At 36.7% G+C, this 288,358-nt stretch overlaps 2 protein-coding genes across 7 annotated transcripts in view; both read right to left on the bottom strand.

Annotated features, from left to right (window-relative positions):
• TTC21B (tetratricopeptide repeat domain 21B) overlaps positions 1-81,710 on the bottom strand; it is an 85,233-nt gene extending 3,523 nt beyond the window's left edge. Inside the window, exons 1-27 of the mRNA XM_030852552.2 lie at positions 81,582-81,710; positions 76,722-76,851; positions 76,523-76,633; positions 73,457-73,623; positions 70,966-71,088; positions 67,823-67,980; positions 65,392-65,476; positions 64,187-64,285; positions 62,577-62,769; positions 62,044-62,141; positions 61,531-61,731; positions 57,512-57,641; positions 53,592-53,749; positions 51,319-51,543; positions 49,459-49,697; positions 47,588-47,660; positions 46,304-46,414; positions 45,438-45,576; positions 39,439-39,545; positions 35,007-35,195; positions 31,049-31,159; positions 30,031-30,112; positions 13,455-13,605; positions 13,103-13,264; positions 10,828-11,023; positions 6,753-6,977; positions 2,701-2,821 (exon numbers count right to left, since the gene is read on the bottom strand). Coding sequence (XP_030708412.1) covers positions 2,701-2,821; positions 6,753-6,977; positions 10,828-11,023; positions 13,103-13,264; positions 13,455-13,605; positions 30,031-30,112; positions 31,049-31,159; positions 35,007-35,195; positions 39,439-39,545; positions 45,438-45,576; positions 46,304-46,414; positions 47,588-47,660; positions 49,459-49,697; positions 51,319-51,543; positions 53,592-53,749; positions 57,512-57,641; positions 61,531-61,731; positions 62,044-62,141; positions 62,577-62,769; positions 64,187-64,285; positions 65,392-65,476; positions 67,823-67,980; positions 70,966-71,088; positions 73,457-73,623; positions 76,523-76,633; positions 76,722-76,851; positions 81,582-81,602 — 3,805 coding nt within the window. The 5' untranslated portion in view covers positions 81,603-81,710. The remainder of the gene's footprint in view (positions 1-2,700; positions 2,822-6,752; positions 6,978-10,827; positions 11,024-13,102; positions 13,265-13,454; positions 13,606-30,030; positions 30,113-31,048; positions 31,160-35,006; positions 35,196-39,438; positions 39,546-45,437; positions 45,577-46,303; positions 46,415-47,587; positions 47,661-49,458; positions 49,698-51,318; positions 51,544-53,591; positions 53,750-57,511; positions 57,642-61,530; positions 61,732-62,043; positions 62,142-62,576; positions 62,770-64,186; positions 64,286-65,391; positions 65,477-67,822; positions 67,981-70,965; positions 71,089-73,456; positions 73,624-76,522; positions 76,634-76,721; positions 76,852-81,581) is intronic.
• Positions 81,711-102,630: 20,920 nt separating this feature from the next.
• Positions 102,631-266,766, bottom strand: SCN1A (sodium voltage-gated channel alpha subunit 1). 6 transcript variants are annotated; one of them, XM_060302323.1, is made up of 28 exons: positions 266,387-266,766; positions 262,415-262,515; positions 198,219-198,531; positions 184,214-184,331; positions 181,990-182,080; positions 180,341-180,469; positions 178,532-178,623; positions 177,227-177,496; positions 173,720-173,783; positions 173,035-173,176; positions 172,215-172,421; positions 170,397-170,681; positions 161,660-162,040; positions 160,270-160,402; positions 159,227-159,465; positions 157,649-157,822; positions 155,681-156,037; positions 153,670-154,152; positions 132,602-132,722; positions 130,656-130,810; positions 128,734-128,907; positions 124,856-124,978; positions 117,729-118,010; positions 114,965-115,018; positions 113,287-113,424; positions 109,862-109,966; positions 108,032-108,302; positions 102,631-105,875 (listed from the first exon to the last, which is right to left on the bottom strand). In XM_060302323.1, the coding sequence occupies exons 3-28, from the start codon at positions 198,480-198,482 to the stop codon at positions 104,698-104,700; spliced, it is 6,030 nt and encodes a 2,009-aa protein (XP_060158306.1). In that variant the 5' UTR covers positions 198,483-198,531; positions 262,415-262,515; positions 266,387-266,766; the 3' UTR covers positions 102,631-104,697. The 6 variants fall into 6 exon arrangements, with proteins under 6 accessions (XP_060158306.1, XP_060158305.1, XP_060158304.1 ...); XM_060302322.1 differs by lacking the exon at positions 262,415-262,515 and having other exon boundaries at positions 266,387-266,765; XM_060302321.1 differs by lacking the exons at positions 262,415-262,515; positions 266,387-266,766 and adding an exon at positions 248,622-248,861.
• Between the last annotated feature and the right edge of the window lie 21,592 nt (positions 266,767-288,358).

Raw genomic sequence — 288,358 nt, 5'->3', positions numbered from 1 at the left:
AATTATCTAAAATTCATTGTATTCGATACACACACACACACACACACACACACACACACACACACAAATGAGAAATGTCCAAGATGAAAGCAGTTAAGTGTCAGAGAGGTAAACTTGGTATCATTAGAAAATAATTATAAAAAAGATTAATAAATAGAGTTTATTAGAGACCTGGACTCAAGTCATAGGTTTCTTTCAGTCTTAGTGTCACCTCGGAAGAGTTATTTGAAAACAAGCCTTCTGTACTTCAAATTAGTTGATTTGAAATAGTTAAGAATTGCTAATGATGTGTTTGCAAACATGTGAAGTAAATTGAATTTAATGTTGAATACTTTCAAGCATTCACCTAACAAAGCCACTGTTAAGCATTGAAAAAAAAAGGAACATTTAAAAGGACATTTAAAAAGGAAAACAACATAAGATGTCATGCCAAACATGGAAACTAGAGCCAAAAAAACCTAGACTTAACTTTTGGTTTCTGGCTTCCTGACTAGCTTTGAGACCTTAGACAAGTCACCTGAGCTGTCAATCTCAAGTTTCCTCATCCAAAAATGGAAGGATAACTCTGCTCTTAGTGTAAGTTTAAAGATCAAATGAAATACTTGTTGTGAAATGCTTTTAAAAATTTGAGTACCACGCAAATATTAGCATTTTTTTCTGTGTAAACACTAAATTAGAAGCACAAAGTTTTCATATTGAAAGAAACTTGATAGATCATTTCCTTCAAAAAACTTTAGAGAGGAAATGAAGAGCTAGAAATGGCAAAGAACACATGTACCGCAGCTGCATGACACCTGTCAGGCTTCTAAGAATTCAACTCTTCGTAATCAGGAAAAAAAACGGGGGAGAGAGAGAATGCGCTCATGAACACGAACAATGTGAACAGCCTAGTGACTGTCACGTAACCTGGGAATGACTGAAGGGAGAAACATGACTGTGTTCTCCTCTCAGTGGATCTCACTTCCTGGTGCCTTTCACAGTTACAGTACTCACGCCTGAATCCTATGAAAAGAACACAACCATGATTTGAAGGATTTCCTGACAAGTGAAAAAGTGAAATAAATGCATCTCTAACTTGGCCAGGCAGGCTGGGGGTACTGGATGCCATGATAATCTTAAGGAAGAAACTGTGAGAATTAATTTAGAGCCTCAGAGAAATGCCAACTAAGGAGAAGTCAGAGGAACTGAAAAAATCACCTATAAAACACAAAGATAACACAGTGAAGGAACTACTGACTTGAAATCTCTTTATTTGCTGGTCTTCCAAGGAACAGAGTATTTAAATAACTGAGCTTCTAACTGTATTCCTTCTGGGGAATAAAGCACCAAAATTAAATATATTTTAAGGATTTTAAGGAATGCTCATTTTACAAGCTGATTTTATTCTGTAAGACGCACAATACCTGAGAAGGAAGCGTTAGTTCCTGGGCTCTATACAAGTCTAGTAAAATAACAGACCTCAGAAAAATACAAGGTGGGGAAGTCCTGAACTGACAGCAGTAAGTCTAAAGATGACCAATCTGACTGCAGATTAAATCTGAGTCATCACTGTGCCACGGCTGCTAAAAAGACAGATGCCATCTTAGGTTGAACTATCAACTACTAAAGGCCTCATTTAAAAACATAGCTTCATTATACATACAATTCGTTCTTAAATCATACTTAAGAACTTGTTCATTTCTGGCACAACAGGTCAAGAGGGACATGGACAAATAAAACTGCCTTTTCGAAACCTATTTGGCCGTGGAAGCTCATCTCCTCACGCTCAACTCTCTGTTTTTAAAGAAATAACTATTAATATCTCACCCAGTATTCCAAAGCAAAGTTTGGGAAATACTATTTGAGAGTTTCCAGGAGACAGCAAGGAGGGTGAAAGACTTGAAAGCAAGAATGGACAAGCACCTGAGGATGGTTTGGAGAGAAACTGAGGAGAGACAATGACAGAGTTTGCAATTAGAGGGCCATTATGCATAAGGGCGGAAGGACTATGTGGGTTGCTCGAGAGAACAGACAGGGCAGTGTCAATGAAGCCTATTTCAGTGCAACACAAAGAAAGAGAGGCCTGGGGAGGAGCTCCCCAGGAGTCACTAAGTATATTCCAGATGCTGCCCATCTGTTACAGATACTGGAGACTAGCCTTCCTCAAACCAATGGGCTACCACTGGAACCAAATGACGTTTATAGATGCTCAAGAGAAAAAAAAAAGTTCCGTAGTCAAATTACTGTGGGAAACATGTCCCCTCTGTGATATCCATCACAGTATATATTAGGGTTTAGAGGCTTTGAGAAGTTCTGCAGTAAAGAAACCAGGAGGACTTGATTTGATGCAATGTCTTCCCACTTCCTTCACAATGAAACACCTTCCCCCCACAGCATCACCATTCTGGAATTAGAGGGTGAAGGGAAAGGAAGGGCAGAATTAGATCGGATGTCCTTTAAGGCGACTGAGGTGGAGTTTGAATCTCAGGAAACTACACCTAATAACTTAGTAGCTAATAATCTATTATAAATATAAAATATAAAATTTTATATTAAAATATAAATAAATATAAAATAAATTATAAAATAAATATAAATAAATATTTATTTATTATAAAATAAATATAAAATTTATTTTTCAGACGGTCCAACAAAGGATGTTGGCTTTCACAGGAAACCCACGTTTCCTGTGAAAACCTAGTGTCTAAATTTTAAACTCACCTACTGCTGGATTTGTCTGATTGCCGTGTTTCCACGCCATCTCATAGTTTAAGGCAGCGTCTGTATATGCTTGCTCTTTTTCCATAATGTATCCCATATATTCATAAGCTTTGCAGCAAGACTGAAGAAAAGTGCAAGATGTATCAACAGATTACACTTGATATCACTAAGATTTTATGGAGTGCTTATGACTATAGAGGTCAACCATATCAACTCATGTAAATGGCACATAAAACAGTGGTTTTCAACCTTGGCTATGCAATCCAGTCATCTATGGGACTTAAAAAAAGATTCTGATGCTGAGCCCCTATCTCAAACCTACAGAATCAGGATTTTTGGGTGAGAGGGAAGGAGATGTTTTATACATATACATATACATGTACACTTTTTATTACAAGTAATTCTAACACATATAGAAATTACAGTATGATGGACCCCCTGAACCCATGTCTTCAACAATGAACTCCTGACTGATACTGTTTCACTACTCCATACACTTGTCCTTCTGTATTATCAGATAAAAAACCCTCAGATACTACATCATTTCATCCATAAATATTTTAGTATGCCTCTTTAAAAATGCCTCTTTCTTTCAACATAACCACAAATTATCACACCTAAAATGTAACAACTCCTTGATATCACCAAATATCCAGTCACTATTCAAATTTCAAATAGTCTTAATATACTTTTTTGTTTGCATGTTAGGATGAGGATTCAAATAAGGGCCACACACTGTGACTGGTTGAAATGTCCCTAAACTTCCTTTTGATCTAGAAGTCTCCTCTCTGTCTCTTTCCTTGCAATTAAATGTAGAAGAAACAAGAATGTTCATCCTAGAGTTTCTCACAGCCCAGATTTAGGTGAGTGCATCCTTATAGTGGTTATATAATATATTCCTATGTCATTGATATTTCCTGGAAATTGTATTAGATCTAGAGGTTTGTATCCGATTTTGACTTAAGGGGAAAGAGGTGAAACTACTTACTTCATAGATTAGTGCTCAACCGAGTCACACTGCTCCTTATGAAAAAGCAAAAATGCACAATGCTGTACACATGTTTTTAGGTATTTTTTAATTGCTATTTTTTCCCAGAGTGTTAATTTTAAAAAATAGAAAAGTAGGTATATTAAAATTCACTGCGTTATTTTAAGTTTGAATATTTTTTCTCTTTATCATAATTTTACTTTCCTTATTTTAATGCAAGAAGATACATCACTAATATTTTCATGAAAACTATTAACCATTAAAAAATACACACAAACATGGATCAGGGCACGCATTTTCCCTTTTTGCTTCAGGCTTCAATATAGCTCAGCACAGCACTGTAAGATCCTACCTGTTTTACCTTTTGATACTTTGTTAAAAAAATATTGCATTAAATGTCATTTATCCTGATCACTACATTGGACTGAGTGTTTATGTTCGCCCAAATTCATATGTTGAAATCCTAGCATCCAGTGTGATGGTATTAGGAGGTGAGGCTTTGGGGAGGTGAACAGGTCATTTGGGTGGAGCCCTCCTGAATGGGATTAGTGACCTTATAAAAGGGACCCCAGAGAGCCCCCTTGCCCTCTTTTTCTGCCATGTGAGGACACAGTGAGAACTCATTAGTCTGCAACCAGGAAGAGGGTTATCACTACAACCCAACCATGCTGGCACCCTAATCTTAGACTTCCAGCATCTAGAACTGTGAGAAATATTGATAAATTTCTGGTGTTTATAAGCCACCCAGTCTATGGTACTTTGTTATAGCAGCATCAGTTAACTAAGATAATCACTGAGATTTTAAAAAAATATATATATATATTTATTTATTTATTTGGCTGCGCCGGGTCTTAGTTGCAGCATGTGGGATCTCCGTTGCTGGTGCGGGATATTCGTTGCGGCATGTGGGAACTTTTTAGTTGTGGCATGTGGGATCCTGTTTTTTTTAGTTGCAGCATGCGAACTCTGAGTAGCAGCATGTGGGATCTAGTTCCCTGACCAGGGATCGAACCCAGGCCCCCTGCACTGGGAGCACGGAGCCTTAGCCATTGGACCACCAGGGAAGTCCCGATAATTACTGAGATTTTAAGTGCTCCTTTAAATTTCGGACCTGGAGTGAGTGTTTCACCTGTGTCACCCCACTCTGACCCTCTCATAGATGGTGTGTTCTTCCATCACGTGGTACGTAATGTCTTGTGATGTTATACCCATTCATTAATTCATCATGGTTGGAAAATAGTGACATTCTATCATTCTTTCTTCATTTATTAGCTGGAAAACATCTATAATGAGAAACACCTCCTTTTCCACTATTTTGTTTCCCAGCAGTATTGTTCATACAGAAAAGGCAGGATAGATGCTTAATTCTTTCCCTTTATTTGCCAGCTTTAGAAATAAGTCAGTTTATTAGCATATTTCAGTGGTGACCAATTAGGGTTGTTTTTTTTGGATCTTTGTAAACTCATGGACTTAGACATATTTGGTGTGTTCCAACTCAGTGCAGTTATTACTGATATCTAAAGTGTCTCAACTTTGGCTAGTGGGAGTGTCCTCAAGTTGGCTCTTGAGTCCCTGACATGACTCCAATTATCACTGATAGCTTCCTTGCCATCTGGTATGACAAGATGGTCTACTGTCATCTTGCACATTTCCTGCCCCAGATCTGGATGATCTCCATTTCTTAATTATATAATTCAAAGTTTCTAAGCTCTGGTTCCTGAATTTCATGCTTCCAATATTGTCATGCCTCAGCAGTAGGGCTGACGCCTCTAAAGCAGCCGTCATGTTCAATCATGCAATGCATTGCTGTCTGCATTCTGGCAAATTGAAATTCTATCTGCACTGAAACCTTAATTCCCATGAAATCTTGCTTAAGCCTCGATTAGGCATGTAAGGGTTAGTTATTTGGCGGTTTAGATTTTTCAGAGCCTATTAATAAGTATTCTGTTTTTTAAGGCCAATGTAACTTAAATTACATGTATAATTACATAAATTGATAAATGGCTTGATATTTTAGGTTTTTAAAGTCCCCAAGAAAATAACTTAATAGACGATCATGACTCCTCTTTGGAAAACAAATGATCTATTTTGTAATCTAACTGGCTCAAAGGGAATAAAACATAGATTTGCTGTGATTAAGATTTTGAAGTAACTGGTAAGACTCTATAAAGATAAATATCCTCAAGTTTCTAAGTTGAGCACAATTATTTCTCAATAAATAGTAACAAATTCTTAACTTAAAACATGTTACAAAAAGACATCCTTTTCTGGGCAATTAAATACCAAAATGCACTGTTAGTAAAGAGCCTTAAATTCTAAGGACTTGAAGATTTTCAGTTTTATACCTAAGATACGCACTTTTCTACCTAAGATACGGACTTTTCATTAAACAAATCAAATTAAATGCTTAAAACACTTTTCCCTACAAAATATATTATGCAGAGTGGATTCTAATAATGAGAAAACAACACGCAGCTGCAGTCAGTTCATCAGGAGTATTTAACAGGAGGAACAGACGTCTGCAATTAATGCTCTTCTGCAACTTTCATTAGCTCTGGAATGAGATGGATAATCACAGGCAAACGCTTGACATTCCAAAACACTTTCTGTAAGTAGGGCAAAACCACAGCTGAAACTTGAAACTGCAATCTCTCTTTCTTTATTTTCAAGGGCAAATGGCTTCTTTTTTATTACTAATGTTTATTTCCTGATTGTGGTAAAAACAAACATTTAATTCTCTAAAAACACACAGAAATCCCTAGAAATGGACCAACACTCTATAAAAACCTATATAGAGGGCTTCCCTGGTGGCGCAGTGGTTGAGAGTCTGCCTGCCGATGCAAGGGACACGGGTTCGTGCCCTGGTCCGGGAAGATCCCACATGCCGCGGAGCGGCTGGGCCCGTGAGCCATGGCCACTGAGCCTGCGCGTCCAGAGCCTGTGCTTTGCAACGGGAGAGGCCACAACAGTGAGAGGCCCGCGTACCGCGCAAAACAAAAAACACCTATATAGAAAGCTTATGCAACAAAGGCTACCAATTATTTTTCATTCCTCAGTCACCTACCCTGTTATGACGCAGGCACCTTTTTAACAACTCTTCTGCCATGTCGTACTTTGCTGATTGAATATAAATGTCAGCAAGCAGCAGCCAACTCCTCTCAAAGTCCTCAGCATCAATAGGATTCCAGTTCATTTTTGCAATCCTTTTCAGCTGGTTTCGGGCTCGTGGAGTTTGTTTCAAGATCATATAAGCTGTTGCCATTCCCAAAAGTGCTGGAATATGATCCTTCTATAAGGAAACAAGAGTTGAGACCCCCAGATACACAAACATAAATGTGCCATGTTTAAAAGAAAAACACATGGAAAGTAGCAAGTGCTACATAATATAAGGACCGGCCTGTGGATTCTGTTGCTGGCTTCACTTAAATACTGTGATATGGTCATGGTGTAACACATCCAGTAACCTCAGGCTACCAGGAGGAACCATCTGGTCCAGGTAGTTCAGTAAGAATGCAGGTGCGGTAACCACGCAATTCCAGACAATTAGGAAAACTTGTTCTTTAATGAGACTGTTTCAGTTTTGTACAGAAACAGAAAAAATAAAATTCTATCTCATTGTAGTCCTAATTGAACATTTATGTTTCAGATTCAGCATTCTGGCTCCTTAGTTCTTTAACCTATAAAACAGGACTAAGAGAATGATTTACCTGCAAATGATATTCCTTATCTATACTGACTCCTACTGCTCTTTTCCTCCTCCCTTTTCATTTTATTCAAAAGCCTCTTCTCCCAATAAAGTTTGGTTTTAATGAAATGTTATAAATAAGGCATGCAATTAATTAATCATTTGGAAACTATATGAAATAAACTCATGCCTTAAAATATGCTTTTAGATTTGGAGTCTGCAGCTCCTTGATAGTAACTATAAAAGATGATATTCTTTTAGACAGAGCTCAGAGTCAGAAAATGTCACTCTGTGAAACCAACAAGCTATTAAGAATTGGTATAAAATGGAGACCATTAGCGGTCTATCCAGAAAACTAACATACCTATGCAGTTATGTGTATGAATCTGACAAAGATAAAGTGCTTCTCAAATTTCAGCAGAGGGACCGTGATGCTTTTATAAAGAGAAAGACTTCCATTTAAAATATAAATAAAAGATGAGAAACTGTCATGTAGAAATTATAATATCATGACTATAATAAAGGTGCACTGTAAGATAGCAAGTTTCAGTAACTAATAACGAACAAAAGGAGAGCAGAGTGTTAAAAAGTTCAATGTCCAACACTGATCATGGTTGGAAGTCAAATAATCCTGGAATAGAGAAGGGCAATTCACTAGAGTCTGATGAACATGGTTTGTAGGAATATAAAACTTCCTTGGGTCTAATTTTATGTCTATCAATAAACTCCCAATATGTAATTTGTTCTCCTGATTAAGGAATGGCAGAAAGTTTTTTATTTGAACGCCAAATACAACCAATTTGGTAGTAGATTTTGAAGACGTGTGGGATATTATTAATTATTGAACAGTATCCCCCATCCCAGGAGGGCTAGAAAGGAAAGAAAATACAGACCTACTATGCATTTGTCAGCCAGATCCTAGGACAGCCCAAGAAGAGAAGGGTCCTGGAAAAATGTCCAGACCTATTCACATACTAAAAATATCCCACACTATACCTTTAAAAATAAACTCTGATTTAAAAATCACACACTTTGAGTTTGATTAGAATGAATCAATTCCTCACAGCTTGAAATCACTCCTGAGTGAACTGAAGAATGGTTTCTGAAACTGCAGACTTGCATTCTAGCCCCTGCACTAGGCCCATGATGCCTTTTCTGGTGCAGACATCCTAAGATGTTCAGCCAGCTTTTCTCTGTCACTCTGAACTGCAACAACTTTACATCACAAAAGACAATACAGCTCTATTATAAACAGTGTACCTTTACGGTTCAAGGTGAGGGGAAGAAAGGAAGGGGAAACATTTTAGATTGGGTTTAATGCTTCTTCCACTGGTTCCTCCCATGTCTTCCTGTCATTTTTCAGTCAATCTGAAGGCCACATCGTGCTGTGAATCTACCCTATGCTTCGATGCCTCCCTGCCTTTGTTCACATTTTCCCCTTAACTTAGAATGCACTTCCTCCAACTCTGCCTGTGAAAATGCAATTTACCCTGGTTCTTCTTAAATCATACCTTCTTCCATGGAAGGGGTCTCTCAGCTCTCCTTATACTATCTCCTACAGCAGTGGTCCCCAACCTTTTTGGCACCAGGGACCAGTTTCGTGGAAGTCAATTTTTCCACGGGCGGGGGGCAGGCGGGGGGATGGTTCAGGCAGTAACGCGAGCCACGGGGAGCAGCAGATGAAGCTTCGCTCGCTTGCCCGCTGCTCCCCTCCTGCTGGCTGGTCCGGTTCTTAACAGGCCCCGGACGGTCCGCGGCCTGGGGGCTGGGAGCCCCTGTCCTACAGCACTGTTATTTGCAACTTTAGGACAGAACGTAACAGATTTTGCTTTGCATTACACTCAGTATCTGTGTCTCATCTTCCCTAGACTACGAGGAACTTGAAGAAAGGGTCTGTATGTGGTTTATCTTTGTGATTCCGACTATGCTCAGCACCCACTGGTTACTTAATGAATATTCATTATAGGCTGCATATATTAAATATAATGAATATTCGAGTTAAAAGGGAAAAATGCAAGATAAAATTCACTTACTAAACTTCAATTCATACATCAGTCTTTGGACAGTATGGCCAGTAAACGGATTTGAGCACCGTATATTACTAATCACATATGTAAGAATGGTAAGAAAAATAATGTAGTCTCAGCAAAACAAAGAACTGGCACAGTCTCTCTAGGAAACAGCTGTGATGTCACTTACTGCTTTTAGTGTTCTCTCTCAAACCTCACAGTTTAAACTCTCCTTACATGATAGAACGTTACTTCCCAACCTTAGGGAGCTATGACACCTTACTTGCAATGGTGCTTTATCATGTTTTACAGATTTTCTTAGACTTACAGGACAGTCCTATTTCTGGTTCTGTCAGCTGCTGTCATCCATCTGCTGCTGCAGTCAATTCAACTGAGCACTGCTTCAATGTCAGCAGAGGGGCTCTGCTTGAGGATGGAACTGGGCAGCTGCTGCCTTGCTGTTTTGTCCCCAGGGTGGCTTACAGTGGTGCTCAAGTGCCACCATGGATACTTGCACCCAAACAACAACAGGAGTTGCAGGTTTTCCAAAGCCCTCCAGGGTCCTGGGAGGCAGGGGGGAGGGGTCACTGTAGGAGGTTTTGGCCATTTACTGCTGCTGCTGTGACCTCTGAACCACAAGAAAACACAGCAAAATTCTGTACATCCTGTGAGAGGCCCCACATGAGTCTCCCACGGCTTACAACACCAGTGAGTAAAAGAACATGAAATCCCAAGGGCATGCTTAGAACTAGCTACTACCAACTGTTGATGGGATGGGTACCTAGAATTCCTTCCTTAATAACAAGTAATTGGAGAATTACAGCACTGTGTGAGGGAAGGAGAAATAAAAGGCCCAGAGGGTGAGAAGGGCAGTGGATCTGAATGGGCTGAAAAGAGGAGAAAGCCTTTGATCTAATAGTAATAAAATAATTTATTATTATTTAATATTTATTATTATTATCACAGGGCGTGATTCCAGTGTCACTAAAAAACAACATCATTATCTGCATGACTGAATTATAAGTTGTCAGTACTGATCTCACTTAGCTCTAGAGCTGGAAAAATTTCAAGTTCACATAAGTGAAAAGGTGAGATATCAAGGCAGCCAGGTGTTTGTTTTCACTTAGTAAGTTAACCTAGGCTACACTTAACAACACAGAGGATAAAGCCATTCCCTTGAGAATTAATTTATGCCCTCTTGCAGAATTTCCCTTCTCTAGAGCTCACTGTTCTAATAGAGATAAACATAACAACACGTCAACATGTAATAATGTCTCCTCTGAAAACAAAGGTACGTGATGTAAAATCATACCAAACTATATATCTAATTTTTAATAATAGTAAATAATGAAGTCAATCTTCAGAAAACAAATAACTAATTAAAGTACATATTTCAACACCACCAAGGAAAGCTAACATGAAGTTGAAAAAGAAAATCTACTAACCTCCGACGTTGCTATTTCAGTGAAGGTATTCAGTGCCTGCTCGACATTAGATTTCTGTTTGGTAGCCATTAGGCAACAGTTTTCCATTATGCGAAGCTGCACGTGACCCTGAACAGTCTGAGGTTTTAGTTCCTTAAGGAGCTTTTCTGCTGTTCTCACTGCTAACTGCACAGACTCTTGCTTCTCAGTTGAATTACTGTATACAATACAAAATAAATCTATGTCTATCACTCATTAAAATTCATTGAGATTAGGGTACATTGGTTTCTATTTTTCTCACCAATTTAAAAGTAATCCTACTGAAGAATGTCACTCATTCTCTTCTAATACAAAGTAAAGCACAGTTACAGTTTTAAAAACAAAACTAACATAGCTTCAATAAAACACCATTAAACATTTATTCACTTTAGACTGAAAACAAAAATTGGATACCATCCACCTGTGGTAAATGTGTTCGTTTTAGCTAATATAAAACTAGAATTCAGGGTAAGTAGAATTATACAATTATCAAATAGCATACCTACTCAGAAAACGAAAGAAAGAAGGGAGACTGTAAGATACTGTAAATCAACTATATACTTCAATTAAAAAATAATTAATTAAAAAAAAGGAGTGAGCAGAAAGTAACTAACTTTGTTAAAGCACTTCCTATGTGCCAAGCACTGTGTTATTTCATTCAGTGTATGCTGAATCCATTTTACATATGAGAAAACCAAGGCTCCAACAGATAAAGTAATTTGCCAAAGATCACATAGCTAATAGATTTGAATCTAAGTTTGCCAGACATATAAACTATACTAATGTTCCTCACCCAAGGTGCCTATTAGGTTCTCAGAAAAGAAATTCTTTACTTGTCAAGAGGTTATAAATTTTAAGTGCAATAATTTGAATGTGTAATAGCAATTTTCTTATATACATACCCACACCCAGATATAATGTATAAATAAATCAATTAATGAAAGGAAATTAAATTCTTAAAGCCTAATCACTAAAGCTATTGATCTTCTTCTCAGGCTTTTACCTTCTCTAAAACATTTTACACTGTTGGTAATCTTCTTTCAAGCTCCCCTCCTTTTGTTTCTTCTGTAAGATTACAGTTTTCCTTCTCTTTCCACCAGTCATTGCCCTATCCTTACCTCCCTTCCTCCAATCTCCTTAAATGTTAGCACACCCCAAATTTAGTTCTCCGACTTCCGTCACTACATTCTACTCGAAAAGAGGCCATTCATGGGGTTCCAACTACCCACTCTGAGCACCTATCCCCCAAATCTGTATCTCAAGCTGTGACCTCCCTTCTGAGTTCTATATTCCAAATTTGGTGTTCTCAACCTATTGCTGAAGATTTCCATGGGGACAGCCTATAGTTGCAAAACAGAATGTTTCCTTAACCTTTCTAAAACAAACAAAAATTAAAAATGCCTCTCCCCCGCTCTAAATCTTTCAATGGTCTCTGTAATCCAAGCCTTCAGGACTGCCACTGAAACCTCTCAGCAGTCAGGTTTTCATTTCTCCCACTCCTCTATGCAGCTTCCCCTGACTGCTCTGCACTATGTTTTCTATGAATTCCTGCAACACTTAATAACAATTTAACTCACTTCTGTTTTGTTGCAAGACTGAATGGCTTCAGACACTGCCTTGCCGACCAGGTAAATTGCATGCATGCTCCTGGGGGCAGAAATAACCTCTCCTACTCCCCTTACACCCTTATACACTCCCCACCCTGCCTTCCCTGACCCTGAGGAGAGGGCGAGCAACAAGTGTAGCCTGACAGAAGTATAACCACTTACCCGCAGTGCACCACAGTGGCCAACAGCTGGCGCTCTGAGGCCAGGGAGGACTCAGTCTAAATCTTGCCTCCACCATTTTCTAACTCCATCACGTTAGGTTAACTTGGAGCTTTTTCACACATTGTTAAAGGGAATAAATAAGGCAATGCATATACAGTATTACAGCCAAGATCTGGCAGAGAGCCATCTGTTAAGAAGTTACTATTATTATTATGCGGACAATTTTTGCCAAGGTAATCACACTACGATTCATTCTATTTTCCACAGAGCAATTAGGGGAGTGTCTTCAATAGCATGTCTGTTCTGATTTAGAAAACCTTCTAAAAGTATGTCATGCTTGTTTCAGAGAACAGTTATTCCCAGCTATGATTTATTCGCTAAACTGCCATTAGTGCTATCCTGGAATTTAGTTCTCTTTTATAAGATATCCTTGATTATCCCCAACAAGTGTTTCTGGAAAAAAGAGTAACTTGTCAAATACTACTCACCCCAGGTCTCCATCCAGATTTTCAAATACTTCACCTCCAATAGTTTCATTATCTGGATTCAGACAGATTTCTATCATATTATAAAGGGCATTTTGGCCCCAGTCACTGTCTTTCCGAGCCTTATTAAAATGTCGAAGGGCATCATTTGGTTCTCCAGTATACCTTGTTAGATGTTTAAAAAAAATTACTTATTGCAATCACTAACTACAAATTTAAGTCGTTTATAATTTGTTTTGTAAATAAAACTATTATATTTTAAAATATAGAATTTTAAAAATTCAAAGTGTATTCTACTTTAGTCACAATGAGGAAAACAACCTATTATGTAGAATTTATTTGCCAATAAATTTACCAAAGATATAATCCTTTACAGTACTGAAATCCTGGCTCCAGTTTTGCTCTGGAGTTACGTTTCTCAGCCATTAAGAAAAATCTTGGAACATCCTCAAGTTTTCCACATCTTCTTAGGAGATCAATTAAACGAGATAAGGTCATATAATTATCTAGAAACAAAGCACATTTCAGTTATGGACATTTTATAGCTTTTGCTTTGATGGTTAAAATCCTTCTTCATTAAAGTATACTTTGCTTCAAATGAAGTGCAATTTAAATATAAATTTAAATTTAGTGCCTTAGAGGTTTTGAGTCTCTAAAGAGACCGTACAGACAATGGATGATTTATCAAATGATAAGGGATGGGTTGGTCTGGTCACAGTGAGAGAATGTTCAATATAGGCAAATCTATAAAAATGTACATTTGTTGTGTCTTACTTTTCAATTGTCATTCCTGGGACCAAAACCTAGAAACAGCCTCTGTATAATCTAGACTCTTAAATGTAAAATTCAGGAGGATCAGTTTGATTGCACAGGAGAAGTCTACCTCTGAGACCTGCTTCCCTACTTACTGCAGCTAGGAAGCGGGTGAGAACAGTACACGTTGATGATAATGTTTAGGGTGGGCAATAATTTTACTGCAGACTTGCCTTAAGGTGTACGTGTACCTAACACACTCGATACCAGCTTACCATATTATAACCTTAACATACTAGTCCCAGTATTTTAATCCTATATTATCTTCTAAGGAAAAAGAACTAGTTATTTAGTCCCAGGTATAATTTCCTGACAGGTTTCTAGAATGGCTTCTTCTAATTCTATTCAGTTCTTTCTCATCACTAGGATACTAAATTTTGAGAATCATGTTAATACATTTTAAGATAGTGAAAATAATGTATGGACACTTTAGAAAATTTGGAAAAGTACAGAAAAGTATAAAGGAGAAAAAAAATCACTCATATTCCCACCAACTAGAGATTACCACATTTTGGTACGTTTCCTATCATATATTTATGAGTAAAAATCAATCTATAAATATTTAAATGTAAACAGTGAAATATGTTGCTTACATATATACAAAGTTGGAGTCACACTTGGGGTTCTGATTTTGATTCAACATTATATAGTAAACATTTCCCAATTGTCATTAAATGGACTTCAAAAACACTTTAGTGACTGCACAATATTCTATTCTATTGATGGCTCACATTTTATTTCTCTACCGTTGTGTTTTTTATGTATTAATATTTGGGCTCACAAGTTTCAATTAGCACAGGACTCATAGTAGGGAATTTATAAAAATCCTTATTTATATAAGCTATTTGATTCACTTTGATAGGGTGAATTCCTAGAATTAAAACACACACACACTAACAAAAACTTTTAAAAGAAATTTATCCTGTTTCTATTTTCCAAGAAAAGAGAAGATACCATATAATCCAGCACTTCCACTTCTGGGTATATACCCCCAAGAACTGAAAGCAGGCACCTAATCAAATATTTGTATACCAGTGTTCACAGCAGCGTTATTCACAGTAGCCAAAGGTGGAAACAACCCAAATGTCCACCAATGGACGCATGGATAAACAAAACATGATATATACATATAATGGCATATTATTCAACTTGAAAAGGAAATTCTGACAGGCTACAACATGGGTAACCCTTGAAGACATTATATGAAGTGAAATAAGCCAGACAAAAAAGGACAATACTGTATGATTCCACTTGTATAAGGTATCTAGAGAAATCAAATTCATAGAGGCAGAAAGTAGCTGGTGGTTGCCAGGGCCTACAGGGAATGGTGAGTTAGTGTACAGAATTTCAGTTTGGAATGATGAAAAAGTTCTTGAGATGCATCATGGTGATGGTTACACAAAAATGTGAATGTACTTAATGCCACTGAACAATACACTTAAGAATGGCTAACATGGCAAATTTTACATATGTTTTAGCAAAATATCATTAAAAAAGGAACCTCTGTAAGCTTTGCATCTATTCTTTTACATGATGTCAAAATAATCCAGGTTGACATCATCATTTGCCTTTTAAAAAATTTTTGTTGATGTGTATAGTTGATTTACAATGTTTTGTGAATTTCTGCTGTACAGAAAAGTGATTCAGTTACACATATATATACTTTTTAAAATATTCTTTTCCATTGTGATTAATCACAGGATACTAAATATAGTTCTTTGTGCTATACAGTAGGACACTGCTGTTTATTCATTCCACATATAATAGCTTACCTCTGCTGACCCCAACCTCCCACTCCATCCCTCCTCCAGCCCCCTCCGCCATGGCAACCACAAATCTGTTCTCTATGTCCTTGAGTCTGTTTTGTAGATAGTTTCGTTTGAGTCATATTTTAGATTCCACATATAAGTGATATTATATGGTATTTGTCTTTCTCTTTCTGACTTACTTCGCTTAGTATGATAATCTCTAGTTGCATCCCTGTTGCTGCAAATGGCATTATTTCATTTTTTTATGGCTGAGTAGTATTCCATTGTATATATGTACCATATGTTCTTTATCCATTCCTCTTATCAATGGACATTTAAATTGTTTCCATGTTTTGGCTACTGTGAATAGTGCTGCTGTGAACACAGGGGTGCATGTTTCTTTTTGGATTAGAGTTTTGTCTGGATATATACCCAGGAGTGGGATTGCTGGATCACAAAATGTAATTCTATTTTTAATTTTCTTAGGAACCTCCACACTGTTTTCCGTAGTGTCTGTACCAACTTACATTCCCACCAAAAGTGCAGGAGGGTTCCCTTTTCTCCACATCCTCTTCAGCATTTGTTATTTATAGATTTCTTAATGATGGACATTCTGACCAGTGTGAGGTGGTACTTCATTGTAGTTTTGATTTGCATCTCTCTAATAATTAGCGATGTTGAACATTTTTTCATGTGGCTATTGACTATTTGTATTTATTCTTTGGAAAAATGTCTATTTAGGTCTTCTATCCATTTTTCAATTGGGTTGTATTTTTATTGTTGAGTTGTATGAGCTGTCTGTATATTTTGGAAATTAAGCCCTTGTTAGTTGTATCATTTGCAAATATTTTCCCCCTTTCTGTGGGCTGTCCTTTTATTTTGTTTATGGTTTCCTTTCCTGTGCAGAAGCTTTACCCTTTCAAAGAACCAGCTCTTGGTTTTACTGATATTTTCTAGCTCTTTAATCTCTATCTTATTTCCTTTATGATCTTTATTATTTCCTTCCTTCTGCTGAGTTCAGGTTTTGTTTGTTCTTCTTTTTCTAATTCTTTTAAGTGGTAGATTCGGCTGTTTAAGATTTTTCTTGTCTTTTGAGGAAGGCCTATATTGCTATAACCTTCCCTCTAAGAAATGCTTTTGCCATACATCATAGATTTTGTATGGTTGTGTTTTCATTGTCATTTGTCTCCAGGTATTTTTTAATTTCCTCTTTGGTTTCATTGTTTACCCATTGGTTTTTTAGCAGCATGTTGTTTAGTCTCCATGAAATCATTTTTTTCTCATTTCTTTTTCTGTGGTTGATTTCTAGTTTTATGCCATTTTTGTCAGAAAAGGTGCTTGAGATAATTTCTATACTCTTAAATTTGTTGAGGCCTGTCTTGTGCCCTAGTATGTGGTCAATCCTAGAGAATGTTCCACGTGCACTTGAGAAGAATGTGTATTGTTTTTTTGGATGTAATGTCCTGAACATATCAAGTAAGTCTGACTGTTTGACTATATCACTTAGGATCTGTTGCCTTAGTGATTTTCTGTCCAGAAGACCTGTCCATTGATGTGAGTGGGGTGTAAATGTCTCCTACTATTATTGTATTCTTGTCAATTTCTCCCTTTAGTATGTTTTATGTATTTGGGTGCTCCTATATTAAGTACATACATGTTGATGAGTATAAAATCCTCCTTGTATTGTCCCTTTTATCATTATATAGTGTCCTTCTTTATCTATCTTTATGGTCTTTGTTCTAATGTCTATTTTGTCTGATATGAGCAATGAAACTCCTGATTTCTTTTTATTTGCATTTGCATGAAATATCTTTTCCCATCCATTCACTTTCAATCTATGTGTGTCCTTTGCCCTAAAGTGGGTCTCTTGTAGGCAGCATATTGTAGGCTCTTGTTTTCTTTATCCAATCTGCTACTGTGTCTATCGATTGGAGCATTTACTCCATTGACATTTAAAGTAGTTATTGATAGATATGTATTTATTGCATTTTAACCTTGTTTTCCCATTGATTTTATATTTCTGCTTGGTCCCTTTTTTTTCTTTTTGTTTTTCCTTTTGTGGTTTGATTATTTTCTTTTGTATTATACTTATGTTCTCTTCTTTTTGGTTTCTGTGAATCTAGTGTATGTTTTTGACTAGTGGTTACCTTGTTTATCAAGTATGTGAACCCCATCCTATATCTACTTGCCTTAGACTGGTAGTCATATATGCTCAAACACATTCTAGGAAATGAAAAAAAAAATCCACTTTTTTTTACTCTCCTCACCCATCTTTTTACATCTTCATGTTCTTCCTTTTGCTGTTCATTGTGGTTATCATCACTTTCACAGAAATTTTCTGATTTTTTTTTAAATCTGTGTACTGGCTTATTCAGGTGATTTGCTTTCCAACTGTGATTTTCTCTTTCCTACATATTCTTACTTCTTTTCTATTTAGAGAAGACTTTTCAATATTTCCTTAAGGATAGGTTTACTATTGCTGTATTCTTTTAGTTTTTGCTTGTCTGAGAAATTTTTTTTTTTTACGTATCAATAAAGCTGTTCTTATATATATATTTTTTATTTTTTATTTTATATTGGAGTACAGTCAAGTGTTCAGCAAAGTGATTCAGTTACACATACACATGTATCTTTTCCCATTTAGGTTATTAGAGAATACTGAGCAGAGTTCCCTGTGCTATACAGTACGTCCTTATCTATTTTAAATATAGTAGTGTGTATGTATCAATCCCAAACTCCCAATTTATCCCTTCCACCCAACCTTTCCCCTTTGGTAACCATAAGTTTGTTTTCTAAGTCTGTAAGTCTGTTTCTGCTTTGTAAATAAGTTCATTTGTATCATTTTTTTTTTGGATTCCGCATACAGTGACATCATATTTGTCTGTTTGACTTACTTCACTTAATATGATAATCTCCAGGTCCATCCATGTTGCTGCAAATGGCATTACTTTGTTCTTTTTATTGGCTGAGTAATATTCCATTGGATATATGTACTACATCTTCTTTATCCATTCATCTGTTGATGGATGTTTAGGTTGCTTCCATGTGTTGGCTACTGTAAACAGTGCTGCAGTGAACATTGGGAAGCATGTATCTTTTTGAATTATGGTTTTCTCTGGATATATGCCCAGGAGTGGGATTGCCGGATCATATATATGGTAGCTCTATTTTTAGTTTTTTAAGGAACCTCCATACTATTCTCCATAGTGACTGTATCAATTTACATTGCCACCAACAGTGCAGGAGGGTTCCCTTTCCTCCACACCCTCTCCAGCATTTATTGTTTACAGACTTTTTGATGATGGCCATTCTGACTGGTGTGAGGTGATATCTCATTGTAGTTTTGATTTGCATTTCTCTAATAATTAGTGGTGCTGAGCATCTTTTCATGTGCCTCGTGGCCATCTAAATGTCTTCTTTGGAGAAATGTCTATTTAGGTCTTCTGCCCAATTTTTTGATTGGGTTGTTTTTTTTGCTGTTGAGCTGCATGAGGTGTTTATAGATTTTGGAGATTAATCCCTTGTTAGTCACATCATTTGCAAATATTTTCTCTCATTCTGTGGGTTGTCTTTTTGTTTTGTTTATGGTTTCCTTTGCTGTGCAACAGCTTTTGAGTTTAATTAGGTCCCATTTACTTATTTTTATTTTCATTACTCTAGGAGGTGGATGAAAAAGATATTGCTCATATTTATGCTGAAGAGTGTTCTGCTTGTTTTCTTTGAAGAGTTTTATAGCATCAGGCCTTACATTTAGGTCTTTAATACATTTTAAGTTTATTTTTCAAAAGGGTATTACATGTACCAAAATGTTCATTGAAGCTCTATTTACAACAGCCAGGACAAGGAAGCAACGTAAGTGTCCACCAACAGATGAATGGATAAAGAAGATGTGGCACATATATACAATGGAATATTCCTCAGCCATAAAAAGAAACGAAATTGAGTTATTTGTAGTGAAGTGGATGGACCTAGAGTCTGTCATACAGAGTGAAGTAAGTCAGAAAGAGAAAAACAAATACTGTATGCTAACACATATATATGGAATCTTAAAAAAAAAAAAAAAAAAAACAGTCATGAAGAACCTAGGGGCAAGATGGCAATAAAAACACAGACCTACTAGAGAATGGACTTGAGGATACGGGGAGGGGGAAGAGTACGCTGGGACAAAGTGAGAGAGTGGCATGGACATATATACACTACCAAACGTAAAATAGATAGCTAGTGGGAAGCAGCCGCATAGCACTGGGAGATCAGCTTGGTGCTTTGTAACGACCTAGAGGGGTGGGATAGGGAGGGTGGGAAGGAGGGAGACACAAGAGAGAAGAGATATGGGGACATATGCATATGTATAACTGATTCACTTTGTTATAAAGCAGAAACTAACACACCATTGTAAAGCAATTATACTCCAATAAAGATGTAAAAAAAAGGGCGTTAAAGAATGTTCTAAGTTCATTCTTTTACATGTAACTGTCCAGTTTTCCCAGCACAATTTACTAAAGAGATGTCTTTTCACCACTGTATAGTCTTGCCTCTTTTGTCATAAGATTAACTGACCATAGGTGCATGGTTTTATTTCTGGGCTTTCTATCCTGATCCATTGATCTATATCTCTGTTTTTGTGCCAGTACCAAACTGTCTTGATGACTGTAGCTTGGTAGAATAGTCTGAAGTCAGGGAACCTGATTCCGCCAGCTCCATTTTTCTTTCTGAAGATTACTTTGGCTATTTGGGGTCTTTTGTGTCTCCATACAAATTTAAAATGTTTTGTTCTAGGTCTGTGAAAAATGCCATTGGTAATCTGCTAGGGATTGCAGTGAATCTGTCGACTGCCTTGGGGAGTACAGTCATTGTGACAATATTGTGATCCTTCCAATCCAAGAATATGTTGTATCTTTCCATCTGTTTGTGTCATCATTGATTTCTTTCATTGGTGTCTTATAGTTTTCAGAATTACAGGTGTTTTGTCTTCTTAGGTAGGTCTATTCCTGAGTATTTTATTATTTTTGATGTGAAGGTAAATGGGATTGTTTCTTCAATTTCTCTTTTTGATCTTTCGTTGTTAGTGTATAGGAATGCAAGAGGTTTCTGTGTATTAATTTTGTATCCTGCAACTGAATTCATTGATGGATTCCAGTAGTTTTCTGGTGGCATCTTTAGAATTTTCTATGTAGAGTATCATGTCATCTGGAAACAGTGAGTTTTCCTTCTTTTCCAATTTGCTTCTCTGATTGCCACGGCTAGGACTTCCAAAACTATGTTGAATAAAAGTGGCAAGAGAGGACATCCTTATCTTGTTCCTGATCTTAGAGGAAATGCTTCCAGCTTTTCAATGTTGAGTATGATGTTAGCTGTAGGTCTGTCATATATGGCCTTTATTATGTTGAGGTATGTTCCCTCTATTCCCACTTTCTGGAGAGTTTTTATCATAAATCGGTGTTGAATTTTGTCAAAAGCTTTTTCTGCATTTATTGAGATGATGATATGGTTTTTATTCTTGTTTGTTGACATGGTTTATCATGCTGACTGATTTGCGGACACTGAAAAATGCTTGCATCCCTGCGATAAATCCCACTTGATCATAGTGCATGATCCTTTTAATATATTCTTGGATTTGGTTTGCTAGTATTTTGTTAAGTGTTTTTGCATCTGTGTTCATCACTAATACTGGCCTGCAGTTTTCTTTTTTTCTATTATCTTTGTCTGGTTTGGGTATCAGGATGATGGCAGCCTCATAAAATAAGTTTGGGAGCGTTCCTTCATCTGCAGTATTTTGGAATACTTTCAGAAGGACAGGTGTTAAGTCTTCTCTAAATGTTTGATAGAATTCACCTGTGAAGCCATCTGGTCCTGCACTTTTGTTTGTTGGAAGTTTTTTGATCACAACTTCAATTTCAGTACTTGTGATTGGCCTATTCATATTTGCAATTTCTTCCTGATTCAGTATTGGGGGGTTGTATCTTTCTAAGAGTTTATCATTTCTTCCAGGTTGTCCATTTTGTTGGCATATAGTTGCTTGTAGTGTCTCTAGTGATCCTTTGTATTTCTATGGTGTCTGTTGTAATTTCTCCTTTTTCATTTCTAATTTTATTGATTTGCACCCTCTCCCTTTTTTTCTTAATGAGTCTGGCTAAAGGTTTATCAATTTTGTTTATCTTTTCAGAGAACCATCTTTTAGTTTCATTGATCTTTTGTATTGTTTTCTTCAACTCTATTTCATTTATTTCTGCTCTGATCTTTATGATTTCTTTCCTTCTACTAACTTTAGGTTTTGTTTGCTCTTCTTTCTCTAGTTGCTTTAGATGTAAGGTTAGGTTGTTTATTTGAGCTTTTTCTTGTTTCCTGAGGTAAGCTTGCATTGCTATAACTTCCCTCTTAGAACTGCTTTTTCTGTGTTCCATAGGTTTTGGATCATTGTGCTTTTGTCGACATTTGTCTCTAGGTATTTCTTGATTTCCTCTTTGATTTCTTCAGTGATCCACTGCTTCTTTAGTAGCATATTGTTTAAGCTCCATGTGTTTTTGTTTTTTACAGTTTTTTCTTGTAGTTGATTTCTAATCTCATAGCATTGTGGTTGAAAAGATGCTTGATATGATTTCCATTTTCTTAAATTAACCACAGCTTGCTTTGAGGCCCAGCATGTGATCAGTCCTGGAGAATGTTCCATGTGCACTTGAGAAGAATGTGTATTCTGCTGCTTTTGGATGTAATGCTCTATAAATATAAGTTCACCTGGTCTAATGTGTCATTTAAGGCCTGTGTTTCCTTGTTGATTTTTTTGTCTGGATGATCTGTCCACTGATGAAAGTTGGGTGTTAAAGTCCCCCACTATTATTGTGTTACTGTCGATTTCTCCTTTTATGGCTGTTACTGTTTGCCTTATATATTGCGGTGCTTCTATGGTGGGTGCATATATATTTAAAATTGTTGCATCTTTTTCTTGGATTGATCCCTTGATCATTATGTAATGTCCTTCTCTGTCTCTTGTAACAGTCTTTATTTTAAAGTCTATTTTGTCTGATAAGAGCATTGCTACTCCAGCTTTCTTTAAATTTCCATTTGCATGGAATACCTTCTTCCATCCCCTCACTTTCAGTCTGTATGTGTCTCTAGATCTGAAGTGGGTCTCTTGTAGACAGCATATATATACAGGTCTTGTTTTTGTACACATTCAGCCAGTCTATGTCTTTCATTTACATTTAAGGTAATTATCGATATATATGTCCTGTTACCATTTTGTTAACTGGTTTGGATTTGTTTTTGTAGGTCTTTTTTTCTTCCCTTCCTCTTTTGTTCTCTTCTCTTGTGATTTGATGACTAACTTTAGTGCTGTGTTTTGATTCCTTTTTCTTTTCTGTGTATCTATTGTAGATTTTCAGTATGTGGTTACCATGAAGTGTTTTTATTTTTCTTTAAAGATTTTTTGATGTGGACCAATTTTAAAGTCTTTATTGAATTTTGTTACATTGCTTCTGTTTTATATTTTGATCTTTTGGCCCCAAGGCATCTGGGATCTCAGCTCCCTGACCAGGGATCAAACCTGCACCCCCTGCATTGGAAGGCAAAGTCTTAATCACTGTACCACCACAGGGAAGTCCCTATCATGAGGTTTTGATATAGCAGTCTATGTATAAATAAGATTGTTTTAAGTTGCTGGTCTTTTAATTATAAATGCATTTTCAGTATCCTGTGTTTGTACTCTCTTCTTATGATTGCTGGTTTTGATGTCATATTTATGTGTGGATGATTTTCTACCTCTGTGCTTCCTGTACTGGGTTATCTGTTTCCTTCTTTAGGTTTGGGAAGTTTTCTGCCATAGTTTCTTCAAATTCATTTTCCATCCCCTGTTCTCTTTCTTTCCCCTCCTGGAATCCCTATTATGCATAAATTTGCATGGTTTATATTATCCCATAGATCTCTTATATTTTCATTTTTTTTCATTTGGCTTTCTGTCTTCTGTCCTGATTGGGTGATTTCCATTACTCTGTCTTCCAGGTCACTTATTCATTCCTCTGCATTATTTCTTCTGCTATTCACTGCCTTTAGTTCAGTCTTTGTCTTGACAAATGAGTTTTCTAATTTTTCTTGGTTCCTCTTTATAGTTTCTAGTTCCTTTTTACAGTACTCTGCATTTCTTTCGACAGCCTTTCTTAATTCCTTCAGTATTTTCATTATCTCCTTTTTGAAACTGGGGTCTATTAGACTGAAGAGATCTGCTTCATTGTTTGTTCTTTCAGGGGAATTCTCTTGATCTTTTAACTGGGAGTGGTTCCTCTGCTTCTTCCTTTTATTTATATTTCTCTTATTCTGTGAGTTTAGGAGAAACAGTTGTCTATTGTGGTCTTGGAGGGAGCATCCCTGTGTAGCTCGTGTGGGTTTAATATTTTTGGTGCAAGGGCTGTTTTTAGTATGGATGCCTGTCGCCGCTTTCCTCAGTATGTGCTGGTCATTATCCCCTTGAAGGGGGTGCACAGATGCAGCAGCTGGTGCCTGGGCTGTGGGGTTTTCAGCAGTGGTGGCAGCTCACGTGCATCCCTGGAGCACACAACGGGAGCAGAGGTGGCTCACGACTGCTCCTGGAGTCCAGCAGGGTGGAGTTGGTGGCTTGAGACCACTCCTAAAGTACAGGGGCAGTGGTGGCTCACAGTTGGTCCTGAAGCCTAGGGGACAGTGGTGGCTCACAACTGCTTTTGGAGCTCATGCAGGCTGTGTCTTGCCACCTGAGAGCTCACACAGGAAAAAAAGCTGTAATGGCGGGCCCCACCCCTCCCCTTGCGCACCACCCACACAACAGCGCCTGACCTCTAAGGCAGCCCAGGCTCCCTGTGCGTACACCCGCGGGTGCAGCTGCACCAGACTCCAGCCTGTTCAGGGAGCTTCCATGCAGTCCACCCCAGTCCTCTCCCCGGGTCTGATCTCCGAAGCCTGAGGTTCCGCACCCAGCCCCCACCAGCACCAGCAGATGTGTGTTTCAGGCTGGGGAGTGCAGAGTGGTGGCACTGACCATCTGTGCAGGTCTCTCTCCATTCTAGCTGCTGCAAACCGGCTGCTGCATTCTCCTCTGAGGCTCAGAAGCGCCCCCTCTGTCCCTGCTGATCTCCCCATCAGGGGACTTCCCTGGGTGCAGGAACCTTTCCTCTTTCATAGCTCCCTCCCAGGGGAGCAGGTCCCATCCCCAATTCCTTTCGCACTTTCTTTTTTTCTTCCTTTTTAATTTTGTCCTACCCGGTTATGTGGAGATTTTCTTGCCCTTTCAGAGGTCTGAGGTCTTCTGCTAGCATGCAGTAGATATTCAGTGAGAATCATTCCACATGTAGAGGTATTTCTGATGCATTCATGGGAGGAGATGAGCTGCACATTCTACTACTCCACCATCTTGATCGCTCCCCCCCCACCATTTGCCTTTCTTGACCCATAATCTTGGGTTTCAAAATGTTGTTCTGTCTGCCTTCTGGTATCACTAAAGAGATGAGCGCGATCAGAGTATGGTTTCAGAAAGAGGATTCAAATACTGGTCTTATCTTTTATGCGAATTCCAGCACATTACTCAAATTCTCTGAGTCTAGAATCACTTACTTTCTTAAAACAGGATTATAATATTGACCTTCAGAGTGCCATGGAAACCAAATAAAAGCATGAAAGAGCTTTAAAACTATAAACGTCAATAGTAGTATCTATAATGCCACATATTTTGTTAAGAACTAGGATGACTACCCTATAATGAAGCCACAGAATCTAGAAGCTACATTGGATTAGACAGGAAGTAAAGGTTGAAATTTCTGGCCCCCAATTGTTTGTATGATTTTGCTAATGTGTGTGATATATAATATCACTGATATTATCTAAAGTCAACCTTGGGAGGCCAGTTTCTTGAATAATTATCACCTTACAATATTACTGAAATGCATTCATTATTAGTTGAAGTTATAATTACCACTGATAGGTTAGATTACATTAACTTGTCTTTTGGTTAACCATGAAATCTGACAGAAGGCAAATTTCTGCACTTAAGAAGTCTGTCGAAAGCTAAAATGTATTATATTCTGAAAAGTTAGTTCATGTTTATTAATGAACAGTGAGAAAATATCAAGAAAAACCATAATGTGATGTGATTAGGCATGAAGTGCTATGGAATTACAATGCACAGAATTCCTAACGTTGCCTGGGGGAGGCAGAAGAGGTTTCACAGAGGATCAGACTTTGAGTCTTGTTAGGCAGACAAAGGCATTCCAAGGGCAGGTGGCATGTGCAAAGACAGGGCTGAGAAGAGCATGGAGAGTGCTAGATGCTGAAGTAGAGGAAGAGGGATAAGAAATACGGATGGAAGGGTAATCCTGGGGTGTATTATTATCAAAATAATGCTGTAGTTTAGACTTTACCCTGGAAAGTCATCCTAAATTTTAAGCAGAGGGCTAGTTTTCGCTTTTTTTAGAATTAATATGATAGTTCCTACAATGGCCTGGAACACAGCAAGAGACAAGAGGCTGGAAGATCAGCTGGGAAACTGCACTAGTCCGGGTGAGAGATAATAAAGTTCTTCATTAGAGTGGTGGGCTAGGAGAAGACGGACAGGATGTGATAGCTATTCAGCAGAGAGAACTGATAGGACTTGTTAACCAATTAGTGTGAGGGAAGGGGAGAACTCAGGACGATTTGGAGATTCTGAGAGAGAAAAGGTTTGTAATCTGTCAAGAGAGCAATAATTAGATCTATATGGAGAATTTTCTACTAGCTAGGTTAAGTCAAATTAGACAGTACATTTCTGAAGTAAGCTCAAACACAGCCTTAAAGTATAAGATGTGCTACTGAGGATGACCTATATAACACATGACAAAGTAAGTACAGATGCACAGATTTTAGAATAATTGACTAGTGGATAAGTTTACAAAATCCTATTAGGAATAAAGCATAGAATGCAAGATTAAAAACAAAATATCACATAGACAATAAAAATTTACTTAAAACTTTGTATTTTTAAACAACTTGGTATTTCACAGTCATTCACTGAGCCATTCAACCAGTAAACAATTACTCTGTGCCATCTATGTACCTGGAAATATACCTGATGCTGGTGGTTGTATGTTGTTTGGTATTTCTGGTGTACTAGGTCGTTCTACTGAATTTATGAATAAATAATTCACTTTATATTTGTTTTTAAGTAGACAGTCCAGAGCACCACTATTATGTATTTGGAAAAAGTGCTGGGGCCAAGTAACCTGGGTGATACAAAAGTCACGTGACAGATGAGGGGCTTCTTCAAATCTTACATGCAAGGGCACTGTTGCCACCAATGGCTTAAACATATTCACAAGGAAAGAGGTCTGTTTTTTAAAGAAACCAGGTTGGATCACTGACTCAGAGGGAAATGCTGCAATACGGGAACAGCTTGAGATAGTCAGAATGAAAATATTACATGCATTACCTTAAACAGTAGTTCAGAGAAGGAAAAAAAGACAAAACAGAGTATAGAAACTAAGAGAGAAGCCATGGCAGGAAGACAACTTAGGCCTGAAGAAAGTATGAGTAAGTAAGGTTTGGGCAAATGAAGTGGAAGGATGGCCCATATTTTAGACTTGGAGTAAGCAGAAAAGGTAAGAAGTTAAAGGAATTAGGAGCACTCTTTCAAGTAACATCTGAATATGAGCTGGAGCAGACAGTGTGAGAAACGACATGACCTGAGGAAGTCCAAAGGTGGGAGACAATCTTAAAAGATGATAAAAATAATAAGAAATTAAAAGTGTTGACATCACCATAAGAACAAGATTTTTTCCTTCTAATCTTTGCCCTAACTAGGAATTAGGAATGTTTTATTTGTAAGCAGAAGGGACTGTTCTATAAATTCAAACCCTCAGTGAGTTACAGCATTAGTCAGCGGAACAAGTCGAGTGTATCTGGTTCTCTGAGCTGCCCTCCTTGAGGCATGCCCACCTCTGTGTACACGCTGCCCCACCCAGGCAGCTCTGACTGCCCATGGCAGCATCCTGAGACAAGGCATAGGGGTCGGAAGAACTGAACAACAGCTCGAGGACTTCCTCTGAGATCGCAAACTCTTCTCAGCCAGTACTTTGACACGTAAGTAACATACATTCCCTTCCCTTCCCCCTTTACCCCAACTCCCTTCTTTCCTTTTCTCCTCCCACTCTTCTATTCATCCAATAGTTATACTCAGCCAGATACTGTTCTACATCTTCATAGCAGTGAAGACCCAGTTCCTGGCCACTTGATGCTTATGATCTATTATTTACAATTTTTGTTTTGCTTTGTTTTACAAATGCAATATAAAACAAAGGACCGAGAACAGGATAAGAGGATGGGGGGCAATGAGGTGTTATTGACATAGGATGGCTGGGGAAGGGCACCCTCAGGAAGAGGCAGCATGAGAGCAAAGTTCTGAGTGGAATAAAGCAGAACATACTCCAGGAAGAGGGAACAGCAACTGGAGAGTCTCAAGGAACTAACCTGCCTGGGCTGTTGCTTACCTAATATCTACTATCCCTTCCTTTTTCACTATCAGAGTTCTGATTTTATTCTACGTGGCACTGTGTTCAGCTAGAAGATGACATTTCCCACTCTGTTTTGCAGCTACAGAGGTGCTTCTAGAAAGGGTTTTTTTTTTTTTTTTACAGAAAGAAAAGATGACTCACTGAGGAGGTATGCCCTTTGGCCCACCTCCACCTTCCCCATCCAGGAACATCAATGCCTAGGGCTGCAGCGGTCATCTTGGACGTGATACTTAAAATGGAAGTTTGGCTAATGATGGTAGAAGAAAAAGACAGAAGGACTCAGACTTCCTGATGATACCGTGGAATCTCTGGGCCATTCCCAGCACAATCTACTTTTAAATTTCTTTAACGTAAGAGAAAAATAAAAGCCATAATTATTTAGGCCACTAGAGTATGGGGGGGAGGATAACCACTACTTTCAGCTGAAAGCATTTCTAAACTATTTGGGGGCAAGGCGTAGAAACAGAGGTGAGTTGTGCGAATACTGCAGTAATCCGTGTGAGAAATGACCAGGGTGGCAGCAGTAGAGGTGGTAAAAGTGATGGGATCCTAGACATATTTTGAAGGTAGAGCTAACAGGGATTTGCTGACAGACTGGACGTGGTATATGAGAAGAAAGATGAGACAAAGGTAACTAGAAGGTTTGGGACTGGCGTAAATGGATAAATGGTAATGCCATTTACGGAAATGAGAAAAAGAGAAGGAGTAGATCTGGAGGGAAGGAAAAGATCCAGTATTGTGTTTTGGACAGGTTAAGCTGGAGAGCCTCCTAGGCAGCTGAGTGGGAATGCAAATAGGCAGTGGTGTAGATGAGTCGGGACTGGACACTGGACGTAAAGCCGGGGGCCTAGATGAAGTCACCTAGAGCAGTGAAGGTATTAAAGGGGAAAACGTTTGAGAAATGGTGTCTACAAACCTCTGACATTTAAAGGTCATAAAGAGAAGACAGATCTAACAAAGGAGGGTGAAACAGAGCGGTCAGCTGGGAAAATACCAGGTAAGCCCAGCATCCCGGAAGACAAGTCAAGGACGTCTTTCATGAAGGAGCAGGTAAGCTGTGCTAAGTACACTGTCAGGCCCAGAAAGCAGAGAACTGAGAATCAGACCTGGGTCTGGCAGCATGGAGGGCACTGGCCACCCTGCAGAAGCAGCCTCCCTGGAGTGCAGGAGTGGAGGAGACAGTGAAGACAGCAGACAGAAATCCTTCAGAGGAAATCTGCTACAGTGGAAAATGGAGCTGTAATTGGAAGGGGAGAGTAACTGGAGACTTAAGAGCTGGGTTTTATGTACTGATGTCTTTAAAGCGGGCAGGTATCACAGCAAATTTATGTGCTGACTGGGAAGAAGATGATGGTACAGGAGAGAGAGAACAGCAGAAGTAAAGCCCTTCAGGAGGGGAGGGGAGGCATCCAGTGCCCACAGGGAGCAGCTGTTGCAGGTGGGGTGGCAGACCTGGGGAGCAGGCGGACCTGGGGACAGGAAGAGGGAGACTTTCTCTTCCAGGTGCTCACGTTTTCTCAGTGAGGTAGGAGGCAAGGTTTCTAGCTGACGACAAGAAGAGGGGAAAGGAGAAAGGACAAGAAGAGGGGAAAGGGTGTCAAAGGTTTGTGGAGAGGAGAAAGTATAAAAGGGGGATGGAGTGAGTGAATTCATTAGAGAAGTACAGTAGGATTGCCAGGCAGAATCTGAGGGCCCATCTGGGGTCTCTGGTCATGATTTAAAGTGAGACCAGTCACTTTAATGACCAGTCATTTTTCTTATAACCATTTCAGCTGCTCAAGGGCAGGTGTGGAATAAGCAGCATAACAGCCAAAAAGAAGAGAAAGGGAGTTGATTGCATTAGAAGGTATAATCAGTGGATATTTACCTGGTTTTCGTTCTAAAAGCTGTTGTAAATGAAACACGGCTTGTTCGTAGTCCTGTCTTCTGAACATGAGATCTGCCATCATCTATAAAGGTAAACGTTGGTTCTAAAAATACTGCCACATATTTTACAAAGCATAGTATTCCTATCAACACTGGTTGCTATGAAAACACATCTGAGAAATATGAGGAGGGCAAAGTTTTATAAAACGGAGCCATTTAAAAGTCAAGTACACCTTAAGCAGATTAGCACTGAGATCAGTATAACAGAAGATAATCAAGGATGTGAAACATTTCTGTTTGCAAAAACTGTATTTTTAGCATAAAATATGTTTCAAGTAGTTATTCTAAAAACAGAAACTTGAAGGGAACTGCACACTCTCTGTGTCTCACTTGGCTAAAATAACGAGAAGATTTTAAAAGAAAACCCAGAACATTCTGAAACCTTAAGTATTTCAAAGGAATTTAAAATGAGCAAGTGCTTTAAAAGGGAGGGGTCTGGTATTTCTTTTCAGTTACAGTGGCTCATTTGTAAAATTATTAAATGAACCTCACAAACTGTCATCTATGTAGCTGTTTGAAAAGCTACCAAAAACCTCAACCCAGGTAAAAATGAGAAAGAAAAGCAAAACTCTATTTAATAAACACACACCTTAAAATGATACATGAAGAATTTTTTCTGTAACTCAGAAAGTGCCACTGAAACTGGTAACAGTTAGTCTTTAGCAAATTAGAGCTTTACCACATGAACTCCTCCTGACCAAGCATAAAGAAAAATTAACTAGGCCCAAAAAGGGCAAGCAAAAACCTGACCTAAGTTCACCATTCTCATAAAATAAAGAGAGTCTTGGTGTTTATTGGTAAAATATACTAATAATGTTAAAAGTGTTATTTCTTCCAAAAGCCAACATGAGCCAGGCATCTCATCTCCTATTAGTTTTATCAGTTAAAATTTGAAACTGCCCCTTGGAATAAACATAAAACACAACTGCCTTTACAGCAGTGAAGTCTCCTGGACTAACCATGGTGGCAGCTTCATTGTCCTGGTCGCTCTGGAGAAGCAGAGCACAGTGCCGCAGGCAGGCGTCAGGGTCATCTTGTGCCAGGTATAATCGTGCCAGCTCCAGCATTATCTACAGAGAAGAAGGGCAAGATTAGTCAGAAAATGTTTGGAATAAAAAGTGAAATAGGAAAATGTGTAGGCACAGATGAAACTTTATTTGACCAAGAGTTATTGCAATAAAAAGGCCAAGCACGATAAGCAGGAAAACTATAGGTTTGCTCATCTCTAGTTTCTCTTATACTGGGGAAAAAAAAAGGAAAAACAGGCTGTGCCTCAGTTGAAAAGTAGAGAGACACAAAGCACTGTGAAAAGAACACTGGTCTTAAATTAGGAGCTATGATTCTAGTCCAAGCTTCTCCATGATGGGGCCCTTTACTTCTCTAAACCTGTTTCCTCATTTGTAAAATAAAAAGCTTGAAGCAGATATGCTCCAGATGTACAACTATGATTCCAGTTACTTTAGTCACCACTGAACAAGGTACCTATTTGGTTATGACTTAATAAAGATTATCTTTGCCTTACATCTGAAAGAGTTGTATTATTTCAAAACGTCTAATCTTAAACTTTAAATTCTAGAACATGGTTGTCTCGTGTTCTACATCACTTATTTAAATATTTACCCATTTACTAGAGTATTGTTTTAAAATGTTGATCATCTATCAAGATCTGAGAGTAATAACATTTTAGTTTATAAAACTGGCCATGACAACCAGTGGATCACTGAAGAAATCAAAGAGGAAATCAAAAATTACCTAGAGACAAATAACAATGAAAACATCATGATCCAAAACATATGGGATGCAGAGAAAGCAGTTCTAAGAGAAGTTTACAGAAATACAATCCTACCTCAGGAAACAAGACAACTCTCAAATCAACAACCTAACCTTACACCTAAAGCAACTAGAGAAAGAAAAACAAAGAAAACCCAAAGTTAGTGGACGGAAAGAAGTCATAAAGATCAGAGCAGAAATAAATAAAATAGAGACTAAAAAAAAATAGAAAAGATCAATGAAACTAAAAGCTAGTTCTCTGAAAACATAAACAAAATTGATAAACCTTTAGCCAGACTCTTCAAGAAAAAAAGGGAGAGGGCAAAAATCAATAAAATTAGAAATGAAAACGGAGAAGTTACAACAGACACCGCAGAAATACAAAGGATCATAAGAGACACTACAAGCAACTATATGCCAACAAAATGGACAATCTGAAAGAAATGACAAATTCTTAGAAAGATACAATCTCCCAATACTGAATCAGGAAGAAATTGCAAATATGAACAGACCAATCACAAGTACTGAAATTGTGATAAAAAAACTTCCAACAAACAAAACTGCAACACCAGATGACTTCACAGGTAAATTCTACCAAACATTTAGAGAAGAGTTAATACCTATCCTTCTGAAAGTATTCCAAAATACTGCAGAGGAAGGAACACTCCCAAACTCATTTTATGAGGCCACCATCATCCTGATACCAAAACCAGACAGAGATACCAGAAGAAAAGAAAACTACAGGCCAATATTACTGATGAACACAGACTCAAAAACACTCAACAAAATACTGGCAAACCAAATCCAACAATACATTAAAAGGATCATACACCATGATCAAGTGGGATTTATCCCAGGGATGCAAGGATTCTTCAGTATCTGCAGATCAATCAGTGTGATATACCATATCAACAAACTGAATAAAAACCATATCATCATCTCAATAGATGCAGAAAAAGCTTTTGACAAAATTCAACACCGATTTATGATAAAAACTCTATAGAAAGTAGGAATAGAGGGAACATACCTCACCATAATATAGACCATATATGACAAACCTACAGCTAACATCATACTCAATGGTGAAAAGCTGAAAGCATTTCCTCTAAGATCAGGAACAAGACAAGGATGTCCCCTCTTGCCACTCTTATTCGACATAGTTTTGGAAGTCCTAGCCATGGCAATCAGAGAAGAAAAAGAAATAAAAGGAATCCAAATTGGCAAAGAAGGAGTAAAACTGTCACTGTTTCCAGATGACATGATGATACTATACATAGAAAATCCTTAAGATGCTACCAGAAAACTACTAGAGCCCATCAATGGAATCAGTAAAGTTGCAGGATACAAAATTTAATACACAGAAATCTCTTGCATTCCTACACACTAACAAGGAAAGATCAGAAAGAGAAATTAAAGAAACAATCCCATTTACCATCAGATCAAAAAGAATAAAATACCTAGAAATAAACCTACCTAAGGAGGCAAAAGACACCAATGAAAGAAATCAGTGATGACACAAACAGATGGAAAGATATAACATGTTCTTGGATTGGAAGAATCAATACTGTCACAATGACTATACTCCCCAAGGCAATCGACAGATTCACTGCAATCCCTAGCAGATTACCAATGGCATTTTTCACAGACCTAGAACAAAAAATTTTTTATTTGTACAGAGACACAAAAGACCCCAAATAGCCAAAGCAATCTTCAGAAAGAAAAACGGAGCTGGAGGAATCAGGCTCCCTGACTTCAGACTATTCTATAAATCTACAGTCATCAAAACAGTATGTTACTGGCCCAAAAACAGAAATATAGATCCATGGAACAGGATAGAATGCCCAGAAATAAACCCACGCCCCTATGGTCAATTAATCTACAACAAAGGAGTCAAGACTATGCAATGGAGAAAAGACAGTCTCTTCAATAAATTGTGCTGGGAAAACTGGACAGCTACATGTAAATGAATGAAATTACAACATTCTCTAACACCATACACAAAAATAAACTCAAAATGGATCAAAGACCTACATGTAAGTCCAGACACTATAAAACTCTTAGAGGAAAACATAGGCAGAACATTCTCTGACATAGATTGCAGCAATATCTTTTTGGATCCACCTCCTAGAGTAATGGGAAAAAAAACCCAAAAACAGATGGGACCGAATTAAACTTAAAAGCGTCTGCACAGCAAAGGAAACCATAAACAAAAAGACAACCCACAGAATGGGAGAAAATATTTGCAAACAATGCAAATGACAAGGGATTAACCTCCAAAATTTACAAACAGCTCATGCAGCTCAACGTTAAAAAAGCAAACAACCGAACCAAAAAATGGGCAAAAGATCTAGACATTTCTCCAAAGACATACAGACGGCCAAAAAGCAAGTGAGAAGATGCTCAACGTCACTAATCATTAGAGAAACGCAAATCAAAACCACAATGAGTTATCACCTCAAACTGGTCAGAATGGCCATCATCAAAAAGTCTACAAACAGAAACAGATGCTGGAAAGGGTGTGGAGAAAAGGGAACCCTCCTACACTGTTTGTGGGAATGTAAATTGGTACAACCACTATGGAGAACAGTATGGAGTTTCCTTAGAAAAAAACTAAAAATAGAACTATTGTATGATCCAGCAATCACATTCCTGGATGTATATCCAGAGAAAACCATAATTCGAAATGATACATGCATCTCACTGTTCACCGCAGCACTGTTTACAATAGCCAAGACATGGAAGCAACCTGTGCCATTTGAAGTTAAGAGATTCAATCTAGTTGCTTTTGTATATCCAGCACCAAACAGCAATGAAAATACAATAGCTGTTTAGTAAACTGAATCGAATCCTCTAGATTCAGATATTTATTTGAATTTGAGAATTGTTTTAAAGTAATTATTAAAACACAGATGAATGTAAAAAGAGCTTACAGATTTACTTTATATCACTTCATAATAATTTTGGACTAACATTATTAAGGCATCATGTATTTTGAAGTATTTCTGAAACCAATATTAATATTTTAACTTGCATTTTTATTACATTTCTTTTCAAATCTTTATAAATAAGCTGTTAAGAAGTTTACATTTGGGGAAATTAGATGACATCTGGAATATAAGGTGCTTAAAATTTGATAAAAGTACTGACCTTATTATCTGTTTCACAATGAACAAGAGCCTCTCTATAAAATTTAATTGCTTTTTCATAGTCTCGCTGAGCAACAGAATGTTTTGCAATCTCTGCACAAATTTCAGCTGCTAAATGTTTCTGTGCAGGAACTGCATCTGGCTGTTCCATCTGAACACGTTTTAGTACCCGAGCTTGTAATTCTCGAGCCTAGAAAAATATAAGGATAAAAAGGAATTTTAAAAAGAAATTAAACAATTCTCAGTAACTCACATGTAGCATAATTTTACAGATTTATTTAAGCATTAATGGCCCTCAATCTAACAAAGCCTGATCCAAAGAAAATGTCTTAACTGAGGTTTTAAAAAGGTACTTGTTTGCAAATAAGCCAGTATGCACTTATCTTTGCAACTAAAATGCTATAAAAGTACTGAATCTTTTCCCACTGTTATAAGAATATGCACAGGAAACTCACTAAGAGGAAATGCAACCATGAAACAAATATTTAGAAAAGATGTCTACATGTTGTAATTAAAAAAATGAAAACTGTAAATGTTTATTAAATTAATAAAATTGTATCTAGAAGTTATTGAATCAAATACTGGCATGTTTCAGGGAGTAAGTACATCCACATATTGTCAATGGCATATAAATCAGTCCCATCTTTCTGGGGAGCACCCTCGTAAAACATACTAACTTCCTAAAATTAACACACTATTGAACTTAGCTGTTTCATTCTTGGGAAGGTATTAAGGACATCACTTAGAAGGAAAAAAGGAAACATGTTATTTGTTATTAAAAAAAAATGGCCTGTTGGGCTCCCCTGGTGGCGCAGTGGTTGAGAGTCCGCCTGCCGCTGCAGGGGACACGGGTTCGTGCCCCGGTCTGGGAAGATCCCACATGCCGTGGAGTGGCTGGGCCCGTGAGCCATGGCCGCTGAGCCTGCACGTCGGGAGCCTGTGCTCTGCAACGGGAGAGGCCACAACAGGGAGAGGCCCGCATACCGCAAAAAAAAAAAAAAAAGGCCTGTTGTAAAAACAAAACAACAAAAACAAAACAAAAACAAATCTGGAAGCAACCCAAATGTCTGATGACAAGGAAATGCCTAACCAATTGATGGTGTATATACCTGGTCCCACACTATGCACAGACACTCCTAAGGAGGTAGGGGCCTTCCTCAGACTAAGAACGTAGAGTAATTTGCTAAATTGGAGGAGTATCAGCCTTCCCACCCACAAGTCTCATTTCTGAAACATCGAGACCTTCCTTTAACAAGTGACAGAGAACTCCTAGGCGTTAGGCCTTTACAATAAACTTTAACTTTGAGCTAATCATTCACTCATGCATTCATGCATTCATTTAATGAACAATAAATGCCCACCATCTGCCATACATTATGCTACACACAACAAGCCCTTCTGGGGACTCCTGTCAAAACGTTGGTTGACAACTGGTATTTGATGAAGATGGTCTAAAGCTGATTATTTTGGGGAACCACAGGTCATAATATTTTAGGGTATCATGATAAGCATTCTTTTGGAAATGAAAGAGAAAGGATTAAAAAATACTGTATATATAGCATGTGGTAAAGGTTAACACTGTTTCATGAAATTTTAATTTTGGTTATATTAATGTGTGTTTATAAGTATAGAGGTATGTGCACGTTTGTGTATTTGATGTTTTATATTATGCATGTACCAGTGTGCACGGTTTTGCATATGTGCACACGCACACACACACACTCACAAAGAACTCTGAAACAACTGGTCTAAATAGGGGCAGTACCCTTTTATACCTATTATGCCAGCTTAATTATTAATTTTCTTTCTCAAAAGTATTCTGGCTTGAATGATAAATTATATGGTTGCACTAGGTTAAAAGATATGCACTTCTTTCTCTAGACAGTGTGAGTTTTATCTCTGCATCAACTAAATCTCTAAATGTCAAAGAGGTGGACCTCATGAGCTTAACTTCCTAGAGAAAAACCTTTATAAGTTAGGCTTTGTGATACCTTGCAATATTCTTAAAGGTAAATAATTGGGGGGTTGGGAGGGGGTGGATCTTGAGCAAAAGTTTTTTTCATTTTTTATTGAAGATATCATAAAACAATGCTCAATTTCTCTAAGTATATATAATAATCATTAAAAAACATTTTCACATAGAATAAAATTTTCTTGAAGAATTGATACCATTCCCTATACTTTTCCTTGCTTTTATCAGAAATAAATTTCATGGTCTTTTACAGTAAGCATATTAACCCTGATCTGTCAACACCATTACTTTTCCCTCCCCCTTCCTTTATTATAATATTCTTCTAAATTCCATCAAACCCTTGGGTAGAAGAAAGTATATATATAAACATCTTATTTCAAAGAATTCTTAATTTTCCCTTTTTATTTCAATAGCCTTATTGTATCTTACCAAAGACAACATCAAAGCAAAATATGCCAATAAAATCAGAATATCACATTACTTTTTATATGAAGATGGAGCTATACTGGAAAAATCCATACAAATGAACGTTGAGTGAAGGAAGCAAACACAAGTATAATCTGTACATATTAATTAAAACTATATCAAGTTATAATGTCCTAAAATTGTTAGTGTTTTATGGCACATAGGTTTTTTACTTCTAGTTTAGATTTTGTTTTCACAGAAAAGATAATGCCTATACTAAAGTGATTTTTCCTTTAACTGTTCCTGCAATTAAACAATTAAAATAATCTATGATTTCCTTTCAGCCATTCAACAAAAATTTCAAGCTCCTATCATGGTGAACATATTTGAAGATGGATCCCATGATTTTCACCTCTATTGTTCAATAAGAGGATGGGGATCAGTTAGGAGGAGTCTGGGCTAAAAGATAATAATAGATAAGGCTAAAAGATGACAGAGAGGGATGAAGAAATGTGGAGTTATTTCGGAAGTCCGAAACATATTTCATGTTTAGCAACTATGCAAAAATATTATGATGCAACTCCCAAGTTCCATAATGTGGAGAATTAAGCTCAATAAATGGTTGCTGAATAAATGAATTTAAAATATCAAACACTTTGATTACACTATTTGAGTTGTATTGTAATTCTATATTCAAATTCAAATTGTTTGTATTGTACCTCAAAAAGATTTACTTTTTCAGAGATCAGAATGCAAAGAATATTATAGTTGGAAAGAACGTTATAGCTCTTCAAATTTTATGAAAGGTGAAAAATCCCTGTGCTATAACATATAAACTTAAAATGAATTTGATTTTGGTTTGTTGGCATTGTCTAACCACAGTTTGTCTTTTAGTGTTATTCAATGTGTCTGCTCATAGAACACAGAAGCTCATGCAACCAGTCACTGAGACTAATGCTATTCATAATGGAATGAAATATGCCAAATTCACTTCTAAAATGTTTTGAAAGTCTAAATTTATGAAAATTACACTTTCCTTTTAGCTAATGGTAGCTAACCTCAGGTTAAGTGCCATTCCTTTATCATATAATTCAGAAAACAGGGATAAAACATACCAACAATTAAGGGTAAGATATTACATTGTTGAAGATTACATATCTTAATGAAATCATAAGCTTACATGGGGGTCACAGAAATCTAACAGTGTGAGCTCCATTCATTCACAATTTGAACAAAAAAATATTATTGGACATTGCCTGAAACACACACACATTTTGTGTGTTGAAATCTAGAGATATTGAATCTATTAATAAAAATCTTCTGTCAAAGAAACCTCAAGGTCTCAAAGGTGCTAATACTGAATTGTTCCAAACATTAAAGAAATAGCATGTCTTAGAGACCAACCTTTCTAATGAACATATATGCACAAACCTTGAACAAAATATTAGGAACTATCTTTAAATTCCAGCAATGTCTTTTGAAAAATCACAACAGTGACATTTATTTCAGTACTGTAAGGATGGTTTAACATTCAAAAATCAATCAATTTAATAAACAGGAAAAAAAATTGGAGAAAAGTCACATGACCATTTTGATAGATGCAGAAAGTGTATTAGACAAAACTGTTAGTAAACTAGAAATTGAAAAATCATCAAAACACATCAGTCACTTAGGAATACATCTAAGGAAATGAGTACAAAACCTCTACATTGAAAACCACAAAACATTAAAGGAAATTAAAGAAGATATAAATAAGTGGAAGAAAAAAATGAGTTCAACTCCTGCCTATGACACTAGTCATGTGACTTCACACAAGTTATTAAACCAAGCTCCCTCAGCTATAAAACAGGATTAAAAATATCAACCTTCCCTAATTGTTATTAATAATTAGCAACAATACATTTAAACAGTACAATCCACTGGCATTCAATCATTATTTCTATTTGACTTATTTTCTATGACAGTTGGGCCAAAAGATTGTCTTCCTTTTACGTGTGGCATATTTCCTTCTGAGACCATCACCCACCCTTAACCCCTTACAAAGGCATTTGTTTACCTGTTGTAATGAAGCAACTGCATCACCAGGTCTGTCCACTTTACTATAAACTTTTGCTAGAAGAACTTGAGAACGTCCATCCTCTGTGAGAGCTGACAGTTCATTTACTATGAAAGAACAAAATATAATGGGAAAAAATAATAATTCATTTAAAATAAATCTTTACATTTTTCTATAAGTTTTTATACTTGACTTTGAAAAATAGTGAATAAAGTTTAAAAAGGTTCAATAAATTAACTGAAGAATGGCCAAATTGGGGAAAAAAAAAAGATTTAGGATAAAAACTGGCTGGAAGAAAAGTTAAAGAACTGGAGGCATTTCTTAGACATACAAGAGATAACAATACAACAACACAGAGAAGAGTTTCAATTTCCATTCTTTTTTTTTTTTTAAAGATTTAATTAATTAATTAGTTTATCTGTCTTTGTTGCTGCGCATGGGCTTCCTCTAGTTGTGGTGAGCAGGGGCTGCTCTTTGTTGCGTTGCATGGGTTCCTCATTGCGGTGGCTTCTCTTGTTGAGGAGCGTGGGCTCTAGGCGTGTGGGCTCTAGAGTGCACAAGCCTCAGTAGTTGCGGCGTGTGGGGCTCAGTAGTTGCGGTGCATGGCCTCTAGGGTACATGGGCTCAGTAGTTGTGGTGCATGAGCTTAGTTGCTCCTCAGCATGTGGGATCTTCCCAGATCAGAGATCGAACCTGTGTACCCGGCATTGGCAGGTGGATTCTTAACCACTGCACCACTAGGAAAGTCCTCAATTTCCATTCTTAAGTGTATAAGCACCTCTGTTTATTGAAGTCATTTAAAAACAAGATGGGGTAGTTAGTACATGCAATTAAGAAGATAACTGCTATTTATTTTTAAATAACAGAACTTAATAAAGTATACATATATATACACATACATATATACATAATAAACACTGACTTTGATGCCAACCTGTCTGGTTTCAAATCTAGGCTTTATCACTTTCTAGTTAACAAGGTCCTAGTTGAACAAGGTAGTTATCTATTCTGTGCCTCCCTTTCATCTGTAAAATAGGGGAAATAATAGTACCTATCTCATAAGATTACTGTAAAATTTAAAAAGTTAGTAAATTATTAAATAAGCTAATATATGCAAAGCAATTAAAGTCTTGTACATGTCAAGTGCTATTTAAGTATTTGGTATTATTATTTTGTAATCTAAGAGTAATAAAAGAACCCTAGATAATTAACAAAAAGATGTTTCTTCTACCATTTATCGACAGCATGGCCTGAGCCATATTCTGTTTGAATACATCATTATTTATTTAAAATCTCAACCTGAGAAGCAGGTTTTGTTATTGCTATTTTACAGGTAAGAAAAGCTCTAAGGTGGTACAAGGAACTAGGGAGCCGTGACAATGGTGAGAGCAGGCTGGAAGGAGAGGTCAGAGGAACAACAGCATGCACGTGTGAAGGCCATGTAAGCCACTGTAAGACTGGTTAACTCAGAGAAATGGGAGACAAGGGGGAGCTTGAGCAGGTGTGATCAAACTTTGGTTGTTTAAAAGGTCCAATAGTGCTGCTGGGTTGGGAAAGGCTGTGTCCAGCTGTGGGGTTGAGGACTGGGTAACAGGGAGACCAGGTGTAGGCTACTGCTTTAATCCACATAAGAGACGATGTAGCTAGGACAGGGTGACAGTAGTGGAAATAATGAGACACAGGAGAATTCTGAATGTATCTAGAAGGCAGAACCAAGAGGATTTCCTATGGGCAAGGGTGAAGGCAAGGATTTTGGTTCTTCAAAACTACAAAGAAGGCTGAAGTTATTGAGACAGAGAAGGCTGCACATAGAAGAGATGGGGGAGGCAGATAAGGAATTCACTTTCAAACATGCTAAGTTTAAGATGTTTCTTAGAACGCTGGTGCTACTATATCAGCTAGGTGAACCTGGATAACTCAAGAAAATTGAGTATTAGATGCTAATTTAAAAATGTAGATAATTTTATTTGCCTCAAAAACTAATGTGAGCATTAATAACATATAATGAAATGCACATGAAGGCATCTAAGTTCACCATTGGATGTGCTCAGCAAATTATTAAATGAAAGTATTTATACTGCATAAATGTAATATACTTATGCCCATATAAGTAAAACATACTACTTGAATCTCTCCTCCTCTACAACCTTTTAAAAAATGCATATCCACATTTAGGCCATCTGTAGTGTTTCAAGCAAGGTCTGACAAGTCTCATGCAAGTATTTTTACGGAATAAATAAATGCATTCAAATTAGAATTTAAGCATCAACTTCAAAGCTAAATTAAAAGACCATTTTAGACATATTAGAAAATTTAGAGTTGGCTTGCCTTATCTATGTATCCAAACATATTTTAAAATCACAGAAAACATGGTATTGGCAAAAATAAAAATGGGAGGGGAGAAGGAAGGAACTCAAAACAAAAATTCCCAAAATCAGAGTGAAATGTATAAAAAAGCTTTTAATATGATAAAGGTGGCATTTCAATAAATGACACTGAGATATAATTGGCTATCCCTTTGGAAACTATATAGTAAAAATTGTATGTGAATTAAAGTTCTTCATTATAAAAATTAAAATTCTCCATTATACAAATTAAAATTACAAAAGCCCCAGAAAAATATAAGAAAACTTTTTTCAATGTTAGGATTAGGGAAGCTTTTTCTGAGCATGACAAGAAATTCAAAAGTCAAAAAGAGAAAAGACTGGTAAGTATTATATATGATAGTTAAATATTCTATTTGACCAATGAAATGATAAAGTAATTTGATAAAGAAAGGACAGCCTGGGAGAAAATATCTGTAACATGAATAATAGGTAAAAGATTAATGAATAATAGGTAAAGGATTAAGACAAAGGATATGAATGAAATAGTGAAAATACGATCTATAGATATAATACTTAACCTTAACAATCATCAAAGAAATGTAAATTAGAAGTTTGTTTTCTCTATAATTAATACTACGTAATGTTGGGACATTTTTACCTTTAAGAAAAAACAATGGAGCAAGATTCAATTCTAGGAAGTACATAGTGCTATATAAACAAGGATTCTATCTCAGTAATGTTTTCTTCTATCTAAATGTCTATCGATAGGGGAGTCATCAAATAAATTATGATATTGACAAACAGTAAAATATGCTACCTATGTTAAAAAATTTAAAAGTGCTATATCTGCCAAAATGAAGAGAGGCTATTAAATGAAAAATGCATACTGCAGACCTATAGGTATAATATGACTCCTTTTTGGTAGAAAAAAGTGTTATGTATTAGTGTGTGAGAGAAAGGGGCAGGGAGATTGATCAGGACGTGGTTCTCTCTGGAGAGTGGGAGAGCAACACAACTTTCATTCACTTCTATAATCCTCAAATTTCTCCAATGAACAAGCACTAGATTTTATTTAAAAAGTACAGATCTTTAAAAAGTAAATTTGTATGAACTTTTAAGAAGGCAATTTGATAGTATCCAATTAAATTTTAAGTACACATACCCTTTAACATAGCATCTTGCTCTTAAGAAATATAAGCAAGTGTATGCCAAAGAATGAGATACAAGGATATTCATTTTAACATGGTTTATAACATCAAAAGACTGGAAGACTAACTGGGGAAAAGTTAAATAGCTTACGGAGTTATAAAATATTGTGAGTCTATTAGATAGAATAATATGGATGTACTGACATCAAACTATATCTGCAACATATTGTATGTGAAAAAAATTGCTGAATAGGAAGAATGATGCATTTTGAAAAGAACAATATGCATATTACACTTAGATATTTACATAAATATATATAAAATATACACTAAAACAAAAATGGTTACCTCTAGGGAGGTCTGAGAACAGGCCAAGTAGAATTCACAGGAGAAACTGGAGACTTGTACATTATACTCTTTAATAATGCTGAATTTTTTTTTAAAAAACAACTTTTAAAAAGGATTATAAAAATGTTTACTTGTTTAAACACTGGTTGTAGTTACAATTTATAGGAAACTTCCAACAAAGCTACAGTAATCAAAACACAATGGTACTGGCACAAAAAAAGAAATATAAATCAATGGAACAGGATAGAAAGTCCAGAAACAAACCCACGGACCTCTGGTCAATTAATCTATGACAAAGGAGGCAAGGATATACAATGGAGAAAAGACAGTCTCTTCAATAAGTGGTGCTGGGAAAACTAGACAGTTACATAAAAAAGAATGAAATTAGAACATTCTCTAACACCATACACAAAAACAAACTCAAAATGGATTAAAGACCTAAACCTAAGACCGGATGCTATAAAACTCTTAGAGGAAAACATAGGGAGAACACTATGACATAAATTGCAGCAACATCCATTGCTGGATTTTTTCAATCCACCTCCTAAAGTAATGAAAATAAAAACAAAAATAAACAAATGGGACCTAATGAAACTTAAAAGCTTTTGCACAGCAAAGGAAACCATAAACAAAATGAAAAGACAACCCACTTCAGAATGGGAGAAAATATTTGCAAATGAAGTGACTGAAAAGGCATTCATCACCAAAATATACAAACAGCTCATGAATCTCAATATCAAAAATATAAACAACCCAATCAAAAAATGGGCAGAAGATCTAAACAGACATTTCTCCAAAGAAGACATACAGATGGCAAAAAAAAGCACATGAAAAGATGCTCAGCATCGCTAATAATCAGAGAAATGCAAATCAAAACTACAGTGAGGTATCACCTCACACTGGTCAGAATGGCCATCATTAAAAAATCTACAAACAATAAATGCTGGAGAGGGCATGGAGAAAAGGGAACCTTCCTACATTGTTGGTGGTAATGTGAATTGGTACAGTCACTATGGAGAACAGTATGGAGGTCCCTTAAAAAACTAAAAATAGAACTACCATATGATCCAGCAATCCCACTCCTGAGCATATATCCAGAGGAAACTGTAATTCAAAAAGATACATGGTGCTTCCCTGGTGGTGCAGTGGTTGAGAGTCCGCCTGCCGATGCAGGGGACACGGGTTCGTGCCCCAGTCCGGGAAGATCCTACATACCGCGGAGTGGCTGGGCCCATAAGCCATGGCCGCTGGGCCTGCGTGTCCGGAGCCTGTGCTCCGCAACGGGAGAGGCCACAGCAGTGAGAGGCCCGTGTACCGCAAAAAATACAAAACAAAACAAAACAAAACAAAAACAAAACAAAAAAGATACATCTACCCCAATGTTCACTGCAGCACTATTTACAATAGCCAGGACATGGAAGCAGCCTAAGTGTTCATCGACAGAGGAGTGGATAAAGAAGATGTGGTACGTATATACAATGGAATATTACTCAGCCATTAAAAAGAATGAAATAATGCCATTTGCAGCAACATGAATGGACCTAGAGATTATCATATAAAGTGAAGTAAATCAGAGGCAGACAAATATCATGATATTACTTATATATGGAATCTAAAAAAATGATACAAATGAACTTATTTACAAAACAGAAACAGACTCACAGAGTTTGAAAACAAACTTATGGTTACGAAAGGGGAGAGGTGGGAGGGAGGGATAAATTAGGAGTTTGGGACTGACAAATACACACTACTACATATAAAATAGATAATCAACAAGGACCTATTGTACAGCACAGGGAACACCACTCAGTAATCTGTAATAACCTATATGGGAAAAGAATGTATACATATATATATGTATAACTGAATCACTTTGCTGTACACCTGAAACTAATATAACATTGTAAATCAACTATAACACATAATAAAAATTAAAGTAAAGAAAAAAACTAAAGGAAACTTCCTTTATGTCACTTTGGAAAGTAGTTTTCTATAACACAAACTGTTTCACAAATCTGTTTTAAGATTTTTAAAATATCTTACTTTAGTAGAGTGACATTCTAACAAATGAAAGAACCAACCTCACATACACTAACAATACAAATACATACTAATATAAAAATAAAAGAATCAGATATATTAGGTATACTTTTTCAAATAAGAAAGATTTTCATACCAGGTTCATGAGCTAGTGCATGTTGAAGAACTTTTTCTGCTTTGTCATACCATTTCAGTTTTAATAAGAGCTCAGCCAAGTCATAGAAAAGATAATTTTGTTGTCCATTTTTCAGAGCAGCTTCATAATAAGTGATTGCCTAAACAAAGTCCATTTCAGTTAGGGAAAAAAAAGGCAATGAGAATGGCATTCAAGCATAGATCCTACACACATTATGACTTAAAGCAACTGGAAGTAACCTAAAAGCAGGTTATGCATGGACTTGCACGAGTGATTAAGTGTGACATTTTTCTTACAGAATCCAGTATTACACAAGACAACTAGCATTTCTTACAACAAGTAACTAAAGCAAAGTACTTTGTTAAAATTTTTTCCAGTTTTATTCCAAACGTTAGTGAATGCAAATACTTTGCTAGCTGTTGTATATATGTTCAACAGTTACCAGGAATAGGGCAAGAATATAACTAAAGGAAAATCTATTATCCTTACTACAAAACAAACAAAAAACCAAAAAAACCCCTCAAAGCACATGGCTTACCAAAACTGGTTCAATGGAAAGGACATCTATTATGCTTTGTCATATGATAAAAGAGATGTAACAGTAAGTTTATCATAATTTATTTCATGGCAGAATTTTGCTGTAAGGTGAAACCTGAAGTAAACTTTAGGGTCCAAAAAGTCTTTGCAAAATGCAGCAGAGAAGAATCTGAGACACTGAGAAAGTCTTTATCACAAATTCCAGTTTGTAAAGACAAATTTGGAGTTTCCAACCATTAAGATATAAACAGTGCTTGCTGAAGATCTTTCACAGAGCAGGGTTTGCAGATTTGTTAAAACAGATACATTTCAAAATATAAAGTATTTACCTTTGAGTAGTTGTGAGTTTTGACAAGAGCTTTCCCAATTTTGCTTGCCAATGTTCCATCCTTTGGGTTCTGATTTAATGCTTGCTCATATGCTACTATGGCTTCTTCAGGCTAATGTCGGCAGATAAAAAATGAAGCAATAAAATAACAGCTTAGGTGGCTCCCATTAAATGGCAACACTTCTATAATTAAGGGCTATATTTGGAATACTTACTAAGACTAATAAAGCACATACTAAGTCCAGAAACCTTAATAACTTCAGAGAGCTGATAATCACTAGTGCAGGTGTAACTCACTAGTATAATCCCACCCAGGTTACTTAGGTCCATGTCCTCATAAATAGTCGTATGAGAACTAAGAGACGGCTTCTTGACAGCTTTTCATCTGGCATCATTATAAAAGCCAGAACCAGAGGTCAGAGGATTGCTTCCCTTTGAAGAAAACACCACCTTAGCCAGTAGCTCTTTTCATCCTTTTGTTTAAAGGTGACTCACCTTACTTCTGGTATCATCTCTATTTCAAATGATAGTGCTGAATAACTGGATCTCAATTTGAAAAATAACTATAACTTTTTTTTATGCGGGCATCCCACTGTTGCAGTGCCTCCCGTTGCGGAGCACAGGCTCCAGACGCACAGGCCCAGCAGCCATGGCTCACGGGCCCAGCCACTCTGCAGCATGTGGGATCTTCCCGAACCGGGGCACGAATCCGTGTCCCTGGCATTGGCAGGTGGACTCTCAACCACTGCGCCACCAGGGAAGCCCTGAAAAATAACTATAACTTTTTAATTGTAATGGTTGTCTCCCTTTTTATTGTGATGACTGGATCTTTGACTATTAAGTAAACGTTATTAAAATGAGGGGAGGGGATTTGGATGAAGGTGGTTAAAAGGTACAAGCTTCCAGTTACAAGATAAGTATTAGGGATGTAATGTACAACATGAAAATTAACACTGCTGTACGTTATACGTGAAAGCTGTTGAAAGTAAATCCTGAGAGTTCTCATTATAAGGGAAAAATATTTTTTTCTATTTCTTTAATTTTGAGCTATATAAGATGATGGATATTCACTGAACTTACTGTGATAATCACTGCATGATGTATTTAAGTTAAATCATTATGCTATACCTTAAACTTACACAGTGCTGCATGTCAACTGTATCTCAATAAAACTGGAAGAAAAAACCCAAATTCCTTTCAGTAGAATGTTATACTAATCACAAAGAAGAATTTTTGGTTTTTGTTTTGTTTTTAAATCTAAGTTCAGTAGTATCAGAAACTTTACCTCTTGAATATTCATGTATGCATCACCAAGGAGAATAAAAGAACGAGGGCTAGGCATCCTTTCGGCAATTTCTCTGGAAATCAGACGAACACTGCTTAGTGTATTGAATATAAATTTCTTCTTCTAAACCAATTAAATAAAAGATAAGCTTATTTTTTCAATGAACTAATAGCCTTCAGAGTGCCTTCTTTATATCCAACAGTGTAATATTGTTTAAAAACTCCAGCCATACCCACACTCAGATTGTTTATGCTAAGTCAACAATTTTTTTCATTAAATTTTTCTATTTCCTGAAATGCAGGTAAAAGTATACAGATAGTAAACATATAAGCTCTCATTATCCAGAAATACATGATGTGGGAATGAAGTTGCAAAATATGACAAACACTTATCATCCTCCTATGCATCTTGAGCTCTGATATTCATGGCATAAGTCATATACAACGAATTACCTTAAAAAATATAAAATATTCTATTTCAACATTTGCTGCTTATTTTTTACCTGCAAAAGGTAAACTACTAAAGGTCAAAATACCAAGGTTGCTCACATAATGTGATGCTAAGTCTTTAATGTACAATATCTCACTTAATTGGTCCAAAAACTCTGAGAAAAGAAAATTGTTACAATTATATAGATAATGCTGAGTTTACTACAGCTAATGTGTCAGATCTACTTGAAAAAAGAAAACCTATGATTTTAGCTACTATACTATAGTGCATCCAAACACATCAACCCTATTTTATATATACATACATATATGCACTACCAAATGTAAAATAGATAGCTAGTGGGAAGCAGCCACATAGCACAGGGAGATCACCTCGGTGCTTTGTGACCACCTAAAGGGGTGGGATAGGGAGGGTGGGAGGGAGACGCAAGAGGGAGGGGATATGGGGATATATGTGTATGTATAGCTGATTCACTTTGTTATACAGCAGAAACTAACACAACAATGTAAAGCAATTATACTCCAATAAAGATGTTAAAAAATAATAGTAGAATAAAAGGTGTGAAGAGTGAAAAAAAAATTGTCATATCATTAGAGATGATAGTGCCGATATTTTAGAAACATCATAGAAAATATAATCTAGGAAACTCCAGTCCATCCATCTATACAGGGGGTGCTGCTCAGTTTCTTTGAATCACTCAGTACCTACAACGAATCTGAGCAGCTTTCTGGGCTTTGATATTTACAAAATATAGATGAACCAATATGACTTAATTCATCAACATTTTACTATTCTCAAGGATAAAACATTAATTTTCTCTCACATGGAGTGTGTGCTTGTACCTTTATCTTTTTGTTTGGGGAGAAGTGTAAGAGCAACCTGTGTGTGCATGTGTGCACCCATGTCTCGTGTGAGAGTGTGTGTTGTGTGCATGTTTTGTGTATCCCAGTAACTCCCAAGGGCATCAGTGTATGACACTTTTTAAATCCCTGCCACTTCTGTAATCCATACCTTAGTGTGGTATATACTAAGCCATAATTTTCTTCTGCTATAGCTATGATACTGAGTGTTATATAAATATGACTATATAGCCCCTGAATTGTTACATTACATAATGCTTTTAAGCTATTAGAATACATGTAATTGTAGCTCTTTCAAAGTCCAAAAATAACATCTGATGAGAGAGGAGAGCTGAGAAACTAAAGTAAGCCACAGGTTGAAATAAATCATAATTACCACGATTTACATTTTAGGGAGAGTAACTTGGTTAGAGTTACTGTGTTTGGTGGTAGTAGAAGGAAGCAAGAACACATTAAGGAAGGGATCTATAAAGTATCTGAAAAGCAGTTAAAAGAAAGAAATTTGGGGATTAATTTTAGGAGATAAATGTCAAAATATAATGGGTTGAAAGAACCATTTACCTGTAACAAGTGATATATAACATCTTCTCTTTTCTGTGCTTCAGATATATATCTGCCATTTTTTCTTTGGTCTCTATGAAATAAGGCTGCTCAGATGTAACATTCTGAAGCATGCTTATAGCCCGTTCCACATCTCCCTGGGCCAAAGCTAGGTCTGCGTTAGCAATAGTGACACGCAACTCTTCAGATGTCCCAGAAAATTCATGGATGGCATCTTGTAAAACTTTGGCCGCCTCATGCTATAAAGGTGAAATTAAAGTAACATTCAAAATTTCAACAAATTACACTACAAACTAAGGTTTTCTACTAATACAGAATGAACAATAAATGCTAGTACAGTTATGATATTTGTGAAATAATGATAGATTTTTTTTTGAAAAGTACAAAAATTTAAAACCAAACTCAGACCAAATTAAGATGACATTATAAATATTTGTTAGCTGAAAAGTGTTCTCATAACTAGGACAACAGCAGTTGCTACCTAAGACTTGTTGCTACTATAATTTAATAAACATTTACTTTGCACCCAGCATTGTAAATATTAACCCATTTAATTCTCACAAAAATCCTCTAAGGTAGTTACTATAATTACCCCCCACTTTGCAGTAAGTAAAATGAGATTCAGACAGTTAAGTTAACAAATGATAGAACCAGCCTGACTCCAAAGCCTAAATTCTTAGCCATGTTCATTACTGCATCTTGGATGGGATCCAGTCCACAGTCACCCTCTGTACCCGATGGTTCTACATTACCTAGCAGATTACGTTATTCCCTACTCTAGTATGTCATTTTTGTTATACCCCAGGTGAATATATTTCCTAATTTCCAAATCTGTACCTCAATGAATCTAAAATGTCATTGATTTTAATTCATCTCAGCTTTAGAGATTTTAAAACATTCTGATTTAAGAAACGTTAAAATGTGAAAAAAACAGTGCATTTCAGAATCAACTATCTATAGTAGAATTGGTTCTTCTTATTAAGTGCATTTTACATTAATTTATTAGTGAACTGGAAATTCTTTGAGATTCGGCAAGTATCTGGACACAGTCTTCTTAATTTCCACTAAAATATGAAATAATGAAATAACTGATTAGCAACAGCTGCAACTTAAAAACCAAATATAAATGATGTTAAGTTCCTCATTTTCTACAAGGTTCTAACTCTTTCCTCAGAATTACATTTTTGTTTGCCTTCTTTCTACCTATCTATCCATCTACCTATCTATATTATTCTTTAAGTATTTGATTTTATGATCTATCTATCTGTATTTTTTAAAGTATTTGATTTTATGATTGTCCTGTTAGTTTAACAAAGCTATATTATTTCAGTGGTTCTTTTATTTTCTCAGCTATTAGAATTTCAGATTGGTACTTTAATTTTATTCCAGTAGTACATCTGTGTGTGTGTGTGTGTGTGTGTGTGTGTGTGTGTGTGTGTGTTTCTGTGTATGTGTGTGAGCCCTTTTAGGAATTCACAGAATTATAACTATATTATATTATTACATTTCATGATAGCCAAAGTAATCATACATATTATTATACACATTATATTAATACATACTACAGTACATCATATTACATTATATTATTACTCATATTACACATACAGTGTATATCTAGTATTACATCTCATGGTAGCCAATGTAAGTACACTGATAAATAAAGTCATCCCAGTACAAACTATGTCTAAATTCAGGGGCTATAGAAAGTAACATGATCTGGTGCTAAGTGATGAGAAATAAATTTTCTAAACTTTACCACTTGGTCAAGCGAATAATTTTAGCTTTTTCATTTCCTATGACTCTATATACTTGAATAACAAAGTTCAGATCTGAGCCACTGAATTACACTTGACCTACCTGTTCTCCATTTAAGCGGTGAACCTCTACCAACTCAAGAAAGACTGATAAACGATGGCTTGCATTGACTTCAGTTTTTCTGTATTTTGACTTTGAGGAAGTTCCAGTTCTCCTCATTCCTGGTAAACTCATTGCTATATGCAGGGTTTTAATTGCTTCTGCTATTTCTCCCATTTTCTTTTGTGACTGAGCTTTTATCAAATGATATAAAGGATATTCTCTCACCTGAAAAAATAATATTCAGAAATACTTCCTTGGAGTGTTTACAACATCCATACATAGTTTACAATCCATCAAATGTTATAATAATAGGATCTTTGAGGACAGTCTACCCTGTGATTGTATGCATGAGGTCTATTTCTGTCCTCTTACTCATGTTCTGATCATTTATTATATTAAATCAGAATTCAGATAACCTGACACTACCTAGTGTTCCGTTGGTTAACAAACAAGTTAAGTACTTCTACTATGAGAGGAAAGAAATTGCACACAAAGTTTATAAGGCTAGCAAATATATTCTAAGAAATTATTTTAGTTTTCAGGAAATGAATTCCTTTACCTCAGACTTCTCGTACTGAGATAAAGTTAACAGATTTCTACACAGTTTCTTTTATTTTCTAATTTTAAGATTAAAAATTTCAGGGCTTCCCTGGTGGCACAGTGGTTAAGAATCCACCTGTCGATGCAGGGGACACGAGTTTGAGCCCTGGTCCGGGAAGACCACACATGCCGCAGAGCAACTAAGCCCGTGTGCCACAACTACTGAGCCTGCGGTCTAGAGCCCGCGAGCCACAACTACTGAAGGCCGTGCTCTGCAACAAGAGAAGCCACCGCACCGCAACGAAGAGTAGCCCCCTTGCTGCAACTAGAGAAAGCCCGCGCGCAGCAACAAAGACCCAACGCAGCCAGAAGTAAATAAATAAACAAATAAACAAACAAATAAATAAATAATTTAAGATTAAAAATTTCAGGACACGTTAATCAAACATTGGTTTTACCCTTTGATACTACTCTGAAACACGTAGTAATGAATCTCCTGTCTTTATTTTGGGTATCAACAGCATATACAGAAAAAATAAAGAGAATGACAAAAGATGAGGAAGGAGTCAAAGGGAAGAAGATGGTCCAGAATGAGATGATGTGGCTGCCATCTAACCTCCAGTCCTCCTAATGCTGGGTTCTGAGCCGTAGCTGGGCATTGTGTTTACCTGTGGGCCTTGTGTAAGCAATCATGATTACGCTCTTCTCTCAGAGATTCTGATTCACTGGGTAGGGCACTGGCACTGGGGTCACAATGCACCACCAGTCTTGAGAACTACTGTCCTAAGAAGCAGGCATTATCTTCTGCAAACCTTGCCTGGAACTTGAATTCTCCAGTGTACTAAAGTGTTCTCACATCGAAGGGCTCAAGACACTGCCAACCAAAGCAAAAGTCTGAGGAGCTCCTCCTTGATTCCAGGTTGCTCAGGAAGCCCCTGAACCTAGGACTTTCCGTAATGCTCAGGGATATGAGATGTTCACACAGAATACCTTGGATAGAAATCTAGTGTGTTTATATCCTCAAACCACATACCAACTTTCAAAATGACTAGCTGTTCTCTGATGATGTATCTAAAAAGAAGTTATTTAACACCAAGGTCCAAGAAAGAAACAGGCAATAAAATAAAATCCTTATACATAAAAATATTTGGCACAATGCTCTACAGTGTACAATTATCTCTACATATTCATATTGCATTTAATGTTCACTATAATTGTAGGGTATTATTATATAAGTGTTCTAGAAAAGAAAACTGAGGTTCAGAGAGAGACAGGTGAAAAGACCAGACACTATCTCCAGGTCTTTTGTTGCCAAGTCCATATAGTTGTTTAACTACACCACAGTTGCCTCCATTTTTTTCTCCTACTGCTAATGAGTTCAAAATATTTTCCATTATCGGCTTCCCTGGTGGCGTAGTGGTTGAGAGTCTGCCTGCCGATGCAGGGGACACGGGTTCGTGCCCCGGTCCAGGAGGATCCCACATGCCGCGGAGCAGCTGGGCCCGTGAACCATGGCCGCTGAGCCTGCGCGTCCGGAGCCTGTGCTCCGCAACGGGAGCGGCCACAACAGTGAGAGGCCCGCGTACCGCAAAAAAAAAAAAAAAATTTCCATTAATAATGCATTTATTAGCAAAATATTACAGGCTAAGAAACAAAATAGTTGAATATGTAAACATTTGCTAAAGGTTCAAGGAGGGCGATATGTCTTATCCACTTGAGTCTGGAACACTTACCTTAAAATTATAGCTCAGACAAAGTTCAAGAGACTGAGAACACAATTTGAATTTTTCCTGAGACAAATAAACCTGAGCCATCAGGAGATGAGCATCTGCATAGGAAGGACTGTGTTCTAGGCAATGCTGCAGATTATTATAAGCTGCTTCAATATCACCTAATGAGGAAACAAAGCACTATTATAATACAAAATGATCAAGAGGAAACCTGAGAGAACAGGGAGAAAAGTATTTAGTCTATGGATAGTTCTGGTGTTTGAACTTAAAAGTTCTCTGTTCGTAAGGCCTTAGCTTAACCTCTACCTGCACTAGTCAGTTTCTTTTTAATATGCATGAAAGAATATATCTAAAGCCAGGCCATCCCTTGGTCATAAGGAGCAAATAAGGAAAAGTATGTGAAAAAATCTGAAGCCCTTTAAATGTACCTGTATTCTCCTTGTCAAAAGAATATTTTTAATTTACAATTTCATTAAAATAAGTTATGTAAGACATAGAAATTTAAACAGAATGTTATAGGGCCACATCTAGGCTAGAAATTTTACTACTGTACAAAAAATAACCAAAAAAGGCATAAGGTTATATTCCAGGGGGTTAGAAATGTGAGTTACAGATTTAAAATGCCTTTAAATACTAACTGAAATATCAAATGTTTTGGAACCACAGGTATTGTACATCTGGAAGACTTTTTCTTTTATTGTAGTTGGTTTGCAATACTGTGTTAGTTTCAGGTATACAGCATAATGATTCAGCATTTTTGCAGATTATATTCCATTATAGGTTAGTAAGTACATCTGGGAATCTTAAAATAGAAGGATATGATCAAGATGAAAGTGAACAGAATACTGGAATCTACCTTGGGCTGACAGATAAGGTAGAAGAGGCTCTTCAGAGAAACAACAGCACAGACTCTAGGTGCTAGAAGTTTCGTGATGTCACCCACACTGATTTGCATTTAGCCGTCTCATAAACTGGCCTTAAGTAGGTGTAGCTAGGCCAGCTCCCCATGTAACTCTGCTAAGGTATCCGTTCAATTACTCTCTGTAACCTTACCTAACACCTTAACAGACAAAGTAAGGCTAACAGTCAGGCCTTCAGTTCCCAAACGCTCAACTTTCTTCTAACAGAAATCCATTTAAACAGAAAACGCTTTCTTAGAGACAGAGGATTAATGAACAATAATTTAGCTGGGGTAGCACAATAACTTATTAAATACAGTGTCTAAATGTGTCAGTTAACCATCAAGCATAATAAACATTAGATTCTTTTTCACTGTGATACAATCCAACACTCAGAACTGTGCAGACAAAAAAAGAAGGGAAGATTAAGCATAATAAATTTGCATGCAAATTGCCACCCCCATATTCTTTTAGGAAGGAGGAGGATTAAGGAGATAACTTGAAAAAAGAGGTTATTACTAAGTGGAGAGAGTACACAGAAAAGAATTAGGGTTTGCAAATAAGAGACTGGAAAAAACAATGAGGACTGTATGAATAACTGAAATCATAATCTTTTTTGTTTCTTCTAAAGATAAGGAGGAAGAATATGTCCGGTTAGCTTCAGGAGGCCACTAAGTATTTCAATGGAGAAACGGGTCATCACTGTTGGGAAAAAACGGGCCATAAAAACAAAGATCACATCAATATCACATTCTTATCTAAGAGCGGCCCAATTTCTCTTGAGAGAAAAATGGAAGAAATTTCTGTCCTGCAGTTCTGCCTTTGTCAGGTCCTATGTAATAAAGAATTTGGCTGGTCTTTATCCCAGGGAGATAGGGAGACAGGGAGACAGTTCCCAGGACACAGTCTCTAAATCTTGGAATTTCCCAAGCAATAGGAGAATCTTTGTTATTCATGGTGGGCCCTGAGAGCTTATGCTAATGATGTGACTCGGGATGGTGGCTGGCCATGCCAGAAAGACCAACCCTGTGACTAGAAGGGTAGGGCTTTGAGCCACCTATAATCAGCCTAACCTAGGGAGAGGGGAGCTGGAGACTGACTTCAATCACATGGCCAAAGATTCAGTCGATGTCTATGTAATAAAACCCTAATAAAACTCTGGATACCGAACCTTGGGTGAGTTCTCTTGGTTGCTAATGTTCCACAGGTGTCGTCATTGATTTGTCGGAAAGTTGATGTGTCCTGACTCCACAGGGAGAGGACAACGGAAGCTCCACATCTGGGACCCTCCCAGACCTCATCCTCTGCATCTCTTCCTTTTGCTGGTTTGGATGACTTTCAAATTTCAGTTTGCTATCATAACACTCTAATCCTAGATATAGTGCTTTCCTGAGTTCTATGAGTCTTTCTAGTGAATTATCGAACCTGAAGGGAATCATAAGAACCCTTAAATTAGTAGCAAGCTGGTCAGAAGTGCAGGAGGCCCTGGGAACCCCTGAACTTGTGGCTGCTATCTAAAATGAGGGCAGTATGATGGAGAATTGTGCCCTTAACCTGTGAAGTTTAGCCCAACTCCAGGTAGTTGGTGCCGGAAGTCACTGCAGTTGGCAATTTAGCAAGAATACTGCTATTCAGACACGTGCCACCACTGTTTCACATTATTTCAGGCTGCTCTTTTTAAAAATGGGGTTAATATACAAGAGTTTCCTTCCTAAGACTTTGGCAATTAACTATTACTCTATTGAAACTGATTTGTATCAAAATTCAAAATAAATAATGAGTGTTTACAAATTAATCACAGAACTCAAAGTCCCAGTTTGATCACCTAGTAGGTGATACCGGTTCTAACTGGGAAGAAAGTAGAAATATGATGTGGCTCAACAGAACTCAATCAGAGAAGGTAATAGAGAGTCACTTCTTACAACTAGAGTATTTTAGAAGTGAAACAAGCTTTTGTGATCATTTGGTTCTCTTTTTAAAACAGTTAAAGGGACTTCCCTTGCGGCACAGCGGTTAAGAATCTGCCTGCCAATGCAGGGGTCACGGGTTCGAGTCCTGGTGCGGGAAGATCCCACATGCCGTGGAGCAACCAAGCCCGTGCGCCACAACTACTGAAGCCCGCAGGCCTAAAGCCCATGCTCCGCAACAAGAGAAGCCACCACAATGAGAAGCCCGCGCACCACAACGAAGAGTAGGCCCCGCTCGCTGCAACTAGAGAAAACCCGCGCACAGCAGCGAAGACCCAATGCAGCCAAAAATAAATAAATAAATAAATTTATTTTAAAAAAACCCCAAAAACAGTTAAAGCCAAAAAATTAGTAAGGTCAAACTCTTAACTCGTTCCATTATGTACAAGAAGTAACTGTTAACGATAATGAACACCTTGAAGTTGGTTTCTGTCCTATAGGACTTTACAAACTTAACTTACTTTGCATAGCATTCAGCCAGCAAAGATACATACCTAAGTACCATATGATGGTCTACTTTTATATATATTGTCATACATATGTTTGTGTCCTAAAAATCTAAGGTTGTAACTGAGGATATTTTTTTAAAGCTATGTATAACCAATCACAGAAACTAAATAGAAATTAATCAATGAATTTCTTACGGGCCTGAAACCCGGTGAACATCACATTTGGTCATGCCAATGAGTCAACCATTATAATCTGTTCAAAGGAGAGATTAAAGACTATAAATTATACTGCCAGGACCTAGTACCACCTGACGGACATTTTTTAAGTGGTAGAACTGTATTTTCCCAGACATTCACTTGAACCACAGAAGTTTATAGTAATTTTTTAAAGAATTAAATAGTAAAGAAAGTTATGCAGTTTTATTTTGGATAAAAATTACTTATCTGTGCACACGTAAAAGGTACATTTTACGTGACTATTCTATGAAGACTATTCTATGTGACTATTTTATGTGACTATTCATACAAGGAGTTCTTTGTTTGTTTATACTAGTTCTTATCAACATCAGAATATAAAGGTTATTTTAAGATTTTAATGTATATCTTACCTGACAAATATTTCACTTTTGCTATTAGGAAGACAGCTTGCAGAAGACCAGGAACAGTTCTTACTATAGTCTCCAGGATTGAGGTACAACGTCTGAGAAGTGGAGAAAGAGGTTGCCCAGGACTTGCAGGCTAAACAAATCAGATCATTTTTTATAGGTTTATAATAGTATTTAGCTAAAAATAAACACATATTAATTGTAATGTGAAGAGCAAAAATCACATATTTTTCTAAAATTTGTCTTATTCTATTTATTGCCCAATATTTTTACTATGACTGGACTAATACTAATTTATCTCCCTGGGATCTATGAACAGACTATATAAATGATGGCTTTTGCTCAGCAAAATAACTGTGAAATTATTATACAGTTACTAATTTGATAACATATGAAATGAGCATATCTGTTTAAACTCTGTCAAGAAAACATATCTGTTCAAAGGAACGATAACGAGAGGTAGAGTTTCTTGCTGGAATTGAGAGTCAAGGCAATGCGAGTTCTAACTCTAAACCTGCCTTGTGATTTACTCAGTTGAGTAACTTGCACCACCCCCTAAAATACTGTAAGGTCAGTTTCTAGAGAATTCAGATTTCATCATTCTAGCAAAAGTCCGAAGGTTGAACACTCATGTATACTACACCAAATGTCTCATACCTTCATATTCCCCACTTTTCCGCCTGGCATGTTGTAGGCCTTCAAATTTTTTTTTCTCTTTTTATTAATAGTGAATACGATAACTAAAGCAGTACTAGACCACTTTTTTATTCTTTTAATGGCTGTCTATTCAACCCACCTTTATCCAGTGGTTATTCACTCACAATTTAGAAATGTGATATTAGAGTTTAAATATCAAATGTTCATTCTCCCTGCTTTGCCTTACTAATACTCCTTCCTTTATCTGAAGGGTGATCCTCCCATCCCCCCAATCTTACACTCCACATACACAGATTCTTAACTGGAGCACCGCCTCTTACTGACAGTCACTCCTATGAAGAGCCACTGTACTAACAAGAAAGTGTGGTATGTTCTCACTATGTTGAGGCATCAAAAAAATGTGTGCTCAAAAGGATTTTCAGAGTATAAAACTACTGATGCCTGGAATACTTCAACTTCTTGAAATTTCTATAGTGCTTATAATCTATATAATAATTCAGCATTCTTTGTCTTATACAGTTTTATAGTAGTTTCATATTTAGTTTTGCCTCTCTTATAGGGCTAAGGGTCTTATGTGTCTCAAAGATCAGACTTTTTTTTTTGACATTTGATCCATTTTATTTACTTATTTTTTAACATCTTTATTGGAGTATAATTGCTTTACAATGTTGTATTAGTTTCTGCTTTATAACAAAGTGAATCAGTTATACATCTCTTCCCTCTTGCGTCTCCCTCCCACCCTCCCTATCCCACCCCTCTAGGTGGTCACAAAGCACCGAGCTGATCTCCCTGTGCTATGCGGCTGCTTCCCACTAACTATCTATTTTACGTTTGGTAGTGTATATATGTCAATGTCACTCTCTCACTTTGTCACAGCTTACCCTTCCCCCTCCCCATATCCTCAAGTCCATTCTCTAGTAGGTCTGTGTCTTTAATCCTGTTTTACCCCTAGGTTCTTCATGACCTTTTTTTTTTCTTAGATTCCATATATATGTGTTAGCATACGGTATTTGTTTTTCTCTTTCTGACTTACTTCACTCTGTATGACAGACTCACACAGTAATGGGTACAGAGTATATTCTTAAAACATTTATTTCTTCAGTGTAACTGAAAATAATGAAAGCATAGGTAAAAGGGTGAAGTTCTGATAATGTTCTCTGCCAATTGCTAAGAATTACTCATTGTTTTTTACTGTAATTTCACAGTGAATCACAGAAAAAAAACAGGACTTATATGGATAATCTCTAAGATAATATGTTTGATTTTAGAAAGTATATATATAAAAGGGCCAAAGTAGAAACGGAGCTGGAGAGACAAGTCTGCCTTTCTGATATTTCCCCATGAAAACAGCATTTTAAATGCTAATTAGATTCTTATCATGCTGATGAAGGTTATATTATGGAAAAATAGGATGTCTGTGGACTAGGGACCCAACTACCATTTAACACGTTATTTCTTGCTCCTTGTACAGTTTACTCTCGGCAGAGCTGCCAGAAGACTCCTTTTAAAATGCTGAACTGGATCATGCTGGAAGCCTTCTGGTGGCTCCCCACTGTACTCAGAACTGAAGCCAGAGAAGTTACCACACTGGTCTCTGTGCTGAGACCTCACGGTGACTACTCCCCAACTCCTCACACTGTCCTGGGCACACTCATCTCTGTGTCCCTTTGGGCCACCTGCACAACGGCTCCCTTTGCCTGAAACACTCTATACCATATTCCCACAACCTTCAAGTTTTTGTTCAAATTTTCCCATCTTAATGAGGCCTACCCAGACCACCTTATCTAAAATTACTACCCATTCTGCCCTGTTCTGTTATTTTCTTCTGTGATATTCAAACATACTACATGATTGACTTAATTATATTATGTATCCTCCTGCTAGTACTCATGTTTCAAGAAGGCAAGGGTTGTAGTTTGTTTTTACAAACTATTTCCCCAGCTCTGAGCAACACACTGGTGCAAGCATTTGTTGAATGAAATCTAAATACTGCATGAGTACTGAAAAATGCTTTCCAACTCCTTAGCAACTGAAAACAGATCACGACTGAGACTGAGATCAATCCCAGGTGTGATTCCAGACGGATTAGTTGAAAAAAAATAGGTCATCAAAGTCTGGAAAAGGACATGATGGTCAATGAAAGGCAGCATGAGTTTCCTAAGGGAAGGTCATGAACAGTTACTGAAGTTCATTTACAGTTACTGAAGCTGTAAATCAGAGAGAATGCTAAAAACTATGCTTTTAGGAATTAAGTATTTGCTAGTGCCCGTCACGATATCCCTGTGTTGAGTTGTGAGTTGAGTATAATAAAGTCAAGTCATCTGCTTACTGTCTGTAGTAAGAGTGTTGACTAATGGATCCACACTAACTGGGAATGAACTCCCTGGCAACACAACAGAGGGCTCCATTCTTTGTTCTACTCAGAGCTAGACAGGCAGATGACAATCAGGATCCAAAAGGACAAGGTAATCTGGAATTATGGGATAAATCTGGAGAGAGAAAATTTCACAGGGATAAATGTAGAGTCCTACACTTGGGTCCAAAGTTATAGTGAATAACCAATCTAAGGACTTCAGTTAACAGTTAATTCAATAGGGGTCGATAATGTAACGTGATTCACAAAAAGGAAGCTAGATGGACATCCAGAATTAGGGAGCAGAGAATCTCTTCTAAGTCTTGCAGTCCAAATCCATATTTGGAAGAGTGAGCTTAATGAGGCACTGATCAAATGAAAAACATCCTCAGGCTTACAACCAGCGTGCTCAAACTATGTCATGAAAAAAGAAATGGCTGGAAACCTGGAATTGTTTAGAGGAACATGAAAACTAATTTCCAAAATCTGAAGGTGTGTTTTATGAATGAGGAATGGTCCTTGCCTAGACTAAGTAGCTAGACTTGCTCCATGTCACTCCAGAGCAGAAGAAGGACCGATAAACGGGTGAATTTTGTAATATAAAGTGAAGTCTGACTTAACATAGGAAATACAGTCTAATAATCAGTTATACAATACGAACTGCATCTCTGAGTGCATCCAGAGATGGGGTGGGCACTTAATGAGGATGTTGTGGAGTAGATTCAAATACAAGGTGGGTGTCTGAATTAAATGACTTCTAATACTTTGTTTAAATTTAAGATTTTAAGATTTTATGAATTACAAATGAATGTTTGTAAACCAACACATTTATTAGTTGATAGTAGTCATTACTGTAAATAGTTTCATTAAAAATTATTTCACCTAATATAGATACAAATGCTTCCATTTTAAGATGCCGATTATAGTCTAACATGTAGAACATCATTTATTAGCATCTTTTATAAAACACCATGTAAATGCATCCTTGAAAATAAGTCCCAGAATTACTTACCTGCAATGGACAGAAATTCAGATATTCTGTAATAATTTCTAGCAAGAAATCAGGATTTAACTTCTCAAAATACTGTATGCCAAGAGGTAAATCTTCTAAGTGTGAAAAATGAGTGTCTAGGACATCATTTAACAAATTAATAACTTCTTCTTGTCGTTTATTTTTCTTCATAGCGAGAACTGCATGTAAATAGGTTAATTCCTGGAAAATAGGTAGTTTTCATTAATTACTCCATGCAGTTATAAAGCCATTTATTTCTACTTAGATTTCAAAAGTATATGAAGTGCTGTTTATGTACAGCATTTGTTCAAACTTAAATATTAGCTTGGATGGATTTTTAGAATCTTAAGTCTAATTATGCACGGAGGTAAATTAATAAATGTAATTACGTATTAAAATTAGTGTACAATAGTCCTCTAAAACCATTACTAAATATTAAGACATTAAAAATTTCATATTTTATAAATAGTAGCTAGGATCTACCATCTGATAAAATAAAATAAAATACTATACCGCCGATTTTCCAATAGACTGCTGAATTTCACTAAGGAATTCTAACTGCTGATCTGCCTCCTGTAGTTGCCCTTCTATTAATTGACATTGGATAAATCCTAAAAAAAAAAAGACAGAAATGGTAAAAATCCACATCATTTCACGCACGTACACTTCAAGCTAACACAAACAACATTAAACAAGATTTTTTTTGCCATAATACATCTAAGTTTTAGATTTAAAAACAAAGACAGAAAGAAGAAAAAGAGTGAAAGAAAAGAAAATGGGTAGCTTTGTACCCACAGAAAATCAGTTACTACGGTATTCATAATTTATGTGAATTATCTCATAAAAATCTATTCTCTTAAGATAGTATTTAAGAAGTAAAAATTTTATTCTTAAAGGTACATGATATTTTTTTCTGTTGTAGACAGTGGAGAACAGTTTAATTTTAGAAAACCATAAAATATGTCTTTTCTTCTTTAATGGCAGGTATGAAAAGCAATCATTACTTGCATCTGTATGAGAATCACTCATAGATATGGTTGTCATACCAATTAGTGCAGAGACACTGGTTTCATCTAGTGTCATGGCAGTCTTATACCACTTCAATGCCTCTTTAACTTTCCCCTGTAAAATCATTTGGTATCCAAGTTCTGTAGCAAATTCTGATTGCTGAGGAGTTAAACTAAAAGCTCTCTCTAGTAATGTTTGGGTTTTTTGAAGAATCAGTTGACTACGTCCACACTAAGAAGAAAAAAAAATTTAAGTTAGATTAAAACACTTCTACTCGGAAGAATTCATTTTTTCTAAATGTACATATAAATAATTTTTATTTCACAGATTCAGAATGTAGGAAGAATATAAAATAATTTCATAAAGAAAAATAAAACTACTCCATTTACTATCTAGACAGTGCAGCAAGAGTTCATATCCTATCAGAACTTAAACAACCTTATGAGTAATGCTTTTAAAAAACAGCTATCTTGAAAAGTTTACTGCTTCTAATGATGCTGCACAAGCAAAATTTTCAGAGCTCTTTTTTCAAACTGTCTCATGATTGTCCTATAATCAGAAAAGAAAATCATTACTTTAAGGTTTTATATATATTTATGTGTGTGTATATATACGTGTGTGTATATCTAGAGTAATATAGAGAAACATATATATATATATTTTATTGAATATATATATTTTTATTGAATCAAAAGCTAGGACAAGGATCTGCTTTACCCCTAAAGACAAGTATACCACCAGTGAGAACCACACCTTAGAATCTTTTTGAAAAAAAGCCTTCAAAAATATTTCAAGAAATGGCAATGCTGTCAGAATAAGTATATACTTTTTGAACATAACAAGTTTGAAGAGTTGTTACTTACTAAATTGTTTGATTTGTTGTAAAGTAATAAAAACCACGTGTCTAGCAGTAGGTAAATAAAAAAGGTAAATACCCCCCCTTAACTCAAACTTCCATAATAATGGGGCGGCGGGGCAGGGACAGTTCCTCTAAATTTCACGTGATCTGACAATCTTTGTTTTTAAATAAGAGAATTCAGTTTATTCATGTCATTTAACAATTAATATCCTTGATTATTTTCTTTCAAATTTATTTTAATAATTATTTTATTTACTGTGTCTCCTTTCCTTATTTATATTTTTCTAGTTTAGTTAACTTTTTAATCCTCTCATTTCTTGTAGTGATTTTAAAATTCTGCTGTATTTTTCCATTCCATTCCCAACTACCTTTTTACTGGGTGCTTGTAATAAAATCATTTCTTTATTATTATAAAAAAAATAAGATAGCAACCACTTCCCCCACCCAAATAGCCTATTACCCACTTTACAACGTTCAAAAAATAGTTTTAAAAACATAAAACAAAGAACAACCCTAGCCGTAAATCCTACGCTCTGATTCCATTTCCTTTGTCTGGAAGGCACTTCCCTATCCTTAAAGGATTCACGGGTACCACTTCCTCCATGATACCTCCATGATGGCTTCTGATAGCTGGAAACTGTATCTCTTCTGAACTACCTTAAGAATGTATCACATATTTATAGACACATCACATTTTCACTCTAGGTCATGTGCTTTTTGGTGCCTCAACATTTGTGACTAATTTTATATTTCCAGCTACAAATAACAGAGCTCTGTTGGCACTCTTACAGTTCTGCTGAAGGCTATTGTGATATTATAAAAAAGTTGAGCATTCTGTGGTTCCATGGCATCTAGTGCATTTCCTAAGTTTTCCAGCTTGGTGGCAGCCTAAAACAAAAAGTATTCAGTATTATTTAAAAATAAACTAAGAATAAAAGAACATAATACATGACATGTACACTAATAAATATTATTATTAATATTTAAAAAGATCTTTGCTTTTATAAAGTCCCCTTCTTCCAATGAAATCTTATACGTTGCAAGAGGATAAAAGGCCCTTTTCTAAAAAGTTGAATAATTATAAATAAATAACTGCATTTTAAAATGTGTTTCCTTAATAATTGTTATTGAATGGAAACCTTTGGGTTTCCTAAGGGTGGGTAAAGATACCCATAATATTCAATTAACTATACATGCCAAGCTCCCTCTCCAATAATTAATTCATAACACACGAGATATGAATGATAACATATTTACAAACATTACTATAATATGAGATCAGTCCTTGGATTACCTATATATCCTGGTTTATATTTAAAATATTTTCTAGAACAGAAAAATCAGATACTTGACATAAATAATTTCAACGCCTGAAAAATTTACTGAAGAGTTGCTCCTCTAAGATTCTTCTAGTATTTACTGAAGTATTTACTAGGTACTATCATATTATCCAATTTAACCAGACTAAATACCAGTCTAAATCTATCACTTGTTATAATACTATTTACTTCAGATTGGATTTTGGCATTCCATAATCTAGTATACAGTCAATGTGTTCACTAGCAGAGAAAACATGTGCCTTATAAGGTCCAATGGGATTTCATCCTAAGCCCATTTAACTTATGCAAACTCAATAAAATGGTAAAAGTACTGTGAATTATATTTTGTGTATGTTCTCTTCCATACCCAGCATCACTTGTTACATTAATCATATATATTACTGCACATGAGTTTTACATAGAAACAGCACGTGCTGTAGTTAATAATTTTAAAAGTTTTCATAGGTAATTTTAACTATATGATATTTTTGCTTTACTAGGTGATTTAACAAACCCACCTCTTTGTTAAGGTATATTTCTAGGAATCAACTAAAAACTACCATGTCATACATTCTAAAACAGCACTTCAAGGCACTTTTGTATGTGCATGTGTGTATGTAACTAAATACATATTTAGTATAGAAAACATAAATATAATAGTACAATACAACTTACCTTCTCTATATCCCCCTCCCTACACAAATAGTAAAGGGCCATCATTCTTAGTGCTTCCACATTTTGATTATCTTGCAGCATTAACCTGCAAAAAAAATTTCAGTTAATGTCATGTATTTTTATTTGATGCCTTGAAAACTTGGTTTGCTTATTATTCCACTGCTTAAATAAGTAATTTTAATTAGTAAAGTGACATCTCCTTTATGAAAATTATCAATCTCATTATTTAAACCCCAAAGAATCTCTGGATCTTAATTTTGATATGTTTACAAAAGATATGAATACATTCTACCATACTCAACAGTGTATTAAAAGAATAATTCACCCTGACCACACAGATTTATTACAAGAATTCCAGGAATGTAAAGATGGGCTGAATATCAAAAACTCTATTAATGGAATTCACAACATTAAAATAGATCCAATGTGGTAAAAATAAATTAGAAAATGTTATTAAAAAATCCTTTTAATAATAGGAACAAAAACAAAACTTAGTAAGAAATATGCAAAATCCCTCATTTGGGAAACCATCCTTCAGAAATACTCCTATATGTGTATAGAGGTGTGTGTGTGTGTGTGTGTGTGTGTGTGTGTGTGTGTGTGTGTGTGTGTGTGTGTGTGTGTGTGTGTGTGTGTGTGTGTGTTCACTGCAATATTTAGAACAGCAAAAAATTAGAAACATGCCTACCAATGGAGAAAGATAAAATAAACTATATGTTCACTTTATAGATGCTATTCATTGTTAATAAACATAAAAGGGTATCCATGAAATACTAAGTTAAAGAAAAATCAAGTTTAAAAGCTATACAACAAGTCTATTTTTCATTTTTTAAATGCCCCCCAAGATATATGCATATATTTATACATTATGTGGATACCTCCCACTCCCACCCACCCCCACAGTGCCTAGAGAGGAAATCTGGAAAAATATAAACATCAGAAAGTTACTTAGACCCAAATTGTGGTCTCCAAATACCATTTCTCAGTAAAAGGAATTAGATTGCCCTGGACCATGGCTGATACCTGAACAGGGCAGTAAATACACAAAATAACCCTGGTGTATCTTGTCATACCAAATAGTAAGGAAACTATCAAAGACTACTAGGGTCATGTCAAAAAAGACTCAAGAACTAACTTGAAGAAGCTACTAATGGCCAAAGATAACTCAATCTGAGCAATTATAATAACCAAAATGGTTAGAAACACTCAAGTTTAATCCATGTCATATAAACAAACAAACCCAAACCACTATCAATCATCAATGGAGAATGCTAGGGATGCTAGAGGCCTTTTTTGTTTCTGAAACCTGGAAATAAGGGAAAAGACTCAAGCATTTATCCAACTTTTCTTACATGAAACTATAACACTAGATAACCAATCAGCAGGCTGGAAGTTTTTCTTTATAGGAGGATTCTAGCTAAGAAATGCAGAAAGAATGGCATAACCATACTGTAATCCTAAACCAAGTACCCAGGTATTGAGCTCGAATTGCTGCTAATACCACAAAAAAGAGAGACAAGCCTAGATTATGTCTCTTTGATGGAAGAACACATCAGCACTTATGAATTAACTGCCAAACAAAGAAACAGTGAATGTGAATCTAACCAAGTCTCTAGATCCATCACCAGTTTATTAGAAATACTGAGGATACGCAATAAGCTACACAGTTATGGCATACAATCAATACAATTCATATCATTCAAAACCTGCAGGATAAAAATACTGGTTTCTTTAACTTACTTATTAGCAAGAACAAAAAGAGGAGGGTGTTGTTGGGGAGAAAGAGGAACAAAGCAGGAAGGGAAGAAGGGAGAGAGGGAACCCTCCAATGCCTTCACACTTAAGAAAACCCAAAATCTTTACCGTGACCAACAAGACCCTGTGCTCTGACGTCACCGCCTAGTCATCTTGCTCCTTCCCATCCTTAACCATATGACACGTACTCTTGCCTCAAGGTCTCTGCACTTGCATTTGCTTCTTACTGCAGTCTTCCCCAGGATGTCTGCAAGCTGGCTCCCTCTGTCAAATGCCATCTTCTCACAGGCCTTCCCTGCCAACCCATAAAATTGAAGCCCCTCCCCCTGGTCCCTAGTTCACTTTCCGGCTTTATTTTTTCTCCATTGCACTTATAACTTTTTAACATACTACATAATTTCTTACTTGTTCTGTTTATTATATAAGCTTCATGAGGTCAGGGATATTTGTCTTTCTGCATATAAGAGTGTTTTAGAATAGCTACCCAGATATTTATGTAAATCTATAAATTCAGCCTTTAAAAACAATGCAAAGTTAAGGTTTTCCTCAATTCTATATTGTTTGAAAAACTCAAATTAAAAAAACCTTATAAGAAAAAAATGCACATAGATTTTCGTTTTTCTCAAAATTACAACCAGATCCAAAGATATTTGTGACATCTTTTTTTATACTTAACCTCTGTGCTGTCTCAATCGTCTGGTCCCAATCCTGCAAGGCTAGTTGTAGTTTCATTTTCTTTACAAAAGCAGGAAGGAAACTTGGAAAGTTCATGATTATCTGGTTCACAGTCTCCAGAGCACCTGAATAATTCTGGCGCATCTCAAGGCACTGTGCCTAATGGGAGAAAAAAGAAAAAAGTGACATCAAAACTGTGATCATATATACTAAGGTTCTCACAGCAGTTACCCTGGAAGAGGTAGAATTCTAGTGTTTAACATTTTTTATATTTTTATTTTCTGACCTTTCTGTAAGAAATAGTTTTATAATCAGAAAAACAAAATAAGTTTTAATCAAACAAAATTTTAAAACATCACAGAATAAAAATATTTTACATTATAAGTGACTGTTTTAAAATCCACTTTTGGGGCTTCCCTGGTGGCGCAGTGGTTGGGAGTCCGCCTGCCGATGCAGGGGACGCGGGTTCATGCTGCGGTCGGGGGGGGGTATCCCACGTGCCGCGGAGCGGCTGGGCCCGTGGACCGTGGCCGCTTGGCCTGAGCTCCACGGCGGGAGAGGCCGCAGCAGTGAGGGGCCAGCGTGCCGCAAAAAAAAGAAAAAAAAAATTCACTTTTAAATAACTGAGAAATATAACTACAGGATGAAAATTCTGAAATATTTTTAGAAACATCATAAGGAATGCTTCTATTTATAACAGAAAAATTACCTTTTAGAATGAAATATTTCCAGGATATTTGCAAGTAGCATTTAAAACTAATAGATATTGTATCTTTTTTTATTGATATTGTATCTTTTTTTAAAAATTACTTTCAGCCTAAAGAAGATAAGATTTTAAAGAATCAGCAAAATAAAGTACAAAACTACCTCAATATTTTCACTCCTATGAATTATCTTAAGGACATAAATGGATAAGACCAAAAAGAAGCATATTTATGGCAGAACTATTTATAATAGAAAAAATTAAAATAACCGGAAATGGCCACCTAGGATTAAATGATAGCATATTTACTTAATAAAATTTTAGGTGGCCATTAAAACTCATTATGTTAATTTGTAGATCGATATTTACTGACACGAAGAGATGTCATTTACAATATAATAGTTTAGCTGGTTATCTCCAATGGTGATATTTATTTTTAATTCAGATATTACTGTATTCTAAAATTTTTCTACAATGTACATGTATTACTTTCATAGTCAGAAAATATAAATCTATAAATATAGTAAGTGCTTTAAGAACAGATGATGAGGCATATTTATCATATGTCAGATTTTTAAAAATGTGTTTCTGAATATCCTTTAGGAATGAATTTAGTCCTAGAATATCTCAGTTCAAAATGAACATCCAGCCTCAACAGATGTACAGTGAAACTGCAATATATTCCTGAAATCAGTTTGAGATTATGTTCCCATATAATTAAAGGAAAGTATGAGAACCATCCAAAGATGCCACTATGTCAAAATAAATTATTATTTAAATTTCTCAATAGTGGACAATAGCAAAAAAGATTAATGCAGATAATTTTTAAAAATATATATGCCTTTGCAATCTGCCTAAATAGCTAGTAACGTAAAGTAACAAAATCATGCAAATAGACCACATCTAATACTTCCTTAGACCATCACCTCCCATATAAATGCAACATACTATATTAAATGAAACTAAATTTGCTATATAATTGGTTCGTATCATTCCTAGCTGGAATTCAACTAATGCAAGCCTCTTGCTGAATGAACTGAAAAATAAATACATAATTGGAATGGGTTATATCAGAAAAAGAATTTAAACCAGTCTAAAGTATTAGAGGAAAAAGGTAAATCCTTCCTAAGCTGCTTATATTGACACTTGAAATAGCCCTACCTTAGATTACCTACTAGCTTTTCTTTAAGGCATAGAGGGGAGCAGAAATAATCAAGAAAAACTTCTTTAAAAATTTGCTAAATTCCCATAACCTCTAGCAGTGCCATTAGGCAAAACCTGAGTCCAAGCAGCACGAATACTAGCTGTACTGGTGGCAAACATCTGAACAAGCTCACTAGCCAGGGTAATTGACAAGAGCAATATGGGGACACTGGCAATAGCCAAGACACCAATAATCCTCTCTTTCCTTTTTATCCCCCCACACCAGATTACTGCTAATTTAACAGACTGTTTTCCTAATATAAATTTAATTCTTTTTGCTGAAATAAAAAATGATCTTTTTTTAATTTAAGGCATTCAGATGGCATCCATGGAATTGAAGAAAAAGTCCAAATTAAACATTTCTACCCACCAGTGATTTCTAATGACACTGCCACTTGGTCACCCCTCTCAATCTAAGTTAGATCATGTTATTTCTCTTTTCATTGGCTGCCCATCTATCTGGTTCAAAGCAAAAGCCAAAGGCTTTACAGAATCAGCCAGTCTCTCCTCATTCCCTCCCGCCACGCCCACCTGCCCTGACACTCACCTTCTCTCCCTCTAGCCTTCACTTTTCTCCCCTTCACTCATTCTGCTTTAGTCTTCAGGCCTCCTAGCAATGCCTTCAACATGCTTAATGTATACGAACTCTCTACTCCCCTCTTTGTAATGCATGCTCTCCCCAGGTGCCCACAGGGCTTTAACCCTCACCTCCTACATGTCTTTGCTCAAATGTCACTTTCTCTGACCATTTAAAACTGCAAGTTCATACCCCAGTTGTACTTCTCCTTCTTTCCTTGCTTTATTTTTCCATTATACTTACCACCTTCTAATATACCATACAATTCACTTACTTTTGTTGTCTGTCTCCACCAGTAGAACATAAGCTCCATAAAAGCAAGGTTTTATTTTGCTTAGGGTAACCCTAGTATGTAGAGTGATGCCTCACACATATTAGATACATCATAGATGTTTGGTGAGTAAATAATATAGGAACCACCACAACTGCCAACAGCAACAATAAAAACAATTAAAACGGATCCAGGATTCAGGAATTTGGCAGGGAGTACTTTTCTCTAGCTTACGTTCATCGTCCCATACAAATGCAAGTCCCTCCTGCAGTTGAGAGTTGATAAAAGTAACATAAAACCTATCTTTTTGAGCTACTTGGTTTTGTTGGGTTTCATATATATTACAAATAAATTTTAAAACATCATTTTATTAATCTGACACCAACTCACCTTACCCAGCAGAGCAAAAATATCATTTCCATCTTGTAATCCCTCTTCAAAATACCTTAGTGCTTTTTTAGTGTAAGGTTCTTTTCCTCTTGTAATATCAAGCCATGCTCTCAAAACCTGTCCCTGTAAAATGAATAATTCTAATATTTTCATTTTTTTGGAAATGAAAGAAATAAATGTTGATGAAGAAGTTAAGCTAAGCATCATTCTTATTTGTAATTAGTAACAAAAATCAGTCTATCAAATAATGTTATGAAAAATAAGACTGCAATAAAATCACTTTTAAACCCTTGCTAGCCTACAGTCTTGGAACTATTATGAATTTCAGCCTTTAAGATTACTACTGTGGTTAATATTAAGAAGCTTGTAAAATATTCCCTTAGTACTAAATAACCAATATTCTTACATGGGGCTTTGCTAATAAATTACTAATAACTACTAAACATGTAATTCAATACATAAATAAGAATTTGTTACCTCTTTTTGGGGAAATAGACCAAATGAACTAAGATGGGAAAAAAGAAGTGCTTTGCTTCACATTTATTAAAAATTAAGATAATTTGGCAACTATCTCAATCTTTTTGACTAGTCCAGTGAGCTTCAAATGAAAGGATAAAATGGCCTCAGAAATTAAAAAATGAAGAAACCATGAATGTTTACCTTCAGAAATGTTAGTGAGCCAACGGACAGTAAGGTTTATAGGATTAGAAAGAAGATGAATACACGTTGATTATTTTTCTTTTTAATGCCAAATAAAAAATTACGAAATCTGCTCATCTGTCAAAAAATTTCTAGGTTAATTAACAAACCTTATAAATCTTTAACTAAGATCATATTTACTTCCCTATATTTCACCTGAAAAGACAGGTAAGAATACCTAAACAGGGCTTCCCTGGTGGCGCAGTGGTTGGGAGTCTGCCTGCCGATGCGGGGGATGTGGGTTCATGCCCCGGTCCGGGAAGATCCCACATGCCACGGAGCGGCTGGGCCCGTGAGCCATGGCCGCTGAGCCTGCGCGTCCGGAGCCTGTGCTCCGCAACGGGAGAGGCCACAACAGTGAGAGGCCCGCGTACCGCAAAAAAAAAAAAAAAAGAATACCTAAACAATTTTATTTCTACTCATTAGATCACTGTACTTTCTTGAATCATTTCAACTGTGTGGATGATTCCCAACCTCTATTTCTAGTCCAATACCTTTTCTAATTTTTTCTCTTCTTTTTCTAGAAGCTCATCTACTGTCTCCATCTCACTGTTCTGTCAGAGCCTGAAATATAGAATGTCTAAAACCAAACACATCACCTCCCTCCAAGATTACCTTCTCATCCCAAAGTATTTTCTAGTCACATTAACTGGTCTCTGAATTGTCCAGGCTTAAAACCTCAGAGACATCCTTGATATCCGACACCTCAATATCTTTCCCCCCAATATTTATAATAAGTTGAAAAGTCCTGTGGGTATTTGATAATTCTCAAATTCTCACCTGAATTTGATAAACTGAATAGTATTTTAGCGTAGGCCCTTAAAGCCTTCTGCCAGAAAGTACTATCTTTGGGGGCCTGCATTCTGGTTTCTTCCCAGGTCAGTTCATCCTATAAACCTTTGCTAAATTCACCTTCTGAATTTGCACTTTAATAACATCACTGACATGATTAAAACTCTTCAATGACCCTCAGTGCATATCAAATTAGATACAAGTATTTGTACCTAGCCATCAAGATCCTTCAATTTGTCCCAACCCACTTTTCCAACCTTTTCTTCCACCCTCTTCTTCTCTGTACCCTGTATTCCCATCAGGTGTAAGGTTCTCACTGTACCCAGACCTACATGTCTCCTTGTTCTTCTCCTTTCTATTATCTCCCACCTTGGGAGTACCTACTTCCCTTTTCCATAATCTTTGCCTGTGGAAACTGTATCCATCTTTCAGGTTTTAGCTCAAATGCTACTTCCTTCAAGAAATTCTTCTTCATTCGCCTAACAGTTATCGATGTGATCTCTCCTTGAGTACATAAAATAGTGCCTAGCACGAAGTAAATGATCAATAAATGTTAACTATTATTTTCCTGCACATTTTAATCACACTTCTCTCATTCCATTTGTCAATTTTCTCACAATGTTAATTGGGTGTGTGCTCTATAACACTGCTAGATGATCCATTGATGAAAGTAAAGTTTATGTATTTTTTATCTTTCTATTATTAACAGTGCAAATAATGGTGCCTTGTACCTAGAGCAGTTCAATAAGGAGAGTGGGAGGGAAGGAAGGAGAAAGAAAAGGAGGGAAGGGAGGGAAGGAACCAGGGAGGGCTCTTGTCAAGAGTTAATAAATAACATTAAAAAAAAACAAGCTTAGAGAACCAATTTTATAAAATAATAAAATATTAAAATAAGGCTGTTATTTATAAAATGAGAATAGAGTGGGCAATAACAAAGCTTTTATATAAATAACATAAGCTTCCTTTAATGTTAGTATTTCAAAATAAGAAAACCAGCTACCTCTTTACTACCATTTGACATTTTGATCATTCGGTCAACATATTCTCTCGCCTTATCGTGACGACCAATGTGCCACAAAAATAAGCCTGCATGGTACAAAGCTTTTGGTCCAGCTCCTTTACGCTGCTCCTTCACTCTGGCATCTGATTCCTGAATAGCTTCTCTATCTGGGAGAAGGAAAAAAAGACATTAAGTGAAAATTAAATTCTAGATTTAGAGTTTATAATAGGTCAGATAACTAACAGCAGAGAATACAGTTCTTCCCTCTACAGCAGCACTAATACAAATAAAATGCAAGCCACATATGTAATTTAAAATTTCCTAGTAGCCACATCAAGGAAGTAGAAACAAGTAAAATTCACTTTAATAATATATTTTATTTAACCCAATATATCTAAATTATCATTTCAACACATAATTGATTTGAAAATTATTAAGAAGATACTTTTCTTTTTTTTCGTCTTACTAAATCTTTAAAATCTGGTATGCACTTTACACAAAGCACATCTCAATTAAGATGCGAAATTTTCTTCAGCAAATCTTTATAGTGAGATTTCATAAAATTTATTTTGGAAAAAGCAGAATCATATACTTGTTCTAAACATAATTTTTCTAACTGAATCAAGCATCAGTTTTAAATTTTAAAGTAAATTAATTAGAATTAAAATTTAAAACTCATGTCCTCAAACGAGACACATTTCATGTGCTCTACAGCCACCTGTGGCTAATGACCACTGTGACCACACTACAGTTCTATAGTTCATGTCATTCTCAAGACATAAAGGCTATATATGCAAATATTTTTTTAAATACTAAGATGAAAAAGTTGGCAATGATTCTAAAATGAGACAATTATTAGGGGCAAATTCAGAACTAAGAGTCAAATTACCCTACTTCCTAATCCAATTCTACAATATATGTCCAAGCCAGGCTGCTGTCACAGGTTAATGAAAGGTAGTATAATTACTACTTGTATAGTTAATACTGACTGCTCCCTTAAAAAGATGGTCTACGCCTAGAACTCTAATCACTTCTATTTAATCTGTTATGTAAATGCTTGGGACACAAATGTCAGTTAGATCCAAATCCCAGGTCGAATCAAAATGTGGATCAGCTAGCCAATAGAAAGAAGAAATGTCAAAGTTGAGGACTGAGATTCTAACAGACTACCTTTCTGGTAATGGCTACCAAGAAAAGGTACGTGACTCCTCCTTTTAACTCTAAGGATACAAATTTAAATTTAAATGTGGAATTACCAAGGTACAACTTTACGAGTTTAGGAAACAAAATTGTACTCTGGAGGGCTAGAGATTGCTTGGCAAGGGACCCCTTCCGCCCTGCCTACAAGCACACCCACTGCAACACCTTCAGAAGTTCTCACTAAATAGGCATGATACAGAAACAGAACTTATGAGGCAGGAGCAGGCATTGTACCTTCCTGCCCAGATTTCCGTCAAGTCCCCTAGTGGGGCATCAGCTAGCTGTGATAGTCTGCATAAAACTAGTTCTTTCCAGATATCAGCTCAAGTTCTTAATGCATCACAGCCCTTTAATAAACAGGGCTTACATTAGCATTCAGGAAGAATGTACGAGAACAATGTAGGCTCTTCCTAGGCGAGACAGACAGACATCTGGGCCTCTCCTGAACTCAAGCGCACTCAGCATTATTATGGAGGAAAGTCAAGTGACTGACTACTCAGGTGTCTCTAAACAATCCCGGAAATCACATTCTCTAACAGAACCAGTACTCTTGGGAGTAACCAATTAAATAAAAACTTGATTCTAGGAAGAAAACAGTTTGTTAATTTCTCTTTTTTTTTTTTTTTTTAAGGCTTACTGACTACAGCTCTCCTACACCAATTCTCTGCTCCAGCTACACACACCCCTGCTGGAACATAAAGGAAGGGGATCCAGAGATGAACCTAATCCTGAACCACTTCCACATATTTGCCCATCGAGTTCTCCTGTCTGAGAAGATCAAGTCCCCATTTCCACAGTCTTCCCAGCCTACTCCTATGGATAAACAGTACATGCCATTTCCCCGCACTTTCTTAAAAGTTTTAGAAAGCATTTAGTCGTAGATTTGTTTATGAACTAAACATATTAGTGTTTTAAGTAACTTTTTATTTATTTGTACAAGTATATGTGGGTGAAGGATGTAAGTGATACTTTGCTTAAGAAAAAACTGTTTCTTAATATTTAAAAAACTTTATGACATTTGGTAATTGTTTAATTATTTGAAATAAGATCTATTTTTACAATGCTATTAGCTGTTACTGGATATATATGGATGAATACAATACAATTTCTTTTTTATTACCTAGAATTCCAATACTGTTCTGCCTCAGCCATTAAGATATGCTATGTATTAAGACAGTTCACACAATTTTAATTGCTGGTTTATGTATAAAGTTCCTTCTTTAACTTAATCATATTTCCCAACCTACTACTGGATAAAAATTTACTGAATGTCTTCCAAAGAGCTAGCCCCCCTGGGGGATGTAAAGGCTTTTAAGAAGCTCAAGATATAGTAGAAGAGAGAAACTGCATGTAGCTGTATATGCACAAAACAAGTTGTAAAGTTGGCTGCTACAGAGTAATTTATGTATATACCTGTTTTGAGCTGTCCTTTCTTGGTTTAACCATTGCTAATATTTATTCACCTTTACATTAATTCAAACAATCCCTACATACTAATGAAACTTCTGCCATAGGATATAAGGAATATGAAAGCAACAGAAGACCCATATTTCTCTTGCTTGATAAACTTAGTCTTGTCAGGAAGATAAAACAACTATGACAAATAGTATCTATTTGTATCATATGAAAGCAATATGTATCATATGAAAGCAATAGTATCATATGAAAGCAATATGAAAGCAGAAGACCCATATTTCTCATGCTTGATAAACTTAGTCTTGTCAGGAAGATAAAACAACTATGACAAATAGTGTCTACAGGTAATACATAATACAGTATGATTAGACTGAATGTTAAGGTAACTGAGAAAAATCAAAATGAATTGAGTAGAAAAAACTGTCTAAGCATTGTACTTAAATACTATACCTGGATTGGGACTCATTTTATGAGTGTATATCAGTGCAATTAGAGAACAAAGTGATACATCTTGTTTATTTTTAATAGCCTCAAATTCTCGAAGAGCTTCTTGAGTTTTACCTGAAAATCAAAATTACGAAGTGAAAATTGTTCTTTGTGCAAAACAAGAATTTAAAACTTATGGAAATGTTTAATAATTAGCACATACCTTCCATTAATGTACCATAGGCATAATAAAACCTGAAGACGGGATCACTGCCATACCTCTTAGTTCCCTCACTGGCAGCAAGTAACACATGATGGAAATATCTCTCTTGACAATAGTAATTAATCAAAGTCTAAGAGGAAATAAAGACTAAATGTTAAAAGAGATTCTGATGTTCTGAAATACTCTAAGCAGATATTAACCTAAGATCTTGAGTAATCTAAAACTTCGATAACGTATTTTTTTCTTCCAACTTCCTTAAATACTGTTAAAGGCTAGCACTGAAGGAATGTAGAACACAGTGAACACAAAATTATTGAAATAACTCAATGTTGTCTAATAATTTCAATCTTTTTTTCCTAAACTATTTCTTAACAATACTGAAGTCAGGGTATTTTCACCTCTTTCCTTTCCTCACATTTTCTTAAGGTTTTAGAAAATGGGAAAGCAGACAAAAAGCAGGAATTAAAAAAAAAAAAAAGACAGGAGGCTCCCACTGCCAGACCAGATCTATTTTAAAAACAAAAACCCTTCTATTTTGTTTTTATAGCATCACAAAGTAATGACCAATTAAACTCAGCAATTGACTGTCAAAGGTTATCTTGTTTTCTGAGTTCCACAACAAATAACTGTCAGTAAAACAAAGGATCTATTTTTTAATGGAAATCACTATCATTAGGCTTTTCTCAAAATTATATTATTTATACATGAAGCAGAAAACTAGTATCAGGAGATACAAAGTTCTGATTAATTGGATCTCCGCTTTTCACCATTTTTCTCAGGATCACGTCTAAGGCTTAGTTGCTAACCTAATCAAAGAGGGAAGCCATATTCACCATCACCGTGATATACCTGATTCACTCCCACAAACCAATTCGGGCCATCCCATACCTCCCTAGTCTGACTCTTCAGCTGGTTCAGCAGGAGCAAGAAATATAGATGAAGCACTGATTGACAGGATTAAAATGAGTGTCTGAACAGCTTTTTTTTTTTTTTTTTTTTTTTTTTACAGTCCATTGTTTCTGGAGGGCTACAGTCCATGTGCTTCTCTAGAACAGTCTGGCAAACATCCTCCGACTTTTACTCTGCTTCCCTCCTGTGGTTACTGTTCTCCAGTCCCTTCTCAGCCACTGTTTCTTCAAAGTGTGATCTGGACACCAATTCCAAGACCCCCGCAGCACACCTCAGGAAAGTGCAGTTTTCCTCCAGAGCCCTTTCCCTAGGGTTGCAAATGACTTCTTAGTTTGCCACAACTAAGGACACTTTTAATATGATCTTACTTGACTTCTGTCCAGCGTTTAGTATCACTAAGCACCTATAACTCTCCTAAAAGGCAGTGGCATGGTATCATAAAAAGGACATGGATTTTAAGACCTGTTTTCAAATTTCCTGTCCATCTTACAGCCGCTCAGTTTTGCTCATTTGTAAAATGCTGGTAGTCATTTATAGGTCATTGTGAGGATTAATTGAGATACCATACTGTAAAACTCCTATTCCAAAAAAAAAAAAAAGCTCCTCCAAACCCCAAATGTTGATGATATAAAAAAAAAAAAAACACGTGTCCAGCCAAGACTTCTCATCGCAGCTCCCGATTCCTATTTCAATTTCCCCAAAACCCAAGCCAGACATCGGGTCAGGAATCCTCTCTTCCTGTTTGCACAGTCCCCATAAGTCTAACCAGTCAGTAGGTTCTTCTGTTGTTCTAGTCTGCTTCCCACTCCCTGCACCTATTTCCACTGCCTTGGTTCAGGTTAGGTTGTTGAATCCAACAAACATTTACTGACTGCTACGAGTGCCAAGCACTGGGCTAGGTACGGTGAACATGAAGATGAATAAGATATGATTCCTGTCCCAGAAAAGCTTAAAATTTTCAACTGAGACTAGAATCTAAAGACTATTTGAACCCACGTACCTACGGTCAATTAATCTTCCACAAAGGAGATAAGAATATACAATAGAGAAAAGACAGTCTCTTCAGCAAGTGATGCTGGGAAAGCTGGACAGCCGCATGTAAATCAATGAAGTTAGAACACATCCTCACACCATACACAAAAATAAACTCAAAATGGCTTAAAGACTTAAATATTAAGACATGACACCATAAAACTCCTAGAAGAGAGCATAAGGCAAAACATTCTCTTACAGAAATGTACCAATGTTTTATTACGTCAGTTTCCCAAGGTAATAGAATTAAAAGCAAAAATAAACAAATGGGACCTAATCAAACTTAAAAGCTTATGTACAGCAAAGGAAACCACAAACAAAATGAAAAAACCTATGGAGTGAGAGAAAATATCTGCAAATGATGTAACTGACAAGGGCTTAATTTTCAAAATATACAAACAGCTCAAACAACTCAGGAAAAGAAAAAAAAAAGCCCAACAACCCAATCAAAAAATGGGCAGAAGGGGCTTCCCTGGTGGCGCAGTGGTTGAGAGTCCGCCTGCCGATGCAGGGGACGCAGGTTCGTGCCCCGATCCGGGAGAATCCCACATGCCGTGGAGCGGCTGGGCCCGTAAGCCATGGCCACTGGGCCTGCGTGTCCGGAGCCTGTGCTCCACGGCGGGAGAGGCCACAGCAGTGAGAGGCCCGTGTATCACAAAAAAAAAAAAAAAAAAAAAAAAAGGGCAGAAGACCTAAATAGACACTTTTCGAAAGTAGACATACAGATGGCCAACATGCACATGAAAAGATGCTCAACATCGTTAATTTTTAGAGCAATGCAAATCAAAACTACAATGAGGTATCACCTCACACCGGTCAGAATGGCCATCGTTAAAAAATCTACAAATAACAAATGCTGGAGAGGGTGTGGAGAAAAGGGAACCCTCCTACACTGTCGGTGGGAATAAAATTGGTGCAGCCATTATGGAAAACCATATGGAGGTTCCTCAAAAAACTAAAAATAGAGTTGCCGTATGATCCCGCAATCCCACTCCTGGGCATATATCCGGAGAAAATTAAAAAAGATACATGCATCCCAATGTTCACAGCAGCACTATTTACAATAGCCAAGACATGTAAACAACCTAAATGTCTACTGACAGGTGAATGGATAAAGAAGATGTGTGGTGTGTGTGTACACACACACACACACACACACACACTGGAATACTATTCGGCCATAAAAACGAATGAAATAATGCCATTTGCATCAACATGGATGCAACTAGAAATTATCATACTAAGTGAAGTAAGAAAGAGAAATACCGTAGGATATCACTTATACGTGGAATCTAAAATATGACACAAATGAACTTATCTATGACACAAAAACAAACTAAGACACAGAGAAGAGACTGATGGTTGCCAAGGGGGAGGGGGGTGGGGGAGGGAGGGATTGGGAAATTGGGGTTAACAGATGCAAACTATTATATAGATAATGGATAAACAAGTTCCTACTGTATAGCACAGCGAGCTATATTCAAAATATTCAAATTTCAGTGTCCGTAAGTAAAGTTTTATTGGAACAAAGCCATGCTTAAGTATTGTCTACAGCTGCTTTCATGATACGATGGCAGATTCGATGCCACAGAGACCCTATGGCCCATAAAGCTTGAATATGTACCACCTGGCCCTTTAAAGTTTGCTGTTCTACTTAAGGCTTCTGTTCTAGAACGTTAAGTAGAACAGGGATTATTGGATAACAAGGTTAGAAGAAAGCTAGGGTCAAGAAGGGCCTCCTATTGAGTTGATCCTCTAAGAGATGAGGAGTTAAATCACAGTTTTTAGCACGAAAGCGTTTTTATTAAAAAGTTCATTTGGGTGGCAGTACAAAGGATAAATTTAAGGGGATGAAAATACTTAAGGGGATGAGGGAAGGCTTCACAGGAAGATCATGTAAAACTTCAGGCAAAAAAGCAAAAGACACTCCAGCACCCCCATCACCGCCAAACTGTCCTCCAACCACTCATCACCAGCTAACATGGTACGCATTGCATTTACCTGTTTACCGACTGACTCCCCCTCCTCAAATGTAGAAAGATTTGGGAGGGTTTTTCTTAGCTTTATTACTGCAGGGCTTATCATCTTCACGCTTAGAAGAGTGCCAGACACATGGGAGGCACTCAGTAAACATCTGTTGAATTAAGTTAATTAAGGTTTTCGCCAACATTAGATTATAAATTCACAGTCCCTGTGAAGGTGGGGACTGTTCCGTTCTGTTCATCACTATCTCCAGCTCCAGTGGACAGTGAGCCCTCCATCAATGTGTGTTGAACAAGGGAATCAGTGAACAAATGAATGGAGAAGATAATCATCCTAAAAAGTAACTTCTTTTACTTTCAAGTCTCATGTCTTTGTTTTCATATCATTTCTTACGTGGACCGTCATTAAATATTTGCTGAACGTATGCATCAGTGATAAACGGAGAAGACCATCACCTAAAATACTCCTCCATTTTCAAGCCTATGTCTTTAACTGATTTCGTATCATCTTTCCGTGCTCCTTTTACCGTCTCACGGGGGCAGCTGGCACTAGTTTGCTGTAAGTCCTTAAAAATTGCACCCGGGAGACGCACTAGGTGTCCTATGTTGACCAAACCTTCCAAGCAAACAGGGTACAAAAGTAAAAGTAAACACGACCAACAGGGTGGGAAAAGCACACTAACAGCAATTTGGAAAGCAGCGCGCGGGGAAGGCTGCCCAGACCTCAAGATTCCAAAGCAGGGCCCGCGGAGGGAGAGCAGGTGATGTAGGTTACAGGCCCGCACCCCAGGCGGGGGCACCTAGCCAGCCGGGGCGGCAGGTACCGCAGGGTAACAACGGCCTAGCCAGGTCGGCCCGCGAGCTCCCCACGCCCCCCGGCCCCTTGCCACCCCTGCCCCCCCCCACGGCAACACACGGCCAGCTCCTGCCGGCTCACCTTCAGCCCCTGCGAGTCCATGGCTTCCGAGGCCGAGACGCGTGCCTCCCGAGCGCGCGCCTGCCGAACCCCAGCAGAAGAGCAAAGGGCCTCAGGGTCTCGCAGCCCAGGCCCACACCAGCTTGGGCCGCGGCGGGAGGGGCGGGACGGGGCGGGGCCGCGCCGCCATTGGCTGCCGGCGGAGGGGGCGGGCCCTCGCGGCAGGGATTGCGGGGGTCGAGGCACGGGCGGGGACCCCGAGGGAGGGCGGCGGGTGGGGAAGGGGGAGCGACCCACCGGATGCTGGGAGAGGCAGAGGTCAAACAGCGAAAAGACCCTAGGGGCACCGTGGGTGGGCGGGCCTGAGGATTAGAAATTAAAGAATGAAGGAAATGGGGGAGGACGTAGGAAAAGGGCAAGTTTGTTTCCAATCTCCGGCTACAAAGAAAGACACCATTTTCTACACGTTTGTGTAGAGGCGGCTTCCCGCAATGCGGCTATTTAGAAGGCCTGACTTGCTCAGAGAAAAGCCTTGAACTTTCACATGTAGTGGTTGCATTACGGCCACAAGGTGGAGCAGAAAAATCACAAGTTCTTAACAGAAAGGGATGAGCTTCTTGCGCCCATCTTTGCAGGCAGTGCTGCAATCCCGTGTGTTTTGTTAGAAAGCACGTTAAATTAGTCTTTTTTTTCTTTTTACCAGCCCTGATAATGGGAGGAACCAAGGAAGTAAACCTATTTTTTCAGTTAAAAAAAATAATAACACTGCTGATTTTAAACTGAGAATAAAATTAATCCCTACGCAAACGTTTATGTTTGCACCGATCACGCAACTGTTAGTTGCTCGTAGATTTCTTCAGTTATTTAGTGAATTGAATTGAAATAGAATGAACAAAGAGATTTCCTATTTCTGCTTAAAGATATTTTTAAAATAAGATTTGAGGTTTAAGTAATCTTTGTGGAATCTTTTACATGGATCCCAAATTTCAATCCTAGTTCTAAGTATCTTACTTTAGTTGATGTGATTCATAGTTGCCTTAATCAGATTTTAAGTTTGTTAAGCAGTCAACGAACATTAACCTTTTCTCCATGCCAGTAGGTTAGGTAAAGACAATCTTGAGGGAAAGGGTGAGTATGACTACAGACTTCAGTGCTAGGCAATATTTCTCTCTGGTTTCCCTTAAAAGTGCATTCTACCCAGAGAGGCACATATTATTTTCATGAGATTGCTTTTGTTTGTTTCCATCATTCATAGTCAAGCTAAATGTTTGTGATAATGGACAGCTGGTAATACCTGTTGGTCTGATTTTCAAAGCCTGTGGATTAATCTGCACTTGGTATGCAGCAGAGAATATCAGAAACTAAGATGCTCATCTGAGTATATAATCTTAACCTGTATGCTTTGGGTTTCAAGTGAAGAGTTCATCCAGAAGAAAGTTTCTGAGGATCATAGTTAAAGGAAGAGATGATCAAGCTACCTTTCTGAGATCTTTAAAGTCTAAACTTGGGCTGTCAGACTACTGGAAGACTGTACACTTGGGCCTTATTAATTTAGCCCTTTATAAAATTTCCTTCGTTGAATTTTGCTCTAAGGTTAAAGTATTTAGCACAAAACCCCATGCCTGGCACTCCATGAGTGTTTGTTGGATTAAAACTACTTTGGGAATTTGGTTTGACACTCCTGGTAAACTTGTTCCCTGCATAAGGCCTCACGTGAGTAGTTTCTTTTGGATCTCAGGCCAGGAAAAACTCTGTCTTCCCTGAAAAACTGAGGTGTTCTTTAGCTCAAGCATTTCTACTGGCTCACTTTTACCTACTAACGTTTCAGTCTGCCATCTAAGACCTTTCATCGTCTTTGAAGCCTTATCTCCTACTTCTCCATTCATAGAACTTTATATTCCAGGCAAATGGGACAACCATTCCTTCTTCTGGGTGCCTTCCCTTACATTGCTCTGAGCTCTTTCTCCATCTGAAAAAAGAAACCTACTCTTGTTTTCAGAGTTCATCTCAAATCTCATTGTGTATGAAGCCTTTAGGGATGGCCATAACCGATTGGATGTGTGAGATTGCCTGGTGCAGTAGGAAGAATATGGTCTCTCAGACGTGAGATGGAACTCCTGGCACGCTATTATCTTTGTGACTCGGGCAAGTAATTTCCTGAGCTTAATTTTCCATTTACTAAAGAAATTAAACACCTAACCACATACGAAAAGTTCCTAACACATAACAGACATAACCATTAATTTCCATGAAACACGTAGTGCTCTGTAAGACTTAACACACCTTTATATTTTTTGCATTATAGCTATGGTGTATTTTTTGTTTGTTTAATCTTTTCTACTAAATGAGGAGTACATTAAAGCCACCCAATATAGTGAGGTGAGTAACAGCTTGGTCCCTGGAGCTAGGCCATCTGCAGTCAAATCCTGACACCACCATTTCCAAGTTGTTTACTTAGAAAAACTACTTAACATCTCTGTGCTTCAGCTGTAAAGTGGGACTAATACCTCAGAAAGCTGTTAAGAAGATTAAATGAGTCACTGTGTTCATTTACTGAACACAGCAGTGTTAGATATATGGTAGGCATTGAATAACTTTAACCTATAATTATTTGTACTCCCAACTACTCTGAACACAGAGCACAGTATTGATTCCATCAGCATTTAGTAAATCTTATAGGACTATTGAAGCCCTTCAATTGTGCCTCTGTTTGGCTTTCTTCCCCCCAATTCTTACACCGATTCACTTGTATATATATTATTTTATCATTTATTCGAGAAGTTAAAGGAAACCCTTAAGAAAAATAGGTGGTTCTGGTGAACACAAAAGTAAAAGTAAGTACACAGAAAATAAAACAGAGATAAATCTATGACCTCATTAAATTTGGGAGCTGGAAAGAACTTTAGAAACAATTGTCCAATCTCTTTATTTTACAAATGAAGCCCAAAGATATGAAATAATCTACCCAAGGTCTCACAGTTTTCTACTCCCAATCTAGCCTTCAAAGCAGTTATGAATAATAAAGAGATGAGGTGTTTGTCTTTTCTTCTTAAGGCTATTTTACTATAAAGTTGAAGCAGTAAATGAGAGTAAATATGTATGAAATCCAAATAAATTGGCACAGAGTTTAGTCTCACAGGTGATACCATGGAGAAGTTAGAAGTTAACTAAAGTCAAAATTGCTGGATCTAAGTTAAGGCTCTATCCCTTAATAACTTTGCAACTTTGGGCAAAGTTGTTAACTTTTCTCTGCTTTAGTTTATACATTTACAGTGGGCAGTTGGGACTAGGATTGTAATATTTGTTTTGTTAGTGTATAGACTAAATGAGACTATGTGAAAATATTTCAAAAATTGAAAACCACCTCGTAAAAGTTCATACCACAGTTATAGGAAAGCTTCTTACCTAAATGAGCTGACTATGGGGCAAGACATCTTACCTCCCTGACATTATCATCCAGCCTTCCGTATGCTATCTAGTGCTCTTTTCTTCTCCAAATAACACAGCACAAACGTACCATTCTTTTGAATTGTGCATGAAGCATGGTGTCTGCTGATGCAAAAAATAAGATGGTTGTCATAACTCATCCCTTTAAAATTCTCCAATTTTATTCATTTAAGTAAATTAGGGAGACAATGATAATGGTCAGTCACTTACCTTTCACATTTTGTTTTGCTAAATGATACTATGGAGAAAGTTGAGGAAGTGATCAAAGTTCTAACCATGTGTTACTTAATCATTCATTTATTCACCAAACGTTTAATGAGTGCTGATGGCAGAGAATAAAATTCTTGTCTTCTCCTCCCAGAATTTAAAGTCTAGTAAAAGGAGACAGACATTGAAGAGATATTCACAAAAGGAAATGAATAAATGACAAGTAGTGACAGCTTTAATAGCTGTTTTAGTAAGTGCAATAAACAGACTAAACTGTGTGGCCTTTGCCCAGTTTTAAGGATTAATATATCAATAATGAAGTGAAACTCACATTAACTTGTTGCAGTCCAGGGAATCCTTCCACTCAATTCCTACAATTAACTTCTTTTAGACCACTGAATGATACTTTGTTTTTCTTTAAAAATACCTGAGCAGCTCAGGTATCTGATGGCTAAGAACTTCTGGTAACAGGAAATTTGCTTCTTGCTTACCTGAACTAGCAGATGTAACAAATGTTTCTACTTAAACACCATGACAGAGACTTACCAGGAGTTATTTTTTTCTTGATGTTCTTGACTATATCTTGACATTTCATCTATGCAAAAGTAGGAGACAGAAAACACAGAAAAATAGATTTCAAAAAGAGTCTGGTATTTTGAAATAGAAAAAATGAATTATTTAAATGTTTACAACTGTGATATACTGAATATCTTGTCAAGATGCCATCTGTCTTTCCTTCTACTCCTTTAAAGAATCTTTCTCTGGTCGATAGAGTAAGAACAAATAGTGATCACTCCCCCTCTGCCTGGTGTGACATTGAGGTAGACAGTACATTGCTTTAGATTTTACTCACTTAGGTCCAAGCTCACATCTGAAAAATCTTCCCTGACATCAAATTCACACTGCACATCTTCCTAGACACTGTTATTTCTGGATGTGAGATAACCAGAGCTCTGTTCTAATTTTTATCTTAAGGTGGAGAAGAATCAGGCCTTAGCTTTCTAGGTGTCTGATTCTGGAAACTGTGTTTATGGCAGTGCTTCCAAGCAGTCACAACGTTCCTTGGAGTCAATACATGCTAATGTCAAGTGCTCAGTCTGTAAAAAGAAAGGAGCCAACAGCGACTTCGCGCCTGCCCGGCAGGCTCGGTTGCCGCTGAATGTTATGCTCTATAGCAGGATCTTCTTTGGGTACCTCAAATGCAATTCTTCTCACTCATCTTCCTTTCTCTCCTTTTTCCCTTCGTCTCTCCCCTCCCTGCATCCGTTTCAGCATCTGTGTGTTAACAGCCGCTGTGTAGATGCCTCTACTCCACCAGGTTGCCTCTTCCTAGCTTCTGGTTCCGACTTGCTTGCCCTAATTACGTCCCACTCCGCCAGCCTGACTTCTTTTTTTTTTTGCGGTACGCGGGCATCTCACTGCTGTGGCCTCTTCCGTTGCGGAGCACAGGCTCCGGACGCGCAGGCTCAGCGGCCATGGCTCACAGGCCTAGCCGCTCCGCGGCATGTGGGGTCTTCCTGGACCGGGGCACGAACCCGTGTCCCCTGCATCGGCAGGCGGACTCTCAACCACTGCGCCACCAGGGAAGCCCAGCCTTGTTATCTGTAACAAATAAGGCCAGAAGCTCACCAGAGCACCACCCCACACTGACTCACTGACGGTCCCTCCACCCCGAAGGTACAGCCTCCGTCTCCCTTGGGAAGAGAAGCCTCCCATTCGGAGGAGAGCCTGGAGATTCCGCTTCGGCTGAGACTTTCTTGTTGTTCTCACGTCAAAGTACCCAGGTTTTCTCTGTCTTCACATCCATCTCCTGATTTCTCAGGCACTGGGCCTTCCTCATCAGTCCTACCACTTGTCTGAATCGGCTGAATTAAAAACAGCTGGAGCTCATCCCTCACGATCCCTGCGCATAATCCATTTGTAACTGGGCTTTACAAATGGGCTTTTACGGCAGGATATTTTTTTCCACAAATTTTTATTTTGAGAATTTTCAAACATGCAGCAAATTTGAACAATGCAACGAACACCCCTCTACTCACCACCAGAGAACTTTCTTGAGATGCTGTATCGTATTGCTCTCCATATTTTGCATTGGCCAGGTTCATGAGGATGGCTAGGCCATTAGTATTTTTGCCGCAGAGTGGAAGCAAAAGCCTTTAGAAAGGCAGCGCTAGCCACATGAGGCTGTTTACATTAAGGTTAATTAAAATTAAAAATTAGATACATCAGTTGCACTAGCCACATTTCAAATGCTCAGGAGCCACTGTGGCTAGTGGTTCCTGGATTGGACAGGACGGATAGAGGACATTTGCATCATTTCAGGAAATTCTATTTTAAAGCAGTTTAAGCTTTGGCGTCTTTTGTAAAGGACTAAGCTTACTAAAGAAATGAGTTGGTTTCTTGGCGGGTAGAAGGAGCCAGAGAAGTGCCTCTGAGGCAAGAGAGGGAGGAGCCCTTTTCAGAAACTGGGACAGGGACCAAGTGCAATAGGGTCCTGTGATTTCCAGGGCTCCACCCCCTAATCTGTGACAGTGCACCCAGAAGGAGGCAAAACTTCAGGAAAATGGTTGCATGGTGTGCCCAGCAGAGCTGAATCTGGAATACTGGCCTCAGGGATCCACAGTAGTTTGGAAAATAAGGATGCCATCAGAGGCTATGATGGACTTCCTATTTTCTGGACACCACATGAGCCTCTTGGGTTCTGGTTGAATCCTGGGAGAGAAGGTTGTAATACTGAGTGAGATTTAATTTCCTGGCGATCCAGTGAGACTAGTGCTCAACTTTGGATTTTATTAGATTTAAAAGAAGAAGAGGTAGAAATTTGTTGCATATGTGAATTTTGGGATTGAGTTCCAAGCCCACTTAAAAAAGAGCGAAAATTGTGAAAAAATATAGTATACATATTACATATAGTATATATATATATATACACACATATATATACACAATATGTATATATAATTTTTAAAAAATAGTGTATATGTTTTTGGCCACTGGGGAACATTGTTGCCCTATGCATAAGACAAGGAATGCTTTGGAGCAGTGGTTCTTGAACTTGAGCACATGTCAGAATCACCCGGGGGACTTGTTAAAGCACAGATTCCTAGGCTGCCACCTGCAGAGGTTCGAGTTCAATAAGGACGGGGAGGCAAAAATATGAATTTCCAACACATTCCCAAGTGACACTGATGCTGTTGGTCTGGGGACCATGCTTTGAAAACCACTGCTTTAATAACAATTTTAAAATATGATATTAAAACTGTTTATTGACCAAACTTCCTTCATCATTAGGATATTATAATGGACACAGAGAAAAATCTGCATGCTGTACTAATAGTTGGCCTTAGTCTAGCATAGAAAAAGGTTATATGTGATTTTAAGGTGTCAATAGTAACAGCACTTCAGAAAGTCATAGTTCCTATCTAGTTGACGTTCATCCTTCTATATATATATATGGCGGAAGGGGATCAGCAATGAAGTTTAAGACCAAAAAACTAAATGGCTTCTGAGACACCGCTTAGGTCTAGGCAGAGCTTGATCCCTAAACTATTGATTTAGGAGATGCTCTCGAAAACTGTACCTGGCTATAAAAGGACCTAAAATTCAGCAATTCATTTCCAAATTGTAGTTCAGGTAATACCAAGGAGACTAGATTTGTCAGGGTAATTCAGTTAGGTTTTTTTTTTTTTTTTTTTTTAACATCTTTATTGGGGTATAATTGCTTTACAATGGTGTGTTAGTTTCTGCTTTATAACAAAGTGAATCAGTCATACATAAACATATGTTCCCATATGTCTTCCCTGTTGCGTCTCCCTCCCTCCCACCCTCCCCATCCCACCCCTCCAGGCTGTCACAAAGCACCGAGCCAATATCCCTGTGCCATGCGGCTGCTTCCCACTAGCTATCTACCTTACTGCGTTTGTTAGTGTGTATATGCCCATGACTCTCTCTCGCCCTGTCACAGCTCACCCTTCCCCCTCCCCATAACCTCAAGTCCGTTCTCTAAGAGGTCTGCGTCTTTATTCCTGCTTTACCCCTAGGTTCTTCATGACATTTTTTTCTTAAATTCCATATATATGTGTTAGCATACGGTATTTGTCTTTTTCTTTCTGACTTACTTCACTCTGTATGACAGACTCTAGGTCTATCCACCTCATTACAAATAGCTCAATTTCGTTTCTTTTTATGGCTGAGTAATATTCCATTGTATATATGTGCCACATCTTCTTTATCCATTCATCCGATGACAGGCACTTAGGTTGTTTCCATCTCCGGGCTATTGTAAATAGAGCTGCAATGAACATTTTGGTACATGACTCTTTTTGAATTTTGGTTTTCTCAGGGTATATGCCCAGTAGTGGGATTGCTGGGTCATATGGTAGTTCTATTTGTAGTTTTTTAAGGAACCTCCATACTGTTCTCCATAGTGGCTGAACCAATTCACATTCCCACCAGCAGTGCAAGAGTGTTCCCTTTTCTCCACACCCTCTCCAGCATTTATTGTTTCTAGATTTTTTGATGATGGCCATTCTGACTGGTGTGAGATGATATCTCATTGTAGTTTTGATTTGCATTTCTCTAATGATTAATGATGTTGAGCATTCTTTCATGTGTTTGTTGGCAGTCTGTATATCTTCTTTGGAGAAATGTCTATTTAGGTCTTCTGCCCATTTTTGGATTGGGTTGTTTGTTTTCTTGTTATTGAGCTGCATGAGCTGCTTGTAAATTTTGGAGATTAATCCTTTGTCGGTTGCTTCATTTGCAAATATTTTCTCCCATTCTGAGGGTTGTCTTTTGGTCTTGTTTACGGTTTCCTTTGCTGTGCAAAAGCTTTGAAGTTTCATTAGGTCCCATTTGTTTATTTTTGTTTTTATTTCCATTACTCTAGGAGGTGGGTCAGAAAGGATCTTGCTTTGATTTATGTCATAGAGTGTTCTGCCTATGTTTTCCTCTAAGAGTTTGATAGTTTCTGGCCTTACATTTAGGTCTTTAATCCATTTTGAGCTTATTTTTGTGTATGGTGTTAGGGAGTGATCTAATCTCATACTTTTACATGTACCTGTCCAGTTTTCCCAGCACCACTTATTGAAGAGGGTGTCCTTTCTCCATTGTACATTACTGCCACCTTTATCAAAGATAAGGTGTCCATATGTGCATGGGTTTATCTCTGGGCTTTCTATCCTGTTCCATTGATCTATCTTTCTGTTTTTGTGCCAGTACCATACCGTCTTGATGACTGTAGCTTTGTAGTATAGTCTGAAGTCAGGGAGCCTGATTCCTCCAGTTCCTTCTTTCGTTCTCAAGATTGCTTTGGCTATTCGGGGTCTTTTGTGTTTCCATACAAATTGTGAAAGTTTTTGTTCTAGTTCTGTGAAAAATGCCAGTGGTAGTTTGATAGGGATTGCATTGAATCTATAGATTGCTTTGGGTAGTAGAGTCATTTTCACAATGTTGATTCTTCCAATCCAAGAACATGGTATATCTCTCCATCTATTTATATCATCTTTAATTTCTTTCATCAGTGTCTTATAATTTTCTGCATACAGGTCTTTTGTCTCCTTAGGTAGGTTTATTCCTAGATATTTTATTCTTTTTGTTGCAATGGTAAATGGGAGTGTTTTCTTGATTTCACTTTCAGATTTTTCATCATTAGTATATAGGAATGCCAGAGATTTCTGTGCATTAATTTTGTATCCTGCCACTTTACCAAATTCATTGATTAGCTCTAGTAGTTTTCTGGTAGCATCTTTAGGGTTCTCTATGTATAGGATCATGTCATCTGCAAACAGTGACAGCTTTACTTCTTCTTTTCCAATTTGGATTCCTTTTATTTCCTTTTCTTCTCTGATTGCTGTGGCTAAAACTTCCAAAACAATGTTGAATAATAGTGGTGAGAGTGGGCTACCTTGTCTTGTTCCTGATCTTAGTGGAAATGCTTTCAGTTTTTCACCACTGAGGATGATGTTTGCTGTGGGCTTGTCATATATGGCCTTTATTATGTTGAGGAAAGTTCCCTCTATGCCTACTTTCTGCAGGGTTTTTATCATAAATGGGTGTTGAATTTTGTCAAAAGCTTTCTCTGCATCTATTGAGATGATCATATGGTTTTTCTCCTTCAATTTGTTAATATGGTTTATCACATTGATAGATTTGCGTATATTGAAGAATCCTTGCATTCCTGGAATAAACCCCACTTGATCATGGTGTATGATCCTTTTAATGTGCTGTTGGATTCTGTTTGCTAGTATTTTGTTGAGGATTTTTGCATCTATGTTCATCAGTGATATTGGCCTGTAGTTTTCTTTCTTTGTGACATCCTTGTCTGGTTTTGGTATCAAGGTGATGGTGGCCTCATAGAAGGAGTTAGGGAGTGGTCCTCCCTCTGCTATATTTTGGAAGAGTTTGAGAAGGATAGGTGTTAGCTCTTCTCTAAATGTTTGATAGAATTCGCCTGTGAAGCCATCTGGTCCTGGGCTTTTCTTTGTTGGAAGATTTTTAATCACAGTTTCAATTTCAGTGCTTGTGATTGGTCTGTTCATATTTTCTATTTCTTCCTGATTCAGTCTTGGCAGGTTGTGCATTTCTAAGAATTTGTCCATTTCTTCCAGATTGTCCATTTTATTGGCATAGAGTTGCTTGTAGTAATCTCTCATGATCTCTTTTATCTCTGCAGTGTCAGTTGTTACCTCTCCTTTTTCATTTCTAATTCTATTGATTTGAGTCTTCTCCCTTTTTTTCTTGATGAGTCTGGCTAGTGGTTTATCTATTTTGTTTATCTTCTCAAAGAACCAGCTTTTAGTTTTATTGATCTTTGCTATCGTTTCCTTCATTTCTTTTTCATTTATTTCTGATCTGATTTTTATGATTTCTTTCCTTCTGCTAGCTTTGGGGTTTTTTTGCTCTTCTTTCTCTAATTGCTTGAGGTGCAAGGTTAGGTTGTTTATTCGAGATGTTTCCTGCTTCTTAAGGTGGGCTTGTATTGCTATAAACTTCCCCCTTAGAACTGCTTTTGCTGCATCCCACAGGTTTTGGGTCGTTGTGTCTCCATTGTCATTTGTTTCTAGGTATTTTTTGATTTCCTCTTTGATTTCTTCAGTGATCTCTTCATTATTAAGTAGTGTATTGTTTAGCCTCCATGTGTTTGTATTTTTTACAGATCTTTTCCTGTAATTGATATCTAGTCTCATGGCGTTGTGGTCAGAAAAGATACTTGATACAATTTCAATTTTCTTAAATTTACCAAGGCTTGATTTGTGACCTAAGATATGATCTATCCTGGAGAATGTTCCATGAGCACTTGAGAAAAATGTGTATTCTGTTGTTTTTGGATGGAGTGTCCTATAAATATCAATTAAGTCCATCTTGTTTAATGTATCATTTAAAGCTTGTGTTTCCTTATTTATTTTCATTTTGGATGATCTGTCCATGGGTGAAAGTGGGGTGTTTAAGTCCCCTACTATGAATGTGTTACTGTCGATTTCCCCTTTTATGGCTGTTAGTATTTGCCTTATGTATTGAGGTGCTCCTATGTTGGGTGCATAAATATTTACAATTGTTATATCTTCTTCTTGGATCGATCCCTTGATCATTATGTAGTGTCCTTCTTTGTCTCTTTTAATAGTCCTTATTTTAAAGTCTATTTTGTCTGATATGAGAATTGCTACTCCAGCTTTCTTTTGGCTTCCATTTGCATGGAATATCTTTTTCCATCCCCTTACTTTCAGTCTGTATGTGTCTCTAGGTCTGAAGTGGGTCTCTTGTAGACAGCATATATAGGGGTCTTGTTTTTGTATCCATTCAGCTAATCTGTGTCTTTTGGTGGGAGCATTTAGTCCATTTACATTTAAGGTAATTATCGATATGTATGTTCCTATTCCCATTTTCTAAATTGTTTTGGGTTCGTTATTATAGGTCTTTTCCTTCTCTTGTGTTTCTTGCCTAGAGAAGATCCTTTAGCATTTGTTGTAAAGCTGGTTTGGTGGTGCTGAACTCTCTCAGCTTTTGCTTGTCTGTAAAGGTTTTAATTTCTCCATCAAATCTGAATGAGATCCTTGCTGGGTAGAGTAGTCTTGGCTGCATGTTTTTCTCCTTCATCACTTTCAGTATGTCCTGCCACTCCCTTCTGGCTTGTAGGGTTTCTGCTGAGAGATCAGCTGTTAACCTTATGGGGATTCCCTTATGTGTTATTTGTTGCTTTTCCCTTGCTGCTTTTAATATGCTTTCTTTGTATTTAATTTTTGACAGTTTGATTAATATGTGTCTTGGCGTATTTCTCCTTGTATTTATCTTGTATGGGACTCTCTGTGCTTCCTGGACTTGATTAACTATTTCCTTTCCCATATTAGGGAAGTTTTCAACTATAATCTCTTCAAATATTTTCTCAGTCCCTTTCTTTTTCTCTTCTTCTTCTGGAACCCCTATAATTCGAATGTTGGTGCGTTTAATGTTGTCCCAGAGGTCTCTGAGACTGTCCTCAGTTCTTTTCATTCTTTTTTCTTTATTCTGCTCTGCAGTAGTTATTTCCACTATTTTATCTTCCAGGTCACTTATCCGTTCTTCTGCCTCAGTTATTCTGCTATTGATCCCATCTAGAGTACTTTTAATTTCATTTATTGTGTTGTTCATTGTTGCTTGTTTCATCTTTAGTTCTTCTAGGTCCTTGTTAACTGATTCTTGCATTTTGTCCAATCTATTGTCCATTCTATCTCCAAGATTTCGGATCAACCTTACTATCATTATTCTGAATTCTCTTTCAGGTAGACTGCCTATTTCCTCTTCATTTGTTAGGTCTGGTGCATTTTTATCTTGCTCCTTTATCTGCTGTGTGTTTTTCTGTCTTCTCATTTTGCTTATCTTACTGTGTTTGGGGTCTCCTTTTTGCAGGCTGCAGGTTTGTGGTTCCTCCTGTTTTTGATGTCTGTCTCTAGTGGCTAAGGTTGGTTCAGTGGGTTGTGTAGGCTTCCTGGTGGAGGGGGCTAGTGCCTGTGTTGTGGTGGATGAGGCTGGATCTTGTCTCTCTAGTGGGCAGGTTCACGTCTGGTGGTGTGTTTGGGGGTGTCTGTGGCCTTATTATGATTTTAGGCAGCCTCTCTGCTAATGGGTGGGGTTGTGTTCCTGTTTTGCTAGTTGTTTGGCATAGGTTTTCCAGCACTGTGGCTTGCTGGTCGTTGAGTGAAGCTGGGTGCTGGTGTTAAGATGGAGGTCTCTGGGAGATTTTCGCCGTTTGATATTATGTGGAGCTGGGAGGTCTCTTGTTGATCAGTGTCCTGAAGTTGGCTGTCCTACCTCAGAGGCAGAGCCCTGCCTCCTGGCTGGAGCACCAAAAGCTTTTCATCCACAGGCTCAGGATAAAAGGGAGAAAAAGTAGAGGGAATTAGTAGAAGTATGAGGAAAGAAAGAAGGAAAGGAGGGTAGGAAGGAAGGAAGAAAGAAAGAAAGAAGCAAAGAAGGAAAGAAGGCAAGAAGGAAAGAAAGGAGGGAGGGAGGGAGGGAGGAAGGAAGGAAGGAGGGAAAGAAGGAAAAAAGACAGAAAGAAAGAAGATACAGTAAAAATAAAATACAGTATAATAAAGTTATTGGATTAAAAACTTCTTATTTAGAAAAAAAAAAAAAAAAAGGGACGGAAAGAACCTAGGACAAATGTTGGAAGCAAAGCTATACAGACAAAATCTTACACAGAAGCATACACATACACCCTCACTAAAAGAGGTAAATGGGGAAAAATCCTAAATCTTGCTGTCAGATACCACCTCCTCAATTTGGGATGATTCGTTGTCTAAAGGAGGGAAGGAAGGACAGAAAGAAAGAAAGAAAGAACGAAGGTAAAGTATAATAAGGTTATTAAAATTAATTATTAAGAAAAAAAATTAAAAAAAAAAACATGGACGGATAGAACCCTAGGACAAATGGTAGAAGCAAGACTATACAGACAAGATCTCACACAGAAGCATACACATACACATTCACAAAAAGAGGAAAGGGGAAAAAATCATAGATCTTGCTCCTAAAGTCCACTTCCTTAATTTGGGATGATTGGTTGTCTATTCAGGTATTCCACAGATGCAGGGTACATCAAGTTGATTGTGGAGCTTTAATCCGCTGTTTCTGAGGCTGCTGGGAGGGATTTCCCTTTCTCTTCTTTGTTCTCACAGCTCCCAGGGCTAAGCTTTGGATTTGGCCCTGCCACTGCGTGTAGATCGCTGGAGGGCGTCTGTTTTTTGCTCAGACAGGATGGGGTTAAAAGAGCCGCTGATTGGGGGCTCTGGCGCACTCAGGCCGGCGGGGACGGAGGGGCACAGAGTGCGGGGCGGGCCTGCGGTGGCAAAGGCCGGCGTGACTTTGCACCAGCCTGAGGCGCTGTGTGCGCTCTCCCGGGGAAGTTGTCCCTGGATCCCGGGAACCCGGCAGTGGCGGGCTGCACAGGCTCCGCGGAAGAGGGGTGTGGAGAGTGACCTGTGCTCGCACACAGGCCCCTTGGTGGCGGCAGCAGCAGCCTTAACGTCTCCCGCCCGCCTCTGGGGTCCGCGCTTTTAGCCGCGGCTTGCGCCCGTCTCTGGAGTCCGCGCCCTCAGCCGCGGCTCGCGCCCGTCTCTGGATTCCGCGCTTTCAGCCGCGGCTCGCGCCCGTCTCTGGATTCCGCGCTTTCAGCCGCGGCTCGCGCCCGTCTCTGGGGTCCGCGCTTTCAGCCGCGGCTCGTGCCCGTCTCTGGGGTTCGCGCTATTAGCCGCGGCTCGCGCCCGTCTCTGGAGTTCCTTTAAGCAGCGTTCTTAAACCCCTCTCCTCACGCCCCAGGAAACAAAGAGGGAAGGAAAAGTCTCCTGCCTCTTCTGCTGGTGCAGGCTTTTCTCCGGACTCCCTCCCGGCTAGCTGTGGTGCACTAACCCCTTCAGGCTATGTTCAAGCCGCCAACCCCAGTCCTCTCCCTGCGCTCCGGCCTCAGCTCTCAGCCCCGCCCGCCCCGGCGGGTGAGCAGACAAGCCTCTCGGGCTGGTGAGTGCCGGTCGGCACCGATCCTCTGTGCGGGAATCTCCCCGCTTTGCCCTCCGCACCCGTTGCTGTGCACTCCTCCGCAGCTTCGAAGCTCCCCCCTCCGCCTCCCGCAGTCTCCGCCCGCGAAGGGTCTTCCTAGAGTGTGGAAACTTTTCCTCCTTCACAGCTCCCTCCCACTGGTGCAGGTGCCGTCCCTATTCTTTTGCCTCTGTTTTTTCTTTTGCCCTACCCAGGTACGTGGGGAGTTTCTTGCCTTTTGGGAGGTCTGAGGTCTTCTGCCAGCCTTCAGTAGGTGTTCTGTAGGAGTTGTTCCACGTGTAGATGTATTTCTGGTGTATCTGTCGGGAGGAAGGTGATCTCCGCGTCTTACTCTTCCGCCATCTTCCGCCTTCCCCTACCCAGCTGCGTGATCTGGGTCATGGTAAACTGAACATTTATTTCACCTCCGAGAACCTGAGTCAGGCCCTGAGGGCGCGCCCCGCCGTCCTGGGTGGTTTTCCCCTTTTCTCCGCCAGAGCCTGAGGGTGAGATCCACGTTGGTGCCCCGGACGCGAGGAGGTCACCCTGAGGTGACCCAACGGACAACTCCCGCAGAGGAGGGAGGGAATGTCTCAGTTAGGTTTTATTTTAGAGTTGCGTTACAGGCTGGGACGTGGGCTGCCTGATGAAATACAGCCTCACAGAGCAGAAAGAAAATCATCTTCCACAGATTCCTAAGAACCAGGTGACCTTCTGTAATGTGGACATCTCTTCCCCCCAGACAGTTGTTATACCAAAATCAATGTGTAGACAGCAGCTATCCCTTCTTATGAGAAATCCTCTGTATATTGTCTTAAAAGCCTAGAAAACTAATGTGAGGTTTACTAGATTCACCATGTTAATTATGATAGTTTATTGTTTTATGCCACCAGAAATTGGTTTTATTCTCAGAAAAATAGTGTTTTGATACTAGAATGGACCTTGAAAATTCATGTCTTCCAAACACTTCATTATGTCAATAAGAATCCAGTGTTCAGGAAAGTTAAATGATGAGCTTCAGGTATTATAGTTTTTATAACAATAGTATTTCTGGTCTTCTGGAAGATCAATTAAGAAACAGCAGCTTAGGAAGTTTGAAAGGTTAAGTAAATGTTTTTGCTCTAATGTTACATGTAGTAATAACTCATGAGAAAATATAAATCAAGTTTTAGCAACAGTTGTCTTTGGGCTTCTTATTTTCTACTGTGTAAATTTTGTAGTCTTGACTTTATTATGATAACCATGTTTTGCTATTGTAATAAAAAATGTAGATAATTCCTATCTTAGAAATAAATGTTCCAGTCTCCTTCAGTATTTTAAAATAAAAACTTTATTGCTGAATGAGACAGTTTCTTTTAAGTATAATTGTTCAAAGATAATTTAAATTACATTCTTCATTTCTCATTCATAGGATATGTACCAGTTGAACAGCATCAGATGTGCTGATAGTATTTGCTATACCTCCTCATTTTCATTCTCAAGTAGTCATTGTTTTTGAATACTAATATGATGTCATGCAGCTCCCACCATTTGAAATATGACATTGCTGTACATGCTGATTGTGTTGCGTTCACTGCAAAAAAAAAAAAAAAAAAAAGCCTTATTGGCTTTATGTGGTTGGTCCTAAATTTCAAGATATTGTGAAGGATGTTTTCAGTGCAGTTTGCAATCTCTCTTCAAGTTGGCAGGTTATTCTATTCATTTATTCAACTTATTAAAAAGTGCAGTGCAGGCACTGTTCTATACCACGTAAGATGGTCGTGGTTCCTCCCCTTACAGTTGTTATGGTTGTAGAATTATTTGGCCTAGAAGATATGTTGGGAGATGAAAAATTAAAGAGGATCGTATGATGGCCCCTGCTGCAAGGAGAAGCACCTACACTTAATCCAGCTGTCTAAAATAAACATGGAAAATGTAAATACTTTAGACCTAGAAAATCCAGGTTCAAGAATTTATCCAACAGAAATATTCATAGATTTCACAAAAATACTGGAAGAAAGATATTCATTACAGCCTTGCTAGCTATAGAACAAAACTAGAAAAATCTAAGTGTCCATCAATAAGTGTTTAATAAATCTATAGAATGGAATGCTACACATTATTTTCAAAGAATGAAGTAGATTTATATGTGCCAAATGGAAATATATCTAAGCTATATTAATTGTAAGGTCAAGTGTAGAATGATGTAAAAACATTTCATTATTTATAATAACAAACAATATGTTTGCATATGTATAAAACAATGCCTGGGGACTTCCCTGGTGGTGCAGTAGTTAAGAATCCACCTGCCAATTCAAGGGACAAGGGTTCAAGCCCTGGTCTGGAAAGATCCCACATGACGCAGAGCAACTAAGCCCGTGTGCCACAACTACTGAGCCTGCGCTCTAGAGCCGGCAAGCCACAACTACTGAGCCTGCGTGCCACAACTACTGAAGCCTGCACACCTAGAGCCTGTACTCCGCAACAAGAGAAGCCACCACAATGAGAAGCCTGCATACCACAAGGGAGAGTAGTCCCCGCTCTCCGCAACTAGAGAAAGCTCTCGCGCAGCAGTGAAGACCCAACGCAGCCATAAATAAATAAATAAACAATAAATTTTAAAAAACAGAAACAAAAGAAACAATGCCTGGACAGTTATTCAGGAAATTGTTCTGAGAGGAGAGTGGGATAATAGTATTTTATACCTTTCTGTACTATGTTAGTTTTTTCTCCTTAAATAATAGGTAATATTTTTACAGTCTAACCAAAAAGCAACAGCAAACTTCAATGAAGTTTGCAAAGACCTATGGGTACTTGTCCCATTCCCTATCATAACTTCTTAATCCTCATGTGAATCATAATATGCCATTGGGGTGGATAAAAGCATTCCACAGCCTTGAACTATTAGAATGGTTTTTGGCCTAGAAGTTAATCTTTTCCTCTGTGATCTCTCTTGGTGTTGGTAGTTTAGATCAATAATGACAACCAGTTGTTCAGGTTGTTCTGCACAAAAATGCCAATTGAAATCCATTTACTGTATCCTTTGTCCCAGCACAGAGCTGTTTTCCCCAGAGGAGAAAAGGGGACTTTTCCCTAATTTTTACAAAGGTCTATATGAGCTAATTAAGTCCCTGATGTTAGAACTCATTTTCTTTTAGTATATCTAAATCATGTAGGCTGAAGGATAAGCTGTTTTATTCTCTTTATTCAGCCCATATTGCTGGGAAGTCTTTGGTTACATAACAGTATCATACTGAATCAAACTCTGTAACTCAGGGATGATACTTGGTGATGTGCCCATTCTGACTTTTGAGTATTTTATTAATTATTATAATCAACTAATGATTAGTTCCTGAAGGCCTTGAAACTTACCAGGCTACCAACCACTAAGCCAGGCTTTCCCAGACTTGCTGATTATAAGACCCTCCTAGGGAGCTTGCTATAGCTTTCTTCTACCTCATTCTAACAATACAACTCATTAGACATTTTAGGCCCTTTTATGGTGATTCTGATTTAATTTGAGATGAGACTTGGAACTGTATTTATAACTATTGCCCTTGTAGGCTTTTAGAATTAGATGAGTTTTTGTGATTGCTGTTGTTTTGTTTTTAATGCTCTAAGATTGGAAGGTAAGAGAGGTTATCTAATAAGCCCAGAGACTTGGAGCTCACCACATTGAAGTTATCTTTGGATTGAGTTGGACATTTAAGGCATAGTCCAGAGAGAATGCCATGGAAATGCCAAGATTTTGGGGTGGGGAAAGAGGAATGGTATCATAAAATTCTCATAAAATTCTAAGACGTACCTGGCTAATTTCAGACTAAATTTCATGCAGTTAACTGCCTGATGAGTTTTATTTTAGCAAATCATAACATATTACAAATTGGAAACCTCTGCTGCATTTGAATGAAGTCCTTCCTCCTATCCTTGTCTCTGAAAGAAATATGTCTACATACTTTAACCATTCTCCATAAATCCTATTATCCACCTCCTTGCATATTTATAAGATCACAATCTTATAGTTACTATATTTTGCTCTAGTGTTGCACCTACTGACAATATCCGTCAGCATAACTCAATAGACATTTTTCCTGAGGTAGGGAGAATGGCTGCACTTATGACTAAGGTTGACCAAAGGCACAATCTGTTTGCCTTTAGAAATGTGTGTTTTCTGTGACTGCAAGAAATACTGCTGAACAAAACGTTTCTTTACCAACCTTGATGAACGATGGACATTAATAATGCAGACGAGAATCAGGCCAAGTGATATTGAAGAGAAAACAAGGTCCAGAATCCCTAATTCCTTTTAGAGGAATAAATTTTAAATGGCAAGCTCAGTAGTTCCATCACAGCAAAGAACGAGGTGAGTATTATATAATCTTTAAGTTCTAAAGAGTCAAAAATCTATTTATGGATCTTATACCTTGGAAATATTTATGTATGTACATAATTATACATATACCCACACTTACATCTATGTCTCTTTATAGGTAACAGAGAGGTAGTATGTTTGCTCTTATGGATGTAATATATGTCCATTTAAATATTTATTACATATATCCAATATTACTTTAATATACCAAGGTCAATTTTCATTTGTAACTTTTCTGATGTTTTATTCTTTTATATATCTCGCATATAATGATAGCCCTCTGTTAGAGTATATAAGCAAAGGGCAAAATATCTTAGAGGGATAAATGACTCTTTTAAAAATAGAAGTATTTAGAGCAATGCTAAAAATTAATTAATCTGACCTTTTACTAAATACCTAGAAAACACCTTCTCTGTACAAAGTACTATAGAGGATACAGAAGTATTTAAGGCCAGTTTCTGCCAATCATACACTTTCTGGTGTGTGTGTTCTTGTGGCAAAAATTGGAGGAGGAGGGTGATGAGAGGAAGAAAACTGTATTTTAAACCACTGCTTCATGGCTAAGTGCCATACAAATGGAACACAGTGGTGACCCTATGTCCTGCTTTGCCTAGGAGAGTCCTCATGTATGCCTATTGCTTTATTATAATTATTAATAGTCTCCTCCTTCACTCTCAAAACGGTCTGGGTGTGAACATATACATCAAAGTCCCACAGAAGTTCACAGGAGAGAAAATTCTCTTCCAGTAATAAGACATAAGAAAAATGTCACTGAATCCTGAAGGATGGGTTTGATTTCAGAGGTAGAAAGATAGATGAGGAAGTAGTCAAGGCTCATGTCTCATCGTTGCTTGCCTGTATTCTTCCAGTAACTTCTCAAATTATGACCCTGCTTTCTGTTTCCTTTTCCTTAAAGTCAGAATCTACTCTAGCAACTTCACTTCTACCTTTACTTCTTTTACAAATGTCTTAATGGTTCTTCGTCACCATTATGTTGTTATGTCATATGTTAAAGCCAAAGCGCCAACATGCACTTAGGGCCCTTTATTATCTGGCCCCTGCTTGCCCCTCCGTCAGTATCAATACCCATTGTTCACTGTAGCCATATTGAACTATTGTGACTGCTCTAAACATGCCATCCTGTTTCTGATTTTCATGTGTGTCTTTGGTCTTCATCATCATCAGGGCAAATACTTATATAGTAATTACCATAGGCTTGGAACTGTTGATCTGAAAGCTCTACTTGTATTAACTCATTTAATCCTCATACAAATTATTATTACCATTTTACAGATGACAAAATTGAGGCAAAGAGGGGCTAAGAAACTTTTCAAACTTTCAAAGTTGTTCAGCTAGTAAGCAGTATAGCTGATGTTTGAATCCAGGCAATCTGGCTGCAGAATCTATACTTTTGACCACTTTTCTGTAATACTTCTGCTGTTTGGACTGCCCTATCCCTCTCATTCTTCAAACCCAGATCAGAGTTTACAGTTATAATTGTCCCTGAATCCGCCTGTAGAGTTACTCATTCGTTCCTCTATATATTCTGTAATTTGTACTTACTTCTTTTGCTGAGAAAGTCAACCTGGAGGAGCATGAAAAGTGGTTCTGGAGGAGCAAACAAAATACCCGACTCACACATTGCAACTTTTACTATTTTAATACACTTCTGAGGGATTCTCTTTGTACCTCAAGTGGCCATCCACCATAGCTCTGGTTCCCATATCCTTCTTTTCCTTCTGGAGCCACCAGCTTATGCTCTAGCTTCAGTCCTTTCTCCTAACAGAGACCACATCCTACTGCTTGTAGCCCCTGGTATGTCACTTCCCCAGCCCCATTCCTACCCCAGGTTTTCTTGCTGTCAGCCCGGGTATACGTGTGTGTGTGTGTGTGTGTGTGTGTGTGTGTGTGTGTGTGTGTGTGTGTGTGTGTGTGTGTGTGTGTGTGTGTGTGTGTGTGTGTGTGTGTGTTTAGCTCCCCTTCTCCCCCAATTTGTACAATAAAAACATCTTCATCTTGTTACACAACACCGTTAACTAAAAGTAACTGGGCAAACAATGAAATAAAAAATGTAATCTTTATTAGTTTTGCACATTTTTAATGTTGGTTAGCATCACTTAGGGTAATAGTAGCATTTTCCAGCATGCAGTTCATGAATACAGTTTAAGTAGTTTTAAGAAAAAGTGCCTATAGTTTGCTTCTGTAAGAAACACAAAATGTCCTGATATAACTGACTACGTAAGTTCACTACTCTCTGTTCTTCCAGGAAAAAAAAAAGTTGTGAAACCCGCATTATATTTAGAGCAATCTAGAGCGGCATGACTCCAAAGAAATGAAAACATAAACAGAAGTTAGAAAAAAAGGACAAAAATGAAAAATAAGCACTATCTTCAATCAGTTAGTGTAGGAACTACCAAAAATGTAAATAAAAATTTATACCTTTTTCCAACTGCAAAGCATAATTTGGATGTGAGTTGTGAACCTATTTTTGCCCTTTAAAATTATGAAATAATCTAAAAGTAGCAAATGTAATAAAAAAGCAGAAATCTACAACTACCCCGTCTTGTTTTCATTTCTTATTTAGCAAATTTCTTCCCTGAAAAAGTACGGTGGACAGAAAGTAAGAAAGTGATTGTGATATCAACCTTAAGATAATTTCCTCTTCATATTTATGTACATAATGCTGAAAAATAAAATAAAATGACTTTTTACAGTACTTATATTTGCTTATAAAACTCTAAACACATTTTAACAGGTTAAGCGGTGCTTTTTTTTAAAACATGTCTGTACAGTCAGGCTATACAACATATGGGATCCACTTAAAATTTAAAAATAACCATAAAGCTGTTAAAGTGCTGCAAACTATTGCTTAATGACTTAAAGAAATGAGATCTGTTGAGCAATTTCTTTGACTTTACCAGTGACATATGGTTTCTCATAAATGAGATTCTGAGCAGTGCGAGAAACCAGATACAGCAGCATGGTAATTAGAAACATGCATTCATAGCATCCAAGCTATCTATAATGGTACAGAATACATTATGTTACCTGTGTAAAGCTTGCACTCTACATTTCTTGTGGTACATATTTGATGCAATAAATACTGTGCTTAGGTCATTATTTCTTTGCTCAAACGTGCACCACCGGGTAAAATGACTATTTACATAATAAATAGCATTTCATTAACATATACATTGTCAACCTTGCTGCGCTGAAGATGGCTAAACAAAGTGCAGGATTAAGCAGAAATTTATAAAGCGTTCTTTTTGTCAATTCCGTCTTTAGGGGGGAAGCAATACTTATTCAGGTTTTTAAATACAAGAAACAGAAACATAACACTTATGACTCCAGACATTTGAGTGAAGTTTTCACCTGCTTAGATTTCATGGGCTATCCCCCCCCAAAATGATATAGTTGGTCTAGGGGCTGGATTTGACAAGGTCAGCAAAGCACCTCCAATTTTCACCTAATTACCCCTCCCAGAAACATGGATGGAATTTAAGAACTCATTGTTTTCCTCGTGACTTTTTTCATGCATGATCTCTGAGTGTAGCATGCCCTCATGCAAACCACATCTCTGTGCAGATGGGAGGCCATGCAATTACCATAACCCCTGGTGGCATACCTGTTAGAGAGGTCCTTTAGTCTATTTCCCAACAGAAACCCCGTTTACAAAAATAGTCACATATAATAAACAACATATGGACTAAAAAAAAGATGAATCCACTAACAGATTTTGTAAAAATGTGACAAATGTGGCAGTCGAAATGCAAAGAGTGGATACAATTACTACACTAAAGTGTTTCATGTTAAACAACCCCCGAATTATAGGTTTGCACCCCTTTGAACTGGTCCCTACAGTCTGAGTAGCCATTTTGTCTCTTGTCTTCAGCAGTGTCAGCTGGTAGTGAGAACAGTAACCTCCTGTCGAGGTCATCTTCCCTTTTCAGAGTCACAGTTTTCCGACAAGGGGTCACTGTCTGATTGTAGGCACTGACCTTAAGTAGATTTGTGTAAAAACAGTCAGTTTGGCATTGACCTCCTAAAGGAGTCCTGTTGACCAGAATACATCACCTTCACAGGCTGTAAACAATTTGTCACCCAGTGATTTTGATTTATTTTTGTTTATTTCCCTTTGGCTTTCTCATCTTTGCCTTCTTGCTCGTGTTTTTCCACGATTGGCTTTGTTACCCGATCGTAGGAGGGCGGACAAGCTGCTGTGGACATGGTCAGATCAGTCTTTTCTGTAATTGAGTTTTCATTTATTCTGTCAATTACCATGTCTTCTTTTATAAGAAGATTAGCCCCACCTTTGATTTTATTTTTGTTATATGTAAATGAAGCTTGCTTTACAGTTCGCTTTAAAAGGTGGCGCCTGTATGCACGCTGAATAATAACAGCAGACACCTCCTCTTGTTTTCGTCTTAAAGTCGTAGTTATTGGCTGATAGGAAACCTTTGATGGGTTGGAAGCCATGAATCGCTCTTCCATCTGTATTCGGAGAGCATCCATCTCTCCACTCTCCCCCAGAACCCGCTTCGTAAAAGCAAATAAGATGTCAAGACAGTGGATCCGGTCCCCACTGACCATAGGCAGATCCATGGCAATGAGCTGGACTTTGTTCGGTTGTGGCAAATTGAGCGGAGGTTCAAGAGCAGCTGCAAACTGAGAGAGTTTTTCAAATTCCATGAACTGGGTGGCATTGGGATCAAACTTCTCCCAAACCTCGTAGAACATCTCAAAGTCATCCTCGCTCAGGGGCTCTGCACTTTCTTCAGTAGCAACACTGAAGTTCTCCAGGATGACAGCGATGTACATGTTCACCACGACCAGAAATGATATGATGATGTAACTGACAAAAAAGAAGATCCCCACAGATGGGTTCCCACAGTCTCCCTTAACTGAGCTGCCAGGGTTAACTTTATTAGGGTCACAATCGGGTGGTTTACTGTTGAGAATAGGTGCTAGCAATCCATCCCAGCCAGCAGAGGTGGTAATCTGGAACAGGCAGATCATGCTGTTGCCAAAGGTCTCGAAGTTGAACATGTCATCAATGCCAACCTCCCTCTTAACATAGGCGAAGTTGGACATCCCAAAGATGGCGTAGATGAACATGACCAGGAAGAGCAGGAGGCCGATGTTAAACAACGCAGGAAGGGACATCATCAAAGCAAAGAGCAGTGTGCGGATCCCCTTGGCCCCTTTGATCAGACGCAGGATTCGGCCAATCCTGGCAAGACGGATCACTCGGAACAGGGTAGGGGACACAAAATATTTCTCTATCAGCTCAGCCAGAAACATACCTATGGATAAAAGATCAGAGTATCAACCAGTGAAGAAGTTATCCATTAAAATAATACTTAAATTTCTGTTAAGGCTCCCAGGTAAAGTTCAGAGTACTGAAATTCAGTTATTTAATCTTCAATTTTATATACAGACAACACATACATATATTATAGATAAACCTTAATTTCGGCATTCAGCGTTAAATTCAACTCAGTATTTGCTGTGGACTAAATTATGTCCACCCCCACCCCCCACCCACCCTACCACCAAATTCATACATTACAGCCCTAACCCCCCAAGGTGGTGGTATTTGGAGATAGGGCCTTTGGGAGATAATTAAATTTAGATGAGGCCATGAGGTTGGAGCCCTCATGATAGGATTAGTGCCCTTATGAGAAAAGACAATAGAGAGCTTGCTCTCTCTTTCTCCCTGCCACCTGAGGACACAGTGAGAAGACGGCCATCTACCAACCTGGAAGAGACCTCTCACCAGAAACCCATCATGTTGGCACGTTGACTTGGACTTGTGGCCTCCAGAACTCTGAGAAAATAAGTTTCTCTTGTTTAAGCCACCCAGTCTGTGGTAATTATTATGGCAGTCCAAGGTGACTATGACAATATTCAATTGAATAAGGATTTTATAGTACCTTTTGTCTTTGAGGGATATCTATAGACTAGTTTTAGCTTATACAAAATCCCAAGACTGAATCTAAAAAAACAAATTAAAAATTCTCAAGTCCATCTTAAGAGCAGTAGCCAACAGTATATGTACACGTTTATAAGAATTCAATGATTTTTTTCTGAAAATGCCAAATCATATATACCCTCTATTCAGTCCTTCCCCATCTAAAAGTATCTGCAGTTTTTAATGCTGATTTCATCTCTCCATGAACTTGATGCTTCCCTAAACTTCTACTATAATATTCATATATATATATATATATAAAATACATATATATATGTATATATATGGTCTGGTGCATTTCTAAAAGGGTTTGAGCTGATGCTGTTTCTGGTTTCCTGTGTCTGACACTGGTCTCTCAGCTCTCTTCCTTAAAGCTTCTTTCTCCATTTGCCTTTAAAATAATGAAATAGTGATTGAGCTGAAAAGGATCTCAAGAAATTAAGTACCTTTGAGTTACACTACCTCATTCTGTAAAGAGTAAGTAAGCGTGTGTGTGTGTGTGTGTGTGTGTGTGTGTGTGTGTGTATGAGTGAGAGAGAGGGAAAGAGAGTGAGAAAGAGAGGTGAATACAACTAAGTACCCTATCCACAACTAACTATACCACAGATTACTGTGGGAATCAAAGGCTACATACAACATATGAGTTGGATAGAAAATCAACTTCTTCAGAGGGAGGAATGGCATAAAATTCTGCCTAACAGAGGCACCCCCTATTGGATGGTAAAATAATGACCCAATCATATTATTATCTGGTTTAGGAAAGAATGAATACTTCAGGCCCACAGGCAGACTTCTTCACTTCACTGGAGCTAGAGTTGTATCTTGAATGAGATGAGCTATGGGTCACGTGACTTGTTTAACATTCCAGGCTTTGAAGTGTATGACTGATGAAATGATGTTCCATGCCACATCACTTCTTTTGTGCATCATTACTATAAATTTCAAGGTAATCTACAAAATATCCCATATCCTGCATTAAAGAACTTACCATCTGCAATTGCTGACATTTTGTTCTTAGCTTTATTCTCTTTTCACTCTATGCTCTTCCTTATTTGCCACCAGCTTCCACTCCTGTATACATGCTAATGACTCTGTGTCTATGTCTCTGATGCACTGTCTCTCCTGAGTACCAGACTAAATTTCTAGTCCTCTCTTCAACAGAGCCATTTAGATATTGTATAGACTATTCAATCTCAACAAGTCAAAAACATTTCAATCTTAGTTAACAGCAGATTTCTAGTTCAAATCAATGAGACTTTGGTATATTGACAAATAATATACCTAGTCTAAGATGCACAGAATAGGATACAATACTCTACGCATAGCAGGAGCCTCATTTTGTAAGAAAGAGAAACACACCAGTATGACATACATCAAAATTTTCACAGTGGTTTTCTCTGAGTGATCAGATAACCTCTAATTTAAACTTGATTAGTCTAACTTTTACTCTTATTGAGCTGAACTTAAGAGACCTGAAATAATTCTTACCTACAATGGAGAGAATGACAACCACAAAATCAAAAATATTCCAGCCTATGGTAAAATAATAATGGCGGAGGGAGATGAGCTTCAGCACACATTCTCCAGTGAACAGCACAATGAACACCAGGTTGATACGTGACAAAATGCTAGTCACATATTCACTCTGATCGTCAGTTTCCACCATCATTGTGACCATGTTGAGACAGATGAGAATCATGATGCTTATGTCAAAAACTTGTCTGGTTACGAAGTCAAAGACCATTCCTTGAAATTTGTTCTGTAGAGAATCAGAAATGCTTTTAGCAACAGAGGTGTTTTCCTGTACACATTAGCTTCTACATAAGTATTTTCTGCACTAACTGACTGTCTAGTATTATACCTAGGAACCACTGGCCCTGAATTTTGTAAAAGATGGTTTATAGCACATTGTTCTTTAATTTAGTTACCTAAATTGCTATGTACCAAAATGTATTCCACAGAATAACAATCCCTTGTCAAAAGGGGATTTTTGATAAGAAACACTGCATACTATACGCTTCTCTGAGAGGCACAAAATGCATATTGATGTATTAAAATTACGAGAAGTTAAGAAACCTGCTTAATTTTGTTATACCAGAATTTCCCATGATCAGTTAGACCATGAAGCAGTTTCAAAATATAGTATCTAATAACATTCCACTTGCCTTATTCTCAAAGAATTGTTAGAGGGAACTTGTCATTTTCATGACACACCTATAACATTATGCATTTAAAGTCCATGTGTGGCAATACTGATGCTCTTCCACCAACCAGTCTTTGCTGACATTGTCACACACAGAATGCTGAGTGTACACAGGGATAATCAGGCCAGAATGACATTCCTTATGCTTTGATGTCACAAATTCATGTCCCTTGTCACTGATCTATGGTTCTGCTCCCTGGTTCTGCCACTGTCATTCACTACAGGCCATTGTCTGGCCCATTTCCCTAGGCCACTGAGGAACTTTGAGGACATCGTCTATCTTACATTTTTCCTACACATAGTTGACTCATTTTCACTTCCAGTGTTAAGGCTTAACAGAGGACAGTATATGTTTTTCATCATTCTCAAGAAGGCAAGTGTTGGCTAGCACAATATGAATATTCACTAGCATTTTATTCCCTAAAGCACCCCAGGAGTTGTTTTAACCTCACAGGTCATCATCATAAAAATCAGTACAATGTGGGATAAGGCTCCTCCATTTCATGGCAGTTGTCTCATTGGTTCATCATGGAAACATGACATTGGGTTATTTATCATCATGAATTGTACTTATTGACTCTGACTTCTGTAGACATTAGTAATTTCTAACTTTATAGCCTTATATATGAATGTTAGATACTAGAAGTCTTTCCTTCTCCAAAACAACTGGTACCTCTAATGAAAAATAAAATGGAAGTAAGGTGTTATTTCACTCAACAATTCATCAACTTGTTAATCTATCAGAAAACTGCATGTTTTTTAACGCCATCCAAGATTACTCTTCTAACATTCTTGAGTTATATGATCAAATTCCTTGTGCATATCACACTGCCTGTGTGTCCTTTGCCATTTTTTTTTTTTTTGTTTGGATTCTAGTTGTATAATTCTAAATGGCTTGAAGATAAGGGTGCATTTTCTGTTTCTTCTTTTTCCTTTTGGTCTCTCCCTTTAAAAAATAATTTTTACCATTACCGTAAAAGGTATGAATTAATGATGCTCTAAAAGTGGGAGAAATCTTTGCTGCTCGAAACGTTAGCTGCTATCTCTTCTGTGAGAAAACCCATGCTAGTTTTGTTTTTATATTTTTTCCCCCCATATCATTTGATATTTCTTACCCCTGGTCGAGGTATAGGCTTTTGAGGCTTTTTTGATCCTAATTTTTTCATTGCATTATAGTATTTCTTCTGTTCTTCTGTCATAAAGATGTCTTGACCTCCAAAGTATAGAAAAGAAAAATCAAAACTGGTTAAAACTGTGTCCCTTTGTACATAGTTTTTTAATATTAAACTTAAAATAGGAAAGGGACAGTTAAAAAAGGAAATGCAAAATTCAACCAATTAGCATAATTATACCTGGGATTTTAAATTTGAAAAATTAAAACTAATTTTTAGATACTATAATCTTATTTATTGCCCACAATCATCCAAAATTGACTTTATTGTTTTCACTAATATTTTATGGAGGAAAAATTCCCAGAATCTGAGAGGTTAAGTATTTTACCCAAGACCGTAAACTCAGGAAGTAGTACAATTTGATTCACTGAGACACTAAATACATGGTTCCTTTCACCACACACACTGCCTTTCAGAAGGTAAAGACAACGATTTTCTTATTCATATGTAGCAAAGAGTTAGAGTAGGTATATTGCATGATGGTTTAGAGTTACTCACAAAAAGCCACTTTCACTCTGCCAAGAACTGGAGCAAAAGGATGGAAAGGAAACTGGCCAAGTCAGTAGATGACTTAGGGGAAAAGTCAGAGGTCATACGTATGGCAGGTATGTGATATGATAGGCCAGTAGGTACAGAGGATTAGACCTCAGGCTAATAAGTGAAACGAAATAGCTTGGTAATGACAACGGAGTAATATCAGTAATAATAAAGGGGGCTAAGGGACAGAAATGATCCATAAGTGAAAGAGTCTCATCCAATGAAAGCACTCATATAATAAGAAAACAGACTGAGCAAGTGAGATGAAGGATCAGTACACAAAGGAAGAAAAATAAATGGCAAAAATAAAGGCCTCAAAAACATATTCAAACCCACTAGTCATAAAAGACATGAAAATTAAATACAATTTTCATTTTTCAAATATCAAGTACCAAAAAACAGAGAGAATGTTTGATGCCAGTGAAACAGCAGTGACCTGAGCACATCTATACGCTTTTTCTTTTTTTTTAACATCTATACTGGAGTATAATTGCTTTACAATGGTGTGTTGATTTCTGCTTTATAACAAAGTGAATCAGTTATACATATACATATGTTCCCATATCTCTTCCCTCTTGCGTCTCCCTCCCACCCTCCCTATCCCACCCCTCTAGGTGGTCACAAAGCACCGAGCTGATCACCCTGTGCTATGCGGCTGCTTCCCACTAGCTATCTATTTTACGTTGGGTAGTGTACATATGTCCATGCCACTCTCTCACTGTCACAGATTACCCTTCCCCCCCCCCATATCCTCAAGTCCATTCTCTAGTAGGTGTGTGTCTTTATTCCCGTCTTACCCCTAGGTTCTTCATGACCCTGTTTTTTTCCTTAGATTCCATATATATGTGTTAGCATACTGTATTTGTTTTTCTCTTTCTGACTTACTTCACTCTGTACAACAGACTCTAGGTCCATCCACCTCACTAAAAATAACTCAATTTCGTTTCTTTTTATGGCTGAATAATATTCCATTGTATATATGTGTCACATCTTCTTTATCCATTCATCTGATGATGGACACTTAGGTTGATTCCATGTCCTGGCTATTGTAAATAATGCTGCAGTGAACATTGTGGTACATGACTCTTCTGGAATTATGGTTTTCTCAGGGTATATGCCCAGTAGTGGGATTGCTGGGTCGTATGGTAGTTCTATTTTTAGTTTTTTAAGGAAGCTCCATACTGTTCTCCACAGTGGCTGTATCAATTTACATTCCCACCAACACTGCAAGAGTGTTCCCTTTTCTCCACACCCTCTCCAGCATTTATTGTTTCTAGATTTTTTGATGATGGCCATTCTGACTGGTGTGAGATGATATCTCATTGTAGTTTGGATTTGCATTTCTCTAATGATTAATGATGTTGAGCATTCTTTCATGTTCTCGTTGGCAATCTGTATATCTTCTTTGGAGAAATGTCTATTTAGGTCTTCTGCCCATTTTTGGATTGGGTTGTTTGTTTTTTTGATATTGAGCTGCATGAGCTGTTTGTAAATTTTGGAGATTAATCCTTTGTCAGTTGCTACATTTGCAAATATTTTCTCTCATTCTGAGGGTTGTCTTTTGGTCTTGTTTATGGTTTCCTCTGCTGTGCAAAAGCTTTTAAGTTTCATTAGGTCCCATTTGTTTCTTTTTGTTTTTATTTCCATTTCTCTAGGAGGTGGGTCAAAAAGGATCTTGCTGTGATTTCTGTCGTACTGTTCTGCCTATGTTTTCCTCTAAGAGTTTGATAGTGTCTGGCCTTACATTTAGGTCTTTAATCCATTTTGAGTTTATTTTTGTGTATGGTGTTAGGGAGGATTCTAATTTCATACTTTTACATGTACCTGTCCAGTTTTCCCAGCACCACTTATTGGGAGTATGAGTGGGCATGTTACCTGGGGAAAGCAAAACACTTTACTCTTGGAATTTATCTTAAAGAAATCATTAAACGCTCAAATTTTTTCAGCACAAAGACTTTTGACCAGGCACTACTTAAATTATTAAAGATTAGAAACAACCTAAATCATCAATCTATTGGAAAATGGTTAAGAAAATTATGTTAATATGTATATGAAGACTTAACAAAATGGGAAAATACTTATGTTAACTCAAAAAAATTTATAATTATAGACCAAATAATTTCAATAACAAGGATATGTGTAGAAAAAGTTTGAACAGAAAAACATAAAATGTGAATAGTGGTTACTCCTGAGTAATGATATTTCTTCACTTTCTGTGTTTTTGACAATATGCATATATAACTGGGATGATAAGATGGGCTTCATAAGTGATAATAATTAATAAAGAACTGTTCAATTCAAGGCTGGAACTGATAGTTTGTAATTAACATCAGGGAGAATGAAGTGGGAATACATAAAACGAGCCATAAAAGAATTAAAAAATGTGAAAAGAAACACTAGAAGAAGCTTACCTCTCATGCCTAATTTACTGCAAAGATTTTAAACGTTTTTGCTGGAAAATATATTTCAAGGAGGTAAGTTGTAAAGATAAAACAACAGGTTGACTCTGGGAAACAGGTGTATGCCTGGGTTCTCTTCTAGTTCTTTTTTTAAATTATTCTTTTTCAAAAGAAAAAATGTGGTACCTGAGTATTTTTTCTTTAAAGAGGAGAGAGATTTTGTGAACCTATGCACAGGAGAATGGAATACACTCCTTCTTGGCTTTTTATACCACGAAAGACATGGGCAGTGAATGGCAGAGGGGGAGGATGCAAAAATAGATTTTAATATATAATCCCATTTGGTTTCTGAGTTAAAGTACTCATTTGGTGTTGAAAACCCTTCAAATAATTTATTACCTCAGTGGGAGAGAAAATATTAGAAATACTTATCTTCTTCTTTTGCTGGTTGAAATTATCTATGATGACACCAATAAACAGGTTCAAGGTGAAGAAGGACCCAAAGATGATGAAAATAACAAAGTAAAGATACATGTATAGACTTTCCTCATACTTAGGCTGGAGTTCCACCTACAAAAGGAGAATATTTTGTAAGATATTACAATACATTTGATGCTGGTAGTCACTGGTGTTTTTCATGAGAATAGAAAAGAAAATTTCTAGTAACACTTAAGCAGTACTTTTCTTTATTTCCTCTAAATCAGCTACCTCTAAAAAATAAATCTCTGAAATTAGCCTTTAGGATAATTTTTTATGTGAAAAACAGAGTGTTCTCATGTGAAAAATACAGTATGATGATTTTGAAATGTATTTTTTTCTAACTATAAATACAACTAATATCTTGCCATTTGGACAGTAGTGTACTAAATTTGGGAATTTTTAAGGTATTGCATTTTAATAATTTAAAAATTAATAGCGAAAAAAATTTTACATCAGTAAATATGCATAGACTATTTCAATGATTATTTTAGAAATAATCATTCCTGATGCATGAATTTATTTAGCAAATAAGAATTGAGTTACTTATTTTGATGTTTGGCATCCTGCCTATAACATTATAACATTCATTGAATTTTTCAGATTGAGTAGACATAATTGGACATGCTATCTGCTAAATCCTCGACTGATAATTTAATCTCTAGATTGTACTCATAATAAATAAGCATTTGAGCTTTTACTTAGCACTTAGTAAAGAGGTAAAGGAGTCACTATAGATAGTGCCCTAATAGATTCATGTCCTCCTAAAGATAACAGAGTTAAAAACCAACCAAACGCACAAAACAAACACAATAAGTAACAAAGTGAAATAACTCATCTCTGGAGGATATCAAGAAAGTACTCAACATAAAACTAAAGCCACTTATGGGAAATGCACATCAAGAAAGATAAAAGTGTGCTTATCAGATCAGTTTAAAGATTCCAGGGGTAAAGTTCATTCTTCATGATTATAGAAGATGGGACTTCAGAATGGAAAGATAAAGAGAAAATACTAAATTTTATAAATTTTGAAGAGCAGAGTTGGAATGAGCATGGATTTCAGTTCTCTTCTTGAAGCCTGAAAAAGACTATTGTAGGATAAATCAAAAAAGTAGGTCTTAGGTGATAGAAACTTAAAGGAAACTGTTGATCACAGAAATGATAACAGTCTCTGTAAAGGCTCCAGTAAATTTATGGATGCTATAATCATATAAGAGAATGGATTTTAAAGTGACTATTACAGAAATCTAATTCTGCCTAGACAACATCCCTAACTTGTCTAATGTGGAGGGTAAACTACTGATGGTAACCATGTATTTCTTCACATTTGCTCCAGCATGCCAATGTTATTATTGATTATATAATTGGTAGATAAAAAGGAAACAAAATAGAAAAATAGTTAATAGATGGATATTTGTTAGTTATTAAATATACTCATGTGTTACATTAGTTTGACTTCCATTTTGATATATCTTACTAAGATCTTTCTGATAAATATTTGAGTATTAACTTGAGTCATACTTTTCCCTTTTAAAAAATTCATTGTAGAATCATTCCATTTAGCTGATATGCTCTGTTAATTTTAGTGCCTAATCAATACTGTGAAAAGACTTAGGATGTAAAGAATACTTACATTTCTGGAATCAACTGCTGCATACATTATATCCATCCATCCCTTAAATGTGGCCTATTAAAAAGGACATGCATGTTTTACTTTGGAGTAAAAATAATTCAGACCTGATGTTTAATAAATATTCTTCCTGATATATTTCTTTAAAAGGAACATTTTTAAAAGACATCTCGAAACAAATTTTACATGGATTTTGGACCAACAATATCTCAGTAAGTCTCTTCATTTCTAGACCATATAATAAACAGAATGGTCATTTGATATATCTTCCTGCTTGATAACCAACTCACAAATACTTCTCAGTTCTTTTTTTTTATTATTTTTTAACATCTTTATTGGCGTATAATTGCTTTACAATGGTGTGTTAGTTTCTGCTTTATAACAAAGTGAATAAGTTATACATATACATATGTTCCCATATCTCTTCCCTCTTGCGTCTCCCTCCCTTCCAATCATGCAATATAAAGTGCTATCAAGATTTGGCGGAATACTTTTAGAAAGCTTTACAAATGCCAACACATTTGGCAATGTTTGTAGCAGCAAAACAACTACAACTTAGACCTGACGATCATCCACTAAAATCTATCTACAAGGTGACAAAGCGACTGAAAGTTTATGATTTCTCTTGATTGTAACACTCTAAGGATCATACAGGTATACAAAAAGTCAGTTGCAACTAACATTTTAAGAATTTTAAAGCATAACATCTAGAAATAATCCTATATTCCACTTTATTCTCTGTAACTTTTTAAAATAATACTCCTTTTTTTTTTTTTTTTTCTGTTCGTTTGTTTTGTTTTGTTTTTGGGGTTTTTTTTTGGCCATGCCACATGGCATGTGGGATATTAGTTCCCCAACCAGGGATTGAACCCTCGCCACCTGTGTTGGAAGCGCGGAGTCTTAACCACTGGACCGCCAGGGAGTCCCTCTTTGTAATTTTTGATGAGAGTGAGTTAATTTGGGTAAGAAAAGTGAAAAATAGTACACTTGGTATTCCAAGTGTAATAGCTTACAGTAATTTGTTACTTGCCCTAGGACATGAATTTTGAGCCCTACGGGCCTGAGAGGATTATTCCTTAGTGAGCAAATCTAGCAAAAAGCTTTCAGCATCTGTATCTCAACACATCTTTGTTTTTATAACACTAACACTTGTGAAGTGGTAGATGTCATGGGAAGAAAGCCAAGTAAGGGTGGTTGTGATGGCAGTGAAGAGAAAGTAAAGTTTCTTAGCTAGAAAATAGAACTTATTTGTGTATCAAAGAGGGAAATGTTGAATGTGTCAATGGCTGAGGTCAATGATAGAACAAGTTCATCACACACTAGGTACAGGAACAGAAAAAAGTGATTCAAGGAACCATTTCAATGAATTGCTAATCAACAGAGAGATGATTCTGTATAAAGCCAAGAATAAATCAGTACTTCAGTAGCAGAATTTATTTAATGGCTTCATACAGGATCTTTACCCCTTGTTTAGCATTTTAAGGGACTGCTTGAAATTTTCAATTTTTCTTTCTCAATTTTATGGAGGAAGTGATATAAATTAGTGATATTTACAAGTGTGGTTATTAGTTAAGCGTTAGGATAAGGGCCCAAGGAAATATCATCATGTGTCTACGCTAATATTTAAAGAAATCATACTTGCCAGATTATAAAAATCTCTATTTTAATTGCATAAGCGTTCAGAGTAAGTCAGAAACATCTACAAGAGAAATAAGAATTTCTAACAAGAAGGTGGAAAGAACTTGTAAAATAATCACAGTACTGACACCTCTGAAAGAGATGCACGAGGATTTTGACCAGTCCAGGTTTGTTTGCTTAATCTCCTGGCTGAACAACTGAAAACACAACCCTGGTGAAACAAAATAGATTTCTTCCCTAAAGACTCTGCAGAACCACAGGAAAGAACTTACGCAGTTTTTTTTTTTTTTAAGATGAGTTTTCAGTGGCCAAAATAGAACAGTATTTTTACAATGTTTTTCAAACGACCTAGACTGTCTTTACCCACTGCTCTCTTGCGATGCAGCTGCAGTCAGAAGCAGCATCAAATGAAAATGTTTAAGAGGCCACCATCTTTTACATTTTTATAAATTGTGAACTATGTTTCAGGCTTAAAGACCCAGTAGTGAAAACATCAATATTTAGAGGAAAAAAAAAAAGACTTAAGTAATTGTACTGAAGGACATTTGGGGTGAGACAACAGCTGCTTGTGTTTGATTTCTGTGTCTGAGTGTTACCTGGTATTATTTCATTTTGCTATGAGGATCTAAACCTAAAACCTAAATATCATTCCCCAATCTTCAATCCAAATGATACAATTCAGTAGCAGTTAATTTAATTCCCACCAATTTGTTACAATCCAATCAGGTGTGTTAAGGGTGTATGTTTGCGGGGAGGGGGTGATCCATCAGTGAAACAAGCTTTCCAATTGCAATAGGAAAAATAATAGCAAATTTATTGATTTATTAATCAACTTGTTCACATGGGAAGAGAGAGTAATATGAGAAGAAAAAAAGACCTTTGGAAAGAACTAAAATACCTGGCCACTATCAACTAAAATACCTGGCCACTATCAACTACGTCTGCACTGTTTAAATATACTGACACTTCCACCCATCTGGGCTCATGAACTTGTACTAATAAACCAAAATTAGAAAAAAGGAAATACGTTATAAAATTTCTTCTTAGTAACTAAATAATAGCTGTATATCATTACTTTGTTATTATTCCAAACAATAAACACATTTCAGAGAAAAGAGTGTTCACTTACAACTTGAAGCAAAGAGAGATACCCAAATCCTACATTATCAAAGTTTACTTTCACATTTTTCCATCGGGCAGTCTCATTTCTTTCTATTAGTATTAGGCAATCAGAATGATTATTCACTTCGCTGATGTCAAACATGTCACCAGTTGTGGTGTTAACACAGTGGTAGAATTTGCCAGCAAACAAATTTACGCCCATGATGCTGAAAATTAGCCAGAATATAAGACAAACCAGAAGCACATTCATGATGGATGGAATTGCTCCTAAAAGGGCATTCACAACCACCTAATACACAAATGGAAAAAAAGAAAAGTCAGAATTCTTGTTGGTTAAAAGAAAAGACATTCCCCTAGTAATCTTTAGTCATTCTTTTTTTTTTTTTTACTATCAAGATTATTCTAAGATATTTAAAAGCAAAGTAAAAACGTCTTAAAATGAAATACATTCTTTCATAAGCAATACATTTAGGGAAATGAATTTAGATAATATATCAAAGATAAAAAAGATTTTAAAAAGAGAGGAGAAGTACTGAAAAGTTAAAGGGAAAACAAAATCAGAGGAATTTGCTGTCGGATGAAGTCAGAAAAGTTTTTATTAGAAAAAGTAAGAATTCCTAACAGAGAAAATTAACTCATTAAAAAAGGCAGTATATTAAAGAATGAAACTAAAATGTTGGGACAAGAGTTGATTTGATTGATATATTTTACTAAACTAAAAATTCAGATGTATAAATATAAAAAATTATTAAATACCTAATATAATTTTGTCCTTAATTATTCATGCATTGCTATGACTAATAATAATTTTTGCATAAGAAGCAAGACAATTTAGCATTATGTATTTCATTAGATCATCACATCGTTTATTTCAAGCTCCAGTCATATCAGTTGTTTCATTTACTGAGTTTAATTTGATAAACTTATTTTAAATGAAACATAGTAGAAATCAGTTTCTTAGGAAAATAAGAAAAGGAGGGATGCCATTTTTGGGATGATAGCTCCTAAATCTGATGTGATTATATCAAGTTCTGTGCTAAATAATTAGCTACTTTTTTTTTTAATGGAAGCATTTTTGCCCCTCTTATCTTTATTCCTGGACCACAAATTAAAACTCTGAGTTTTTAGCAACACTGTAGGGAGGACTGTCCTTGCTTCCTTCTCTACAGTTCCCATTGGAGATGCACATGAGTAGCTAAGAGAGAGATAAACACAGGCCCTAAAATGCTCCTAAGTGGCAGATGATGCCTCAGACTTGAACATTCATAGCTAAGTTGAATTCTACCTGTGTACCTCTATGATTCTTGTCGATCTGAAAGTGGGCCAAAGGCAATAATAAAACCATTAATGACAAAGAGGGGAATGAGAATGAAAAAGTGAAGTCAGTTGAATTATCTAGGCAGATCCAGATGATGTGAGCTATGCAGCCTACCAAGCTGACACATGGTACCTCACCTTTATCTCATGTGGCCGTCTGCATTAAGACAACTGAATGAATAAGTCTTTATTTTATACTTCACTTTAAATGTGTGGATACACTTAGATTTCTTTGGATTCAAGATATGAAAGCTGAAATCAAGTTATTATTTATTTCCCTCCTTTTCCAAACATTTTGCCTACCAGCCAGATTAAAAAGCTTTTTCTACTGTGTATACACAAAGCACATGTTAAAATGCATATTTTTTTTGTTTGTTTTTTTTTACCTACAACACCCAATTTAGCCCATGAGCAGAACACTGGCTACCTACACCTATTTCTTGAATTCTTTTCCCATCAATCTGTAGGTCTCACACTTTTTTCTTCCAAACCTTTCTCACCTCTATCACTTCTCCATTTTCATGATCGCCACCCTAGTTCTGACATCTGTTAGTACATACTTGTACCATTTTCAGAGTCTTTCAATTTCCTCCTTCCTTTCATTCATATAAGATGAATTCATCTCCGACTCTCATTTAAAATTATTTAATGGCTTCCCACTGATTATCAAACATCTTCCTTACCTTGATGTTCAAATCACTTCTCAATCTGCATTTCTAGTTTTAACTTCCCTAGCCACCTAGCCTTCACGCCAATCCAACTAATGTAATTACCATGTGCTAATAACATTACCAGAGAACTGAGATGCCCTTTCCTTTGAAATTCCGTGTCCACTACCTCCCCTTCTGAAACACTCTCCTCACAAGCTGTAGTTCAAGCAACACTTCTGTCATGGAGCCTCACTTCACCTCTCAGTTTAGCCTCCAAAAGAGAGATGAGTGTTTCCTCTTTTGAATTCAAAAATCAGAATTCCAGCACTGGACAGGACTATAGAGATACTTTACTACTGCATTCTCATTTGGTAAATGAGAAGAATGAGCTAAGCTAGGTTAAGTTCAGAATGTAGACTAGAAATGGCATCTAGTGCTTCTACTCGACCTCACTAATTTTCCTTAGAGTCACTCGTACTTATCCGGTACCCAGATTGCTCTGTGTTAGAGTTAATGAATGGCATTCCCATAATCTTGACAGATGGTAGCCTTTTTTTTTTTTAATTTAAGATGAAAAAATATATTTGTGAATTCTCCAAGGCTTTGAGTGCCTTGAATACAGGAATATAGCAGGTGCTTTGAATACAGGACTACAAAAATGGTGATTGAATGAATGAATGAAGTAAAGGTTAGCTTAGCATTTACTGATCAAAATATAATTTTTAAATGCTATTTCTGGATATGGGATGAGAATAAAGAGCTGAACACAAAATAATTTGGCGTTAGCTAATAAGTCTGAGGGGTTTCTTTTGAAACTGGGGATTGGATTTGCACTAAAATTAACTCTATGTAATTCATGATATAAGCAGCAGTGCCTTTCAAGGAACATTTACAATGGTTGGCATACATTTGGCCCAGAGAAAACGTTTATTTTTATGAAGATAAGAGGATTTACTATACAAAGGTCCATTCATATTTAAAATCTCATTAAATTAGGCAATGAAGGATGAGAGAAAGGATTGTCTTTTCCCAAGAGCCCCAAGCCCTTCCTTGGTTCAGCACAGAGGGAGGGGTATTAACTCCTTCTGGCTCTAGGGAACTGCAGTAATTGGTTCCCAGGTGGTGAAGGCACTAGACAGAACTGGACTAAACAAGTTGGAAAGAACAAATTGAAGTTTCAGGCTGCATAAAAGGAGGTTCTAAGAAAGGAACTATCTTAATGAATTAATACTAGAGGTTGCTTCTCACAAATGTTTTGCAAAACATCATCAAAATAGAATTTCTGTATTCTAGCACACAACTCACTCCTACAGAAACTCTTTCTGTTTCTGGTTCATTATCTGCTTTTTAAGTAAATCAACACGAAATGAGGGATTGACAATTAAATATGCAAATTAATGTTGGGAATTTTGATACATGCAGAAATGTCCTCTTGTCTGAATGAACTGTCTTTGAACTTCAAATCAATACTACTCATGGATTGCAATGTTTCTTTAATCAAAATACTGAAAAACTATGTGAATAAAAATCAAAAGTAGGCAAAGTAGAAATCACACATTTTAAAGTATGAAGAAGAGTAATAGTATCTTTTTTAAATCTAATGTCTGCATTTGTGTTATGGGATTTAATTACGGTAATTATTTTTGAAAGATATGTTACATTAATTATCCAAACAAAAATTCCAACTTTTTCTCTCCCTCAAAAATAAAAACTGTCCTCCTTGCACATTATTCCCAAACTTTAAGAATAAACAAAATGTAGATTCATTTTTATTTATGTTTTCACTATGATATTTTCTAAGATACTAAAAGGTTAGTTGGGAGTGACGTAGTCTACGAAGTAAGTTTATGCATTAAATTCTATCTTAATACACATAATAAGATGTTTTATTTCTAGGTGGGTGTTGTAGTCTGTACAATTCAAATAAGTGGGTCCTTTCATATTTACTTTATTTAAAACACAAATCACATGTGCTTACTCAACTCTATCTTAATATATTTTTGCTTTGTTACATTTGAAAAATAACCCCTATAAACTTACACTTAATAAAGCATGAGAAAGATCACACAATCAATACCAGTTTTATGAAACCTGGAATACTGCACCCTAGCATCTGCTCACACATGTCAACAGGCAAGGAAGCCACTGCCGGTATCTTGATGTCAATTTTCAGGCCCCGGACCAAAGTAGAAAATAGCAAGTGTTCTTTTAAATGCCTCAAACAGCATCATCATCTTGATAAGTTAAAAACTTCACGCAACCATTCTAAACCAGGGTCCCCCACCCTCACCAATCAGATAATCTCCCCATAAATGGATAACTCAGTATACACACATCTAAATCATATTGAGTGAAACTTAATAAAGATATCAGCAGTTGAGGTTCAAATCCACAGAGCGTAAATTCACAAAAGGTATTTTTCTCAAAAGAAAATTTAAGACAATTGAAAATAGGGGATTAGAATGTAAATACTGTATTTTCCTTACTGTGGTGTGATAGTACCCTTCCCAAGCCCTCCCTCATCCCACTAACACAAAGTCACAGTGAAAGGATGAAAGGAAGCAAAAGGGGTAATACAGTACCCATAATAAAGGGCTGAGGGGCGGAACCAGCGCTCCACCCCATCCAAGTTGGAGCAAGATTATCCTATATAAAATAGAAATATATAGTTTGTTATTAGTTAGAAATCTGATATGACAGAACATTTGGTGTTACTTTTTGTATATGATGCTCTCTGTCTGTTTACCTATCAATCAAGGCTTGAGTTCTTTTGAAAAAGAAGGTATTTAAGATTTCCTAGACAAGGAAATTAAAAATACAAAATTTATTTTACTTAAGTTATCCATGACATCAATTCACTCAGTTCAATTTTACAAGTTGAAAATTTGGACTGGAAATTTGAAATACAATAAATGTTTCAAAGCTGTCAGCCAGAAATGTGCATAGAACATGCAAAACATAAAGGGCAGAGTGATGATAATTTATTTCTTACTTTCTAACTTCTTATCAAGCACTGTACAACATGCTTTATTTGGTAATGTTGCACTAAAGCACATGCTTTGAAGAAGTGACAAAACAAAAATAAAATGAGCCTGATTTACGCTTTCACATAGCTATTGTGATTTTATGCTGCTAGGGAAAAGAATAAAATGAGAGTTTCTGAATATATTCAAAGCTAACTTCCCAATTATAATCATCATTATTATTTCCATCCTCACCATCATCCATGATTATATTGTTTACAAAGTCAAAAATTCCAAATACCAGAAACAAAGAAACAAAAATAGAATCAATAATCAGGTTATTTTGTCTCTACAATGCCAAATACATGTTGAAATCATCAGCCATTTTAGGGTTGTATATATGCTGTCATTAAGAGGCAAGGACCATATTCATAAATCTGACAATTTAAACGATTAGTTCATCTCCTATCAGCATCTATAAGGATTTTGTTTTGAAAACTCCAAGTTTCAAAAATTAGCCTCTCCTTATAATATAAAAAGCATTATTGATCAAAATTATAGATAAGGTTATTTCTGTAAAAATTAAAGGCCCACAGGGTCAATACTGTTATGGAAATAAGGTGTTAAATATGAAAATATCTGGTCATTTGACTCATGGATTTAATAAACTTCCAAAAGGTCAAATTTGAAATAATTACAACAGCTCCAAATGTTTAGCATTGTTCAGATTTCGAAAACTTTTCGAACGTATTACTTTGATTCAGCAGAATCAATCAAATGTTTTCAAAAAAAATCAAAAAATGTTTAAGTAGAATGTATAAAAATTATATTTTTCTCCAGAACTGAAACTACCAGTCTAAAACAAAAGTGACATTTTAATTGGAAAATAAACTTAATTTTCACATATCCTGAAGAGAATTTCCAATAACATTTTAGTAAGCTTTGAGGATCTCTGTGAGAAATAAAATAAGACCGTATTATATTGTGTTAAATTGTTTCTAGTGAGGAAACATTTTTTATATATGTTAGGGAAATTGCAGAAGTCTTCAATTGAAGATTTCATAAGATAGTCTTATGTTCTTAAAAGGTGACATTTATAATAAATTTTATTTTAGAAGAACACATAAGGCTATCAACAAACTAGAAAATGCAAATGCAAGTCTGCAATACAGCTTTGTTTCTATAAACATAACGAAATCTTAGGCAGCAAAAGAGCAATGATTTTTCTGTTGGAATCACTCTTAGTTCAGCAGCTTTGTTTTAGTAAAAGGAAATTTGATTAAAACAAAGAAACTAAATTTTTATGTTATACATCTTATAGATTAATGCTTCATATTTTTAAAAAGGCATGGAAAATAACAAGTCAATAATGACAAATTTTTTAACGTGTTATGAATCATAGGGAATGCTGTAATATTTCCTTAAAAGGAGTAATATAAAATTTTCTGTGACTCATATAAATGATAGTTAAGTTATGGTTAATTTATGAATCATCTATGGTAATGGGTCAAAATTATATTTTCTATTATGTTATAAAAGTTTAAATTCATTTTCATGAAAAATTGTGTAGATTTATATATAATCTTTAAGGTGATACTGCTATTTATATAAATTAAGAAGATTAATGTAGTTATAAATTGAAGCTATATTAACATAGCAAAAAACTTTTAAAATTCAGTTAATATTTAATATCTACCCTTGAATACATTCAAATAACGCAAACTTTGGCATTGTACAGACACAATTTTGTCAATTAAAAATTTTTTTCCTTTACACTTACATTTAGGCACATGTATGATTCATATTGTTTTCAATAAAACTCATTAAGTACAGCTTAGACCATCACAAATGAGAAGCACATGATGTAGAATTCACTTTAGTTGATTATTATCATCATCATTACACATAGTACTTTAATAGCGCATCTGTTTTTTTTGTGTACAGGTTTGTAAGGAAACTCCCAAAATGGATTAGGAAATAAAGTCATTTTAATGAGCACGGCAGATAAATGATATTATATCATTTCAAGGGAGGCCTAAGTTCTCTTGCATATCACCTAGAAGTAAATATGCAACAGATAAAAGGAAAAAGTAGCAATTTGCAAGGATTTGCCATTCCTTTTGCATGCATGAGTTTTCCTTTTTTAAATTTACTTTAATAATTTTGGCTCTACACAATACTTCAGGTTCTTTCATTTTCCTTACCCTCATCCCTTCAAAACGTGATAAGGCTCTTAGAGGTCTCAGAGCTCTTAGTGTCCTGAGAGATTTGATGGCGCCAAGTTCTGAGTAACCCAAGGCATTTGCTGTTAAACTGACCAATGAAACCTGCACACACACAAAAGTAAATAAATAGAATCATTGTCATTCAATTTGTAGTTACTATGTAATACAATAATTACAATTAAAAATAATTTATTTTATTGAAGTATAGTTATTTACAACATTGTGGTAATTACAATTTTTGTTTATAATTCCTCAGAAGATGAGTGGCGACATATTTTCAGTAAACCTTTAAAAATTTTAAAGAAATATTTTTAGTTGCATGCAAAGAAAGTAGCTTTCATGATGTTAATTAAAAACTAGTTGAATAAAAAAATTAAATGTCATGTGATTTAGTAATTACTCAGTTAGTTAGAAAACCTAAATAAAAATTGATTTTAAAAAGGAAGAAGTCCAGGTATAGGAAAATGTCATTATTATTCTTCCTTTATTTTATTAAGTTGCTGCTGAATTTAGGGCTTTGCCAATGGTTACTAATAAAATATAAAAACTGCTATTGTACCAGAAAAAGCAAGAAATATCTATCCTGTGTTGGTATTTTCAACTAATTATAATTGATACCCACAGAAATTAATGCGCTGTCGTATTAATTTTGAGGTTGATTTTTTGAAGAGGAATTTTTGTTGTCTTGCTAATACTTTGTGTTTTCACTTATCTAAAGTTTATTCCTATGTAAATAATGTAACTTAAAAGTAATTCCATCATGAAACTTACTCAAAATTTTTATACTAATCTAGAGCTTCTGCCATGGTACTTGGCCCAAAATCGCCAGTCAATAAATGTTTACCAAATAAAGAAATAAATAAACTAACTTCATCTGCATGAAATATGCAACTAAAACTAAGAAATAAAAATTTTAGATCTGTAATTCTCTAAATAAAGACCAAAACTCTGTATCCAGAGTTAGAATTTCTTTGGTTTGAGAATAGCTGGTATTGGATAGTTCCAAATACACTGGATACTATTTTTGCAAAATTTTCTATGTTTAAGTGTATTAAGTTGGCTTATGTTTAATATGCTTTTTAGTTTACTTGAGATGTGCTATAATTCCTTTTGTCTTTTTTTAGAGTGTTATGCTGATCCTTATGAAGTAATTAAAATAGAACCGTGAAAAATAAAAGTATTATTATTGCAAAACTATAAAATTCCTTTCAGAATTATTTTCCTAAAATATTTCAGAAATGGCTATTAAAAACCAAACTCGTAATAATAAATAAAATCATCATTCTTCCACTAAAAAATTCAGACATGGAATAAGCATAAAAGAGAAAAGCAAAGCTCAGGAATTTTCAAAAGGATTAAATTATATTTAGATTTAAAGCCTAGTGTGAAAAATTATGAGCAGTTGAAATATGATATAACTTCTAATGCTTGAAATCTCAAATATTAGAAACTTTCTCTTTGTGACATGCTGAAGCAATTATTCTTTTGAGGTTTCTTTCTTTTTTTTATTGAGGTATATTTGATTTACAATATTATATTAGTTTTAGCTGTACAACACAGTAGTTCAAAATTTTTATAGATTATACTCCATTTAAAGTTATTATAAATATTGGCTATATTCCCTGTGCTGTATAATACATCCCTGTAGCTTATGTATTTCATACATAGTAGTTTGTACCTTTTAATCCCCTACCCCTATTGTGCCCCTCCCCCATTCCCTCTCCCCACTGATAACCACTAGTTTGTTCTCTATATCTGTGAGTCTGTTTCTGTTTTGTTATATTGACTAGTTTGCTTTACTCTTAGATTCCACGTATAAGTGATAACATACAGTATTTGTCTTTTCCTGTCTGACTTATTTCAGGTCCATCTGTGTTGTTGCATATGGGAAAATTTCTTTTCTATGGCTGAGTAGCATTCTATTGTGTGTGTATATATATATATAGATATATATATATACACACATATCTATCATATCTTCTTTACCCATTCATCTGTTGTTTTGTTTTTTTTTTTTTTACAGAAGCTGTTGCGGGTAGGAGTTTATTAATTAATTAATTAATTTTTTTTGCTGTGTTGCATCTTCGTTTCTGTGCGAGGCCTTTCTCTAGTTGTGGCAAGCGGGGGCCACTCTTCATCGCAGTGTGCAGGCCTCTCACTATCGCGGCCTCTCTTGTTGCGGAGCACAACCTCCAGACGCGCAGGCTCAGTATTTGTGGCTCACCGTCGAGTTGCTCTGCGGCATGTGGGATCCTCCCAGACCAGGGCTCGAACCCGTGTCCCCTGCATTAGCAGGCAGATTCTCAACCACTGAGCCACTAGGGAAGCCCCTATTCATCTGCTGATGGACACTTAGGTTGCTTCCATATCTTTATATTATTATAAATAATACTGCTGTGAACATTGGGGTGCATGTACCTTTTCAAGTTAGTGTTTTCACTTTCTCCGGATATATATCCAGGAGTGGAATTTCTGGATCATATGATAATTCTATTTTTAGCTTTTTTAGAAACCTCCATACTGTTTTTCATAGTGACTGCACCAATTTATATTCCCACCAACAGTGTACAAGGGTTCCCTTTTCTCTACATCCTCGCCAATATTTGTTATTTGTGGTCTTTTTGAAGACAGCCATTCTGAAAGGTGTGAGGTGATACCTCATTGTGGTTTTGATTTGCATTTCCCTGATGATTAGCAACGTTGAGCATATTTTCATGTGCCTATTGGCCATCTGCATTTTCTCCTTGGAACAATTTCTATTCAGTTCTGCCCATTTTTAATTTAGCTGCTTGTTTGGTTTGATGCTGAGTTGTATGAGCTGTTTGTATATGTTGGATGTGAACCCCTTATCACTCTTTTGAGGCTTTTTTCAATTCACTCATTTCATAGTAACACTGTTAAGCTTTTCAAATAGCTCTGGGTTTGCCTTTTTTCAGAATTAAAGAGATATGATGTATATGCATGACCCTTAGTTCTAGAAATACTTTCCATAAGAAATCTGCATAGTTCTGCTGGATTATCATCTTTGGGTAATAAAACTGTGGCCTATGAAGTTTGTAATATTTCGAACACACTTTTCTAAAACTGAAATTATGCCAAACTTAAAACATATAACATGATGTTTACCTTTAACAAATCTCAAAGGCAGCCACTTGTTTTGGGTAGATGAAATATTAATCATTAGGTTTACAAACTCTGTGAAGGGCTGTTGGTACATTATGGGCTTGCTGCAAATCTACAGTTACACTGGGGAAACTCCTTATCACAGAATGAAGTAGAGTTTTTCACTACACCCCGTACATCTTACTTCCTATAATGGAGTTATAATCTCTATAATCAACTCTTTAAACATATCCTTTAAAAACTTTGAGAAGATGAAAAAGAATTTTTAAAAATTGACATTAGCTTCCACCATCATCACTGTTTATTGAATGTCTTTAACTCTGTATGCACTAATATCATCATTTTACAGAGTCAAAAGCCAAGTAAGTTACTCAGTGGCACACAACCAATCAGTGGTGGGGCTGGGATTCAAGCTCAATTCTGTCTGATTCACAACGTAAGTAATTTAAACAACATACCCTATTTCACCACTCTCCCTACAAAGTTCTGATACGTTTTTTCCCAGCTTTTTATTCTAGATAACCACCACAAATCCCATCCCCCCATGCTAAATCAGTATTAAATTAGCTTATTTCTTACAAAAACTACACTATTATTCAGTGAATTAGTTTAGTGTCTACTAAGTAGCATATCCTGTCAGCATAACAGAGTGATCAAAGATTCACTATTTTAGAATTAGTTTATAGATAAAACAAATTACCTTGAATGGAAGATAAAGATAGGAGGATACTTACATCAACAATTAAGAAGTCTAGCCAACACCAGGCATTGGTGAAATATGTCTGATAGCCATATGCCACCCATTTTAGAAGCATTTCCAGAATGAAAATGTAAGTGAAAACCTTATCAGCATATTCCAACATTGTCTTGATCGTCTTTCGCTGATCAATATATATATCCTCAAATGCCTATAAAGAAAAGTTATGCATTTTAGCTTTCTGAAACTATTATACTATTACAACTATTATGAGCTAGTTTTTCTGACCACATATAAATATCTTTTCCTGCTTTTATATATATGACACTTCATTGGAATAGGAGGGTAGAGGAAGAGTAGCTATCGCTGTCTTTTCTTTATCTCAAAGATCTTTTAATGAATCAGGAGAAAAGTTATGCTCTCTATTGATATAACTGGAAGGAAGAAGTAAAAGCGTAACTCTAATGAATTAGTTTGACTTGTTCAGGAAATAGTTCTTGATGTCACATCTTGATGCTGCTACCCTAACTTGAAGTTATTTATTCCTTTTGTTTCATATCTTTTGCTTCCTCCTGTTGGCTTTTTTAATTTTTATTTTTTGCCATAGAAAGGAGGTTGAAGAAATAAAAAGTGAAGGCTTATATTTTTCATAAAGCAGAAATTGTAATTGATCATCACATTGCCTAATTTTACTATACAGTTGAGTTCATTTGTTCCCTTTGTCCCCTTCATTTTGTTGATAGTTTATATTTCTCAGCAAAGATATGGTGTGACAAGGATGGTAAGATGAATTTACTTCTCATTTAGACTCTAATATCTATTCTTCTTCTAATATGAACCTCACTTGATATTTTATATCTAAGTATATATTCATTTAAATGGTGAAAAACTATTTCTTGTCTAAAGTGCCATGTAGATAAAATTTATTTCATCAGAGAGATATGCAGAAAAATATAGGCCTGTGTTAGAATTATACACTTCTAAGTTAAAGAAACCTAAGTAATTGCATTTCAATCAGGCAAGTTTTATCATCTTTCCATCCTTTATCTATCTATCTATCAACCTATCTATCTATCTATCTACATCTATCTTATGGCTTAAGTAGTCTATTTGTGTCAGCATTTTCCTAAAATGCTATCTATATGCTATACTTTATATTTTTGTAAATGATTTTCATATAAATTGATTCTGATGAACACTTTTATATATAGAGAAACCAGTCCTTAAATAATCCCTTAGGCACGCTGCCCAATATTTATTTTTACTAATATCCATTGTTCTCTGAGTAGCATAAGAACAGTGGACCCAATTCAAAATGGACAGAGAAGTGGTTCCTAAGGACTTTTTGACTGTCCATAAAGAGATAATAATAATATCATTCATAAACAAAATTCATCAGAACTTAGAAGTTATAGATACCCAATCACAGGACTTTACTGTAGTTGCCATGCTTACTTTCTTGTTAAAATATGAGTAATTAAATACTCATGTTCTTTGGTTATAATGAATAAACTAGAGGGACAAATTTGGGGGGTTACTTAATAATAAGCAAAAATTAATAAATAGCTTGTGAGAAGTATATGTATACATAATAAAAGTAAGTCCAGAACTGCATAGTTATACATTGTATATAGTCTGTAAGAATGAAGTGGGGTAATTAAAGATGCACTGGAGATGGGTAGAAGGGTGGGTGGGTGGGTATATGGGTGGATGGGTGTATGTATGGATGGATATAGCGATACACATATGTTTAAGGAAGAAGTCATAAATGGAGATAACAGTTTGGGGGCTATCAAACAGAGGTGATGGCTGATTCCACAGAAATGGATGTAGAGTGAGGGTTCAGGAAAAATAATGCATTGGATAATAAAACAATGCTACTGAAAGGATTAATAAGTCATTAGTATTAGGTGATTCTAAGACTTGGCATTATAGCATGTTTGCTTAATATTCACTCACCAGAGCACCACTACTAAGGAGAATCATGAAAACAATGAAGGTCTCAAACCAGTTATGTTCAACTATTCGGAAACACGTTCTTCTCAGGTTCCACCATTGTTTTCCTCTCCCTTCCTCCACACTAATTTGACAACATTTGAATCTTTGTACACAGCCTGCAAGTATAATGTTCAAACAGGAGTAGGTAAATAACTTCTGCTGCTTCAGTGATACCCTTTGGCGTGTCCTGGATTCATCTTCTCATTGCTACTGCCATCTCTATCTTGCTAGGATAACTCTCTAAGCCTGGAGTAGTAACAGCACATCTATTAGCAGAGTGAAGTTGTGAAAGTTATTCAGCCTCTTTAAACGGTTCCCTGGATAATACCTGTTTTTTCTGACCCAACTGCTATTGTCCAAGAAAGAACGTTGTAAAGTACAAGTACATGTTAAGTAGCTTTGCCTTGTACTATATCATCCTATTGCACTTTGTTGAAGTCACTCTAGGAAAGGACTTCAAAGTGAAATTAATAATAAGCAGAAAACGTCCCTTTTAAAGAGGATGCAGAGTAATAATATAGTTCTTACCCAACAATGCTGTTTATTACTGTTTAGGTTCTCTTGTGGTGCTCCCAGAAGAGCTTATAGAATTTTCAAGATTAATTTAGTCCACTAAAATGTGATTTGACTAGTCCTGCTTTGATTTGGTGTTGCCTTCCCTATACTGCTTTCACTCACTCTAACAAGAATTAAATCAACAGGAACCATAATGGAAAAGAATATAAAAAAGAATGTACATATATAAAGCTGAATCACTTTGTTGTACAGCAGAAATTAACACAACATTGTAAATCAACTATACTCCAATAAAAAATAAAATTAAAAAAATAATTAAATCAAGAGAAATTTGTGAGCACCTTTGTAATCACCATAGAGGATATTAAAAAAAAAGAAAAAGAGAAAAAATGTAAAAAGGTACAGAACGTGGACTTGCCCCCAGGAAACCTACAATCTGGTTTTTAAGAACAGATATAAACAAAAGAACCCTGCCTCAAGTCAAAAAAAAAAATCAGGTATGCTTGAAGAAAAGGGAGAAAGGAGGGGAAGGGAAAGAAGGGAAGGAAGGAAGAAAGCCAGTAAAGATATATATAACAGTTCAAATGAGAAAGAGAAGAACCCTCATAAGATAATACATGATTAGTTATCAGGTGAATTAAAGAATATCTTTATTTATAGCTGTTCAGAGGAATAAGAAGTTTTTTCCACCATGGTCGGATGAAGGTAGTTCTGAGGACTTTGAGTGATGTGTATAATTTATACAGGAAAAGAGGGAGAAAATATATATCAGGCCTATGAGGAAAAAAATCACAAAATAGAGAATATGCAAATATATTCATACCTTCAAAACTCAAATTCCCAAGAAACTCAGACCATGGGAAATACTAATCATGGAGAAAACAAAGCTCTTAGACTTATTGTCCATATTGTGCCAGGCTAAACTAGATACTGTGCAGGGATCAGGTATTGGGCAGTGCTTATTTCCTGTTTCACCCAGCAAGCATTGGAAAGTAATGATTTTGTTAAAAAAATACATCTGAGCATTTGCAACTCATTTGACTTTAATAGCTAAAAAATTACTTCTAAAGTAACTTTTGTGTATGAGAATTTTTACTAGTGTTTAAGATGCCAACTTATTGCGAAATCACCATTTTATTTGAAATATTATAAATTAGTCATTAGTTTTGATTACATTAAAATATCTTTTCTCCATGTTCATGGTCTCTTACACATAATGGGCAGATATAACCAAAACATAACATGAGATTTTAAATCTGTTGGCATATAAGAGGTAATTGAAATAGATTGACTACAAAGTTCTATTCTGAGTGGTCCATTTTGGGTGATCAACAGCTAAAAAAAAATGCACTCTATAAAGGGAAGATTAACATGAAGATCATGTTCTTTACCTTCAGTGAAACAGGCTTCAGGTTCAAGGGTTTCCTCAGGTTCCACTACAGGCTGTTCCTCGGCAGGTGCTCCAATGTCTACAGTGCTGCCTTCGGATGAGCTACTGCTCTCATTAAGTTTCTGAGCATGAGATGGACATAAAAAGTAAATCCCTTTTATTTTGGTACCTAAGAAATAGCCTAGCAAGGAAGGATTAGTACAATGAACTGATTCTGGATTCTCCTTGAAATGAAGAGATTTTAAGATTAAAAAGAAAGAATGAATAAGAAGGGGAAATAAGGAAATCATCTATGGTAACTCCTTTACCATAATTTGCAATGTATGAAGTCAGACTGCTATGTTATGAAGTTTCAAACGGCCATCAAAAACATGTACTAAGCAAACCACTGTCCTATGAATTAGAGAAGCCCCAGAGGGAGGGGTGGGAGAGGGGAAGTTAGTGATAATCATTATCACTTTACAAATGATAAAATTAAGGTTTAGACAGGTTAAGTAACTTGTCTAATGTCATATAACCAACAAGTGAGAAAGCCAAGATTTGAGAGAATTGTTGCTGAGCCCAAAGCCCATGTTCTGACTTCTGTGCAACCACCCTGTTTCTGAAATAAAAGAAACAGTGTATTCACATGCTTATAATTCTTCCATTAATTTAAAAGCGGAAATAATCCATAGAAAAACTATCAAGATGAGTCTAACAGATGAAGAGAATCTACCATTCAATCTTGAAGTGAAACACAAAAACAAAGGCACCTTGTTTACAACATAAACCAATAATGGAATTTTACATAATACATATATTCAGTGTCTTCATGAAAATTAATTCATCAGATGCAAAAAACTAACTTTTGGATATGTGTAGACATGAGTTCTATTTAATCTTTGTTTACAGTAATCATGCCAAACGAATTATATACTTGTTATAAAGCAAATGTCATAATAGTAACTTAAGCACAAGCAATAATAAAACATTTTGGTATAATATTGCTTTAACTCACAGAGAAATTTTTTTTTAAATACTGCTTGAAAAGTCTTTAAAATTTCTGAACAAATCCAGCTTTTGCTTATCACAGTTCTTCACACATAGTGCTAGATATCAGGCTCCTTATCAAACTTTGTATCCATTACTAAATATTACTGATAACCCAGATTTCAGTTTTCAGTTAGCAACTGAGTACTGATGTGAACCTAAAATAATATAAAATTAATTTATGTCTACTTATTGCCTCCCTAAATATCCTCCCCTGATGTGGCTTGCCTAGATGATGATAAAATAAATTGATACCTTTTTTTATGTATAGTTACTCCAGGTCTTACTGGGTCAGACTTTCTCCAGATGAGAGCTGTCGCCAATATATCCAACTTTATTCTTAAGAATATTCTTTAAAATTATCTATTCTTGTCTTATAAACCAACTTTGTAATATGTTACCAGTTACTCTACTTCTAAGCATATTTTCCCTTTAATGCATACAGTTGGGAATCAATCTACATTTTAGAAATTTTAAAAGGATGTAAAAGATGATTAAATGCCCATTATTAGCACTCAGTTGGAAGATGTGCTCCTGGAAAGTTCCCAGGTATAGACAAGTGATCCTCTAGATGTTTACAAATTAATTTCCAAACACATTTTAAGCAATGTAATTATATTCCACGATCTGCCTGGACTATGGCAGGAAAGTAGAAGTGTGCCTAGTGTCACTTAAATTCAGCATGCTCTTAATTAAAGATGTCTTTTTTTTCTTTTCTTCTATCCTAAACCTACTTTTTAAACCAAGTTCCTGATTCCGATTCTTTGCAATATCATTCTTTCAGCACCTAGACTCAAACCTCCTTGTCTTATTTATTTCAAATATTGACAGTAAAGTCATTTAATTCTACCCTTGAAATAACTCTTCTCTCAGTTTCATCTTCCAAATTCTTATGAACTCTCTGTTGACTACTGTCACTTTTTTTTGGACAGCTATAAATAATAAGTTCATCCTTATTCTCGCCTCACCTAATTCTAGACCTTTGTGGAACACAAAGCCTGAATTATGCTACATGCCCAATAAATAAATATCTGTTTCAGATATTACTACCAAATGAAATTTCTGTCTCCAACTTAGCTTTCTAACCAAATTTCCCAAATCTATCTTTCACAGAAGCTGTCCTTTAGTTAAGGTGAACTTCTTAATGTTCTCTGGGTTTTGCTTATAGTGGCTTTTGCCCATCATTGTGGAAGAAGAATAATTACGCTCTCATCTTCAACACTTTATCGGCACAATTCTTTCGGCACGTACTTCTCTTTATTTAGCCCACCTCCATACTAACTGACTTACCAAGCTAACGATGCTTGGCATTTTCTCTGTAGAACACAATGACTGATGCCAGTGGTGTGCTGATATTTTCTCAGGAGGTGGGCTACACTCTAGTACACCTGTACATCTCTTCTTCCACCTGGTGAGTTGTGTACTTATCAAAAATAAGTTATGTTTGTGTTCAAATCAACCTGTACTATTGTAAATTAATGTAATTACAGAATTTACTCTTGCATAATTTGATAAAATGAGTTTGAAAACAAAGTTATTTATTGTATTCATAAAAACTAAGTTGAAATCATTGCATAAACTAAATAAAGACAAATCTCTCATACATATACAAATACATTAAAAAAACTTATTGTAAAATTAGGTGTGAATAATTATTTTTAAAAAGGGGTATTGGGACTTCCCTCGTGGTCTAGTGGGGGGCACAGGTTCAATCCCTGGTTGGGGAGCTAAGATCCCGCATGCCATGGGCGTGGCCAAAAAATGGGGGGGTGTATCTGGGATATAAATTTCTGGAAGGATGCTAAATTCAGGTTGCCTTATAAGGTTCTTTAAAATCTTTGTCCTCTTTGAAAAACCTAAACTGGACTAATAGATGATGAATTACAGGTGTGGCTCATGCTAAAGTGATGATGCAGAACCGCAAACAATGAACCCAGACTGGAACAAGAGGCCCAAAGGCACATTTTAATTTAAGTATGTATCAATTTTCAAAATGAAGCAGTTTAATGTTTGGGATTGGAAGGAGTTTGTATACATTTCAGGAATGGGACATGATTACAGGTTCGAGTTTTAAAGTTAGTATTCATATCTGGTTTAAATAACTCCCTAAAGCAACATTTTGCAAAAGAAGCCTGGTAAACCACATCCTCGCTGACCCCCTTGATAGACCCTGATTCTCACACTAGCGAGGGAAACTTGCCCCACCTTTGTCATACTGACATCAGATAAAATGACAAGTGAATGTTAGAAAGACCAAACCACAGGCAAGTAGGCTCAGGCCAGTTAATATACTCTAGATAAATTATGCTAACCAGAGAAAAAAGTTAGTGTTTTTTTCTATAAGTCCATACATAATGTAAATAAATAGCATTAGTATGAAAAAGAAAAGAAAAACACACAAAATGAAACAGATACAGAAGTGACTGAACTGAAGTGTGCCCAGGCAATGCACGGGAGGCAACAAGGGCTTTGACTGATGAGCTAAATAAAGAACATTAATAAGTAAAATTAAATAATAAATGTATTAAACAAATAGATTAAAATACATAAAAAATTAACAAACTGAACTCTAGCTTATTGAGTCATTGGCATCATCTTAGGATTCTGCTGACAACACTAAAGTTTGTGTGTTTTATTGATTTTTTTTCCCTAAGAACCACGTGCTATACTAATATCATCTGCTACATTGATAATTCATTAATTTCTCTTTATGTTCCCTTTGTTTTGTTTTTCCTTTTCTAATTTCTCAAACTAAGTTCTTTGTCATGTTCTTTCATCCTTTCTTGATCATCCTTGTTAATAGTAAGACATTCAGTGACTGCTTGGTCCAATTTCATAGATTTTGGAAGAAAAAGTTCTTACTGTTTGGGAGGACATTTTAAATTTTTCAAGTGGTTATATTTTTTCTATCATTTTTTTATTAATTTCTCATTTAACTGCATTGTGATTAGCTAATTAATAACCCTATATGATATCTTCTATCTTGAATTTATTGGTATAATAGCCCTACAATGTCTGCTTGTTTGAATTTATTGAGACTTACTTTGAAATTTGTATAAATATATCAATACCATGGGCCACTGAAAATAAGAATTCTCTGTACATATAATTTTTGAGATAACATACATTTATAACATTTTTGCTATTTATATTATTCAAATTATCAATGTCCTTATTTAATTTTTCTTTGATTCATCACAGACTAAAAGAATGGTATTAAAACTCTCACAACCAATATACATTTATCAATGTATTCTTATATTTCTCATTGTTGAAATCAAAGATGATGTGGTTCTGAGTTCTTTATTTGGTTGGAGTAATAACACTATTACTCAAAAAGGGAAGAATTTTTAGATGTATGGAAAGAGTCCATCTCTATATTAGCACATGAGATAAGAATTCAGATAAAATACTAAATAAATTGGACAACAGCAAAACTAAAACATTCTCAAAAAAGTACTTGTATTGATGTAAAAACCAGTAAGGACAATTAATTTTTCCTTTTTTTGTTCTTACATTGAAATTTAATTTTATTTTGAAATTCACCATTCACATAATAAAGCAATTGGTTCTCATGGTCTTTGAGATTAATAGACTATTTAAATATCCATTTTAATGTTTATTAAGCCATTAATCAACCTTTAATTTACTAATTTCCAAATGAGCTAGTTCATTTAAAAATATGTATATTTTCACATGTAACTCTCAATAGCTCAATTTCTGTAAGGACTTATATTGTCCATGTATTTTTGGCAGGCTGACAATAAGTGAGCAGAGAGAATGCGGGAACCACAGTGTATTTGAAGCATCCACTTTGCCTTGTACATCAGGGCATTCAATAACCACTTAATAACTGCAACCCTGATGGGAAGAGCATTTTTCCTCCTCAACGGATTTATGCAACATTTCATGCTTTTTAAAAATGTTCTGTACTATAGTAAATGATTTTGACCTTGAGGGTGAAGCAAAACAAAGGAAAGCAAATAGTACACTCCACAATATTTCTTTGAATAAGTGATTAAATGGGTTTTTTTGTTGTTCTCTGACTCGATCGTAGGATGTTTATGCTTTTATTTTAGACTTGGTTTGTTACAATGAGCTTATTTATAGGGTTTACTAGAAGTTCAATTTATAATGTGATAAAAATATGTTAAAAATAAATCTGGGGCTTCTCTGGTGGCACAGTGGTTGAGAGTCCGCCTGCCGATGCAGGGGACACGGGTTCGTGCCCCGGTCCCAGAAGATCCCACATGCTGCGGAGCGGCTAGGCCCGTGAGCCATGACCGCTGAGCCTGCGCATCCGGAGCCTGTGCTCTGCAACGGGAGAGGCCACAGTAGTGAGAGGCCCGTGTACCGCTAAAAAAAAAAAAAAATCTGGAATTTAAGGGTCAAAAGGATACAGAATATGTGTGTGTATATATATGTATACACATATGTATTTTTTATTTCTGAAAAATACATATTTTAAAAGCTAGGCATATACTATATTAAAGGTGGAAATTTTACTGTTATATATATATATTAACATATATATTTAAGATATATACCTTAAATCATACATAGTTGAGATGCCAACAACCTTAAAAATATTAGTATTAATATTTCATTGTATACACTGTGCATTAGTAAATATTTCTAGTGTACACTAAGCATATTAAAAATTAAAATGACTTCTATTAAAAACTCTCAGCAAGGCAACAATATATCAAAGGAACAGACTCTGTACTGAGATTTAGCATTTCCACAGAGCAGTTAGAAAAGTCAAATATTAACTCATTAATTCCCATATCATCCCTACAGCTCAGATGATTTCTTCATCGAGCTTTACATTGGAACGACAATCTTTGGTGGATTATTCATATTTAATAAATATAAAATTTTCTTATTAGTTGTGAAATCTACTGTCATTCAAACACTTGCCTAAGGTAGGGGTAAAGGTGAAGAAATACAGCTCTGATATACTCTGAATTCTGCTTTAAAGTATGTCAAAAGTGAATTTTTATATAGATGATTAGCTATAAAGGAACAAAGGAGGTATTATAACCTCTCATCACATAATGGACCAAGAGAAAATTATTGTGATTGCAAATGAATTAGAAGCAAAAAATTGCAAAATTGCATTTATAATTCCCAAGCTAGAAAGCAAAATTGTAAACCAAATAATTTCCATTGTTAAATTTATTTTGCTGAATGAGTGCAGAATCTCTAATATTCTTTTGACATTAATTTTTAATGTTAAATGATAACATATTTAACAAATATTTTTAAAGTGTCTACTGGATAGGGGAACTGTATAACTACAGTGAAAGGGTGAAGAGTTCTCTTTTGAGTCAGACAAGCTTGGGTTTGAATCACAACGACTGGTTTTATGGACTTTAGGCAGTTATCTTGACCTCCATAAGTTGAAGTTTCTAATTTGTAGAATGATCCCTACTTTACATGGTTGTCATAAGGATTGAACAAGATAACACGTGGAATATGTCATTTGCTTACTGGATACATGGCAACAATTTCTGTAACAGTTATAGTTTGTAATATGTGTAATTGCTGATATTTGATCTTTTCAGCTAAAAAATATTAGTATATGCTAAACATCAAAATTAGGACCTGAAAAAATAAAATAGTGAATATAATAGGCCCAGTACCTAATGGGCTCAAAATAAGACAAGACAAGCAACAACTGCTACACACTATGATAGGGTAAGTATAGGGTATTTTGAGAGCACCACCTAACTCAGTCTAAGAAGAACAGGGTAGAAAAAAGTGACATTTGGGGCCAGAAGGATGAGTTGGGGTGGGAATGAGTCAGGTGAAGAAATATGGGGTAAGAGAATATCCCAGATAGAGGGAACAGGAATGAAGATCAGAACCTGATAAAGCATGAGGAGTTTTAGGAAACGATAGATCAGTGTAGTTGGCTGGGGAGGGGTGGGAAGTACTATTACATGCAGCTGGAAAGGTCAGTAATGGTCACTTTTGCAGGGACTTGTAGGCCATGTTAAGAAGTATAGACTGGGAGCAATGGGAAGCTCCTGAAAGGTTAGAAAGCTGAGAGAGCTATGGCCAGATTTACCTTTTAGAAAGACCACTTATCATTATGTGGGAACTGGACTAGTGAGGAGAATATGAATGTGGGAGCCCTTTTTGGAGGCTGTAGCAGTAAAACTGAGAGATGATGGAGGTCTGACATTGGGTGGAGGTGGTGGGGATGCAGAGTAGACAAAGACAAGGTAGCACTGGTTGTATCTGGTGATCAATTAGGTGTAATAAGGGAGAGGAAGTTTGGGTATCCGTTGGCTAGATGGTAGTACTCTTCATGGAGAGTAGTTGCCATCTCACAGGAATCATGGTCCTGAGGAGCTATATAGCTCAAGACAAGGAAATAGGCAAGGGCTGAAGGGACACCCCCAGTCAATACCCGGATGGGACTCTACAAAGTGTTCCCTGAGCATCTGTCAGGCAATGATACGAAAATTCTGACTGTTTTCTTTTCTCCTCCACCTTCCTTCCTCCCTGCCCTCTCCCCAGGGAGGAGAAGCTTCATTAAAGATTAAGCTGCTAACTTAATTTGACTTAGGAATAGGCTTGCTTAGTTTATTCTATCTGTACACTTGCAAAAAATATAACTGATAAAAATGTATTCAGGAAAAGTGAGATTAACTTACATGATGCCAATTAACATTGATCAAGCACCTCATTTGTGCCAGGTACAGTGCTAGTTACTAGAAGTACAAAGGTGTATATGACCACAGGTCTTGTTCTCAAGTTGCTCACAAGATTAGTAAGTAGGATAGACAGATACACAACAGAGAAATAGAGTGCAATATAGACATTTCATGTTATGCAGGTAGTAATTGTACTTAGGGGAGTCTCAGAGCCTTGCCCAGAATAAGAATTGCTAGGTATCATGAGCAACAAACAACAATATGTTTGAGTGAATAAACTGACAGTGTCTTGAAAGACAACTCAAAGTTCCTTTTTTTGTTTTGCTAGATTTTGCAGAGAATGACAGGGATAAGAAGAGAATTTCTAATAAGAAATTACGCAGTCAAAAGGTATAAACTTCATGGAACTATGTGATTAGAACTGAAATAAGTCATGAGATATTAGACTGGTGAAATAGATCTCAAGACAATCAAGTTGCTCATGATAAAGACTGCCCTTCTCCCCACCATGGAAATGTGTTTCAGATGGTAATTCTATTGATACTGGTGAAATAATAGGATGAGGAGTGGGGGGATGGTCAAGATTAGAGACAGATTTAGGAGACAAAAGCTACAGGATTTGGCAGTAAATTTGATGAGGGGCTTCCAATTAGAGAAGTAGAGAAGGACTTCAGGCTTCTTGTAAGCTATTTGAGAAGATCATATGGTTGGGAGGAAAGTAGCTTGGACTTTTGTAAGCCAGGGAATGACGACTCTTAAAGAATTAGGAAATGATGCAGATATCAAGTAAAATAGGGCCACTGAACTTGGCAATTAAGAGAACACTGGTGATTTTTGAGAGAGAAAAGTAAAGGTGGAAACCAGAGATGATGCTTTAAGATGACTGAGCAGTGGAAATGGGAGACAGTGAGCACGTTATCTTTTAAAGAAGATCAGCAACGAATTCAAGGAAGAAATTACAAAAGAAACTTAAGAAAAGGATAAAATCAAAGGAATAACTTTTAAAATTTACATGATTTTATTTTATTTTAGAATGAGAGAGTCTTGACCATTTAAACAAGCTTGTGGTAAGGGCTTAGAGAGAAGAAGAAACTGTAATACAAGATGGAGGCAAAACCTGCTGTATCAGAGACCATGAGGTTAAGAGACAGTATAGATAAAAAAGTGTGGAGGCATATATACCTATCTCCCAGTAGATTCTTAATATCCCCAGATACGTTGTCTGACATTTTTCTACAGGGAAAATTGTTATCATGATGTTAGTAAACTTGGATATTTGTAAAAGTCTTGGTATATATCCATTTGATTCAAGACTAATCAAAGACTTCCTATTCTTATTTCTTTATTTAACACACATTTACTTACTATATGCTAGGCACTGTGATGAATGTGGGCCATACTGTGTGATATGAAATAAGCTTAATTCCTGTTCTTATGCACATTTTAAAACTATTATTCACATAAGGCATTCACTGTAGACCTTTATGTGGTAGCACAAATTTAATTTGCTGATATTCAGTAATGTACAACAGGTTGAAAATTATCATGTGTTCTTCAATCTATACCATGTACAGTAAAGATAAAAGTATTAAATAAGAAAATATCGGCAAAGCAGTAAGTAAATATTATTTTAACACAGGTAATATCATTAGGAGGACAAATGAGATCTAGAATTAACTGTTCATTATGCATTTATTCATTCATTTAATAAACATTTTTTATGTGCTGTGGACTTAAGGTGAGTAAGACATGGTTGGTGTTTTCCCTGTTCTCAAAGGCTTCATAAGCTAATGATGTAACCATAGAAGTGCTTCCTAATTATTTGGAAGATTCTTATAGGTAGAATTAAACTCAGAAGGGTATCTCCCTAAAGCACAATTTTGAGTAACCATAGTTTCTAAGAATAAGCGCTCTGTAATTAGGAGAACTCCACAGGTCAGAAGCAGATCAGTGTAAATTACAGGCCAGCAGAGGAGGGAAAGGTCCCTCCAGGACTGAGGGAGACTGAGATTCTCCTGGCTATACCATTAACCTGTGCCCAGTGATGAGGGCTTGGTAGTCAACACCAACTCTACAGTGGATACCTATTCTTAGGTCTTCAATGAAGTGTCATTCATTTCAAATAGGGGTCAGAGATAGTACCTTTTTAGACATTGTTAAGGAAATTTAATGTAATGGTTCAGAACATAGACTGTAACTGACAGCCTGGATTCTAGGTCAGGATCAATCCTTACTATTTGTGTGACTTTGGCAAGCTACTTAAACTCTTTGAGTTCAATTTCCTTATCTGTAAGTTTGGAATAATAGTATCTGTCTCATGGTGTGAAGACTGAATGACATAACACTACATGTAAAGCCCTATAAACAGTGCTTTGTCCACGGTGAGCATCCAACAAATGATACCTGTTACTAACAGGAACTGTATACAAAGACTCGAATGACATTTTTACTCACTCTGGAGTTCACTCATTGCAAAAACAAGCGTACTTTTTCCTAACTACTTTAATAATATGATGTTTTTATTCCAAAGAGGCCTAAGTTTAATAATTCATTTTTAAAGTATTTATTTAAACAGATTAGAGTAGTAATTTTGCTATCAGTAGCTATCACTACCTTATGTTTTTTGAGTCCTTTTAACTTCTAAACAGCTTTTAGATCCTCATAACATTCCTATAAGCACCACAGAACAGATGTATTCCTATTATAAATTAGGAAACTGGATAATATAGAGTTAGTGATTGCCCATAATAGAGTTAAGACCACCAGACTCTTAGTCTAGTATTCATAAAAATCAGCCCAAACGCAAAAAGATATTGAGTCCTTATTATGCACCCAACATTACAGTAGGTGCTTCAGAGGATTAAAATTATATAAAACACAATTCATTGCCAAAACAACTTACTTTCTAATTGGGGAGATATGACTTTATTTGTCTTTTGCATAGTCTCAGCGATTTTGCCCAGCTTTCAAAACTCCTCAAAATCTGTCCAAGCCTCCATTCTTTACTATTATTTTTCAGTAGAAACCCATATTTCTAGTTATTTATTTCCATGAGTCAAGAAACTTTCTGAGGTTTTAAAAACAATACTTTAGGGCTTCCCTGGTGACACAGTGGTTGAGAGTCCGCCTGCCAATGCAGGAGACACTGGTTCGTGCCCTGGTCCGGGAAGAACCCACATGCCGCGGAGCGGCTGGGCCTGTGAGCCATGGCCGCTGAGCCTGTGCGTCCGGGGACTGTGCGTCTGGAGCCTGTGCTCTGCAACGCGAGAGGCCACGTTGACACTTTATTGAAGACCTAAGAATAGGTATCCACTGTAGAGTTGGTAGCCCACGTTGACACTTTATTGAAGACCTAAGAATAGGTATCCACTGTAGAGTTGGTGTTGACTACCAAGCCCTCATCACTGGGCACAGGTTAATGGTATAGCCAGGAGAATCTCAGTCTCCCTCAGTCCTGGAGGGACCTTTCCCTCCTCTGCTGGCCTGTAATTTACACTGATCTGCTTCTGACCTGTGGAGTTCTCCTAATTACAGAGCGCTTATTCTTAGAAACTATGGTTACTCAAAGTTGTGCTTTAGGAAGATACCCTTCTGAGTTTAATTCTACCTATAAGAATCTTCCAAATAATTAGGAAGCACTTCTATGGTTACATCATTAGCTTATGAGAGGCCCGCATACCGCAAAAAATAAAAACAATACTTTAGATTATCCGAATGTTCTTTGAAGGTTGAGGTCCATTGGGACTTAAAAAGGTGAGGAAATGTGACCCACGCTATGCCTTTTCTGCTTTGGGGGACCAAAAGGGGGAAAATATAGAAAAGATAGCTCTCAAGTTTGTCCTGGAATGGGGGACAGTGATGCATGAGTATGTACCTTATGGAGGAAGTAAAACAAGTACCGGCCTCCATTTTACAGTGTTTCTTCATATCAGTCTATTCTTGGTTTCCTGGAAACAGACTATCCGCTCCTTGCTTATGCCTCTACTTTCATCTAGATTTTATGTCCCAGCAACAGCAAACTGCTAATTATTTCTAAACACACTCTATGCTTCATAGCTCTAGGTTTTTGTTCATTTATTCCCTCTTACTGGAATGCCCTTCAGAAAAATAGTTTTTTAAAATATTTTAAATGTTAACCATTATCAAGAATTTAATGAAAACAGTTTAAAAATTAGACAGAAAATACAAAATTTATCACTCTCTCCAGATAAACGTAAAACAGTTTATGACAGAGGGCAGAAGGCAAACAGCAAAAAAGGACAAATAGTAGAATATGTTACTAGTAGTTCTTAAGAGAAAACTTACCAGGAACAGAGTGTTGGGAATGCTACTAGAAATAATAATAATAACAATTTATCGAATACTTACAATTTGCTAGACACTGTGCTAAGTCCTTTACATTTACTATTTCATTTAATAATATTCCCCCAAAAGTAGGTGATTTTATCCCCATTTTTGAGATGAGGAAATTGAGGATTGGATAGTCAAGTAAGGTCACACAGTATGTGGCTAAAATAGAATTATATAACCCAGTATTTGGCTTCGGAGAATACTCCATTACCAACAACTTTATAATTAGCCTCACATGTCTAAAAACAAATGCTTCAAAAATGGATAATAAACTATGAGCACTGGTAATTTTAACCCAAGGCACTAATATATTTCAATAATGCCCATTGTAGATAAGACTCGTTATTGAAATTCAGGAATGGAAACATTAATATATTAAAATGGAATAGGTCAAACAGAGGTCACGACAGGTAATATTTTTAGTCAATAAGGTATGTTCCAGTATGGAAATGCATATTTAAAGGTTGAAAGTTATCTTTCTAAAATGCAAATGTATGTATGTGTGTGGATACATGTATATGTGTATTTGTATACATATATAATTATGAAGAGAGTCATCTTTCTAAATGCATATATGTACATATATAAGCAGAATCATGGCTCATTTGTATCCTTCATTATCTAATACATTTCTTAGCACATGGTAACTGTTGAATAAATTAAGGTAGGCAAAAGAGTAAAGGCCAAAACAGAAAAATCAAAAGGGCAAAGCTACTTTAACGTATTATAGGCTGCATTCCTAATGCAGAATAAAGAATCTTCATCTTCTGGGGTATCTATTTTCAGTTTAATTCCACTAAAAGCAGAGCATCTTATGATTTGTGCCTTGCTTTGATGAAGCGAGTACTATATAAGACTAGGGGAGCAATGAAGAGAAACAATTTTGTATGGGTTTATTTCTAACCAAAAAGGAAGACATGGTAAAGAAAAGTGCATGGTAAAAGAAAATTGGGACAATAATCTATAAAAGAATATTTATAGAAAGCCAGATTCAAAAATGAATGAAAGAAATTGAAATGTAATGGGGATGAATAGAAGTTTCAGTATTTAATATAAAAATACCAACTAGATGAGAAACAACTGTATTTCAACAGCAATTCATGGGAAAAAGATAAGGGACTATTACTTTCCTTGAAGCCCAATATAAATTGACAAGGTGAAATGTTTAACAAAGATAAAAACAACAAAGTTCAATATTGGATTGAATCAAGAGAAAAATGGAGTCTGGATGATGGGAAATAAAACTTTATTTTCAAGAATGCTCTCATCAGAGTAACTGTGATGAATACCTTCAAACTGCTTCTATTAAAAACAGTTAAGTGAGCTGGAAAAGTTTGATTTGAGTGCCTACTTTTTACCAAGAATGCACACGTATATACGTTGCAACATAAAAGGAGAGACATACATGCATATCAGTGGTTATAATAAAATAATATGATAACTTTGTAAGATGCATGAGGCTAGAGCATGAGTTGCTTATTACCTACACTTTGTGCCTTATATCTCTGGGAACCAAAAACGAAGCCACACATTCTGCCTAGGTCAGGAAGACTCCATGGTCACTACCTTTAAAGAGCTGAAACAGCATTTCTTACACTTAAGAACTCCTGAACTTCAGGCCCTACACCCATGGACCTAGTGGTTGTACTCTATTAGAAAAGCAGTGCATTATAGTTCAGCACAGGCAACAAGAGCGTCACTCACTAGTTCTTCCTAAATGTGCAATGTGCTCTGATATCATTATTTTATTAAATTAAAAAAATTTTTAAATTAGTGGTACAATAAATTGGTTTATCAACTCTTACTGGGTTATGACTCACAATTTGAGAAATAGTGCATTAAATTATCTCTAAAGTTTCTACTAAACATTTAAATTTTCAATTAATGCAGTGTTTGAAGATATAAAATGACAGAGTATGAAGAAATAGAACTTTCTCCAGTGGTTCAGTGGATGATCACTGCTTAATAAAGAAATCAGGGTTCCTGTTAGCCCTGATCAATACAAATGAAAATGTATGAGTATAAATTATGTCAAATTTTTGCAGAAAAGTATTCATTATGGATGGTTTTTGTAATAAAATAGTTTTGAGTAATGAAAATCTCACAACAAACAAAAGTCCAGGACCAGATGACTTCATAGGTGAATTCTATCAAACATTTAGAGGAGAGTTTACATCTATCCTTCTCAAGCTATTCCAAAATATTGCAGAAGAAGGAACACTTCCAAACTCGTTCTATGAGGACAGCATCACCCTGCTACCAAAACCAGACAAAGATATCACTGATGAACATAGATATAAAAATCCTCAACAAAATACTAGCAAACCAAATCTAACAATACATTAAAAGGATCACACACCATGATCAAGTGGGATTTATCCCAGGGATGCAAGGATTTTTCAATATCTGCAAATCAATCAATGTGATGCACTACATTAACAAATTGAAGAGTAAAAACCATATGATCAACTCAGTAGATGCAGAAAAAGCTTTTGATAAAATTCAACATCTATTTATGATAAACTCAATTTGTAGAGAGTTAACACATCTCAACATAATAAAGGCCATATATGACAAACCCACCGCTAACATCATACTTAATGGTGAAAAGCTGAAAGCATTTCTTTTAAGATCAGGAACAAGACAACAATGTCCACTCTTGCCACTTTTATTTAACACAGTTTTGGAAGTCCTAACCATGGCAATCAAAGAAGAAAAAGAAATAAAAAGAATACAAATTGGAAAGAAGTGAAACTGTCATTGTTTGCAGATGACATGATACAATACATAGAAAATCCTAAAGACACCACCAGAAAACTACTAGAGCTCATCAATGAATTTGGTACAGTTTCAGGATACAAAATTAATATACAGAAATATGTTGCATTCCTATACACTAACAACAAACTATCAGGAAGAGAAATTAAGAAAACAATCCCATTTACCATTGCATCAAAAAGTATAAAATACTTAGGAATAAATCTACCTAAGGAGGCAAAAGAACTGTACTTGGAAAAAGAAATTGAAGATAACACAAACAAATGGAAATATATACCATGTTCTTGGATTGGAAGAATCGATATTATTAAAATGATCATCTTACACAAGGCAACCTACAGATTCAGTTCAATCCCTATCAAAGCACCAATGGCATTTTTCACAGAACTAGAACAAATAATTTTAAAATTTGTATGGAAACCCAAAAGATCCCAAATAGACAAAACAATCTTGAGAAAGAAAAATGGAGCTGGAGGAATCATGCTCCCTGACTTCAGATTATATTACAAAGCTACAGTAATCAAAAAGTATGGTACTGGCACAAAAACAGACACATAGATCAATGGATAGCGAGCCCAGATATAAACCCACACACTTATGGTCAATTAATCTATGACAAAGGAGGCAAGAACATACAATGGGGAAAAGACAGTCTCTTCAATAAATGATGCTGTGAAAACTGGACAGCTACATGTAAAGAATGAAATTGGAAGATTCTCTAATACCATATACAAAAACAAACTCAAAATGGATTAAAGAGCTGAATGTAAGACCGGACACTATAAAACTCCTAGAGGAAAGCATAGGCAGAACACTCTTTGACATAAATTATAGCAATATGTTTTTGGATCTGTCTCCTAAAGCAAAGGAAATAAAAGCAAAAGTGAACAAAATGGGACCTAATTAAACTTAAAAGCCTTTGCACAGCAAAGGAGACCATCAACAAAATAAAAAGACAACCTACTGAATGGGAGAAAATATTTGCAAATGATATGACCAATAAGGGGTTACTATCTAACATATATTAACAGGTCATGTAACTCAACATCAAAAAATACAAAATACAAAAACAAAAAACCAACCAGATTAAAAAATGGGCAGAAGAGCTGAATAGACATTTTTCCAAAGAGGAAATGCACATGGCCAATAGGAACATGAAAAGATGCTCAACATCACTAAATCATCAGCGAAATGCAAATCAAAACCACAATGAGATATTACCTCACATCTGTCAGAATGGCTATCATCAAAAAGAATACACATAACAAATGTTGGTGAGGATGTGGAGAAAAGGGAACCCTTGTACACTGTTGGTGGGTATATAAATTGGTGCAGCCATGTGGTATGGAGGTATGGAGGTTCCTCAAAAAACTAACATTAGAACTACCATATGACCCAGCAATTCCATTCCCAGGAATATATCTGAAAACAACAACAACAACAAAAACTAATTTGAAAAGATACATGCACCCCAATGTTCATAGCAGCATTATTTACAATTGCCAAGATATGGAAGCAACCTAAGTGTCTGTCAACAGATGAATGGATAAAGAAGATGTGGCATATACATACAATGGAGCACTACTCAGTCATAAAAAAGAATGAAATTTTGCCATTTGCAGCAACATGGATGGACTTGGAGGGCATTATGCTAAGTGAAATAAGTCATACAGAGAAAGACAAATACTGTGTTATATCACTTATATGTGGTATCTAAAAATGCAAAAAAACTAGTGAATAAATGAAAAAGAAGCAGACTCACAGATATAAAGAACAAACTAGTGGTTACCAGCGAGGAGAGGGAAGAGGGGAGGGGCAATATAGGGGTAAGGGAGTAAGAAGTACAAACTATTAGTCAGAAAATAAGCTATAAGGAAATATTGGACAACACAGGAAATACAGCCAATATTTTATAATAACTATAAATGTAGTATAACCGTTAACAATTGTGAATCACTATTACATTGTACACCTGTAACATATAATATTGTCCATCAACTATACTTCAGTAGAAAAAGAAAAACATGTTTTAATGCAACAGATAGCATGGAGTAGTTATTAGTCTTCATCAAATATTAAATAAAGGTATGAAGATTCAAGACAAAGAAAATCAGACTAGGAAGAATACTGCCAAGTTTAACAGAACTTCAGAACCAATTTTTTAAATATAAAGGTAACAACTAAAAAAATCAGCCTCCATCAGATTCTTTAGCAAAACTCAAGTTTTTAATGAACAAAGTTTGAACTGAAATAATATTCAAATTAAAAATCCTGAAAAAATTTTACAATGCTTTGCAAAAATGATCTGTAATTTTTATCTCCCAAATCCATTTCCATAGACATGTGAAATGTAATGAGGATCTACCCACAATTACATCTCTACATGCTTTCTCTCCCCCTATCATTACACAAATCTGATTTACCTAAGGAAGCCCACAGGCTGGGGTCAAGGCGGCAGCTTCCAGCTCTGATATTAGCTCCATTCTGAAGAGTAATGGATGACTTAGCCTATTCAGAGACTTATAAAACCTTGAAACATCTTTAAAGGGACAGAGGCAATAATTCACATGCTTATGATATCTTACTTGATCAACTGTCAAAATGCATTACCTTGGACATGGTAATATTCTAGTAGAACTTTATCCCTAATAAAATATCGTTGATAGTATTTGATCCTCTGAATATTTTAAATATTTAGTATTTAAAGTATTTTAAAATATTTAGACTATATGAATTAATGTAATCTATCACATCAATAATCTAAAGAAGAAACATCACACGATGATATCAGTGGATGCAGAGGACACATATGACAACAAATAGCACCCATTCATGATAAAAATCTCTCAGTAAACTAGGAATAGAGAGAAACTTTCTTAACTTGATAAAGACCATCTACAAAAAACCTATAGCTAACATTGTACTTAATTATGAGAAACTAAAAGCTTTCCTACTAAGATCAGGAACAAGACAAGTATATCCCTTCTCACCACTCCTTTTCAACACTGTACTGGAAGTCATAACTAATGCAATTAGACAAGAAAAGGAAACAAAACGTAACTGATTAGGAAGCAAGAAGTAAAACTGTCTTTGTTGGCAGATGACATTATTGTTTATGTAGAAAATCCAAAGAATCTACAAAACATAAAAAAACAAAAACAAAAACAAAAACCTCCTGGAACTAATAAGTGATTATAACAAGGTTGCAGATTACAAAGTTAATACACAAAAGTTCATCACTTTCCTATGGACTAACATTTAACAAGTGGGGTTTGAAATTAAAAAATGCCATTATGTTAGCACTGCATAAATAAAATACTTAGGTATAAATCTAATGTGTATAAGGTCTATATGAGGAAAACTATAAAATTCTAATGAAAGAAACAAAGAACTAAATAAAGTGGGAGATATTCTATGTTCATGAATAGGAAGACTCAATATTGTCAAGATGTCAGTTTTTCCCAACTTGATCTATATTGATCTATTGATCAATGCAATCTCAATCAAACTCCCAACAAGTTATTTTGTCAATATCTACAAACTGATTCTAAAGTGTATATGAAGAGGCAAAAGACCTAGAGTAGCTAACACAATACCAAAGGAAAAGGAAAAAGTCAGGATTGCCACTACCTGACTTAAAGACATACATAAAGCTACAGTAATCAAGACAGTGTGGTATGGGTGAAAGAATAGACAAACAGATAAACAGAATAGAATAGAAACCCCAGAAATATACCCACATGAATCTAGTCAACAGATCTTTGGTAAAGGAGCAAAGGCAATATTATGGAGCAAAGATAGTCTTTTCCAACAAATGGTACTGGAACTACTGGACATCTACAGGCAAAAAATGAATCTAGACACAGACCTTATACCCTTCACAGACATTAACTCAAAATGGATCACAGACCTAAATGTAAACATGCAAAGCTATAAATCTCCTAGAAGATAACAGGAGAAAATATAATGATCTTGGAAAAGGTGATGACTTTTTAGATACGACACCAAAAGCACAATACATGACAGAGAGAGTTAATAAACTGGATTTAATTAAAATTAAAAATATCTGCTCTGTGAAAGACACTGTCAAGAGAGTAAGAAGACAAGCCATATTAGGAGAAAATATTTGCAAAAACAAAGCTGATAAAGGACTGTTATTCAAAATGTACAAAGAATTCTCAAAACTTAACAATAAGAAAACAAACAACTTGATCAGAAAACAGGTCAAAGCTCTTAAAAGATACCTCATCAAAGAAGACATATAGATGACAAAGAAGCATATAAAAAGATGCTCCACATCATATGTCATCATAAAATGTAAATTAAAAAACAATGGGGTACCACTACACATCTATTAGAATGGCCAAAATCCAGAACACTGACAACACCAAATGCTGTGGGGCAACAGGAGCTCTCATTCATTGCTAGTGGCTGTGCAAAATCATACAGCCACTTTGGAACACAGTTTGGCAATTTCTTACAAAACAAAACACTTAGCATACCATCCAGAAATTGCCATCCCTGGTACTTAACCAAATGAGCTGAAAACTTATATCCACACAGAAACCTGCACATGGATGTTTATAGCAGCTTTATTCACATTTGCCAAAACTTGGAAGCAACCGAGATGTCCTTCAGTGGGTGAATGGACAACTAAACATCCAGACTACAAAATATTACTTAGCACTGAAAGAAATGAACTATCAAGCCATAAAAAGACACAGAAGAAACTTAAATGTGTATTACTAAATAAAGGAAGCCAGTGTGAAAAGGCTACATATTATATGACTCTAACTATATAATACTCTGGAAAAGGCAAAAACAGTTACAGATCAGTGACTGCCAGGGGTTAGCATAGAGGGAAGGATGAATAGGCATAGCACAGAGTATTTTTAGATCCATGAAACTGCTCTGTGTGATACTATAAGGGTGGATAAATGTCTTTATACGTTTGTCCAAACTCATAAAACGGACAATACCAAGAGTGAACCCAAATGTAAACTATGGACTTCGGGTGATAATGACACATCAATGTAGATTCCGCAACTGTAACAAATATACCACTCTGGTAGGGGATGGTGATAATGGGGGAGGTTATATATGTGTGGGGGGCAGGGAGTATGTGGAAATTTTTCTGCCTTCCTTTCAATTTTTATGTAAACGTAAAACTGTTCTAAAAAATAGTCTTTAAATAAATATTTAAAAATTTGGACTGTGTAACCTAAGGCACCTTACCATTTTTGGGACTTCCACACAATAAGTGGGAAATGAAGGTGGTTTGTTCTAGACTTCTTCGGAATTATCTTTTATATCCATTAGAGTTTTAGCTTAATATTTCTAAGTCAGTTACTATGGACTGAATTGTGTTCCCTCAAAATTAATATTTTGAAGCCCTAACTCCCAATGTGACTCTATTTGGAGATATGTCCTGTGAAGTAGTGATAAAGGTTAAGTGAGGTCATAAGGGTGCAATCTTAATCCAGCAGCACTGGTGCTCTTATAAGAAGAAGAGAGACCAGAGCTATTTATCCATATGCCCATGCATTGAGGAACGGCCAAATGAGGACACAGAAGGCAGCTATCCACACCCAAAGGTGAGAGCTCTCCCCAGACACTGACCCTCCTAGCGCCTTGACCTTGGACTTTCCAGTCTCCAGAAATGTGAGAAAATACATTTTGATTGTTGCAGCCACCCAGTGTGTGGTACATTGTTATGGCAGCCTGGAAGATTAATATGCAGATCAGTGTAATTTTAATCGGAGGAATGACATAGACTATTTCTTGTTGCTCAGTTCTCTTCCATGTAAGTGAGCTAATGAGTATGGTGTCAGATATACAGAATGCATAAACAAAGATTATGAATTCAATTCTCAGCTATACTCCCTCATTAGCTACATGATCTTAAACTTCCTAAGCTAGTTTTCTTATCTGAAAAGTTAGAAAAATAACACATCCTTTTGAGGTTATTACAAGGATTAAATCTGATGATGCTTGTTCATTTCTTGGATCATTCATTCATTCATTATCTAACAAATATCCATTACTTAGGATGAGAAAACTTATACATATATTATTCTTCAATTTATTAATCACCTCACTGAGCTTAAATCTTTGGTTCTTCAATGAAAAAATATTTTATATGATGGCAAAAATATTCTACATGGAGAATATATAATCATAAATACAGGCAATATAATACAAGTATACACATATACATTTATACCCACCCACATCTATAAAATCTTACCTCTTTGCTTTCTTCCAGATCTGATTCACTACTAAAGTCCTCTGTGTTTAAATTTTCAAAGTCAGACTCTCCTACAGCAATCGGTACAGTCACAGTAAGACTGGGATTGTGTATGAACGACATGTAATCACTTTCATCGATAATGTATTTTTCAACACTGCTGCCAGTTCCTATTCCACTTGTGGTTCCATTTACATCTTTAAGATAGTCAAGATCTTTCCCAATTTCTGTTGTATGATTGGACATACAACTGTCTTTCTTGTTGTTTAGATCATCAAGTGGTTTAATTTCATCTAAAATCTTTTGTTTTCTAATGAAGGACTGTTGAATAAATTCATATATTTTTCTCTTCACATAAGCTATTCCCTTGTGCATCCTATCCACAGCAATTTGGAGATTGTTCATTTCATTATCATCATCAGTGGCTGCAAGGTTGTCTGCACTAAATGAGCTCAGGAGCAAGGCCAAAAAGAGGTTCAGGACCTTAAAAATAATACAAACATCATTATAATCTCACCCCAATGTGAAGAAGAGCAGATTGAGATCACTTATTTCTCGAAGTGTGGAGGAAACTATAAGTTCTAACAACTAGACAAGAAACACCACAGCACAGTGATCAGAAGTTGGGTGATCTAGGGACTTCCCTGGTGGCACAGTGGTTAAGAATCCGCCTGCCAATGCAGGGGACATGGGTTCGATCCCTGGTCCGGGAAGATCCCACATGCCGTGGAGCAACTAAGCCCGTGCGCCACAACTACTGAAGCCCGTGTGCCTAGAGCCCATGCTCTGCAGCAAGAGAAGCCACTGCAAGGAGAAGCTCACACACTGCAACAAAGAGTAGCCCCCGCTAGCTGCAACTATAGAAAGCCCGCACACAGAAATGAAGACCCAACGCAGCCAAAATAAATAAATTAATTAATTTAAAAAAAAAAAGAAATTGGGTGATCTGAATTTGTGGTCTGGTTCAATAGCTACTTCACTGTTCATCCATGGGCAAAGACATGATTTCTGTTGGTCTCAAGTTCCCCTACTTATAAAATGAAGATGCTGAATGAGCTGACCTATGGTTTTACTAAATTTAAAATTGTATGAATATAAGAAACAAGATTTATACATGTTCTATATAAGAGTTCTAAACTTAAAATTCGTTAGTGTTTAAAATTATGCCTTTAAATGCATTTTAGTTTCTTTTTTTGATGAAGAGAGATATTAAATTGGATATTAATTGAAAAATAACCATTATGACCCAGAACGAGAATTATGAGCTTAACATAGGCATCAACACATGTTTTCTTGATCTACTGCATTTCTCATACTCCACTGTTCACTAATTAGGCAACTGTTCATAATCAGTCGCTAATATTTCCATGAGACTGTAATATTAATGTACATATCCTTTGGAGTATATTATATATTTCTGTACTATAACAGTAATGTTCCAAACTTAAGAGAGAAGATTGATCAGTTACTCCATTTGGGTAATCTCAGGCATCATTAGCCAACCTTTGTTTGGTTAATAGAGCCACTAAAGGATTGGTTAATCCAGGTTGGTTCACGCATCTGCCATATGACATAGAGTGACTGAATGCTAACTACCATGAAGGGGCAAGGAAAAGGGGAAATAACTAGGAACATTTAAAGGCACCACTTTTTAGTACTATACTGTCAAGTAAGACTGGGCTTTCTCTAAGTTTATTCTTCAGACTTCTCCCTTCCTTGGATCTGAATTTATGAAATGTTCCCAACATTTCCTACTAGGCCTGTCTTCAATATGATACTCTATTGGAATTCACATGAAATGATTGACAAAATGGAGTTGAGTATAAATATTGTATGGTCACTGCTATATGGTTATGTTGTCAAAGTGAGACTGTAAGTGTGTCAAAGGTAATAGACTTTGATACTTTGATATTAAAATTAATAATCATAGTCTTTGTTTTGGACAAAATGGTCATCATTTCATTATGCTCTTAGTGTATTTCTGAAACACATTTCTTAAATGGGTACATACCACCAGGTTTCCAATGACCATGACCATCATGAAGACAGTAAGGCACATGGCTTGACCGGCGACCTCCATGCAGTCCCACATGGTCTCTATCCACTCTCCACACAGCACTCGGAACACAATCAGGAAGGAGTGGAAGAAGTCATTCATGTGCCAGCGTGGGAGTTGACAGTCACTAGAGATCTTGCAGACACAATCTTTGTAGCTTTTACCAAAGAGTTGCATGCCGACCACAGCAAAAATGAAGACGATGATGGCCAACACCAAGGTTAGATTTCCCAGAGCCCCCACTGAATTGCCGATAATCTTTATTAGCATATTTAATGTTGGCCAAGATTTTGCCAACTTGAAAACTCGGAGCTGGAAAATTAAAAAAATAATGTATATTATTATGATCAATCTTTAAAAGCATTACATATATTGAGCTTTACTAAGAAGTGATTAAAATTGAATTTCTTACAACATCTGCTAAGCAGATGTTATAACTAAGCATGGTGATGGATGTTAACTGGACTTACTGTAGTGATCATTTTGCAATATATACAAATATTGGATCATATGTTGTATACCTGAAACTAATATAATGTTATATCAATTATAACTCAATAAGAAAGATATATCTATAACAAAAGAGATTAAAAAAAAAAAAGCTAGTGGATATCCTGGACCACTACTGATTGCAGAACTTACAATCTACCCACTACTGACTGAAGAACTTACAATCTACCAATCTTCACTGGGGAAATATGCAAGAGCCACCTTGCATTCTTGCACTTTGCTTTCCAAACTTTTAAATCCATCCACCTCTGGACCTTAACCAATTAGAAATGACCTGGTGCCACTGCACTGTCACAGCACCACTCTCCTAAGCAAAAGGCATGGAGAGCAGGCTGTCTGGATGTCTTTGTGTCAGTGCTTATCTTTACTCCAAGACACATTTCCTAATCTATCAAGGACAGAGAGCTGTGAGCAAATGTTGCACTTTACCAAATAAGAAGTAAAGGTCTTCCCATTGGGAGCTTCTTATCTAAAAACAAAACAAAACAAACAAAAAAACCAAAACAAAAAGACTCTCTTACATCTGCCCTGCCCTTGATGACTTTCAGGTGCATGGCTAATTTTTGGACTCCCCCTAGGAAGAATCTGATTCTTCCATATTTTAACCTTGAGATCAATTTCCCTGAGAGTGAATTTTTAATGATTACTTGGGGACCAACTGTCCTTAATTTGTTTTGTGAAGGTGGTTGTAAGGCATACCAGGCCTGACACTAATATTAACATGTGATCTCAATGATCTCTGCTCAAAGATACTCATTTGTCAATAGCATGCAAAGTACCATCACATTGAGCCCTGCTATAAGTAGAGAAAAGTGTTTATTATTCATAATGCTCCTTTGGAGCACTGACATAGCTAGATGTACCTGCATTTAAAAACCTGGAAAACTTCCCATGACTTTATAATTCTTTCCCTGATTTGCAAGGACATATATGTGAATCAGTGGACATAGCAAGTAATCCTACAGATTTCTCTTGTCTGATTTTGGGAAGGAGCATATTTTCCAGAGGTAGAATTAGGAAGAGTTTCTACATGCACATCTTATATCTGATTGTCATCCACCACTATATAAGGGTGTTTATATTTTCAAAGCCCTATTAAAATGTGATACATTTTCATTAAAATATTTTCTTAGATCCAGAAATATTAACTATAGTCATATCTAGAAACAATAATTAGTCAGAATGGTAACTGAGCAATATATGAAACTTTATGTGACTAGGATTTTGCAATGAAGTTTTTTCTAAATAAGTGGGAACAATTTTTTTTTCCATTTAGGGACTGTTTTTGACAATGCAAATGTCACACAAAAACTTAAAATGTTAATGGTGTGTGGTAAAACCTATGATATAAAACCTATGATGCTTGTTGGAAAGGTTTTTGTCTTTGTGCTGTTTTGTTTTGTTTTGTTTTACCAATCGGAATGAACGGAGAACTGATAATCCTTCCACGTTGGCCAGGCCAAGTTCTACCAGGCTAAGCGTTACAATAAAACCATCAAAGATATTCCAGCCTTCTTGGAAATAATAGTAAGGATCCATGGCAATAATTTTCAGAAACATTTCTGCTGTAAAGATCCCAGTGAAAACCTAAGATCAAAACAAAGTTACTCTAATTCCATCAGATAATGATAAAGTGGAATGACATAATATTTGCTTTTAGAACAAAATGTTTATACTAGTCATGATTATATTACTAGCTTACATTTGCATAGTAATTTATAGTTGATGAAAAGCTCTCATATAAGTTATTTCATTTTATCCTCAACAGAAACGCTATTAAACACATAATGCAGGAATTATAACCATGACTTTACAGATGAGGAAACAGGTCTTCAGATGGGTGCAATGATTTGCCGAATATCAACTAGAAAACGGCAAAACTAGGATTGAGAGCAAATCTATTTTTAACCAGTGTTCTTTCCATCACATCAAACTGCATTTTCCTTCAGACTTCATACAGCACAGCTACTGACAAGATTTTCCCATAAACAGTTTTATGTATCTATAAGCTTATTCACATTTCCCTCTAATCAGATAGTTGTCATTATACATATGTAACTATATTATAATATGTGCATTACTATTATCAGTATTTGTTATGCACATGAAAAAAATTAATTTACTTCCATAGTATTGGGTTGGCCAATCCTCTTATGTAACATCTTACAGAAAAATCCGAACAAACTTTTTGGTTAAACTTATATAAATACTAAAGCTTTAAAAATAGAAATACTATAATTCAGGATGCTTTACATGTTTTGCTTTCCACCATCAAAAACCTTAAACCCTAAAACAAATATTATGGAAAATGCATACATTATTTTAGAGACCATTCTTTCAGCAAATAAAAGCTAATATTCCTATGTTGAGTCAACAGACAAACACTTTAATAATTTATGGTTTTTAAGCACAGAAGAGAAAGAATTTAATGGCAACCTTCACCAGAAGTGGCACTGTTAATCATATAATACACAAAATATACTGGACGTTTTCAATATTTTATGGATTTGATCTAAAATAGATGGATTAAACAATACATGGTCTACCTAGATCCTGGAAGTGGAAAAGCTGGAGACATTTTTGAGTTGTTAAACTATTGCTTATAATGATGATGACTAAGCAAGATAAAAAGGTCTGTAATTTTATTTTAGCCTTCTACAGGTAGGGAAACTGTGATAACATCATTTCAAAAAGTGTGTCCTTAAACTATGGACTGCTTCTGTAGCTTTAAATAGTTATAAATAACAATATTGACTTTTCAAGTAGTACTGTAGGCCTGTGCCTATTGCTCTCTTTCCCAGTTTCTGCTTTGATCTTAAGGGCTGTTATTTTTGGCAAAAGTAGGATATATCCAGATAGATATAATTCCCATCTTTTGGGAGTCAGGAGGTAGAAAGGGTGGTGGAAAGACTGCTGTAAGTTATTAAATGTAAAGAGTTTCTCAAACAGAAAGTTTGAAGACTGAACACATTTACCTTCCAATATGCTTACCAAGTTTCCTACTGTAAGCACATTATTGAAATGGTCCGTCATGGGATAGTGTTCCATGGCCATGAACAGAGTATTTAAGACAATACAGATGGTGATGGCCAGGTCAACAAATGGGTCCATCACAACCAGGTTGACAATATGTTTCACTTTTAACCAATGTGGCGAGCAGTCCCAGATTAAGAACATGTTGGAAAATTTATACCAACAGGGTGGGCATTTCTGCCTGGATTCTTCAAGTTCTAGATTTAAAAAAAAATAAAATAAAACCAACCACCAAAAGATATTTTTACACACATATATTCCTTTCAAATCGACTAGACTTCTTTTTAGTAACCAACACATTTCCATTTGCAACAGTCAACCTCTTTTATACTTGATTTAAAAAAACTATACAATTTAATCTTTAGACGGCCCAAAATATTTCTTCACACATAAACATAGAACAGAGGTAGCAAAGAATGGTTTTCTTCTCTTATGCATTGATCCTGTGGTTCCATACTTTGCCTTAAGTGAATGGTCTTTTAAATGAAGTCTCAATAAGAATATGGGTTGGAGTAGTGTAGACTGTGTGTAATCCTATGTTAATGTCTGGCTATGGTGTCATCCTCAGGCTATAAGACATAGGACAGAGAGATAGGGTAGAGCCAAGAATCATCTTTTTAATTTGTTTTTATTTTGTGAGAATGACCCACTCCTCCCCTCCAATCTTGAGAGTATTTAGGAAGTCCTACGCTAAGTGGAACAGAAGAGAGGAACACCATGACTAATGGGATTAGAAACCCCTAACAGAAATGCTTTATTCTGCATTTTCAAGGAGTTGCCACACACAGGATACATTCTTTAGTTTCAATATCACGGAATTTAAGTAACTTTTTTTTAAAGCTTCTAGAATACAGGAGTAAGTATAACAAATAACTCTTAAATAAGACCTGTTATGTTCTCTTTAGAATACACTGCTTCCAACTCACAGAGACATTCGTTTCGAATGAGACAATATAAGCTCAGTGAAAACAACTGAAACGGAAACGGAATTTGTTACAAACCTTCTACTGTATTTGTTAAAATGCTGGCTATGCTCATTGCTCTTTGCCTTTGAGAAGGATCTTCTAGAAAGTCCATGGAAACATGAAAAGAACTTGATCTTCTCTTTCTCATGTCAGTTTCAGTGGTTGTTCCCTGTAAAGAAAATGCTAATGTATTAAATGATTAACTTGAGCAATATGATAAGTGAACAACCAATGTGACGCTGTGAAATTCATGAAACACATGCGACATGCACGTTCATAGTTAATTGGTGATGGCAGACATTGCTGACTTATTGTATCATTAGCCTGGAATGTCCAAACTGTTAACCATTTACTCATACAGCAAAAACTGACGGTTGTTTTTTTTTACCCTCTGATTTCATAATTTTATGAGACATAATGTAATTTGGATATGATTGATAAATTTGTGAGAGACATATTTAACAATTTCCTTATTTCTGAACTAATAGTAAAAGGTAGTGATTTGAAATGACATCTAAATGATCAAGGCATTTTATGTTGAGAAGGTAGCCCTTTATTTTTAAAGAAGTACAAATAATTACAACACTCGTAGCTGCCATCTCATTTTCTGGACACAAGACATAGATGATCATTGACAACACAAACTGTATGTTAAAAAAATAACAACACATGCTGCATGGACAACAGTTTCATCCAGGGTACCAAAGCAATAAGTCATCTAATTCTGACTTAGTCATGCCTCACCATGCTGATATATTTCCAAGTCTAATAAGAGGCAGCATATGTTTAGAAATTCCTCATCTGGGTACACATTCACAAACACATAACATAACTTTGTACACAGACAATTCTTTTATCTGCCTGTATTAATATTTTTATTTGTGTCTCTTCATTCAGATTAGTTTTGAGAAGACCTATATCAGCATTTTCTTTTTAATAAGACAAATATGAGTACTAGAAATTTTAAGATAATATTGAAGCTATCTATTCAGGCACAGTGTTCTTGAAAATCTTCTAAACTAAAGCAGAGCTATATTGAAGAATCCGCTGGAAAGATTTATTATACACCCTTTACAGTTAAACATAAGAATCGTTCATTTACTCTTACACCAGAGCTTTAGAGGATGTCCTGCTGTCTAAGTTCAGCATGGGTATATAGCAAATCCTCCAACTGGAAGCAGTCATTTACTATTGTGTTTAATTAATCCTTAGCACGTTTAATAAGTAAATGCATTCAGGTGTTATGCAAGAAGGTGCTGAAGCCTTAAGTTTTAGTTGGATACTCTCTTAAAGATATTAAAAGATGCAGGTGCATTCACAGCTTGACCAACCAGGTATCATTCTCAAGGGGTTCCATTCTGTAGAAACACTGGCTGGTGCAGCAATAATGAGCCAGCCATGCCTGAACTATTTAAAACTTCCTTACATTGTCATCAGTAGCTGGCTTATCTATTATCACCTCTGGTAGAAGCTGTCCAACAGGCGATGTAGGAACTGAAGGTCCACCAACCAAGGAAACCACACCATTGCAATCCACAGTGCTGTGCATCTTCCCATTAGCTGGAAACACGGCCAGCATCCGGGACGACCTACTGGTCTGACTCAGGTTACTGTTGCGTCGCTCTCCATGTCGTTGGGGCACAAATAAGGAGTCTCTGCGGCTTTCATTATCTTCGAAGGTGCTGTGTTCATCATCAGCAAAGTCATTCTCTGATCCCACATCCTTTGCTCGCCCTCTGAAGCTGAAAAGGCTTGTTCTGCTATTTCGCCTTGGAGAAAATAAGGAGCCACGGATGCTCAACAAAGACTAAAAGTTTGAAACCAAAAACAAATAATAATAAAATAATATTAATATGGCCATTTGGAATGTGCTTTTATTTTGCAAGATTAAGTTGAAGGGGACTTCAGCATTCAAAACAGAATGTGACTCATTCTTTTTTGATTAACATTCTCGTTTTATGTGCATTCGGATTAAATGAAATTACTTTTCTAAGAGACGATTTCTAGCCCTTGAGATTAATGACTGGGGAGATAGATCGCAACTTAAAGATATTGAAAAACAAAACCCTGAACCACCATATTTCATATTCAAAAGGAAGCATCTTTAGTACCTTACTATGGACATGGTAAACACTCAATAAATATCAGTAGCATGACCTTAACAGGGGCACATTTGTTTCTGTTGCTCTTTCCCTTCAAGAAATTCTAACACTTTTCACAAATTGTTTTAGTCCATCTTTCTAAAATCACTTTAAATTAATTATTGTTCTTGTTTCAGCTAAAAGGCACAGTGTTGTTGGAACTTGAAGACTTCTGAAATTCAGAGTGATGTGCTTTTTGATAAAGTATACCATGACTAATATTTTCAGAAGCATGCATGATAGTTTATAAAGCAGGGATGAAAAAACAATATAAAATAACCAACGAGTTATAGATTACTGATCAGTTATCTACAATTTTTTTTCTCATTAAAAAGGCTGCAGACCAGAAAGATGAAATGTCATTAGTTACAACAAGTACCAGCAGACAGGTTCAGGTGAGAATCTGGGTCCCCTGACTTTCAATGCAGTGTTATCTCAACTACACCCCACTGTAGATTTACCTGTGCAAACTAAGATTTTCTCACAACTATGTACAGAAAGGATAGGTTTAAATATAATAAACACAGCAGTCAATTCAGTTGATAAAAATTCATAAGTTGAGTAAGGCCCGCGGAATTGGCGAACTGTGTGGAAGGAGCGGGATCTGTAGAGCTCAGCAGCGGCGAGGTACAAAACAAAGAATCACTTTGCACAAAGCCAGAAGGGATACACTGAAAGAATTATCAGAAAAGAATAATACATAGATTGCTTTGGCTGGGCTTCCGGGAAGATGGCGGAAGAGTAAGACGTGGAGATCACCTTCCTCCCCACAGATACACCAGAAATACATCTACACGTGGAACAACTCCTACAGAACACCTACTGAACGCTGGCAGAAGACCTCAGACCTTCCAAAAGGCAAGAAACCCCCACGTACCTGGGTAGGGCAAAAGAAAAAAGAATAAACAGAGACAAAAGGATAGGGACGGGACCTGCACCAGTGGGAGGGAGATGTGAAGGAGGAAAGGTTTCCACACACTAGGAAGCCCCTTCGCGGGCGGAGACTGCGGGTGGCGGAGGGGGGAAGCTTTGGAGCTGCGGAGGAGAGCACAGCAACAGGGGTGCAGAGGGCAAAGCGGGGAGATTCTCGCACAGAGGATCAGGGCCAACCGGCACTCACCAGCCCGAGAGGCTCGTCTGCTCACCTGCCGGGGCAGGCGGGGCTGGGAGCTGAGGCTCGGGCTTCGGTCGGAGCGCCGGAAAAGGGCTGGGGTTGGCTGCATGAACACAGCTTGCAGGGGGTTAGTGCACCATGGCTAGCCGGGAGGGAGTCCGGGGAAAAGTCTGGACCTGCCGAAGAGGCAAGAGACTTTTTCTTCCCTCTTTGTTTCCTGGTGCGTGAGGAGAGGGGATTAAGAGTGCTGCTTAAAGGAGCTCCAGAGACGGGCGCGAGCCGCGGCTAAAAGCGCAGACCCCAAAGACGGGCATGAGACGCTAAGGCTGCTGCTGCTGCCACCAAGAAGCCTGTGTGCGAGCACAGGTCACTATTCACACCTCCCCTCCCGAGAGCCTGTGCAGCCCGCCACTGCCAGGGTCCCGGGATCCAGGGTCAACTTCCCGGGGAGAATGCACAGCGTGCCTCAGGCTGGTGCAACATCACGCCGGCGCAATGTCACGCTGGCCTCTGCCGCCGCAGGCTCGCGCCGCACTCCATGCCCCTCCCTATCCCCGGCCTGAGTGAGCCAGAGCCCCCGAATCAGCGGCCCCTTTAACCCCGTCCTGTCTGAGCGAAGAACAGACGCCCTCCGGCGACCTACACGCAGAGGAGGGGCCAAATCCAAAACTGAGCCCCCGCGAGCTGTGAGAACAAAGAAGAGAAAGGGAAATCTCTCCCAGCAGACTCAGAAGCAGCGGATTAAAGCTCCACAATCAACTTGATGTACCCTGCATCTGTGGAATACATGAATAGACAACGAATCATCCCAAATTGAGGAGGTGGACTTTGAGAGCAAGATTTATAATTGTTTCCCCTTTTCCTCTTTTTGTGAGTGTGTATGTGTATGCTTCTGTGTGAGATTTTGTCTGAATAGCTTTGCTTCCACCATTTGTCCCAAGGGCTCTATCCTTCCTTTTATTTTTCGTTTTTAATATTTTTTCTTTTTTTAATAATTATTTTTTTATTTTAATAACTTTATTATATTTTATCTTACTTTATTTTATTTTACTTTATCTTTTCTTTCTTTCTTTCCTTCCTTCCCTCCTTCCTTCCTACCTCCCTCCCTCCCTACTTTCTTTCTTTCTTTCTTTTCTTTCTTTCTTTCTTTCTACTTCTACTAATTCTTTCTTTACACTTTTTCTCCCTTTTATTCTTAGCCGTGTGGATGAAAGGCTCTTGGTGCTGCAGCCAGGAGTCAGTGCTGTGCCTATGAGGTGGGAGAGCCAACTTCAGGACACTGGTCCACAAGAGACCCCTCAGCTCCACATAATATCAAACGGTGAAAATCTCCCAGAGATTTCCATCGCAACACCAGCACCCAGCTTCACTCAACGACCAGCAAGCTACAGTGCTGGACATCCTATGCCAAACAACTAGCAAGACAGGAACACAACCCCATCCATTAGCAGAGAGGCTGCCTAAAATCATAATAAGGCCACAGACACCCCAAAACACACCACCAGACATGGACCTACCCATCAGAAAGACAAGATCCAGCCTCATCCACCAGAACAGAGGTACTACTCCCCTCCACCAGGAAGCCTACACAACCCACTGAACCAACCTTAGCCACTGGGGACAGACACCAAAAACAACGGGAACTACGAACCTGCAGCCTGCAAAAAGGAGACCCCTAAGACAGTAAGATAAGCAAAATGAGAAGACAGAAAAACACACAGCAGATGAAGGAGCAGGATAAAAACCCACCAGACCTAACAAATGAAGAGTAAATAGGCAGTCTACCTGAAAAAGAATTCAGAATAATGATAGTAAAGATGATCCAAAATCTTGGAAATAGAATGGACAAAATGCAAGAAACATTTAACAAGGACCTAGAAGAACTAAAGATGAAACAAACAATGATGAACAACACAATAAATGAAATTAAAAGTACTCTAGATGGGATCAATAGCAGAATAACTGAGGCAGAAGAACGGATAAGTGACCTGGAAGATAAAATAGTGGAAATAACTACTGCAGAGCAGAATAAAGAAAAAAGAATGAAAAGAATTGAGGATAGTCTCAGAGACCTCTGGGACAACATTAAACGCACCAACATTCGAATTATAGGGGTTCCAGAAGACGAAGAGAAAAAGAAAGGGACTGAGAAAATATTTGAAGAGATTATAGTTGAAAACTTCCCTAATATGGGAAAGGAAATAGTTAATCAAGTCCAGGAAGCACAGAGAGTCCCATACAGGATAAATCCAAGGAGAAATATGCCAAGACACATATTAATCAAAGTGTCAAAAATTAAATACAAAGAAAACATATTAAAAGCAGCAAGGGAAAAACAACAAATAACACACAAGGGAATCCCCATAAGGTGATCTTTCAGCAGAAACTCTGCAAGCCAGAAGGGAGTGGCAGGACATATTTAAAGTGATGAAGGAGAAAAACCTGCAATCAAGATTACTCTACCCAGCAAGGATCTCATTCAGATTTGATGGAGAAATTAAAACCTTTACAGACAAGCAAAAGCTGAGAGAGTTCAGCACCACCAAACCAGCTTTACAACAACTTCTAAAGGAACTTCTCTAGGCAAGAAACACAAGAGAAGGAAAAGACCTACAATAATGAACCCAAAACAATTAAGAAAATGGGAATATGAACATACATATCGATAATTACCTTAAATGTAAATGGACTAAATGCTCCCACCAAGAGACACAGATTGGCTGAATGGATACAAAAACAAGACCCATATATTTGCTGTCTACAAGAGACCCACTTCAGACCTAGAGACACATACAGACTGAAAGTAAGGGGATGGAAAAAGATATTTCATGCAAATGGAAACCAAAAGAAAGCTGGAGTAGCAATTCTCATATCAGACAAAATGGACTTTAAAATAAAGACTATTAGAAGAGACAAAGAAGGACACTACATAATGACCAAGGGATCGATCCAAGAAGAAGATATAACAATCGTAAATATGTGTGCACCCAACATAGGAGCACCTCAATACATAAGGCAAATACTAACAGCCATAATAGGGGAAATCTACAGTAACACATTCATAGTAGGGGACTTTAACACCCCACTTTCACCAATGGACAGATCATCCAAAATGAAAATAAATAAGGAAACACAAGCTTTAAATGATACATTAAACAAGATGGACTTAATTGATATTTATAGGACATTCCATCCAAAAACAACAGAATACACATTTTTCTTAAGTGCTTATGGAACATTCTCCAGGATAGATCATATCTTGGGTCACAAGTCAAGCCTTGGTAAATTTAAGAAAATTGAAATTGTTTCAACTATCTTTTCCGACCACAACGCTATGAGACTAGATATCAATTACAGAAAAGATCTGTAAAAAATACAAACACAGGGAGGCTAAACAATACATTACTTAATAATGAAGTGATCAGTGAAGAAATCAAAGAGGAAATTAAAAAATACCTAGAAACAAATGACAATGGAGACATGACGACCCAAAATCTATGGGATGCAGCAAAAGCAGTTCTAAGAGGGAAGTTTATAGCAATACAATCCTACCTTAAGAAACAGGAAACATCTCGAATAAACAACCTAACCTTGCACCTAAAGCAATTAGAGAAAGAAGAACAAAAAAACCCCAGAATTAGCAGAAGGAAAGAAATCATAAAAATCAGATCAGAAATAAATGGAAAAGAAATGAAGGAAATGATAGCAAAGATCAATAAAACTAAAAGCTGGTTCTTTGAGAAGACAAACAAAATTGATAAACCATTAGCCAGACTCATCAAGGAAAAAAGGGAGAAGACTCAACACAATAGAATTAGAAATGAAAAAGGAGAAGTAACAATTGACACTGCAGAAATACAAAGGATCATGAGAGATTACTACAAGCAACTCTATGCCAATAAAATGGACAACCTGGAAGAAATGGACAAATTCTTAGAAATGCACAAACTGCCAAGACTGAATCAGGAAGAAATAGAAATTATGAACAGACCAATCACAAGCACTGAAATTGAAACTGTGATTAAAAATCTTCCAACAAACAAAAGCCCAGGACCAGATGGATTCACAGGCAAATCTATCAAACATTTAGAGAAGAGCTAACACCTATCCTTCTCAAACACTTCCAAAATATAGCAGAGGGAGGAACACTCCCAAACTCATTCTACGAGGCCACCATCACCTTGATACCAAAACCAGACAAGGATGTCACAAAGAAAGGAATCTACAGGCCAGTATCACTGATGAACACAGATGCAAAAATCCTCAGCAAAATACTAGCAAACAGAATCCAACAGCACATTATAAGGATCATACACCATGATCAAGTGGGGTTTATTCCAGGAATGCAAGGATTCTTCAATATATGCAAATCAAACAATGTGATAAACCATATTAACAAACTGAAGGAGAAAAACCATATGATCATCTCAATAGATGCAGAGAAAGCTTTTGACAAAATTCAACACCCATTTATGATAAAAACCGTGCAGAAAGTAGGCATAGAGGGAACTTTCCTCAATATAATAAAGGCCATATATGACAAACCCACAGCCAACATCATCCTCAATGGTGAAAAACTGAAAGCATTTCCACTAAGATCAGGAACAAGACAAGGTTGCCCACTCTCACCACTCTTATTCAACATAGTTTTGGAAGTTTTAGCCACAGCAATCAGAGAAGAAAAGGAAATAAAAGGAATCCAAATCGGAAAAGAAGTAAAGCTGTCACTGTTTGCAGATGACATGATACTATACATAGAGAATCCTAAGGATGCTACCAGAAAACTACTAGAGCTAATCAATGCATTTGGTAAAGTAGCAGGATACAAAATTAATGCCCAGAAATCTCTGGCATTCCTATACACTAATGATGAAAAATCTGAAAGTGAAATCAAGATAACACTCCCATTTACCATTGCAACAAAAAGAATAAAATATCTAGGAATAAACCTACCTAAGGAGACAAAAGACCTGTATGCAGAAAATTATAAGACACTGATGAAAGAAATTAAAGATGATACAAACAGATGGAGAGATATACCATGTTCTTGGATCGGAAGAATCAACATTGTGAAAATGACTCTACTACCTAAAGCAATCTACAGATTCAATGCAATCCCTATCAAACTACCACTGGTATTTTTCACAGAACTAGAACCAAAAATTTCACAATTTGTATGGAAACACAAAAGACCCCGAATAGAAAAAGCAATCTTGAGAAAGAAAAACAGAGCTGGAAGGATCAGGCTCCCTGACTTCAGACTATACTACAAAGCTAAAGTAATCAAGACAGTATGGTACTGGCACAAAAACAGAAAGGTAGATCAATGGAACAGGATAGAAAGCCCAGAGATAAACCCACGCACATATGGTCACCTTATCTTTGATAAAGGAGGCAGGAATGTACAGTGGAGAAAGGACAGCCTCTTCAATAAGTGGTGCTGGGAAAACTGGACAGGTACATGTAAAAGTATGAGATTAGATCACCCCCTAACACCATACACAAAAATAAGCTCAAAATGGATTAAAGACCTAAATGTAAGGCCAGAAACTATCAAACTCTTAGAGGAACACAGAGGCAGAACACTCTATGACATAAATCACAGCAAGATCCTTTTTGACCCACCTCCTAGAGAAATGGAAATAAAAACAAAAAGAGACAAATGGGACCTAATGAAACTTCAAAGCTTTTGCACAGCAAAAGAAACCATAAACAAGACCAAAAGACAACCCTCAGAATGGGAGAAAATATTTGCAAACGAAGCAACTGACAAAGGATTCATCTCCAAAATTTATAGGCAGCTCATGCAGCTCAATAACAAAAAAACAAACAACCCAATCCAAAAATGGGCAGAAGACCTAAATAGACATTTCTCCAAAGAAGATATACAAATTGCCAATAAATACATGAAAGAATGCTCAACATCATTAATCATTAGAGAAATGCAAATCAAAACTACCAATGAGATATCATCTCACACCAGTCAGAATGGCCATTATCAAAAAATCTAGAAACAATAAATGCTGGAGAGGGTGTGGAGAAAAGGGAACCCTCTTGCACTGTTGGTGGGAATGTAAATTGATACAGCCACTGTGGAGAACAGTATGGAGGTTCCTTAAAAAACTACAAATAGAACTACCATATGACCCAGCAATCCCAATACTGGGCATATATCCTGAGAAAACCATAATTCAAAAAGAGTCATGTACCAAAATGTTCATTGCAGCTCTATTTACAGTAGCACGGAGATGGAATCAACCTAAGTGTCCATCATTGGATGAATGAATAAAGAAGATGTGGCACATATATACAATGGACTATTACTCAGCCATAAAAAGAAAGGAAATTGAGCTATTTGTAATGAGGTGGATAGACCTAGAGTCTGTCATACAGAGTGAAGCAAGTCAGAAAGAGAGAGACAAATACCGTATGCTAACACATATATATGGAATTTAAGAAAAAAAAATGTCATGAAGAACCTAGGGGTAAGACAGGAATAAAGACACAGACCTACTAGAGAATGGACTTGAGGATATGGGGAGGGGATAGGGTAAGCTGTGACAAAGCGAGAGAGAGGCATGGACATATATACAGTACCAAACGTAAGGTAGATAGCTAGTGGGAAGCAGCCGCATAGCACAGGGTGATCAGCTCGGTGCTTTGTGACCATCTAGAGGGGTGGGATAGGGAGGGCGGGAGGGAGGGAGACGCAAGAGGGAAGAGATATGGGAACATATGTATATATATAACTGATTCACTTTGTTATAAAGCAGAAACTAACACACCATTGTAAAGCAATTATACTCCAATAAAGATTTTAAAAAATTCATAAGTTGTATTTAATTCCTACCCCTCTCTTCAGTATTCTAATTTCCATCCATGCATCATTTAACTCAGCAGTGCCATACCTGGTGTGGGGAGGAGTACCTCTTTTCATATGTCAACCGATTCCCTTCTATGGAGAAGCGAAACCCTTTCCTCCTGATGCTGTCTTCAGATTCAGATTTATGGAATTCATCGTCATCTTTCTCTTCTCCACCAGACTGCTCTTTCTGTTTTCTTTTCTTTCTCCGATTTCTTCTTTCCTTTGCACTCTTGGAACTCAACTTGGAGGCTTCAGATGAGCTGTCTGAGAGCCCGCCTGCTGCACTAGGTTCTCTGGAATGCACTGAGGCAGTAACAGCCGCTGCCTGCTACATTGAGGAGAAATGGTCTTAGCATGGAACTAGAGAAGACTTTACCTTTAAAAAAATAGCTAAAGTATTTGCAAAGCATTTTAAAAATAATTTAGCTGACTCCAGCTAATCTTACATCGAAGAAACTCTGCAAGTATAAAAGAAAAATTTTTTCTTTCCATCTAATAAAGGCTTTTAGAGTTAATTTGGTTTTCTTTGTGCTAACATTGATTACATTTGTATGATGTTTTACAGACTGCACATTCAAAAGGATCAATCAGACAATAACAAGAACATAAATTCATATTACTTTTGGGATTTGATTTACTCTAAAAATTGGTATCTAATTAGCACTGTTTTTTTTTTTCCACTGAAAAAAAACTGGAGCATGGAAGAAAAGCTGATCAGTAACTTGGGGTCTAATCCAAAGATAGGAGGAATGAGATAAAGAGCTGAGATCCTCTTTCCAGTTATTGAAACAGGGTTGTCCAATACTCTCACAATATTATCAATAAAATTTATGGAAGGTGATAAAATCCCTTCCTTACCCCTCCACAATACTCTATTCAGAAGACTGGAGAAGGGAGGGTCAGAAGTTTCGGCTAAGCAAGACAAGATGTTCAGTTCTCCAAAGACCATCCCCAACTTCTTTAATTCAGCACTGGTTCTTGCTGGCCACATGGTCATGGAATGAAAACAATGCTTTTTGATCACAACTTGTACTAGCCCTAGGTTGGCACTTTTTGATTATTATCATTGTTCCAAGAGTACTCTCAATACAAGGACTCTTGCAAATAAATTAATATTCCCCAAACAACTTTCTTCTTTAGTAAAGACAGTGAGTTTCGATGCTGAACGGAAAGAGTAAGGAAAGATGGAAGGGATAAGAAGGGCATTTTATTGTACTGTGAGTACTGACACCTCACTATAAGAACAAGTAATTCTTAGGTTCCCCGATCTCCATAAAAATTGGTGACTTTCATATGCTTATTGGATACTGCTGTATCAGAGAACATTACAATAGTCAATCACTTTCTTATTTATGTAAGAAAGGCAATTAAGCAACCACATTAAAAGACAACATAGTTTTGGTTAAAGAAAGTAATAGACAATCTTCTAAGAACCACATGAACATCTTTTTATATAATAACCAATAAACTTTTTTCTAAGAAAAGATGATTTCTTAGGATTTTCTTCTAATGCCAGTATACTCATTCAGTAAGTTTCTCACCTGAGAAGACCCCAAAATCACATTTTCCCTTGTATTCTAAAAATTTTAAGATGATTAAAATAGCATGAGAGAGTTCTATTGTGGTCCATATCATAAACATCTTAGAATAATTAAACTAAATGACTTATAGATGATGAAAACAATGTAGAAATCCTTACTAATCCCCTATACTACCAGCTTCTCTTAAGTACAAACAATTATCTATCTCTCACTTTCTCTCCAGTATTTTTGTAACAACCAAAACAATAAAGAAGGTTTGTACCATGAGACAGGACATATTTGATTTGGTGAATTTACCTGAGTTGATTTGGTGAATTTACCTGAGCTGCTTCCTGTTGCTTTTTAAGCTGTTCAAGCATCTGTTGAAATTCAGCCTCTTTCTGTTCTGCCTCTTCTAAGGTGGCCTGATTCTGTTCCTCATAGGCCATGGCTACCACAGCCAGGATCAAATTTATTAGATAGAATGAGCCCAAGAAAATGACCAGCACAAAAAATATCATGTATGTTTTTCCAGCAGCACGTAATGTCTGAAAATAAGAAGACCAGAATTATTTTTTTCAATATTATTTCACTAACGGGTGGCTTTACCTGTCTCCAACTTACTGTGTGTCTTATAGGACTCTGATATAAATAATAATTATGACGTTCACAGCCCCTCCTACCTCGTTGACTGTCTGTTTCTTTAACATCATCCTCTTCCTTCTCCCCTAACTCATGCATTCAACATTCTGATGTGTAGGAGGGAATTCTTGGATTTATCAGGAACAAAGCAGAGTCAAATAAAGTACCATGGAGAGCTCCATCAAAGAGCTGAGGCTTTGAATAAAGTTAAGGAAGAGACCAAAGTTATCCTTCTACATCTGCTTATTCATTTTCATCACCTGCCACCTGAAGGATGATACTTGAGCGGGTAAACAGAGTTGAGGGGAATATATGCCTTCTGTTTAGGAGGATCTGTGTCTGGGAAGGGTGGGAAATAGGTTTTGAGCCAAGGGGAAATGAGAGAGAATTGCTGCTCCTGGCATTGCTATGCTTAATATGTGTTATAATCAATAGGGTAATTGATTTGGATTTCATAACTAAGCTGGTTTTCTTATATACTTCCAATTAAACACAATATGTGTCTCTTCAGGTTCTCACCAGTTGGTAAAGATTCTCCCAGAAGTCCTGAGTCATCAGTCGAAACAGGGACAAAAAAGCCCAACTGAAGGTATCGAAGCTTGTGTAGCCATAATTGGGATTTCTACCAGCTTTCACACACATGTATCCTTCTGGACATTGGCTGTAAATGTGGCAAAAGAAAGTATTGTAAGAAATTCTGCTGTCTTTTTATTCTGGTAGTGTGCTATACTTATGATATTGTCTAGCCGGAAGATTTGCTATTTCAAGGGATAAAAGTATGATAAATAAGCAATTAATACATTTCCCTACTTTTGACTTAACATAATTTTACTATCCACTTGATGTCATCATTAAAATATTGCATAGCATTTCTAGTTATATTTTACAAAACTATTTTCTGTTGGTAATTAGTGTGTTAACATATGTCTAGTTCATTTTCCTACCATGGATAATCCAGAGTCGTCTCATAGCTCACATATACTCATCTAAGGGAAACAGCATTAGAGCTAAAGTATAACTTCTTGTTTTATGAAACATGAAAGCTTGTCTAATATTTAAATAATCCCTCACCTTATAAATAAGCTTAATTATAGCAAATTAGTATGAATAAAGTTACTTGGCTGTTATCTGTCAGTTTGTATAAAAAAAGAGAAAATACACACACACACACACACACACACACACACACAAATGATTGTCTTACCCAGCATCTGAGCTATTTCCACACAGTAGTGCATCTGAAAAACCCTCCAGAAAATAATGATATCCTGTTTAGGAAAAAAAGTCACATGATGAATATTTGCATGACATTGCAAAATGAGAATAAGATCAGGCCGCTCTTTTAAAGTTCATAATTTTAAGTACATTATTATAATTTTAAATATATTATAGTTTTAAATACATTATATAATTTATTCAAAGGCACAAGTGTTATTCCCTCTAAATATTAGATATTATATTAAGGAGATTGGATACTTAGTTAATAGTACAAAGCATTTTTTCTTTATGAATGTAAAATTAGTGATAATCACAGGTACTAACATAGTATTTTAAAAGGTATCAGTGTTTTTTTACCCTCCTCATGAAAAATAAAAACTTCATTCTGGGGGCTTCCCTGGTGGCGCAGTGGTTGAGAGTCCGCCTGCCGATGCAGGGGACACAAGTTCGTTCCCCGGTCCGGGAAGATCCCACATGCCGCGGAAGGGCTAGGCCCGTGAGCCATGGCCGCTGAGCCTGCGCGTCCGGAGCCTGTGCTCCGCAACGGGAGAGGCCACAACAGTGAGAGGCCCGCGTACCACAAAAACAAAAACAAAAACAAAAACAAAAAACTTCATTCCGTAAAAGTAGATAAGAATGACAGGGATTTCTTTGCTTTCTCAAAACAGCTACATATTTCAAAATAAAGGGATTTTAACTTTTCTGAACTGTCTTCTGTATTTTTTAACACTTTATAAATGACTAATAATTAATTATAATTTACATTCTACCAACTTATAGAATATATCATAGGCAGCTTAGTAAAAGATGCATAAATCATGTCAACTGCTAAAACAAGTGAAATAAAAAATAATTTAAAATATTGTACTAAAGCTAAAATAATTATTATAGGTGACTATTTCATTATCTCGAAGTTTTCTGTCTCTGGCGAATTCGTTAGATTCTTTCAACGTCCTGTTGAAGTGTCATTTCCTCTGTGAATTATTCCTTGATAGCTTCTACTTTCTTCCCACTTAAAGACTGGCAAAATTAAGAAATCCTCTCACTGTGCTACCAGTAACATGTATAGCCATTATTATACATTCACTGTCTTATATTGTGATTATTTGCTTACAAATACTGTTCCTTCTTGAAAAAAATGTCTAATCATTAATTATTTCCATATTACTAGTGTTTGGGACCTAGTAGCCTTTCAATAAAGTTTACTGAATTAATAAGTAAAGGGATGACAAAAAGAGAAACATATGGAATTAAAGAGTCATTTTGTAAAAAGGACAATTTTGGATTTTGTAGGAAAAATATTTTCTAGATGCTAAATTTTCTGAGAAATTTACTCTACGTATAGTTCTGTAAGAGATACAAAAATACATAATGGAACTATTTTAATTTTCAATGTCTTTACTTCTCTGAACATGAGAAATTAAGATACAATTTCTTAACTTTTAAATGAAATTAAACAATGTGAAAGGAATATGACAGTTTCTGGATAATTTTTTTTTTAGTTTATTTAATTTTGGCTGTGTTGGGTCTTGGTTGCTGCGCACAGGCTTTCTCTAGTTGCGGCGAGCGGGGGCTACACTTTGTTGAGGTGCACAGGCTTCGCATTGCGGTGGATTCTCTTGTTGCGGAACACGGGCTTTAGGTGTGTGGGCTTCAGTATTTGTGGCTCGGGGGCTCTAGAGCGCAGGCTCAGTAGTTGTGGCACATGGGCTTAGTTGCTCCGTGGCATGTGGGATCTTCCCAGACCAGGGCTTGAACCCGTGTCCCCTGCATTGGCAGGTGGATTCTTAACTACTGCACCACCAGGGGAGCCTTGGACAAAGTTTTGATACCAGATATTTATAAGTGAAGTTTTATCCATTAAACTCACTGATCTAGAAGTTTAATCTGAAGAAAATATTACTTTCAGTCATAATGTTTATCTTTAATTTTAATAAATTTAATTTTCTATTACTTTCAAAAATAAACCATTTTATTTATATTTGCATTTGGTTTAAAATAATCTTTGTTCAACAAATGGAATATTATTAGAGAAAATGACAAGAAACAGATTTTTAGGGCTGAAAATAGCCTCAGATATTCTTGACTTCTTTTATGTTGAATGTAACAAAAATGGAGTCCAATAAATTTTCCCTAGAGTGAATAAATCCTAAGTGACATCCTCATAATCAGTTCCTTGATCTTAGATTAAAACAACAACAGCAAAAAAAAAACAGATTTCAGGGAGTTGGTGACAGCAGTGGGCTTATAAGGATCATGTGAAGTAAAAAAGGGACATTTCATGTATTCCTCTGACATGTATTTTTCTTAAGGCATTTTTCTTAATCCAGCGATTTACAATTATTTGCAAATTATTTGTTGGCATGTCACTAACATCATGGAAGTGTACATCTGTATCAACCAAGGTATTTTCCAGATCTATAACTATAAAAAGACACTGATTAGTTTTTTTTTATTATGCTATCATTACTTTAAGAATTATCAAACCACCAGTAAGTAAACTTTATGACTAATCCTACTTCTTCCACATAACCAGTCACTAAGACTTTCTTTCTTCTTTGATTTTTTTCCTAAGAATTAATCATCACCTTAAAATAATAGATACAGCTATATTTAAGCACATCTAGAGTCTAACTCTTATATATTTCATATTTTCCTTTAAAAGGACATTCCCTTTCATGAGTCAGGTTCTTTCTGCTTTTGAAATATTGCTACTGGCAGATACTAAAATTATATGATAGAAAAAGATTGTTAATTTTGTCACTTTAAAAAGAGGATATCAGGCCAGTTATTTTTTCATCCTTTTAGAGTAGACTATTTAAACGTTTGACTATTTTGTCTAAATTCTTGAAATAAAGATAAACTGATTCTCATAACTTCACAGTTTTATGACATTTTTAATTTCTCTCTCTTAAACGTTGACTCTCATTTCCTTCTCTTTGATGTAATACTACTTTTAATTCTTATTCTACAAGTGTAAGAATAATGTTAACCTTTAGGTCTCACTTGCTTTCCATAACACAACAATAAAAATAACCTGGTAAACTATAAGCACCCTGGAATCATGTGCCATCACCATTATTCTCCCAGCATCCTGTGCACTTTCTGGTACATAAAACACATTCTGCAATTAGTGTTTAATGGGTTACATTTACATAATACTTTGGAGTTTACAAAGGGTTTTCAAATACTTTATGTCATTTGATTGTCTCAAATGAGATAATATACAGCATTGTACACTGTGATGAGAAGAATGTACAGCAACCCAATATCCTAAGAAAATTTCTTTCAAGCTGAATTTTTCAGCCTCCCATAGGGTTATCAATAAAATAGTTATTATAGTTATCAATAAAATAATTAAATGTATGTGCAAACCATTAGAAGGTGATTAAGAGATCACAACCTGTTATGCAATCATTTAAAAAATTTTCCATGCCTAGATGGAAAGACGATCAACAATGAAAAAATAAACCTACATAACAGTAATTCTTACTTGAATCTTGAACATATGATTTCCAGTCAAACTCAATGAGAGTTTCGTTTACAAGTGTGCCATTGTAATTCACAGTTATATTCTTCTCTACGCTATGTTCCTCCAGGGAAGCATTGGTGGGAGGCCATTGTACACATTTATTCCGCAGGTTGCCCATAAAGAGCTGCAGCCCAATCAGTGCAAACACGCTCAGACAGAACACAGTCAGGATCATGACATCTGAGAGCTTCTTCACAGACTGGATCAGGGCCCCTACGATGGTCTTCAGGCCTGAAAGAAAGAAGGTTATTACTATGAAGACTTAGAATGTCTGAAATACCAAAAGCTTCACACAATTTTCTTGAAAACATACACTCCATGAATAAGTGTGAAAATGATTGCAGTGCTAGTGGGAGAGCAACACTTCATGGAAGGCTGAAGTGCATATGGAAATAAACTCTGGAAATGTAAAAAAATCTAAACCATGAAATGAAGATCCATATCCCATTAGGTTGGGAGAAAATAGCTGGAAGTTCATGGTCTTCACAAAGCCTATATTAAGGTCTTGTATTTCTCTGTTTTGCTGATGAAACTTGCCCCATACTTTCTTTCATTGGGGCCAGTTCTATAACAAATTACGTGAAGAAAAATATTTTAAAATTCCTATTCATAAGTAGGAAAGGTTTTGCTATAAAACTGGAAGTGGTTTGGAGTATAATTGCACTTTAGGATAATAACTCCTTGGGGAGTTCCCTGGCTGTCCAGTGGTTAGGACTTGGCGCTTTCACTGCTGTGGCCCGAGTTCAATCCTTGGTTGGAGAACTAAGATCCCGCAAGCTGCATGGCATGGCCAAAACAAAAATGATAATAATAATAATAATCCTCCATGCAGACCCATGCTACTCTTTATTATCTTATTCCCTTCTCTTTTTAAGCAATATTAAGATTTACATTGTATATACATTGTCATCAATGCCTAAAATGAACAAGAAATTACAGATTGGTACATTTGATATGGAACAAATCCTTGTTATGACTGATGTGGAGGAAAAAACCCAGGACATCTCTAAGTGCAAGTCACATAGACTGTATATTACAGTGTCTCATGCAAGAAATTGTTAAGCTCCAAGGCTGATGAAAAATGTGAAAACATAAAATTTTATGTTCAAATAATAAGTCATTTTCTGAGTAACACCCAATTTTTATAATTATGATTTTGATGATTTTAATGATTATGACCCCTGATTTTCTGTAATGCTGAATGTCAAGAAAAGAGATGGCTGCTGAAAAAAACATGACGGGTGAGCCTCAGTGTTTAACCCTCACCTGGAATGACTGAAATTGTTTTCAGTGCTCGGAGAACTCTGAATGTTCTCAATGCGGAGACATTGCCCAGGTCCACAAACTCTGTCACATATCTGTAATAGGGAGTTCACACACAAACACAATAACAGAACACAAAGAAAGAGCTGTAGGTGCAAGGATCCTTATGCTTTACACTGATCACTTCTTACCTGGAATTACAGAAATAGTTTTCAAAGCTCTCAAGACTCTGAAAGTCCAAAGAGCTGAAAAATTGCCTAGGCTTACAAATTCTGTTACATACCTGTAGAATTAAATCAGAGTTATTCAAGATTTAAGCAGGATTTATATTATTTGCTTGGGTATTTTATAAAGACCTCTTGGTGATTTTGAATGATAATATTGTAAGTAACAATTTAGAAATTTGGGTCTATCACTATGGTTTTCTTTACTCAGATAATTTAAGGCTGTTAGCTAGATGTAAACTTCATAACATACACAATCCTGTTGCCATTTCAAAAAGCAATACAGTCGATATCATGTATAATTTAGGAGAATTAAGTAAAAAGAAAATAATTCTTGGCTATAGTTTCATGGAATTAGTTTAAAAAAAATACATGAAAATCATGAAATCATCCAAGAGAAATTTAGACAGGTTGACTTATTGCCTATCTGTATGTGATCAGGATTTCCTAGGTAACTCTTAAGTGAAAGCTAGGCAAATTAAGAACAATATTTTATGGGGGCCCAACGGTTACTCCTGCCATTACTGCTATTTTATTCTCAAGAAACAGTAGCCCCAATATGCCTTCTTCTGAGCTGTGGCCAGAGGGAATGGTGAAGAACCATCCTGACTAGATATGGAATTAAGATGAGATAGGCAGCATCCGTAGCCCTGAGAATATCAGCACCATTTCTCCTCTGCCCATCCATCCACCTCCTTACACCTGTAAGAGGCCAAGAATGTCAGCTCCTGAAGGATGAGAGTGAACTGTATTGGTCCACCTTCCTCCACACTCTAATTTTACCTACTGCTGAGTAGCTTTCTGTTACTTTTCTGAGTGTCTTCTTCCTTGGGGAAGTATATTACTAGACAAAGAAAAAAAACAAGCAGGACTGCAGAAATTGTGCACAATACTGAGTGTATCTGGATGGGAAATAAGGATAAGAAGGTTAATATAAAGAAAAAGATGAAGAAAATGATAATGGGAAAGAAGAGAGGAAGAAAGGAAAGGGATCAGGTAAGATATAGGAAGAGGCAGAGAGAGCGTGTTTTGTTTATATGTCTTAATTATCAATTGACTGATGAAATAATAATTTAGTATTAAATACATAATATATTAACTACCTTATTTTTTCTATTAGTTTGATTTGTCAGAATGTTTTGATGTTTATTTTCTATTATTCTACCAAAGAAGCTGGGGAGAGTGTGTGATGTGGGTAAGGTCAACTGAAATCTGTAGGGTCAGCAGAACTGTTTTTGGCTGTAATTTTAAAAAGCCATTTTCACAGATGTATTATGAATACATTTATGCCTTCATATTAGGGTGTGTGTGTGTGTGTGTGCGCGCACCTGTTGAAAAAGCAGCATGTATGAAATTTGCTGACAGATGTTTGTTACATGTGAAAATTGTAATTTCAAATACTGCAAAGCCTTTATGCCAAAGTGTAATGCCACTTTGAGCTCTGTTGCGCTAAATTAAAATCCAGAGCTTAAATATATAAATCACACTGAAATATTCTACAGTTAAAGCAAGTTTATTCTTTAAAAGCATGAGCACTTATAGAAGCCAAAATATAGTCTCTTTTGAAGCTTCCAAGAAAGGCACTTACGCAAATGTAATGACAGTGAAGTCGAGCCAGTTCCATGGGTCCCGAAGGAAGGTAAAATCTTCTAAACAGAAGCCCCTTGCAATAATTTTTATAAGTGATTCAAAAGTATATATTCCTGTGAAAGTGTACCTGGAAACAAGTATCCAAAAAGAATGGATAAACTAATCATTATCTTTCACAGCAATTTCAATTAATTGTCTCTCTATTAGGGGAACAGATGAATATTATAAAACGAATCTAAGCAAGTTAATATTATTTCCAGGGAAATAAAACATAGCCGTAACTTTAAATTCAACTCCCTAACACATGAAGAGTTGGCTTTAAATTGTCCTAAGAGTAGGGTGAGAACCACACACTGTATAAAGTGTATCTGAAATGTCTTAGTATTGACATACATGAAGAGAGCCTCTGAGAATTACCCAGTACATTCACATGATGGAGTAGCTGATCAACAATATTGCAGAAGCATAAAATGATTTTCCTTTAGAAAGTAAAAAAACTCAATTTCAGCCAGGTTTTATGAATGAGGGAACATGGACAAATTAGTTTCAAGTTTTTCTCTTTCTTTAAGATAAGCTAGGTTAACTTACTTGGAAAAAAGAATTTTGTTAACATCAAAAGTGGGTAAGTTTAATTAAGGTCATAAGAGGTGAAAATTTAGTTTAGAATAAAATACTGAGTCTTAGACTGGAAACTTAGATGTTCCTCAAATTTAAATCTTCTACTCAGTTTAAATGAGCAGAAATTTAGATATTTCTGAGTAGAAACTTAGATGTTTCCAAAGTTTTAATCTTCGACTCGGAAGTTGGAGAATGAAATCATGGCAACTAGGGCAACTTGAGACCTGTGGGCCTCACATGGTAGCTTTAATACTTTAGAAATCCTTTGTTTATAAATTTTTTATTTTCTTCAGAATTTTTATCCCTTTTTTGATTGGGTCCAACCTGGAAGTTTCCAGGAAGGGAAAAAGCCCTTGGAAACACCCCCGTGGTGGTTGTTTTAAGGGTCAGCAGGCACAGAGCAATACTGGCTACCACGTCGGCCACGCAAGCAGACGCAGCAGCACTTATCACACATCTGGCCTCTCTGTCCTCAAAAGTATCCCAGAACAGAGCCCATCAATACAGTTAGTAATGCATCTGGTTTCTGAAAATCCTACCCTAACTTTCACGTCGGTTAGCTTAGCCCTCAATTAAATTTTCAAGTTTGAAAATCCCAAATTTTGTGGGCTTTTTTTTTTCAGCAAATTTTTTGGTGACCACGTTTGAAACTGATATAGGCCTGGCATGGAGCGGATGTGTCTGATGGAAGTGAAAACTTTGTGAGGCTCAATATTATCCTTTTAGGGCAAGTGTAAGACTCACTGAATTCATCTGGAAATGAACTGGAACCAAGGTCTACCATATTGGTTCCTTTCTGTGAGTACTTTCATAACATTTGCTTTGGTCACTGTAAATCCTACAGGAAAAGTGGCGAGTGTCCAAGAATGATGGGCTTCTGGTAACCACCAAGTACACGTGAAGGAGAGAGATTAAATACTAAATACATATATATATAGATATAGATATATATGTCTGTATGTCTATTTATCTATACACACACACATATACATACTCATGTAGGTCGCTTAAAACGTAAGTTGAACTTACTCTACATTCTTTGTCCAGTCGGGAGGGTTACTCATTGTCATAAACACACAGTTCGTCAAAATAGTGCACATAATTAGCATGCTGAATAATGTAGGTCATTGTTAAGGAACACACAAAAGAAAACCCAAATCCATGTATCATATTACATAAAACTAACATTGAAAAGCTCAACCTGCAGTTTGGCCAGGACTCAGGGACAAATACCCTATGGGCAAGTCATCTAATCTCTTTAAATTTCATTTTTATCATCCATAAAATTTGGATAATAATATCACCCTCACAGAGTAATTGTATAGATTAAGTGAGATAATGTATGAGAAAGCGTTATAAAAGTATAAAGTGCGGCTTTTGCTACTATTATTAAATCAATCTATTTACCTCCCAGAAGACTTTAGGGGGAAACCCGTGGGCACTTTGGAGTGGTACAGCTTTTGAGCAGAGAGCACTGACTTGAACTAATTTAGTTGATTAAAATAGTAAATTGTTGAGGAAGGCACATCCTTGCAGAATTGTAACTTCTTAAATACATGTGATAAAATATAGTTGAATACATTAAAATTTATGTAGTTAAAGTACAGCATGGTGTTAAGGGTCGGGTTGCTCTATTTCAGCTGAGTTTGTAAACATGTAGCAGCACTGGATAAGATTGAAAGTGAATATTCTTCAAGGCCATGACTTAACATGATGTGAATGTAATTAAAATTCAACATAAAGGTGATCTTAGCAACATAAAAATGACTTGGGCAAGTCACTCAGCCTCTCTGTGCCATGGAAGCTTCTTGTATCTCTACTGAATTTTATGTAGTGGAGCTAATCAGGTATGGAACTCATAGTTTGAGGTACAGATTAAATGGGTTAATATATGTGAAGTACTTGGAACAGGTCTGTATATTAGTAGACATGATCTAAGTGTTAGCTAAAACCAATGACTAACTATGACATAACAGAATTATGGAGCTGAAAGGGACCTTAAAAAACAACTGTTCAATCCCTGTATTTTAGAAATCAGAGAAATAATGCGTAAGATCTAAAGAAATTAGATAACTTGGCCACAGACTAAAACACAGGTTTATTACTTTCACATCCAATATTCTTTCCACTACAGTTTACTGCCAAAGCAAAAATTTTCCGTGTGTGAAAAAGAAAGTTTTCATCAAATGACCACATGATGGCACTAGGAACACAAACTAGGATGATGAAACCTCCATAAATGTAAAAACCCCGAACATATAAATTTTGTGTTTCAAATCTTTGATTTTTAATAATATCGTATTTATACCATAAGAAATCTCTTGCTATCAGTTTAGAAATAGAACGGATTTTTAGGTTTTAAAGTCTTTTTTCAAAAAATCAGGTAGTGTAAGTTTATGATAATTATAATAGTATTTCTATATTTATTATGGCCAAAGCTATCAAATGAGACATAATCAGAAGTGAAGGTTTTTGCCAATGAATATGAATGAATATGAATGAATGAATATGAACAGATGAATTTAGTTGCAGAATCCTTTTTTAACACCAATGAGAATCTCAAAGCCAAATCCCTAAAGACCACTTGGAAATACAATCTTAGCGTCTTTCATTAACTTCCAAAGCCTTTACTAAGCAATCAGTTTTGCACAGCAGAGTCATAATTCAATGACTTAAATTTGAAATTAAGCCAATATTCCAGTACTTCCTCACAGATTTCATTAGGAAAGTTCAAAAACTAGCTAAATATTGGCCAAAGCCCCCTGATCTTCTCCCATGGAAAATATGCTTAAAGGTTAATTCTAAGGCACACTAAAATGCTTTGTATTATAGATAGCTCTATATTGGCTCTGGATGGAAATTTTTTGCTATTATATCATTATTCACTGCAAATTCTAGAAAATCAGAAACTTTGTACCATATCTTAAAAATAAATATGGCTATTTTACACTAGATTTGTAGGACTTGATACATATGTTTTTAGAAAGATATATATAATGTTAAAGACTTTGATGTATAATATGTATTTGAAAGATATATATATAGTACATATATAATATTAAAGACTATGTAAGTTTCAGTGACATCTATGTAATAAATTTTAAGAATAAGGCTTATATGACCAAAGAAAATACAAAATGAGGGTGATAAAACCACAGAATATGGACATTTCCCAAGTTAATTTTATATTTAGCTACAAAGCATTTATAGATTATGTACTAATAGCTGATATTGATCACATGAAAAGGATATGAATGTACCAAAATCTTAATAGCTATTTTCCTAAGAGGATTGAAGGGAGTTAAAATGTACAGGGCAGAAGTGGCACTGAACCGGAAGATGGCCTTCCCTTTATTCAATACTATAAAAGTCTGTAAGATAGGAACACATAGAAGTATAAAAGTATAAACCATTTAAACTCTATTACCCACCTTCTATCATTTGTCAAAATGAATTATTCCAATGTTGCAACTTCCGACGTGCACCATGAAGACAAACTGTTACTGGATCTCTTCTTAACTAGAGACAACATCCAATGGTATAACTCACCTTTGACTTGATACTTACCTGCAATTTTATCGTATATAAGACAGTTAGCCAAGATAATTTATTTATTTTCTTAATATTTTAAATATTTGAGTTAAAGGAAAAAGTCTCAAATGGGTGCACGTATCATTTCATTCTACAGATCTTAGGACACTACATTCCTTTTACAGCGATTTCAGCTTTTCCATTTCAAATATCTTGAAAATTAATGCTCTGGAATGCAAAATCATTCAGTAAGACAAATAATATTTTTGAAATAAATATTCTTTTACCATTTCTGCTTATAAAATAAACATTATCACTCTATTTATAATAGGAAATAAAAACAGCCACCATCAAACCCAGTCTTGGGTTAAATGGATGTAATCCAATAATTGAGTTCTGGAGGCCAAGCTCCCTGGAGAGTATCTGTTGACCAGGAGTGCTAAACTCTGTATTGGGATTTCTGAGTTAGCTGACACACTGAATTCTAGTCCCAACTGGCTGCCTATTTCATGTAGTGCTTTCTTAGAGGAAAAGCTCAAAGCCCCTGCAGAATCTAGGATCCATGGATGTGAATGGAACTGGCATTCTAAAAATTAGACATATCTGAGCACAATTAGCAGTGTGTGGACAAAAACAAACAAACAAACAACAACAAAAAACAAAGCAGCAACATACAATTGTGTATCAAGGATTCTGACTCAGTGTTTCCTAAGACCTTTGTGTACATTCAGATTGGGGGGAGTGGAACCTATTTCTCTATGAAGAACATATATTAAGAAGGGAACTCCAAATCTTTTAAATTTAAACCCCATTCTCCAAAAATACTGTTTTTCTGACTGAGGACACATATCTGTGTAGATCACATTATGACATAGCAAGCATTAACCTTATGTTTACTTTCTACTAAAAATCTTTGACAAGGGTTTATTCTCTACATTTAGTCTGCAGGTCATTTATAGATTTCTCATTTCTTTTCTCCTCTACCTTCAGGGTTTTCTAAATTGAAATAGAGTAATTACTCCAAAACATTTACTGAGTTGCTGTTTGAAAATAGCACTTCCTCGCTGGTATATGTCAGAGTGCCCTAAATCAGGGCTGTGAAAATGGTCCCCCAACCAGTGCTGGTCTCCAAGTTGTTCCTGATCTGTGACAAGATTTGAGAGTAAGTATTTAGAAACTTGTAAGACAATTTGACAGACTAATTTTACATCTGTTGAATGTAATAATAAAAAGACAGGGTGTATTTTGCAGGTCTATTTTTCATTTCAACTTTCTAGAAATTAATTTTATTGTATTTTATAGAATAGCAACCACACCTTCACAACAGAGAGTTTGAGATGCATTGCTCTACATCTAACTTTGACTCCATATTTCCACTTTCATCTTTGATGGACTGTGGGTCCAGAGTACAAAGAAAACTGTGTCACAACGTCCATTTATAGGAGGGGAGAGTTTCACCTGTCCTTATTGGAGGAGCAATCACCCGTGTCTACTTAGTGCTCTTTTTCTCTGATTCATTCAGTGCCGCTGTCCCTAAATGGCATTGTGAGATCATCATAAAATGTGCACAGACTTCTGCAATGCAAATGCCTTTGCCCTAGGGAGTACACACATGCAAGGACACAGAAAGGCTCTGAGTGAGCTAAATCAGGACCGAATATGGCCCACCTTGTAAACCAACTGCCTATGCTTCCTTTCCCCAAAATTATGCTGAGTAAAACCTGATGGAAATATTGTGATCTGGGAGTGGGAGACCCAGTAAAAACATAATGTAGAATATATCTTTTTAAAATAAGAATTCCCTCATTTCAAATAACATTACAAGCCTAATTTTGGAAAAGAAGTTACAGTCCATGCGGGACCTAAATCATGGGCTGGAGGAAGAGGGGGATGAAGATGGTACTGATTGTCGCTCAGTGGATAAGAATGATAATCCAGCTCATCCTGAGGAGAGGAGACCACGTGCAGAAGAGACGACCTGTGTCTTCGGCTCTGTGGCCACCCTCCAGCCCAAACCATGAGCAGACCTAACAAAAAAAGAAGTAGAAGAGATGGAGGAAGAGGGTGATGAAACCAAAGGCAAAGCTGCAGAGGCCAAAAGAAAGGGTTGGAGAGAGAAAGAAATTCTGCCCTAAGGACCAAGAAGAAAAAGAAGCAAGACTCAGAAGCTGAACCAAGAGGAACCCAAAAAGGCAGGGCAAAGGGTCAGAACTCAGCAGGGTAAAGCTAACGAAAGCCACGGCACCCTGATGCTGATAAATAATTCTCAATCTAGAAGTCCTTTCACATAGGGGAATTAATATTTTGACACAAAAGTGAAAGGCAAAAGGACAAAATTCCCAATTGTTCAAGCCTTAGATGGAAACTTCTACTGCTTTTAGGGTATATTCTCTTTATTTATTTAAAAAATTCAAAGAATATATTTTAACTTCATATTTATAAGAAGTATGTGTACAGTGTGTAAGTGCTTACAATTAGAATGTATAATGGAATTAATGAGATTTTCCTGTACAGCAATATTTGTCCTCCTTTAATTTTTCACAAGCCGTATAGATAGATAAGACATCCTTGATAGAGCTCCTGAGAAGCTGATGATAACACCGGCACTAAGGGACTATTTCAGAGGGTTTCTTCTGTGAGGACTTTGCTGTTCCCAGGTTGAAACATATATTTACATACAAACTACACAAATGTTGCTTTGAAGTGTTTATGGATTCATTTTAAACAGCTGAATTACAGAGCAGTCCAATATTAGAATCTTGACTCTGTTACCATTTTTATGTCAATAAGTTCCATTTAGAACTTCAAATTTGCTATTTGTAACTGATCTTCTATCTATTTCCTCATCTACCTGTATCCATCCTCCTTATATTTACTTGCACAGAGAAGAAGCCAAACATTTAGTTTCTAAGTGTTGAGGATTAATGAAAGGATACTTGCCCCTAAAGACTCTCAAATACATGTTTCCCCAAATAATGGTATTGATAGTATTGAAGGGAGGAGAGAGTCAGAAGGGAACACTGTTTACTTACAAGTGGTCAAGTAACTCTAGAATTTTCAAACATACAGATATTTGCCTTCCTCATTTCACAGATAAGAAAGGGATCAAAAAGGAAAGAATTAAAAGACTAGCCAAGATGTTACTATTACCCCCACCCCATTTTTTTTTATTGTGGTAGAATACACATAAAATAAAATTTACCATCTTGTCCATTCTAAGTGTACAAGTTCAGTGTTGACTTTTTCAAAGAATGTACTGAATGGCTTATTAGAGGAAAGTATTTTAGCATCCTTTAAATCTAATTAGTTTAATACAAATTTCATTAACATAACTACTCAGGACAATTTTTATTGCATTACGTCACTTCAGTAGAAAAGAAAAACTTCAATATTGATGGTGGAGGATAAACGGCTGGTATAGTAGTATCCAGCTTGAAACAGGCTTTTTATTTTTTTTACAGCCCAAGGCTGTAGGAAACTCATGAAATCATTTTAACCTGAGAATAACACTGTGCCTCAGAACCAATTTCAAAACAGCATTTTGACTGAATTAGAGATGAGATTCTATATATAAAAATATCACTTTTAAAGACACATTTGTAGGAATGTAACTCTCTTCACATACTAGATATTGATCAGGCTTGTCACTTATCTCTTCATGTATAGCTACCAAACTCAAGTAGCATTTATAAAGTCCCTATATGATAAGTTGTTAATATGTATGAGCGTGGTGGACACCTGGAAAGCAGCCTGGATCTAATTCTCAGCTCAATTGTTAATTCAATTGACTTCAATGCAGAAGATTTGTGTTAATTGTTTAGGACAATATTTGCAAAGCTCTGTGCTAAAGTTTATAGGGAAAACAAAGGCCCCCAAGTAGTTTGGAGTAAATAGTAAGTTATGACCCCAAGAAGCTTGAAAACTAGTAAATGTTCAACTATCTATACTAATGGAAGAAAATCTAGAAGGGTAAGTGAAGGTTTACGTAGACTGGAGCTGCCCAATAGAAATATTACATGAACTACAAATCTAAGCCACATATGTGATTTTAAATATTCTAGTAGCCATGTTTAGAAAAAGAAAAAGAAGCAGATGAAATTAATTTGAATAATGTTTTCTTTAACCCAATATATCCAATAAATTATCATTTGGGGATGAAGTCAGAATTAAAAATTATTGAGATAGTTTACATCCGCTTGTCATACCAACTGTACGTCTTCAGAGACTGAACTCACCACATTTCAAGTACGTTTCAAGTACAATAGCCATACGTGACTAATGTCCACTGAATTGGGCAGCGCAGACCTAGGTGTAAACCATTCATTGTACTGCCAGTTCATACTCTCTTCAGCAAGCCTTGCCAGGTAAAAGTCAATTCTAGCTTTAAAGGAAACAACGAAAACCCAAACAGGTAAACACCCCTGATAATCAAAGCTTAATAGTCTGGAAAGCAAATTAGAAAAACATAAGTAGGATTTGTTTTAACTTACGTATTTATTGAGTGCAGACTCTGGAGTTGGATGCCTCGCGCAAAATCTGGCTGTGCTGCCTTCCAGCACTGAGATCCTGGACAAGTTACTAACTTTTCTGTGACTTATTTGCCTCTTTTGAAAAATGGGAATAAGTACACTAAGTTCACAGAGGTGTTGTGATTCCAATTCAGTAGGTCAGATTCTGATGCCTTGTATTCTGTACTTTTAATAAATAACTCAGGTGAGTCTGCAATAGGAGAGCTGTGAATCTGTTTTTATTAACAGTTCTCGTGTTGTGTACCTGGAATAAAATCCTTCCCCTTTATCTAACTGCATAGTCAATAAGGAAACACTTAGGTTATAATAGTTTGGTAGGATTGCTATTTATGAATCTGTACCCATTACTATTTAGTAGTCTTTTTTTGTCTCTGGGTTTTTAGAAAGTGTTTGCTTATTTTTTTTTACTCAGGATGGACACTGAATTTAACAAGCCATAGTTTTCCAGTTCCCTTTTAAAAATATGTCCATTATCTTAACTTTTCTTTCACTCTAGGGGTCTTGTTCCTTAAATGGTTTAAACCTAATGCTCAGCTTTGTGTTTATCTAAACATTATTGAAAAATTGCCAAATCACAGGATTGACTCCAAATTTACTGCAATTTCACTGCTCTAAATGTACTGGCAAAAGCAAGAAATAACAGAGGAAGGTGAGCAATGATCATGAACAAGAGAAAAATGCAGAATATACTATTGGTTGATTCCACTTATGCCTTAGCCTCAAAATTTAAAGAGGCAATTTTCAACTTGTACTTACACTGTGATCCAAAAATGTGTTTGGAGGTCAATTGTTTGGAACTTCGAACATATTTTCCCAAAGAAAGGAGATACATATATATATATATATATATATTTTACACATAGATTCAAAAACCTATGTAATTCCTAATTAAATAGAATTCTGTATAATGACAATGTGAAATTTTATCCCTGTGTATAAGCAAGTGTGACTCTGAAAATGGTAACAGACTTCTAAGCTGGGTTGCAAGGTATACCTCTCTCCCCTCGATGTTGCCTTGGCATTCAAACTAGGGAAATTCCCTGGCTCTATCTTCTGCCAGAAGTGGGGTCAACTTTTTCTAGCTCTAAGCTGCTGGCTCGAGAAGAGGTTCCATCGGGAAAAGGCAGAATGAGACCACATGGCAGGAGGAGGGATGCTGCAGAGCTTTGGGTGTAAAGAACTGCATAGACAAGAGATTCCGATTAGTACACATCTCTGGGGACATCTCTTGTTCTGGGCCAATTCCAAGGCATCTAATTCTTTTTTTTTTTTCCTGTGAGCTCTCTAAATGGTCTCACCTACTTCCTTGCCTATCTTTTTTTTTAATAACCTGTGGATTCAGGCCAAGATTTTCCTCCTTTTCTGGCTCACTGGGAGATGGAAAGCTTTCTCACAGGTTCTCTACCTGACTCTGAAGTTAGTGTGCAATATTTTAAAAAATGTTTTCTCTCCCAATCTCATTCTGTCTTTCCCCTTAGATGCGGGATAATAAGCCTAAAGAACAACTTGTGGACTTGTGCCTCCTGTGGCCCACCAAGCATTAATATCCATCCCTCATCTAATTGCACAGGGGTCTTGTAGCCAGGGATCACAAACCAAAACGCCCCACAGAGGCTAGGCAGTGTGAGAGAGCTGCCAATTTTGGGCATGCAAATCAGTGATGCTAGATCTGACATAGTATGAGAAATCCTAAATATGCACGATTATACATGTGTGTGTGCAACCTTCTGATTTATAAATCTCAGACACTAATTCAAAATTGTAAACAGTATTGCATGAGGCAAACAAAAATGTGTCTGGGGGCTCAAGGCCTTAGAGTTTTTTTATCTTTGCTTTAAGTTCATGCAAAAGAGAAAAAGTTGTACCCAGAAAAGAGTCTGTAAAATTGCTGGTCCCTAGGCTTTAGCTGGGTAGAACAGATGCAGTGGGGCCAGTGCTGGAGAGTTCCCCAGCTGCGCTCCTATCAGCCAGGGTTACAGATGCTCTGCCTCTATCTCAGACAGAGAGAAAAAATTATAGCCAGAGGGTGAAATGATAAAATCTGGGGGTCAAATATTTCCCATCCCTGTTATCTTCAGCCCATAGCATGGGTGTGGTACACTATTATATGCTCAGCAAATTTTTCATTGACAGAAAAGGACTAATTGGCCCAGTTTTATTGCAGACTTTTCTGTGTGAGAACTTTGGGCAAACTCTTCCATGTCAATTTCTACATCTGAATGAAGATTATAACAATACTAACCTCAGGGTTGTTTAAAGGCTGAAATGAAACAAAATGAAATAAAACATGAGAATACCCTTAATGAATTCAAAGTGCCATATACACTTAAAGATTAAAGGATTAAAAATGTGTGTCTCTCTGGTTCTCAAATATATACACATACAAACACTTGTGTACTTGAAAGCAACGCCAATTCTCACATTGGAACTTTGCCGTTCAGTTTCCTTCCTCCCAAATTTCATATTCAGAAAACAATGCCATCCATTTGTTCCCATCTGATAAGCATTACACCTCCAAAATAGATTCCGATCCCATCCATTATTGTCTTCATTGTCAAAAATCTAGACCAAGCCTCCATAAAGACTCCCAATTTGGTCTTTAAAAATGTGAAATGGGGACTTGCCTGGTGGTGCAGTGGTTAAGAATCTGCCTGCCAACACAGGGGACACGGCTTCGAGCCCTGGCTCGGGAAGATCCCACAGGCCGCGGAGCAACTAAGCCCGTGTGCCACAACTACTGAGCCCGCGTGCCACAACTACTGAGCCCGCGTGCCACAACTACCGAAGCCCATGCACCTAGAGCCCGTGCTCCGCAACAAGAGAAGCCACTGCAATGAGAAGTCCATGCACCTCAATGAAGAGTAGCCCCCGCTCGCTGCAACTAGAGAAAGTGCAGGCGCAGCAACGAAGACCCAACACAGCCAAAAATAAATAAATAAATTTATTAAAAAAAAAAAAAAGTGAAATGGACGTTGTGACTTCTCTACCCAAAGTCTTCAGAGAATTCATTTTGCCCTTAGATTTCGAACCCTTAAGATGTCCTAAAAGGAGCCTTGATCTAGCCCCAGGCCCACCTCCCCAATCACATCTTACTCGCCTTTTACTTACTACAGTCCTGCTATATTACATGTCTTCTTATGGGCTATTCCCTTTCCTTGGAAGGTTTCTCTCCCTTCTTCTTTCTACCCTTGAGATCCCAATATAAATGCCATTTCTTTACAGAGGCATACAATTTAAGTTTCCTGAATCTGTCCTCTTTGAAAAAAAGGTGCTTATCACCCTATTAGAATCTGGTGGGAAATGTACTTCTCTATTTTAGAAGCTGATCCAGACCCCCTGAGTCTCAAAGATTTTAGTTTTTATAAAGGCAGGGGATGCCCCTGATTCAGCAGAAGTAGTAAAGCAACAAGTCAGGTTTGGGAAATACTGCCAGCCTAAGAGATGAGGAGTACAGATGGCAAAGTGGCATGAGTGGAGGGGCAGGAAAAGCAGTGACAGGCTTATTTAGAGTCTATCACTGACTTCTCTTCTCCACTGGTATCATTAGTGTGACAACTGCAAACCCAGAGTAGCATGGTGATGAGCCATGGAAGCTGACGGATCTGGTTTTAAATCTAGTCTCTGTTACTTAGTAGCTTTATGATCTTAGGAAAATTAACTTTATCTCAGTTTCATTATTTTATATTATTTTATTTTATTTTTTTAGTCATCAATTTTATACACATCAGTATATACATGTCAATCCCAATAGCCCAATTCATCACACCACCAACCCCACCCCCCTGCGGCTTTCCCCCCTTGGTGTCCATACGTTTGTTCTCTATATCTGTGTCTCAATTTCTGCCCTGCAAACCAGTTCATCTGTACCATTTTCTAGGTTCCACATATATGCATTAACATACGATATTTGTTTTTCTCTTTCTGACTTACTTCACTCTGTATGACAGTCTCTAGATGCATCTACATCTCTACAAATGACCCAATTTCGTTTCTTTTTATGGCTGAGTAATATTCCATTGTATATATGTACCACATCTTCTTTCATCATTTTAAAACAAAGAGAAGAATTATCTTGGAAGGACATGTCGGTTAAATAAGAACTGTAAATTTCCTAATGCACAGTGCATACGGCAGAGCTACTGTTTCTGCTTGCCTAGCTGACCTTCTTCAAAGTCTCCATCTCTTCCTTTTAGAGAAAACCTCTGCCTCATTGTCTGGCCATGTGGCTTGGATGGAGCTGACCCACCCCTTGGCAACACTGGTCAACATGTGATGCTGATCTGGCCAATGAGAGCATCACAAACCCTTGGTTACAGTGATTGGTTCAGAAGAGGCCATGTGACCTAATTAGACTGAATTTCAGGACTTGTGTAAGAAATTTTGAAGAAAAAGAGAGCTCTTTTTCTTGGGGTTACTAGGCTGTAGGATGTTAGTTTCATGCTACTGGTGGCTATTTCTATCATCTTGTGGGAAGAGCCAGCCTGTGAATGCAGCCAGCATAGGTGAAAGTAGAACCAAAAATGGAAAAGGACTGTGTCCTGATGATGTTTTAGGTACTGGATCCTTTGATATTAAGACGAGATTTACCCCACACATACATTTATTTGTTTGTTGCTTAGTTTGTTTTCAAAAGCTACTTTCTGTTGGTTTTCGGTCACTTTCACTTGAAGGGAAACTTATTAATATGACAGGTACTTAATAACTGCAATCATTATTTTACTACCATCCTCATCATTTTGGGATTGTTTCTGAGGCAGAGACAGGGAGGTGACAAAGAAGAAAGGGACTTAAGGAAGAAATAATGAATGGGTAAGAAAGATTTGGAAGTGAACTGTAGTGCCTTGCAAGTAAGGGAGAGCCTGGGTGACTGGTAATTCTAGAAGAGCTAATGATATACAAAGAAAAATCATAAATATGACAATTCATGGAATCCTGAGCTTTTACCATCTACTTTTCTGATTTTCTTTTAAACTCCTTTTTTTTTTTTTTTTTTTTGCAGTACGTGGGCCTCTCACTGTTGTGTCCTCTCCCGTTGTGGAGCACAGGCTCCAGACACACAGGCTCAGCGGCCATGGCTCACGGGCCCAGCCGCTCCGCGGCATGCGGGATCCTCCCAGACCAGGACACGAACCCGTGTCCCCTGCATCGGCAGGCAGACTCTCAACCACTGCACCACCAGGGAAGCCCTAAACTCCTTTTTCAAGAAAAACTCCCTAATCCCAATTAAAAACAAAACAAACAACTCTCCCTACCCCATGTAACAATTAAAAACTCCTGTGGAATGACAAACCAGGCATGAATTTAAAACCACAAGTTCCTGTATGATTCTTCGTGCAGCCCCAGTAAAGAGGGAGCATGCATCTCTTTAGAAGAGCTGATAAAAAGGGAGAATAAATTGTCTTTAAACATCGAAGAGACAATCAAGGAAAGAGCACATTTTTAAATGGATACATTTCTACATTCCAGAATTAACAAACATGCATTTTCACTACAGATCTAACATACCTCATTCTATTTCCAGTACCCTGTCACACTGTCAAAAGGATATTTTCTTCCATGGTACTAATGAGTCATCTGTAATTTTAAGAGAACATGAGAAGGAAGAAGTTTTCTGTAATAAAGAGTGGGTGAAGAATTTGAATGTATAGCCAAATGGTGCAAAATCAGCCGAAGCTATGAAACGAAACTGTGAAAAAAAAAAAATCCCATGAGGAAAAAAAGGTGTGTTCACAAGCTAAAATGTGCCTTGTCACAATGCTAAAGTAAATAAACAAACAAAAGGAACCCAACCTGGAATCATGTTCTGAAGACCACGGGACCAGAGCTAACATGGTATGGAAAATTCTGTGATTCTCCTCTGGTAGCACTGTTATTTTATTCCTTAGTTCTTACCTTGGACTTCTGAAGGCTTAAAACATCTGAGGGTCTGGAAGTGCTTCCATGTACCGTGAGTGTTCATGAGACAGTTGCTACTATTTCTCAAGTTACTACCACAATATCACTGACCATGGATTAAATTATTTTAGCAATTTCAACAGAAAATTTGAACATTATATAATTTGTACATTTTAAGCTAGGGCAAAGAAGATAAAAATATGTGGGCATATGCCATCTGAAAATACACCATCAGCAGTGACATTTTCATAAGCTCACTGACACTGTAGAAGATCACAGAGAGCTTCACTGGGGTTTGTGTCCTTTCTATTGCTTACATGTAGATTCTTTATATATACACACCACTGTACTTTAACCTAAAACTTAACATAGATTCTGCCACCATTTTTTGTAATAGGCTTGCTTTGTTTATTCTATATATTTTTAAGAAAGAAACCAGAGACTTGGGATATACATACAAAGGACACATTAAGTATTGTACTTGAGTTTAAACTTAGGGGAGTCACTAGCCTGATTAATATCTGCATATTACAATCCACTCAGGCAATAAAATGCACATCCCCAATATCAGTGATGGTGGGAAATTTCATCCTAAGAAGCATTTTCCCCAGTGACATTTCCATCATTAGACCCTTTATCTATGCTGGGAGTACTGTGCATGTCTACTGCATTGTTTAAAGAAGATCACCCTGCCATCCTCAGATACTCAAGTCACTAAAGTGAAATTGGTCATCAAGTAGAAAAAGGAAATATTCATCATTTTTAAAAGGTTATTATTTTTCTAAGGATTCCAGCTTCAATCAGAGGAAGCTAATTCAGAATTTAAGACTATTCCTCCATACTGAAATAATCCAATTATGAACAAAAATTTAAGACTAGAAAGAGTGTACACACAACCACAGAAAGTTATAAAACATGTAAGTGCAAAAGAAGGAAATTTCCAACACATAGCTCAATCATGTCCTAAGCATGCCATGTTAGTTTTTAAGGATTTCAGTACTGCAAAAAGTTTCACTTGTATTTCTGTTGAATGACTTACATTTGGAGACTTGCTGGATGTCAGCTCAATGTGAAAGCAATGGATGTGCCTCACCTTGGGGAAACCTCCTTCCTGATAACAATATTTCTCTTACCAGGTTGTGCTACTTACACTCTGTGATTTGTTCCAAAATACCAAAATATCTTTCCTTCCTCACACAATGTACATTTGAAGATAAGGACAGAAGATGTTAAAGGCAAGTTTGAATGTGAACCTAACAAAGTTTATAAGGGTTACTTCACCACAAGAATCTGACTGACTAGTCATTCCTTCAGGATTGGTCTTTTACCCTCAGTTTTAAGACCTTTCTTTTAACTATTTGGATGGGTTTGCATCATTTTGCTTTCCATCTGCCTTTATACCCTTTGTTATATCTCATTCATTATAAACCAATTGTGGATGGCTTTGTTTGGGGACACTCTCTCAAGATGACAACTTTTATCAGTCTAAAAACTCTTTAATTTAAAGGAAAAGATTAATTGGATGATCTCGTTTCTACTTGAAGAATAGCTGCCCTTGTCAACACGCATTAGTTTGGTCTTTCTCAATGTATGCATTTACTGTTTTATAGATAAGGACACAGCACAGGAGATGGGATGCTAGATTTCAGCCCTGGTTGATGAAGTGGTAGACTCTGGGTGGCTTTAATAATTTTTAGATGGTGGTTACTACTGGAGAGGTGGGAGCTGGATGTCTGGGAGTAGCAAAATGCCTGCTGAGCATGGAGCCCACTAACCCACTATAATAGCAGCTCTAAATAGATTGGCTATGTCCAATGGCTATAAATAAAGTAACATACTTTAGTGTTAATGAATTTCTGGCTAGAACACATCAGAGTCATTATTTCAAAAATAGAATAATTTTAAATAAGTTAATATGTATGAATAGTTGGATTATCCACATTTTTACTTTTTTTATACAAATAAACCCCTCGTAGTCTGCTTAATTTGGGTTTTAGCTTTTCAGATATCATATTAAATTAATTTCCAAAGGAGTGATTTAATGACAAAATTCAATTTTTCTCATAATTTAAATGGAAGTTATGAAACAGATCATGGCTTACCTACTAAGATTTAATAATACAATGTTAAAAAGCAAAGTTAAATGAAAGATAATGAATCTATGAAAAATTATTAGTCTCTTCCTTCACAGTAAAATGGTCAAATCAGTTTTTAAAAAGGAAAAGTGTGTTACACTTAAGCTGGCTATATCCTGAAAAGTTTTTTTAAAAATCTGAACATTATGAGGTTTTTACCTCTGAAAGTTGTAGTAGTCAATGAGAATGTATTTACAAAACTGTCTCGAATCCAAATACTAAAATTCCAAACTTATGCACTGGATGAAAACTAACACGATAACTGTGCCAGCAACTAAAAGCATCCCTAAACGTTTTGGGGGTATTTTTAAGGCCCATGTTCAACTAAAAGGTCTCATTTGCTTAATTACAATATTTGTGCTGTACCTTTCCACCAAGAGTTCACAAATATATTATTCTAGGTGAAAAGGATAATAAAATATTGCAAATTAACTAGTCATAAATTTAATCTAAAATCAATACAATAATCTTTTTTGATTTTATCTTTTTCTACACTTTTCTTCTTGGTTTGGTGAAATCATGGTCATAATGAAAGGCTGGGTGCTTACTATTTTCATTTCAAGCATGGATATTCAAATATCATTTATATGTTCTTCAGAATACTATATTTTTGGTCATCCTTACCAATATCAATATATTTCCACCAAAAGATTAAATAATTTTTTAAACTATTGTTTGTATAGGAATGTCTTTTCCCAATGAAAAAAAGTGTCTTCAGGAAGTTAACTGATATATTATATATAACATAATATTTATATATAATATAGAAACTGAAAACCCTTGTGGCATCAAATTTTGTTCCATGAGAAATGAATACCAATATTTTTGAGGTCTTTATAATTTGTGATAATTTCAAGATTTTCAAGTACAGAAAACCCATAAATAGTAAATACAATCTTTGGGGAGATGTTTTTAATTTGTTAAATTAGCTGCCTACAACTTACATTTATTTTTAAGTATCTACTGTGCATTTGGGACAGCTCCATCTGTTATGATATAATCAATTTATTTGTCATGTATATGCATAAAACATGTGCAAATGTGTTTTATTTCCTAAACAGAAGGATACTTAGACTTTGTGCTAACTTGGCTTGTGTTGGTGCTATAACAGTCCAAAGTATACTGTAAGGCAATTAGCAGCAAAATATGCCTGATAAAACACACTCACTTTTTTATTGATATAGTACGGGTCCAGGTCCTCCAGCGGCTCTGACACCATCCCTGGAGGGATGTCTCCATAAATAAAAGGAAGGTTCTTTCCAGCTTCCAAGTCACTATTTGGCTTTGGGCCACGTTCGTCATCATCTTTCTTGTCTGGTTTGGGATTCTTAGCCTTTTCTTCTGCAATGCGTCTTTCAATAGCTGCAAGAGATTCTCTGGTGAAGAAGCTGAAGCTGTCAGGTCCTGGTGGTACAAGCACTGTTTGCTCCATTTTGTCATCCTGCACATTTTAATCACCATTTACTCTGCATATGAAAGTCCTAAAAAAAAAAAGAATACAGATATTTTAAGGAGATTAAGAGATCTTAAGATCTACAAACTCCTGTCATGAAATAAGAGCTAGAGGATTGAAATGTTCGTTTCCAATTAAATCCAAATGGAATTACTAAATATAAATTCTTTTTCTGTAGTAAGAACATTTAACTTGAGATCTTTAACATTACCCTTTTAACAAATTTTTAAGTATGCAAGACAGTATTGTCAACTATAGTCACGAAGTCGTACAGCAGCTCTCTAGAATTTATTCATCTTACATAACTGAAACTTTATGCCCAGTAAATAGCAACTCTCCATTTCCCCCTTCCCCAGCTTCTGGCAAACACCATTCTACTTTCTGCCTCTATGAGTTTGGCTTAACAAACATGTTTTCTATCTCGGGTTTGTTAAATGTCCCATGTTTATTAATTCTTGTGCTTTGCCGAGACAGGAACTGTGCCATAACTTAAGAAAGTAGTTCAAGTATAGCCTTAATTAAAGTACATTAGCTAAATACCACCCTGTCCCAAATGGGCTGTTCACTCTGTGAGCCACCCAGAAGATGAGGATGTACCCCATAGAGACCATGGTTAGCTCATCAACAGGCTGAAGTGGAAAGGGAGTTGTCTCTGAGAGGATATAAAATCCAACCCTCTAATCTGCACAAATGGCTCCTGGCCAAGCCGGTCAGAACAGTTTGCTGTGGCCAGACTTAATGACCAGTCAAATAGCCACTGCTGTCCTGATTGAGTCTTCATCTATTCTGAGATACAGACAATTGGAACTGTGACCTGTCACATCAACAGCCATGCTAGGGTTGGCTTACTTAAACACATACAGAAAGAGATGGTCCAAGGTTAGACAGATGCCATTTAGATGACTAAGAATGAGAGAAAGGTGAGGCTGGGAAGAAATTACTAGATTGGGCTGCAGGTGGGAGAAGATAGCTGTATGTGCAGGAGATAGCAGGATTCTCTAATTTCAGGAAAATAAAATAATCGGAAAGAAGACGGTTCCGTAAATTAAATAGGAACTGAGGTGTTTTCCTTCACTAAAGCAATAATGATATTCTTGCTGATTCTATAGTCCTATAGTGAGAAACATCTGAGGACCTGAGGCAAAACACTCGACTCTGTGCAGCAGTCAGACTTGATCTGATGCCCGAGGCCAAATCCCAAATGTATTGTTTTAAGGCATATTTAATATCAGCTCAAATTTCACAGATATTACTGAGCCAAAACTTCTCAGAGCCTAAGCTATCATTTGGCCACACGTTTTATTTGGACACTGCATTAACTCATTAAAGTCATGAGGCTGGGACTTCCCTGGTGGCACAGTGGTTAAGAACCCGCCTGCCAATGCAGGGGACACGGGTTCGATGCCAGGTCTGGGAGGATCCCACGTTCTGTGGAGCAACTAAGCCTGCATGCCACAATTACTGAGCCTGTGCACCTAGAGGCCGTGCTCTGCAACAAGAGAAGCCACTGCAGTGAGAAGCCACTGCAATGAGAAGCCCATGCACTGCAACGAAGAGTAGTCCCCACTCACCACCACTAGAGAAAGCTGCGTAGCAATGAAGACCCAAAGCAGCCAATAATAATAATAATAAAGTCAGCAAGCTATGATACAGTTAATTGCAGCTTTGGTGTATATGAACTGCAATAATAAAACTGCTGCCATAACTATCTTTTGAGAGGTCTTATAGGGATCTCAAATTTCACTGAAGGAGATTCCCATTGCTGTGAGGTTTATGACCATATTTTTTAGGGGGTGACAAGAAACAAGGAGGGATGGAAGTCTAAATTTGTACTCTCCATCCATTAAGTGAACTAACGAAACTTTCAGAGGTTATTACAATCTACCTGCAATTCAGCTTAGGGCCTGGAAGAATAGAAAAATTAAATCAGTAAATTTAAATCAATGGAAAAAGAATATTTTGCCTTAAAATTTTACTGCTCCCATAAGGCATCAGAAAAATACTGGCATTTATTTATTTGGAAGTAAAAGTTTAGGGATAACAAGCATGGTGTATTTTCTAAGGGAAGTTTTATAACATCAATGTATGTATGGTTTTATTTTTAACTAATTAGTTTTTTGATAAAAAACATGTGTAAATGATATAAATTCAAAACATTTAAAAAAAACAGTGTAAATTTTCCTTTCCATGTTGTTCTCCAACAATCAATTCCTGGTCCAGCGGTAACCACAGTTATCTGTCTACATATATTTTTCCAGATATGTAATAGGTATGTGCCAATCACATGGGTGTATGTATGCTCACACATTTTCTGTTTAAAAACACATACATAGAATATCTTGCTATACAAACTTTTCTGCACCCTGCATTTTTCACTTAAAATATATATTAGAGTTCATTCCTTATCAGTTTTTATAGATTCAACTCTTTTTATCAGCTGCATGGTTTTCCATTTTTTGTACATACTATAATTTATTGAATCAATTACCTAGTTATGGGTATTCAGGTTGTTTTCAGTCTTTTGTTATTATAAATAAAGCTGCAATTAATATATTTTAAACACATACTTTCACATATATGTGAATATGTTTATGGTGTCAATTTCTAAAGTTGGAATTTGTGCAAAAAGTGAATCTTTAATTTTGATATTATCACAAAATAACTCTCTCTGAAGGCTGAACCAATTGATTCTCCTGACAACGATGTAACACGGTGCCTGCTCATCTCCATCCTCACCACATAATGTGTTATCATACTTTCAATACGTTCAACCTGACTGAGGCAAAAATGGGGTCATATAATTGTTTTAATTTGCATTTGTCTTAAAATGAGAAAAGATGAACTTATATGAACTTATATGAGCATATGTTTAAGAGCTATATTTTCTTTTCTGTGACTGCCTAGTTAAATAACGGTCCATGTTTTCATTTTCATTTTCTTTTCCTTTTTAATCTATAGCATCTTTTAAGTACAACATGAACCATTTAATTTCGGGATATGGGGGCTTTTAAAAAACATACAGTGTATGTATTTTGACTTTATGGTATTTTATGCTACAGATTAAAAACATTTTAATTAAAAAATGTTTAATGTTATGTGATGATCAAACTCTAATTCTTCTTTGGTTTCTAGATTTTGTGTCATGCTCAGGAAAGCATCCACGTCCCTCTGGAAGTGTGGAAGGACATATCATATATCATGTTTTCTTCTTGAATTTTTGTCATTTTTATGGCTTAGTTTTATAAATTTAAATCTTTGATCTATTTGGAATTTGTTTTCTATCTGGAGTGAGGTAGAGATCCATTTTTTCTAGTTGTCCCAACATTAATTACTGAATAAGCTAACTTCTCCACTAATGCACTATTTATATTTATATATATATATATATATATATATATATAAAACCCCCAAAGTCAACAACAAACTTTACAAGCCCTAGATATATTTTCATTAAAGTTAAGAAAAAAATCAACACTATACAAACCAATCCAATTAGATGTGAGAAACAATTATACTATTTAATAAGGATGAAGGAAGTAAAATACAGTTACTTGCATATTATATGATTGTATGCCTAGAAAAATCAATAGAAACATATGAAAAATTCCTAAAAGTGGTGAAAGAATTGAGGTGTCTGAGTTCAAAGGTAACATAAAAAACTCAATAGATTTTCTTTATAGGAAGAACACAAGTTTAAAAATACAATGGAAGAAACTAGAAGCTTTCCCACTCAGATTAGAAACAAGGCAAGGATGTCCCCTCTCACCACTTTTCAACATCATACTGGAAGTCCTAGTTAATGCAATAAGCCAATAAAAGGAAGTAAAAGGTATACAGATTGAGAAGAGAGAAATAAAAATGTCTTTGTTTGATTATCACACAATTGTCTATATAGAAAAATCCAAAAGAATTAACAAAAGAACTCCTAGAACTAATAAGCAATTATAGCATGGTTGCAGGATAGAAGGTTAATATACAAAAGTCAATCGCTTTCCTATATACCAGCAATGAACAAGTGGAATTAGAAATTAAAAACACAAAACCATTCAGATTAGCACTCCCCTCAAAGAAATACTTAGGTATAAATTTAACAGATTACGTTCAAGGTCTAGATGAGCAAAATTATAAAACTGGTCAAAGAAATCAAAGTACTAACTAAATAAATGGAGATATTCCTGTTCATAAGTAGAAAGATTCAATATTATAAAGATGTCAATTCTTCCCAAATTGATCTCTATTTGTCCATTGATCTACTGATCAAAGAAATCTCAATCAAATTATTTTGTGGATACTGACAAACTGTTTCGCAAATTTATATGGAGAAGCAAAAGACCCAAAATAGACAATAAAATAGTGAAGGAGAACAAAAATGTTGGATAATTGACAGTATCTGACTTCAAGAAGATACAGCAATCAAGAAAGTGTGGTATTGGTTAAAGAACAGACAAATAGATCAACAGAACAGAACAGAAAGCCCAGAAACAGACCAACATGAATACAGTCAACTGATCTTTGATAAAGGAGCAAAGGTAATACAATGGAGCAAAGATAATTATTTCCAACAAATGATGCTGGAACAACTGGACATCCACATACAAAAAAAAAAATGAATCTAGACACAGACCATATACCTTTCACAAAAATTAGCCTAAAATGGATCACAGACCTAAATGTAAAATGCAAAACTATACAATGCCTAGAAGATAACATAGAAGAAAAAGTAGATAATCTTGGGCAAGGTAATGACTTTTTAAATAAACACAAAAAGCATGATCTACGAAAGAAATAATTGATAAGCTGTACTTCATTAGAATTAAAAACTTCTTCTCTATGAAAGACAATATCAAGAAAATGAGAAGACAAGCCACAGGCTGGGAGAAAATATCTGCAAAAGACAAAAGCTGATAAAGGACTGTTATCCACAATATACAAAGAACTCTTAAAACTCAACAATAACAAGCAACTTAATTAAAAAATAGGTCAAAGGCCTTAACCAACACCTCACCAAAGAAGAAATACAGATGGCAAATAAGCATATGAAAAGATGCTCCATATCATGTATCATCAGAGAAGTGCAAATTAAAACAATGATGAGATACAACTACCTACCTATTAGAATGGCCAAAATCCAGAACACTGACAACACAAAATGCTGGCAAGGATGTGGAACGACAGGAACTCTCAGTCATTGTTATTTGGAATGTCAAATTGTACAGTTTGGAAGAAATTTTGTCAATTTATTACAAAACAAAACTTACTCTTCACATATGATCCAGCAGTTGTCTTCCTTGGTGTTTACCCAAATGAACTGAAATCTTATGTCTATACAAACACCTACACATGGCTGCTTATAGCAGCTCTATTCATAATTGCCAAAATATGGACACACCAAGATGTCCACAACCAGTAGGTGAACGAATAAATAAACTGTGGTACATCTAGACGATGGAATATCATTTAGCACTGAAAAGAAATGAGCATCAAGCCATGAAATAACATGGAAGAAACTTAAATGCATATATTACTAAGTGGAAGAAGCCAGTCTGAAAAGGTTACATACTGTATGATTCCAACTGTATAGCAATTTGGAAAAGGCAAAACTATGAAGACAGTAAAAATCTCAGTGGTTGCCAGGGGTTAGAGAGAAAGGAAAGTTGAATAGGTAGAGCACAGAGGATTTTTAGGGTAGTGAAACTGTTCTGTATGATATTATAATGATAGGGTAAATGTCATTATACATTTGTCCAAACTCATAGAATTTTCAACACCAAGAGTGAAGCCTAATATAAACTAGACTTTGGGCGATAATGATGTGTCAATGTAGGCTCATCAATTGTAACAATTGTACCACTCTGGTGTGGGATGTTGCTAGTGAACAGTGCTTGTGTGGGAGCTGGGCATATATAGGAACTCTACTTCATGCTCAGTTTTGCTGTGGACCTAAAAAATAGTCTATTTAAAAGGAGGAAAATACAATTGATGAAAATTTCCTAAGTACGGTGTAAGAATTTCTTAAAAACTTTGAATAAACCTAGAAAGAAATATAAATGGATAGGAAAGCATATCCTATTCTTGGATAGGAATACTATATAATAAAGATACAAAAATTCTCTAAATTAATAAGGTAAATGCAACCCCCACAAAAATAACAAGAAAATTTTAGAATTATACAAATTTCTTTGAAAATTTATATGGAAAAATAAACACACAAAAATAACCAGAAAATTCTTAAATGAACTTCAGTTTCAAGTTCCTCTTTACTGTGACAGCTGTGTCAGATAAAGGTGCTTAAAATTTCCAAATGATAGATTTTTTTCAGTAATTTGTTTATTTGTGTTTAGTTTAATTGCATTATAATCCAATAATGTAGCTTGTATCATTTCTGTCTGTTGGAATATATGATATTTCCTTTTTGTTGTAATAAAGTTTATTTTTTAAGTGACTTCACCAAGAACACAGAAAACAAGCTTATTCTTTGTTTTAAAGCTATAGAGTTCAACATATCTCAATTAAGTTTACCTTTGTTCTTACTTATTTAGACTTTCTATATGCACATGTTTTTGTTCTGGTTGATCTATTATGAATTGTGAAAGGTGAATTAAAGTCTATTTTTAATGTGTTTCTATTCTGCTTGTAGTTCCTGTAATTTTTGTTCTATGAATTTTAATGCTGTATTATTTGATGTGTAGACATTGCTTATAATCCAATCTTTGCAGTGGATTGCAGCCTTTATTACCTTAAATAGCCCTCATCTCACTTTAATTTCTTTCCCTCTGAAGACATCTTTGTCTGACATCATGTGGTATGTCTTTGCCCATACATTTGGTTTCATCCATTTCACTGCTTTAACACTTTCCTTAATGTGTATATGTTTAGGTTTTGTCTATAGGTGTGTTTTAAATATATATGACCATTTTGGACAACCATTGCCTTTCAGAGGGAATGTCACGTTAGAGATCATTGTCCATGAAGTGTGTGGACAGAACAAAACAGTGACTAAAAGCCTTCCTCTTCTCCAGAAATAGTCCATTTGAGAAAAGCCCTCCAGGAAAATCTCCCTGATTACTGGCTGTTAGTGCTAACTGGAGAAGTAAACAACCAGGAAGATAGAAGAAAAGCATTTTACACTGACAAATATGATCACTTCAAATGCATTACATAAAATTACAAATTAGTTTAGACACTGGAATTACATTTATATATGAGCAATTTAACCCATATTATAATGACATCATGCTGAGGTTAATGAAATTGTTTCTTCAACTCTAAGTAGAACTTATATTCAAATATTGTCTTAAAAAATTTTATATTACATTAATTACAAGAATAAAAGACATTTTAAAAATTATAATCTATCCCATAAGTTTACTTGTGGAATATCTAAAAACTGCCAAATATAATTAAATATTAATATTTTATCAGTAACATTATAGAAAAAGTTCTAAATCATATTTGGAATCTGTACATACTTTACTAAAAAATAGAGAAATAAATCATGAGTTTTTCATTTACCCTTGAAAGGGAACTTCACTCTTCAGTGTAAACATTTATAACTGAATACTTCAAATGGCCCTAATTTATGAAATTATACCTCATGAGATATGGGGGTGGGAACTCACAAAATCCGTGGTTGTAGTTTTAGCTTACACCTTTCTCTTTACATGAGAACCAGCATTTAAATACATCTTTGGGTTGACAGAGGAGCCCTTTCTCCTTTCAAAAGAGACAAAACAATATAACTTTCTTGGTGAGAAAAGACTTTGAAGAGACATAAATATTTTCAATATGAATATGCATTTAGACAAAATGAAAAAGAGAACTAAAAAAGAAAGAGAGAGAAATAACTAAGTAAACACAGCTGGGAACAAAAAAAAACAGGAAGTGTATTATAACAGATAGCAAATCTGAAAGAATTTTTTTTAAGTTGGTAATAAGTAGTGTAGCAGGCAATAGAAAAATGGAAGAAGAAGAATTCTTTAGGAAGATAAGCAAAACAAAAGTAGAAGCCAATTAGATAAGAAATCCTAAAGAAGATAAGAAAAAGCCAAAAGAAAATAAATGCAAGCCAGAGGCTGTGAAACAAAAAAGGTTGTAAAAAAGCAAAGTAGAATTTGTGAGTGGAAAGAAATAGTCAAGTAATAGCAATAGCATAAATGATATTAATTAATGTGGGTGAAGGAAGAATAAGGGGAAAATTTATTAGAATGTACAAATATAAATGAAAGAAATGATACATCCTGATGACTCCAAACTGATATAAAAAGGGGGAGCTAAATCAAAAGCATTAGAATGACATTTTAGTGAAATATTACACATTCTTGGAGGCCTTTGTAAGATTAGAGAGTTAATGATGATAATATTCTATACTAAGATTTTCCTAATTCATTACATATATTATTATAATAAGTTGTATTACTGGATGAGGTTTTGCTTCTTGGTGCTTCATATCTCTCTTCCCCTTAGAAGATAACACGTGCATTGCATATTGGACTTGAGTAAGCATTTATCACAGCCAACATATTTTCCTGAGGTAGCTTGGACTTGTGACCAATATGGTTTTGGTTAGCTGCATAGTACAGATAGAGGAGCTTCAATTAAAATAAACTTAACTCATGACATCTCACAGTTCAGACATCTTTGGGCATCTGAATTTTTCTACCCAAAGAGAAATATCTACAATAACTTAAATCAAGCCTTTCATTTTCAGTGTGGCATTTCACATAAAAGTCTTAAACATGAAGGCAACCTTATCAATGCTTTGTACTTGAGGAAATTTGGCCCTTTTATAAGTTATTTACTATGCTACTTCTTTTGGGGAGCACCTCTGTCCGTGACTACACAGCTCTGCCCTCCAAACGAACTTCTATGAAGCTATAAGGTGATACTTTATTACTTATCTTTCTTAGTCCTCTGCTAATTTTTCTCTTTGGTTCAGAATCTGGGTGAGAAAAAGAGATGTTATTTAATGTCCCCCTTAAAAGATTCCCAACTTCCACAGCTTTTCATTCTGACGCTATTGTGGATTTAGGTGAGGAATAATATAAATGAGGTAACTTCTCATGGAATTTTTTTGGTTCAACAACAGCCTTAAATTCCATGTTGTTTTTAAAGACTAAAAATAATTCGCCTCTCCACTCGCTGTGCCCCCTCGCCCCAACGTGGTAAGACAATTTTCTCACCTTTTCCTCCAAATTTCTACTGCTGCCATTATGATCTCTTAGAATAATTACTCTTATTTTGTGCCTTATCTGACCCTGGAAGAGATTTACAGGGGAAAAAAATCAATTGACTAATTGATGAGTAAACTAAACATACAGCCTGATGTTTTCTCAGGTTGTTGCTTTTAAGTTTTTACTGACAGACAAGTGTACATACTATATGTAATCCTTCATATAATCATATTTTAATGTTGATGTGGAAGAGGTCCCTCGAGTTTACAGGACAGGTTTTCAGGCAGAGGAGAATTAGTTTGCCTCAACCCCTGAACTTTTCTGAAAGGCTAAGTAAGTTACTTTAAGACCATCAAAGATAAGTAAATCATAAAATCAAGAAATAGCAAACGTTGAAAGAAAAGTTAGAAATCATCTAATCCATCCCTCTCATTTAATAGAAAACAAACTGCATCAAAGCAAAATTGACATTTCTTTGTTTAGATTTTGCGTGCTTCTTACTATCAAAATAAATATATGATTTGTCCAGGTCACAAGGTTATTAATGAACTGGATTCAGAAGTTTATTTCCTGATTCCCAAACCAGTGCCTGCCCATTTCTAATAGTTATGAGATAACTTTCAAGTATATACATGATTTTAAACTTAAGGAAAATGTATGCAAATATAATACAAGTAGCCATGTTAAATTAGTATTCATTCAATGAATTACATTTCTTGGAAAAACCCAAAACAAATCTAGTAAATGAAGTATTTTGGCAGAAATGGAAGCTGTCTTTAAAAATCTGAAAAACGCGGGACACCAAAAAAAGGCGATCATAATATTTAAATTTAGAAATTGTATTATGCAGGTTTGAAACTTGATGAATTATCTTTCCACAGTCAATTTATATTTTACTTCTGTAACATTTTTATGTTTTGCTAAACCTATTTCTATTTACCACTGAGCAGATCACTTTGTATAATTCATCAGCCCCAATCAAAGGTTTTCGAACCAAAATTATAACATAACTATCCAACATTACGTGCATAGTTGATGTGTCTTGACCACCTTATACTATATAATATGAAGTGGGGAAAATTCATGTATTTGCAATTCTGTCTTTTAAATGGTTTGATTCTCGAACTGAGGAGAAACCAAACAGACGCTTGTCAAAATGACTGTCAGCTCCATACAGCGTCCCATTACTATTCTGGGGACATAATTCATCTGGACGTGGCAGTTCGTGAGGAAGTGTTTCAGTTGATTTTGTGGTGTTTCTGCCACTCACTTTACAAGAGAATGTTACTGCCAATAATAATAAAAATAACTAGGCAAAATGTTATTCTTACGGTTGTGATCTCACATTATTATTTCTTAACACCCAGGAAAGAAACTGCTTTTACATAGAATTTCACAAGCCTAGGAAATATTGTTTTATGAATTTATTTTCTAGAAATAATTGGGTTTGGTATGTTTATAATTAAAGTCTTTATTTCATGTGGTTTTTAATAAGACCCATTTTTAGTATTACAACTGGGATTAACTACACAACATATTTCATCTACGTGTTTAAAACATTTACATTCTTTCAAAACTTTATTAAGCACCCCTAAATTTTCATGCTATATGCAGATTACATTTAAAACAAGGTCACATACCTAACATACATCTACATGTACATTCATTCATTTCAAGAGTACTTTTCAGAGCATCCTAATAAAATGAACTACAAGCTACAAAATTCAGTAAATTCCCTAGTGCCTTTGTTGATCCAATATCAATAAACTACTTTGTTCAAACTGACAACATCATTTCTTGTTGTGTTTAATATTTTCTATATTTCTATATTTACTTCAGATGCTAATGCAAAGTTAACACAAAGAGTGCAATTAACACATGCTGTATGTTGAACTAAAATAAAACACTGCATTCTAGGCATGTTTGGAATCAAGAAATATATAACCATCACTTTTTATTAATAAAATTGTGCAATTATTGGGCATCTTTTGCCTTGAATTAACATTGAATTAAACATTGTTTAATTAATTGTTTAATTCTAAACATTTAATTAAATGTTTAGAAATACAAAAAACGAGACCTCATATCACATCAGTTGGAGTTAACTGAATGTAATACCAGTTTGGCAATATGTTTGAAGCAGTATTTGATAAATTAAAAAAAATACATAGACTCATTCATGTCAGTTCCCGTAATATGCTTGACCATGCATATACTCCTGTAGCCCACAGGCTTATACTCTTGCCCCACAGAGAACTCACCTACTCAAATTTAGCTCTAATAGACACCATCCTGTCTTTAATCCTATCTTTCTTTGCCCAGTGGAAAATTTTATTTGGCAAAATAATTTATTGGGTCCAGTCTTATAAGCAATTGCTATTTCTGGACTATGGCTTTATACCATTAATTTGTTTCCTAACTTCAGAAACCACTACCTAGTATAAGACATATCTTGCACTTAGTGCATTCCTGAGTAACAAGATACTTTAACGGTATGAAGTGCTGAAATGTATGTGTCCTAGACTTGGGCTGAGAGCCTTAGCCATTAGAAAACTCATTATGTGATGGCATAGTTTAGTGAAATATAAGTTTGTGTGTTCTGTTTATACATTTTTCTTTCTCTATCATTTCACGCAAATTGAACTGTGAGGTCTTTATTACCTCAGGAACTTTAGTAGAGCAGTAAATAGGAGCTGCTTAAAGTCCATGCTCTTAGAATCTTAAAGTCTCGTGGTAAAATCTTAAATGCATTGTAGACAAGAGGTTAGAAGTTCCAGAGCAGAGGAGACAGGGGAGAGAGTTGTACAGGTGAGTTGTGAGAGTCTCTAGACAGGGAAGGGGATGGCAGCACCCCAGGCAGGTGATACAATCTCAGAGGGGACAGCTGGGAGGCTAGATCCTTGGCAGGGACGTTCTTAGTCTTACCAAAAACTCCTGTACTAAGCATGGCACAGAGTAGCAGATTTTGTGAACTTGAAGGGGTGATTTGGGCACCATGATGGTATTCAGTTATGGTAAGGGGATTATACATCTCCACCAGCTGCCATGTTGCCTGCAGGCCCTTCTAGTAGGTGGGGCTCCTGGAATGTACTTCTTTGCCCCATTGTCCATTTGATCATGTGACTTGCTTTGGCCAAAGGAACATGAGACAAAAACACAGCCTTCAATCAAACAGAAGTTTTCACAGCAATGTTGTGGTCAACCCAGATTCTTATTCTTTTCCCTCTGCCCCGAGACTGACATGTCTCAAACAGGGGCTGCCCCTTCAGCCTGGGTCCTGGGATAGGAGGACACATCCCAGAACCGCCAGAGCCAACCTGCAGCCACTAAAAAGTTTGTAAATCACTGAGACTTCGGGGTTGTTTAACACAGCAAAGTTAACTAACCTGTCTGTGAAAGCCGCTAATCAATGACCAGATTGCTAAATTGATTAAACAAATAATAAAGAAACATGGTATCTCTTAAACAACTTTTGACTTAGATTCAGCCTATCAGGCTCTACCTGTAGTTCTGTCATGAAGAACATAAGTATCATTAGGATGCTTTTTTTTTTTCTTCCTCTGAGAGATGCCAGTTATAAAAAGTCAGATGGCAGATAGCCAAGATTATAAACCTTGTGAAATTCAGGTTCTCTTTTTTTTTTTTTTTGTGGTACGCGGGCCTCTCACTGCTGTGGCCTCTCCCGTCGCGGAGCACAGGCTCCAGATGTGCAGGCTCAGCGGCCATGGCTCACGGGCCCAGCCGCTCCGCGCCATGTGGGATCTTCCCGGACCGGGGCACGAACCCGTGTCCCCTGCATCGGCAGGCGGATTCTCAACCACTGCACCACCAGGGGAGCCCTAGGTTCTCTTTTTGATAATCCTACTCAGAATAACTGAAGGGAATTCTTTGGCACAGCTTTGATTCATTTGTATTAAGAATACAGTAACAGCCCTAATTATGAACAAATTATTTAAGTTAAAATTTCCATGTTAGAAGTAATCTTATTTTGGTGGGTGAGTGATCTGGTCACAGAGATTTGGGTGGATACAGAGTAGAAGACTCATAGCTCACAGCTGTGTCTGTGGTTACAGATTTGGACAGACTGTGAGGTGAAGGGCACTAAGAGCCTAATGTGGGTCTCCCAGCCCCGCTTAGCTGGGAATGGCGGAGGCATACCTCAATCCAGGCTACACACAGCAGGTTTTGAACACAGGGGATTCGTTGGAGCGCAGAAGTGCAGACGCCAGTCCCGTTCCTCTGCTTACTCTTCCCTTTCTCGTTGCTCATCTTTTCCGTCCCAACTCTCCTTGATTCCCCACCCCCTTCCTTTTCCTCAGCCCCCATCTCACTTCTGTTGCTCATCTTCCCCACCCTCCCCCTCCTTTGCAGAAATGTCAGGAGTCCGCTCAATTTTTATTTGAAAACCACCACCAAAAAGTAATTTAATATAAACCCCACAAAGATACAGACAGAATGAATGTCATTATTCTTGTTGCTCTCTCAGGCAGTGCAAGCCATTTGTGCTGACAGCCCTCATCAAAGTGGGAGTTCTGTAGCTGTAAGTAGCAGCCAGGGGACATGGTGCTAGAGTCGGCATTTGTCCTTTTATGGCTATGGGACAATAATGGGAGGAAAAAAACATCAGGCTAACTTGGTATGATTCCCTTTGAAGGAAAGTAGAAGCTGGCTCTACCATTTTAACATAAGATGTCGGGGGTGGGGAGGGTGGGGGAATAGTTACATTCCCTCTTTGCAAATATCTACCTTGATCATTATTTCAGTGAAAGAATGCAATGTTTTCTTTCTTTTTTTTTTTTAGTAGTAGAAATTTATTTCTATTTATTTTCTATTAAAATATAGTATGTTGTGCTGATATTCATAAAGGAACTACAACAATGAATGGGTATAAACTATGAATATTACTTTATGGGGATGTATACAAATCTTTTTTAATAAGGATGTAAGATCAGAATAACCTGAAATCCACTGTTCCTGAAGACCATTCAAGCAATGACAATATTCTCTCTCAAAAGGTTTTTCTCTTAGGGATAAGACCGCTCTTTGTTTAGTGAAGTATCTTGATGAAATGTAACTATCAAGATAATATAGAAAAACAACATATCAGGTATTACTATCAGATACCTGATGAATGTATTTGTACAGACCATCTATTATTGCCCTTGTCAAACTGCCTTATAATTATTTGTCTGTAGGTAATTATCTCTTAACTCCCCACACTTCAGACCATGAGATACCTGAGAGCAAGGAATGGGTCTTATCTGATTGTATATATTTAATCCTACCCTACAAATCAAACTACTCTTGAAGCTAGAAAAGGGTGGAATCAGATACTGAGTGGCAGCGCTACGGTTACTAGCCCTGGAATACCATTGTTTTTGGTTTCCCTGCATTGTATCCACTTCTTTATAACCAGTTCTCATCATTGACTTATCCTTGAATTATCCTGATTTGTGTGGAACATCATTTCCTCGTGGGACCTTTACCGGATCAGCTCAGAGGAGTTAATCCAGCTGGTAGCCCCTTTCCAAGAATGCAATGTTTTTAATCAGTATGTAAACACTTTCAGGACTCACAGCACACATGATTAGACTTTGTTCCTCAGAGAAATAGAGTCCACCTCTTCGGTCGCATCTTTACTGAATGTCTAGGTGTTCTTAAGAATTCATAGTTATGTTTATTTTTATTTTGGGAGGACTTCCACCCTTTACTCCTAGGAGTGTTGCCTGATAGCTCAGGGTATGAAATAGTTCAAGAGAAGTCCCAGAGCTGCTTCAGCCAGAAGGGTGTGGAAATGATGTCACACAGGAAGTAGGCTGGAGGGTGGAATTCTGCCTAGGGGGCTCCTCTTTAGCGTGAACTCAATTTGAAGTTACTCTTCCTGCTCAGAGAATTTGTATGGCACCATCTCTTCAGAAAGCAAAACTGCCAAGGGCAGAGCAGATATATTGAGAAATATAGCGCAGAACTGAGGGGCAGCTGGGTAGAGGCGGGATGGAACTACAGGGGGAAGAAAAAGAGAAAAAGATGGCGGAGGAGGGAGAGAAGAGTGTTGCACACAAATGAATGGCCCTGGGGAAGGAGGATCTGCTGATGGACACTTCACTTTTCCAAACGGCTTGAAGACAAAGGGAACCTCCCTGTGTTTTGAGGAACCGAGACCAGGAGTATCAGAGCTGCCAAAATTCAGTTGAAAGACATTCTGTCTATATAAAATCTGAACATTGGACACTTATAGACAAAGTAATAACATTATGTGCAGTTATTACTATGGACTCTTTGTTCAAAGAAAAACCCTACCAGTAGAGGGTAAGCTGAAAGAATTTACCAAAAATAGATCTTGAAAGATGGGGATGATTTCCTGATTCAAGGATTCACTATATTAAATTTTCTTTATATGTTATTTCTCATCTGTGACATACAATTATGATTCACTTATTTTATTTACAATTATACTTATGTTAGCTGCTTTACCTTTCAGTCTGTGGTGTGAGTTCAGTCATTCTCACTACAATTCCTTCTGTAGTGTACTGGTCTGGGTTAAAGTGACCCTCTAGCTATTGCTATAGTTTTATCTAGATTGAGTGTCCACCAGCTGATGATTAGCACAGATTTGTATAGAGTGGATATGACCAGATGTCCAGAACATCTGTCACAGCAGAGCCTTAGCCGGGACTATTCCTGTCTCTCTGTGCAACACATGATATGTGCGATGAATTTTGTTCATTCTTCAAATGTTTATTGAATGTATACCAGGTAAAAGTCACTGAGCAGGGCTGTGAAGGATATAAGTTCGCAAGTGGAAAAGAACAATATTGGGAATACTGGAAGGTAAGTAAATTCCCTTTATATGCTACTTTATTAAATAGACTTTAGGCCACTTGGCCCTTGAACTGAGAATTAAGCATTTTTTTGACCTTAATGAATTCACTTTTTTAGTCCCAGAGTGGAGGGAAACAGATGTTGAACATTGAAGCAGTAAAAACTGGACATCTCTCCCAACCCCACAAGTCAAGAGACTCTGTGTGTGTGTGTGTGTGTGTGTGTGTGTGCGCGTGTGTGGGCAGTGAGCTGCAAAGCTGTTCTGAATTATTACCGATAAACCATGTTTTAATAATTGAACAACCATTGTGCCATCTGTATTCACAGTCTCACACAAAATTATCAGGCCAGAGTGATTTTTCTCTAATCTAGATGTTCATTTTAACACTCATTTCATGTAAGGGTATTTTTGGTACATCCAACTGAATGTTAATAAACCTGTGAGACAAGAAAACAAAGTTCAATGCATGTCCTGCATTCTTTCTACCTAACCATTTTCGTGGTGCCAATGCCTTTTATCCAGGTGTCAGTGAAGAGATAGTTAAAACAAAAATTCCTAAAGAAAAGAAAAAAGCATGCTTTTTGGATCCATTTCTGCTCTTGCATCTCAATATATTTTTTAACATTTAAGTGCTGAGAAAAATGTCCCTTTTTGTTATCCTCCATAGCAGGTGGCAGCTGAAGTTGTTCAATTATATGCTTTGTTAAATAAAACCTTATAAATAATGTAAAGATTATTATTATATTCAACTAAAGCTTACACTCAAATTATTTTTCCTTCGGCTTCAATTCCCAAATACTTTTCACCTGCTACTTCACCCCCAGCCCCAGTAAAGTCCCAAAGCCCCTGGGCTAGGCACGGTATGATTGTTTTTTAAAAGTTATAGGGTTGGTCTAGATGAGTGCTTGACTTGTTGAGAAAATTGCTCACTTTTCTGGGTAGAGTGTTGGGTGGAGGAAACATAATGGTGTTCAAAGATCAACTCATCACTGGGGCTGGGCTGGCAGATGGGGGTAGGGAGAGCCAGGGCCAGCTTAAGCCATGGTGAATACTAGTAGCCGCCATGATGATTTAAGGACTCTAAATAGGGCTGACAGAAAGAATATGTGACACCCAGTTAAATCTGAACCTCAGATAAACAACAGATTCTCTTTTTTAGTATAAGCATACCCCATACAATATTTGGGGCATACTTCTACTAAAAAATTATCCATTGCTTATCTGAAATTCAAATGTAACTGGGTATCCCACATTTTTACTTGTTAAATCTGGCAACCCTAAATCCAAAGAAAGTCTTCTCTGCTAAAACTTCTTTTCACATTGCCTAACATTCAATTAATTAAAATTTTTGGGTCAGTTAACAAGCATTCTCTTTCAAAAGACCAATGTCTCTGTGAAGTATATGAGTCGTTCATATGTCACTGTGAATTAAATTAAAGAGACTGCTTACTTCTCAATGTCTAGCTCATTTCTCTGAATCAAAATGGGTCAATCAGTCAGACTGAGGGGCTGGGAATTCTTTTTTTGGTGGGAAGAGGTCAAGTGTGTGGTTGGGCAGATACTGTTACTTTCAGTGGGAGTATACTTATGGATGAACCAATTTTAGTGGGGATTTTCTGACGGAATTATCAAATGCCAGGGAGAGACTATATAAAAGGATGAGCATTTTGGGGCTGAGAGTATAAAGTACTAGTACCAGAGAAAGCCCACTTATTCTAGAATTTTTCCTGAAAACAGTGCTTAACTCCTGAGAGGAATCAGTAGTGGGATTTATTTTTCAAAAGTGGATAATGGTTAACAATAATGTTATTTAATTAATACTAATGTTAAAACCAGTGGCAAGTAGATTTTCACAAATGGTGAAGAGATGGCAATAAAAATCAAATTGCAAGACAGATCAAGTTAACTAATTTCATTGTGGCCTCAATATGTGTAAATAATGATGGTTATATTAAAAACATTGGCTTCCATTTTAAGTGGACTTCTCAAATAGAAGGTTCTGAAAACCCAGCTTTTGGTGTGGATGATATCTGCTTCCTCACATCCTGTATAGTCAGATCACTAAGGATGAAACCAATAAACCTGAACAGCCATAATAACAAGGAGAAAAATGCTCTTACACATTTGCGAGACATAAACCTATAAACTTTTGAGAGATAAAGCAATTATATACTCCCTTCTACCTTAGATGTGGGACAATACATTCCCAGCAAAAATCAAAGGATAATATGAATTTGGCAACATTTAGCTCTTCTTAAAAAGAGTCTAGGCCATAAAGCCTTCCCCAGTCACCAGAGTCCACAGCCTGTAGAGTCTTTACCACCTACTGGGCACAAGACAGATATTTTCTTATAAAATGTAGCTAATATGCTATACTTTTAATTGTTACAAATCCCTTTCACTTCCCATAACACCCAGAAGAGTAATATGTACTTAACAGCCTTCCAAATTTTTTGATTAATTGAAAAATTGTTCATTAAGTTACATATTTTAAAGTGAAATCCTCCATATTCTAAATTCCAAAATCTAATATTTTATATTATCTATTGGTTTGTTCATACTGCTATTTGTTACTTGTAACCAAATAATCCAAGTTTAAAATTTCATTTCCCTAAGATTTGTGTTTTAAAATAATGCAATTTACCAAAACGAATTCAGACTACAATTACATTCTATTTCAATTACTAGCATGTTATTGTACCGCAATCTGCATAAAACAGATGTTGGAACATAATGGTCTATCCTGCATTGGGGTTTTGTTTTTTGCCCCCTCTTGAACAATGACTTTTATGGGAAACGCAGTGAACCAGCTGTCTGGCTGACAGGGAAAGGTATACAAGGCACAGCTTTGCAACACTGCAGTAATGCAGTGCAGAGATGCTGCAAAGAGGCTGGAAATAAAATCATTTCTTTCTGGAGCAGCACTGCTGGCTCTCAGCTGAGATGAAAAAGAGATTTGCTTTTCCTTCCTTTCTTTTTTAGAATCCACATAAATAATCTAACAGTAATTCCCTTAAACACTGCCTACAAGGAAAGAAAATTGTTTGACAATTTTTAGAAACTAGAGACACAGCAGTTTTAAATACTTTTATCTATCTGGGAACCAAAGCAGAGGGTCCTTACAAGAAGAACTTAGATGCTACTGATTTGAATAAAGGGAAAAAATGGATAAATTTATTGTATGCTTTATTTAGTTTCAGCTTCATTTCTAGCCTAGAAACAGGTTTATAAAAACATCAAGGATTCAACAGCACTGGTAGAGGACATTAACTGAGCTGTAGGGATGGAGTTGACAGGTCTGATATAAGTGCAGGCGTTCCTCAGCACTCTGGGCATCTTTATAACCTGACAAATCTTGTTGGCTGCGTAGATAGGTCAAGACCCTTTTGCTACTGCTCAATTGTTGTTTTTTCTTTTTTTCCACCAAAGAGAAAGGCAGAAAAGACAACTTCAGCATTAAGGAAAAAGGCATATTGCTCAAACATCCAATAAGAACTAAATCTCTTGGATCCTATGTTTTCTCCCACCTCTTCTAGAGGCATAAGCAAAATCATTCTATCTGATTTATGGGAGAACCAAAATGTGTGCCATTTACTGCGTTCAGTAAATGTTTTCTTGAATGAATGACTAAATGAATGAATTCAGAATCAGAAGCTGACCTCAGGTCATCTGCTCAGTCATAGGTCATTAGAAGGGTAACGCTACTGTCCTTCTCCCACATCTCATTCTAACATAGATGTCATCACCAAACTAAGGAAACTCAAACATAGAGCGATAATAAAAATTTTCATTCAGAGCTTCATTCATTCTCCTTTCTACAAAATTTAAGAATGTAACATTAAAGTTTAATTAAGTAAAGATTTTTTAATTTGTGGAGAACTAAAATAATATGGCATATTGCTTATGTATCAAATAGACACTGAACCTTGAGGATATATATGATTTTATTCATAAAAATCACCTGGGGAAGCTTTTTGAAAACACAAGTCCAAGGCCCACCCCAAGATTTTGTTTCAGAGGTCTGAAGTTGGGCCTCGAATCTGTTTTTAAACCACCCATCCAGGTGATTAAGATGGAGGGCTTATACTTAATCAATGGGCAAGTGTTGAGAAAAATTGGTATGGATGAATGGACTAGGTCAGGCATACTTTATAGATATCAAAAGCAAGCATTTGGAACCTAAGGAATTAAGTTAATTCATGCGAGTATCTGTTTATTGATTAGAGAGGAATCCATGATTCAATAATTTAAATGGAGGAAGGGTCGTTTATAACCTGGAGGTTTATTTTGTCAACCATGAAAGTTTTGTGGTGAGATCACAGGACCTAGAATGAGGATATCTCAGTTCAAATTTTGTTTCTAATCCTTAATAAAATTGTGACATTAAAAATAGTTTCATGACCTCCTTCAGTTCAATTCCATCACTTATAAAATGTGAATAATTCTTATAATAACACAGTTGGGGTGCTTACTCAGCCCCATGTGTAACCTGGGCTGAAAGATGAACCTAAACGAACATGTTTGCACCACCTGACTTTCCCATCCCTTCCCCACGGCCATAGCCTAGTAAGTGAAATGATCCCCCACTGATCACAGGGGGATCAATCCATAAGCTTAACTGAGCAGATAGGATTCTCTTTCTGGAGAATGATTAGATTGAAGTGGACTAAGTGAGTCAGAACATTATGGGAACCTGAACGGAGTGATACAGAGTTGAGGCTGGGAAGTACTATCTGGCCACGAGCAAGCAGAGGACAGCAGCCAAAGCAGCAAAAGACAGAGAAGCAGAGACAAAAGTAAGCATGCAAACACTGAGAAAGAGGGAGCTGTTGTGATCTGGCTCCTGACTTCTCAGTTCAGTTTAGTCTCTTTACGGCTTGGCTGTATTTTGGTCTATGGGATTTTTAGTAAATAACCCATTTGACTTACACTACCTTGAATATGTTTTTATTCCTTGAAAACAAGTGTTCCCTGACCCACCCCCCCACCAAAAAAAAAGTAAAAATACTTTGCACATAACAGATTCTTAAAATTTTAACTATCTACCATATAGAAGAGAAAATGAAGGCTCAATGAAGTTAAGTATCACATATAATGGGGTGACTCGCCCCAGTCAGAGAGTTTGTAGGACATTTGAGATTTGAATCTGGGTCTACTGTTTCATAGTTCAATGTTCTTGTTATAAAACCAGAAATTTAGGCAACAGGGCTGATATTTGGTTAGAAACATTTATTGTCTCAACATGTTTTCTCAGTGAGAAATTGAGCCATCCTAACTTTTCTTAAAAGTAGACTAAAAGAATCCTTCCAGGCCAAATCTTCCTCAAAACATGGTCTAACATAATTTCAAGCACTTGGACAAATGCCTATTTGGGATATCAGATCTCTATGTTATAAAGAATGGATAAAAATCTTGACCAGAAAAAAAAAAAGCCTGCCGTTATTACTATACTTTAAACACTATAAAAGAAAGAAAAGAATGCCACTTAGAGAATGACTGATTTTGAAGAGACGTGTATCCTGATAGGTCTGTTAGAAGGCGTTACCTGCAAATGGCATCTCTGGGTCACTTAATGACTTGAGTGGTTGAAAGTGTCCTTTTCAATGATCAATTTAGACTTTGTAGAATGAATATCTGTCAGAATAAGTTTTAGTGCAGGTGACACTGAGTTGTGCCCAGCATATTAAATTGAGCCAAATTTACTTTCCAAATAAAGTCACAGTTTTATATGTTATTATATAATCTTTTGGCAGAAATAAGGAACAACATCCAGAACGTTGCACTTCAAAATTCAAAGAATCCCAGTACAAAAATATCTAGTGTTTTAGATGTTTCAAACTAGGGCCAAATGCAGAAAATAAGTTGGAGATGATAAAAATACCAGAAATTTCTATTCAGTTGGCAGAGACATAGAGTTGCTAGGCATATAGTAGAATGGAATTCAACAACAACAAGAAAGATCACTAAATACCAATCGACCAATTAATCAAACACCAAAGAAACTATTAAATTACAACCATGCTCAGTTACATACTAGACATTGTAGGACTAGCAGAGATTTGCAGTGGGCTCCCTTTTATTAACTTTCCGGTGTAGACACGGGGGTTTATCTACGAACCCATTATAACCCTCCACCCCTCCCCTTTAACTATTAGAAGCACAAAGCTAAGTTGAGAACCAAGTAAAACTCATTATAACACTTCAGCATTTGGGAACATCTAATTCACCACTCCTTTTAGCTTGTTTGGTCTTTACTATTTTGATTTATATTGTATTAGATTTTGTAAGTCAGATCAAATTACTTTTGAAGTGGAAAAGAAATAAACAAATGAAGTTCTCCCTTGCTACAGTTTATGCCCATTTCCAGTGATTTATCTTTCCACAGAGATAAAAAAATCCAATCACATCTCCTTGTGACAAAGTTACATATATTTGAAGACAGCTGTCATGTCTCCCTTTAGTTTTCTCTTTTCCAAACTGAAAAATTTTCAACCTTTTAAGCCCCTATCATGGATACTACGTAATCATTGGCATTGCTCACTTGCTCCTTTCCAATTTCTGCCCAACTTCACTGATCTGCTTAGAGACTCTAAAGGAATAATAGTAATAAGAATAGCATAAAAATGATTCCTGACTTTTGCATACATTTTCTTTACAAATTACTGGGTCAAGTGTTTCAGTAATAGGGTATCTTTATTTACTTAACCTGTATCTTGCACAAATCAATTTGACATTAAAAAAAAGGATTGAAAAAATAAAATTGATCTTTAGATATAAAAATATCCTATGATCCTCTTCCTGCTATTAATCAGCAAAAACAACTATTTATTGACTTCCTGTTAAACATAAGGGTCTTGATTCCACCAACTTGTGACTAGTTTTTCTACCTTCTTTTGATTTGTATAGTTTGTTCTTGATTCACAATATATTACACCTTGGCTGAACTTTACACTAGAATCTGTCTTGCTTTAATGAACCAGTTTCTAAAAGTTTCAAGGTTATTCTGTGTCCTATTCCTGTATCCCTCAGAGCTATTAATATGATTTACTATATACCATTTAAACTTTTATTCCCAATTTCAACATTGAGGTCAGTGAAAAGTTATTAAACAGTAATGATCTCTGGATTGATTTCAATAGTGTAATTAATATATTTCTCCCTGATATCATGGAATCATAATTAACCATCTTGAATCACTTGAACATTACCCTAACAATTAACTTTAAATTAAATTAGATTAATAAGGCAATAATTGCAGGAAAGCAGATTCAGAGTTATTCTAAAGTTTCTAAGACTCTATGATTTTATTCCCCACCAGGGAAGCCCCACCCTGGCTTTTGATTCATGCTGAATACATGCCGTGTACACATTCATACCATAATCTCTTTTAATTGTGTATGGTAGTACTTAATAAAATATAAATTCTTTCATAGATGTCTTTTTTGACAGTCAAAGTGTATTGTTACCATCAGTAGGCACTGAAAGTTCAACTCCTTTCATGTGGTGGTCCTTCATAATTCTTATATGAAAGTTGGAAATTAATGATAAAAGATCATGTACAGATATACAAAAGCCTCCCTGAAGCACAGATAAGTGATATCTATTATTTTTGTCTTAATCAACATGACTTTTTACTTTGTCACAGAAGGAAATTAAATTGGTCTGACATAATTTCTATTCACAAGGCATCAGTTGTTTTTATCTGTATTATTCTAGGTGACTATCAATTTTAATATATGTGTGATTTTTATTGTTCTGTTTTCCCATTTTTTAAGGCTATCTCAAGATATTGAACTAAGATGAAGGTCCTAAAGTTCATTAATCACTTTTCTCAAACACCCCCAAATTTGCCCTTTCATGGAATTTATGAAATACTCTACATATTCACCATTACTGATGGAAATCTTCTTAAAATATTATATACTTTTTCTCTTTTTATTTAAGAGTTTATAAATATATGGTAATTACACTTTGTTTCTACTTTTAACTTATTTCCCCTTCTTGCCTGGAAGAGAATGCCTAATTCTGGATATCTCCATCTCTACTTCATCCTCTAGTCCCTGTTAATTTGTTCCTTCCAAATGCCAGGGTTTGAAAGAACTGTTTTAAATAGGTGTCTATTAAAAATTTTTATATGTGAGGCCATCTAGATCTCAATTTGAAGCAAAACATATGAAAAGATATTTGGAATGTTCAAAAGCCTATATATTCAATTGGAGGTTGAGTTTTAGAGGTTTGGAGAATTAGAGAACTTATATCCAGATAAATGGAGTTAATTGTAGAAATATTTACGTGCAATCTGCATTGTTTAGACTGTTTTCTTCTCAAATGTATATAAACAATTCTCAAGAAATATATATGTATATATATATCTGTGTATATGTTTGTATGTACACTGAAATTAATATTAAAGTAGAGAATTACATCCTTTGAGTTAGTAATGTGGATGTGAGATTTGTAAGCCATTTACTAATTAAAGTTACATGAAAGAGAAATCTTATTTAACCTTTCTCATTTATAATTACAAGAGCCAGTAAGTAAATTTATATGTTGAATATTAAAACTATTTGCCAACCAGAACTTCCCTGGTGGTCCAGTGGTAAAGAATATGCCTTCCAATGCAGGGGATGCCGGTTCGATCCCTGGTGGGGGAACTAAGATCCCACATGCTGCGGGGCAACTAAGCCCGTGCCACAATTATTGAGCTCAGGCGCCTCAAAGAGAGAGCCCACGTGCTGCAAACTACAGAGCCCATGCACTCTGGAGCCCACGCGCCACAACTAGGGAAGAGAAAAAAACCTGCACTCCACAACTAGAGAGAGGCCCATGCACCACAACAAAGAGCCCGCACGCCACAATGAAGAGCCCGCACACCACAATGAAGAGCTCGTGCGTCACAACGAAAGATCCCACATCCCTTAGTGAATATCCCGAGTGCCGCAACTAAGACCTGATGCAGCCAAATAAAAAATATTAAAAAAAAAAACTATTTGCCAACCGAACATCTTTTCCATTTCTATATTTTAGAATACTGACATTTCAAAAGTTTTATATTGGCACATTACATAAAATAATAACAAAAATGTACCATATTAATATTCAAAATGAGAATGACTACATGCCTAAACAGCAATCTGGCTGGCCAATCCTTAACTTGGCATATATGTTAAAAGCTAAGAAAATATTGTCTGAAATTTAAAACAGTGATATAAATAAGAAATATTTGAGTTTTAAAAAGTACAACAAGGGCTTCTCTGGTGGCACAGTGGTTGAGAGTCCGCCTGCCAATGCAGGGGACGCGGGTTCATGCCCCGGTTCGGGAAGATCCCACATGCCGCGGAGCTGCTGGGCCCGTGAGCCATGGCCGCTGAGCCTGCGCGTCCGGAGCCTGTGCTTCGCAACGGGAGAGGCCACAACAGTGAGAGGCCCGCGTACCGCAAAAAAAAAAATACTTTTGTATTACTTTGTTAATTTAAAGACAAAGTTTGAACATTTTAATGATAGTTATCTTTAAGAAAAGTATGTAAAACACTTATTCATGATGCAAAACATATATATTTATATTCAGAAGACACAATTAAAATACAAAATTTTTGCTAAATATATGCAGAATTATTTAGATAATGTAATAATTATAAATACATTATATCTCGTTATTCAGATATATATTCAGGTAGAGAGAAAATATTCAACAAATAAAGCTTCAGTAATTTTTTAATGCTATTTTGTGTATAAAGCAAGACTTTTGAACCTTAAGGCGTGGTTCAATTCTATTTAAGAATAATTAATTCTTGGGTTGCCTAACAAGTTCCAAGTCTGATTTCGAGTTTAGGATACACATATGAAAGAACGGCTTCTGTTCCAGAGGAGCACACAGTCTACCATGAGAAGTATAACAGGAAAGTTATGTAAGTTGTGTTAAGTATAATAGGAAATTATCTATGGGACACAGAGGAAGCATAGATGAGGCTTCTTTGATCAATTCTTTCAGGATAGGGGTAGGAGCAGAAACATTGCTAAGAGAAGTTTCCCAGGTAGGTGAGAGCTGAAATGAGTTTTCTAAAATAAGAGGAAATTTGCCAGGAAGACAAAGGAAAAGGGCTAAGAACATGTAAGGCATTTAAAATTAATATGGTCTTTTTGATCACTTAGAAAGAAGTACAAAGTAGAAGGCTAACAGTGATTTAAAGCATCTATTAAGTCATGCTATGTACTTGATAAACATGAACTTTAGACTTTAGGAGACAATTTGCAGATATGTATTAGTATCATACTTTATAAATGAGAAAAGTCAGTAAAATAAACCTTAATCAAATTGATACAATATACAACTAGAGCTGGGATATGAATAATGACTCATCTGAGTCCAGCCCCTCGGTTTCTTCCACAGTACCATATTTGCTGGAAATATATCTCTGTTCGTGGCATAGTGACTAGCACTATGCTTATAAATATCTGCTGAGTGAAAGAATGAATGAATGATTTGATATCAAACTCAATTTAGTCAGTTAATTTTATCAGTGATACTTATGGGTAGTAGAGAGAAGAACTGAGCAGAAAGACGAGAGCCATAAACAGGTTTGTTGCAACTTTCTAAGGAAAATGATGAAACTAGATATTAGTAAAACAGGAATGTTTTCATTCTTAAAATGCAACAGTTAATTTTTACAGAAAACAAAAGGAGTAATCCCATTTTCTAGAAGACGAAACCGGGGAAGAAAGTGTAAGAGACAGTGATCGACATTGTTTAACATCACAGCATAATCTAGTAAAATAACAGAAAAAAGTTCATTGGATTATCAGCATGGTTGTCCTTAGGCACCTTAGTGAACATATAAAAGTTCTAGAGTGCTAGAAACATAAAAACAATTGTGGTGGTTTAAAAAGTAAATGGGCGGGCTTCCCTGGGGGCTCAGTGGTTGAGAGTCCGCCTGCCGATGCAGGGGACACGAGCTCGTGCCCCGGTCCTGGAAGATCCCACATGCCGCGGAGTGGCTGGGCCCGTGAGCCGTGGCCGCTGAGCCTGCGCGTCCGGAGCCTGTGCTCCGCAACGGTAGAGGCCACAACAGTGAGAGGCCCACGTAACGCAAAAAAAAAAAAAAAAAGTAAACGGGCAATGAGAAATGGACTGACTGAGTCTCTCTTCAAGAAGCTCAACTATGAATAGGACAAGATGTTACTACAGCGAGAGGGCAAAGGAGCATTTTGATAAGAAGGGAAATACATCTTATATGCTGGAGAAAAAGAGCTAAGTAGAGGATCAAGACCTCTGAGAACATAGGTGTGGAGAAGACAGGGGAATTGGGAGGTTTATATAGAAGAAGAAGAGATGGTTCAAAATTCAGATCTTTATTTTGGAGAGCAGAGATACATCATTTCACCTCTCCTGATTTCTTCTTCATCTATAAAATGTGGGGTTGGACTATATAGGACAAGAGGGTTTCATAAAATGAAGGGTTGGTTCAGATCATCTCTAAGACTCCATTTAACACCCATGTCCTTTTAACATTTTATATTTCTCCCCCTTAGGATAATCCCTTTTAAAAGTAAATTAAGGTGCATTTTATGTTTGGGATCTTTAACTGATGTTTCTTGGTCAACAGCCCTTAACAGAAATGTTTCTTCATCTTTAAAGTGAATTGGTCACTTTGTCTTTCCAGCCTGCTCTTTATAAGAAAGCTCAGGGCTGCTTATGAGAAAGGAAACAATTAATATCATGGTCCTGAGAAAGTAATTCCTCTGGGATTAAAAATAACAGAAAATACTTTATCTTTGGTGAACACTTCTAAAAGGAAATGAAACAATTTCTTGCTTTATTTCTGTCATGTTTCAAAGAACTTCAGTTAAGTCCTGAGTAGAATATCTTTTATCTTCTATCTTATTTTTTAGGAGTTTTGCTATAGAGGAAAGAATATGAAGTTTTCTCAATTTAATGTTTTGTACATATTTGCTTGGTGTACCTCACCCCTAAGATAGTGGGCATTCTTTAGAAAATGGTAAATATTTTCACTTTTAAAAGATCCCAGAGTTAATGAGATTGTAGTCTGCCTATTATTGTTTTTGGTTGTTTTTAAAATCTTTGAGGTATGGCCATTTGTGAGTTAAAAGAAATCAATCATAAAAATTTTAAAACTGCTTTACCCAGGGTTTTCCCCTTTTGCCAAAGGATCATAAAGTTAAGAATGAGGGACTCCATTTAGTTGTTAACATGGCTAACACCAGGCCTGAATGTAAACCAAGGCTCTGGCAATCAACAAATGATTTTGTGAACTACAGATATCATGTATTTTAAAACTTCTACATACATAGTTTTGCATTATTGAAAGCCTTTACATGAAAATAATCGTCACATACATGACCATAGGAAAATAGTTTAAATCTACCTCTTTTGGTTTACTTTGGCCAAAATAATCAATCCCTACAAAATCTGTTATATGGATAACTCAATTTGAAACCAAGCACTTACTTGAACTGGAAATAGGATCAACAACACTTGATTTGGTCAATGAATGCCTAATATTTATTTATGAACGGGATGCTAGAACATATCCAATATTCACTAGTGAAAAAGCCATCTTCCATGATGCCATGTGAGGAGATATGTCACACCTGTCTAATTCTTTTTCAGGGATAGTGGTGTGAAATTAAGCTTTTATCACTCCTAAGGAACTGAGGAACTGTAAAATCAGTAATATTAACTGAGCAAAAGATCTTATAGCAATAGGTACCAGTTGGGGAGCCAATCAAGAGACAGAAACTACAGTAGCTGAAGCCCTCTTCTGTACGGCAGCATAGTTTGCTGAGGTGTTCAGGCCAGGGCTGGGCCATAGTTGTCAGGCAAGCAAGAACAGCGTCCCAGAGCTCAGCCAAGTTTGGTAGATGGGCCCTCACAGCTGTAAGCGTGAGTCCTGGAGCAAGTGGCCTCTGTGTTGGGAGGGCTGGGGCTAGGTGGTCACTGAGCCCTCACATGGGTTCTGAAGTCATCATGGACTGCCCCAGCTGGGCTGTGGCTGGGGAAGAGTATCACTACATGTCACCATACACGCACATCTCTAATAGGTCATGCACCAGGAGCAAGTAAAAACAAAATGTAGCAGGGAGAGCAGCCCCTCCCTCCTGCAGTGTTCCTTTTAGTGCCCTCTACTGACAAAGCTGAACATCACGCTCACTGTACAGGACAAATGCTAAGGAGCCCAATGCACAATCACTGGCTAGGTTCCAAGGGGTGAACTTGGAGCTGAGAGACAACAAACAGGTAACTGGCATGTCATGTACAATGATTATTATTATTTGTAATTATTTCTATCACAGGCCATATTTCTTAATAGCTACATATGTTTCATTTATATTCATCAGTCAGATACTTACTGCTTATTCTTTGTGATCCCCTTAACTATTTTTATAGGCCACTGTAGAGCCAAATTTGCTGTCACATAGACTGTTAATCCCTTTATCCACGGCATTTCTCCAAAATAAATAGCAAGTCATCTTTAAATTCCCATAAACATTTATCTGCAATTCTCACGTTACTTGCCAACTTCGACTTCCTATTATATTTACTTGCAAATGTCTCATTTTCTGTCTTAATTCATAAACACCTTGAGAACAGCATCCATCTCTACATTCTTCACTATACTATGCAAAGTGCTTTACTTGTGAGAGGCACACAATAAATAGTTTCTGAATTAATCAGTAATTGGAATAATAATGCCATTTCCCAAGAGGGAGAGGTGCAAGCACAAGAGTTAAAAGCTCAAAACCTATAACAAAAATCAAAACCTAAAATCCAGAACATTTTATAGTAAAGAACACTGTACGGTGAAATTTATGATTTACTGGAAGGTCTCAAAAAGTGACCAAATAGTTTTCTTAATATATAGACATCTGATATATATAAAGTAAGTAGCAATGGTTTTTATTCTGAATCACTCTTGAATAAATAAGAAGAGAACACAACTTTAATAAAAATTGTTATCAATTCAGCTTTTGATTAGCAACTAATAGGACACTGGCCAATTGATTTTTGAAAAAGACGCCACGACAATTTGATTGGAAAAGAATCATTTTTTCAACAGTTGGTGCTGGACAAACTAGATACCCACGTGCAAAAGAAAGAATTTGGAACCATGCATAGCACCATACACAAATTAATTGAAAATGAATCATAGATATAAATGTTAGAGCTAAAACTGTAAAATTGTTTGAGAAATACAAGTAATTCTTCATGACCTTAGATGAGGTAATGATTTCTTAGATATAACACCAAAAGCACAAGCGATCAAAGAAAAAAAATTGATAAATTATACTACATAAAAAATTATTTGTCATTCAAAAGACAACATCAAGAAAGTAAAAATAAGCTAAAGAATGGGAGAAATCATTCACAAATTATATAGCAGATAAGGAATTATATGCAGAATATATTTAGAAACCTCTTACAAGTCAATAATAAAAAGACAAAAAACCCAATATAAAAATAAGCAGAGGATTTGGATAGATGTTTGTTCAAAGAAGGTACATGAACAAATAAGCACATCAAAAGATGTTCAGCATCCTTAGCCATAAGGGAAATGCAAACCAAAACCACAGTGAGATACCACATCACACCCACTAGGATAGGTATAATCAAAAAGACAGATAATAACGAGTGTTGCTGAGGATGTAGAAAAACTGAATCCTCATATATTGCTGGTGGGAAAGTAAAATGGTACATTTTGGAAAACACTTTGGCAGTTTCTCACAATGCTAAACATAGGTAAATTATATAACCCAGTAATTTCACCCCAAGGTATCTAAGCAAGGGAAATGGAAACAAACATGCATACGAAAACTCGTATGGGAACATTCATAGCAGCCTTATTATAACAGCCAAAAATTATAAACCTCTCAAATGGCCATTAACTGGTGAATGAATAAACAAAGTATGGTATATGCATACGATGATACTGATACATGCTGCAACATGGATGAACCTCAAAGACAGCATGTTAAGTGAAAGAAGCAAGACACATAAGATAATGGATTGCATTATTCCATTCATATCAAATGTCTAAAAAAGGCAAATGTACAGAGACAGAAAGTAAATGGTGGTTACCTAGGATTGAGAATGGAAGTGGGAAGTGACTACAAATGGACATTAGGTTTCTCTTCAGCTCAATGGAAATGTTATAAAATTAAGTTGTACTAATGATTGCACAACTCAGTAAATATACTGAAAACACTGAATTATGAAAGAAGCTCATACCACACTGATAATCACGTAAGCAGTGATAATTATTGATTCCCTTTCTTTTCTGTTTACGAATCAGAAGGTCTCGATCATTTCTTTATCTTTGACTCCTCTAAAGGAGTTCAAGAAGAATTTTATAGAAATAATAACTACAATATTTGAATGATAAACATATTTCTTTACATAATTTTCTTTTCGCCTAAAGTCAAAAATGATTGTTCCTCATAGAATGGCTATTAATTACCTTTGGTGTTATGTTGCTATTACAATAGAGAAAAATCTTTGTTCAAAATTTAAGCTGGGGCTTCCCTGGTGGCGCAGTGGTTGAGAGTCTGCCTGCTGATGCAGGGGTCACGGGTTCGTGCCCCAGTCCGGGAAGATCTCGCATGCCGCAGAGCGGCTGGGCCCGTGAGCCATGGCCGCTGAGCCTGCGCGTCCGGAGCCTGTGCTCCGCAACGGGAGAGGCCACAACAGTGAGAGGCCCGTGTATCGCAAAAAAAAAAAAAAAAAAATTTAAGCTGAAATTTTGAATCCCATTATGACCAATCAAGGCAAATGTACAGAGACAGAAAGTAAACGGTGGTACTGAATTTGCATTAAAAGAGTAGTACCTATAAATAAGAATATTGATTTTCTTAATATTAGTAGTATTGGGGTTTAGGGATGATATGCAATATATTCAGAGTCTCAAAGAAGCAATGAATTCTATGTTTTTAAAATAATTTTTATATACCCAGTTTATATTTCTTACTTAGAATCCAAAAACTTAAAAGACAGTATCTTGAAACCTAGGGTTATACATGGTAGGTCCTCAACACATATTTGTTAAGTGACTGAATAATAAGTGAGTGAATGAATGATTGAGAAAATTATTTCTTGCTCTGACCAACTTCCTGACTATTCTACTCCAAGGCCCAATAACTATGGATTCTAAAACATTTAGCATTTACAATGCTAAGACAGTGTTATTGGTCAGTTGCCCTCATTTGTCTATCAGATTGAGCAATCAGTATAGATGTTAATCATAAATATAATATGGAATTGATTTACTATAATTTTAAATAACTTCAGACAGTACTATAAAACATTATATTTTATATGCCAACCAGTCCACTGTTTTGTGGATTTTTTGGGGGTTTTTTTTGGTTAGGGAGTTTTTGGCTTCAAGATGGCTTAAACTAAGGAAGTCCATAGGAAGAGAAGGCTTCAGGGTTGGTTCATTCAATAATTTCACCAAGGACCCAAGCTCTGTTCAAGCCTCTATTCCACCACCCTCAGTGATGGTTGAGTAAGGAGGTCTGCAGCAGCTAAGGGTGTCACATCTAGAGAGGCAACACCCAGAGGAAGAAGAAAGACCATCTTTTGTTGTGGCTTTTTCTTAGGTGAGAAGTGAGTTTTCTTAGAAGCCCATTGGTGGATGTCCCTTATGTCTCATTAGTATGAGATAATGAGCTCACTGCTAAACCAACTATTGTCAATGGCAATGGGATCACCCTTAGGCCAATCAGCCCACTCCTAGAATTGGGAGAGATCAGTTTCCCCTGACCCTTGAATGTCCTGGGGAGAGTGGCACCTGCACAGAATTAGAGTTGTGCTAAGAAGAAAGAAGTGTCTATTACCACTACCAAATTCAGGAGAAAAAATAAATTTTTCTCAGGTCATTTTGAGTGACCTTGAAAATAACAACTATTTTCAAATCTCTGACGTGTAGATTATGTTCTGAGAACTAGATGCATACACTGAGGTTTATTGCTAGGGGATATAAATTACTAGACTTTAAGACAAAATGAGTTGTTTTTAACACTGTAATGTTACCCTGGTTTGGGGATATAATGTGATTCTTCCATATCATGGAACATATTAATGATTCTTTCTTAGATAATATCAAACCTATAACTACATACATTTGAAGAAAAAATGAGAACTGTAAAACTATTACCATTTCCTTACCTCCCTTCTAAATCTCATATTATTCAATATGCTCATTAAAGACATATTTTAAGGGACATTTTAAATCTCTTTAAAACTGTATCTGGATGTCTAAGAAGAGTGTTATTTGCTACTGGAAAGTGGTAGAAAAATCAGAAACCAGTTAGACAATGCAATAGTTTTTGTATAGTTGTTCAATGTTAATATTTATTTTGTCTCTATTTCTAAAAGTAGGGAAAAGTTTGGGAAAATTAATAAACTAACGCAAAAGGATATATCTTGAACAAGTGGTGAGAGGAGGAGTGAATATAAGTAGTGAGCCAAGCCCTATTTTCAACCTCTACTCTCAGTGGGGACCAGGAAGAACCAAAGGTGAAAGCTAAGGAGCCCACTGTACACAACCACGCACCTGAAATTGTTTGTCTCACATGTAAGTGTTAGTTGACTGTACCTTCTTCTTGTGTGCACTATGTGGACATTGTGGGAGTTCTGTTTCCTAATCAAGAAAAGCATAAGTTTTTGGCTCTGTTTTATACAACAAAAGATCTAATGACTATTAATAGAAATGTAAAATGCTTGGTATTTTTAATGTTTTATTTAAGTTTACCTCAAAAGTAATTATCCAGTTAGAAAGAAACTAAATTTCTATGACCGTTGGAATAATGAAACAAATGTAAAACACTATGATGGAATATTATGGAGCCATTAAAACTATCTTTTTGAATTATTTTTGACAGCATGAAAAAGATGTTTAAGATATAACATCTGATAGGTTAAAAATTGCAAACCACCATAGGAAGCCCAAGAAACAACAAAACAAAATCCCGAAAAACAACAAAAATAAAAATTATTTACAGGAAAATATTAAACATCAAAAGCAATACCTTATTATTCTTATGGGTAAAACATCACATAAAAGATTATAAGATTGCAAATATTACTTTCTTTATACTTTTAAAATATTCTAAGTTCTCTGTAATAACTATTACTAATTTTTATAACTATAAAAAGCTAATAATTGGATAATTTTTTTAAAAATTTGACTCAAGCAACAACCAAAGTATGACTCCCAATGATTAAAAGAGAAGTAATAGAATTTCTCAGAATTGAATCATCATAAAATCTAAAGTTAAAAATAAGAAAATAAAACATATTCAGAATTACTTTGAAAAGGAGTGTTTAATCATAGCATAAATGGGCTCTGTGACAGGATTTTGGAATTTGCATAAAAATATTAAAATTATTATGTGCTTCTTAAGCATATTTTTACAAAAATGGTATTTATAAAAACATCATTTAAAGTATAGAATTGTCAGATATTAAAGGTTACCCTGAAATGTTTTTGTTTCGTCTCATTTTCATTTAGCAAACATCTATTGAGTACTTAGGTGCCTCCCAAACTGAACTAGGCAGTGATGATGATCCTTAGTCACATCAGAAGATAGATGGCACCGTACTGCAGAGAAGGCACAGTACAGCTTAGGGAGGCTGAGAAATAAGCACAGTAAAGTGCAGTTGGTGCTATTATCGAAGTCTGTACTGGGCACAGCCATAGCACAGAAAGGAAATGAATCATTCTTGAGGGAAGAAGAGATCGTGGCTTTTCAGGCAGAGAAAGAAGCAGTAGCAGAGGCTTGGAGACAGAAGCAGCTTCAGATATGCACAGAAGCACAGTTATTTCTGCAGGACTCATAGTAGAGTAGATAGACCATGGGGAAGACATAAACCTCAACAGCTCACAGAAGCCAGCCATTCTGAAGAAACTGGGCTTTTACCCCTGGACATCGCTTATAAACAGTGGAGATTTGATGTGTCTGTTAGGTCACTCGTGACTGTGTGGAGGGCAGATTCTAAGAAGGAAAGGTGGGTACTTGAAAAAAGGCCAATAGAAAAATTGTACATTGTCTTAGTTGAGGGATGATGAAAACCCAAACAAGTAATGGAACATTTATCTTTCATAATATCTGATTTGCTTTGCAACACTTTTTACTTACTTTTACTAGAACTTACTGAGTTAAACTGATATGTGCAGCTCATATTACAGTAATGGCAAACACACGAGTATAATATGATAAATATTTTCCTTATTCAGCATAACTTCAAGGGACTCAGTTACCTGCATTATAATAATTTCAACTAAGGCATGTCCACAGTGTAACAGACATAAATATACCACAGAATAAGATGAATTATCAAATTCGTCCTTGTCATATAAATTTTTGGTCTCAGGACCTCTTTATATTGTTAATATTATTGAGGACCCCCAAAAGCTTTTGTTTATATGGGTTAAGTTTATTAACATTTACTATATTAGAAATTAAAATAGAGAACTCATGAAAATACTTATTAATTAATTTATAAATAACAATAAGAAAGCAATAGCATGTTAAATAATATTTTAGGTGAAAAATAATCATAGCCCTAAAAGAAAAAATCTACTGAGATTTTAAAAATATTTTTTATTTATTTTATTTTTATTACTTTACTATATTTTATAAACTTTTAAATCTCTTTAATATCTGGCTTAATGTCTAGGTTCTTAAATTTGCTTCTGAATTCAATGTTATAATTTACATTTGGATGAAGAAAATCTGGCCTCACATGGATATGTAGTTGAAAAATTTTAACAGCCTTTTCAATATATGTTTAATATATTGAATATATTCAATATATATTTCAATACATATTCAATAATAGTCTTGTGAATAGTCTTCTTTGATAGTCTACCAAAACTAGGCAAATGGAATCCAAAACCATATCAATGAACTTGTACTCTGCTACATTAAAGTCTGTTGCTTTATCTTGCACTTTGAATGGATCTATTATCCATGTGTGATTTTGTATCATTATGCACTGCTCATTTGTAAAATATTGGTTGACTGAGTTATGCAGATCTTTGAAATGTTTGTTAACATCACCACTCATCACATCAGAAAATCCTTTAAATCTTGAGAAGCTGTTGAACTTATGGTGGCAGATACAAGCTTTCCAAAGTTCTAATTTTTCTCTTGAATGTTCAAATGTTGTCCTTGGTAACAAATATCCTCAGTTATTTTTCTTGAAATGACAGGCTCACTTCACTCAATTTCAAAAATTCATCTGCCAGATATCCAAGTCTAGGTAACCACAATTTGTCTGTCAGTCATTTTTTCAAGTAAAAATGGTGTTCCATAGAAAACTGGCTAATTCAGCTTGCAACTCAAATAATTACACAAGTGCTTTTTTTTTGAGTCAATCATCATCATACCTTGGTTTGTGGAAGCTTTTTTTTTTTTTTTTTGCGGTACGCGGGCCTCTCACTGTGGTGGCCACAGGCTCCAGATGCGCAGGCTCAGCGGCCATGGCTAATGGGCCTAGCCTCTCTGCAGCATGTGGGATCTTCCCGGACCAGGGCACGAACCCGTGTTCCCTGCATCGGCAGGCGGACTCTCAACCACTGCGCCACCAGGGAAGCCCGTGGAAGCTATTTTTTATGCGTACTTCCCATTTTAGCACACAGAACATTTAAAACAAGTGTACTTATGTATCTAGATGAAATAGAATCAATACCTTTTCCTGCTTCATGTTTAGTAAAACTGGCTTTTAATTTTACTTATATATTTACTTACTTATTTTTACTGGGGGTGAATGGTACTGAAGAATACCACAACTACTAGTACAGTTCGGTGCCTTTGTCTTGATAAGTGTTAAGGCTAAGCGTTTTTTTGTTTGTTTGTTTTTCTTTTTCTTTTTGCAGTATGTGGGCCTCTCACTGCTGCAGCCTCTCCTGCTGCGGAGCACAGGCTCCGGACGCGCAGGCCCAGCGGCCATGGCTCACGGGCCCAACCGCTCTGCGGCATGTGGGATCTTCCCGGACCCGGGCACGAACCCGCGTCCGCTGCATCGGCAGGCGGACTCTCAACCGCTGCGCCACCAGGGAAGCCCAAGGCTAAGAGTTTTAATTGCTCTTGCACCCTAAGTGCAAACGTCAATATGGTGAAAAAGGCAAAAAATGTTTTTTCTTATGAAAATACTCTTGCCCTGAGGGACACCCTAAAAGGTTTCAAGAGAACTCAAGGAGGTCTATGGACCATACTTTGAAAATAACTGCTGAAATTGTGTTAATAATTTTTCTATTTTTTGGACTACATTCTATATGCATCAAAGGTTCTGAACATACTGAGAACACTACTGTGGAAATATTTTCACATAACCCACTGAATGGAGGGAGGGTCAGAAATGAAATGTAAAACCCGAGGATAAAACAAAATGCCTAGTAATGAAAAAAAAATGAGAGTAAGGGAGAGCAAGAAAAATTTTGGCTCCAGAGAAGAGAAATCTGAGATTCCATTATTTGTCACCTTATAGAGAGTTTTATGGAGATCACCCTCTTCTTTTCTTTGCTGATTTCTATTTAACTTTTTTACTATGTCCAAACTTCCTTTTCGGAATTTCTTCAAAGGACACTCTTGTCTTCATTCATACAGGTTGATCTATAATCCTCTGAATGCCTTAAATATTGCTGTGCAGTCTGCCAGACTCCTCAAATCACCCAAATCCTGAAACACCAAGGGCCAGGCAGCACAGAAATTATGGTATTCTAGACCTGAAACCAGTCTGTTGCCTCTTTGGTTTTGTACCAACACACTGACATACATAGCCCAAAATATCTGGCCTTTGTAAATGGCATATCACATTCCAGGGTAATATCAAAACTGCTGCCTGGGAATATCTGTCAAGTCTCAAAGTAACTCTTTCCAGGATTTTCAAATCCACTGAATTTCTTAGATTGAAATATTTCATGTGACAGAATTCTCTTAGTTTTCCCTCCTCTTTGAATATACACTTAGAAACACTGAACTCTAGTTCCTTTTTATTCAATATTTGTCTGTAATTTTTTAATTATTAATATGTGCTTTAAAATAATCTAGATAGCCCCGAGCTGAGGTGCTGGCTCTGCCATTTAATGAGGAACTCTAGTCTGAAGGGCCGATAGCAAGGCCTCTGCATGGGGCCAGCTATGAGCTAGTGAAACAGACTAAGCACAAAGGGCAAAAAGGTGGATGGGCTAGGCCTGAAGTGAGATTGCCAGATTTATGTCCTTTCCAGATGAAATGTGGATCCACTAGCAACAGGAGGTGGGAAGAGAGAGGACCTTCAAGATGGCAGAGGAGTAAGATGTGGAGATCACCCTCCTCCCCACAAATACATCAAAAATACATCTACATGTGGAACAACTCCTACAGAACACCTACTGAATGCTGGCAGAAGACCTCAGACTTCCCAAAAGCCGTGTGGCTGACAGGGTCTTTGTGTTCCGCTGGCTTTCAGGCCTGGGCCTCTGAGGTGGGAAAGCCAAGTTCAGGACATTGGTCCACCAGAGACCTCCCAGTCCCACAAAATATCAATCGGCGAGAACTCTCCCAGAGATCTCTGTCTCAATGCTAAGACCCAGCTCCACTCAATGACCAAAAGTTCCAGTGCTGGACACCCCATGCCAAACAACTAGCAAGACAGGAACACAAACCGACCCATTAGCAGAGAGGCTGCCTAAAATCATAATAAGTTTACAGACACCCTAAAACACACCACCAGATGCGGTCCTGCCCACCAGAAAGACAAGATCCAGACTCATCCACCAGAACAAAGGCAACAGTCCCCTGCACCAGGAAGCCTACACAACCCACTGAACCAACCTTACCCATTGGGGGCAGACACCAAAAACAATGGGAACTACGAACATGCAACCTGTGAAAAGGAAAACCCAAACACAGTAAGTTAAGCAAAATGAGAATACAGAGAAATATGCAGCAGATGAAGGAGCAAGGTAAAAACCCACCAGACCAAACAAATGAAGACGAAATAGGCAGTCTACCTGAAAAAGAATTCAGGGTAACGATAGTAAAGATGATCCAAAATCTTGGAAATAGAATGGAGAAAATACAAGAAACGTTTAATAAGGACCTAGAAGAACTAAACAGCAAACAAACTATGATGAACAACATCATAGATAAAATTAAAAATTCTCTAGAAGGAATAAATAGCAGAATAACTGAGGCAGAAGAATGGACAAGTGACCTGGAAGATAAAATAGTGGAAATAACTACCACAGAGCAGAATAAAGAAGGAAGAATAAAAAGAATTGAGGACAGTCTCACAGACATCGGGAACAGCATTAAATGTACCAACATTCGAATTATAGGGGTCTCAGAAGAAGAAGAGAAAAAAGAAAGGGACTGAGAAAATATTTGAAGAGATTATAGTTGAAAACTTCCCTAATATGGGAAAGGAAATAGTCAATCAAGTCCAGGAAGTGCAGAGTCCCATACAGGATAAATCCAAGGAGAAACACACCAAGACACGTATTAAACAAACTATCAAAAATTAAATACAGAGAAAAAATATTGAAAGCAGCAAGGGAAAAGCAACAAATAACATACAATGGAATCTCCATAGGGTTGACAGCTGATCTTTCAGCAGAAACTCTGCAAGTCAGAATGGAATGGCAGGACATATTTAAAGTGATGAAAGGGAAAAACCTACAACGAAGATTACTCTACCCAGCAAGGATCTCATTCAGATTCGATGGAGAAACTAAAACCTTTACAGACAAGCAAAAGCTAACAGAATTCAGCACCACCAAACCAGCTTTACAACAAATGCTAAAGGAACTTCTCCAGGCAGGAAACGGCCTACAATAACAAACCCAAAACAATTAAGAAAACAGTAATAGGAACATACATATCGCAAATTACCTTAAATATAAATGGATTAAATCCTCCAACCAAAAGACATAGACTGGCTGAATGATATAAAAACAAGACCTGTATATATGCTTTCTACAAGAGATCCACTTCAGACCTAGGGACACATACAGACTGAAAGTCCAGGGATGGAAAAAGACATTCCATACAAATGGAAATCAAAAGAAAGCTGGAGTAGCAATTCTCATATCAGACAAAATAGACTTTAAAATAAAGACTATTAGAAGAGACAAAGAAGGACACTACATAATGATCAGGGGATCATTCCAAGAAGAAGATATAAGAATTGTAAATATTTATGCACCCAACATAGAAGCACCTCATTACATAAGGAAAATGCTAACAGCCATAAAAGCGGAAATCGACAGTAACACAATAATAGTAGGAGACTTCAACACCCCATTTTCACCAATGGACAGATCAACCAAAATGAAAATAAATAAGGAAACACAAGCTTTAAATGAGACATTAAACAAGATGGATTTAATTGATATTATAGGACATTCCATCCAAAAACAATAGAATACACATTCTTCTCAAGTGCTCATGGAACATTCTCTAGGATAGATCATATCTTGGGTCACAAATCAAACCTCGGTAAATTTAAGAAAATTAAAATCGTATCAAGCATCTTTTCCAAACACAACACTATGAGACTAGATATCCATTACAGGAAAAAAACTGTAAAAAAAAAAACACACACATGGAGGCTAAACAATACACTACTAAATAACCAAGAGATCACTGAAGAAATCAAAGAGGAAATCAAAAAATACCTAGAAACAAATGACGATGAAAACACGATGACCCAAAACCTATGTGATGCAGCAAAAGCCATTCTAAGAGGGAAGTTTATAGCAGTACAATCCTACCTCAAGAAACAAGAAAAATCTCAAATGAACAACCTAACCTTACACCTAAAGCAATTAGAGAAAGGAGAACAATAAAACCCCAAAGTTAGCAGAAGGAAAGAAATCAAAAAGATCACATCAGAAATAAATGAAAAAGAAATGGAGGAAATGATAAAACTAAAAGGTGGTTCTTTGAGAAGATAAACATAATTGATAAACCATTAGCCAGACTCATCAAGAAAAAAAGTGAGAAGACTCAAACCAACAGAATTAGAAATGAAGAAGGAGAAGTAACAACTGACACTGCAGAAACACAAAGGATCATGAGAGATTACTACAAGCAACTATATGCCAATAAAATGGACAACCTGGAAGAAATGGACAAATTCTTAGAAAAGCACAACCTTCCAAGACTGAACCAGGAAAAAATAGAAAATATAAACAGACTAATTACAAGCACTGAAATTGAAACTGTGATTAAAAATCTTCCAACAAACAAAATCCCAGGACAGATGGTTTCACAGGCGAATTTTATCAAGCATTTAGAGAAGATCTAACACCTAATATAGATCAATGGAACGTGCCAGAAAGCCCAGAGATAAACTCACGCACATATGGTCACCGTGTCTTTGATAAAGGAGGCAAGAATATACAATGGAGAAAAGACAGCCTCTTCAATAAGTGGTGCTGGGAAAACTGGACAGCTACATGTAAAAGAATGAAATTAGAATACTCCACTTCCTAACACCATACACAAAAATAAACTCAAAATGGATTAAATACCTAAATGTAAGGCCAGACACTATAAAACTCTTAGAGGAAAACATAGGGAGAACACTCTATGACATAAATCACAGCAAGATCCTTTATGACCCACCTCCTAGAGAAATGGAAATAAAAACAAAAATGAGTGGGCTTCCCTGGTGGCGCAGTGGTTGAGAGTCCGCCTGCCGATGCAGGGGACACGGGTTCGTGCCCCGGTCCGGGGGGATCCCACGTGCTGCGGAGCGGCTGGGCCCGCGAGCCATGGCCGCTGACCCTGTGCGTCTGGAGCCTGTGCTCCGCGGCAGGAGAGGCCACAGCAGTGAGAGGCCCGCGTACCACAAAAAAAAAAAAAAAAAAATGAGCAAATGGGACCTAATGAAACTTAAAAGCTTTTGCACAGCAAAGAAAACCATAAATAAGTCGAAAATACAACCCTCAGAATGGGAGAAAATATTTGCAGATGAAGCAACTGACAAAGGATTCATCTCCAAAATATACAAGCAGCTCATGCAGCCTAATATCAAAAAAACAAACAACCCAATCCAAAAATGGGCAGAAGACCTAAATAGACATTTCTCCAAAGAAGATATACAGATTGTCAATAAACACATGAAAGGATGCTCAACATCACTAATCATTAGAGAAATGCAAATCAAAACTACAATGAGGTATCACCTCACACGAGTCAGAATGGTCATCATCAAAAAATCTATAAACAATAAATGCTGGAGAGGGTGTGAAGAAAAGGGAAACCTCCTACACTGTTGGTAGGAATGTAAATTGATACAGCCACTATGGAGAACAGTATGGAGGTTCCTTAAAAAAACTAAAAATAGAACTACCATATGACTCAGCAATCCCACTACTGGGCATATACCCTGAGAAAACCATAACTCAAAAAGAGTCATGTATCACAATTTTCATTGCAGCACTATTTATAATAGCCAGGACATAGAAGCAACCTAAGTGTCCATCGACAGATGGATGGATAAAGAAGATGTGGCACATTTATACAATGGAATATTACTCTGCTATAAAAAGAAATGAAACTGAGTTGTTTGTAGTGAGATGGATGGACCTAGAATCTGTCACACAGAGTGAAGTAAGTCAGAAAGAGAAAAACAAATACCATATGCTAACACATATATATGGAACCTTAAAAAAAAGTGGTTCTGAAGAACCTAAGGGCAGGACAGGAATAAAGATGCAGAACTAGAGAGTGGACTTAAGGACATGGGGAAGGGGAAGGGTAATCTGGGACGAAGTGAGAGAGTGGCATTGACATATATGCATTACCAAATGTAAAATAGATAGCTAGTGGGAAGCAGCCGCATAGCATAGGGAGATCAGCTCGGTGCTTTGTGGCCACCTAGAGGGGTGGGGTAGGGAGGGTGGGAGGGAGGGAGATGCACAAGGAAAGAGATATGGGAACATATGTACATGTATAACTGATTCACTTTGTTATAAAGCAGAAACTAACACACCATTGTAAAGCAATTATACTCCAATAAAGATGTAAAAAAAAAAAAAAAGAGGGAGGGGATATGGGGATATATGTATACGTATAGCTGATTCACTTTGTTATACCGCAGCAACTAACATAACAATGTAAAGCAATTATCCTCCAATAAAGATGTTAAAAAAATAATCTGATATTGTCACCTAAGGCTTGTCATTAACCATCTCTTCCTCTTCACACAGATCCCTCCCACTACACTTTCAACACAAATAACTTCACATCTCTAAATGCAACAAATACTAATAATTACCTTCACTGCTCCAACCTGCCACCTCTGGCTCAATAGTGTAAACTGTTAATTTACTCTTGTCATCATTCTATTTGGTAATGATGATAACCTTATAACTTGATTTTCCCAGTTTGAGAAGCTTTATTCTAAATAGGTAAAAATTTATGTACATACTTGTCAGTATTTACAGGGATTTTTGTTTGTTTGTTCTTAGTTCTCAATCTGAGGTCAGTTCTTACTAAAACAATCCATTGAAAATAGTAGATGCTCCAAGAATATAAGATGACTTTCTCCAAATTTTGCTGAATTCTAAAGGGAGAAGTTATATTACCAAATTACACAATTTTCTGGACAATACCCTTTTGACACTTCAAAACTAACTTTATGTTAGATCCTTTCCCAAAGGTAATCTATTTGTTATAAATTTTTCAAAAATACTATATTATACATAGTATATAGAGGAGTTTTGGGCTGATGAAATATTCAAATACTCAACTGTTCCCTAAATAACTTTGAGTTTACTATTTTGATTAGAGATACAATACACATCTTTGTACAAAATAGACTAACCCATTTCCATTTGAAAAGTAATGTATGCTAACTTTTATGCTGATTTTGAAAGCAATACATGCTTATTTTAGAGAATTTGTACAAAAAATACTTTGTTATGTAAAATAAATTATTACCACTGATAATTTTTCATTGTAGGGGTCATTTTATCATTTATTCTTTAATACTTTCTTTTTTGCTTTATGTAATTAGCATGTATTAATTTGTTATTAGAAAAATAAGATGTAATATTTTATTTTTTTAAAAGAAAATTTTTACAAAAGAAAATTGAAATTGCAATGCCATAAACTGGAGATAACTATCACATTATTTCCAGTTTTTTTTTTTCTGTGCAAAATATACTTTTTTTGTTTTCCACTGAAATCTAGAAATTCCATTGAAATACTAGATATCTATGTTTTTATGGTACTTTTTTATGTACCATTATATCCTGAATAATTTTGCATGGAAGTAAACACTCCTTAAAATATGGAAGCTCTATAAGATCTCATTATTTGCATGGACGATGATTTATTTAACCTTTCTTGTAACATTGTGTATGTAGATTGTTTTCAGTTTTGTTTGGTGGAATCACTCTTTCCAAATAGGGAATAGTTTGGTGGGACTGTCAGTCAAGGGACCCAGTTCACCCTTAACTAAAGGGACAGAGTCACAACTAACTGTGACCAATCAGATGGTCACTTCCTGGAATTTTAATCTTAAATCTGAATGTTTAAAAAAAAAACAAAACTGAAAACAGTTGAACTGATTCATTTCAGAAGATAACAGCTTGTTGCAGAAACCACCAAAAAGTCCAAAATCTGGGCTACCTGACTGTCATAGTTTTCCTTACTCCTGTCATTTCCAGTGTCTACATTTTAGCTATCCCTCGAGTACGTGAGCTGTAGTAACTTTACAAGACATTACTCGTATACTTAAATTAACCTCAGTCTCAGAGTCTTAGGTGTGTCCCAAATGAAACTGAGGTTACTTGAAACACTTTGAAATTAATTATTTTATTTATGTTTCTCCTGAATACCTAATATTTTATATCACTTTTTGTCACTTTTCTCATTGAAACAAATAAGAGCCTTAGCTTAGTAAACTTATCATAGATTGTGAAAATGAACATGACATTGTAGGTATACAAGTGGAATCAATGTCACTGCCATTTTGCTTCTGTGGACTTTATTATTCATCTTGTCTCGTTAAATGCAAACCTCATTAATTGCCTTTATTTGACTATTAACAAACACACAGACAACTCCATATTATCCAGTGGGAAGAAGGCATGAATAATGAAAGACTACCATTAACAACAACAACAATTTCATTGACAATAAAAAATGACTTATCAGTTTCAATCATCTTTGCTCATTATTTTAGCAGTCATAAGTATAGCCAAAGACGACTGCTATTGGCTGCACTGTGACCCCTTCAAAATTCATGTGTTGAAGCCCTAACCCCTAGAACCTCAGAATGTGACTGTACTGGGAGATAGGGCCTTTAAAGAGGGAATTAAATTAAAATGTATTAGGACGGCCTCTATTACAATCTTACTGGTGCCCTGATAAGAAGAAATCTGGACACAAAAAGAGACACTAGGAATGCCCGCACACGCACACGCACACACACACGAAACAATATGAGGACCCAGCGAGAAGGCTGCCATCCGCAAGTCAAGGAGAAAGACTTCAGAAAAAAAAAAAAAAAAGCCTGCAGACAACTTATCTTGAACTTCTAACCTCCAGAACTGTGAGAAATAAATTTCTGTTGTTTAAGGTATCAGGTCTGTGGTACTTCGTTATGGAAGCCTCGACAAACTCATACAACAAGTAACCCTATTTGAAAGGCACACCTCCACCTCAAGTTCAATGTTTTCCCCTCAACGGTGCTTAGAAAGCAAGAGCAGACTAGCTACATATATTATACAGATAACGTTTGTATAAGTTTGGGAGAGCACATGCAATACAGTAGAGATTTTCTTTAAAATAATTAGTAAGTAATCTTTCTCCCAAAATGTTAGCTCATTACTGAACTCTATACCATCTCCTTAAATTTCCAGTAGAGTCATTAATGAGTATGCTTTCAATTATAATAAAAAAATTTGACATGAAGTTAGGTCAAAAAAGCATTTAACAGTTAAAGGCATATGGGACAATTTTTTCATACTTTAAAGTTATATGGATTCTCCAGAAGGGAGAATCTTACTGCTCATTTTTAAAGAAAAAAGTCACCCCTAGTACCCAGCATATGAAATTATTGCTAATAGTAACATGCTAAAAACACAGACACACTTAAATATGGCATGGCCAACAAGATAAACAAGACAATTCAATGGGGAAAGAATAGTCTTTTCAACAAATGGTGCTGGGACAATTGGATGTCAACGTGCAAAAGAATGAAGTTGGACCCCTACCTCATATTACATATGAAATCTGACTTGAAATAGATCACAGCCCTAAATGTAAGAGATAAAACTGTAAAACTCATAGACAAGAAAGAGAAGTAAATTTTCATGACGTTCGATTAGGCAATGGTTTCTTATATATGACATCAAAAACACAAGTGACAGAAGAAAAAAATTAAAGCCAAAGATTATAGACACTTCATCAAAATTAAAGCCGAGGTTGTAGGTGGAGCATCAAAGGAGGAAGAGGCCATATGAGAGGCAAGGACTTTTCACCATTTACAGGGATAAACTAAGAAGCAAGGTTTATTCTAAGTTAGAAGAGAAACTCACATTTGCTAGAAAAGAGTGTTAGCAGGTGACTGAGAGAGTGGGAGCAAATAGGCAATAAAAAGATAAACCATTAGAATGTGAATTTTGAAACAGAAATATAACAACGAAAGGTTTAATACAGATAAACACGAGAGCTGATGCTTGTGTTTTACCGTATTGTTTTTAAATCCCATTAATATGAATTCATTTGCAAAAAAATGATTTGTTCAAACCCTCTCAACACCTACTGTGTCGTGACCCCTCTAGGGGAGGTACAGACCGGCTTCCATCCTTAATGTCCACTCCCAGCCCACACCTCCTCAGTTTGGTCATTTCAGGGGGAAAGTCCTCAAGTGCAAGCAAGACTGACTGGGTGACAGGGGCTGCTTTTTATTTTAACTGATAGTTTATAGCAATCTAACCAATGATCTCATTCAAACAGGTTTTTTATTTTTTCCACCAAAGAGTGGCTTTTAACTACTTTTAAGCCACTTTCACTGCATACCAGGAACTATGGCATTTTTCACAGAACTTTACAAATGGTTAAAACTTTGTGTATGTGTGAAAATGACTTGGCTTAGTTTTTTTTTTTAACCTAGTAACTTATCATTAAATATGGGACTTAAATTGACTTGACATTGCTCCTGGATATGTTTTTTATAAACGCCAGGGACAATTAGAGCCCTAAGCACACTCACTGAGACTCCACAGATCTGGCCCCATTTCCTTCCATTTCTTCTGCTCTTGTGATCACTCATGAGGCAGGTGCCATTCCTTATACCTGTCAGACACTGTGCCCTTTGGGACTTGTGTCTTCTCCCTTCCCTCTTCCCAGAATGCTTTTCTCTCACCTCATTCAGATAAAAATTACTTTCTGCACCTCTTGAACATTGTTTTTCTGACCATAGTTGCTCTGAGAATCAATCTCTTCCCCTCCCCTACCCTAGAGCAGTATCATCTAAATTGATCTGTGAAACATGCTTAATTGACTAATCAGAATCTCAAAGGGAAGTGATTACTTCACAGATCCCAGCCCCAAATAGCTGGGATTGTCACTCTGTCTCCACCCTCCCTATAATCTCTTCCTGCACCCCCCTACCTCCACTTCACAGGTCGCTGGGAGATCGGGCCTATGCTCTTGGTATTTACAGGGAGGGAATGATGGGTTAGGCCTCTCCAACTACCCAGGAGGAAAATAATACCTTGTATGGGACCCCAGGCTAAAATTTGCAGGGATGCGTCCCTGTGTGAGCTCATACAAATATAAACCCGTGAGGAGTGCTTTGCCTGTAACATCCTAGAGGTAACCTCAAAAGAACCCCCAATTTTTCCCTTCCTTGTCTGCAACAACCAGAGAAGATGCTCTTCCGTTTTTCCTCTCTGAATCAGTGCCCTCTACACAAGGAACTAGAATGTTTCTTACTGGACTCCTCTTGTGCGATTCCAGAGTTTTCATTCCCTGTGTTGGTGGCAATCGTTTACTTCTGGGTCTCTGGTCTGTCCCTTTGCCCCTGGTATCACTGGTTGGTAAAGCCGAATCCTGGCTGAGATCCCCAGTGCCTTCCTGGATACTGTATAATTAATTAGGCCTCCAATTGTGCCTTCCCCTCCCCTCCCATACATGGAGAAAACCTCTCAACCATGACTTAAAGGGAAACTGCCCTAATAAATGAGTCTCCAGATACCAAATTTCCCAGCAGGAGGGGGCCATGTAAACGGAGACTATTAGTATTGACAGCAAAATCCAGCATATTATTTTTACCAGTATGACCATTCCGGACGTACTGGCCGCCTAGAGAGATATTTGAAAAAACAGACCAGCAATGTGAAGAGGGAAGAAAGAAAAAAAAGCCATACAAATGAGCTACAGTGAGTTTCTTGGAAACTAATTCCCTTGCTCAGTTCATGTGATATAACCAGCCACTGATGCTCTGTGCTGGTGGTTTATAACGTTACCTCACCCTCTCCACGAAATTGTTTTCCTGTAAATCTCAGTGGCCATCCATTCCTGTCTACACATTATGTTCCTAAAATAGACACCATCTAAAAATCTCTTCAAGGAGCTTTGTGGAGGAAGGCCTAAATTACAACACTGCTCAAGAGGGATGCGGTGGCTTGACAGCAATTACAAAAGCAGCAGCCGCAAAGGAGAGGCTTAAAAGTTTTTCACCGGAGTTGTTCAGCTTCCCAAATGCACAAATGAGGGGAAAGAAAAGTGTCAGACACTGGTGAACGTGCAGGAGCTCCAAGATGCATCACCCTGGCGTGGCAGGTATTGCAGCAAATAGGAAAGGTAAGCGACCTGCCAACGGGACTGGAGAAATGAGAGCAGGGATCACCAACCTCAGCATGGAATTTTCCTATTTCTGTTTGGCATCAGCCTCTTGGGATGATTGAAAGTGCTTAATGGAGAAATATGTTCCGTTACTACACTAGCACATCAGAAATACCACGTGAACCTGGAAATCCATAGAAAAAAGGGGCCACATTTTATAGGTGTGATAGCAACAGCATTCGGCAATTCGCAAGTTTGCTACTGCACCTCAGAAATATTTAGTCACATGCACATATGGAGAGAATGTTACCCTACTTTGGCTTTAATCATTTCATGGGACATGTGAAAACGCACCTAACACAACTCTTTTTGGACTGATTTGCTAAAGAGGAGTGACAATTGTCATGAAGTCACTGAAGGGAACAAAAAGAAATGAGGGAAGTAAAGGCGGCGGGGGAATGGGGAGTGCCTTTAAACAAATACCTCAAACAGGTAGGAGAGAGGGGATCCATGGTAACAAAGACCTCTGAAAAAGCCTCACGTCCACCCAGAGACATTTTTTTTGTGCTGTTTGGAAAAGCAAGACGGTTCACACTGGAAACTGAACAGCATCTGCAGCATCACCGCGGACAGTGACCTCTGTGCAATTAACAGTAACTCAACCTTTCCCATTTGGCATTCCAGGAACAACGGATTCTTTCCCACTACCCTCCAGCTCCTTTGTTAGCCTGCTCAATCGGAGTTACAGAGATTAAATCATTGTCCCCTTCTGATCCAAGGCATGAGGCTTTCCTTCTCAAAAGCCCAGCCTTTGCCGTAGGAGCCTCAAAGCCCTGCAGTGCTCCGACCCCAGCAGCTGTCCCGCTGCCTTCCTTCTTCCTGTGGGGTTAACACTGAGATCTAATTTTTGCTCCATCCTTAGGAATACTACGACCTCTATTCACAGCTCGGCTAGTCCAGTTCTAAAGCACCAGTGAAGGAGGAGGGGGCCTCAAAAGGAGACCTTGAATAGGATGCAGGCAAGCAAAGGCAAGAACTGGCCAGGTGCCAAGCTATTTCAGGCCAAAGAATCCCATCTCGTATCAAAATGCTGAACTGCAAAACAAACCTGATTTCAGTTCGTGGAAGGTGGAGACAGGAGGGGGGAGGGGAAGGGGAGGAGAACAGAGGGAGGAGGGGGACCCGCTGGTCCGAATTCACATGCAAAAATGGACTTCCTGCTCTGCCCAAACTGTATTTCCACGGGCTCTTTTTTCCCCAAAATAACCGGAACGAACGTGCCTAAGATCGCGACGAAACAACCAGACAGCTTACCTGATAAAAAGGAAAATTACCCATCTGCAGTGAGGAAGAGCATCTCCCAAAGACCAGATGATAACAACGTGCCTTCAGTTGCAATTCAGATCCTTCTTGCAAAAGGTGACCAAGTATTTACAAGGGCTGCAGTCTCACTGGGGCAGGACACACATACACAAACACACACACGCACACATACACACATGCACCAGAGACCTCTGCAGTATCCTCTCGGCTTCATCCTCGCCTCACTCTATGGTACCTAATACAAATCAGCAAATAGCTTGTGTTTTTTTTTTTTTTTTTTTTTTAAAAAGGTCGAGGTAGCACCTTACATTACATCGCCATCTAGTGGCCAAACATTAAATATTTTCTCACCAGCCGGATTTCTGTGTTATTTCTCAACCTCTTTTCTCTCTCAGCCTCATCATTTCCCTCTTCCTTTTGACTCTCTCACTATTGCTTCCTCTGTTTCCCCTTCATTCCTAATTGCTCTATCATATCAAATACCTAATGACTGAAAGATGAAAACGTTTAAAACTAAATATAGCTATTTTCAAGTGTAGAAAATAACTTGAGTGTTGTTTTTGAATTTTTGTTAAAAAGTATTACTTTATTCCTACTCTGAATCATTATTATCTTTACAAATTTTAGAACTTGTGAATAAAACTTTGTCTTTTTTATTCCACCAGAAGAAAATTGGGAGGCCCTTTATGACAGATCAATGGCTTTCCATTGGGGATCTACTTGGAATTTTTCTCATTTTTAATATTGTTTTTTAATAGCAGGTTGTTTGTTATAGTGAAGAGCCCAGAGTGAGAGGATGTGAGCTTTACTTCAGCACTCACGAGCATGTGCCTTTGAGCAAGTCCCTGAACTCTTCTGTGAGAACTTATGTTTCCCCACCTTCATCTGTGATTAGAGGTTAACAAGATTATACTCCCACTCTGTCTATGGTTCTATTATCTTTTACTGCAATATATTTCCCCATTTTGTGGACACGACCTACAGCTTAGTTATAATAACATGTTTTAGTAAGCAAATATCTATTCTGACTCAAATTAAGTATTACCTATTGATAGAATTATGAAAGCCATGTGTATCAGGTTTTCCTAAAACAGTGGAGAATTCATGCTAAACTATTTATAACTCCAGGAGATGAGAGTGCAGCTTTCTGTGTTACAAACTGTACTTTAAAACTGAAGCAGTCTTTAGCATTTGGTCCTGCATATGCTCACAATTAACTATGTGTAGATTAATCATGTGGCATAATTTGCAATAAATATTTCATCCTGGTTGTCTTCCATCTAACCCACTTATTGTTGATAACTATTTTGCCTGTGCTTTACTATTTATTAAATGACATCACCTTCAATATTTAATCGTTCTATTCCTTACTATAGGACAGTGTGATAGATACTATTAATATTATTATAATTATTCTCATTATACAGTTGGGAATACTGAGGGTTTTCAGAGCCTTATTGAGATTTATTCAAGGCCACACCTAGCTTGCAAAGCAATAAAACTAAGGCTCTTGGTCCATTTGTTCTTTACAACATACTCAAAAGGCCTCCTTTCTTTCCCTGTTCTAGAATCACAGGAATGTAATTTGCATGTCTCTGTTCGAAAAATATCTACTAATCCTTATTTATAAATTACTCATGGGCCCATCTCCTTATCTATAAAAGAAAAAAATTAAGTAAGATCATTTCCTGTGCCAGCTCAAAAATCCTGTACTTCCACAAAAGCTAGCCAAGGTAGCATGAACACTTAAAGCTATTCAGGGAATCTCCTGGTGGTCCAGTGGTTAGGACTCAGTGTTTTCACTGCTGGGGCCCGGGGTCAATCCCTGGTGGGGGATCTAAGATCCCGCAAGTCGTGAGGTGCAGGTAAATAGTGTTCTTCAGTCTCTGGTAGAGTCTGGGCAATGTTGAAAGGAGCTGGAGAGACCAGTGACCAATGGACCAATGTTTGGTAAATAATTACCAGGATGTTAGAGATGAAGAGGAAGTGGGAAATATGTGAACTAACAGGCAGTACTTTTTTAAATTTTAGACTAACATGTTACATATGAATGGTCCTTATAGTTTAGAGAAAATAAGAACACCCCTGACCACATGCTTTCATGCCTTCTAATTGCTTATTGCAGACGTCAATTTTTTGAGTATCTGCTCATAACAGTCATCCTCCCAACAGCTCTCCCTCCCTGATCCCCAGAGGTGAACCTGGGCTCCTGGCTACAGAGGACCAGGACAGGGAAGGGTGCGACATGTGATTCTGGCAGCTGTGGGCGCCACTTCGCCCTCCCAATGCAGACTCAGGGCCAAGCGGGCCAGGGCGCTGAGACAAGGGAATCATGCAGGTGTGGAAGAGGAAATAGTGACAAAAGACAGAGCCAGAATCATCAAAAAGTCTACAAATAACAAATGTTGATGAGGGTGTGGAGAAAAGGGAACGCTTGTACTCTGTTGGTGGGAATGTAAATTGGTGCAGGCACTGTGGAAAACAGTATGGAGGTTTCTCAAAAAAACAAAACTAGAACTACTGTATGATCCAACAATACCACTCCTGGGTACATATCCGAAAAAGACAAAAACACTAATCTGAAAAGATACACGCACACCAATGTTCATAGCAGCATTATTTACAATCACCAAGACACGGAAGCAACCTACGTGCCCATCAACGGATGGATAAAGGTGAGAGATATATGTATACTCAGCCATAAAAAAGAATGAAATTTTGCCATTTGCAGCAACATGGATGGACTTGGAGGGCATTATGCTAAGTGAAATAACTCAGACAGAGAAAGATAAATACTGTATGATATTGCTTCTATGTGGAATCTAAAAAATACAACAAACTAGTGAATATAACATAAAAAGAAGCAGACCCACAGATATGGAAAACAAAATAGTGGTTACTGGTGGGGAGAGGGGGAGTGGGAGGTACAAACTGTTGGTTGTAAGATAGACTCAAGGATGTACTACTGTAAAACATGGGGACTATAGCCAATAACTGTAAATGGAAAGTAACCTTTAAAAATTGTATAAATTTTTTTTTAATAAATAAATAATTTTTTAAAAAGAGCCAGCAAACTCCTGATGACTTCCTGTTTCTGGCTCTAGTCTTTCCCCAAATCAAGATACTTTCCTGATTTGGGGTGTCATGATAGTCACAAATAAACTCCATTGCTGCTTAGCTGAGCTTGGTTTCTGTTCCCCTAGGGAATCCTAGTCAGTTCACTCAGACTGCAGGAATCCAAATGCCCTAGCCCTTGAGAGCTCTCAAATACTGCTCATAGTTTGGGCATCTGACACCTCACCTGTTCACTTCTTCAAGCACCGGCTAGAAGCCAGGCACATTTCCAGATACAGAAGTTACATCAGTGAACAAAGCAGATCAAATTCCTCTACTAGTTGAGTTTCTTTACTCTGACACATCAGATAAATGGAAAGCCATGCTGTTTTCAGTGCACGCATCACCCTTCCACCTCTGTATCTTTGTTCATAATCTTCACTTGACAGAGCTTCCTTCCATCTGTTCATGGAAAATTCTACCAATGTTTTAGGTCACATATTCTTTTTTCTCTAATGTCTTTCTTGTTTTCTCAGTAGGTAGAATCTCTTTTCTCTTGTTAATTACAGAACAACTTCGTGTTTTATTTTGCAGAATGTGGTTATTTGTTAAGTCGAAAGCATTGGGAGTAAGAGAATAAATGCCTATTTTGACAAACTCTGGGGAAAAAAAAGGCTGGCATCACACCCATTGTACAATGAGTATATTTAACGAGTAGCCTGTCATTCTGTACACAAGACATTTCATTCATCAGAGCTGAGCCAATTTAACAACAATGGTAACTTTAAATATTCCTTATATTAGGCCTGGCATAAAGGCAAAGTATGAGATTTTTATTAAGTTAGTATAGTATACACTTAAACTCACATATTCCTAAAAGTTGGCAAAAGATAAATTAAAATGAGTCTTTATCTGTGTTCCCTTATAACACTACTGCTCTTGTCCCTTTTGGCTTTGTGGGAGAGTTTTATGTACATATTTGCCTCCCAGATTCTAAACTCCCTGTGGAACCAGTCCTGTATTTTATTTACCTTTGAGTGGAAGTTAATTTACTTAGATATAATTTTCTCTTTCCCACTATTACGTTTCCAGTTTCAAAGAATGAGCAGGTAATTTCCCCCCCTTTTCTTCCCACCCTGAATGTTAGCCATTCTAGGAGATCCTCTGTAATTTCACCTTAGAAGGTGGAAAGAAAGTACTGGCCCTTTCCTATGTGACAATACTTCTTAAACCTGTGAATACATGGACTTACTAAACTGGCTAAGAGGCTTGGGCTGTGCCTTTCCTATGAGAGAACTCCTAACAAGGCAAAGAGAATGAAAGCATAAGATGCCCTTTAGTCTTTGAGGCATCCTCTCTGCCATGAGGACTGGATTGTTCCTGTGGCACAGCTTTCATGAGGGCTAGGGGCAGCAATTCGCTGCTTAGAGCCCAATACAGAAAAGGAATATTGTAATGGGACATCATCACTGTCAATAAATCTTAGGTGTTAAAGAGGAAGAGAAGTCACTCAGGTGGAAAAAGCCACGCCATGTCTTTTTGCCTGTTAGTACTGAGACAGCATGGAGAATCTCCTGCTGCAGTGAGAACTCTGAAAGAGTTCAAGGACAGAGCTCAACATCAGAAGGCTGAAGAATCAGTGCAATTATTACTAATATTTATTGAATATTATTTAATATTTTCTTATGTAGAAAATAAAGGAAATTTGTTATTAAAACATGCTGCCTGATGTCCAGCTCTTGGAGTTCTGAACATTTTACTTAGCTGCCTTACAAAAAGTGTTAATTAACTCTTAAATTAACTTGAGGCCTGGCGGGAAGAAGGGGATCATCCTTGATCTTTGGCCAAAAATTTCCCATTATGTTTTGAATTTTGGATTCCCTTGTTCAGGGTTATAAATGACATTAGAGTTTTAAGGCAGAAAGTGTTTCTAGATTCTCCTGTAATTTGTTTGGGAATCTAGGCTCACTGAGCTGGTTTCCTTCTTGAAAGAAAGGGATCAGGATGCTGGTGTCTGGACAGTGGTCTGAACTTGGGATGGTGTCCCTTAGATATAGTGGTGTTGCCACACAGGCTGTGGGTGGTGACAGGCCTTCTGATGGAGTGATTTAATGATTCCAACATGGACAGAAAATACCAGAGTCAGAATATGAACCCAGACTTTATGATTCTAAATCCACAGGACCACTGTGTTATTACCTGGCTTCAAACCCTGGCTTTGCCCCCTGTGACTGAAAAATGGAACTCAGCTAAAGCACAGTACTAATGTGATACCATGGTAAACATCATTTTCCACTCCAGGGCTTTGCTTTTATAGGTATGAGTTTCCCAGTCCTTTTTTTGAACATGCAGCATTCTGCAAAGATTTACTACCAATTCCTTGCTCTCTCCCAAGCATTCACTAACACAGTGCCTTTAGCAGCTACTATTTTAGAAATAGAAATCACTTCCTAGCAGAAAATATGAACTCTTATCTAACTTTTCAGGTTAATTTATCCTTTTGAAAACGAGCCAGAAATAAATGTGGAATTTACTGACTATTAGATAAATAAATAAATAAACTTTAATTAAGAACACTCTTTTAGGAGGGCTAGAGCTAATGAGTTTTTCAGCAAGTTTAAAGTTACAATTTCTTAACAACAGAAAACTGGCCTTTGGTTTCAGAACATTTTGTAGGTACTAGAAGGTAAACATTTAACACTAGTAAAGTCCATATGTCCCACTAGGAAAGAAAATCAACTATTTTTTCAAACATGATACCAAAATATTTGAGGGCCCCCCATTTGAACTTACTGAATCAAAGCTGTATGGGCTTGTGATTTCCCACTCATAGATTGTCAGTTTTTTAAATCACCTACAATATATTGACCTTATATAATTGGAATTGTTTTTATTGCCAATTTTATTCTAAGATGTTTCTCAAATGTCTATAGAATCGATGTGTTTGTGGGCACACAAAATTTTATTAAAAGTTTCTAAAAAATTGTTAAAATTACTCCCAACTCTCCCTCTGGTAGTGGAGGAAAATGAACGGTAAGGGTTTTTCTTACCTTACCACAATGCTGTATTTTAAAGTGAGAAAGTGAGGGAGGGGAGTATGATGGAGATCATCAGATTCTCCCATATCACCAGATTCTCCACTCCTTCCCTGCTATTCCATCCAAAGCAATGAAAGCCAGAATTTAATCATAAATCCACAGAGGATTATTCCCAGGGTGGCAGTTACTTCTTGTTGGAAGGTTCACTGCAATTTCCTTTCAGCTACGTAGGTAGCCATTGGTGGTGGAGAAGGAAATAATGGTATTCCCACACTAAATAAACAGGTTTTACGGACAAGACATAATAATGAACAAACCTGATTTCTCAAAGGGAAATTAAATATATAAATATAAAGCATCTGATGAGATCAGCATTGTGATATTGTTTCAAGATGGGTATTAAATTACAAAACTACTTTTTATCATTTCATATAATATTATTCTTCCTCTGTTACACAACCATCCAAGCAACACTCTTAAAATAACTCCATCATTTTACATTATATACATATATCAAACCATTATGTTGTATACCTAAAGCTAATACAATGTTATATGTCAGTTACATCCCAATGAAAAAAAGCACTCTAGTGTTCCATGTAAATGTCAATTTACAATCTTTTATTATTTGGGGGCCTGGTTTATTTTTGGTCTTTTTTTCCAGCTAAAGTGTAAGAGTATGCTATCAATATTTACTGAGGACAACCTCAATGTCATTTTTCATAACAACAAACTCTTTGCCTTTCCCTAAATAAGCCAGGAGCCATCATATCTTCAGTACTTTGCTTCCTTCCTTTCCTCTGCTTGGAGACCTCCTCTTCTCTGCCCACAACCCCTCCCTCTTTTATCTGTGCACGTCCTCATTGTCTGACCCTACCCCATAATCTCTTTGAGAGCAGGAACTGTTTTATTATTTTATTTCCTAAACATATTCCAGTGACTGTGGTTGAATGAAGGTATTTTCTGAAGATGAACTGATGGTATCTGCTGATTACTGATGAATCAAAATTCCAGAATGAAACGCCACTATAATTTACAGGTAGGACAAAATAACGTTTTCAAACCTCATAAAACAGAATGTCAACTGACATAAATATTATCTTCACCACTTCTCTACAGAGATGATAATTTTTGAGGAAGTGTGGAGCTGGCAAGTTCTTAGAGATTACTCAGACAAGGGATTTTACTTTAGGTATGAGGAATGATGCCAACAGAAGTGATGTGACTTGACCAAGGTCACCTAGCTAGTTTTATCCCACAAGAGTCCATTCAATTGTTTTCCACAGTCTAACTATGAAGGAAATTAAAATTGAGTAGGTGTATCAGCATATAAGAAGCAAAATGGAAGTGAGTGGAGTATTTCTAGATACACCACAATTGATTTTCACTCATGTTTTGACAGATGGATGTGATGAAGTGTATGATTGCAGTTACTGTTTAAGAAGGTGACAGACTAACCAACATTGGTTTAAGCAAAGGATAAAGAAAGTGACCGTCCTTCAGTCTAGCTCCACATACTGATCTTAAATATTAACCACAAGATGTTCAAGTTCAAGGGCGTGAGTATCAGGTACTCAGAGTGTAACATTGACAGCTTTCAGAAATGCAGACCCAAAAAGAGTGCCAGGAAATATCCAAGAAGCAAATGGTCTTGAAGCTGTATAATTTCTTTGAGAAGCCAAAATGTAATCTAAAAATATATTGTCTGTTTCTTTAGGCTGATAAACCATATATATATGGCAGTTATCTTTCATATATGAAAACAAAATTTAATGTTTCACATGCCTAAGCTTTATGCCTCTTTCTCTAAATATATAAAGGCTTCATAAAGCTTTGACTCTTGAAATAAGATCAAAGATCACAATATTTAAAGCATTATGTCCAGATCTACTGCCACAGGAGATTAAAGAGAGAAAAGAAATATCAGTGTAAATTAAGAAAATGCATGAACAGTTATAAAAAATTAAGTTACTGTGCTGGGTTCTCTTCTGTCTCTTTCCATCTTCTTAAGTCAATTAAACATTATGCTTGGTTTTCGCCTGATCTATTTCATACAGCAATTTCCCCCTTTGTAAAGATGAGTCAGTTAAAGCTAGTGTTAAGTAAAATATGCCTGATTACTTATTGGAACCAAAACATGTTTGCCATTTTAATATATCTTGAAATCAACCACATCACTTTATTTATTGAAGAGGTTTAATTAGATTTTTTTATAAAGAGGACTTTATTTAAACTAAAGGAAATAGCTGATATTTATGAAGACAACTCTTTATTTACAGAATAAAACTGAACTTTGCCAAAACTTAGCATAAGCAAACATGTAGTTCCTGTTCCCCTAAAGGATTCTTACTAACATCTTTTTCCTTTCATGTTCAAAGGCGGAAAGCCACTGACTTTACCAAAGAGCATAGCAAAGCTATTCATAATGTACGCATGTCATTAGGATTAGGTGCTGCCCTGTTTCTCTGGGAAATTTACACCTTTCACACAGTCCTAAGCAGTTCTGATCTTTAGAAATCCATTCACAAATGCACACAAATCACATACGATTACATCTCTCCTCCTCTCTTCCCTTGGGAAATGCAAGAATTCCACCTTAGGTCACATAATGGACAGAGGTTCTTCAGGGCCCACTTCAGGGCTTCACACTCTTTAGGATAGATTGGCGAGTGACTGGGGGAGAAGGCACATGAAAGGCCAGATGGTAATTACATTTAGCCTAGTCCTCCTAGAAGGCCTGGAAATTTTGTGGCCCATGAACTGAGTTACTACTCTTGGGATGGTCCCTAATCATATCAGATAGCACAGCACCGGACACCTGGGATCCTTCGGGTCTCAGGTGTGGGAGAGAGGTGCTGGGGAGCTGTACTCCCATGCCTATGTGCAGACTCCTATACCTGGCTGTCTACAGTTGGACTAAAGACAACCGGATTCATCTACTCATTATGGGATGCTAAAATGACAGAATCACTTTGTCTCAATGTTTTCCATGGCAATTGATACATAAGGAAGCTCAAAGACTGACACACTTGTTTCTATGTTCCATTCAGTCTCTTTGAAAGTCTTATATTCTGGTTGTTATCATTACCTCACAGTAACCTGTATTCCTCCTCTCTGCAGGGAAGAACAAGCTGAATAAGCAGGAAAGGGCTCCTTCTGGGTCTGCACCTTTTTAATGAACATATATGGGATGTGACCATTTACATTTACATTTCTGCTCCCCTTAGTTTTGCTGCAGCTCAGCAAATACAGAATGTGGATCTTTCCATGACTTCAGCAATGATAAAACTCAGAAAACCATTTGCCCTACTTCACGTGGTAGCTGCTGCCCCACAAGACAGCAGTACCTTTATCTATAATTTCATCTGCCCAGATTCTCCTCTCCAGGGTGTCACAACAGAGCACTTCCATGAAACATCTATTGCTTTAAAATTGCACCTTTGATTTAGTCAGGATCTTGGCAGAAAATAGAGTCTACACTCAAAAGGGGCTGAATGAATACAATTTGATGGGAAAAAATGCTAAGCAGGTTCAGATGGTTGATGAAGCACGCAGGAACCGGCAGTGGAGACAGCCAGACACCCCTGGGTGTTAACAGGCAAGGAGGTGAAAGCAGCTCTTTTGCCCTTTTCCTGTTTGCCCATTTAACGGTTCACTGAGATTCTTCTCCCTTTTTTCCCTTTAAAAACTGCTGAGCAGAATCTTAGGAGTTGGTCTTGGGACATATGTCCAACTTCTCCCCAGATTGCCAACTTTTCTGGTTAAGGAATCTTTACTGTCTATTGACACTTGCCTCTTGAATTATTGGCTTTTGAATGGCAAGCAGCTGAACCCGAGTTCAATAACAGAGGAAACGGAAGCCCCAGCTCCCAGTGAGAGCGGGAGCTTTGGCAGACCTCAGCAGGAGGTTTACCAGAGGAGAATGCAGCCACCTAGACTAGAAAGTAGGGGGTGGTGGGGGCAATCCCTCAACTTTCCATCAATGCCTTCCTTGGGCTAAACCCAAAAGAACCCAGAAGACAAGGGCTCCCAGATTATGTCTAACTATGGAAAGTGGCCTTTGGGGACTGAGGGTCTTTCCGGAGACTCGCCCCTTGTTTGACTTCTACCTGACATTTCACCACTCTCACCATTCCCTTCTCTGGACTTCGCATTCTACAGCTGCTGCCAGGGCTCCAGCTCTTGCTGGGCTCTGGAAATGCTGCTCTCTCCATTTGCATATTTAGTCCTCCCCACTGGTGCATGTCCCTGGGCATCATCATCTTGTTTTGGTTCCTTGAACCTACTTTTCCTCTGCATGCACAGCAAGGATGACTTGCAAGTTCCACAGATGTGAAGGGCTGGTGGGAAGTGGGGAAATAACAATGTGTCCCGTCTTATCTCTAAAAAACACTTCTTTCTCTTTGCGTAAAAAACAAATGAAATTAAACTATTTTACGGAAATGAATAAAATCTTCAGGATAAGAGATTCTGTTTAATACCCTAACCCTTAGCACAGTGCCTAGTATATGGTAGGTACTTAGACGTTAGTATTTTCAAATCAATTCTGATAATGATTTAAGAGGAATAATAATGAATATATGCCAGGACCTTGAAACCTCACGGCAATCTCATGAAATAAATACTATTATTATTATCATTATTTTATAGATGAGGAAGCTAAGTTTTTGTTTTGTTTTGTTGCTACTTCAAACAGTGCTGGTGCAAACATCACTTTACAGATGGTTTTCCCACTCGTACAGATACTCGTATCTGTAGATACATTCTCAAGAAATGGCTCTGCTGAGCGGAAGGGAATGTGCCTTTTAACTCTGGTGGCTATAACTAGATTTTCCTACAAAGGCATGGCACCATCTTATACTCCAACAGCAGCGTAAAAGCCCTGTTTCCCACACCTCTGCCCTCATTAGGAATTATCAAACTTCTTACTTTGTTAACCAGGAAGTGAAATCTAGGCCAAGTCTTGACTTTGCCTGAGAGTTTCCTATAGGACTTTACTAGGAGAAACACAAAGATGTGTGGAGGAGAAAGAGAAAATGTGTTCCAAGAAGAGGAAATATTGTGTACAGGACAGATTTCAGGTTGGGACTGTGGAAATGGTTAGAGTTTGGGTAGGTGGGTAGATGCCAGATCACATAGCGCCCAGCACACCTGCTACAGAAGGAAAGATGGAACCGTGTTCACAAGGAAACCAGGAGAGTATGATGTTGAAACGCTAAAACCAAGTATTTTGGTTTTTCTTTCCACCAGTTTGAGGGAGCCATCTCTTTCCTGTCAGAACACTGACAGTACTAGTAGTCTTTATAATTGGCTTATTTGCTCCTAAAACCACTTAAGTCAAGGTGGATGTGGGTATGAGAGGGCTGACTAACTGTCAGGAGGACAATGGTTAGAAAATCCGGAGACCAAAACATTTCTTTTCCTTCTGATGTCCTGATCGTGCTAATATAAAGTTTTCTCTTACTAGAAACTGCACATTTCCCTTATCCCAGTATTATATAATCAGAGTAATAGTCTTTAGAAAATTTCATACAGAAAATGATACCTCTTCTATTTCCCTTGTATCCTCAAATGAGACAATCCCAACGAAACACTGACAACTCTTTCAGATATCCTATTTCACTACTTCACTTTTTGGACATAAAATATAATGTCACTTTATCAGAAAACCATAATTTCATTTTACAGAACAAGAAGGATTAATTTTTCACAAATCAGCATATTTATCAGACAAATTCCAGATCATGAGACATATGTGATTAGTGATGCATTTGTAGGATAAATGATTAAAATGGCAGTATTGAGTCACTTATTTTTCTTTAATTATTAATGGACATATGACATGGGTCTATTAAATCTAATCATCTTGGATTTGGTTGATACTTGGATGCTCATGGTCCAGAGTTAATCTCATTTACAAAGAATATTAGAATTAGAAAAAAATCTGAGGAATTATTTAATTTATGCTCTCAATTGTCAAAGAATTTAACTTGGCTTGGTAGAAATTTTGTTTGGCTTTATCTTTAGGCCCAAACCATTTCTCAAAATAAATTAAGTAAATCAGTGTAATTTTAAGTTTCTTTTCCAGTCATAGGTACTTTCTCCCCATAGTTGTTCCTTCTACTCTGAAGAAAAATGTCTACATTTCCTAGGCTTTTCAAATCTCTCAAAGGATTATAAGCCTGATAATATAATTATGTAATTATCATATAATTAAATTATATGTAATTATATATAATACAATGATTGTATTATATTATTCAATATATTATGATAATATAATTATATGTAATATAATGATTATTACCCTGATAATATAATTTTTAAAGAATAAGGGCTGACATATTAGAAAAAACAAGTAAAAATACTAGACATAGGGTTGGCTAGTTATCTTGGGATACTGCAATTTTAAAACTATCTTTAGGGGCAGGGTGAGAGAGTCCAGGTAACCATCCATCCTTGGTTATCCTTGTCCCACCTAATCTCCAGTTCCTGATGCCTCAGTTCTTTGAACATTTGTCCTTGAATCTAGCATCTTTTGAGTCCCAGATCCTGATATTGATATAAATGTCCTCTTTGCTCAGAAGATATTATACTAGGAGGACACCCTGGGACAGGCTTGATATGTTGGGGACCGTCTGATGCCAAATATTATTATAAACGATTATTTTCTGAACACGTTTAATATGTGAACGACACTGCAATAAACCACTTGACATACATTATATCTTTTGAATTCTGACAAATTCTGTACCATTCTCACCTGGCAGCTAAAGGGATTTTCAGAGAGGTTAAATAAATTGTCCGTGGTCACAGAGCTAACCAGTGATAAGGAAGGGGATTGTCTGACAAGACATTTATACCCCTAACTCTGCTGGGGTAGGGTGTAGCTTGACAACTTCCACTCTCAACAGAAGACTCTAATATTGAGCTGAGTCACAGCTTCAGAAAAAATAGAATTCACATATACTACCAGTTCATTTGAAATTCATTGTATTTAATATCTATTTAAATTATTCTCTATTGTATAATTTTTCCCTGAATTAATATTCCAAAATGGAATAAAAGATCTTTTAAGTTCTTCTCCGGTATTTACTTTAAGATCAAATAAAGATGGAAGTGACTGGGATCTTGGTGTTGGGAAATGAGTCATTTAAAAGAAGAATTTATATTTGATGTTGGGAATAATTTTTCATGTTGTGAATCTGTATATCAAACCCAAAAGAGTTTTGCTCAAGGTAAATAAAGAAAGCAGCATGAATGACTGACAGTTGCAAAGAGTTCCAAATGTATTGCAGCCATAAGTGAACCACTTCTTCCTTTTGGAATTTGATTTTTCCTTCTAGATCTCATTGGCAAGTTGCTATTTAATTGACCTGAGTGAATAGAGTTACGTAAAGTCCAAAATACAAAGGAACTAGGTAGCATTAAGTGACATAATGCAGGTGCCTATGATGAGTATAATAAATGGTGTGTTGAAATCATTCCGTAAGCACTTTAGTAATACATATGAAGAACAATCAATTAAGCATATTATACAAATAAATGTATGATAAATTGGGGAAAATGTATTAATCCTAGAAACCGAAACAAAAAATTGGTAGTACATCTCAGTCCTTACACTGAGTGCTTTGGAGCAGGAAGACCCTTGAAATAGGTCTTTATCAGAAAACACTTAGAAATTATACTCACCAATATGTTGAAACTACATACACTAGGAAGTCTTGCCTCGTAGAATAGTAGAAAGAGAAGTAGATTTGACATCTGGAGATACTGAGCTTTTATTTTCTTCTCTGTAAAATGAGAACACTAATGGGACCTATCTTATAGGGTGGCTATGGGTCTGAGAAAGGGTCATGTCTATAAAATTACTTGGAAATACAGATACAATCATTCAAACATAAGATATTATTATTTTGATTAATCAAAATGTAGTTACCTGGCACATTTTTATATCTACGTTTTAGATTAAGTCCCTTAATTCACAGATATCTTAGAATAACACAATTTGAATTTTTAGTACAATATGTTTTGAAAAGAATTTCTAACTCTTGGGGGGAAAATGTGTGTGTGTGTGTCTGTGTGTCTGTGTGTGTGAGTGTGTGTGTCTGTGTATGTGTCTGTGTGTGTGTGTGTGTGTGTGTGTGTGTGTGTGTGTGTGTTGTGTGGCTTATCTATTTCCACCACGCATATCAGCTCCAGAAAATGCCTGGACTAAATTGCTGAAGTTTGAGGTAACAATTCATGGGCAGATATAAAATTCTGAAACTCTAGCATGCAAATGTATAATTTTATGGGCCAAGAGCGATCATTCAGTATGACTTCTAAAGACATGTAAATGAACTTGTTCTATACCTGTTCCAGCCCCATGACTTTATGATTTTGTGATTATAGAACATGACCTCAACTGCCTTCCAGGAAGAGGAGAAAGTCCTAAACTGAAGGTCCTTAATCTTCTAAATTCTTTGATGGGTTTGCGCATTTACATCCAGATATGAGAGCGTGGAAAGCTGGCCTACCAGGCACACTAGAAGGAAAAGAATTTGCGGTTCTCAGAACATCTTGCAGGGAGGGGGTGGGGAGCAGAGATGGTAGAGAAAGGAAAGAGAATACGGGGAAGAGCAGCCCAAATCCTTAGTGAAATCTATTTAACTCAAAAGATGATTGGTATGCATAAATCCCTGGTAGAAACTAGTGACAGATGGAATCAGGGTCACTTTTTTAGAGTGATGAGTATACATGGAGCTAGGACTCCAGGACATAGAGGAGGATGCAAGATTTTAAGTCCCTGAGAAATTGCAGAAGGGTTTGGGGACCTCCACAGACTATGGCACTGGTAGGAATTTGAGACAGTTATGCCTAACTCTTCAAGGGGACAAAGAGCTTATTGCTGAGTTATACAAGTAAGACATATATCTATTTATTCATTTGGAATTTTTAACCTGACTGCTTCCAAAAGGAGAAATTATACATTGTTTTATTATTTAGTATAATAGAACTTTATGTAGAGGAGTTAACAATGGTTCTCAAACAGGGGGAGGGGATGATTAGGACGTGAGGAGGCAGGAGGGGCAATTTTGCCCTTAGCAGAGACGTGTTCATGTCTGAAAATACTGTTGATTGTCATAACTGGGGGTTGTTGCTGGCACCTTTTGGGTAGAGGCCAGGGATGCTGCTCCACATTATATGATGTACAGGACACACCCCACAGCACAATGTCAGTTGTGCTGAGCTGAGAAGCCCTGACTATGCCAACCTATCATTTTACAAATAAAAAACTGAACATCAGAGCGGGTCAGTGACATAGGCCAAGTCACACAGCAAGCCAGCAGAAGAGATAGGCCCTCTAGTGTTTTTCCCATCACACTATGTAACTTCTGAAAGCTAAAAATGGAACTGTTGGAAAATAAAGCTTCTTATGAACAAATTTAGGTTTAAGATGTACTAAGTAAATGCATAAATCTTTAAAACAGAGTACTGCTTACACTGGGAAATCTGGGCCACCAGGGAAATAGAAAACAATTATGTAACATATCTTTGAAATATATTCAATAATATAAAAAGGACCTATTCGAAATATATTATAGTAAGAACTATTTTTTATGAGATTTAACCAAAGCCCTGCCCAGCATAGCGGTTCTCAGCCTGTAGCAGCTTCACAGTCACCTGGAAGGCTTGTTAAAAGACAAATTGCCCCACCCCAAACCCAGAGGTTGTGACTCAGGAAATCTGGAACAAGGCCTGAGGATCTGCATTCCTAACAAGTTCCCAGGTGATGCTGTTGCTGCTATTGTTCAGGACATAACACTTTGAGGTAACACTGGCCTAGCATTTGGTATGTACTCAACTGGCCTAGTATTGTAGGTATTTAAAAAACATAACTTCACCAAAAGATGTAATCTTACTTTAGCATAGATTAATTAATAGGGCTAATTCACATTTAGAAGAATATATCCTACTGATGGCCGAATCAAAACTAACTTTAGACCTCACTTAACTCAAATACCTTACTTTAGAAATGAAGAAATTAATATAACTTTTAAGCTACATTACCAGAAAGAATTCCTTTTAACAATAGCCAATAGAAATAGTATTAAACAAAAATCATTTATAAACAATTAGAGTACTGACAGTGTTATCCTAAAGATATATAAAGTAAAAGATTGTAAGTACAACTAAATATGTATGCATTATTGTCAACATTATGTTTATGAGGAATATTCTCAATGCCAAGCTAAGTAAAACCCGGTCTGATGGGGCCCTTATGCCAAGCTAAGTCTATGGGGAAAATGCTTATTGAACATCAATAATACACAGTCAGGCCCTGAGGGACCATAACTGTCTCCTTAAATTATTTAGAAAAACATGTACATGTTTCATCAATTAAATATAGCATAAGATGATAAGCAGTATATTCCCATCATAAATAATCCATGTGCCACTGTTAATCTTGATTAACAGAATGAAAAGTACTCTCAAAGAAATTCATTTTAGTAACACTCATTTTCATTCCATTCATTTAATTAAAAAAATGCAACAAATTTCAGATACTTTAAAACTACCTGTGTACCTAGTGAGTGTGCTCCAATTAACCTGCCTCATGCCGGTCTTCACTTAGAAACACCCAACGACTGAGTAGTCAGCATCCTCTTTATCTCTTTAAAATCATGAAGGCAGTTTACACAGCCTTTATTTTCCTAATCACGACATCCTGTCCAAGGCACTGAACTTTGCTTGCCAAGGGCACGCAGGAAGCCAACCCCTCTCAAATGTGCTGTATCTATCTTCAACTTTTAAAATAACCACCTATCCTTTAAATCAGGTGCCATTTGTTGTCTCATAATCTCTGGTTAAATTTTATTAAAATTTTTTTCCCCAATATTACACTGCTGCCGCAATCTTACCAGGCTTTTCTGCAGCATTCAATAAGAGTCTCCCGTTTTAACTAATTCCCGTACCAGGACACAGTGTGAGAGTCTAAAACAGAATCAGCATGATATCAGTTCTACTTTTGCTCAGAGAATAAATAAGTGTTCATGCTAAACCTGGGATAATGCTTCCAAGCACCCCATACACAGCAGTGTGAACGAATGCAGTTAATCCAACACTAGTCAGGCTTGTATCAAATGGCGCTCCTACTGCAGTATTCACCTTGGAATAAGTGGGCAGGATTTATTATTTGTTGAAGTCACATAACTGCCAGGTTATGCAGGCTCTGTTCTCATACTATCACAAACAATCACAACAGAAGACAAATACAGGAAAACATAAAGCTCATTTACAAGGGAAGCAAATTTGCAATCAGACAAGGGCAATGTAACAGCCAAGAACTGCAGTAAATCTCTTACAGCTAATAGCCCCATCTAATAATGCTCTCCTTCAATGCCTCTGAGCAAATGGATTGCATTCAGTTTAAACAATCAAATCCAACATGCATTCCTCGATAGTTAGAGATGATGCTTGATAAGCAAACTCTAATTTATGATTCATTTACTCTTTAACTGTCTTAAAGCTAGGATTGCTGGAAGACATCCTATGCTTATTCAAGCATGCTGACAGAACTGAAATCTCTTAGTAATTTCCCTCTACACCTCTCAGCATGGCTGACAGGCAGCTGCCAAGACTATAGCACATAAACCACTGATTCATGCAAAAAATATTTACCCCCAAAAGATGGAGTAAAAGCTCAGCTTCCTCCAGCTTCCATAGCCCCTGAAGTGTTAATCTGAAGGAAGAGTTCCATGAGTTTTCACAGGCCAGCAGTGTGTCTCCTACACTTGACCTAGACAGCCTTACATAACGAAGCATCGGAGCTGGGGAGCTTGCTGAATGTCATCACCAGCAAGAGTGAGGAGTATTGGCAGCAGCAGGCAGGCGGGCAGGCTGGGAGTTTGCATGGAAATCAAGAAGTCTTGTCTTTCTCTTTTCAAATGTTTGGGAAGGACAGTTAAGAATAGCTCAGAAACTGGTCCCGTTCTTTTTGTGGGGAGAATGACCAGAAGCATAGAAGCTAAGTCTTCCAGCAAGTACAAGATACCTCTTTCGGTGTTTGCAGTAAACCTAACAGAATGACTGGCTGTCTGTAAAGGACTGTGCCATGACACCTCAGATGAAGGGAATGGTAAAGCAAAGTAATGACTCAAAGGCTACCACGGAGCTTCTACCTTTAACTCATTGTGGTAAGTATAGGGGAATATGTGTATTTGTAATAGAGGAATACTTTCAGGTGTGAGTTGGTTTGCAGGATGATAACTAAAGGATTTGTAAAGAGTGTTCATGTCCCTTGAACATCTTATTGTAAGCAAGATGATAGCATTTATAATCCTGTGTATCAAATTCAGAATGCGGTGGGTTAAACTGGCTGTGTTTGATGTATTTCAGTTTCAGATATTTTCATGAAAGTAGTAAGAGAAGCAGGTACCTCTCTGTGGTGGTTTGCAGATAACTATCAAATGTGTTAATTACTTCTACTGTCTGTACTAAAAAGATTTGAATTTCAGCATTCAGATTTTGCGTAAAATGAATCTTTTTTTAGACTTTGAAAGCAGTTTCTCAGAATAAGGCAAGAGGATCACTGTGCTTTTAAATAAGCTTTCTTAGACTCACTCCTGGATATCTGGGGGATACTTTGGAACAGCAAATTAAAAACAATGCACTCTACATGTAATTTTCATTCAATTACCTAAAATGCGTGCAATACAAGTTAGGTCCTTAAAACCTGGAAATAATAAAACCAGTCCTATATTCTGATCCTGAGTAAAGTGATATGGTATTATTAATATGATATTATATTGTTTAATTATATATAAAACTGTGGTTTTGTATGGGATATGGGCTAAGATATATAATTCCCAAGGCAGTAGAAACAGAAAAGAAGCCATGCATCTTTTAAAACTAATCTTAATGTCCTGCTCTTAGTCAGGAAACTTGTCTACTAATGCATCCCACCGAGAATACAGGAGGGAAATAAGAGAAGCTTAGGTCTACGAAACAACACAATAGTTTAATTCCACCCCATCACGTAACCCCTAAGGAAACAGAGGTAGAAAGAAGTTAAATGATGGGCTGATGGTGACACGAAGAAGTGAGTAGAAAGTGGTTTTCTTGATAGTCACCGGTACTTTGCTGACCATACCACAGTGAATAACTGTCCTTTAGTACTGGTATAAAGGCCTGATGTACAATAATTTTTTTATCATAGGAATGACAGAACAAAGTGGAATAGCATTAAATATCTGCTTCTAGCAGTATTCTGATTTTTGAAAAACAAGTTTTGTAGTGGACAGAATGAGAAATTTTCTTCAATTATTTCTCACAACTGTAATGAACATACTGGTATGATAGTTAACTAAAATGTCAAATTATGAAAGAGTATTCTGAACATTTAGCACTGGATACCATGTTGGTGGTTCAAGTTCTTTTATTTTGTTGATATTGATTGTGGTGCTAGGCTTATCTGTCTCTTGGAGAGCTAATGTACATGAAATAACCAATAGGAAGCAAAGGACTGGAAAACAGAATGTTTCAAAAGAGATTCTGTCTTGTTACTTTCAAGCAAACTGACCCTTTTGTAGTCAGGCACTTGTTTCTCATTTTTGCATCCCTGCCCACAGCACAGGGGTTACTGCGCCCTCAATAAATGTTTGCTGAATGAATAAATGGAGGGGTGAAATGCATCCATATTGACCCTTCTATGAGAGTTGCATATGTTATTGCCAAGTAGAATTCCTCAGAGGAGTCATTTTAAGGAAAGTATAAGAATGATTTATGAATGTATGACTTAAATAAGTGCCAAAGTAAATTAATGCTCCTGAAATGCTTGTTTAGAAACTGCTCTTATAAATTTTTTTTTTAGTGTATTCCTTGCAACCTAATTAGATCAACTTGGTATAGGTTTGACAGCCCATAAGAGATAATCCAACTCTCACTAGGTTAACCAAATAGAGGTTTTGTTTTACTCAAGTGACATTAAGTTGAAACAAGTGACATTAAGGTCAAATGACATTAAGTTAGGATTTCACAGTCCTGGCAGACCCACAGTCCTCAGGGCTCTAAGCTCATTTTTCCTTCCACTTGGCCATCCTTAGTATGTGGCTTTTATCCTCTGATTTGTTGCCTTGCGGTCTCAGAATGGCTCCCTCACCTCTTGCATCCTGACTACATTCTAGGCAGGAGGACAGAAAGGGCAAAAGGCAAAAGGCAAGTGCTAGCCGGATCAGCTTTCTCCAAGAGCTTTCCCAGAAGAGACTTTGACTTACGTCTTCTGGGTTGTAACTGTAAAAAATGCCACCCCTCCTGGGGGTGGGGGGAGTCTGGAAAAATTGTGTTTTTAGCTGAACTCATTGCCACCCCCAACAGAGCTGGGGTTCTGTTTTTAAAGCAAAGTGAGGTGCTTCCATTCTCCCTTAGCATACAGTTTTGGTGATTCTGGGAAAATTCTGAAGTGTGATCATTTAGTTTAAGCTGATTTATCTTTCAAAAGAAGGAAAAGTTTTCTCATTTTATATCTGGCTCTTCTATGGAAAAAATTATCCTACTTTTGCAATAGAACGTTACCTGGGAAACAATGGATTTACAACTACACTGTCGTCAAATAGATACAAAGAGAAAGCTGGAGATAAACTTTTCAGAATGAAAACGGGAAAATAATCCCATCTGCCATTTCACCTCATACTCAGCCCATAATCACAATCAAGGTTGTCTAAAACTGTTTCTTTCTGGAAAGATTCTATAAAAGATTCTATAAAAAATTCTATAAAAGATTAAATGGACATTGAATTAAAGCTCTAACCCTTAAAATTTATGCAACTACTAAGTAAAATGGTGTCTCACTAATTTAGAAAAGAGGCTTTTCTTCATTTGTTTCAGTTTTGTCTGTTGTCTTGTTGGAATCAGCTAGACTGAAAAGCACATGGTGCCTCCCGCTGAGCCATGGAAAACTTTATCAGATAACCCAACTAGGTCACAAGAGTGCCTCTCTAAACCAGAAGCTGTTCTTTATATTGTCTGGAATAATACTGACATCTTTTAAAAAACCTGGAACAAAATGACCCCTCAAGCCAAAAGTTTTACTTTAAACTTATAGAGGGTTCCTGGGCACAGAAGAATAGAAGCTCTCTAATCTTAGAGGAAAAAAATGATGCCATTCATAATTTCTACCAAATTTAACTTTTAAAGGAAGATAGTTGACTTCTGAACCCAAGTCACAATCACCTTGAAATAACCTATTTGGAAAAAAATTGAATATTGCAGTAGCTTCTACGTCACTGAATAGCCATGAGGAGCAAGGTATTTATTTCACTTTCTTACAGAAATAAGTGAGGCAATTCTTTGCAGAACACCAAGACTATTCCCAGCCTAACTGGAAACAGCAAAAATAAAATATGTTTAGTACCTGGCAGGTATGAGTTTTACAAGTCGCAAACTCAAGAGAGAACAAAATTGCAACTTTCTTCATTTCCCTATAAATTAATTTAATTTCTATTTTACTGTCCCATTTTTGCCTAATGGCAGAAAACGTAATTATTTCTAGGTCAGCTCAATCACTTTAATACTTTTTCGGTTATCTCAGGTTTAGCTCAGTAAAATGTGAGATTTTAATTTTTGCCCTTTCTATTAATTGGAGTTAACACTAGCTTCGGCAACAAATACACCCAAAAGTCTTGGTAGCTTAGTACAATGAAACTGTATTTCTTACTCACACAAAGATCTATGTGGTTGTTCCTGGTTGGCAGGCGGCCTTCCGCATGATGATTCATGGATCCTTCTTGCGGCTCCTCCTGCCTCTAGAGTAAGCTAACAGACAAAAAGAGATCGTGAAGAATTACACATACCTCTTCAGCCCAGAAGAGGTACACATGACTGGCTTACATTTAAATGGTGAGGAATAGTCACATAGCTCCACCTAGATGCAATGGGAGGCTGAGAAATGTTGTCCCTGGCTGGGCAGCCATTTTTCAGAAGGGAGCATAAGTTACTGTGGTCATCAAGCTCTCTCTGCCTACTTTTCATCTTTGCAGTTGAAGCATCTTTTGAAAATATATCATCTTTTGCCAATTATTGTCTTTTGAGATTAAATTAGAGAACTGAGGGCTTCCCTGGTGGCACAGTGGTTGAGAATCTGCCTGCCAATGCAGGGGACACGGGTTCAAGCCCTGGTCTGGGAAGATCCAACATGCCGCGGAGCGACTAGGCCCGTGCGCCACAACTACTGAGCCTGCGCGTCTGGAGCCTGTGCTCCGCAACGAGAGGCCGCGACAGTGAAAGGTCTGCGCAACACGATGAAGAGTGGCCCCCACTCGCCGCAACTAGAGAAAGACCTTGCACAGAAACTAAGACCCAACACAGCCCTAAATAAATAAATTTAAATTAGAGAACTGAGAGGATTTAACAGTGGGTGTAGCGGATCTCTCCTTGTGTTGGTGGCATGATTGGTTATATTTTGCACCTGGAAATGATATCGCATCCTTTTTCTTCCACCTAAGGAGATCAGAGAAACTTTAGTACAGGTATTCAAATGTTTACATTATAGTACCTGAAATTCAGGTCTATAGTTTTACATTTTAAATAAAGTACCCCAAATTGGAACAGTTCCATATGCTATGAGAAACATGGCTTGTTTATATGAATTTTGAAAGAACAGTTTCTAAATCCATTCTGAACATAACATCCAGCTAATGCTTGGATATCACTTTGGCATTTCAGGCAGGATGTAAGAAAATACAAGGAGGAAGGGTTGCAGCCTGTATCAGGAAAGCGAATTTCTCAGAAATCCTCAGCAGACTTCTTCATGGGTCTCACTGGCCAGAATTGTTATATGGCTACTTATAGTGGCAAGAGAAGAAGCCGGGAAAGATAGCTTTCAAGTTGGATTGTTAGATGTTTGAAACAAAATTGGGGCTCTCTTAATAAGGAAGAAGGAGAAAAAGAATAACTGTATCTGTCTCAACACTAATAGCTCAATTAATCAGCCTGAGGGGATTATAAACTTGTTTTACACTTCCCAGAGGGCTTAGTACAAGTGGTGTGTATGCGGGTGGGTGGTGGGAGGGCGGAGAGAGCGAGAAAGAGAAAGAGAGGGAGAGTGAGAAGAGAGAAAGGGACACAGAGAGAGGCATAGAGAGAGAACATGGAACTGAATGAAAGTGACTTGATATTATAAGAAAACTGGGGTGGTAAAGACAAAGATTCAGCTCTAGAAAAGAAAATTCTAGAGACCTCTGAGATAAACCCTAAATAGTTAAAAGGCTATTCTGTAATAATTAAGAAGTAGATTAGGTATCAGTAGAAAGAGAGAGAAGTGGTCTGAAAAATATATTATTGACACATACCTGGAGCAGGTATGTTTAAATTAGTGCCCTTGAGTCTGTGTTGGAATTGACAAGGATGAGGCTCACTCAGTCCGTGTGGTAGTGGCCTGAGGAATCTGGTTAAGTGATCTCTTTCCTTAGGGAGCTGGGGAAAAGCAACTGCACATCAGTGATGCCACAATCCAAAGTCCAGTTTGTCCATCTAAACGTGGACAATAAGACGGGCCAGCTAATGTGGTGACTAACGTGAATGGTGGCCAGTGCTGACGAGGTTTTCTTAAGCTCATTGTTGAGGTTTTGTATCTATTGCTGTTCTGCACTGCATCCGTTGCTCTGAATCAGATTACTTCCAGCAGGAGAAAAGGAGGAGAGAAGGAGAGGAGGGAGAAAGGAGATAGAGACAAAGGGAAAGAGAGACAGAGAGATTGGGGAAGATAGAGAATGAATACGTTGATTGGTGTTGAGGATGAATCCCTAGGCAATCCAGAGACTGCTTTCACTTAAATTTGCTCTGTAATCAGTGGCTAACGAACCAGGGTGTTTGTAGATTTATAATTTTGCCTTTCCATATTTTCAGTCTTGGATTCTCTTCTAAACCTGCTAGAATATATTCAAAGCAGGTGTTCTTCTTAAACTAGAAAGAGGCACCCTTCAAAAAAAGCTTTATTTTCTCCTTCCTGGTTGCCATTCTTCTTTAAACACACACACACACACACACACACACACACACACACACACACACACACACACACACACACACACACACACACACACACACACACACACACACACACACACACACACACACACACACACACACCCTGGAATACCTAAGCTTTTAGATAAGAAGGAGAATCATCCAGGTTAGAATATGTGTGTGGAGGGGAGGATGTGGGGAGAAGGGTACCTGGGAAGAAGGAAGACACATGCTCAATTCTTGTCCTTTCTGGTGTTTTCTCGTTTCCAAGTTGGTTTCCTGGGTGGCATCTCAGCACGCGCAGCCCTGGTTCCTCATCAATATGTCAGGTTACCTCTGTTGTAGCCCTAAGGGGCTGCCATGACTGCACTGTCTTGTCTCTTCCAGAATCCCCACATTCTAATACCAGTCCACCTCCACATAGTTAGGCTTACTCAGGAATTTCCTTCCAGATCTATGAATAGTTCTCAGATCAAATCAAAAGAAACAGTTTACTTTCCTTCTCACTTATTTTGGCCAGTGTTTCAGTCTCACTGAAACTTGCAGATATGAGAAATCTTTATGCTATTTCATGACTCTACCAATTTGCTCAGGTTGTTCCTTCTGTTGGGGTCACTTTTTTCCCCTCACCCAACACCCCTGGCTTTGCCTTTCCCATCATCAGTGAAACCTATTAGGTTTAAGGATGAGTTTTTTTCAAGCAGCATTTCAGATATCTCTACCCCATCCAGGTAGAAAATAGTACTGATTGTTGGGATATTACTGTGACCTATAAAGCCCTAGTGTGTTTATATGACATTTAGTAAATATGTTTGCTTCTATACCACTTCCCTCAACTAACTGGTCAACTACTTAAGAACCAGTACTGTGTTTTATTCAGTTTTGAATTTCCAGCACCTAAAATGAAGCCTTCCTGGGAAACACTATGCATTTAATAACCGTTCCATGCAATAAAAATTGTGACTATTAATAATAAAGATGAGGGGCAAAGTCAAGATGGTAGTGTGAAAAGAAACAGAGTTTGTGTCTTCCCACAACTAGGGCACCTGCCGGATGCTAGTGGGCAACCCCGACACCTGAGGGGACAGAAGGAACCCCCAAGTGAGCCGGTAGAACGCGGGGAGGACTGAGCAGGGAGGAGAGGTGGAGGCCGGACAGGATCAGAGCCCCTGAGGGGTGGCTGAGAGAGGGGAGGGGTTCCTACACCTGAAGGGACCCTTGGGGGGCTCGGATCAGAGGGGAGTGGGACTGCGCCCAGCGTTTCCCCTGCCCAATCGCCGCGGAAGTCTGCCTGGCTCTCAGGCCAGGTCCTACGCCCTCAGAGGGCCCCTCTGGGATGGGTAGGTCCTAAGGTGTAGGAGGGAGGCCAGGAGAGAACAGGAGAGGCAGGTGGGGGAAGAGTGGAAGGCATTTGCCCCACCGACTCGGGCATGGGGAAACTGCTGAGCTCCCAGGCCAATCCCCTGCCCTCCAAAGCCCACTCCAGGCTACATGGGTCCTGGGGGCATAGGAGGGAGGCTGGGAAGATCAGGAGAGGTGGGCGGGGGGGGCCCTCCAGGACCGGAGAACCTCAGAATCCAGGGAATATTCATCAGAGTGAGGTCTCCCGGAGGTCCTCATCTCAGCACCAAGACCCAGCTCTACCCAGCAGCCTACAAACTCCAGTGCTGAAAGCCATAGGCCAAACAATGAGTAAGATAGGAACATAATCCCACTCGTAAAAAAAAAAAGAGAGAGAGAGAGACAGCAAAAAAATATGTCACAGATGAAGGAGCAAGGTAAAATCCTACAAGACCCAATAAATAAAGAGGAAACAGGCAGTCTACCTGAAAAAGAATTCAGAGTAATGATAGTAAAGATGATCCAGAATCTAGGAAATAAAATGGAGAAAATACAAGAAATGTTTAACAAAGATCTAGAAGAACTAAAGAACAAACAAACAGAGATGAACAACACAATAACTGAAGTGAAAAATATACTAGAAGGAATCAATAACAGAATAAAGAGGCAGAAGAACGAATAAGTGAGCTGGAAGACAAAATGGTGGAAATAACTGCCGAGGAGCAGAATAAAGAAAAAAGAATGAAAAGAATTGAAGACAATCTCAGAGGCCTCTGGGACAACACTAAATGCACCAACATTCAAATTATAGGAGTCCCAGAAGAAGAAGAGAAAAAGAAAGGGTCTGAGAAAATATTTGAAGAGATTACAGTGGAAAACTTCCCTAACATGGCAAAGGAAATAGTCACCCAAGTCCAGGAAGCACAGACAGTCCCATACAGGATAAACCATAGGAAAAACACACCAAGACACATATTAGTCAAACTAACAAAAATTAAATTGAAAGAAAAAATATTAAAAGCAGCAAGGGTTCGTGCCTCAGTCCGGGAAGATCCCACATGCTGCGGAGCGGCTGGGCCCGTGAGCCATGGCTGCTGAGCCTGCGTGTCCGGAGCCTGTGCTCCGCAATGGGAGAGGCCACAACAGTGAGATGCCTGCATACGCAAAAAAAAAAAAAAAAAAAAAAAAAAAGCAGCAAGGGAAAAACACAAAATACCATAGAAAGGAATCCCCGTAAGGTTATCAGCTGATTTTTCAGCAGAAACTCTGCAGGCCAGAGGGGAATGGCAAGATATACTTAAAGTGATGAAAGAGAAAAGCCTACAACCAAGATTACTCTACCCAGTAAGGATCTTATTCAGAATCCACAGAGAAATCAAAAGCTTTTCAGACAAGCAAAAGCCAAGAGAATTCAGCACCACCAAACCAGCTTTACAACAAATGCTAAAGAAACTTCTCTACGCAGGAAACACAGAGAAGAAAAAGACCCACAGAAACAAATCCAAAACAATGAAGAAAATGGTAATAGGAACATACATGTTGATAATAACCTTGAATGTAAATAGATTAAATGATCCAACCAAAAGACACAGACTGGCTGAATGGATACAAAAACAAGACCCATATACACGCTGTCTACAAGAGATCCACTTCATACCTAGGGGCACATACAGACTGAAAGTGAGGGATGGAAAAAGATATTCCATGCAAATGGAAATTAAAAAAAAAGGTGGAGTAGCAATACCTGTATCAGATAAAATAGACTTTAAAATAAAGACTGTTACAAGAGATAAGGAAGGACACTACATAATGATCAAGGGATCAACCCAAGAAGATATAACAATTGTAAATGTTTATGCACCCAACATAAGAGCACCTCAATACATAAGGCAAATGCGAACAACAATGAAAGGGGAAATCGACAGTAACACAATAATAGTAGGGGACTTTAACACCTCACTTACACCAATGGACAGATTATCCAAACAGAAAATAAATAAGGAAACACAAGCTTTAAATGACACAATAGACCAGACAGATTTAATTGATATTTATAGAACATTCCACCTGAAACTGGCAGAATACACTTTCTTCTCAAGTGCACATGGAACATTCTCCAGGATAGATCACATTTTGGGTCATAAATCAAGCCTCAGAAAATTTAAGAAAATTGAAATTGTATCAAGCATCTTTTCGGACCACAATCCTATGAGATTGGAAATCAATTACAGGAAAAAAACTGTAAAAGCCACAGATGGAGGCTAAACAGTACACTACTAAATCACCAAGAGATCACTGAAGAAACCAAAGAAGAAATAAAAAAATACCTAGAAATAAATGGCAACAAAACATGACGACCCAAAACCTATGGGACACAGCGAAAGCAGTTCTAACAGAGAACTTTATAGCAATTCAATCTCACCTCAAGAAACAAGAAAAATCTCAAATAAACAATCTAACCTTACACCTAAAGCAACTAGAGAAAGAAGAACAAAGAAAACTCAAAGTCAGTAGAAGGAAAGAGATCATAAAGATCAGAGCAGAAATAAATGAAATAGAAATGAAGAAAACAATAGCAAAGATCAATAAAACTAAAAGCTGGTTCTTTGAGAAGATAAACAAAACTGATAAACCCTTAGCCAGACTCAACAAGAAAAAAAGGGAGAGGACGCAAATCAATAAAATTAGAAATGAAAAAGGAGAAATCACAACTGACATCATAGAAATACAAAGGATTATAAGAGACTATTACAAACAACTATATGCCAATAAGATGGACAACCACGAAGAAATGGACAAATTCTTGGAAAGGTACAACTTTCCAAGACTGAACCAGGAAGAATTAGAAAATATAAACAGACCTATCACAAGTAATGAAATTGAAACTGTAATTAAAAATCTTCCAACAAACAAAAGCCCAGGACCAGATGGCTTCACAGGTGAATTCTATCAAACATTTAGAGAAGAGCTAACACCGATCCTTCTCAAACTCTACCAAAAAATTGCAGAGGGAGGAGCACTCCCAAATTCATTCTACGAAGCCACCATCACCCTGATACCAAAACCAGACAAAGATATCACAAAAAAGAAAATTATAGACCAATATCACTGATGAACATAGATGCAAAAATCCTAAACAAAATAATAGCAAACATAATCCAACAACATATAAAAAGGATTATACACCATGATCAAGTGGGATTTATCCCAGAGATGTAAGGATTCTTCAATATAAGCAAATCAATCAATGTGATACACCATATTAACAAATTAAGGAATAAACACCATATGATAATCTCAATAGATGCAAAAAAGCTGTCGACAAAATTCAACACCCATTTATTATAAAAACCCTCCAGAAAGTGGGCATAGAGGGAACCTACCTCAACATAATAAAGGCCATATATGACAAACCCACAGCAAACATCATACTCCATGGTGAAAAACTGAAACCATTTCCACTAAGATCAGGAACAAAACAAGGATGTCCACTCTCGCCACTCCTATTCAACATAGTTTTGGAAGTCCTAGTCACGGCAATCAGAGAAGAAAAAGAAATAAAAGGAATCCAAATTGGAAAAGAAGCAGTAAAACTGTCACTGTTTGCAGATGTCATGATACTATATGTAGAAAATCCTAAAAATGCCACCAGAAAACGACTAGAAATAATCAATGAATTTGGTAAGGTTGGAGGATACAAAATTAATGCACAGAAATCTCTGGCATTCCCACACACTAACAATGAAAAATCAGAAAGAGAAATTAAGGAAACAATCCCATTTACCATCCCAACAAAAAGAATAAAATACCTAGGAATAAACCTACCTAAGGAGGCAAAAGACTTGTATTCAGAAAACTATGAAACACTGATGAAAGAAATCAAAATGACATAAACAGATGGAGAAATATACCATGTTCTTGGATTGGAAGAATCAACATTGTGAAAATGACTGTACTACCCAAAGCAATCTACAGATTCAATGCAATCCCTGTCAAACTACCAATGGCATTCTTCACAGAATTAGAACAGAAAATTTTACAATTCGTATGGAAACACAGAAGACCTCAAATAGCCAAAGCAATCTTGAGAAAGAAAAACAGAGCTGGAGGAATCAGGCTCCCTGACTTCAAACTATACTACAAAGCTGCAGAAGTCAAGACAGTACAGTACTGGCACAAAAATAGAAATATAGATCAATGGAACAGGATAAAAGCCCAGAGACAAACCCAAGCACCCAAGATTATGGTCACATAATCTATGACAAAGGAGGCAAGAATATACAATGGAGAAAAGACAGTCTCTTCAATAAGTGGTGCTTGGAAAATTGGACAGCTATATGTAAAAGAATGAAATTAGAACACTCCCTAACACCATACACAAAAATAAAGTCCAAATGGATTAAGGACCTAAATGTAAGACCAGGCACTATAAAACTCTCAGAGGAAAATGTAGGAAAAACACTCTTTGACATAAATCACAGCAAGATCTTTTTTGACCCACCTCCTAGAGTAATGAAAATAAAAACAAAAATAAACAAATGAGACCTAATTAAACTTAAAAGATTTGCACAGCAAAGGAAACCATAAAAAAGACGAAAAGACAACCCTCAGAATGGGAGAAAATATTTGCAAATGAAACAATGGACAAAGGATTAATTTCCAAAATATACAAACAGCTCATAGAGCTCAGTATCAGAAGAACAAATAATTCAATTAAAAAATGGGCAGAAGATCTAAATAGACATTTCTCCAAGGAAGACATACAGATGGCCAAGAGGCACATGAAAAGATTCTCAACAACACTAATTATTAGAGAAATGCAAATCAAAACTACAGTGAGGTATCACCTCACACCAGTCAGAATGGCCATTATCAAAAAATCTAGAAGCAAGAAATGCTGGAAAGGGTGTGGTGAAAAGGGAACCCTCCTGCACTGCTGGTGGGAATGTAAATTGATGCAACCACTATGAAGAACAGTATGAAGGTTCCTTAAAAATCTAAAAATAGACTACCATATGACCCAGCAATCCCACTATTGGGGATATACCCTGAGAAAACCATAATTCAAAAAGAGACAGATACCACAACGTTCATTGCAGCACTATTTACAGTAGTCAGGACATGGAACCAACCTAAATGTCCCTCAACAGATGAATGGATAAAGAAAATGTGGCGCATATATACAATAGAATATTACTCAGCCATAAAAAGAAACGGAATTGAGTTATTTGTAGTGAGGTGGATGGACCTAGAGTCTGTCATACAGAGTGAAGTCAGAAAGAGAAAAACAAATACCGTATGCTAACGCATATATATGGAATCTAAAAAAAAAAAAAAAATGGTACTGATGAACCTAGTGGCAGGGCAGGAATAAAGACGTAGACATAGAGAATGGACTTGAGGACATGGGGTGGGAGGGGGAAGCTGGGGTGAAGTGAGAGTGAAGCTGGGGTGAAGCAACGACATATACAGACTACCGAATGTAAAATAGCTAGTGTGAAGCAGCAACATAGCACAGGGAGATCAGCTCGGTGCTTTGCGATGACCTAGAGGGGTGGAATAGGGATGGTGGGAGGGAGGCTCAAGAGGGAGGGGATATGGGGATATATATGTATGCATATGGCTGATTCACTTTGATGTACAACAGAAACAAACACAGTATTGTGAAGCAATTATACTCCAATAAAGATCTATTAAAAAATAATACTAAAGATGAACTCCCTCTACTTTAAGAAGGCCAAACATATACAAATCCAGACCTATGAAATAGAAAATACTAGGAATAATGATACAGCCTTTAAAAAGATGCTTCACTTTGTAAGAGAGCAACAAATTTTCACTGAAAATGTCATTTAATAGTTGTCTTTACATTCAGTTTTTCCAGGAAAAATATATATTTCTTAAAATAAGCAATATCTGTACTTCAAAAGTCCAATTGCAGGCAATGGCTTGATTTAAAAAAAATTTAAAAACCTGTCTGTAGTAGCAGCTGTACTTTGACTGTTCTCTTCATGCTTTAAACCATATGTAAGAATTACAAAATACTTCTCTCTTTTGAGAAGCTAGATATTGGAAGTCTATTTGAAAACACTCCAAAAATTATAAAAAATGATATCTATTATTAATAGAGTTTAAATTTCATATTTTGGCCCAATATTATATAAGAGGTTCTAGTTTCCCTAAACTCTCACATTTGGTTTACTATTTTATTCTTATAATAACCCTGTGATAGGTGTTAAACAGATTTCACCACTCTACCCTACCTTTTTTATTAAAAAAAAAGATGGAGAAAGTACACATACTCTTCCAAGATTCCTTCTAATTAATTTACTTTTGGAATTTATGTTTTCTCAGGATGGGCCTCAGTTCTGTTCAATAAAAATTTTTAGTGTATCAGCAAATCAAGAAGTCAACATACATTTCTTGTGTGCCACCCTTTATTACTTCTGCCAAGTCCTCAGGCATTTTTAGTCAGAATTCCAAACTAAGCTATTGTATTTGGAACACAATTTTAGAAATTCTGTCTTCAAATAGCAAGTCTTGATCCTCTCACACATTTTGATGTGAACATCTGTGAGTATATAGAACTCTAAACAAGCAGAGCTCCCTTTGTTTAAGGCCAGAGTTCTCCTGGAGGTGGAAAATTCAGGTTGTTGATGCTGACCTGGGTAACCCAGACCCATTTGTTTGTTCCTTCTGCCTCATCTCTTTCCTACTTCCCAACTTTTCAGTACGAAAAAGATTTGAAAAAATTTAGATAATTTGCCTGAAGCCACATAGCTAGTTGTCTCTAAGGCTTGGCCAACATGTAGGGTTTCTTGACTAGGGTCAAATAAATGAAAAATCAATTATTGAAATGAAAAATAAACAACCCAGGCTCTTTTGGTAGATATAGCTGGATTACAAAAAAATTTTAAATGTGTTCCATTTAGCAAAACCTCTAAACATGTTCTTCATAGTGACGTTACATACGCTAAGTCATCCTCTTCTTCTCCCCCCACGCTTTTTTTTTAATAACTGAAGAAATTGAGAATGTTGGGCTAATGACAGTTAAATGTTAATCATAATTTATAGTTGTATGAATGTGCCTAATACTTTTAAGGAATGTTTATAACTTTACTCCCTAGAGACCTAGATGCTTACCAGATCTACATGAGGTCTGTAAGGCAGTCACTTATCTGATGCCTTGCTTCTGTTAAGATGGAGCCCAGATGCATCCCAGGTCGTGGAACTCAGCATGCAGTGCTCTTTGCACCTCATCACACTGCAGGATTCTACTAATCAAGTATAGGGTCTCCTGGATGTGAGGTGGAAAATGTGAACGAAGAATGTGCAACCCTAATCCCACACCTGTCACAGAGAATCTCTGTTATTCAAGCCTCTACTTGGATTTTGGTTGAGAAGCTCAGGATTTCAGAGATGGCTCAGAAGACTTGTGAAATCCAGTGATGAAAAGATCTTCAGAAGTATCAAGCTCTATTATTAGTCTGAGTAGCAATTAGTCCCCAGATGATTTTTACTTTGGGGAAGAAAATCTCAGAAGTGATTAGTCAACTAGCCCAACAGCTGCAAATGTCTTCAGACTTGAAAACATTTCTCTCTTTGCAGAGGACAGGCAGTAGGGCCCCAAATGCAAGCAAATTCCACATATACAAGGAACTACTCTGTCAGCAAGCTTAATTGGGTAGAAAAAGTTTGCTTCTAATTCCACTATTAAAGAACATTATAAATCAACCAATCATAGGATTTGGAGGCTGAAGGAAACCCTAATTTTGCTATTGCTCCACATGGCTAGCTTGACAAATACAGAAGCAGATGAAATTTGACTTTGATTAGTGCTCTTTTTTAAAGAAAAGATATTTCTAGAACACATTCCAACCCACAGTCTTTCTTTACTAATATAAGACAGGTTTTTTTTTTGTTTTTTTTTTGTTTTTGTTTTTGTTTTTGTTTTTGTTTTTGCGGTACGCGGGCCTCTCACTGCTGTGGCCCCTCGCACTTCGGAGCACAGGCTCTGGACCCGCAGGCTCAGCGGCCATGGCTCACGGGCCCAGCCTTTCCGCGGCATGTGGGATTTTCCCCGACCGGGGCACGAACCCGGTGTCCCCTGCATCGGCAGGCAGACTCTCAACCACTGCGCCACCGGGGAAGCCCAAGACAGTTTTTTAATGTAATATGTTGTTTGATGTTTAATTTTTAAGCCCTAATTATTCTTTAATAAGCAATAACATTTGATATATACTAATGAGTGATAAAAGCACTTAAGCTATTTCATTTCTTAATATAAATTTATTTTGTAAAACAGAGCAGAGGAAATATTACCTGCATGAAATGTCACATCTTGACCACATTCTCTCTGTAATCCTGGTTCCTGCATTCAGGGCAAACTGTAGAGGGGGAAAATGGGAATAAAAATGTCTCACAGGATTGTCGCAAATTTTAGTGGGAAAATATATGTTAGTCACTGGGCATGGGATGAGTGGTCAGTAGTGTTTACTTCTATCCCTCTTGCTTCTCTCAGGTAAAGATGGGAATTTTGATCCCTGGTCAGCCAGAGGAAGACTATTTTTAACCAAGTAAACCTTCAGATTACACTACATTGAAAATCTTCTCTTTGACTTTTAAAAATTCCTTTTTTATTCTCACTTTTCTCTAACAGGAAAGGTGGGTGGGCTGGAAGTGTCCCTTCTTCCTAGGGAAAGCTCACTTTTAGTATGTGTGTTAACCAATGATCCACTGATTGATTGAATTTTTAAAGTATCCTAGCTTCTGATGTATTGATACTTAGCCATTTATTGTGTATTCAGTCTATTGGCAAGGAATATTTATTGACTCCCTACCCCACACCTGTCTTCTAAGAATATACAACTCAATCCTTTTGGAATGTTTAAAGTCTGGGGAATATATGCTGATATTACACTGTATGATCAGTGTTAAGTGCTGGATGTATCAAGTATGTTGAAATTCAAAGGAGAACAAGATCGCTTCCGCCTTTGGTGGTCTGAGATAGCTTCTTGGGGGAAAGTCGGATTTGGATGGAGAAGTGGAGGTGGGACTACAACAGGGAAGAATACAGAGAGGGTAGAGTGGTTGTTTTTGAAGAAAAAAGAGGAGGGGAATATTCCAGAAAGAAGGAATAGGCCTGTTTATCTGGACCTGACGGTTTGTGTACCATTATGATTAATCACAGGAATGGTTGCCAAGCTTTCACCATAAAAATATTCTCCAGGAGAATTCACCAAGTTCTATGGCTTATTAATGCCTGTTGATGCATTTTATTTTGCATATTCAATGACAGGTGACACTTTTTTTTTTTAAAGGAATGAAGGCAATAAGATGTTCATTAGAGGACTGGTTTATGTGTGATATTTTAAAACGGAGCAATGTCACTACCCCAAGCAAATTATGAGTCTTTAGTTTCAGCATGTTTTCAGTGTTTTTGAAATTTCTAAATGTATGACTTGACATTTTTACTTAGTACATGTAAATTTATATTTATCAAGAAATTAAGAAACAAGGCAGTGTAGTGCTGTGGCACGTGTTTTGATTTGGAATAAAAACAACTTGGTTTATAGTCCTACTTTTACCATTAAATAAATAGTCTTTTCTTTTATGACCTTGAATATATTTCCCACCTGTGAATCTGTGTAATCATGTACAAAATAAGTGAGACTAAACTTAAGTGCATTTTAATCCCAAGTTTTATAGTTGTATAACATTTTTTTTAAAAAACACAATCCTCTTTTATTTTTATGACTTTAAAAAACCACATTCATGATAAATGGGACCTGCACATTTCAAATGTCTTTCTTCTTGGGTAGCAACATAATTTTTCAAGTGCTACATGGCAGCTTTTAGCCCAGTTATATCTTAATGTCAAAGCCAACATCCTAAAGAAACTTAGAGATAAAGGACAATTTTAAAAGGAGTTCTTCTTTCTGTTCCTGGTAGGGGCTTGCAAGGAATCCTGAAATATGTGCAATTTAACATTAATTATAGCACTTTATGAGATTTTGCAGTTTTCAACTGTATCCACTCATACAACTGAACTTGACCTGAGTGACCTTTTATGAAAGATAATAATGTATTCAAGGCTCACCACTGGAACTGGTGAGGGGATGCCAACCTTATGAAAAGTGCATGCTATGTGGAAGATGTATCCACAGGAGGCCAAGAGCTGATGGATGGCTGTCCCACTTATGAGTATAGTCCCAAGGTCCCTCTGGTACCATCTCTCTCAGTTCCCCAGCAGGAACACTATGCTCCCACTCTCTGTGTGTTAGAGAACACATTTGCAGGTTATCAACCAGCACAGAGCATTGATTAAGCATTGCTGATGCATCTCTATCAACAGAAACCATGGGGTTGGGGGTGTGCTCAGAACCCCTGCAAGAAAGCCCAGGATACGCTTCTGCATAGATACAGTTTCTCACAGCCCTGAGAAACCCTTTCAGACATTTTCATAAGCCTGGGTCCTATACGAGCATGTAATTCTAGCTTACACATAAATAAATAACATCAGTGCTAACAGTACGTGCATTTTTGTTGTGAGGTGAACTTGTCCTAAATGCCTATTGCTATACATTTTTAATTCCCTTCAGAATAAATAGAAGCTTTTCTTTACAAAGTGGTTAATGAAAGATAAAGCCCTTTTCTTTTGTTTTTCTATCTGATGAGAAAAAATGTCTACATCTTTTTTAAGGTTTGAGAACATAGGAGACCCGATGTTCATTCCCCAAAGCAGATTTGAATTTTCTAGTTTTACTTTTTAATGTTTAAATGTTAGCATATTGTATCAACCAAAATAAGACTATGATTATAAAAACTATAATTCACAATAAACCTGCATTATATGATCATTTGGAGTTAGCCTTGGTTTAGTGTAAAAATCATAGCAAAACACAGGCAGACCAGAATCGAGCTTCTGGCTCCATTAATTGATAGTGTTGTGACTTCTGGAAGTTGCTTAAATTTTTTGAGCCTTTGCTCTCATCTGTTTAATGGGGATGATGATCCAAAATCATAGGGTGGTAAAATAAGATAGTGAGATAATGTGTTTGCCATAACAAAGGTATTAGAAAAATACTACCCTTTTCTCACCTCTCCTTCTTAATCAAGTTGAAAGCACAGGGTAAGAATTTGATGAATGCTTCATTGAAAAAGAAAAATCAAGACCTCATGATTTTATCCTAGGCCTTCTGTTTTCCTTACTGTATACACCTTCCTGAGCCATCTGGATCTCTTTGTTGGCCGCAGTTACCACCTCTATGCTGATGGCCCCCTGGTCCAAATCACTTTCCTGTGCTCCAGACCCTTTTATCTATATGCTTTTTAGTAATCTCACATACATGTCCTGTTAAACTCTACATTTTCTAAACTGAGTTTAGCATCGCCCTCCTGCCATTAAAAAAATGCCATAACAATCAAACAATTGCATTCTCTTGCTCTGTTTCCTATCACATGTACCTAAGCTACAAATGTGGGTTATAGCCTGGACTCTTCTCTAACTTTTCCACAACCAATTGCCAAGTCTTGCCCCTTCTGCTTCTTAAGTATCTTTGAGATCCATCAACAACTCTCCATTCTTACTGCCACCACCCTCCCTCAGGCCACTGTCATCTTTTGCCTGAATTTTTGCAACCAACTTTCAACTGGTCTCTCTGTCTACAGTCATGCCTCTCTCCAATCTGTTGCTCACTTTACAGCCAGAAAAACCTTTCTAAATATACATCATATTGCGTCTCTTCTGTGCTTAAAACCCACACTTACCATCCTTCTAATGGTTTAGTCAATGCATCCTTAATATACTTTATTTACAATGGAGTTCACTCCCTAGGCCCCCTTGAAAACTCAAGCATTTGTTGTAGTGCTGCAGCTAACAGCTCTCAATTCTGTCCCTCCCTGGGACTTTCCCTCAGCGGAAGAGAGCCTACATGCATAAGGTCATACCCTCCCCAGAGCAGCTGGTATCCAGTGACAGCTCCATTCAGAGGCCTAAAATTCCAACCCCCTGAATCCAATCAGAGACAACTCTGAAGGTCCATCCCAATTTCAGAGCTCCCTGTGGGATTGGCTAAAGACTTTGTAGTGACCATATAACAACCCAACTTCTTCCACGCACAGGGAGAGAGAGAAGTTGGGCAGTGGAACGCCTTCACTGACTCACAGGGGTTGATATTGAAACCTCTCCCCAGTAAACTTCCTGCATGAAGACCTCAGCATTGGAGCCAATTTCCAAGAGAAGCCAATATTTGGCACAAGACTCTCCTGTGGACTATTTAGCATTTTGGCCTCATACTGTATGACTTCTTCCCGTTGCACTCTATTTTTTATCTGGTCTCACCTAATTTCAGTTCTTCAACTATATAGTGCTCTATCTTTGAGCCTTGGCACTTGTCCTTTCCTCTGAGCTCTCTCCTCCCTCCTTCTTTTGGTCTTTGTTTAAGTGTCACTTCTTTCAGGAGGCTTTTCTGATCCAGATTCTAGTTAAGTGCATTTCCTTTGTGTTCGCCTGGTATTGCGTTGGCCAAAAAGTTCATTCAGGTTTTTCTGTATGCTCTTATGGAATGAACTTTTTGGCCAACCCAATATTTCCTTCCTTACAGCATTCATCACTTCCACGTTGTGTTGTTACAGCCCATGACCACATCTAGTCCATATTGTTGACTGGCTATAGGTTCTGTGAGGAAAGGGAATTTTCACCATTTTATCCCAGCACATTTTATGTTAGTCTCTCAAACACTACTTAATCAGTAAAGAACAAGGTAATTACATATACATATATTCTTAAAAGTCTGCAAGCAGGCTAACTTTTTCCCCTAATAAGTAATCCTTAAAACAGTTTCCTTCACCTCTCAGAGACAAGGATACCGTCTATTTTGGCAAAGGCGGAGAAGCCCTTTGGGATGGACAAACTTGGCCACGTGGTCTTCTCTTTTCCCCAGATCCCACCTGCCAGAGCTAGAGCTGAGCCACATGATAGGCCCTTAGTAACAAGAGTGAGTGTCCAGCCAGTGTGAAGGCAACCAGACATTCAGCCTATCAACCATGGGCCTGGAGGTTTTCACACTCCCTGGAGAGCAAAGAATTGTCCAATTACTTTCTAGTTTAGCAATTGATGTGTTAAGTTTCTCAGTCAGTATTTAGTAGCGATTTGCATGTATTTTTAGTTTGACCTACATGATCTCATTTAAAATCCTTTCTAAACTTGACTTAAAGCCAATTTTTCACTTCAGATTTTTTTCCTTCTCTTCTGTCCCAAAGATACATATTTAGATGATCTTTGGTTTTAAACTACAACTGTTTGGTCAGCCTGTTAACAAACACTGGTGGTGGTTTCAGCTGCAGCCTCTTATGATTCTACATCATTAAAAACAATGTGATTATAAACAAATCAAACCTGCACTGGATCTCTCTAGAATCTGACCATTGTGTGCTTCTATCAAGTTCCTATGCTTAATGAAAAAAACTATATGGTCTCTCTGTTTACCACATCAGGTCTCTATGAAGCATTGTGCTACAGGGGTGGGAAGAGTCTTTAGCAGACAAATATTGACCAGGGGCTGACAGGAAAGATGAAGGAGCCAACAGGTAGATTTCTTTTTCTTTTCCTCCTCTTACAGACAGTTCTAAAGCATAGTGCTGTATATAGCCTATCCAGAGACATCCCACATGGCTGAGTGACCAGTTGGTGGTCACTTGGTGAAGCAGGCCACAGCCATAGTGTACCACCTGACTTTACTCCCCTATCCTCCCAACTCACTGCCGTCTCTCTCTCAGTTGCTCTTCTTTGATTCCATCATGGCCTCAGGCTGTTTTCTAGTCAACCTTGGCTAAGATTAGAGCATAATCCCTTACCTACTGCTAGACGAAATAATTATGAAACACTGTAAATTCCAACCAACACTCCTAACTCCAGCTTAATACTTCTTTTTAGGCTTTATTGTCACTAAGAAAATAGTAGCTATAAGCAAGAGAAAAATCAGGAAGGCTTAATTGAAAAGCAGTAACAATGGTTTTCATTGGTAAGTTTATTGGAGATTTCTAGTTTCTGGTTTGTTTTCTTTTTTTGGTATATTTCTATTTTCATTTTTTTCTGAAGTGCAGGTATTTATGTAGTTAAAGGACTATTAAAAGAAAGCAAATAAAAATATTTTATTTTAAAATATTATAGCTATTATTTTTTTAATCTACTTTTAAGTATTAGTCTAAATTCTCCAGAAAGTGGGCAGAGAGAGAACGTACCTCAACACAATAAAGGCTGTATATGACAAACCCTCAGCTAACATC

Source organism: Globicephala melas, chromosome 7, assembly GCF_963455315.2.
Source record: "Globicephala melas chromosome 7, mGloMel1.2, whole genome shotgun sequence".
Lineage (NCBI taxonomy): Eukaryota > Metazoa > Chordata > Mammalia > Artiodactyla > Delphinidae > Globicephala > Globicephala melas.
Note: the sequence above shows the minus strand (reverse complement) of the source record. Positions and strands in the feature narration are given on the sequence as shown.

Excerpts from the sequence above, each read along its gene's own strand:
- SCN1A (XM_060302323.1), bottom strand. The coding sequence starts at position 198,482 with ATGGAGCAAACAGTGCTTGTACCACCAGGACCTGACAGCTTCAGCTTC. Across the intron at positions 132,723-153,669 it reads ATCTGGAAGAAAGCAAAGAG|AAACTTAATGAGAGCAGTAG; the intron begins GTAAGATTTTAT and ends TCTCATGCTCAG. Across the intron at positions 118,011-124,855 it reads CACGTTTTGAAGGGATGAGG|GTGGTTGTGAATGCCCTTTT; the intron begins GTAAGGAAAATG and ends TTTGTGTATTAG.